This window comes from Labrus mixtus, chromosome 21, assembly GCF_963584025.1.
Source record: "Labrus mixtus chromosome 21, fLabMix1.1, whole genome shotgun sequence".
NCBI lineage: Eukaryota > Metazoa > Chordata > Actinopteri > Labriformes > Labridae > Labrus > Labrus mixtus.
The window spans coordinates 13,343,638-13,577,973 of NC_083632.1; the positions used below are offsets into that span (position 1 = coordinate 13,343,638).

Here is a 234,336-nt window from a genome sequence, read left to right on the forward strand (position 1 = left end):
AAAATATAACAGAGCATTCTGCCTTAGTTAAGCTACAATATATTATCCAGTTCATTATGTAGCCCATGCTAAAAACGAACAAACTTGCAGTATCTCGTCTGTCTCTCATCCATGCATCATGCGTCTAGCATTCATTTCCAGCAGGTAAATATACGCTCACCTGACTGTACACATCGTACACCTCATCATACAATAATAAAATCCTGCCCCAGCCACAATAATATACATGAAACAGCCTGGATGTGGTCTAAAATAAATGTTTACATGCAGCACAAAAGAAAAAAACGATCACATGAATTGAAATGTGTTTTTGGATGTCTGGGGGACTTTTGTAAAGTGAAAGTGGGGTCACTACATTAGAGATCCTGATCTACACTCCTCACCAGTAGGTGGCGGAAATGCACCAACTCGTTGTTTTCCCACCGCCATGAAGCCTCAAAGAAGAGGAAGAAGAAGAAGAAGTGGTCGGTAATAACATTTTTTTGTATGCCAAGAAGAAGAAAAAGACATCTTCATTGTGCCCCGCGGTTTTTGAATGTTGATCTACGATGTCCGCCCGGCGTCCCCACGTCTCCACTCCTCTGCGAGCAACATCTGGCCCAGATGCTGAACAAGTTCCAGCAAGTCCCGCTGCAGAGGATGATAAGGGACTGCTGGTTGCCCTCAGTGGGTTGTCTCGCCAGATCACCGAGGTACTGCAGAACCAAGCACAGCTGATGGAAGACATGGCGGACATTAAGGCCAGACTGACTGCACTGGAGGAAGGAGCTTCTGAATCCGGAGGACCGAGCTGTGGCTGCTCCGAGGGGAAGAGAAAAAGACGGGCTCAAAATCCAAAGATTGCAGTAAGTGTGTGTGTGTGTGTGTGTGTGTGTGTGTGTGTGTGTGTGTGTGTGTGTGTGTGTGTGTGTGTGTGTCATTCCTGTCTCTTTCTCTCTCTCTGTCCTCTATCCACTTTCCTTTCTCTCCAATAAAGGTAAAACATTCACATTTTTCTCTTGCACCAAAGTCATTAAATAATGGTCTTTGTGTGGTTCCTTTCCTGTGTGTGTGTGAGAGATGTATTCTCCAGGCTTGATACCGTTCACATGTGCTGCTGCACAGAGCCCACACAATGACAACCTGCACAATCTAGAGGAGGAAACACAAGAAAACCCATCCAAAAAATCAATACATGTACACACTCAAAGGCACAAACACACATAACATCAATGTTAAACACACACCACACACAATGCATGCCAAGAGGAATAATAATCTAGCAAATGAATGTGTAATGTCCAGTCCTGCTGCTTAAGCCCGAACATTTCTCCACCAAAGTGACTTTTATTTTGTTTTCATACATTATAGGAAACTGTGAGGCGTCTTCACAACTGTGAAGAAAACACAAGGCGCTATGACCCGGCTCAAGGGTAAGATCTTAAAAAGGCGTCTGTGGCTCAGTGGCAGTCAGTCGTATCTCAAACAGAAGGTTAGGGGTTCGATCCCCAGCTCCTGCAGCCACATGTCAATGTGTCCTTCGACAAGACACTTAAATTTCCCTCGGGATCAATAAAGTATCTACCTATCTATCTATCTAAATCCCACTGCTTCATAGGCGGCGTATGAATGGAGTTAGTTAATAACACTGATGGACACTTTACATAGCAGTCATCAGTGTGTGAATGGGTAGGGGGGGCGGGCACGCGGGGTTAAAGCACTTTGAGAAGTCAGAAGACTGGAAAAATACAAAATAAGCTCAAATCTGTTGACCAAAAACTAAGCAAGATCTATTCAGCTTACTGTAAGTGAATGTTTTCGTTCTCTGACCTAACATACTTTACACTTTGTCTTGACAGACTGAGCTCGCCCTACAACGAGGCGGTCACTTCACATTTGGTGGCAGCTCTGGCCTCAAGACCGGACATGAAGGGTGTGGACACTGGAGTCTCTTCATGTAAGTAACCTTATCAAATCGTTTCAGTTTTTTATTCTTGTTGTTTACTTTTCTGTGGTCTGACTTGTTTTGTTTTTTCCCCAGCTGCCTGTAAGACATATTATGAGACTGTCCGGAGGAACTTTAGATACAACCAGCCCAACCTAGCGGCCCAGGCAGCGGCCATAAAGAGTGCAGCCCGGAGCCGACAGAGAAGGAAGAGGGTAAGATCTATAAGAATAGGGTAACTACTCAATTCCACCAGATGTCCCTCTCCGCTCCGCCACAGCAGCCGTTTTTTAAAAACTTTTTGTCAATTCCAATTCTTCCACTGGCTCCATGCGAGGCTTCTATTTTTGACGGCTTCCAGAGCACGCTGCTTCAATTTACCACCGAGCAGATCGAGTGGGACAGGAAGTCAAACCACCTGCTGTGGTGAAGGAGGTAAAGAAACGAATCATGTCTGATCTGGAGCAGAGGTATCGTGAAGAAAAGGAGGAACATGTGAGCGCTAAGCGAAGCAGGATATCGTAACCCCGTGCTTCCATCACATTGCTCAGTTAAACGAGGGACAAAAACGGGAGGTGCAGGTGTCTGTACTGGAGGAGATGACACTGCTGGAAAACGCTTTCTCTGGGCTATGGGGGACAGGGTTTAATATGCAAAGGCTATATGAGAGAATAATATGCTGAACCAGTTCAGTTGTTTTTCTTTTTTTAATGATCTCAGTTTAAGAACACAAAGCACGGAGCAGAGAGAGAGAGAGAGGGCGTGCGAGAGAGAGAGAGATCTGTGGTATTTAATTTAGGTTTTATGCTATGAGTATTTATTAGTTTATTTTGTTATGTGTAAGTACAAATAACGTCCATAATACGTTAAAAATAGAAACTCGAATGGTTTGAACTCGTGTGTGTTTTTTTTTTTTTTTTAGAGGGAATATATGAAACTTTTTTACTGCACTGATTCAAACGGTGTTTTACATGATTGTTAATCGGTGTGACATTTTTCATCATGTATTATTATAGATGTAAATACACAAATACTTGTGCTTATTGTACACATTTGAGTGATCAATGCAGGACATATGTATTGTTGTTACTGTGCAGCACTCATTGTAGTACTTGTGCTTTCAGCTGCTGGAAGCGAGGAGGGCGGTGTTGGCCAAAGATGAAATGGACGCCTGGAGTGGTGTTACAATAGACATGATGTCCGACGAAGAGGATGGCATGGCCGATGGGGAAGTTGGCTGGATTGTGAGGCCTCCGTCGTTCAGGAGCAGAGAGCTGTCAGAACTGTGCGCCGTGCTCCAGGAGAGACTCGAGAGGGACCCCAAATATGTGGCCACGCACCATAAAAGGCTCCGCGTTGGGTCACCCTCGGACAGAGCAGCACAAAACACATATGAACCTGAAGCTGCCAAGAGACATATCAAGCCCGAAAACTTGTAAAACTCTGCTCCCATTTTTAAAAAATTATTATTTTATGACATAAACATTCCGCACAACAGAAGACGGACTGGGTCATCACGACAATCAAGATGGATTATAGGACATAAAGGTTATAGAGGAGAGAATAAGAGAACAGAGACAGGTTGCACAGGGATGTAAGAGTCTGTAGGCCGTCCTGTAAATTAAGCTCAGCCGTCATCACGTCTTTGTCCATTCATATATTGATCCACTACGTCGTAAAATTGGTGTCCCAGTCTGTGAATTCACATTGTGTTTCGGCACATACACGCACACACACAGCACTGTACACCCTCGCTGGCTCATCTGATACCGTATCTGTAACACCTCTATTATTCGTCGCCTCTCAACCAGAAGGTCGAGGGCAACTTGTCCGATGTATCCTTGGGCAAGACACTTAACCCTGAATTGCTCTGTATGAATGGGATTAGTCACTTCTGATGGATGATACTACATAGCGACCACTACCATCAGTGTGTGAATGTGTAGGTGTGACCTGCAGTGTAAAAGCACTTTGAGTAGTCAGAAGACTAGAAAAGCGCTATATAAGCTCAAGTCCATTACCATTTATTATTACCCCCACTACGCCTCCACAACGCTCAGATTGGAGGCAAATCATCACTGGAATAAATATGGCGGCTTGAAACGGCAGTCTAAATAGAGCTTGTGGTTCTCCAAAGTCCCAGTACCTCTTTATTAAGTCAAACTGAGACACCAGAAGCTTCAAAGTACATTTTATTTCTTTTTTAACACCAATGGTTTGTCAGAGTTTTAGGCCTGCAGACCCTGCTGTTTGATAACCGTAACTTTGACACACTGTATCAGGTCTCAGCTCACTCGTACTGAAACTTGACTCATCAGTTTGTTGATTTCTTGTTTTGTTTGGGTTTTTTTTTTACTTCTGAAGATTAGTACAGATCTTCTCTGATGTTTAGATCTTGAGCCTCCCATAAATGAACCTGAATCAGATCGGATTTCTCCAAAAGACTGCTGAAACAAACCTGCCTTCATTCTCTTCAGCCTTTTACTTTTTCAATGTTGTTACTTCACTTCTATCAGACTGTGAACTCACACCTCGATCATCTGAAATGTTTGTAAATGCCAGAATCATTTTAGGTCACTTCATCACACCATCATCAAGTTACTATTGGACTGTAAGAGATTGTTGGAGATTCCAATATTCAGTCTTTTTCTTGTTATTGCTTTTCTACAACCAGCTTATAGTATTTACATTAACTCTCTGTCTGCCTTTTTCACCCAGTTAGCACATTTCACAAATATAAAACACTTAAGGTTAAATCCAGCTCTTTGGAGATTATTGGTTTTATCGTGGCCGTCACATCCATCCAGTAAAAAGAGATCTTAAAATACTACCAAAAAGAGTGAAAATGTCTAACAGACTTATTACCACATCATCTCTAGCTGACCAGGCTCAGGCTTGTTACTCTTTGGTTCTAGGACTTATACAAAACCTTCAAATGTTCTTGCAGCTAAATTCCCTCCACAAATCAGAGCTTGAGGCGGAGGATTGCATCTTCCATGTGTGAAACCGTTTTCTTCAGTAAACGTTACGTTTGCGTCTTTCTCCCAACTACATCTGAATTAGATTGTAGAGAGGACTACGGTGGCTGGGAAGTGCAAAAGTAAATCACAAAGTGTGAAACACTTTTGCAAAGCTTGGGACAAAATTACATCACAGGAATTTTTTTTCTTAATTTTATTAAACCAAATAACAAAAGTAAAACATTTTTACCAAGGACAAAACAAATGTACAAAATGCAAAACACTTTTAAGAGCGCTGAGAACACTTTTACCAGTCCCCAAACAAACTTACAAACAACAGAATCTCGCCGGGGGGGAAAGGGAATCTACTAAATGCTGGAAGTAAAGGACTAAAGGAACAACCTGGGGAGAACATTCATCTTAAAGAAGTTGATTGTAATGACCAGCGATTTAAAGATGTATTTTTGGGCCTTCATTTAGAGATCGGACAGTGCATAGAGAAATCAGTGGGACAGAGATTGGGGAATGATGTGCAGCACAGGAACCACAGGTTGGGTTTGAACCTGGACCGCCCGCTTGGAGAACTCTCCGTACATGGGGTGACTGCACTTACCACTAGGCTACCGGCACCACATGACCTTAAATCATTTTAAATGTTAACTGTTTTAGGGGAATAGTTGAGATCATAGATCATTGATAGATCTATGATCTTTAAGATACTCACATCAAACACAATCAGTGGCCTTTTCAGTGTCGAGACAAACTACAGATTTCTCATATGATCGATGAGGTGGAGAGCACGCATCATTTCATCCTGGGTCTACCTGTTCCCTGTTCTTCACAAAACCTGGTCTGGTCTTTGTCAGTTAGGTCCAGGATGAGACTTTCCAACCTTTCAGCAAGTATTGATGCATCATGCATAGAATCTAAGTTGTCTATGCAGGCAGGTATATCGGACCCTGGGGTCGACCCTGATCAGAACAACCTCCTACTAGTTCATCTATGAGTACATTTTTTTGTTTTTTAAATAAAAAGTTAACATTTGCGTCATGCTCCTGATCAAAGTGTCTTTCTCTCTCAAATGAAGTCTAGTGTTGTCTTAAGTCATTGCATTATCATTATTTTTATTGTAAAATATTTTTTTTATTATAAATGATACAAAATATAACTTGTCATCAGTACAAAATAATTATAAAAATATTTAGGATATTTTTTAATTTAATTGTATATGAGGTAGCAAAAAAAAGGGTGAGGCATACTATCACATGTATTATAATAGCTCAAAGGTTACCAATAGGTATGAATAAAAGAGTGGAAAAGAACATCGAAGCAGTTTCATTACAGTCACAAAGATTGCTCCAGTCTCGTGATATAAACGTCAACACCTCCTCTCTCTCGCTGGGGGTGAATTTCCCCTGAATATTTCCTACTGTGTTCTGACATCGGCTCTCACATCTCGCAGACATTTCACAGGGACCTGGCAGGAAAATTTCCAGATGAAGTCGATGTAGAAACAATTGTCTGTTTGTTTTCACACTTTGAGTATGTTTACTAATCGTAACTTGTAAGATTGAAACGAGTCTGAAACCTTGAGATATAAATGTCTGCGGAGTTTATAATTCTTATGATGTTTGTTTTCCAATAGATGTAAAACTCAGCCTGCCCATGATGTCATCGTACCACAGAAAGGTTACCGCATTAACTGGAACTCTTAGAGTAACACAGCGGGCCTTCAGCCGCTTACACAACCACTTTCTACTTCCTGCTATTCTTCTCCAAATGGATTGGCCGATTAGGAGTGTGGAGGTAGTGGTTAACAATAAGCTCTTCAAAAAGCCCTGACTATGAGTTTCCTTATTACTCCACCAAAAACAAGAAGTGGGTCGAGGGTGCACGCACACAAACACACACACCAGTATAGGAAATGTGTCAGAGTTGCAGGAACAGACACACAGATGGCTCAATGCTACACAATGGGGGAAAGAGAGGCAGGAATGTATGCAGAGATATAGGATGACAGACACAGATGACGGGAAAATACTTAAATAAATCTCCCTTTCTTCCTCTCCCTCATGCACAGTCTCTCTCTCTCTCTGTTTTCCCTTTTCCAATTCTATCGTAAGGTGGCCAACAAGTGAAACAGCAGCAACGGCCAAAGTGACTACAGTAAAAAATAAGTTCAGCATGTTCAGAAAGATGCATATTTAAACACAAATGGTCTGAATAGCTCATGTCTTTATCTGCCCACAGTCTATGGGGGGTGATTTCCTTTTTGTATAACTAATCCATTTTAATTTTATGAAGGATAACAGTTATACAAAATAAGGCTCTTGGCGGGCCTGGCAGACAGGAAGGCGCGTTGTAGCTGTTTAATCTCTTATTTCTTAATAAAGTTGATCTTCATACTACGTGAGCTAGTGCACCTTGGTAGTTGGTGAAGTTGTGCCAGAAAATCCTGTTCTTAAAGGCAGGGTGGGTAATTTTCTCCAGAAGCGCTTTTTAAGATTTTGTTTGAAATTGTCTTTAGGTCCTGACAGAAATGAATAACTCATGTGCTCTGAAAAAGGAGCTGAGGTCCGCTTCTGGACCAATGGCACTTGTGCATGTAAGTGAGGGGGCGTGGCTTTAGAGGGAGCACAGAGGGGAGGGGGTGGGTGCAGACACAGCACTGAGGGAATGCTACTTTCAAAATCATGCTAGTGTAAGATTTAAAAGTGAAGTAAATTCATATATTTGAGTTAATTCATGTATTTAAGTTTAAGTTAAAAATAAGTTAACATTTATACAGTGAACTATTTACATATTTGAGTTTACAAAGTTAATATTGATATATTTACTTGTTTTAATGTTTACAGTAGCACCTAGTAACTGTGACCAAATTATATTGAATCTACTTCTGTGTTTGTCATAATGTTTGCCTTGAGTTTAATCATCCTAACCTCTGACTGGCTAACGACGGGACATGTGATGAGTAACAAGGAAGTGTTGTGGTTTGTTGTGTAGCAGAACAATGTGGATGACAGTAAAAGTGCTGCTGAGAAAGTTATCCGGCTCCATCCTTCTGTTTCTCTTAACTAGAGTGATCCATCCACCACACATTGGACCCTCACGTTACACTAGTTTTCCAAAATGAACCAACCCTGCCTTTAAGTCCCACCTCAGCTCTCAGCCTGTCGTTAGGTTGACTGAGAGTTAGGGTGATAGGCGGAAAGCCTAGACACCCTCTGCTTGTCATCAAATCCATGAAGGGGAGCCTGAGCAGGGCTGTGTTTTATCACAGCACAGTTGCACTCAGAGTCCTTGGGTTGGCGCCAAAGCACAGCAAACTGAACTCCTCCATGATGCTGTTTTAAAGCATATATGAGAAAAGATGAACTGCATGTGTGAATGAAAACAGGATAATTGTTTCCATGATTACATGGAAGCTTTCCTAGCAGCCCTGTTGTTAAATATGGAGAATAAATTCACCGGGAAATATTTGAAGGCAGAGACGTGTTTTTTTTTTTTTTTTTACAACACATAGACTTGATATTGCTCTGGACCTTGTTGCTTTGTCCGACATTTTGTTCTTTACATCATGACCTCCCTCCCACCCCCCTCGTGTGGGGGTGCATGTGTGAACTCAGTAAGATTTCAGGAGCAGCCGGTTATAAAATGTTCTAGAAGTTTTCCATCTGTGTGGTTATTAAAGAGTCGTCGTCGTCTCTCAATCAGAAGGTCGAGGGTTCGATCCCCAGCTCCTGAAGCAACATGTCCGATGTGTCCTTGGGCAAGACACTTAACCCCGAATTGCTCCCGCTGCTTTGTCAGCAGAGTATGAATGTGTATGAATGGGATTAGTTACTTCTGATGGTCTCACTACACAGCAGCCTCTACCATCAGTGTGTGAATGTGTAGGTCTGACCTGCGATGTAAAAGCGCTTTGATTAGTCAGAAAACTAGAAGTCTCAAGTCCATTTACCATCTTTTAAATGGTTTCAATCTGAATAATCTTGGTATAAAAAAGCTGCTGTATTATTAATAAAATGTGTTAATCTTGTGTGGATGTTTTCTAAAAGGATGTATGAATGTCCTCGGTGAACTGTCAGGGCTCCCATTCTTCTGTCCATGTGCTCTTCCTCTCCACGCTCTGCCAGCTTCCTGTGTCTGTCCGGAGCACCGGCCGCTATACAAGTGCTGACCTCCATTGTAAGCTACACTCCAAACAAATAGCTCTGAAGGACATCCTGTAATGGGGACAGTCCAAGCAGGTTGACCAGATGTTCCAGACAAGGCCAGGGACCTTTAAGACCATGTTTAAAGTCTCGATTTGACATTTGAGGAAAGACATGTTTGAAAGATAATATTAACAACTCCAAAATGACCCCGTGTCGGCTACATGTACATCAGATCTGTTCCTTTAGGAGCTGTGATTTTAAAACCACAGTGAGGAGTTTTTAATTATGAATCAGACAGAATCAAAAGTGATGCATTTTTCTCACATTCAAAGCAACACAAACAGTAAGGAGACTGACTATTTATTTTTTGTAATTGTAAAGCCTCTAACTGCTGCCTGGGTATTTTTTTAATTTTTTTAATTTAACCTACATTTAACGAGGAAAGATTAAAAAATCTCTTTTCCAAGAATGTCCTGGCCAAGACAGACAGCAGCACAGTAAATAGAGTTTCAAACGAACAATGAGCAGCCAAACATACAAAGACATCATTAGACATTAAAAAAAACACAAATAACTCAAATGCAAATGTTTGTCAAAATCATCCACAAACAAATCAGGGAGAACATCTACAGCCAGATGTGTCCGCCTCCAAGTCATTTAACTTCCTCTTAAAAGCATCAATTTGTTCCAAGTAAAGGGAGCAGAAAACCCAAACATCTTTCCCCCAGTTCAGTTCTGACTTTTGGGACAGACAACAAGAAAAGGTCATGGGATCGAAGATTATAAGTCCCAGACGAGATGAATATCTGAATATTTACTGGACAGCCTGGTTCACAAAACGATATTGGTCTGAATGGCTCATCTCTTTATTGACACACACTTTACGGGAAACATATATTTTTACAACTCAACCGTTTTTATTTGATGAAAGATAAGAGTTATGCAAAATTGTAAGCAAGTTAGTTGCAGTCCGCATTTTGAAGGGATAGTTCTGTATTTGTGAAAAGTGGGGTTGTGTGAGGTAAATGTCAATAGTAAGTTTATTGGCTACTAGAGATTAGCTCAGCCCCTCTGTTGAGAAAACAGCAGGAGTGCAGGCACAGAAGCTAGAGGCTATACATTGTAGCAGACAGGTACGTTTGCTCCACATAATTTTGTTAATTTTCAGAGAAACCGACCTAGAAAACAATGTGGGAGTAATCGCTTCACTTACCAATATGCAACACACCACATAGCCTACGTGTTCTTGTGCTGGCGGTGTAACAAAACTCCCCTTCAATAACCAACAATGGGTGACGTCACTGAGAATACGTCTATGTTTTATAGAGTGTAGGGTTTATACTCTGAATGAAAGTTAATTTATCAGCAGCATCACATTTTTCTCCCTATGAAGACATTAGTGGTCTTCTCATTTTACTGTCTAAACATTTAGCCATAAATTTACAACATCCTCCAAGAGGGGAAAAGTATCTCTTATAGTATCTTACCCTGTTCTGTTTTACCTTTCACACTTCCACACAGACTAACTGGTCTCAGCTATAAGTATGATACATGTGTTGGTTGCATTATTGTGGCACTTAAAGGTCACATATTCTCCTCCTCGTCAACCAGTTTAAATAAGTCTCAGAGCTCCCTAAAACATGTGTGTGAAGTTTCTTGTTCTAAATCCACTCTGATCCTGTATTTGATAATGTCTATAAACCCCTCTATTTCAGTCCTGCTCAGAACAGGCTGTCTCTGTGTCTGTACCTTTAAATGTAAATGAGCTGTGTCTGACCACGCCCCCTCTCTGGAAGGGCTCGGGTGTCTCTGGCTTTCTCGCTCCATGTCCTATTGTTTACGGTGAGAAGGCAGACTCAGAGGGCAGAACAAACACCTAGCTGTGGGAGTGTCACCCACCTGGGGGAGGGGTTACTGCCCTTTGTGATGTCATGAAGGGAAAATCTCCAAACGGCCTGTTTGAGCACACATTTTCTGAAAAATGGAGCAGGCAGAAGACGGAGAGGATGGAGTTTTCTCATCATTGGGGGGTTTGTAGACGGACTAGAGACACATATTAGGGCGTGGTCACACTGGCAATCTGTTCGTTTGGCCAGTGTGACCGCTCCGTATCGTGCTCAGGCACGGTACACTTCCTTGGCTTTGGCACACTTCGGAGAGGTGTGCTTCGGCACAGTACACTTCATGCACGAGCACAAGCATGCAGGTACACAACGCTGACAGACTTCATTATGGAGAAATCCAGAGTTTCATGTCTGTATCTGACTAACATGACTCAAAGTAAAGACACAAAGTCAGTAAAGTAGCTGTCATGCTCTCCGATGTGCAGATGCAGACTCGACTGCGCGTCTTTTTTTTTTTTTCTCTTGAGTCCGCCTGTTTTTAAACTGATCACGCTTCATAATAACATAAAGCATGTATGTGTTGTATTCCGACGTTACAGATTCCAGTGTGACCGTGCCCTTAGTGCAAGCATTTTGAGTAGTATGTGACCTTAAAACATCAACAACTCTGAAAATGGTGGTTGGTGGTTGCTCTATTGAATGTTACAGTGTTTGAGAGATAAGACTATAGGCTTTAATAACTGACTATCTCTGTCAGCCTGAATCATAATTGTGCTTAGAATTTAAAGAACTGCTGTCATAACTGTGGAAATCCCCACCAGCAACAGTCGAGTAAACAAAGTGCAGAGACACACAGAGTTATCTCTGCTTTTAAAATAAACTCATTTTGGTTTCCCTGTCAGCAGCTAGATTAGATTATTCTGACTGAAGTGTGTGTGTGTGTGTGTGTGTGTGTGTGTGTGTGTGTGTGTGTGTGTTTGTGTGTGTGTGTGTGTGTGTGTGAGGGAGTTGTTTACTTCAACTAACAAAGTAGAAGTCATTCATTTAAAACTTTTAAAATAAATATTAATTAATAATTAAGGTCAATACAACATGATAAACACAAGCACAATAAACTGAATGATGGATGAGAGACTTTTTCACTTTACATCACAGCTCTCACTGCAGATATAAACCCCAATAGATCAGTGAATGCAACTCTAGTTAGTTGATTGTAATTTTAAAAAAAAATCATATAACAAAAAATATAATCACTAAGAAACAGAAACTAAATAAAGGCCTGTTTTTTCGTATTCTGAGACCGGATCTTGTCATCTACAAGGCAATGATGACGGTGCTGTGTAGAAGAAACAGTAAGCTAGTAGACTACAGCGGTGTAATCTACCGTGACACATGGACATGGAGCAGTACGTCGTTTTCTGAAACAATAAAAGAGTGTGTCTCACTTCGGCAAAGTTAAAAAGATATTCACAGATTCTGCTTCCCCGGATCAATAACTCATCAGCTGAACAATGCTTTTACAAAACCGACACCTCAAGGTAGACTGTGAGCTTCTACCGTATTTTCCTCAAAACGAGCCGTCCTCCTGCGCGCTGGGGAACTTGACTTGGCCTCTACGCGTCTGCAAATTACAACACAGAAAAAAACGATGCTACAAAAACTCACTTCACCCAGGAGAGGTGTAGTGTCATCAAAATTATTTTACACATATGTGATCTCAGGTTTTTCATACTACATTTCTTAGGTTGGAAAATAATATTTTTACATAATTTTGAGGATTTTTTAATTGCCTATAAATAGCCCAATTTCCAATAAAATCCCCCTTGTAAGGTGTAGGGTAAAAAATAATCCCATCATGAATAAATGTCCTCCTGCTGTATAAACTACAGCACATTGTTTTGGATAAAGTGCTTACATGAGCATGTATAATTACATTTGGTAATAAAATAAGTAATAACTGTACTATAACATGTTGTAGTATAATATGTACGGGCTTTTCATGCTAATATGTCTTACATTAATTGCTATATAGATAACAAGATCTATATAACAATAAGTAGATATTTTTTACTAGAAATTAGACAAATACACTTGATAAGATATGCGTTTTTGTTTTTGCAGTGTGCCTTTTTAGTTTTTTCATTTCTCAAAAGTTTTGTTGCAAACAAAATGAAAAACTTAAATAGAAGTTGAGATAGTTTTTTTAAACTTCATACCCAAACCAGAACTTTAATAACTATTCATAATGTTCATCCAGATTTTAATATTATTGATGATATTATGCCATGTGTTCATATATTTGAGTGTGAAGCAGCAGTGCCTGAACTTGACCTGCAGATGGAGCCAAAGAGAACACATGGCCTCCTCTGCAGTCACAGTTCAGATCCCTCCCTTCAAACCTTTTGTTTTTGTTTCCCCTTGAACACTGTGGATCAAATTATTAAGACTTTTGGACCACTAAACAGGTGCTTTGTCTCTCATATCTGTTGCCCCCACCCACACACACACACACACACACACACACACACACACACACACACACACATACATATACTTTATTTATTTATCTCACCCTTTATTTGCATGAATGTATCACAAAGTGTAACGTAACTTTCAAAGATCTGCTGTAATGACCTGATGTCCAGAACAATTGTTCCTAAATCTTTTCCTGATTAACTGTTGAGGCTGAAACCCAATATTAGTCATGAGAACCTGATAGGTGTGCATATACTCTTCTGCTAGAATGACATTGGTAACGTTCTGTAAACAGCTTGTACAGGTCAGAAAGAAATGTGCAACTGGCAGCACATTTTTGAGATAACATCTTGTAGTGCTTTCAAACATGCAGAAAAGTCCTGAAAAACTGTGAATACAAACTGCCAAATTTCCTCCTGCCAGCCCCCTGTTTCTGCAAAAAGTGAGATGTGCGCTGATGTTAGAAGGCAGCAGGATCAAATCAGGAGAATACACCTCGAGAGAAGTTTATTCCCTGCGATAGGTGCACGACCATAGAGTGTATGCATGCGACCGCTATGATCTGTGTGAACGTTATTAAACTGCTGACATTACGTTTTCTGTTCCCCAGAATGTTCTTCTCCTCACATTTGTTGATTTGTTCTTCTGTTGAATGACACGTAGCGTTGATATAAAGGCAAATATTCTCATTATAGCACCATATAGCGGATAATCTCCTGCTGTGAGCTGCATGTGTGAACAACCAGATCAGGAAGTTCAGGAGCAGTGTTCCTGAAATTCAGAAATTTTCAGGAGTGAACATGTGAAAACTGACATATAGAAATAGTACAAATGAAAAATTCAATCCGAAGAAACCACACTGGAAGAAGTTAAATGAAAGCAAATCTTGAGCTGTTTTCGCACATGCACTGCTGAAAACTTTCACAGAATTTTCTGACAGACTGCCCCTGAAAGTCTTCCTGAGTTGCTTGTTCACACATCCCTCACAGCGTGAAGGGACTCAGGTCTCAGAAGTCGTCTGTCACAGTCGAAAAAGCAAAAGTTAAAAACAATGAACTTCTTTCCTTTTATGGCCCAAACAGAAGTTAAGTACACAGAAAACTTCTGCTGAACAGTTCATCTCATTTGATTAAGCATGTTTAACTGTTTCTGCAGTATTTTTCCAACAAATGATGAGATAATTGAAACAATATGTTCATCATAAATATCATAATATATATTTATAGAAAAGGTGTGAAAAGGCTGAAGCTGCTGGAATCATAGATAAATGTTCTCTCTGTCTTTGCGAACACTGTACAAAAGCTTCATCATATTTGTCTGCATGTGTCTCTTTTTGACAGAAGCTGCAGGAACTAAGCTGTTGGAGGAATCAGTCATGGTTTGGTTGGGTGGATGTTTGTCTCTGTGAAGAGCTCTTGTGAGCAGGACAAAAAGCTCTGATGGGTCTTTAAGTATCGCTCTTAGAGTCTAGTTTACACAGCCACATTCACCACCTACACACACACACACACACACACACACACACACACACACACACACAGGTGATCATTGCTCAGCAGACATAAACCTCTCACAGTGTCAGCTGTCTCCGCGTCTCCTTCAAGTGGCAGGAACCAGGAGGAACGTTAACATATGTACACACACCTCTTCTGCCTGCATGTATCTGTCTCCGTTTTTCTTAACTCTGTCACACTGCAAAAAAGCAGTTTTGCTTCAGTTTATTTTTAAATAAGAATATTAGTTTACCCTCTTTCCCACAAAGTATTTTCCAAACATTTCTTTCTTTTGCAATGTTGCAAAGAATTGGCGCTTTCACACAAGTGCAACATTTCTGAAAATGCCATGTGGGAAAGTTACGTGTGGGAATTCAATTGGCCAAATGTTTCACCCTGACTTTATCCAGATTTTTCCTGCCAGGCCCCTTGTAAAATTTTCGCAAGAGTTTAGGAGCGAGCTGATGGGAGAGCGTATGAAATATTCAGGAAAATTCACTGTGGGCGAGTGGGAGATGGTGCTGACGTTTATATCCTGTAATGAGAGCAGACTGAATGCGTGCATCCTGAGAACGCAATGAATCTGTTTTCTTTTTGCCAGTACATACTCCTCCGCTCTTTTGTTGGATATGGCGTACTACAGGTAGCACTGATAAAAAGCCACAAACTGTCATCCCAGCATCAGATTCTATTGCTTCATCGGGTTGTCTCCCGCTCTGAGGGACGTGTGTGAACAAGCAACGAAGGAAGACTTTCAGGAGCAGTCTGCCTAAAATTTGCTTGAAATTTTCAGGAGTGCTAATTAAGGGCATGAATTTCTCTGACTCGAAGCAGAGCAGCAGTCTGCATGCTGAATAATAAAAACCTGCAAACAAATGTGTGAGTCATTACAGTGTAGTCTGTCGGTCTGAAGGGCTGTAGACTTGTCTTCACCTCCGTTCCTCTGAATGAAGAGGTCAAGCTCATCCTGCTGCTCACATTTATCAAACAGCAAGACGAGTTAGACAAACAAAGATAAAAGGTCTCACTCTGTCTTCTGTAGGTTCAGGACTGGGAAATGAAAGATGTCAATGCTCAGTTTATATTCTGAAAAACAGATCCATAGTACTGTTTATGAACCTTTTAAAAACAGTTACCCAAACATTTGTTGGTTCGATATTTACTAATGTTGCTACAGATTTAATTCTTTCACGTCTGAAGAAAATATCTAAAATTCTACAATTCAGACGCACATCTTGTGAAAATAGAAGTTTTGGAGCATTTGATCAGAGCCATAGACTGTAAAATCTAACGGATGAAGCATTAGCAGCGTCATCCATGCACTACTGCAGGCGGCTTTGGAGTCCCATCGATGGCTGTCGTTTTGGCCCTGTTCAGACAACAACGATTTCAAAGCTCTGAAAATGGGTGCAAGAGTGCAAACTTCTGAAAAGAGCACCATGTCCGTCGTCAGTGGCAACATGCAGTTCCTCCGAAAACAGAGACATATAGCACATGCCCATCACAGCTCCATTAGGTAGCTCTGTACGAGTAACTACAAAAACAACAACAACCATGTCAACTGGCATGACGCCCAGTCGAAAATTACTTGAAATGTACTCGCTTCCTAGTTTAGGGTTATTTGGAGAAGCAACTTCTGTCCACACAAACATTCTTGCTTTTGCCATTTGTGTATGTTCACACCTCACCTCTCATTAGGAGGAAGAGTATGTGCATGTCAAGCGGCAACCTCCGGTCTTGAAACATGAAGCCGACAATGCAGAATTGTAAAATCCTGCAGTTCGTCGAGGGTCCACTTGAGGCTTGCTCCAGGAACATAAGCTGTTTTCACATCTGCACTCCGGATAATATCTAGATAATTACAAGAGAACCGCTCCGGAGATTCTGCCGACCTAGCCGTTCACATATGCTCCTCACAGCGGGGGGGGGGGATGTTTTTGAAACGGCAGGTTGTGGTTCAGTTATTTTGGGGACATTACTCGGCTTTACGTCGATTTCCTGGAGACTCAACCTGACCACCACTTGCCTAATCCTTAGACCATAACTCTAACCCCTGACCCCAAGAAGTCTGAGTTTACTTATTGCATTGCAGCCTTTTGTTGCTAATTGGGAATGCTTTTTCAAACCGACTTGCCTGAAGTTTTAGACACACACTCCTCTCAAAAAGTCCCATGTCTTGCTCGGCTCTTGTCTGTGTGCATCCAATCCAGTCCGTCTGTCGTGGTTGTGAAATTGGCTTCTTGTTCATTTAAGAGGAGGAAGTGAAAGAGACACAGAAAGATACACTCACTCTCACACACACACACACACACACCCACACATGCAGGGTGCTCAGTAAAGCAGTGCAGTCTTACGCCCCAGCAGACATGTGTGGTCTTAGATAGCTTGTTGTTTTTGAACAGGAGAACATGTGCCGTTACTGATAGGCAAATCCTCTGGGTGCCATCATGACTTCAGACTGAGAAGAACAAGCTTCTACACAACTCAGCACACACACACACACACACACACACACACACACACACACACACACACACACACACACACACACACACACACACACACACACACACACACACACACACACACACACACACACACACACACAGGAAAGGAACCACACAAAGACCATTATTTAATGACTTTGGTGCAAGAGAAAAATTTGAATGTTTTACCTTTATTGGAGAGAAAGGAAAGTGGATAGAGGACAGAGAGAGAGAAAGAGACAGGAATGACATGCGGAAAGATATAAATATTTATATATATATTTATTTTTTTAACGTTATATGGGTTTTTGTGTAAACATTTTACTTATACCATACCATATACTGTATCATGGCCTGTAGAAAAAACACTGATCCAGTATGAAGAAAAGGAAACCTGTGGATACCAGATTGTTTTGTCAACATCAGTATTTTCAAGACAGTTATGCTGCTAGTAATCATGAAAGTGCTTGGTGGACTCTCTTTATTCCTGCAACAATTTGTAACTTTTCCACCTCAAAATAGTTGTTACAAAGTCGATCTAATGTTAAAATAACTGTCAACATGGCACAATGGCATCAATCACCTTTCCACAGAGCGCCCTGGTCCCCTGCTTTCAGCACTCTTTAACTTTGGCAGTGGGGCCGTAGTTCTCTTGTGAGAAGTGAGGACCACACTCACACACCAGCCTTCAGCTAAAGAGAAGCCCGTTAGCCCGTTTGATCAAATGGCTGAGAAGAGAAACAGACCGAGCAACAAGCAAGACAAGAGTAAATATTGAGCCTTGCCAGTCTTCATGGTAAACGGCTGGATTTCAGGTTTAATCTACTTGGCAACTGGTCAAACAACTTCCTCTTTATCCCTTCAGTACTTTAGTGTCTCTCAACCTCCCTCTTGTTCCTCCACTTGCTGTGATGCAGTCCTAAACAAAGTGGGACTGGGAGGAAGTGATAAAACTGCACATCCTGTTGCCCTTATTGTCTCAGATAACATTTTCCACAGATAGAAGAATGCAACATGGTCCATGGAAAGCTGGTTTTCAGGCAAATGGTCAGCAGACTCACTCAAGTAAACATCAGCCCATTTTATAAGATTTGTAAAATACTGGAATATATTTAAGAGAGATGTGATTGAGGCACGTTTGTTAAGCTTTCCATTAAACACACATTAGCACACTGACTATAGGATGATGAAGGGGAATATGTTGTTGTTAATTATACCAGTAAGTGATGTTTTTGGGTCTCTGAAAAAGGACAGCAGACATAGTAGAACAAAGGTGTTACTGTCATCATTAAAGATGGCTCTGCTTTATTGAAGTGTCCTAATGAACCATGTCAGTGTTTCAGTGAGCCTTCATGAACAATCACTGGACTTTAAAATCAGTTTTATGGACTTCAGACATTGTTGGTGTTGTCAAAAAAAAGAATTGCAACTTTCGTTTCATCATATGTGATGTCAAATAGTCCTCAGAATGCCCCAGTAGTCCATGCTAGTGATGTTCAATACAAAGGCCCATGAACTGAAACGCTAACAAATTTCTGATGCGTCGTTTGGTTTGCCAAATCCATCCTGTGGTCTGCGTTGTGGCTGATGTTTATACTCTGTTTTAATTTCCTTTTTTAATAACGTGAAAACTTCTTGACTGGTTAAAAAATGTTGCCCTGCTCATTTCCACAGACTAAAGAGTGTCTCATAGTTGCATGTCATCATTTTCTGATATCATTTACAATAAATACAACTAAAACTTGCCAAAAATGGCACCTAATCTAATGGTGCTAGCCACCTTCTTTTCTTCCATTAAGGAACAAAGTGACTTAAGTTCTCCCAAGGAACCCTGCCAAAGACACACAAATAAAAACCTTGGCCAGTGTAAAAAGGTCAACTGACTCATGTTGAGCAGTGTCCTTTAGACTGGGAGATCTCTACACCTCATTGGTTTTAAAACTTCCCTTTTTGGTGTCTGTTAAGTGAGGGTTGTTTCTGCTGTAATTGTTCAATGATGAAATCAATGACTGTGGATTATCTTAGATTTTATTCGGCGAAGGTCAGACAGAACAGCAACAGAACACAAATCGCTGACAAAGTTTTCATCTTAAGGATGTTGCTTATATTCTGTTAGAAGGTACAGCCTACAAATTCCTTTCCATTAGGGTATACGTCTAACAGGCTAGAAAGATGACATGACCATGATCTGTAAATGTCAGACATATACATTCCAATCTCAGCAAACCTTGTTTCATTTACAGATCACAACATATACTTGGCTACTATCCAAATATAGATCTGCTGCTATAAGAGTCTTGTACATACTGTTCCATCTACTCATACCTAAAAGAAGACTTATCCTAAGATGGTTGACAGATTTAAATGGTACATCCACAAAGATACCAAGATGAATTTCGTTCGAACAGTGACTCTCCTTTAGCGCTGGTCATTGCCTGGCACCCCCTCCCCCTTCCTCTCCATCTCCTAGCATTCCTTCATCTATTAATGTTGTTTCCTGTCTCTGTGGCCATCACTGTTTTTGCAGCCCTTTGCCGGAAACCAAACATATTAACACTGCATTGTTCTGCTCAGTCACATTAGAGCTGGAAACATCAGCCCAGCAATAGTTTCCTGAAACCACACATTAATAAGCAAAGGCCAGTGGTGATACGTGTGTGCATGATCATGTTGCGTTGTACTGAATTTATTACCTTGGCTTGTCCAGCTGAAACTATGGAGTAAGTGTATCTTTCCTCCTCGGTGTATACAAAATGAATAAAAGAGCTATAGCCTTAACTGTTTTCACACATTCATAAAATGCCAGAAATTCAGGAAAAGTCACTGCAAGCGAGCGAAAGGGAGTAATGACGTTTAAATCAAGTGACGGATGTGCAACCGATGTGATCTTCATACACATAAAGAAGCTGCTTCATACTCTTATCGCTCTCGTTTATATGTTCTACTCCACTTGTTTGTTGATACCATCAATATCCAAATACATTGTAGCATTGACATAAAGGCAAAAACAGCCATCATAGCCATGGACACTCAGCTTCATCTGATATTTCTTTGATGTCTTTTTACATCTTTCTCCACCTCCTGATTTCTCCCTCCCCGTCCGACAGTGAAAGTCTCCCGCTGTAAAGGGTAAATGGACTTGAGCTTGTATAGAGCTTTTCTAGTCTACAAGCACTGATGGCAGAGACTGCAGCAGGAGCTGGGGATCGAACCCACAACCTTCTGGTAGAGAAACGACCGACTCTACCAACTGAGCCACAGCCGCTGTGATGTGCTTACAATAGGTGAACAAGCAGCTCAGAAAGATTTCAGGGACATCCTGTCCTAAAACTTTCTAGAAATCTTCCGGAGTGCATGTTTTTAAAAAAGTCCCTGTATTAACAAGTGATGATATAAAGTGTCAAGAGCAGGACCACACCTCAACCACGCCCATGAAGTCATACCTTACCCTCTCTTACCCCCTCTCTATATTTCTTTCTTACGTTGGATCCCTATAGCTTCCCTGAAACCGACCACAGCACAACGTTCATCGTCACCTGTTTCAGAAACTTCATGATAATAAATGAATAATTTACGAATTGCATGCTGTCGATAGTGTGCTCCTTGCTAGTTAAAAAAGCAGAGAAGAACATACTGGAAAACAGAAAATAAATGACGCAGTTACATTCCATGTGTCTGACTCATACATGCAGTCTATGGTTGTCCTCCGGTCGCAGGATATAAACGTCATCAACCTGCTCGGGGGGGAATTTCTCGGAATATTTCCTGCTGTTTTTTTCTCACATCAGCTCACAAGGAAAATACATAAGGGGCCAGAATCCCCTGATTCCCTGACATTCATTATTTTGCTGCAAAATAATAAATGTGGATGTTTTTGCGTTCACACATTCAGCTCAGTTTCAGGAAGTTTGCAGGAGTTTTGTTCATGTGTGAAAGCATCATAAGAGATGATCATTTCTTTAGGGAACATAAGCTCTATTCAGACTGCGGTTTCAAGCAGCAATATTTAAGCCCCTGTGATGTTTCGCCTTCAACCTGAATGTCGCCGAGGCGTAATTGGGGGATGAAGTGATCATTTCAGAGGTAATAACAGAGGCTTTAAAGAGGCGAGACGGTTTCAACGGAGCCAGCGGGGAAGTGCAGCGCTGTATGTGCGTGCATGTCTGACTGTGTGTGTTTGTGGAATTCACAGACTGGAAAACTAATACTATGCCGTCGTGGCATTGTGTAAATCAGTTTACTTCTAGTAATGAAAGACACAACAAAAAACTCAAAGTACTTGGTCTTTTTCATTTCTCTGTTTTTTTTTTTTTTTTAATTTTCACCCCCCACCCCACCACCACCAAAAAAAACCACCAACCAGTATTTACATTTTTAGACACTTCAAATCCATTATCAGCCTTTTAACTTTTCTGCAGATTATTTCCTTTTTAACATAGATGAAAACATACTGAAACATTTAGAAGTGACACAAAATACAGCAACCGGTATTCCCAGGATAGAGTGCAATAAAAAAAGGAGATGAGACATTTTAGGAGAGCGTCGGAATCAATATCAAAAAGCAGTCTGAAAAGGTCTATATATACGTAATTATGTTGTTAGTTTGTCGACTTTGTGCAGGAACGTTTGGACTTTGAAGTTACTTAGACGTAAAGCCCGCTCTGATCCGCTGGTTGTGTTTCTCCAGGATCAGCTGAGACCATTTTCTTCACCCATTAAATAGTATATTTGATGTTACAACATTAGGTTTGTGCATGACATTAACTGTGATTATGTTTCTATTACTGAATAACCAATCTCTTTGACCAGTGGAGAAGCGGTCAGCAGGCCCCAGAACATGCAGTGACACGGATGTTTGGTTAAGCTAAAGGTAAAATAAACACAGTAAAACATTTCATCGTCGTTTGTCAAGGCCTCCATATGTCCGTTTATAGAGTAGCATCCTTAAACATTATCTTTCATTGATCTGTCATTATCATCATATCATTTAACACAAACACATCCAAACCTGCCCGACACATTGCTGTGGACTGATGCAGTTTTACGAGGAGGCCTGCTGTTTACCTAGGCAGTAAAAATCTGTGGAGTGGAAAGGGAACAGCAGCACAAGCAGGTCATAAAACAAGCAGCAGCAGATCAATAAGAGCTTATAACTGGATCATTTAGCTCTGTTTGTCCCTCTGAGGGGAAGATAAGAGCTGCTGTTCAACACTGTAAAAACAGACACAAACTGTGTTCATCATATTAACAGTGAACACATACCTGTACATGTTCTTCTGTGTGCTTACAATAACTACTCATACATGATTAAGAATATCAGCCTAAAGCTCTGTGCAGACGCCATTAATGAAAATAAATAACTTTACATGCAAATTGAATATTGGAATTATTGTCTTAATCGCCCTTACAACTCTCGTAAAGTTTTTTATTAGACACATTTTTTGTATTATGAAAAATCCCGGTCCCCCAAACCATTAGGTCCAGACTCTCGGGCTAACGTTTTAGCCATAGACGGTAAAAACATGACGTAGTCTCAGTGATGTCACCACTGGTTTCTCAAGAGGTGTTGTAAAGTTATAAATGATGGTGATCGACATTTTGGAATTGCTTGAGGCGGGTTTTAAGCCTCTTGACAAACTGTTAGATCGCGCCCGCCTGTCAATCAGGTCAGCTACACGCCTTCTTGTAAATCACGCTTATCCGTCATAACATCAAAATGGATGAGTTGTAAAAAACAAAATCACCCCACGTACAGTGTGTGCTGATCGAGACATGAGCTAATCAGACCATATCTTTTTTTAACCAAGTTGTAAACATGTTAATTTATACTGTAAAATCTTGCTTTTTTTTACAATGGGTGTGTATGTGACTTCTGGTGCTTCTGCAGCCAGCCTCTAGTGGACACTCAACGAACTGCAGGATTTTGCCCTTAATTTTTTGCTGCTTTGTCTTTGCAAACATCCATAACATGCCCACCTGCATGTCAACTCAACCACGCCCCTAATTATGCTAGTTTAATGAAGTCTCAGCCTTCAAAAAATTATAAAAGGATAAGTTATTAAAAAATCTTTCTCATACAATGTGTAACAATAAAGACATAATACTATATTTTGTTTTTAACCAGGCTGTAAACATGTTTATTTCTGAAATAGACATTTTTATATAGGACCTAATGACTTAATGGGGATTATTTGGCTTTTGCAGCCAGCCTCAAGTGGACACTAAAGGAACTGCAGTTTTAGCACTTCGGCATTAGGTTTCATTTTTCAAGCTCAGAGGTTAACTATGAACACAACCCTTGATTCAAACCATGAGTGATCCAGGCACAACATGAGCATTTGAAGTAATCAGTGCAGTTAAGAGAAAAATTTCCCCGTACAACAATGACCGGGGCTCAGCTGATAAGACTTGAGTCACTCATTTGATTTCCTTATTGACACTCAATGACTCAGACATTACAATACTGGCTTTGTTCATGCACAGAGACAGATTTTGAACCTTTAATGCAACATTTCTAAGTTATGGCGTGACATATTTGGTCAGTGATTACACATTATATTCAGGATTAAAGAGAGGTGATAAACTGTTGATAGTGCTGGAAACATACAATCCGACATGACCGAACGATCTGTTGACCTGTGCCAAAGAGATACACAATGATACCATCAGGTTGTCTGAATCACCTGAGAGTGAGAGGTGGGACCTTTTTGGAGAGGGTGTACATACTGTGCAGTATCGATTCAGGGTATGACATGCCTAACTTCCTCCTGAGAATCACATATTATTTAACAGATACAGGTTACAAGTGGAGACTAATAGTGTCGATGAACAAAAGCTCATCCTGTGTTCACTGCAAACTCTTTCAAGTCATTAAGCTGCTTTTTGGACAGATAGTAATTCAGTCCACAGCAGGTGTAGTTGTGCTGATTTCATAGTTTGATAATTATATAAATTAAAAATACAATATAAATTAACTAACTTAACTTAAATTTGTCATGTTGTGTCTAGGGCAGTGCTTCCCAACCTTTTTTTCTTTGGAGCCCCCCCTCACTCGTCCCTCAGAAAAGCTCAATGTTAATATTGTTCTTGATAAAAAAAAAAATAGGGCTTTCAAACTATGTTTTTTTCTAAACTGCGATTAATCGTTGAATTTCAGTAATTTATCGCATGTTTCATCGAATATTTAAAATGAAATAATTTTGCATTACAAAACAACCTTAAGTTAAGGGTACTCTACTTCCTTTTTGAATACAAACCTGCTTTTATTTTGAAAGGCAATAGGGACCATCCGTTAAATTGAAGGTAATGGGCGGCTGTGGCTCAGTTGGTTGAGTCGTCTCTCAACCGGAAGGTCGAGGGTTCGATCCCCAGCAACATTAATCTTAATCCCGAATTGCTCCTGCTGCTTCGTCAGCGGCGTATGAATGGGATTAGTTACTTCTGATGGCCTCTTTACACAGCAGCCTCTACCACCACTGTGTGAATGTGTAGGTGTGACATGCAGTGTAAAAGCACTTTGAGTAGGCAGAAGACTAGAAAATAAATATACTCAAGCTCAAGTCCATTTACATTAACTCAACTAGAGACGTGGGATCTTGTTACGGATTGAAAAGTAAATGTTTTCACATAGTGACTGTTAATGACAATAAAGTGTATCGTATCTGAAGTGTATCTGAAGTGATTCCCTGTGAGATTTGAAAATATATGTTTAGTTTTTCAATTAGTTTCTTCTCTGAAACAATAGTCCTCCAAGCGGGCAGCTCGGGTTCAAGTCCGACCTGTGGCTCCTTCCCTGCATGCCTTCCCCTCTCTCTCCTCTGTACTACCAAATAAAGACTAACTGCTCACTAAATAAAACTTTAAAAAAGAAGTCATATCTGCTGATGCCTTTTATTGAAAAGACGTGTAGTTATTGTAGTAAACCTTATTTCAATAATGGAAAAATGTTGTTCTGTTTTAAAATGATATATGAGTGTATAAAGGGCGATACGGTTCCTATTTTGGAAAGTGAAGGGAACAAAAACACCTCATTAAAAAGCCTGGCTGGTTTCCATTTCCCAGCAGCCGTGCATCTTACCTCATATCCTTTCATATTGTTCCTAAAACGTCACTTGTGCCCTAATAGCAGCTTAATTCAGTCGGATGTTTGGCCATAACTATTTATTATCCGTGTGTGTGTTCTGCCGGGGCGGCTTGTTTGAGCAGTTAATCGTTCAGATGGACGCTGTCTAAATTGGATGGTGAGGCAGAAAATCCTGTACTCTTTAAAGTAGCATGTGAATACTTTTAAAACCTCCCTATCTCCCATTTGGATTTGGCCTAATTGAAAAGCAAATAGTACACTTGAGTGCACCCATGAATCGGTGAGTGATATCTCCTTAGCTGCCGGAGGAATGAATCTCTCCTGTCGACTCCCCCCTCTCGTCCCCTCTCCTGTTTTCCATTGCTTCAAATGGCCTTCCTCACGTATTATCTATTGGATCATTGTTTTGGGGATTAATGTCTCGATGTGAGTCTTTTTCACACACACAGTAAGTGCTTTCTTCAGGCCTCACTGTTGACTCACCAGATGGGACGCGGAGCATGGGCTGGCACATTCAATGTTCAAGGTGAACCTGGAAAGGACTTTTAAAAAACAACCAGTGATGATGAAGGGTTGCTTCTTTTTGGGGAGCTTGAAAGGATAGTGGAGTACAGAGGGGTAAATGTTTTTTGAGAGTTTCGTCTTATTTTTTTAATCTTAAATAAACACAGATCTTACACTGCAAGCTGCTTATGTGACCTACAAGACCTACAAGACTGAGTCCTGCAATGAGTCAATCAATCATTATTTGTATAGTGGCAATTCATAACAAGTGTTATCTCGAGACACTTCATAAAAAGAGCATATGGGATAATATGCAGGAAGGATTTCTCCTTTGTATTCCTCGCGTTCCTGTTGTCCACACTTGCTTGACGCTGAGGTGGAGGTCGGAGCAGGCCGTGCATGAATGAGGACGGCGGTGGTTGTGGGGACGACACAGTCCGATGATGGTGGCTGAGAGTCGGCTGGTGGTTGGGACGGCGCAATTGAATGGTGGAGGCTGGGCGTTGGGCGGTGGTCGAGGGACGACGCGGTCCGAATCAATCATTCTTACAACCTTTTTCAAAGTAGATATGAGTGATGAGGTTAGAAAGGGTTCAATATTTTATATATCACACATCACACTTCAGGCCACCTCTGAATAAGTTAGGGCCTCAGACACGCCCCTGTGTGCCATCATTTTTATCATGAAGTTTGTGCATGCTTGAGATTATGGAGAACAATATCTGTTAAGATTCTTCATATGTGTGTGATGCTACCTGACTACAAAATGGGGTAGGATTTTAATACTCCGGTAGTGTGAGCTATAGGCTTTAGTGTCTACTCATGAAACCCTCAGCATTAGTCAGACTCTTTATGGAGTCTGATTATCAGCGCAGATTAATAGAGAAGTGACGTATGCTGGTACATTACCTGTAAATGATTTATAAATAAATAGGAGCCAATGTCTGCCACGTCTCACTGTTAATGAGGGCCAACCAACTTCATCATACAGGATGCGATTATGGGTGGAATATTTGTCCCCTGTGATAAATTTGGGAGCTGAATTAAAAATGATCAGTTGTGTTTTAGCTTTATTTTGATCCGACAGATTGAAGCAGCTTGCTCCAAACTGAGTTGACAGAATTTTGATTCAAGTAAAGGAGGAAAGTATCCACTCAGTATTTAAGCTTTTTTATCAGAAGTCATTTAAAGTAACTCGTTTCACTGTTTAAGTTTTACAGGCCCTTTTTGTGGTCCAAAAAAAAAGGAAACGAGCCGTGTCAATGTGTTTGTCAAACCTTTGATATCCTCAATGAGGCACTTTGTTCCTCCTATCTATTGAGATTTTAACCAGCATTGGTCACAACGCTGACGCTGAGCAAAGAGTTTGTGTGTTACTTAACAGAAGATAGTGAGAATACAGCCGAGATCAGAAAAAGGACATTAGCGTAATCACATTTGTGCACCGTGTGTTTGCAGCATTGTCAGGGTAATGGATGATTGACGTGATTCCTCTTCATGCTTTCTCTCCGTAGTGTCTCAGCTGTGGTGTGTGGCAGAATGTGCTGGCCTCTGGACCTTGTAAAAAGTTAGCCATTGGCTTCTGCCCTGCTGACGTTACAGTTTTCTTTGGGGTACGAAACGGTTTCACTTCTTTGTTTTAAGATCTGGTGTCAGGAGAGTCTCACTTAAATCTGTCCTTTCTACAGTCCGCCTGTCTCCTCTTGGAGTCATGTCATTTGTTTTCATTAGCTCTATTCAGTCTTAAATATGTCTGTTACAAGTCCTTCATCTTTACAGAGGTACAATACTCAATCACTGCCGGAGAACCTGCAGAATTATTTATTTTTGTGTAAACGTTCTATCGCCTCAGAGAGTCTTCTTGTTCATTTTCTGTACCTGAAACTCAGTGTTTTTCTGATTTCTCTCTGACACCACGATGAAACCATTTGAATTGGCCAAAAGTACAATCAAAGTATACAGACACCTTTAATCTTCAGATAAATAAACATAATGAGACCTTTATCTTAATCAAACAACAGATGTTTCCTTTGGACAATGATGACGTCAAATAATCACCTCAGGATAACTTCAATCAAAAGAGGTTTGATTCTCTTTAGCGTAATGGGATACATTGAGGTCATGATAAGACAAATGGAGTGATGATCTGGATGTGCAATTGTAGTTGAAGGTCCAATGATATCTAATTAATTAAATGATAAAGTGACCTTTCTTTATGATCAGACATTAAGTAAACATGCTATGTTGAAGTGCTGGCTTCTCTGTAAACAATGCAGCAGCCAGTATGTCCTCCTTCTAACTTTAGATTCTGGTCCTAGTAGTAGGCGGCACCCTCACACAGCGGTTTTGGATGCTCCTCTGTTTGTCAGATTTGAGACCAGTTATCAGGTCAAACCAACAGGTGTTGCAGCGATGGAAGCGGGCAAGAGAACTGGTTCAGATAGAAGTGAATGTACCCGACCTAAAAAGCCTCTGCATGTTTCTAATAAGCTCCACGAGCAGAAACGTGCTCAAACTAGGATCAATATTGGAGATGCTTTTGAAAAATGCAGAGAGGTTAGAACACAGAAAGGTTTACAGACCGATGCAGAGCTGGCTAAACACTGAAGCTTCGGTGTCCACCACATGGCAACCTCCGTGAGCATGGACTCTAGAGAGGAGGGGGCGGGGGGAGACAGCTCTCTACAATGTTTAGAATTCGGACTGTAGTAACCATTTTAAACAGAGTTACAGATTGGTCCCTTAAGAAAGCCTAAAAAGCATTTAAAAAAAAAACCTTAACGCAAGATCAAGCCAAGCTGGTTGATGAGCAACAGAATCTGATGCTATGATGACACTCTGCCTTTAGAGCAATGCTATATGTATTTGGACACAGTATAAATGAAATAGCAGAAGAACATACTGGTGAACAAAAAATATAATAAAGCAGTTTCATTACATCGCACCAATCACACAACATAAACCTAATCCCCGGTGGGCGGTGAATCTTCTGAATATACCCAGCTGTGTTCACACGACTCACTCCAAGTTCTTGCAGAAATTTTTGTTGCAGGCTCGCAAGATTCATTCAACATTCACACTTGTAGCTCACCTCGCATAATCCTGGAAACTTTCAGGATTTTTTTGCTCGTGTGAGTCACATGATCTAAGACATTCTTGAGTTTGTTGGTGAGGGAAGAGCACACGGGGGGGGGGGGACTCCCTTTACATTGGAGCTTGTAGATTTCATTTCATTTCATTTCAAACCTTTATTCAAGCCTCGAAAATCATTAAAGTTTCCCTCATTTAAAATGATGTCGAGATACAGATAAAAAAAAAAAAGAAAAAAAAAAAGGGGCACAAATAAAACAACAAAGACAGGTCAGGATTCTCATTACAAACAATTACACACTGTGGTAAAGTGGTTTGAGATTATTGTCTTAATCTGCCCAAGAGAAACAAGAGTGTCAATCCTGAAAGAGTGTTGTAAATTGTTCCACATTTTTGGAGCTAAAAAGCTAAAAGTGGATTTTCCAAGTTCAAAGTAAACCCGCGGGACTCAATAAACCGTCAGTAGAGCGAGTGTGGTAGGGCCCGATGGTCCAGTTCAGCAGAGATGTTATATAAGATGGTGTACGTCCAATAACGGATTTATAAATAAAGACATACATGTGATTATCACGTGTCTGTGACAGAGAAGACCAGCCAACTTTGCTATAGAGAATACAATGATGAGTGTTATAGGGGTCTCTGGTTATGAATCTAAGAGCAGAGTGATAAACTGAATCTAGGGTTTTAAGAGATAAGGAAGCACTTGGTGACAAAGGGCGTGCAGGTAATGAGCTTTGAAGAATAGTTTTATCAAGAACCTTGTTATTGGTGGAAATGTCATGGACACAGCTCAGGGTTGTTGACTGAGAGGAAGAAGCAGGATCGGTTTTATTGATTAAAATAAATGCTTTGTCTTGGCGCAGACAGACAGCATTGAAGTTTCTTCACATGACAATTGATGAGACTGGTTTCTGAGAGGACTTGCTTTTTACTTCCTCAGATTTGTTGAGTTAGATCGAGGCTGTTCTGTAACTGTCGATGGTTATGTCGGCAGCTAACACGCTCAAGCACAACCCAAGACAATACCGTTTGAAGCGAGTCCAGTACTTCTTTCTGAAAACAGGCAGGGGTCAAAGACAGACAGGCAAACAAGTGGCAGAGTGTCCTAATGGCTGGTTAATGGTGGAGAAGCTTTAATGTGTGTCTTGCTCTTTCCCTCATGGTTCACCAAGAGGCTTATGATCCTGCGTGCCACCCAGAGGAGCACATGAACCACTGTTTGTTCTCTTTCAACACAGATCAGTTCAAGGCCAATTTAACTCCTACATCCTCTGCAGTGAGTGGAGTTAAATTGACTAAATGGCCCCAACATTGAAAAATGTATTCTTCAGTGTTATCTTCTGGGTGTGTGTCTGCATGGGATTTCTTATGTTCATTATATTTTAGGGGGAAACATGTATCCACACTGGCACTGAAGCTCAATGTCAACTATTCGTTTGACTTTGTTTAAGATAAAAACTACGTTTGGATGAAATTGTTTTGGGCTTAATCAAAGTTGCTTTTTCTGCAAAAGTGTGACAGCATGCAGGAAAGGGTCATTAACCTGGCTGCCTTTGAAATTGCTGCAGAGACGGCTTCATACTTGGTAAGATTAAATTAAATCGTCAACTATTCTTCCTTTGTTCTATACTCCTCACTTAATAGAGCTCTAGAAATAATATGCGAATAACAAATGATGTTGTTTTATACATCACCTTGCTTATCTGTGTCTCACCAGTTGCTTTAATGATGATATTTACCGTCCTGATATCCTGATATTCGTGTCTCTGTGTCCATGTTGTCCCTCCCACAGCCTCCCTCCCTCTCTGTGTCTGTATCTGCTGGCGACACTAGTATTGATGTAAGCAGTGTTTTCTCTCATTAATTTATCAGCTCAGCAGAGTGGGGGGGGGGGGGGGGGGGGGGGGGGGGGCTCTGTGAGGGGAGATAATGGCTTCCATTTGGCCAAGGTCAACAGTCAACACATTCCTCAGTCGTTCAAATATAACGACACACAAACTTATGTCCACCAATACCACAAAAAGACACACACACACACACACACACACACACACACACACACACACACACACACAGAGCTAATAGATTGTCAGTGAGCTGGTTATACTGTGCTGCCTGTTTAAGAGGGTTTCATTAAAGAGGTGATACGATGCCTCTGATACGGCTCAGAATATCGACCCCATGTCACAATGTTTAACTTGCGATAGCAACCGAGAAACAAAGTACTTTGCCCAATCAAACAATGTCTAATTTGATGCCATGTGAGAAGTGCTATCTCCACCTGACTCTATTAGAGACTGGCAAAGATGTTTCATTAAGGCAGGCCTAAAGCCACCTGGGACACTGCTATAGTGCGCCCACCTGTCAGTCAACCCGGCCATGGCCCTAATTATGCAAATTAATAGATAACTCTTAGGCTTAATAAAGACTAAATGGATGTTGTTGTTTTTTTAATCAACCCCTGGTTCAGGGTGCACCATTAATGAAACAAGTTAATGATACCAGATTTGTTTTTGGACCGGGCTGTAAACATGTTTATTTCTGTTTCTCATTTAAATAAGGGGCTTGATAAGGATTCTTTTTCTTTTGCTGCCAGCCTAAAGTGGATTCTTGAGGAACTGCAGGTTTTTTTTGTGCACTATCTCATGGGCTTCACTTTTCTAGGCATTGCAGGTTGCTGTTTGATCCCACCACACCATGCTGCTGCCCTGAATACTCACTAAAGTCATCACAGCTTTCAGCTGAAAAACAACCTGACAGCAATTCTATTAAATGCTCCAAGTCAACAAGATGATTTGTACTTTCAAAGTAGTGGAAAATTAAAAGACTATTTACCTGTCATGATTGCTCTTCAAACATTTCACAGAAAATGTTTTTGCACGTGCACTTCATGCTGTCCAACAGCTCTATCACACTTTTTCCTCACAGCGTGAAGTTTACCCGGTTGAATGGGTGGGGACGAGGGGGTCTCAGGGGGCATGACATGATGTAAAAAGGTGCCGCTTGGTTCACACATCAGCTCATCACGACTTCATGGAAATGTTACTTGGGGGCTGACTAAAACATAGTCATGCAGCCTTAAAGCAACAATGTGTAGGAATTGGGTTTGGTGCACACCAAAGGTCTCCACATGCAACTGCACTGTGGTAAGACACACACACAGTTTGTTTATAGACATTGTGAGAAGCTAAACATCCATGTCAACTGGTACAGGAATACTTCTTCTCTCTGCTGGTGTCTTCAGCCAGTTCTCAAAATGTTTGCAATCAGCTGTCGCCGTGATATCTACAGTCTGGGGCTAAATGGCTCTTTTGGAGAGGGTAACGCTATTTCAGATCGCTTTGTAAGGTTCCAAATGAAGCTTACTTGGAGGTCGTGTGAAGGAAAGAGACAGCTTTTGATTTTTGATTTATTTATTTATTTATGTGTATGCAAACCTACAGTAAGACATAACTTGGGTTAGATGACTTTCTAAACCCGGTAAAGCTGCTAAACATGAGACAACGATGACACCGCTAACGATACAGCCTAGTGTTACGTCTCAATCTGTTCTGAATAATATCTGCCAGGATGTACACTCTGCTTCTCGCACAGTTACTCTCTTTTTCTCCTCTTAGCTTAAATCTGTCACTCGATGAAATACTTTTTTAAGGTAGTAAAGTTACATATTGTTGCTTCAAAAGTCAATTAATTGCATATTTCTTTGTATGTGTGCATGTGTGTGTGTGTGTGTGTGTGTGTGTGTGTGTGTGTGTGTGTGTGTGTGTGTGTGTGTGTGTGTGTGTGTGTGTGTGTGTGTGTGTGTGTGAACCGATCAGTCGGGCACTTTGGAGTCGACCAGCTATCTACAGAACATTTCACCCACCAACCGTGTGTACTATTCCTCTGAATGTTGACTCTTTCCTGCACAATTTGTGAACCATTACACAATACAGAGTACGAGATCAATGTGCAAACTGTTGGTTTTGGAACCGTCCTCCTGTATGTGTGAGGCCGTTGAACCTCAGCAAGGAAATTCGAGCGACATAATGAGAGCGATGGATGAGCTTTAAACCTGAAATAGATCACACACGATACTCCTAAAACAGCCTCATATGTTCAGTTACACAGTCAACCCATACACCTGTAACCGTCTCTTGTATGAAATAAGTACTGTGAATATATTGAGTGACGATCAATCAGTGCCCTGCTATCTCTCTGTTGTCCCTGCTGTTCTGAGGGTTCACTCAATCATTAACCTAATCTACTTACTGAAAAACTCCCACTCACAGTGTTTGCATGAGAGCTCGATGATAAGCTATTTGAAGTTGAATGTGGTGATGGGACGATCATTGACATGGACTAAACTGTTTACTGATCTGTGGCCGCCTTTGATTTCTCAGTGAAACAGCAGAATGAAGAGAAACGGTCGAGTTTGCATCAGACCAAGCAAGCATTCGTCATACATTATGGGACATTAGGATTCTGTTTCTCAATCCAAACATGCGCAGGATTGTTGCTGTCACTGTGTTCACACCTGTCTATATAAATGCATTCACAGGTAAAAGAATAGCTTAGCAGTCGCCTGCTGTCTCACTTTTGGAAACACCACCGCTGAAGTTGGGGATCAAAGAGAAAAAACAGAATATATTAAGCTCCTCATGAACTGTCCCTATTTTTTATTTTTTTTTACATAGTTATAGCAATGTTTATAAAATGCACCATCCCAAAAAAACAAAGATTGTATCAAACTTAAATGATCCTGTTCACTATAATTGTGAAATGTAAGACCCGCTATCATCCAAATAACAAAAATCTGTTTCACTGTTGTTGCTTTGACATATTTAATGTTCAGGATTAACCTTGTCATAAAGACAACTTCACAAGCTCTGCAAAGAAGTTTGAGCTTTACGTGGAGTTGTATTTGTACGAGGTCAGGTAAAAACAATTTAAAAGAACAACCTCCGTCTACTGAGCTCTCCAGTAGACAGAGCTCCCCCAACCTTCAGTGAGGTGATCTGGTACTACTACCCCCTGACGCCCCTGAGGCCCAGCCACCGCCATCGGACCTTGTCATCCCTAAACCACCGCTCGACGTCCAGCATCGACCATTGGACTGTGTCTTCCCAACCAGAGAGTGGGATGACAGGAACGTGAGGAATACAAAGGAGAAATCCTTCCTGCATATTATCCCATACACTCTTTTGGAAAGGGTCTCGAGATAACTCTTGCTATGAATTGACGCATTATAAATAATGATTGATTGATTGATTGAACCTGAAGACTCCTGCTGTCACCTGTAAATCAAAATGTTGCTATTTCTGAAGGGACCACAAGCCGAAAAACAGTCTGTGTAATAAAGTTTCTGACCTCCTCTAGAGAAGGACGACTTGAAATAAAGGACAGTAGATTCAATGGGGGTTATTTTTAAGTTCCTTATTAGTTGTGATCGGGGGTGTGTCCTGGTTACAGCCCCAAAATCCAAATCTACGATTGGCTATTTGCCTAATCAGAGGTGGGACTTAAGTTAAAATCAACTATTCAGTCTGTTTTCAACAGGCTGCTGGTAGTTTTCATTACATCTTCATGTAATGTACATTTTTGTTAGTACTTTCAGTTGTAAAATAAATAGCCTACTTTACATTATTTACTTTTTCCATAAAAAATACCAAGCAAAAACTAGTGCACACTGTCTAACTTGCAATGGACTTCCTTGCCAATGGAGAAGTTAGACAGCTCTCAAGTACTTCATGCCTTTTCTAAGCTCTTTAAATTGTGTGTTTTGCATAAACATCTCTATATTTGAGTCCCTAAATAATCAAATAAAAAATATTTACATGTTACCAAAATGAGTTACTTATAAGCACATATAATTAGTAGGGATAGAAAGGGTAGAAACGTGAAATGAATGCGTGTGTGGGCACCCACAAACCTCAAGCCACCCCTGTGTAAGTCAGTGACCCAAGTGGGCCACCTCAGTCAAAAAAGTCCGGACACGCCCCTGATTGTGATGATGAATTTTTTTAATGAAAATTTCATACAAATGAAAAGAAAAAAGTTTAGTCCTAATTATTCTATATTGAGTAAAATCAACTTGCTACATATTTCTTAAGCACTAATTTGTCCAAATATTAAACTGTCATGATTGTAAAACATAATAATAATAATTTAAAAATAAATAAATAAATAGAATAACACTAATAATACTACAAGTAATAATCTAAAGTAGTACTACAATAACTACTAAATCTGCTTCTGTAGTAATAATGCAAATAATAATAATCAATTATCTGTTGTTAGTAGCTTCTTCTTTTTCAAATTATTTTAATTCAAATAAGTAGTTGTCTAATTCTAATTTTATTATTAAAATAATAAGACTTTTACACATTAAATCAATTTTAGTTTTGCAATGTTGTATCTGAGCTCAAACTTTGTGTGTAGTATTTCTTTCAATATTTACTCTCATGTTTTGTTCTTTTTTTCATTTATTTATTGACTGACTGTCCTCTAACTGTGTTTGTATTTCATAACAGCATTGAGCTCATCTGGAAATGTTTTCTGTCTTTTCTGAACTTTTCTGAACTTTTCTTTTTAAATATTTAAATTGTTTCATTTGCAGGGGGGAAATCTTCACACAGAGAACAAAAGACGGACAATAAACAAACATCAAGTCAATCGGAGGATTCAGCAGAGAAACGTGCACACAGTCGTCAAATGATCCTTTATCCTGCTTTTAACATCTTCCAGACTAAACTGAATGCTCTGGTTTAAGGTGCAGGTGGTCTGCAGCTCAGACAAAGCTTTGTTAAAAACCTGAACCAACGTGTGAAGACAGTTTTAAAGAGAACATATCTTTCCCCTTCTCCACCTTTTCAAACAGTCCCCCTGTGGTCTAAATAAAACATCTGTGCTGTGCTTTGATCAAAATATAACATGAATCAAGCACCAGAGGAGGTTTGTGACCCTGTATAAACCAGCTCTCTCAGAACGCTCCGTTTTGGTGTGTGTGTCTCTTTAAATGCAATGAGCCCCCCCTGAGTTTTCCCCGTAGACATCACTCCTTCGCTAGCGAGAATAAAAATGGTGGACCTGCACAAAAGTTTTGTTCTAGGCTGGAGGTGGAGTCCATGGGTGTAGATATCAGGGGAGGGGATTTTTTTTACTAGAATCCCACTGTGACATCACAAGGAGAACACATTTGAAACACATTTTTCTCAGTGTTGTAAGACTTATGCAGACCGCAAACAAAGGACTGGATGGGTTTATTTCACACTTTGTGGGTCTGTAGACACTCAGGTTACCCAAGTATACAAAAACACTGTACAAGTGGATTTTTCACAATATGTCCCCTTTAAGGTGACTCTGCATCTCAGACCAAGCTTTGTAAAAAGCCTGCAACCAACGTGTGGAGATAGTTTTAAGTAAATTCAGAAAAACTTCAAATAATTTGGGTTTGGAATAATAAAGTCAATGAATAGTTTATATCTTTTGTCTTACAATACAGTACAGATATCTGGTGATGTCAAGGTTTCAAAGCGTGTCGAACCAAACGCTTACAACTCAACACAAACCACACTTCAGTTCTGCAATGTTGCCGGCTGTGAAGAAACCAACACACACTTCAACGATGTGTCCCCTGATTTCACTGAGACGGTTCTTCTGTTGTTTTTTTAATTCAAGTGAAGTCATGTTTTTAAGCTTCTGCTATTTGTCATACAGCTAAAAGCTGAGTTTAGGTCCTAATCCTCTGCCGCACAGCTGAAAACAGAGAGAGTGACACAAGCCTTAACACAAACATGGTTTATTAGAAATGACTTAAAGGAACATTATTTAGGCAACATTAATTCTTTGAATATCACATTTAAAGAAAACAGACTTCATTCAGACGACAAACAGTACAGAGGAAAGAGATGTATCAGTTATTTACAGTAATTACGAACACAAATACAGCAGAGTACTTTATGTTTGACTCAAGAAGAGAAGGTGACGGTCCTGTGAAGGCACGGGATGGTGAGGTGTTTGTGGATTTATTTGGAACCAAATATAACGTCAGGAACCAGTCTGTCATCCTGTCTGTCAGTTTGGCGTTAAGCGACTCCAGTGAAGCTGAAAAACTCAAGCCTGCGGGAGTCGCTCCACAGTGTCCGAGTGGAGGATCCCACAGTGTCTCTCTAGGGCTTCAGTGTGAACTCGTCGTCCTCTATGTCCAGCTCCTGGTCTGTATCTGACACGTCTGAGTCCAGCTCTGTGGGGGACTGCGTACAGCGGCCGTTCTGTGACAGCTCTGTGTGTCTGTGCGCAGGGCTCTGGATCCCTGAGGGGTCGGTGGTCTCCTCTGCTTTGTTGCTCCTCTCGGCGGAGCTGTCCTCCTCCACCTCCCTCTTACCTCCCTGAGGGTTCTCCTGGAATGAGAAGTGAGAAGTGAGAATGAATGAAGTGGTCTTTACTGCACAGGTTGGATTCTTTTTGATACCATGTCTGTTTCATCAGAAAGGTGCACAATATTTAAATTGCAGATATGCTCTGAGAACATTTTAATACCAAAACATTGACAACATATATATGTGCAATTAAAACAATGTGCAGGAGATTACTTGAAATTTTTGATCATTGAAATCAAGAAAATGTTAAATATGGGGTGCCTATAGGGCCTCTATTTTTTGTCACTGTGGTAACTAATCAGGAATTGATGTCATTTGATTTGTACTAGTATCATATCTGCTTTCTCTGTAGCTCAGTGGGTAAAACCATTGCTAAAGTAATCTGAAGGTACCGGGTTGGATTCCTCAGGCTGACAAGGCGCCTCACATATAATTGAAATTTATGGGCGGCAGTCTGTAAGGACTTGGGATGGGAACCGGAGGGTTTCAAATCCCGGGTCTGACAAAGTCTAGAAATTAGTCCGGTAGCTGGAGAGGTTCAAGTTCACTTCCTGAGTACTGCTGAGGTGCCCTTGATCAAGACACTGAACCCTCCCTACCAGCTCAGGGGCAGACCCCTCACTCTGACATCTCTCCATTAGTGCATGTCTATAGGATGCAGTTTGTGCATGTGTGTGTATTTCAGCCTCTGTGTGTGTGTAGCATGTTCAACAACAGAGTGTAAAAACTGGATTTCCCCTCGCAGGATTAATAAAGTATATCTTCTTCTATATCCAAATTTTAAAATTCCTGTGTTCATGACAACCTCATACTATACTGCACACCTGCTAAGTCTACCACAGGTTAAGAAAACATCAATAAAAAGCACAATCAGAAGAATCAGAGGACGCTCTCACCTGTTTTAGTCTTCTCCACTTCGCTCGTCGGTTTTGGAACCAAGTTTTAACCTGAAAATTAAAATGAAAAAAACTATTTTCAAAACACTCATAATCAGTGAACAGACGATCAATGTGATAAACTGTTGTGACCGAGAGGAGACTGACTGACGCTTCTGAAAGAGTGAATAACTGGAAATATACACGTTTAAAAAAATGTAGGTTTTTGACTAAACTGCAGCGTCGAATTAGGACCGACTTCATGCTGAGTTATTTTAACCCAGAGACGTGTGTCCTGTTTAACGCAGCCGGCTGGGTAGCTGGTTAATTTTGATTATCTTTCTGGGTTATTTCTCCCACATTCATTACTCCGAACTGTCATTTTACCAGGAACGTTGGGTTATTTTTTCTTATGTTTTCTTTCAGTAAAACCTGTACATTCATACAAATCTTGAAGGCTAATCAACTGAATAATCGTCTACATTTACCTGAAATAAAATACACACAAGATAGATTTTTTTTTTTTTAATATTTGCTTTCCAAAAAAGTAATCTACTTAAAAACTCACTGTTACCGACTTGCGTTGATGTGATATCACCTTTTTAAATGCCTTTATTAATCTATCCCTTTTGTATTCATTTTATTGCTCTTAGTGTCTTTTTCTTCATCCCTCTTCGTTTCACTCTTCTGTCTTCTGTTGCTTTTATATATTCACAGCTTTCTTTGATTCACCACATTTCCTCTTCATGTGAATGTCGTCTTCTTTTTTATTTTTGTATTTTTGTCAACTTTTTGTTGACTTTTTATCTTGTATTGAATTTTCTTTAATTGTATTTCTGTATATCTTTAACTGCCTTTTGAGCCCTTCCTGATGTTTCCTTCATTGATATTATTTGTGTGGACTTCTCTCCATTTGTCCTGACTCTTGATGTTTATTCTGTTTTTTTCCTGACTTCCTGTCTTTGTTTGTCTGTCAAAGCACTTTGTAAACTCTCTGTTTAACCTGTTTTTAAAGGTGCTATATATTATTACATCAATTCATAAATGCTATAATTATTTATTTAATTATTTAATCAGCAGCAGCAACATTTTCTAAATATTACAGTGTTTATAATCCACGTCTTATGAAGGTGAGATATGCTTTATGATGATTTTGTTTGTAGGTATCATTTGAGGTATAGGCTACTGTATGTGCTGAAGAGAATTTTGCGAGATGATGAAGAGGCATGATGGGAAAATAAAGACGAACAGATTTAATTTTAAGTTTTTTTTTTACATTTCTCGAAATAAAGTGAAAATATCGATACATATAGAAATAATATAAAGTCAGACTGTTTAGAATAAAGTGAAAATATATGTAGCTTAAATGAAAGGATGAAAATAAGCAAAATAAGAGGATAGCGTTTTTTTATCGACTTTGACTTGATTATCAAATATTTTACATTATCCTAAAAATTATGAAAATACTAAATTAGAAAGGGATCAGGTCAAACACGTGGAAACGATGGTGTCACAGTAAGTCTGATAAAGCCATAGCCTACTGTTAAATTCAATAAATTGCAATACGTGCAAAACTTGTCTTCAAAACGAGTTTTAGGGCAAAATCCTCAATATTCTCATTTTACAAATTTGTGTAACTAAGGGTTTGGATTGAAAACCTTGACAGACAGTAATTCACATATCGGGAACAGGGTTGACGAAACACACATTCATGCTTAGATTATATGTGGAAACAATAAAAAAGAAAAGAAAAGAAAAGTCTAAGTGACCCGAGATGGCACGGCACATTTTTCTGTGAGGTAGAGGCTATTATACTTCATCCAGAAATTAAATTCAAAACGTTTAAAACCTTATTTTGAAATCAAACATTAAGAATGTGAAATGGCACGTTTTCGCATAATGAGCCTCGAGCTTTTCGTGACTATTTTAGAGGAGAAAAATAAAGTTTAAAAAAAAAACAACGAACCATAGCCAAAGCTGAGTGAGTATGAATTCCTTATCCTACTTTGAGGCATGTGTGACGAAGATAGTCACCACATGCATGTTTAGCCTTTGATGTAAAGAAGTTGAGCATAGATTTATGTTGAAGAAGGACTCGGAGACTTGACCCGGGGCCCGTGGTCTACTCTCACCTGTCTCTCGCTGAGCTGCAGCATCTTGGCCAGGCGCTTCCTCTCCGGGGGGGACAGATACTTCTGCGTCTCAAACTTCTTCTCCAGCTCGATCGTCTGGTCGTTAGAAAAACGGACCTGACCGCCTTTTCGTTTGTGCAGGGGCCGCTGGATGAAGGGGGTCCACAGCAGAGGTTTCCCTGCAGAGGAGAAGGATACTATTTATATTCGTAAGGCCTACCATGGACTCATGTCATCTTTAGTGACAAAGAAATCATTTACAAAGCAGGAACAAAATCGTTATAATGTCGAAAAATACGCACACAAGGGAGTCAAAAAGTAATCTCTCCAACATCCACTTCTTCCTCTAATATGAACCGAGCAGCGACGAAGGCCCAACTGTGATTATAATGCTGATTCATCGTTCAATAATCTTTTAATGAATCGGATTTACACTGCTTGAACACGCAGGTGTTTCTGGTGAGTCAAGAATGGGCGTGGCATATTTACTGAACAGCGCCCCCTAACAATTTTCAAAGTTAAAGCCCCCTTCTTTCACTTTGTCCAATATTTATGACCTCGGGCCCCACAGCAAACCCGCTAATTTGAAAAATAAATGAGTAAGAATCAGTGTTTTTTTTTGGATAGCTAAAGGGGTCCACCATCTGTTGTTGTTTTTTCCCCCCATTATTGTTGCGATTTGTGTTATTATAGGATGCTCTGTCAGAATGATCATTACTGCCCAACATGACTGATATCAACGGATGGAGTTTAAATCAAGAGAAATAAAAGGCCTACTTTTTTCGTTTTGCTTTTTTGAAAAAAGCAGCCAATCATATAGCTCATTAGAAAAAACAGACACTAAGAATTACAAAGGAATGACATCAGAGTCGTCAATCGGCTAAAATAGAAGTTTTCAACTGAGAGCCGCATCACCAACTTCTTCATGAAAAATATTGAGCCAAATTTCTGATATATTTCAACCAATAAGATTAATTTAATAAAAACCTCAGCCGGTACCAAATATGTGACAGAACAAAGAAATGGAAAAGAAAAAAAAATGTTTTCGAAAAAGCGCTTCACAGATTTTGACATTTTGTTTCAAGGCACACATTCACAACCCACTGAAACAGCTCCATGACCCACATCTGGGTCCCAACCCACCAGTTGAGAACACCTTGGCTAAATTGATATTTTAAACATCAGTATGGACCCTGATTTTCACAATCGTTGTATATCTAACAAAAGAAATCAAAATGAATCAGCAATAAAAACAACTATAAGGATGTTTGAGAAAATGTGTCCTTTAGGGATACATGCAAAGATTTCAATCAAACTTTATTTGTACAGCACTTTGCAGACAAAATCAACTGCAGCTCAAAGTGCTTTAAAAGCCAGGGTAAGGCAGACTGCCAAAAGCTCAAATATTGAAACAGGAAAGTGGGATTTCATAGAACCATTAATACACGTATCTTATTTTAATCTGAACATTTTAAGGTTCTGTGTATTTTATTTTGTGTCTATTTTTTTTTTTTTTGTCTCGTCTTCATTCTTGGATTTTTTTTTTTTTTTTGCCTTAACGTACAAAAAGCATTTGTTGTCATATTTGCAGCGTTTTGCAGATGACAAAAAAAAATGTTTGGGGGGGCTTTTTGTACTTTTATTGTAGAGACAGGACAGTGGATAGAGTCAGAGATCAGGGAAAGAGAGAGAGGACTAACATGCAGGAAAGCAGCCACAGGTCGGATTCAAACCTCCGTACATGCGACGCGCACACTATCCACGAAGGTACCAGCGCCTCACAAACGTATTTTGTTTTGGTAAAAATGTAAAAGAGCTTTTGTGTGGTGTTCAAAGAGAGCTGGGAATTCTCAAAACATAGTTTGATGTTAATAAATTGTCTCTTAGAGTTAAGAAAAGTAAATTCAAGATTTTTGGAAATGATTAGGAAATTGTTGGGGATCTTACGTGAATGAAAAATGAGTAATGTTTATATTAAAATCGTTTTTGACACTTTGGGTTTTTGATTGATCATAAGTCAACATAAAACAACACACTGACTATATCAAAGGAAACATTTAAAAGTCAACAGCAATCCTGTAAAAATCTAGAAATGTACTTAATTTGAAAGCCTTACATATAATCTGCTCACTTATTGTTCCTCACATGTCTTAGAAATGTACAAACCTGTAATTCTTTTTGTTTAGAAAAATGTTTCATAAAGATATTTTTGAGGCTTTTAAGTGTGAATGATTCAAGTGTTGTTGTTTTTTCTTTGCACGTCTGGACCCTGGGGGCTTACTTGGATAGAAATGTAGGATATAGCCGTTTCCTTCTGTGTCTGCCTGTTCAGTCACTATTTAAAACATGTTAACTTTGTTTTCACTGTCTTTATCGTTTTAAAATTATTGTGTTATGTATACTTAACGAAAGAGAAACATTCAAGAGGATTTAGGGACGTTGAAGACTAAAAGAAAAGCCACAGATATATTATGGGAGGAGCTGCAGTGTAATCAGCTTGTTGTTTGTCCTCTTTCCTCTCCACTTAATGACCTGCACGAACAATAGCAGCGCTGCACGCGGACCTGCTGCACGCGGGCCTGCAGCTCTTCTGTCTTTGAGGAAGGTCGTGACAGAGTGAAAACTATGGCCAAATATCCGCTTCATGTGCTTCCTGCTTTGCGGTGTGATTAGAGGCAATGGCATCCACTAACAGACGCTCGTGTCCTGTGCTCTCAGTGACACATTATAAATCTGCTGCTGCTGTGAAAGTGCTGTCAGACCGTCGGTTCTGATGACCGCTCTGTGCGGAGGGAAGTTGGCTAATCCTGCAGGGTCTGTAGAGACTCTTTCCCAACCAAGCAGTGAAAAACACTCAGAATACAGTTCGGTCTTATTATGCATCTTGAAGCTGATAAAATGAGCAGAATTATCTTTAGGACATTTTATTGTAAAGTTCTTAGTTGAAAAAGTCCCAAAAAATGTCTATACTTATATTTATGTACTGTACTTTTTTTTTTTTAATCGAAAGCATGTTTAAATTCATGTAATCAAACTGTGAAGTCAGTGATGCAGTGAGTAGCAGATGTTACAAAGTGAAATATAACAGGCTTACTCATTATAGATGTCTGTAAATCAATTCTTCCTGGTTAGATATTCTTCTAAACAATTGTCTTCACAGTTATCCACAACATCATTCATTCTATGACAAATGGCGTCACTATGCTTACATGTGTAAGGTTTTAAATTTGCTTTCTATCCAGAATGAACATTCAAGAAATCTGCCGTCAATAATTCTTCTTAATCCCTATCCTTAGGATCATTCTCACTTCAGATTTCTACAACCGAGTTGTTGTTACTCGTCATAATTCTGATTTGAGATATCCACGATGAAAAATTAGTCTATGATGTCATTTTGAATATCCTAAATTATAATTATAACGTGTAACAATAGTATTGTAAATATCTATCAATTTTAGACATCTTGACTGTTCATTCTGGAGAGGAAGAATGAGGTGGTAGAATTTGTACGAAAGTTATTGTGAATGTTCTTCAACTAAATGATTTTGATGTGTTATTATGGATATCTAAATGATTAGTGATAGGTGGGTATTTTTCGAAACTCGGGCTTTAATAGCGTGAAGCTTATAAAAGATTTAAATGGCAACAAAAAAACCCTCTGATTTCTAAATCAATTATTCAGTTTTCTTATTTAATGTGACATTAGTTATAATAGGCTATTTATTTGTATGCATCTTGTAAGATTGCCACACGTTGACTTCAGATTTAAGGAAATGCTTTGACTCTAAAACACACCTTTCCATTTGGTTCCGATGAACCTTTTATTCACCTCATTTAAGCTACAAATAACCAAGAACACCAGGTGTTAACAACAGTACCGCGGCTGTACCTTCAGGATATCTGAACACAATGAAGAACTTAAATATAAAATAGCAAAGTTTTTCACAAAAGCTTTTGGTTTTTCAGGGCTTTGGGATGTGAGCAATGATTGTATGTACCCAGGTAGGGTTTTAAAACGATGACTACAACGTTGGATTCTTGTTTTAAAAACGTGATTATTTGAATTTGTAATTCTAAAAATGGAAATCCCGTTTCTTCAGGCTGTGTGAGTTGTGCAGAAGCGTCTTCTTCTCTAACGTTGAGTTTTTATGCGGATCTTGTGCAATGAGGATAATGTGCAATAGGCTATGTGTTGTTTTTATTGTTTTTGATTTTAGGCAGCTAAATGTGTGCAGCACTGGAGTGAGCCCAAGACAAATCACACTCGTACCGTGTCTTCATCACATCTAGAACTCTTTCCCAGTAAATGTACATTTCTTTGAAAGGTTTTTGTAAATATTAGATCAGAAAAATAGGTGAAAGGAGAGCTGTTGTTAAAAAAAAGTCAACAAGAGTCCCGAGAAAAACTTGAGATCTCAAACAGCATGGTCCACAAAGCAGAGCACTTAAAGCGCTGTTTGACTTTTTCTTCTCATATTGTGTTACCTTTAACTGTTCTTTATAGCAGCGGATAAAATGGCTTAGAGCTGGAAACGATGAATAAACAGACAGCAGAAATAAATGGGCTGAGAAAACTTATGATTAAACCATAAAGTAGCCTATATGTCTTCTTGTAAATGAAATGGAAACGAGCTTTAATGAAACATTCATTTAACTTTTTTAATCTAGCCTTTGTAGTTTTACCTTATGATGCTGACATGTTTTTTTTTATTTAAAGCAGAGTCATACCGTTTCTTTTTTCTATTTTGAGTCCTTCTAAATGACTCTTTATCTATTCTTCTAAAGTCCCATTAGGCTCGATGTATTTTCCCTGTTTGCTTTATTTTCTTCTCGCCGCCAACCATAAAGAAAGTCAGCCACATCCTCACAGGCCAGGCAGAGGAAGTGCAACAATATGTGAAAAACGGATCCCGGGCTATCAGAGGCCGAGTGTTTCCTGAATATGTCTGTATTGAGGATGTCGATAAAATAATCAGCAGCGTGCAGCGAGCTCCCGAGGAAGCGGCTGGCCGGGGTGAGCCAGGAAAACATTTAACAGCTTCTGAAACCAGATTTACTCCTATCGACAGGCTCACGGCTTCCGCTAGGAACGGAAAAAGGGGCCGCAACACAAAGCCAGACGGCCCGCATGTCACACTATACTTAAGAGGACCATCACTCACATCTTTTACCCCCAGCTGCACACATGGACGACAACAAGCCAACCTTTGAAACGGTTTTCTGTAGCCATTAACGAACCCTGAAAGCTGTGCCAATACGCCCAAATCACTACGCGTAATAAATAATTTAAACAGTGGTTGAATGATGGCATTTTCTCGGTAGCCTATACAGGATAAGGTTGAAGATTATTTTAGGATTAAATGCGTTTAATGGGGTTTGAACGCGACTTAACACGCGTGTGTATTAGTCACAGAGGATTCTTCTCAAGTCAGATCCTTAAACTGATTATTAGAATTATCTTTCTTGAAGGGGGGGGGGGGCATTTGGTCATAAGTAAGTAGCAACACACACACACACACACACACACAAATAACAAGTGATTTAGAGCTCAGCTATGTTTTAGTCACTGGCTGGCTTGCTCCTCTGATGTTTCAGAACAATGGGAGTCAGGAAAAGGAGTCAAGGTTGCCATGCACCCCCCCCCCCCTCCTGCACCCCACGTCCCCTATCACCACCACCACCACAAACGGACTGAATGGATAAGCTTGCTGCCATTGTGCCCCCCCCCCCCCCCCCCCCCCCCTCCCCTCCCCTCACCCTGTCTGTCTGTCACAATAACAATGTGACTCATGTGCGCGCGGACAGGCATCTTTCCGAAAGCTGAGCTGAAGGAGCATGTACTCTGCGATGTGTTTGTTTAGGCTGCATGTCTTTGCAGATTGTCTTGGGTCTGACATGCATGAATGACCAAGCGTGATATACTTATGCAAAACTGGTTTCGTTGACACCGAAACGAAGCTTGCGAGGACAGAGAGGGTAAAAGTTATCATATTGCCACATCATCCGAGCCAGTTTGGGTTGTTTTGTACTGAATTTCACACCATTTATTCTCATTTGGAGAACAATATCCCGTGATGTAGCCTACAATAAAGCATAATAATAACAACAGATGTCAAAAAAAAAAAAAAAAAAAAAAAAAAAAAAGGTGATACGTTTAATACACACAAAAAAGGCTTAGAGTCCTTTTTTCAGTTGTGTTTTTTACGCACATTCGTCAAACTCACCGAGAGGGTCGTGCCTCAGCAGCGCCTGCGCGTATTCCCCCATCGAGCGGTGGTGCTGGTGGTGGAACGGGTAGATGGACCCAGGGAAGGTCCCGGCGGAGGCGTACGTTAACGCCGCTGCTGCGTGGTGGGACAGCGCCGGGTGGATAGGTGTAGGTTCATAAATCGGCGTCCGGTACGGCGAGATGAAACTCGTAAAGGAGGAGTTGGGCGACGGGAGAGTCGGTGTGGGGATGACCGGTGTGGCGCAGGAGGAGGTGGGTGAGGTAGAAGAGGGAGATACGGAGGTGACTGTCCTTCCGAGAATGTCCTCGATGTAGAAGGGGGTCGGATGAGCCGGTTGGATGGGAGTCGGTGCGTAAAGTGGGACGCTCATGGTGCTATACGGTCGCCGCTGCACGCTTGAGCTGAGTTAACGGAAGGCTGCGTCGCTCTTGCCGCTCCTTAAAGCCTTCCTCTTTATCGACAGTATCTGAGAAGAACTTCTTTTTCTCTTCTTACCTCCAGTGTGAACTTTTTTTTCACCAAATAGAGAGTCTTAGGAGGCCGTTAGAAGGTCTCGGTGTCCATCAGGTTGCGTTGTTGGACTAGCTGGTACTCCGTCCAACTGTTGGGTCTGTTATCTGACTGCAGGCGTAGGAGGGAGGAGATAAGTGGACGGGCAACTTCCTGCAGGTGGCCCAGCGGCCGTTTCTGATTGGCTACCACAGAGCCACACAGCGATCAAATGACAGATGAGAGCAGATACAGGCCTACGTTTTTCAGGAGAATCAGTCCGTTACATTTAACCATCTGGTGCAGAAAACTAAAGTAATAAAATGGTGCAATGATGACTCTGCAGGCTTGTTTAAAATGCCTCCTTCAAAAGGTTGTTCTTGCTCAGAATTACATTTAGCTACTCCTTTTTTTTAATGTGCGTAAACGATTTGCACAGTTTGTCTTTTTAACGAAAATAAACATTTTCGGAAATGCGTCATTTTTTCATCATGCATCTCTTACTTAAAGAAACAACTAATTAGCAAGCTGCTGAGCAAAGCTTCCAGGGATCAGCAACATGTGGGCTCTGATAAAAGTATTAAACAAAAGAAGAATATGTTTCATCCCCTTATTTGGAAAAATAGGAGAGGGAGCTTTAAATTGAACCTTTTAAATTGTCTCTTGGATTTTTTGTGGGTCTGTTTTGTATCTTTTAGACTGATTTAAGTTTTTTTTTGTTTTTTTTTTAAAGTGAATTGGTTACATGCTGGCTCCTTTTTCTTTTTGTTCCTATTCTTTTGGCATTTCATTTGGCTCAGGGTTTGTGGTTCAGCCGAAATCAGCCAAATACTGATTAGAAATTGATCCAATTTTCAAAAACGATCAAATGCCATCCTCTGCTTCCTTCCAGGAGAAACGCCTGATATAATGATGTGATGGTGTGCTTTTATAATGGAGAGACTCTTCAAATCATTCAGTTAACGCAATTTTGGAATCTATAAACATTATTTTGTTAGAGAATATGTGTTTTTGAAAATCAAACTTTAGTATTTTGAGAGAAGTCTATTTAAAGATGTGTATATTTGTACACTAGTAGTATTTGTTCATAACTGACGCGAGTATACGAGCATCATCACTCTCCCTGCTTTTCAAGCCTGAGATGAGGAGAGGCTCATCAGGCAGTTACAGTACATCTCCAGGCTGGAGCACCCACCTGGGCACCCGAACATAAGTCCTCAACTCCTCTTCAAATGTATAATCCTCAACAGCCTCACTCCCTAAACTAGACCTCGACTTTCATGAACTGCACACATTCTGTACTTGAAGTGGCTTCAAAGATTCATCCACTTCAAATCAAAATCCCCTCAAAAAGACTGTCTACAAACAAACAGAAGTTTCAGCTGCAGAGTAAACTCTCATAAAGACATCAAGCCTTTTCCTCAGTCATAAAGCTTTGGCCTGGGTTTTACGCACAGTGCCAACGTGTGTTACGCCTCTCTTTGACTAATCAAACAGCTGTGAGTGTTATCTCAATGTAATAGAAGTTAACTGCAATCCACATCCCTAACGGAGCAGCTCAATGGCGAGTGATTAACTCACAATTTGAATGTTTTCCTGTGAAACGCGGCTATCAGTGCGGCCGAGGTGATAATGACTATAACTGCAAATCGCTTTAATGGCTCACTTAGTACTCACACAAGTTCCCGCAAAGTGTTAAACAATAACCGATAACTTCTTCTTTGTTTCAGAGTTACAACACGGACACAGGAGCTGCCTTTCGGAGCTTTTTTTTTTTTTTATTATTATTATTACCAGGTGACTTCATTAATGATTCCGTCATCAATCCAATGGCTCGATATCCTGATGCGTCTTTAAAAGCGCGCCTGCCAACTTTCTAACGGCTGTAATTTAGATAAAGTAGACCCAGAGAGCAAACAGAGATATGAACAGCCTTGAAGACATGAAAGAAATCCCCAAACTGCTAATATTTGGACTGAGACAATCATTGCAGCGCATTGATCCGCTCGGCTTCTCCCGGCGTCAGACTGCTGTCCCAAAAATGATTGATAACTCCTCAGCAGAGGCCTCGAGCTGCTCCTCGGCAGCCGACGGCGCCATGCATGCTACCTTTCAGTCTACTCAGAGATACAGGCCTGCTGCTGCTCACATTAGACATTGTTGCTTTTCTGTTTGTCCCTATTCTTCTTCCTGCATCTCCCTTTATCCCATTATTGAAGCCCAGCACAGTTTCGGCTGTTGAACATGAGTCTGGTTCTGCTCGAGGTTTCTGCCTCTTACAATAAGTTTGTAACTTTGCTAAATGTTGCTTAGTGTTCATGATGGATCAATGCTGGGTCTTTGTAGATAATACAACAATGATAAGGTATTTTACTTGCTCTTTTGTAAAGGGTCTCGAGATAACATTTTATGAATCGGCGCAATACAAAGATTATTTGATTGACATTATCCATGAGTTCATGAAAACCACTAATACATTCTGACAAACGTGTGCAATCTTTTCCAGCTTCTCTGGTTTCTTTATTTTCCTATTAATTGTATTATAAATACTCCAATGGTTGCATAATGCAAACTGAAAAATGTTAACACCACCAGGATGTTTACACCATCACCACATAGGCTGCGTTCACACTGCAGCCAAAAGTGACCTGTGTCTGTTTTGTTTTGCTCCTTTGTGAATCTGATTTTTGTAGGACAGTCGTGTGAACAGCAATAGTCACATGGAATTGGATAATCAGATTTGGGCCACTTTCATAATTATGTGGATTCCCACATGAGTCAGATGCAGGTTACATTTAAAACGTGATGTGAAGAGCATAACAAAAAAAATCACATCTGAGCCAAAAAAAAAAAAAAAGCAGAATTGAGCAACAAGGCTTGCAGAGTGAACGGATCATAGACTGATGTGAATCTGATACTTAAGTGCCCAAAGCCTGCATTCTCATAATGGCCATTAGAGGGCAACAGTGGTTTAAAAAAAGTCATGCTGTATATGGAAGCAGATGAGAAAGTGGGCCTACTTCTCTGTTGATTTATTACCTCTGTAAACCTTTTTCTGAATGAGTTTATGGTGTCATTCTACAGTTTCATGCTTTCCTCTATACAACATGATGTTGTAAATTATCTCCCAACTTAGAGCAAAATAATCGCTTCCATCCAAAGCGACGTACATCAGAGAGTAAGTACAACACAAGCAAGTATGTAGAAAAAAAGAGAACAATGTCAGTTAGTCAGCTTTAAGTCCGTTTGGACACACAGGTGCTGACAGGCATTGCACAGAGGCAAAGCACAACTGTGACGGCTTTTCTTAGGAACTCAAATCAGTATAGAAACCATCTTAAAACATCGTTATCAAACAAAAACCATCGTCATTACCATTATCATCATCAATAATATTGAAACCATCATCATCATTAAGTTAGTAGGTATTCATGAAAGAGCTGGGTCTTTAGCTTTTTCTTAAAGGTGCAGAGGGACTCTGCAAATCGAATGGAGTTTGGTAGTTCGTTCCACCACCGGGGGGCGACAGAGGAGAAGAGTCTAGTCAGCGTCTTAGGACCCTGTTGTGAAGGTTGGATCAGACTCCTTTCATTGGCAGAGCGTAGTGGGCGGGAGGGAGTGTAGACCTGGATAGTGCATGTAAGAAGACCTGCCAGTAGAGAGTTGCAAGAGTCAAAGCGTGATATCACAAGTGCCTGTAGGAGGCATGTTCTGACAGGTAAGGTCTGATCTTCCTGATGTTGTATAGGGCAAATCGACATGACCGGGCAATCGAGGCCACTCGAACCTTAAATGTTAGATGGTCATCAATTATCATTATCTGATTGATTAGGCCCTTCAATGGCAACCTGAAAATGTGCTTTGTAGTGTTCGGTTACACTCTTCAGTCCGTTTAGTATAGCAGCCTGTAACTTGTTAATAATTCCTCCTGCAGAGTGATATATCTCTGCAGGAAACAACTAGCAGGAGCCGTAGCCATAGACTGGCTGCAGCCCGGGTGTTTGGGCCATGTTCTCTGGCTCTACTGTCTGGATGTAAACAAGCACAGTGGAAGGATGACATCTCATTGGAGTAGTGCGTATCGCAGCATCTTGATTTGGAGAATCGATAAAAATGTATGCAGGCTCTATGAGGATGAACTGGCTTATTTTCCGAGGACATTAAACTGTAGGGAAGACAAAGGGCTGCACACCATTTGAAATAATTTTGCTTCATTTGGACTGTTTGCTGAATGTTTCCTAACCTTTAGACTAGTTAGTTAGTCTGAATTTAGATTTCTGTACAACCAACTTTGGAATTAAATGCTAGGAACATAAATAATTTTACTGCTAGATTATGTTTTCAGCATAAATCAGGCAACTGATTTTTCTTTAAATTTGTTTAAAGCCCCAGTGAGGAGTTTTTAACCTGTTATGAAACAGACTGATATCAGTAGGGATGCATCTATATAACCAACTAAAGCAAACAAGACCATTGGTGACAAGGTTTAGCATTTCTATAAAGTTATTCTCAACGCAGCCTGTGATTGTTGACACAGGGTAACTGATGTTTTTGTATATTTTCCAAGGCAAAGATTCCCCATGAGTGATATATTTGACTGTTTAAGTCGGCAGGATGAGTTTTGTCAAACTGGCTTATTTACCGGGGCAATGCATACAGTCACCACCATTCAGTCCAGGTGTGTGGACGTTAACCTGCAGAGAGGAAGGGACCAACCTTTAGACTAGTTGGTTGGCCTGAATTCAAATTTCTTTTCAACCAACTAGGGAATTAGACACCAGAGACATCCCTAGTTTTACCGCTAAATATGTTTGTACCCTACTGTCAAACTTTATGCTCCAATATTGGATTGGTAGACTCAAAAAGATAAAAGATCAATTACAACAGTGCTGTCTGGAGGTTGGTGCTTTAGACAAACACATTTGAGATTCAATACCACATCAAAAAAACAAACAAACAACAGAACTGGATACTTACTTTCAGCCCACCTTTAGATTTTAAAATATCAAACATTGCAGAGTGCATTGAAGCAATCTTATTTAAAAGCACACTATATTAACTTTTAGAGTGGCGATAAGCTTTGAATGAACGTTACTTTACTGAAGCGATCACCTTTAAGGGAGGTTGTCCACAGTTTGACTGTTAAAGTGCGGTCAAAAGATGCTATCCAGTGTCTGCAGGGTAGCTAGGAATGCACAGACTGGTCTGTTTTCACACAGTCAGATGGACCGAGGGTTCATCTGCAAGTACCATGGACATAAAGCCCCGATTCCACCAAGCAGTCCAGTTTGGTTCAGTACAGTTTGGTACAGTTCGGTACGGTAAACCCTGATCTTGCTTGCGTTTCCACAGCCAACCGTATCCATATTTAATAAGCGGAGTGTAAGCCAGATGGAGATAGCCGCGTCAGCTATGTAATAATGTGACATCATAGCAGCCCAACAAGGTGTAGCAGCTATTAATGAAGTTCAATGAAGAAGAATGAGACATGGTAAACAAAGGGACCCTTTAGGGTCGGATCGGTACCCTTGGCACCCCAACAGACCTGTGGCCCTGACCTCACTGGTCATGAAGACATTTGAAAACTCAGAGAGCTAGTCGGGGCCGTAGAGGATTCACTGGATCCTCTACAGTTTGCGTATAGGACCTAAAAAGGGGCTGTGTCCTCTCACCTATTTTGTACATCCTGTATACAGACGACTGCACACATTCCCATCCAGGAAGACACTTTCTGAAGTTCACAGATGACAGAGTCATTGCGAGTCTGTTACAGGGGGAGGACACAGCACCTGCTGGACCAGTGGTGGATGATTTTATTGAGTGTGATGATTCCTTTTTAAATTTAAACATCAGTAAAACCAAGGGCATGTGCATAGATTGTAGAAGGAAGTCAAATCCATCAATCCAAACAGAAATCAAGGGACAGACTGTAGAACAGGTTCAGTGTTATAAATACCTGGGTATTGTTATCGACAACAGGCTGACATTCACCGAGAACACAGATGAGGTTTGTAAGAAAGCACAGCAACGTCTGCACTTTCTCCGTAAGCTGAACTGGTTTGCTGCGTGCAGTAAAGTGATTAGATTTAGGTTTTATCACCTGGTTTGGTAATCTGTCAATAGGAGACAAAAACAGTTTGCAACACAGCCTTAAAGTTGCCAGTAAGATCATTGGGGTGAAACTACCTGAACTCAAACACACCAGAGGATGTAGAGGACACTAAGATGTCTCGATCCTTAGTCTCACCTTCAGAAAGAGAGCTGCAGCTAAGGATCGAGACATCTCTGTGTCCTCTACATCCTCTGTTTGGTGAGTTTGAGATTCTGCCTTCAGGCAGGAGATACAGATGACCAAAAGCAAAGTCCAACAGGTTAAAAAAAATATTATATTACTCGCGCCATCAAGCTTCTGAACTCCAAAGATGACCCTGATGACTGATAATGGGGTTTTCATTCTGGTTTTATGGATGTTTTCTCATACATTCTCAGTTTCCTGATGAACTCTTGTATTTATGTATTTAATGTTGTTTCTATTGTCTGAGTCTATGTGCCTCTGTTCTATATGTTTCTTTATATTATTCTCACCTGGCTGAAAAACAAATTTCCCCTCTGGGACAATAAAGTTGATCTTGAAAACAGTGATGGATATGAACAGCTGGAGCCGATGCTGGTGTTCAGGTCGGAGTCAGTTTGTTATTTGTAAAAACAGAATTAATTCAAACTTAATTTTGTATGACAAAGAAAAAGGAACCACTATAGTGCATACATAAAAACCATGAATGAAGTAATCAGAGTGGTCCGTAGAGCTTCCTAACAGTGCTGTCCTCACTTGTCTCACTTCATCTGCCCGAAAAACAAATCAAAAGTTCTGTTCACTTGAGCAGCTCCAGCTCGTCTCTTTGTCCACACTTGAATCCTCAGGTGTTGTTCTCCGCTGGTTTCTTCTGGTCCGTCTCTGTCGGTTTCTTACAGTTCTTTCCCGCCTCAGGCTCGGAGCAGGGCTGCAGAGTTCGCAGGACGTGTTCCAGCTTCCACTGCTCCTCCTGTAAGGTGTGCTCCTCCAAGGTGAACTGACCCTGCTTGGTACGGGTCAGCTCCTTCACATGAGCGCACGATGACAGAGCTGCAGCAAACACACACGTTATTCTCATGTATCAGCAGGGTTGATTATTTTCTCATTGATTGATCATGACTTAGGCAATGTTTACACAATTCTGAAAACAGAAGACTTTTTCATTTTGAAAAGAACTGTTCCGCGTTCAGACGACAACATCTGGATAACAGCTGTGCACATGGTTCCACAGAAACGATTAAAGCGGTGCAGTTTAATACCAGGCCAGTAGTTGGCAGTGTGACGAAACAACACGCATTGGCACACACTCTTCCTTCTACAGAGCGGTGAGGTGTAAACGTTCATAAAAGACGAACGCCTGAATGTTGGTGTGGCCGGACGATGAGGCGGAGTCATTACTCCAAGTGACCTCAAACATCAAAGTGAGTCAATATCAAGAACATTTCGGCTGAGAGTCATGCCATTCAACATTATAAAAAACTAAACAAGGTGTTCTGCCATTGTTGTTGTTGTTGTTGTTGTTGTTGTTGTTGTTGTTGTAGTTCCCCTCCTCACCAAAGCTACTGACTGGAACTGTAATGTGCATGTGTGAAATGTGTCCGTTTTCAGAGGAGCTGTATAAGGCAGGTTTACACGGCGACGGAGACGGAGCTCCCACAACCAAAAACACCGTTGTCGTATGAACAAACAGAAGGTTACCGTTTTCAGGTGAAATCGTTGTCATGTAAACGTGGCCTTAGACTCACCTTTTCCCAGATCATCCACCAAGCTTCTGACGTAAAATCCCCCGCCACACTCGATATCTGTTACAGACATACAACTTCATTTGAATGTGTATCTCAGCATAAAGAGCAGCAGAAAGGTAAAGTTTACGTGACGTGAAAGTCGCATTAGTGCGTTAAACAAAGTGTGCTGACCCAGAGTGAAGAGGGGAGGATTGAACTCCTGCAGCGTCAGGTTGTACACCGTCACCGGCCTCGCTGGTTTGGCCTCAACTTTGTGCCCCTTCAACAGCAGGACAGACAAACGCTGGCCGTCTTTCTTCAGAGCCGAGTAGCTGAGATGACAGAGAAGAGATCACGATAATAAATCACACCTTACTGAAAAAGCCTGGCCGTGAAATTCACCTCCATATCACAGGTCGACCCTGTAACGTCTTGAGAGTCTTGGCTGTTTGTCTGCATGGAGTGCCATCATGGTCACAGGTAAATAATCATCACATGGGGAAGAGACAAATGTGCAATCCAATTCAAAAGGCCTTCTAGTGACCCCTAGAGGTTAGGGTTTGATGGGAGCCCAGCAGCATTGTGATGATTTATCTCTTCTTAGACACCAGAGCCCAGATGTTCAAAAGTAATCCAACAGGATCAAAGCTATCAGATAGAATCTAATATAAAGTAATCCAATCCTGGTTCTTGGAAAATCTGCAGTTTGTGTCCTTTTTTTAGGCCTCTTTAGGTAGGACAGCTTTAGAGAGACCAGATCAGATCAGGATTACAGGTGGAACCTGCAGCCAGAGCAACAAAGACAACAGGCTGAGCTCCCTTGGTAGTAAAGGCTCCGGACATGTTCCCTTTTGAATGTTCTGCGAGCTAAACCCCTGAACAGTTTTCGCAAACACAGATTCCTTTCTGGAATTACTCTCAGATCGGAGGCTTTACTCACAGCGGAGGAACTTGCATAATGTCGCCAGTAAACGCTTTCAGCTTCTCTTCAAAGTCCGACCTGGTGATGTGTTCTGTGGACAGAAATCACAGAAAAAAAAAACAAACATCATCACGTAACACGGAGACAACAAACTGCACAGAGAGGCAGAGATATAAGGAAGAGACGAGACGTTACACTGAGCTTCATTTGCCTTCTGTTCTTAGTGAAATCCACCTGAATAGTTCCAAGAAGATACTGACATTAATCAGAGATTATCTGGGATTTGTTTCTACCTAAAAAAAATGTTGATGAATGCTTGAGAACTCTTTAGAGCAAATTGGAGCTCTGGTAGGCTTGAGCACACCTACTGGTTATTGTGGTTTTTTTTCATTTTGCACATTTTAATCTGTACATAGATACATAATTCAGATATAGTCAACAACTCTTATTTTAATCATGAAATGTTTAATCTAAACTCTAAAATGTTAAAGGAGCAATCTGTAGTGAGTGAAATGATAAAGTGACCTTACTATATGATCAGACATTAAGGAAACATGCAATGTTGAAGTGCTGGCTTCTCTGACAACAATGCAGCAGCCAGTATGTCCTCCTTCTAACTTTAGATTCTGCTCCTGAACAATGTGGTTTGAGAGTGGCGTGCAGCGCCCACTGCATCCTGGCCCTTAAGGCTTTTCTTAGGACTGTCTCAAGCAGAAATGAATAAAAAAACTGGATATTGGTGAATGAGGACGGTCGATGTTTACCAAAGTCTTTCTCCAGAATCACACTACCAGTGGCATCAAGAGTGTCTGTGGCTTTTCCCAGTTCTCCCACAGCAACATATTTCTGGAAAACAAGCAGTAGAGTCTTACTTACACGGAGCTGTTCAAACCTGTGAATTGTCTCTTCGCTCGTTGTAGGAACAAAGTGAAAAAAAAAAGAAGAAACAACTCAGATACTAAATGTGCACACAAGAACAGTTATCTTTAAAAAAAAGTCCAGACCCCCCTGACATTCATATACGTTTCTTAAGCCGTCTGCTAACACCACTGAGCAGCGAGTGTGCAGTGAGTATGTATAGGCACGTTGACCAAACACAGCGGCCTGATGTTGACGAGAGACGAGATCAGTGGGACTCATTTTGTTTTTGTTACGTTCACTTTTCTTTTTACTGTTGAGCGCAGACAGACTCACCTTAGAACCAGTCAACATTGTGCTGAGCATCTTTGTGCCACTCCCAACTCCAACAACTGTAATAAACAGAGAAAGTGTGAGTAGTTATTGTGATCATACACACATATATATATATATATATATATATACTGTATATTAGTCCTGCTAGTGTCACGGAGTTCATCACACCCAGTGATAACGCTGTTCCAAGTGTTTTCAGGCTGAGCCGCCTTTGTGAACACATAGAGCCGCATTAGTCACTACACAGATTCTGGAGTCCCCTAGTATCTTCATAAACAACGAGGCTTCTAACAGCAGTCTGAATAGAGCTGATGTGTTTTTTTTTTAAAACATTAGACATGCAAATAAGTATGGTTGAACCGGTCAGTAACTTGCAAATTAGTCTTTAAGATCAGTATTTTTTTTTTTTTTTTAAAGTGGTAAAATCGAGATTGTGATCCTGCAATAAAATATCCACAGGTAAAGAGTTTAAATGGAACATGATTTTATGTGTGTGTTTTAGGCAGCAAAGACAACACCTGAGCAGCACCCGTGTGCTCACCTAACACCCCGCAGGCAGCGCTGTCCAGCGTCCCTCCGTGCCCCATCTTCAGGCTCTGCTTCTTCCTCTTCCTCGGGTTGGGGTTCTTTACACCAGCCTCTTACAGACAGGTGACATAGAAACATTTCACTGTCTGCTTCATCAAATCAAACTTCTTGTTATCAAACGACGCGTCTGTGTTTCGTCCTACCTTTGAGTAAAGCTTCCTTCAGCGTGTTCAAAACGTCTGCAGACGTCGGCCCTTTCTTTTTATATATAGCAAATAATCCATTCACAGACTGTAGTTTGGAAAGACAGTTTGTTATCGGAGCAGCAGCGTTGCTTATATTTCCTGCCATGCTCGAGCTTCACCTTCTTCTTCTTCTTCTACGCCTGAAACTATTCTTCTTCTTCTTCTTCTTCTACGTGTTTATATCCAACTCTGCTAATCTTAACCTTTGTTGTATTCTGCCATCTGCTGGTTAAAACAAGTTTTTAAAAAAGGGGTTTGAAAAAAAACCAAAAAGCCTCAACGTTATATTTCACGACGTTGAGTACTTCGGTATCTATAATGCTGTTAAAGCATGACCCCAGATTTTAATTGTGATGTCTTATAATCTGTTACAAAACGAGTTAAACCCTCCACATGCGGCCCCCATCAACTCTCAACGTGGCCCTCAGGTCAATTTTTACACATCAATTATTTGGGAACATGAAGAAAAACAAAATCTGCCATGAAATCATGAAAACCAGAAATATGTCCATAATAATATTTGATTACTGGTGTATGTTGAGTTAAATTTGAGACATAATCGACTGTAATCGTTTGTTGTGTTCTACAATGTGGCCCTCTGGCAGTGAGAATCAAATGAATGTGGCCCTTGCTGTGACCAAAGCTGCCCATCCCTGGACTAGGCTGTTACAGTCTGTGTTTCCAACCTAAGAAATGACAAACATCTTCATATGAAAACGCTTCACTAAGCGCTTATATCCTCTTTCATGTCATAGAAATTCTATTTTAAAACACTCCTAAAAAGATGCTTGTCTGTTTAAGGGTGATGATTGTGATATAAAAAAAAGAGATGTTTTAGTTAGCTGTTACTCAGTGTTTATTATTATTCAGGACGGGGCGTTTCTAGAGTATGTTGGGGCCCTCCAAACAGCGTTCATCACCATCATGTCTTCCTGTTTCTTTCTCTCTCCTATAGGATAACTATAGACGGATAATTCTTCTTAATTTTTCTTTGTTGACTTTTACTGACAAATTGTGGTTTTTACAGCAATCATGCATGCAATGCTCAGCAGGGTGCTGTCAGATGGGTGCTGTCAGATGGGGGTCCCCTCAGGGAGGTTTCTTACTGTCATTGCAAAATTTGCACATTTTTAACCACAGCTTCGGTTTAAGTTTGTGTGCCATCAGGGGCCCCTTACTGTTGCCTTGCCTTGCCTGTTGACAAGCAGCACCTCTGCAACGGGGTTTTTGGTTTAGCAATACTCACGTTTGAGGAACTACGTTGACCAGCGTGCTTTGCGCGAAATCCACTTCCTAGATACGTTTTCGTTTGGCTTCCCTTTCAGTCAGTTGTGCTTTCTAAAACAACAACAATAACCGCCAGGAAGATATTTGCACGGTCGTGGCTGAGGTTTGTAGTTTTTCCATTATTTTAAAGTAAACTTCCTCAAAGACTTCCTGAGTTTGCTTTTTGGTTTACGGATAAAAAGCGCGACCCGTGAACTCGTTCATCTTGACTTCAACATTTAGTTTTTTCTTCCCTTCACAAAGCTACATATTCAACGTAGATTCACTTAAAACATATTTCTAGATACATGTTTGGATCAGGCACATATGACTCCACTTTACAGTCTTATTTAATAGTTTTTTATGCTTTTGTTTCAGACTAGCTTGAGTCCGCCGCCGCCAACTAGCTAACATAACAACGCTGCCTTCAGGTGCTCCTCGGAAATATCACATTCGCCGTATCAAAGAGTTACGAGCTCATGAACGCCTCTCTAAAGTCGTAATTACGAGTGGGAATTGGGAAATTAAGAGAGAGTGTCGATTTCAATGAATCATATGTGATGCCTGATAGAAGTTGCTTTTAAAATCATGCATTTATTCAGAGATGTGGAAATAATTTTTGTGTTTCCTTAAATAATTAACTTGAAAGTATTTGTCGCTTATTTTATGACTGCTTGCATGTTGACATATTTTGGTTAGATGTAGGTTTTTTTTTTCAAAGCACAGACCAACTTAAATGTTTAATTGTTTAAGTTCTGTGCACAATTTTAAAAAGTAACATAACAAAACGGCAACATATAATAAAAATATATACGTCTGTAGTCAAAAGTGAATAAATTAAGAATAAAAAACTGTACGCTGACTAACTTGCAACATCAGATTTACTGGCAACATTTCTACAACTTTAAAGTTTCAGTACCAAAACATTGTCAGTAAATGTTCTGTGGAGATCGAGAGGAAACACTCAATATTCATCAATTTTTTTAATCTAGTGGGCCTCTAACTGTGACTCGTACTAAAATCAAAACAAAGTCCAGATATGTTTTGAGGTTTAATTAAACAAAAGACAGTCAAAATAATTCTATACAGAGTAAATTATAATTATGACGACTATGATGGTCAACTGAAAATATTCAAACTCACTCATCCTCTTTGTCTGCCTCTTGCTACAAAACTGAACAGGTAGAATAAGGTTAAATCACGCCCAAGTGCAAATTACCGGACATGATGTCAAACCTATATAAGGAGCGATACAAAAATAATCAACAGAGGTGAAAGACACATTATAGCTCTTACACTGAATATTCCATGTCTTATCTCACAGGGCAACAAAGCAAGACGTGAGAACAGCGCTGTACACCTCCGATGAAAAAGGAGAGACTGGAGACCCAGAATGGAGGATTTCAGGCGGGCGTACCTGCGTCTGTGTAAGGAGGGAGGAGTGGAGCCTCAGGAGAGCATTGTGGCTCAGCTCCATGAGAGCAGGGTGTCTACACAGGCATGCAGGCTGGACCTGAGCGGACAGAGTCTCTCTGTAGAAACCTGCTCCGTGCTCGCCAGGGTGCTACACAACGATACCGAGTTCACAGAGGTGTCCTTCAGTGACTGCATGCTCAGCGAGGAGGGTGAGTCACAAACACACAAACAGTCTGTAGAAGTACTGCAGTGTTTTTTTTTTTTAATTTTTAGGGCTGTCAAACATCCTACTTGTAGAAGGACCTACTTTTATTCCAAGCCATGAAAACAACAATTTATATTTTGTGTGTACATTGTTGTTTCCACATTAAGACTTTATGGTCATAAACAGCCAATAGATAACTTCCCAACTTCAGACCACCTCTCTTCTCCCTGGCTCTCGTCTCAAAGCTCATTTGTTTCTTCTGAAGATGTAAATCTAAAAAAATAAATAGTTTTTAATCTTTAAGAATGGGCCAGATTTTCTCTCCAAAACAGGAAGAAATATTGCAATTTCTGGTGATATTTTCTGCGTTGGGTGAATTAACATGTGGGTGATTTCGGGCAGCAGGATAGTGCTTCATATATAAACTAAGTTGTTCACGTTCATGGTAAATCTCCAAACAGAGCGGCTCATTGGTCATTTTAATAGTTATTGGACAACAATGTAGCTGAATTTCATAGAGGTAGAAGATAAATGAGGCTGTGGTTCACACACACACACACACACACACACACACACACACACACACACACACTTAGTAGATTCATTCAATGTTAGTTTAAGTCTGAATATCATTGACGCTAACATCACAAGAAAACATGTTTGTGTGACCTTCAGGTGCCAAAGTTCTTCTGTCTGGACTGTTTGCTAACACAGCTGTAAAAGTTCTGGATTTGAAGGTAACATCTGCCGAATTCTTACATCGGATTGAAGTTCTTTTGATATTTATATCAACGGTCGGTCGGTTGATGCAAACTGTTGTTCCCAGGGAAACAACCTGAGATCACAAGGGGCCGAGGTGCTGGGGAAACTTCTGGCACGGAACAAGACTCTGCGTAGGTGAGTAAAGGAAATCTGTCTTAAAGTGTATTGGATCACTTGCCCTCAACTTCCACATCGTCCATGTGCGCTCCCACTCTATTCAATGATTGTGTTCTACAGAACGCTCCTCGGCCCGTCTCTGGAGCATGCCAGCAGCGCAGCTCCGCTCCATTTCAAATTGGCCATTATGACGGAGCCCGCAGCAATCACCCGTCAAGCTGAACAGAGTAGATTGGCAGAGAGAGGATGTCAGACAAATACACAAACACACAGAGCAGCCGGTCATTTTCAAAATAAAACACGGCCTCCTGATCGTATTTTTCCATCACTTTATCAACATTACGTCAAAACAGGCGCAGAATGAACAACAAATCGAACCTCACAAACGCAAAGAAACTCGTTGTTTGTGCGTTTTTCTCTTAGTTCCTGCGTGATCTTGTAGTTCTCCGGGGATCTTGTGAACCAGTGTACAGCTGCTCTGGCTCCAGAAACTGACCCAGTAGGGCAGGGCGGTGCTGTCAGATGGCGTGGAACGCAGCGTGTATGGACTATGTGGAAATTGCGGGTGCATTTAAGTGGCTTCAACGAGAGGCGGCTGAGGCACACTGTCCATCTGTGTATACAGTCTATAGTCCATATACCCGATGCTGAAAAGTGACATGCTGCTTGCAGGCTGGTACTGGAGTGGAACGCTCTGGGGGTGTGGGATGAAGCCTTCTCCATCTTCTGTGAGGGTTTGGGCTCCAACAGCGGGCTGACACATCTGGACCTGCGCAACAATCAGATCAACCATCAGGGAGCCTCCGAGCTGGCTCTGGCACTCAAACGCAACAACACAGTGGAAGTGCTAGGTGAGTCACAAAGAAATATGAATGTCGACAACCTGGTGAATACTTTCTGATGTCATGTTCCAGCTGAGGGTTTCAGTTATTAGACTTCTGCTCGTTAAAGTTGAGAAAAAGCAGATTTTACTTTGAAGTTGAACTTCCACATAGTGATTTTTTAAAATTAAATTAGTTGTCATTCACCTTACGTGTTACTGACATAAGGGTTAAGCGTGGTGCTGGTGATCACATGATGCACAACAGTCAGTGAAAAAAGCCTACAACCTGCATGGAGCGACTTTCTGGAACAATGAAGCCGCTGAGAGGCTGAGGTTGGGCCTAATAACTTGTCTGACGCGCTTTCCAAAAAGAATACTGTGATACGGAAAATAAGTTTGACTTTTTATTAACGAAAAAAGATAATCGACCTTTGATAACGAGCATTAACTCATAATCAAAGTGAGCCAGAAATAATAGCGGACCCAGCTCACCCTCTCTCTTCCACTGAGAACAAAAGGTGAACAGGTGAGTTAAATCAATACAACATCTCCGCCCACACCCATGTGACCCGATATCCCCCTACTCAATATAATCCCACAATAAATGATATAATAATCAATAACCCAAAACATCTAAATATGACACACTACATACCTTAACTTAAGAAATACTACAAAGATACTTAGGTCCATCCATGGCTCCAACACTGCATATGTCTACACACACCCTCTGTCTTAAAGGAGATCTATTCTACTCGTCCATATTTAAATACATGTAATGTTACGATGTTGGATGTCCATAAACCTCAGCAAAGTATTTTTAAACATAAGATACACAGTTGTTGTGTAAACATGGTTTCCTGCTGCTCTGAACGAGACTTTCCGAGCCTCAACCAGAACCTGACGTCAGGTCGGAGCAAAGGTGTAGGACACACCCACCCCGGCAGTTCTGTCAAGGACACACCCACCCACAAGTTTGCTCAAACTTCCCCGTGACTGCAAACAGAGCTGGCCTATCGGAGGCACAGATTCAGATTCTTTATTGTCCCACAAGGGGAAATCTGCGTCGCAGCAGGCGCACACAGAAGACAAGAAACACAAGGACAACATCACCATAGAACATAAACGAAAACACATTAAAAAAATCAGACAGCACAACAAAATATAAAACCAAATAAAACATTGCAATAAAAAACGACGACCTGAGGGTCAAAGGTCAAACTCACTGTGAAGGGGGTGATCTGAGATATCAAGTATATTCCTCAGGACCTGCTGGTTATAAATGGTCAAAAGCCCAACTTGATTCCTCCCTGAGATTCTGCTGCTTGTTTTTACAAGTCTCCCAAGTCTATTCTTGTTAGACAAGTTCAGGCTTCCATACCATGCAGCGATGCAAAAATTTAAAACAGATTCAATAAAACTTTTATTAAAGAAGAAACATTAAAAGAGTTCATTTTTCTTCAAAAGAACAGTCTTTGTTGAACCTGCTTGGAGGTAGCGTCGACATGATTTTCAAAACACAACCTATTGTCCAGAACAACACCCAGATATTTGTAGCTTTCCACAATTTAAATGTCAGCTGCTTTGATGCCAGTTGGTATATGGCTTGGTGGGGACTTTCTAAAATCAATGATCATGTCTTTAGTTTTTGACCCTGCTCTCCCCCCTAAAGAAGGCTGACTGTGACAGTGTCATCATGTAATAAAGTGTCTGTTACTGTGATTGCTGCGACACTCATTAGTGGACATAATGTACAGAAGGGCTGACAGACAACAACCCTGAGGAGACCCAGTGGAAGAAGAGAGCTGAAAAACACCATTTACATTCACACACTGCCACCTATTGGTCAGATAATCTATAATCCAACCAATCAAGCTAGGCTCAAATTTAAACTGATGGATTAGCCTTTCAGCTGTATGGTGATAAACACTGAAGAAAAGTCAATGAGCAGGAGTCTGGTGTGTGTCTTTGGGCCCTCAAGATGCTCAGCAGCTCCGGATGCTGTTGAATGCTCCGTTTGGGTCATCCCCAATGATTCGGGGCCGCTTGTGATTGGCTGATCATTCACTGTATGAACAGTTCAAATATATTTTAATGCGTGTGTTTGGGGGCTTTCACACAGAAAGGTGTTGTAAAGTGTTGATGTTTCATTGTCGGTGGTTGCTTTGTTTCAAACACATCAACGTGTCTGTATCCATCATGCAGGCATCAGCTGTCGGTTTCAGGTGACAACAATCAGAAATGTATCGTCAGTAACCTAACAGTCTTTAGCTGATAGCGTCTTCGGTGTTTCATCTGACTACACAGCTAATGTTCACCCTGCAGCTGTGTACAGACTCACACACATCGGCTAAATGACCGGTGTATATGTTACATGTTCCACATTGTCAAAGCTTATATGAGACAAATAACATGTTTCTGTAAATCACTGCAAAAGATGTATTTTCTTTTTTACAAGGTTGATGTTCCTGATTGGGGGGGAAACCAATACTTTTTATTAAAATTTTGCAGACTTCGATATTATAGTCTGCTGTTTATATAATTTTAAAGCACTTTCTAAATTAAACTGGAATTCAGGTTTCAAATTCTTTTTTTTTTTTTGTGTGTGTTTAATTTAGATACTTAGTTATCCCCGGCCAACAAGCCAGCTACCACCTTAACGGGCTAATTTCTTGCGTGAAACACAGCTTTAAATAATACAGATTATTGTTCTGTTGATCAACTCAAGCCTTTTTAAAAATAATTTTCACAGATCTGAGGTGGAACAACATCGGTCTGCTGGGGGGCAGGTCTCTGCTGGAGGCTCTGCAGAAGAACAAGAGCGTCAGGCAGCTGGAGACGGCGGGGAACAACATTCCTGGTGACACGTTTAGAGCACTCGGTAAGTTGTGTACAAATTCATCCTACAGCAAACATTTCCTCTCACCTTAAGGGGGGGGGGGGGGCCTCCCAGATTAAGATCAGGGTTTCTAGGGTGCCGGATAGCCTGGTGGGTATGTCGAACGCCCCGTGTACAGAAGTTAGAGTCCTCATCCCGGCGGCCGTGTATTCAAGTTCGGCCTCAGCCTTTTGCTGCATATCATCCCCCCCTCTCTCCTCCCAACGTTTCTGTCTCTCTTCAGGTGTCCTAATAAAGACAGGCCCAAAGTTACGATGAAATATTAATGAAACAACATCCATCCATTATCAATACCGCTTTCCCTGCATTTCCATAACTAGAGGTGTGGCTGAGTGGACTGACAGATGGGTCTTTGTAGCCTCAGCTCCCCTTCATTAGCCCTTTTCAGAGTGCCGTTTCAAGCCGCTGTGTTCATGCCCCTGTGACGTTTCACTTTCAATCTGAATATCGAGGCGGTGTATTTGGGGGACGGAGTGATCCCTCCTCTATAACGTTTTCTGAGGTAGTATCAGAGGCGAGAAGGTTTCAGCGGAAACCAGCTGGGGAGCGCAGCGCTGTGTGTGCTGACTGTTTGTGTTTGTGGAGGTCCTGCTGTGCTGGACTTCTGAAACGCTAAAGCTCAATGTGAATTCACAGACTGGGACACCAACATTACGCCCTCGTGGGGTCAATATGAATGTACAACAAATACATGATGACAGCTGAGCTTGGTTACGGCACTTAGTTGAGAATATCAGTCTGAAAAGGGCTTTTGACGGTTACTACATTGAATAAATGTGACTTAGAGGGACTGTCAGCACTTCCAAAATGGCGAGCTCCCTTACTGGGCTTGATAACACCTCTCCAGAAACCAATGGGTTTTGTTTTCATACAGACTATTGCAACACTATGCCCATCATTTCTGAGCAAGTAGACGCTCTATTATGTGTATTTTAGTCCAAAACAGATAAACAACCAATGATACCTGTTACTTACTCGCATGCTCCTCCAGCCTTCATTCTCTTTCCTTCAAGACCCTTTTCTCCTACTGTGTGACCCTAACAGAGCAGTCCTCAGGGCACAACTCAGACCGACAGTCCACCCTGAGAGAGAGCCGCAGCAGGACCCAGGTCCTCAATAAGGAGATCCACAAACTAAAGGAAGAGAAGGGCCGACAGGTAACACTCTCCACAACACAAAAAGAACAGAAAAGTTAACCTTGAGGAAAAAGAATCAGGATGAAACCATAATAACTTCAACTTAGATAGCTTTGAGGATTCACTTTCACTCGCACTTATTTGAAGTTTCTCTAAAACTAGAGGATGGATAGCTCTGAGAAAGATTAAAAAAACTATCAAAGACCAGTTTTAAACTCATCAATGTCATGTCTTCGTCATGTTTTTCCATAACAAAGTTAACACTGCTGCCAAGTATTTATATCCAGAGACATATCAGTCAAACTGGTTTTTAATTGAAGCTAAACAGTCTCTATTGTATTCGACAAAGCGACAAAGTTGTGCAGCTGCATTTAGAGCCTGCAGGTTTGTCGATACTCAAAAGAAATGTTTAGTCTTTTTTTGATGCACACAGAGTTTGAGTGTCTAAACCTTTTGAGTTTTACTGCAGATTAAGGATTACGTTTTAAGATTCAGTTTGTTTGTTCTTCCCGTCTTTAAGTTCTTAAACCTGATGGAAACCATAGACAGGCAGAGGGAGGAGATGGGACACTCCAACAGGTGAGTTGAGGTACTGCTGTGGACACTCATTGGCCATACCCATCCGTTTTATGTTCCGCTGTAAAAGACACAAAACAGGAATACTCATTTAGGCAGCACACTTTCTAATCTGTTAGTTCAATCACTCCATCTTCCAGAAATAAATTCAATCCTGTTTCCATGACCTCATGACTCCTTTTCTTTGCGATCAGGTCCACCTCCATTCAGATCGGCCAACTCCAGGAAGCTCTGAATGAGAGGAAGTCAGCTGTCAACTCTCTCACTGCCAAGTATACTTTTCATTTTCCTCCTCTCCATGTTCACAATACAAAGAGCTGCTACTCACTGTGCATGTTTGTTTAGAATATCAGTGATTTTTATCATTTCAAAAGCAAAGTATTACCTGGGGACATTGGACCAGTTGTAACAATTCTGTAGAGGGCCTTTGTTTTGAATCCTGTATGAATCAACCATGACCATTAAACATTCCAGTACAAATCATCTACCATATTTCAGACGTCCTCTGATAATAGTGACCCAGTGTGAATCAGTATTTCTGTCATTTGGGGTGGTAATTTTTTAAGAAAGGTTTCCACAGCTTTTTCTGCCCCTGTTTCTGATTGAGAATAATGGAGGCTGCGATGAACTTTGTGAAAACAAAAGCCTTCGACAGCATTTTGTGTGCAAATTTAGCTGGCTCATCTCACCACACAGTATGGAGACTCATTCACAGAAAGAGCAAACTACAACCCATTCAATGGTAAATGGACTTGAGCATGAATAGTTATTTTCCAGTTTTCTGACTACTCAAAGCGCTTTGACATCGCAGGTCACACCTACACATTCACACACTGATGGTAGAGGCTGCTGTGTGAAGTGTCCTTCAGTATAAACTAATTAATTCATACACATTCATACACTGCTGCCGAAACAGCGGGAGCAACTTGGGGTTAAGTGACTGTGGCTCAGTTGGTGTAGTCATCGTCTCTCAACCGGAAGGTCAAGGGTTCCCCAATGGTGAATGTGTAGGTGTGACATGCAGTGTAAAAACACATTGAGTAGTCAGAAGACTAGAAAAGCGCTATACAAGCTCAAGTCCATTTACCATTTAATTGCCTTTCGGACATGTGGCTGCGGGAGCTGGAGATTGAAACCCTGACCTTTCCGAAGCAAGACTGTAGATGTAATTGCCTTTCATGTACTGCATTGTGTTTTGTTGTTTATTTTCCTGAGAATAGCTAACCTTATCACGAGCCAAGTTATTTCCATTTATAGTTAAAGTTAACAACATTTTCATCAATTAGTGAAGTAAAAGTTAAAATGTGAAAATAACAACATTTGACTGATGAGGTCACGTGTGGGTCAAAGCGTCGCTGCAGGTTGAGCGGTCACTTTCAGTTAGTGAGCTGGTGAGGAGAAAACATGAAGGAACAGACGACATTAACACGATTTTTTTTTTGTGTGTGTGTGTACATGGCGGCTTTGTCGCCCACTAAACAGGGGTGCACTACATCAGGTTTTCATATAGAATTTAAAACAAAGAAGAGTGCAGCTCTGTTAGTGTCTTGGCACCTGCGCAGACACCAGTCAATACATTTACTGTCTTGGATTATAATGCAATGTGCTGCACCAAACACTGACGATGGGAGTTATTCCCATATCACCATCGCCATCATTGGGCTTCAAAACTCTGCTTCAGACACCAATATGTGACATAACTGAGACTACGTCCATGATTTATACAGTTTATGTCCATTACTATTTACAGTCTATGGCCCATACCCTATTTCTGTTTTTGGACACACACAAGTTAAATCCCAATGAATGTCTTTCTGTTTGGCACAGGCTGCAGATGACAGAGGCCGCCCTCGCCCTCTCTGAGCAGAAAAACCACAACATGGGAGAGCTGCTGACACGAGTGAAGGATGAGAAAGAACAGGAGAGGGAACGACAGAGCAGAGAGAGGAAGAAAGCGCAAGAGGTTTGTTCAGACGAGAGAGAGAGACAACACAGCAACAAGTCGTTTCTTGCCTCACATTTTCATGATTGGATCCGTTAGCTCATAAATCCTAAATGTGGTAATAAATTAATTCAGCACGAGTGAGGAAAAACCCCTCTTTGCTCCAGCTTTTCTTTAACAAATAAAGGTCACAGCGAAGGTAAGTAATCAACAAAAATCTCAATTTGTTAAGCTTGTTGATCTTATGATGATTGATATCTGGCAGTGACCTTTTATGTCCATAAAGTTGGATCAGGGTTACAGAGGGTTGGAGTTTTTGAATTTTTGAGATCTGGACACAAAGAGGGACTGGGTTCAAAAACACTTTCTTAAGAGTCTGAAGAGATTACGACACTGGGTAAACGGGGGATCTGGTGACGAGTGGATTACTGAGCCGGGCTTTGATCCAGCAGAAAATGTAGTTGGCTTGATTGTGGATGAGTGGCTGGTGTGACGGTTTAACTGTTTGTGGATCCACACCCAGGATTGAAACATTTCCATGATATGATACACTTGAATATGCACCATTAAAATAAGTCATGCTTGGTATAATTAATGTACCGTGTGTGTTTCCACCCTGCAGGATAGTGTACTCAGAGAGGGCAAACTCCTGAGAGAGACCCAAAACATGACGGAAACCAACATCCAGCTCAGGAACAAAGTAAGAGTAACATCTGTGCCAACCATTTTTTTTAACGTTAAAATACAAAACTTATAAGTTCCTAAGATATTAAAAAAGATGTCTATGTTTTTTTTAATCACATACTGTATATGTTAAGCTGATCGTCTATATGAAGGTATCAGGCCCAACGATGACAACAGTATTATGATCACTACCTTGATATTGTTACCTTTGTAATTATCATCACTGCCAGTGGTGATTCTGAAGTCTATTGGGGCCCGAGGCAAAAATTCATTGGGAGGCCCTCCAACCAGCGTTTATCACCACCAGCGTTCCAACGCTTACTCCTCTTCCTTTTTGTTTCTCTTTCTTTGGTCTTTGGTTTTCAAAACACCAATGCATGCTATGCTCAGCAGGACAACGAGAGTGAGTGCTGTCATTGGAGAATGTGCACATATTGAGTCACTGCTGTGGTGTGAAGTTTGTCAGCCCTCGAGGCCCCCCCTTCTGCCCCAAGCAGTTGCCTGCCTTGCCTGTTGACAATCAGCACCTCTGATCACTGCACCATGTTTTTTTTTTATGACATGTTGCCTTAATTGAATTCTTGAGGAACAGCAATATATCATCTGCATAGATACTGTTTGAATTCCTTTAAAGGGGATGCTTTGGGAGAAATGGCTGCTGTCTGAAAATGTTAAATAAACTCAACTCAACTTTATTTATAAAGCACTTTACACACAACATAGTTAATCCACAGTTTTGAAAAGCGCAGTTAGAGGAAAACCAAAGCATAAGAAAGAAACCGATAAGAACGACAATAAAAATGAAAGCTGAAGTAACAACAGTGTAACACAAAGCGTACAGAGCGATGGATCCCTGAGCTTGACGGGGTTATTGAAAATCATCAGAGCAGAAATATGTTTTATGAGTCTTTAAAAAACCCAACAGTGGGTGAGAGGCGGATGTTGGGAGGTAGAGAGTTCCACAACTTTGGTCCAGCAATAGAAACAGCCTGATCCCCAAAACAGAAGAAGGGGAGCGTGCTTCACCTTGCCTAGTCTCCAGTGCAGGGTAACACGTTTATGTTCTTTTAGCATTCAGATTCAGAGTTTTTATTGTCCCACAAGGGGAAATTTGCGTTGCAACAGGAGCACACAGAAGACAAGAAACACAAAGGACAACATCACCATAAAACATAAACCAAAACAAATTAAAAAAAATCAGACAACACAGCAAAATATAAAACCAAATAAAAACAGCGCAATATAATCAGTCAAGAGCTCATACCAGAATGGAAATTCAAGTTATTAAAGTGCAAAGTGGAGGTGTGCAAATGTGCAATTCAAGTGCAAAAAGAGCAACAAATACCTAATTGTTGTTTAACATATTAATTGCACTTGGAGTCTTTTAGTCTTCCTCACAGGAGCTCTAAAACGACGACCTGAGGGTAAAAGGTCAAACTCACTGTGAAGTGGGTGATCTGCGGTCACAAGTATGGCCCTAGCTTTCCTCAGGACCTGCTGGTTATAAATGATCAAAAGCCCAACCTGACACCTCCCTGAGAGTCTGCTGCTTGTTTTTACAAGTCTCCCAAGTCTATTCTTGTTTGACAAGTTCAGGCTTCCATACCATGCAGCGATGCAAAAATTTAAAACAGATTCAATAAAACTTTTATAAAACAGAGTCATCATCTCCGTAGAAACATTAAAAGAGTTCATTTTTCTTCAAAAGAACAGTCTTTGTTGAACCTGCTTGGAGGTAGTGTCAACATGATTTGATGATTTTCAAAACACAACCTATTGTCCAGAACAACACCCAGATATTTGTAGCTTTCCACAATTTAAATGTCAGCTGATTTGATGCCAGTTGGTATATGGCTTGGTCGGGACTTTCTAAAATCAATGATCATGTCTTTAGCTTTTGACACGTTTAAGTGGAGAAAAGATTTGTCACACCAAGCCACAAAGTCATCCACAACTGACCCATGACCCTGCTCTCCCCCCTCAAGAAGGCTGACAACAACAGTGTCATCAGCAAATTTAAGAAGGTGTCTATTACTGTGATTGCTGCGACACTCATTAGTGTACATAATGTACAAAATGAGACAGACAACAACCCTGAGGAGACCCAGTGGAAGACGAGAGCTGGTTAGAAAAAACACCATTTACCTTCACACACTGCCACCTATTGGTCAGAAAATCTACACTCCATCCAATCAAGCTAGGCTCAAGTTGAAACTGATGGATTAGCCTTTCAGCAAGCAAAATCGGGCTGAATGGAGATAAACACTGAAGAAAAGTCAATGAGCAGGAGTCTGGTGTGTGTCTTAGGGCCCTCAAGATGCTCATACAAATAGTGTAACAATGTGGTGACAGCATCCTCCACACCTCTACCAGCTCTGTACGCAAATTGAAAAGGATCTAGGTGTTCTTCAACCTGCATTAAAATTTGAGTCCTGACAATTTTTTCTAATGTCTTCATCACTAGAGAAGTCAGCGCTACAGGCCTGAAATCATTCAGTGTTTTCGGGGTGCTAATTTTAGCTACGGGAACAATAATGGACTTTTTCCAAAGTTTAGGCACTTTCTGCAGGTTAACAGATTGTGTGAAGATATAGTGAAAGATGCCGCACAGCTGATCTGCACATGTTTTTAAAAGCTGGCCACAGATGTTGTCAGGTCCAGGGCTTTTTGCCTCGGTGTGCCTAAAAAGATTTGCCACTTCCTTCACATCAAAAGCAAATGCTGGAGGAGCTGTTGTCCTTTCCTTTATTACATTGATCTGTGCAGTCAAATCATTATTTTCAAAACGAAGACAAAAACTATTTAATTCATCTGCCAGATGTTTATCTGAATAAAAACCATCTAAGGCAATTCCGCTGTTACCCTTCTTTTGTAGTCCAGTCATAGTTTTCATTCCATTCCAGGCTTTTTTCAGATTATTACTGCTGAGTTCTGCCTCAATCTTATCTTTATACCTAATTTTAGCTTTCTTAATTTCAGCCCGTAGTTCGTTTTTCAATTTCCTCTCAGCAAGGACATCACCTTCATTAAAAGCAACTTTCCGTTCATGTATAAGACCACATTTCTGGAAGGAATCACACAGTCCTCGCAAAATGAAATGGAGCTGCACACAACATCTGTAAATTCATCAATATCAGAGCAGTCCTCCTGGAATATAGACCAGTCTGTGCACTCAAAACACCCCTGAAGGGCAAGAGAGCTGTCGTCAGTCCAGACTTTGACCTGCTTATCACTGGTTTTCTCCCTCCTCATCACACGTGCACAGAATCACAGTATTGTGATCTGAGGAATCCAGTGCAGGCCCTGCTTCAGACTTATATGCCCCCTTGATTGATCCATAACATAGATCCAGAGTTTTGTTGCGTCGTGTTGGACATGTGACGTATTGATAAAAATTGTTCAAGGATTTCTAAAGATTACAATGATTAAAATCCCCCAAAATAAAATTAGGAGCATCCGGGGATATGGACTGCAAGTTGTGTGTTACAGTTACAAATATCTGAGGGAATTCCCTCGGGAGATAGAATGGCCTTACCGACTCAGACAGAAGCTCGATATCGGGAAGACACAGCCGCTCACGGACAGTTACATTACTGCAGCATCTGCATGTACAAGCATACTCCTCCTCCCTGAGATTTACGAGTCACATCACTGTTTCGATCCAAACGCACAGGAAGCCCCGAAGCCGGTAATATCCATCGAAGAGTCCCTGTCCAAGTCAGTCAGCCACGTTTCAGTAAGCGCCATTAGACATGCATCTAAATGGAGGACATTTCCTTATAATTCGTCGATCTTGTTTCTTAGAGATTGGACATTAGCCAAAATCATAGAAGGCAGGGGAACACGGTTCTTACTCTGAAGTTTCCTGATGCGCTGGCGCACGCCACCTTTCCTTCCTCGTTTACGAACCCGCGACTTTCCAAAGTTATCACCCGGCCGAAAAGATAGGTCTCTGATAAGGTTTTGTTCCAACCAAGAGTGTGTGGGATTCATTGTGCTGTATAGATGGCTTAACAAGATTGTATTTCTCTCCTCTGGTAGATATAAGATATTTATAATAATACAGGTAGTAGAATGGAGTGGAGATAGTCATACACACAGTAAACAAACACCCACAGAGCTTTTCTATTTTTTGTATGATAGGTGGAGGAGCTGGAGCGCAGGTGTAAGTCTCAGCAGCAGCAGATCTTTGAGGTGAAGCAGGAGCTGACCAACAGCACAGCAGAGCTCAAGCTGCGACTAGCACAGACAGAAGGTAACACACACTCCCTGAACACAAAGCATTTTCATTTACAAATACAGAATATCTTTCTTTATCCCTTGGAACCCATCGGAGATGTCCTGTATGTCACTTTCTGACAGACCGTCTTGAAATAGAGAAGCGACGGTCCAAGCAGGCTCTGGAGGACATGGACGGTCTCCGCCAAAAGGAGGCAAGTCCCAACACATGTCCATATTTACTATTAGTTTCAAACTAAGGACACGTGTTCCTTAGTTTGGGATATGACATTTTTGGAAAAATCTTAAACCTGCTGGCATGGAGAGTTATTTCCTCTCACTCGGAGAATGGGCACAGTATGTAAATTCCACCACCAGGGGGCTCTCAATCAAAACAATAACGCAAGGTGATGTCGAGGCTGGTGGGGAATCATGGGAGTGATTCTCTCTGCCACTCCCATCTCTGGCTTTGATAACTGTTGGAAATATTTGAGGTAATTTAAGTACTCAACAAAAAAAAGATATAACATGGGCGTAGTCAATTTTTTTTATAAATCTATGTATTTAATGTAAACATTAGCAACCAGATTCTACATATTATACCTTTACACCTTTATACATATTACTGTCTTTATTACATGAGATCTCGTAACATGAGGACTAAATCACGAACAAGAGCTGATGATGTCAAGATCACAAAATAGAAGTCTGAAATGTCAATAAAATCAATGAAACATACAATCACATGACGTGATTCTGAATTTTTGGGACGGACCCCAAGGACAAGTTTAGAGGAAAATCCAGATATGATTTATTTCTAGTGTGGATTGAAGTCTGCTCAGCTGTGATGACACATGTGCAGCAGACAGAGACTGGAGTATTTTAAACACTTGAGTCAGTATGCACCCCGGTGGACAAAATGTGTCATGACAAATATTAGAATAAACGTGGTAAACTGTCATACAGGTGTGACTATAAATCAGACAGGTCTGTTTATGAGTATATGCCTACTCAACTCTCCATCATGGGGAGTCCTATGTTACATAAATTCAGTTCTAACTTCACAGTTAATTACTTTTTCCCCAAATTAATCAAGCCAACATTTCTTTCAGGTTAAAACGATTTGTTTGATTCCTGAAGTTAGTAGCGGTTCTTTCATCGCCAGACCTGATACGTTTTTTAAACTCTCACAAAGCAGGGCGCTCACAGACACAGATCAGAAACACCTTCATTCAATTTATTATATTGTCCTATTTATATATGTATTTATTATCCCCCCGCCCCCTCCTCTCTAGAGTGGATGCTCACACAGGTTGCCATGTGGTGGACACTGAAGCTTCAGTGTTTAGCCAGCTCTGCATCAGTCTGTAAACCTTTCTGCGTTCTAACCTCTCTCCATTTTTCAAAACCATCTCCAATATTGATCCTAGTTTGAGCACCTTTCTGCTCGTGGAGCTTATTAGAAACATGCAGAGGCTTTTTAGGTCGAGTACAATCACTTCTATCTGAACCAGTTCTCTTGCCCGCTTCCATCGCTGCAACACCTGTTGGTTTGACCTGATAACTGGTCTCATATCTGCTAAACCGAGGGGCGTCCAAAACAGCCGTGTGGGGGTGACTTAAAACCGCCTACCTTCTCTGGTCCAAACAAATCCAGAGCATTCAGGACCAGAATCTAAAGTTAGAAGGAGGACATACTGGCTGCTGCATTGTTGTCAGAGAAGCCAGCACTTCAACATAGCATGTTTCCTTAATGTCTGATCGTAGAGTAAGGTCACTTTATTATTTCATTTAGTAAATATCTTAGAAAGATTTTTCACAATGTGTATGACTCCACCTCAGCTCAGTGTTCTGAATGCACCTCTGTTTCTGTCCATTACACAACAAGATCTAACAAACGTGGTAATTAGTGAGGTTAAGCGGTGCTGACATGCAACTTATTCACTTGTGGACTATTTGTTGCACGTTTGACTTTTCTGTATGATTAACTAAAACTTGTATTAAATACATAAATTTGACATTTCTGTGCAGGTGGAGCAGGTGAATCGTCATCTCGAGGAGAGCGAGAGAGCGCTGCAGGAACGCATCTTCAAACTGGAGGGACAGCGGATACAGTTGGAGGAGGTCAGAGTTTGCTTAAAGGATAATTACACAATTGTATTACACACTTACATTCACACAGAGTTTTAACAGAGTTATTATTGTATTTTGGAATACCCTTGTGCCAGCCTATCTGCCTTCAGGTGTTTGTGTGAAGCCCTCTGGAAGTTGAACAAAGACTGTAGTGAAGAATGAACTGTTAAACTGCCATACACGTGTTTATGAGAACGCTTATCAACGAATGTGAACACGGTTACAGATTATGATTTCAAAGGAAAACATTTCCTCGAAATGCAAAAAAAAAAAAATGTCTTGTGTGGTGGTGATCAGGGGAAGAGTGCACAGATCTGAAACATCAACAACAATGAAATGCTAAATTACTGACAGATATCCATCTTAACAGATTTTCAATGGAAGCTTATCGGGTTCATGCCAAATCTTAGTGGGGTTTTTTTTAGAACTCTGTAACTGTGTTGTTCCTAACAGTTTGTTTATTCAAATCCACACGTTGACGTCTCTCTTACTGGGAATTTCCCAAGTCTCGTGTCAAGGGGTGAACACAGAACATGGGAAATGAGAAGTGAAAGGAGAGGAGACGTAAAGACGTTTATGTCATGCGATTGGTAAACACACCAAGGAGATCGTCGGCCGTCAGTCCTAGTTGGACCGACAATCGATTGTCGCCCTAGTTTTTGTGTCCAGCTCTGTCACAACCTGTCGGCCCCCGTCTCCCTTTTTCGGGCCAGTTCCACATGTTGAATCAGCGTCGGTTTAGATAGATTTCCATCTTGACAGATTTGGGGTTCATGCCAAAGTCTGAGTGGGTTTTTTATTGAAGGGGGGGGCGGGCGTACGTTTCTCTGTAACTGTGTTGTTCCTAACAGTTTGTTTATTCAAATCCACACGTTGACGTCTCTCTAACTGGGAATTTATTACGTCTTGTGTCAAGGGGTGAACACAGAACCAGAAGTAGTAAGGTGGTGAAATATGATACTATAATGGAGGGGTTTACATCTCCATAGCCCTTTGTTTTGTGACAGTGTTTCCCCTATCGCCGCTGATGACTTTTTTTTTTTAGAGAGAGGAACAGGGAAACAAAAGGAGAGGAGAAATAACTTCATAGTATTTTGCGCTACAGTGGCTTAATATCAGGTCAATTAACACACCTCTGAGTAAAGAGGAGCATGATAATAAACAGACGTGCCTATCTGTCTGTTTCAGTCCCGCCCCCATATGCTCACACACGGCTCCTGAGAGTGTGCAACTATTCATTTCACGTGGTCACATTGAGAGAGAGTCGATGCTCCGGGCCCTCCCGCACCTTAAAGCTAATAAAATGGAACTTCATACTGGCCAGAAGTCTTTATCGCAATGGAGTTTCGTTGTCATTTTTAACGTTTATCTCCAGTGCATTTCGCATTAGCATGGGCGGTTCTAGGCAGGGGCCAACAGGGGCCAGTGCCCCTGTAACACTGAGCTTGGTGCCTCCTGTGGCCACCCCTCCAAAAGGAAGAGCCCCCCTCAAAACACATACACAGTATTTGACTCAACAACCGGACTCACAATCTAGCATTAAATACTGTTACTGAAACAAATATAAATCATGGTATTTATGTTGAGGTATTTTATGATGTGTGCTATTATTTGGCATAATAAATATATTTATTTTAAAGCGATCATCTTTGTCTATTTTTCACCTGGGTTTAATGCTCCCCCTCTTACAAAACAAATGGCCCCAGTTTGGCCCCCTCAGTAAAAGTGGTCTAGAACCGCCACTGCGCTTTAGTTAAGTGTCCGCTCTTTGACTCGCATATCGCGTGCGCTTTATAATTGCGACGAGCGATATAGACTAAAATGATATTAATGGTTTACATTACTTGCTGCTGTTTATCATACCAAGTCACTTTAATCATCACTTGTCACTTTATCTTGTCATTCTCTGCAAATACTGTCTCAATTCCCTGCATAGTTAACTTCATCATTCATTTTGTACTTGTATATACCTCCTGTTATTTTTTATTTATCTTATCTATCTTGTTTTTATTTATCTTATCTATTCTGTTTAATGTGTATTTTGAGCTTTCTTGTCTGTGCTGCTGCAACGCCCGAATTTCCTATTATCCTATCCTATCCTAATGTGAAAAAATTCCCACTGTTGTTTTATTGTTCGGAGTCTCTGAGTCTCTGCCTGCAGCAACTGTAGCCTTGATCCTAATTGCTAAAAAAACTGCTAAAACAGGAATTGACATCCCACAATACCAGGCCGGAGGATTTAACTGACTAAATAGTCAACAGTGTTTGGGCTGTAAATATTTGAATAGAGAGAACCAGTCCGCACCCTTTGCCATTTTGGCACTGAACTTCTCAACAGAAAAGTATTGCTTCAACGTATTACATTTACCATCAACACTGATTAGACTTTCACATCAAACATGGTGAAAACCCCTTTCAATTCATTGTTATCATTGGTTTGAATCTTTAGGGACACCGTTAGCACAGTATGAGAAGCAGTGCTGAAGTGTCCACTCTACCTGCTGCTGTTAATGTAATATCAGATAATAACTCCTTTCTGTTGCAGGAACTGAGTAAAGCTAAAGCAGCATGTGTGACTGAGCGGGCCCAGGCAGAGGAGGAACTGGGGCGGGTGCGATCTCAAGTGCGCCTGGAGGAGGTGAGTTGGGAAATCTTTATCTCTGATCAGGTGTTATGATGTAACCAAGTGAAACTGGAGGACATGTATGTGCAGCCTGGAAACACATGAAGGCACTAGTAGATGAAGGAAAACCTTTGAGATGAAGTGCTGCAACACTCACTTTTAAGTTTTGAAGCTGAGATGTATAATGATGTCTCATTATGACCCAAAAAAGCAAACGAGACCATTAGCAACAAGATAACTATTTCTATTTTCAACCCTTTGATGCCTGTAATGTGGCTAAGGTGTATGTCAGACACAAAATGTTCAGCATGCTGAGGAAACCTTTTTTTCACATTTTACACAGCAAATATTCACAGTGAGTGGTACACAGTGGTACTGTTAAAAAGTGAGCAGGGTGAGTGTTTTTGTCCGAGAACACTACCTAAACATGCACAGGACAAGATAATCCACCCATTCATTATCTATACCGCCCTGTTCGGGGTCGTGGTGGGCTGGAGCCGATTCCAGCTGTCATTTGGCGAGAGGCGGGGTAGACCAAGGACTGGTCGCCAGTCAATCACATCGCTGATGTATAGAGACAGACAACCAGCCACAATCGCATTCACACATACGGAATAGTCACCCATTAACCTGACGAGCACGTCTTTGGACTGTGGGAGGAAGCCGGAGTACCCGGAGAGAACCCACGCATGCGCGGGAGAACACAGACGGAGTCCAACAGGGATCTGAACCAGGGTCCTTCTCGCTGTTTGTCAACAGGACAAGTTTAGCAATGAGATAAAGATGAACTGCTTTGTTGACAGGGGGCGCCTAATTCAGTACAAAATGATCGTTTTAACATTCACAAATAACTAAAGACTAAAATCACTCAAATCAAATCTGTCTTACCAGCGTTTGTATAAAAAACACAGCAGAATACAAAAAAAACTGAGATGAACAGCAGACTTATTGTCAAATCAAACCTATGGTAGGGTCAGCAATCCATGCCTCAGATTCTCTCACAAAAATAGCATATTTGTCTTTGGCATGAAATGTCTGTCCAATAATTTCATTGCAATGAAACTTTAAAGATCTAGCAGTTTCTTGCTGGTTTATCAACGCTGCCGACCTCAGCTTCAAATGTATCTGACACTTTCAATAAACAACTAAGAACCTTTAGTACAGGACAACCATTAAGGAGTCCCCATCAAAAACACCTCTAGTAGATGAGAGTATCAACAGAAAAGTCATTTGAATCATATTTAGGTAATGACATTGATAGAGTAAAATATGGTTTCCATCATTTTGCATCTCTTAGTTCGCATTAGAGGTCTTCATGGGTCGAGCCAAACCGTTTGACTGTGTTGATCTTTAGATTAGGAATCATCCGGTCCTGGATAGTTTCAGCTCTTCCACTGCTGGTCCTGGTTTTTGGTCTCTTTAAATCTTTAAATTAAAACACTAAAAGTGACTCCATGCCTGCTGTTATCTGTTCCTTACAAAGCTGGTAACTTACATTCAGAATATATTATCTTATCCTTTCAACTCTCTCTCTCCCCCACCCCTCACTGAGCAGCAGGAGCATGTGTCATCAGTGGAGGAGAAGCTTCGCTCGGTGCGCTCCTCTCTGCAGGAGGTGCAGCTGCACTGCTCCCAGCAGAAACAGACCATCAGTGAGCTGCAGGCCAAGAACAGCCAGCAGAGCATCGAGATGGACGGACTGAGGCGCAGGATTGAGGAGCTCCAGCAGGTCAGGATCGACAAACTACCTGTTACACCAGAAGCTTCCGCCTTATGTGTCTGCATCCTTATCGTACCTAAGAGGCTCACATTGTAAATAAAATATAGGTGTCACTTTCAGAAGTTTGACATTTGAATGTGGGCCACTGAATGGTCAGGTGAATGTACGGTCACGGTCACTACTGACTCGATGCCAATCACTCCAAACTCATTTTAATTAAATTAGAAATTCTTAATTCTCTCAGGTATCAAGTATGACAGAATTGCTGCATTTTGATGTTATTGTTATTATGGGCCCTGGATTGCACATCACAACCTGTGGTATTGTATTTTATTGAACCGTATTCCAGTTTTAAATTATCTTTATTTTATTTGACATACTTCATTAATCCCTGAGGGATTCTGGTTTACACTCTGTTATTGAGAGACATTCTCCTCACACACATAGGCCAACTTCCATATTTTGGTCCGCACTGGGACTTGAACCGGCGACGCTCTGGTTCCCAACCCAAGTCCCTACAGACTGAGCTACTACTGAATCATATCTCACATTATATCGTGTCATTTCTTCTCGGTCCGTATCCCAGGAGTGGTGAGATGCCTTCCAAAATAGCTTCATTTATACTGTATGCCTCAACCACCTCCAGGTACAGTGGGGGCCCCTCAGTCTCTGGTAACCTTATTTCAGGGATCAAAAGCTGAGAAGTTTGGGAACCACTGCCGTATCGTGTCGTACCGTATTGATTCATATTTGGCTGTATCGTCCTGTCTGGTTCCGTATCGTATTATATTGCATCGCATCGTTTCAAATGTTTCATATTGAACTGAGTTTTAACCTGTGATTCCACTCACAATTTGACTCTGTGCATCACAACTTCATGACCCCTAGCAGCGGGTTGTAAGACTTGAACAATAAAACGATGAAAGAAGAAGAAGACAGCAGGGAAATATCAGACAGCTGTGAAGAGAGGTTAGCGGATGAAGCCTAAGCGGTCAACATGACACCCAATAAATCAATACATCCACTCTGCACTTTGAGGAACATTTTATATTCTTCAGTTTATCACATTATATGATATTCTTTCAATATATCAAATATCACAGACTCCCTGTATCCTGACTTGTTTTAGTGGGCCACATATGAGGTATCACACCGTATCATCATCATATCGTATCATATGGTATAGTCTCATATTTTACATATATTTTATATATATTTAACCTGCGATTGCTAGCCTTAGGCCCCGTGTCCACCTTGCATATTTCTTCTGAGCGCCAGCGTCTTTTTTCAATTGTTTCCGTTGAGGAGAGAGCGTGTAGCAGCGCCTAGCGTCTTTTTTCCGAGCGCACCGCCATCTTTGTGCAGCTGCTCCAAGCGCTCAAGTTGAAAATCTTTTTACAGAAAGGCGCTGTTGACATCACGGGCGCTCTATTCTGCCTGGAAAAAATGCTAGGTGGACATGGGGCTAGTGTTGTAGTCAACACCACACGAACCGAGACCGGAGTACTCCGAGACCTAGACAAGACCGAGACATTTAGGGATGGAGACCGAGTCAAGGCCAAGACAAAGGCAAGGGCGACTGAACTCCTTTTTTAATGCTATTTTATATTTTTGACCACCGTTTTCTGCAGAATGCATTGGGATGAGGCAATTCATGTATCTGTGGCTACGTCAAATAACTGTTGTATTATGTGGTTGTGTGGTTTCAGGAGCTGGCGGGTAAGGACCAGGAGAGGGTGGCTGAGGTGAGCCGGGTGAGGGTGGAGCTGCAGGAGCAGATTGGACGTTTACAGTCAGAGAGGACTGCACAGGGAGGACTCAAAGAGAAGATCAGTGCTCTGGAGAGAGAGATTAAAGGTGCTGCTTCGTGCCAAATCACTTTTTATTGTTATGACATACTACTTGTTTCTCTTTGCAAATAATTTAAGTTAGTCAATTTGTTGCATTTTGTAAAGGAAATAGTTTTTTTAAGGAATACCAAGCAATTACAAAAGTAATTTAATGACTCAGACATGAAACACTTCTTTACTTTCTAATTAAAGGAGACTGATTTTGTTCAGAACACAAGGTGGTACCCTAGTCTTTATTGTAGGTTTGAATGCATCCTGTTTGCTGTCCTGCAGTACTCAGCAGTAACCACAGAGAGGCGCTCCTGGACAAAGAGAGCGAGATGTCTTCCATGCTGGAGAAGCTGCGGCTTAGAGACGCAGAGATCCAGAGGATGAGGGAGGACGAGGCCAACAGAGCCAGCTACCTGCAGAGCGCCATCCTCACCTACGTTCAGGGCTCACCTCTAGGACACTTCAGCAGCCCAAAGAAATGAGCAGAGACCCGGACTCCTCAGCTGCTACCTCGGAGCCCTCGCCATGTTTCTGCACAGGTCAGGACAGTCCAGCGGAGATTAAATATCGAGATGATCTGGACTTTAAAAGAAGAAAAGAGTGAAAACCAGGAGTGAAGAAACAATATGGGGGAGATATTTGGTGCTTGTCCACATGGCTGTCATTAAACTAAACGCAACGTGCTGAGAGAGGCGGGAAATGAAGGGTTGGAAAGTCTGAAATTGTGAAAACATGTCCCACTTTTATAGTTCTAATGCATACTATTAGTTCATAAGAAGAAGTATACTTGACTGGATTTCAATCATTTTTCTCAGTAAGAATAACTGTGTGTAAGACAGCTCAAATCAATCATTCTGTTTTTCAGCTCGAGTAATATTTCCATGACACGCTGTCAGAAATAGCAATAATACTTTAAAGATATGCCAGGTGTGAACAGGAGAATAGTTTGACCAACATCTTTAAACGGCTTTTATCTTCAGGTGAAAGACAGAGTGAGTACATTTGAACTACTATTACTGCTCTATTACTGTCGAGGCTGAAGAAGGGAAGTTTGGATTGTCTCTTTACTGTCAAAAATGAGTCTTTGCTTCCAAATAAGTTTGGACAACCTGAGGGCAGACCCCCCCCCCATCTTGTATTTGGATATTGATTCATACAGGTCTGTAAACTTACTCAGCTGCAGCTGTGTGGTGGCGAACATCTGTCAATCACATTAGAGCAGTGGTTCTCAACCGGTGGGTCATGACCCAGAGGTGGGTCGCGTAGCCATTTTCAGTGGGTCGGGATTGTGTGCCTGAAGCACTCTTAAACTTCTTCTGCTTCTGTCACATGTTTTGTACCGACTGATGTCCACACTGCACTATTTCTCCGTAAATAAATGTGATTGGTCCTGAGGCTAGACGAGTTGAGAACCACTGCATTAGAGTATGGGTTTGACAGCCGTGGTTGAAAGCACTACCTCCAAGCTTTGAGTTTCGCTCTTCCATTAACTGAGATGCATTGAGTGACGACGACTATAAGTCATCATTTAAACCTATGATTACTGTGCAGCCGTATCCTGTCATGTTGTTTCTAAGCCTTAATATAAAATATGTGTCAAACTGGTCGGCTGCTTCTCTCCAGCTCACAATCAGAATGCAGGACACCTCTTCCCACCTGCTGTTTTTTAAATGTAGGTCTAAATGAAGCCCTGTGCATTCAGTTATAAAACACAGGGTTGTGTTATGACTTGACATTGTTGGAAGTGTGACTTATGTGTTGTCTAGATTCTTCTGTGTTTTTTTATGTTCTTGATGAAGTCTTTTTTTTCAGTGAAATGTGTTTATTTGTGAAATAAATGTGATTCTCCGAGATGTGTGGTTGACCTGAATTAGTCTTTTCTTCTTCTAACTCATGTTCAGAGTGTTACAGTTGCAATCAAAATTATTCAACCCCCATTGCAAATTAGGGTTATTGGCAAAATTTACAAACTTTCGGCTCTTTGCAATGAACAAACCAAACAACAACAATTTTAAGAGCTTTAGACAATTATTATTATTATTGGTTTCTCCATATTCAACACAAAGTGCCACTTTTTAAAGAATACTGCAGTGTCAAAATTATCCAACCCCCTGAATAGAATCCCTCATAAAAGCACACATTCGCAAATTGAGTGTTGTTTCAAGCACACCTGATGCAACCAATCAAGGGCTCAATTAGTTCCATCAGGTGTGCTTGAAACACATCAAATACCTGGTCTGACAAGGAGTTTGTTGACAGTGACAATTGGTTGCATGTGAGAAACATGTCTAAATCAAGAGAATTGTCCAAAAAGATAAGAGAAGAAATCATTGTCTGGCACAAACAAGGAAAAGGACACAAAAAGATAGCAAAGGCACTGAATGTTCCTAGAGATACAGTTGGAAGCATAGTTCGCAAGTTTAAAGCTAAAGGAACTGTGGCTACACTACCTGGACGTGGCAGAAAGAGGAAGCTATCAATGGCTGCCACCAGATTCCTGAGAAGGCAAGTGATCAAAAACCCTCGAGTGACTGCAAAAGACCTGCAGCAAGACATGGTGGCAGCAGGCACTGAGGTTTCTGTTTCCACAGTTAGGCGCATACTAAATGCTGAAGGTCTCCATGCCCGAACTCCAAGACGTACACCACTACTGACCCAAAAGCACAAAAAAAGCCAGCTCCGATATGCTAAAAACCATATAAATAAGCCACAGAAGTTTTGGGATTCTATTCTGTGGAGCGATGAAACCAAAGTGGAACTTTTTGGGCATATGGATCAGCGGTATGTCTGGAGAAGGAAGAATGAAGCATACGCTGAGAAGAACACCCTGCCTACAGTGAAGCATGGCGGGGGCTCGGTGATGCTCTGGGGCTGCTTTGCTTCCTCTGGCACTGGCAGCCTTCAGCGAGTAGAGGGAAAGATGGATTCAATAAAATATCATGAAATTCTAGGAGAGAACGTCATGCCATCAGTGAGGAAGTTGAAACTTGGTCGTCGTTGGACCTTCCAACAGGACAATGATCCCAAGCATACCTCAAAGTCCACCAAGGCTTGGTTTCAGAAGAAGTCCTGGAAGATTCTGGATTGGCCATCACAGTCGCCTGACTTGAACCCCATTGAAAATCTCTGGTGGGACATGAAGAAGACAGTTGCAGACCCAAGAATATTAGAGAACTGGAGCAAATCGCCCATGAGGAATGGGCTAAGATTCCTCAGGAACGCTGCCAAAGGCTGGTGTCTGGCTACGCATCACGTTTGCAGCAGGTCATAACAGCAAAAGGGTGCTCTACGAAGTACTAAAGATGCTTGTCATAAAGGGGTTGAATAATTTTGAGACTGCAGCAGGCATTAAAAGTGGCATTTTGTGTTGAACTTAGAGAAACCACTGATATTATTAGTTGTGTTGAGCTATGTAAATTGTGCTTTTTTGATTTGTTCATTGCAAGCAGCTGAAAGTTTGTAAATGTAGCCAATAAACCTAATTTGCAATGGGGTTGAATAATTTTGATTGCAACTGTATGTGTGGAGGGCGGGGGGGGGGGATGTATGAGGTCACTGGGTGTTGAAGGAACAGCCAATGATCCTTAAAGGGGCTTTATGTAACTTTCAAAAAGACTGCGTTTGTAGCGACACCGCATGGCCGTTAGGTGAACTGCACCAGTAACCTGTTGCTCGCTCTCCCTCGCGTGCTCGTCACACGTGCTCGTACGTACACAAACGAGCGTCATCATCGGCCGCGAAACACTGGATATTTACCGGCATAATGTTTACAGAGGAGTACATTTTAAAAATGTAAATAAATTAAAACTATTTACAATACAAAATATCCAATAAGAATTTTAATGAAATATACATTTAAAAATACATAAAATCTACAAGATAATGTGTTTACCATAAAAAAGTACAATATTAAAAGAAAATCGAGTTTGACGATCAAATCAACCAATCAAAGTTAAACTCAAACTCAAAATATTTACATCTCTAGGGTCTAGGCTGCACTTGTGTCTTCACTGTCGTCCGTTTCTCAGCCGTTCTCTTTTTTCAAACACAGCTCTGTTCTCGTCCCTCAGAACGCGCAGGCTTTCCTGAAGAGAGTTGATTGCGACCTCCATCCCGGCTTCGCCTTCGTTGACTTCCCTCTTGGATTTCTCCAGCTCCTCCTCCAGCTGTTTCACTCTCTTCTGACTCTTCGCCGCACATTCCTTCAGTTTGGAAGCAGCGATCTCGTCTTTGAGGAGGATGACGTCTTCAAAATGTTTTTTTTTTCTGCAGTTTAGTAGTTTCTGGTCCGCCTTTTCTTCTTTGAGACTGATCACCTCTTTGCAGCGATCTTCCATGACAGCTAGCCTTGCGGTTCCGTTCTCCTCTAGACCATCCTCACTCTTGAAGCTTTGTGGCTCCTCAGGGTTGCTGCGCCTCTGCTCAATCAGCATTGAATTCTCCTCCCTCAGGCTTTCATTCTCACATTCTAGCTTCTTGATTGTATCCTGAGCTGAGTGATTGTCCATTTTCATAAGATTGCACAATTTCTTCATTTGATAATGGGGCATGCCACAAGCCATAACTTGGCAATTATCTTTCGTTTAGTTCCAATTTTTAAGAAATATATTGTACACTTTGTTTATTTGTTGGTGAAGAAAATGATTTCTTGGTTCCCTTTGTGTTTGTTGCACGTTAGAAGTTATTTTTGGGCTTTTTGCCTTTAATTGAGAGGACCAGAGAGAGAGAGAGAGTGGGGAACGGCTTACAGAGAAGGAGCCACAGGCCGGACTTAAACCCGGGCCACCCCCGCTTGGAGGATTATAGCCTCCTTCATAGGGCACGGCGTAACTGCTAGGCTATCTGCGCCCCGGTCATTTCCTTCTTAAAACTTAATTCTGTAAAATAATTTTCATGCTTGGAAGGTAACAAATTAAAATGCAAAGAGGTTGATTGAATATTAATTTTTATTTATGGGTCAACTAATGTGCCCATAGTCTGAAAAATTATAAATAATTTCTGTTAATGAGTTTCTAATTTTCAAGTTTGCTTTTTCATTTGAAGTCTGATCAACTGTTGCTTCCATGAGCAACAGGCAAGCAAACATCACAATATTTTTATATTGCAAAACCAGATTTAGCTTCCCTTATGAACAGGCTGTGACACAGAGGTTTGCATTTTGATTCTAACATTATAGGTAGAAACTAAGCGGCAAACTCCGGTCTTCAAAAATGAAGTTCAAAATCCTGCAGTTCGTTGAGTGTCCGCTTGAGGCTGGCTACAGGAACACCGGTCACATACACACCACAGCTTTTAAATAATGCATCCGTTTTGATTTCATGAACGATGTGTTATCCATAGTTACTTTGAATCTTGATCCAAAGGCAACTGGACTGGTTGAAGATCTTGAAGACGTTTCACCTCTCCTCCAAAAGGCTTCTTCAGTTCTAAACTATCTGTGGGTGAAACGTCCTCAAGATCTTCAACCAGTCCAGTTTCCTTTGGATCAAGCTTCGAATTTACCATGACCTGGATGACTGACAACCTACACAGATAGCCGCGTAGCTGACATGATTCACAGGTCTGAGTGATGTAACGGTTCATCAAGAGGTTTAAAACCCGCCTCAGCTCCAGCTCTCAGTCTGTCGTTAGGTTGACTGAAGTTAAGCTGAGACAGCATTTCCAGCATGGAGGCTGCTGCTGATGAACCTCCAGAGCCCCCTGCAGGAACAGATGGCTGATGTCACTCAGGCTTCCTCTCAATATTTACACTCTATGGTAGAAACATATATGAACCAAACAGTCTTTAAAAAGAAAAAAAGCACAACAAACTTAAAGAAAACTACTAACTTTATTAAATAAACGGATAAACAGACAATCGTCCAGGCAATTGGAACAGGGTAGGGCTGGTTAAAAATATCGATTCATCAATCAGCTTTGCAGTTATATTTTTCCCCAAATCAATATGAATTCAGGGAAATCCTAGGATCGATTATTTCCGTTGTAATGACGCCCCACTCCAGTGGGGGCGCCGTCCTACTTCTGCATACTGTACTTTCATGTTTTATTCTGTTAATTAAAGACTTATACAACGATTAAATACAGTTTTAAGTTATCTGGGTATTTCTCTCATCTATGCGTAGATATCGATATTAAGAAATATTGAATCCAATCGTGACCCAAAGAATTGAAATTAAATTTATTTGCGAGCTTGTGGACAATACTCAGCTCTAGAACAGGGGTGAAGTGTCTTCAGCTCCGGCAGTCTGGAGCCCTCCATAGAAGATACACAAGGCTTCTATTTTTGCTGAATGCCGGAGCACAGAGCGTCAATTTACTACAGAAAAGATCGAGCGCGACGGGAAGTCAGAATATCATTAAAACATCCGGTTTATGTTCTGAGTAAAACTCTCCATTTAGACGGTTCAGAACAATGACCGTATGTGTGTTTGTTTGTGTGTTTTAAATGGTTTTATACGTTTTGTTTTTTTTACCACATAGATCGTATTATCTCGGGCTGCCGGGAGTGAATCTGTAAAGTCACTCCAGTTGTCCGGCTGTGCTCAGCCTGTAGGTGGTGACGAACGAGGGAGCACGGAGCGGACACGCAATGCACACGTATCTGGTGGAAGTTCTGGGTTAGTTGGTTCTTTACGTGTAAAACCACAAACCATGACAAATAAATCCGATCTTTCATTCATAATAAAAGTTCTGTACAACACTGAGGTATCTTTGATTTACAGTTGGATGAATTAATGGTTACCCACATGGCGTTCTGAACCCCTCAAGAGGGCGCACCAAAGATCTCTGGAGAAGGATTTGTTTCGCACATCTGAACTTAACTCTTACAGGATAGTTTGTACAAAGATCTTTTCATAAGAACTGGTCTGTTCTAAGTTTATACCAGAAAAGAGACATTTAACAACTATCAAAACGTAAGTCCAGTTTTTACAGTATGTATCACTTTTTCTGTGTGGGTCCTTTTCTGAGATTACAGTTCACTTAAAGACACAACTCCAACCTCTTCAAGAACATCATGTAATAAACACAGGACAACATGAGAAGACCTTTATCTGAAGTAATACTTGTGGCCTAATGTATCACTTTTTCTGTGCGGGTCCTGAGGGGCTCTGCGTTTCAGAGATTTCAGTAGGAAGGACTCCAAGTACAAAAAGTTGGTAGTCACTTTGATATAAGTCTCCAACTGTTTCAAGAACATGTTGTCTTCACACACAACAATATGACAAGACTTAAATCTGAGTTAAACACCTACATAGAGCATTTTGAAGATGAACACTGAGACCTCAGAAACAACTAAACAGACTCACCAGCTGTTTTTGGAATTTGCTGCTTTTTGTCATTTTTTCCAGCTGTGAAATTTAAAATAACATTACACAACTTTTAGACCTTTATATAGATTCAAAAATGTATCCATGTTGAGTTATATGTGAAATAACAGCAGCTTAATGTTTATGGCTACATTTTATTGGTTCTGGTCCAACTCAAAAGATAAGCAGCATTTATTTTACGGTAGGTTCTGCTCAAAAAGCTGTTCTTGGAAATTGACCAGAGAAAGATTACTTAACTCCCAAACGTTCTCATTTAGAGTCCTCCTCCTGTTTTCCTCATGTTTAAAGTCAAACAGCACTCTGTGGCCTTTTCGTTTTCTCATCTTTTGCCACCAAATGTAGCCTACTGCTTTGTAAATAAATATGTTTTTGGTTACCGATACCATCTGGATTTTTATGTCGCTTCACTTTTCCCCAATGAGCCGTGGTTGAACACTAAAAGGCCTTTCAGATAGGACGCAGTGGGAGTTGTGTGCCGCTGTCAAGCTCGTTTATTGTCTACGTGTTGTGCCACACACAGCGTAGCCGTTCATGCGCAAAGTTAAAAACATTTTACCAATTGGAGGGAATATCAGGTTAACGCATACGGTGTCCCACTTTCCTGAGCTCTAGTCCCTACCGGGACATCGGAGAGAATAGTTTGAAAAGACATGACCAACAGTTTGGGCGTATTAGCTGTTTTAAAAGCAGCAGCAGAAATGTGTCATACTTGTGTAGTGGCTGCAGCTCCTGGACGAGCCTGAACACACACCCTCTCCTTCTGTGCTGCTCGTCTCCTCCTCCTCAGCAGTAGAAAGATCAGAGCTTTCTACTTTCTACTTACACACGTTCAAAAAGTAGCTTTTTTTAACCACTATTGTTTCGGTCACCTAGCAACGGGTGATGTTGCTTTTTGGTCGTGTGCCCTCCCCTTCTGCTCTGCGGCGAGCGCAGCACACATCGTGTCCTATCTGAAAGGCCCTCAAAAGACATTTTGTGAAGATGGACATGAAGTCCTTACAGTAATATAAAACTAAGAACTGAGGTTTGGGACAAAGCTGAAAACTTCTCTCAGTGTGTCTCTGCATTTGAAACACTAACGTTGACTTGTGATCAAAGCTGCAGCTGCACTCTGGGCACTGACGGTTTCTCATCTGCATGTTTCCTCATGTGAACGCTCAGGTTTCCTTTCTGTACGAAGGACTTGTGACACGTAGGGCACTGATAGGGTCTCTCTCCTGTGTGTATCCTCGTGTGATTGGCCAGGTCTGACTTTTGACAGAACTTCCTGCCGCACAACTGGCACTGATACGCTTTGTCGTGTGTGTGGATCTTAAAGTGTCTTAATAATGTTTTGTTGAGGGAGAAACTTTTGGAGCAGCACGGACACTTGTGGGGTTTCTGCGCTCGTCCTGCTTCAAACTGAACGACGAGCTCTGTGGATTTTTCGGACGCTCTTTTTTCTACAATGTTTTTTAAGTTGAAATGTTTCGGCTCGTTCTCTCCTTGATTCACTGAAAGGAGAAGAGAATCACCCGTGGCGCCGTCTGACACTCCACACTCAGTGGGTTCAGTTTTAATGTGAGTCACTGGATCAGCAGCTGTAGAGTCTTTATCGATGTCAGTGACGGTCTGGATTTGGTAAAGACACAGCGGCTGCAGAGACTCCTGATCAAACTCACTTTTATCATAAGGAGTGATATTAAGAGGAGCTGTGTTGATGTCAGATTCACTGAGACACTGATTTAGTTTCTCCTCTGCGTGTTCCTCTCTGTGAGCGAGCAGTCGGTCCATCTGCTCTCGGTACATCTCAGGATTGTCACCTTGGTGTGTCCTCGTGTGAACGATGAATTCAGATTTGCAAAAGAAGTAGCAGGGGCAGAATTGGCACTGGTATGAGGAGTATCTGTCCTCCGGATGCTTTTTGAAGTGACGCACCATCGTCCTTTTGGAAGCAAACCCACTGAAGCAAACAGGACATTTGAACGGTTTCGTCATTTTGAGAGTATCAAAATGTGTGTCCATGTCACACTCCTGCTTAACGCCGTCATCTGCAACATCCATCAGGATGTCATGGTCACGCCGATCGTCATTTTCACTGGCAGGAGAGGAGTGTGGATGGTTGTCGCTCAGGTTGGGATGGTCTCCTGTTGATTCTGGGCCGTTTTCTGGATTAAAGCACACACTGATCTCTATGCTGGCAGGCTGCTGCTGCTGCTGACCAGCCTGCAGCTTCACATCTGTGGCACACATCTGGAGAGAGCCTGAAGAAGAGGAGAGGGCAACATTTATTCAGCACACTTTTTTTTATGAAAGAAAGTAGAAAATCTGATGTCTAAAATTTAACTGAAATCAAGGCAGGGCGATCAATTGAATTAATCGATTAATACAAATTCAAAGATTTTAAAAATGTAAAAGTGATTTTCAATATATAACCTTAGGAGTTATTGTATAAAGCAGAGTTTTACAAAGTGGGGGTCCCAACCCCTGGGGGCCATCAGAAGGTGCTAGGGTGCTATTTTTTGTTCTTACTTATTTCCATTAATTGCTTGAAGAATGTGTTCAGAGTGTTTAAGTGTTTCGTGTTAAGGCCTTTGCACACTGAGTCCACTGCGTTATTTTTCTATAATTATGAAAATTCACAGTCAGGGTTCTCATCACACAGAGTGATCAAGCAGTGAAGATGAGTGGTTAGTGGTTCTTTCACTCCTTGAAAAAAAAAACAACAGGGTCCGTCCACATATAAAGACATAAGCGAGAGTTTGAGGTTTTCCTGTTGATAAAGAGCTGCAGTATTATCTCCATCGATCCCAGGTGTATTTCATGATGTCAGTGGTCCGGAGTATAATGTTCTCTATACTGGAACCACACATTAGAACACAAAAAAAAAGACGGACAAAAGTTTTGGAGTCAGTGTGCAAACGTGATTGACAACACATGAGATCATATTCCTTTTCTAACGTGCATCAATTTCAGACGAAAAAAACAGACTCAGTGTGCAATGGCTTTTGGTACGGTGGCTGGAAAGTGCAAAACAAAATTACAAAGTGGGAAACACGTTTACAAAATGTGAGACAAATTTACATTTTGTAAAAAAAAAAAAATGTTTACAAAAAAAAAAAAAAAATTCACAAGAATCTACAAGTGTTTTGAAACAATTGTATAAATCCCCAAACATATTTACAAACGACAGAACGGAAAGAGAATGTACCAAATGCAGGAAGTGACCCGGAAGTGATCGATTGAAGGGTCTTTTTGTTTGTTTTGGCGGAAAGACTTGGCCATTAAGTATTTACTGTTAATGTGTATGTGTATATATGTGTGTGTGTGTGTGTGTGTGTGTGTGTGTGTGTGTGTGTGTGATCACATATTAGCCAGGTCTCAGATTGTGAACTTGTGATAAACTGACCTTCACTATGTGCCTTGGAGACATCCATCAGTCTGCGGTCTCTGTCCACCACCCACTTGGAACACGACATCTCCTCTTCATACTCGATGATTGTTCTCTCCACGATCTTGAAGATCTCTTGGGCAGCCGCAGACAAACGCTCGCTGACCAGAGCTCTCAGCAGATCCATCTTGGCTGTCCTCATCATAGCTCCACAACACAGCTCAGAATCAGAGGATGTGACTGATGCCTCCACGTCACTCCTGATATTTCCACAGTTCCTTTTTGAACTTTTTGTGACCTCAGATCCCGCCGTGCCCTGGCCGGCATGTCTGCAAACACACCGTCATGTTGTAGAGCTGGCAGGAGAAGATTTCTGACTCAGTCACAAGAACCAGGAGGATGAAATGGAGATCTGAATAAGATAAGAACAACTATTAATATTTGGCTTGCTTTCTTCCTGTTCTTTCAGATCAAAACACATTTGCTAAAACTCAGCTAATTTTAAACATTTTTTATGCAGGAAAAGCAGTTCTTTTAAGATGAGTTGCTTTAAATGATTTTGATGAGTAACTTATTGACTAAATATTTATTGACATTAATTTCGATAAATACGCTTCAAAGTATCTTGTTCTACATTAAATCATCAATGGGATTTAAGAACTCTCATTTTTGGACCCAGACAAATGAAACAACATTTGAGGACAGAACTTTCTGAAACTGTTCAGGCTAAATAAAGATATAACTACACGCATGTACTCAAAAGAAGTGCTGAACAGTGACACAGTCAATTTACTTGCTTACTGTACTTAAGTACATTTTGAGTATCTTTTCTTGAGTATTATTTTTTGCAGGAAACATATCACTTTTACTCTTCTTCACTTGAAAGACAAATATCTTACTTTTGACAATGTTCTTGTTAACCGCTACTTTTTTTTTTTTAAGTCGGCTGATGAATTTTCTTGATTTAAATCTGATCTTGACACTGTGTTTGTGTATTTCTGTGTGGTTTGTCTAAGTGGTGTTGCTGTACTTGTATGTCGTGCGTCTTAATGGCTGAACGTAAAGCAGACGGCACTCAGAGCAGGCGGTTCATTTAGTGGAATAGACAAGTTGTCACAGGGGCGCTTTTCTTTTTACATGTGTTAGTTTATGTGAGGCGCGCTAACAACGCTGCTAGGGTTGTAGTTCTCAAATTGGTCTTGATCTAAGACTGGTCTTGAGACCAACATTTTTTAAGGTCTTGTCTCGGTCTCAGACTGGGCGGGCTCTGGATTTTAAATCAAGACTGGTCAAGGCCACCACTGAAATGCTATTTTTCCAAGTCATTACTGTGAGGAAAACGCTCCTTTCTAAAAGAAGGAATAACTTCAACTCATTTGTAGTTTGTTTTTTTATCCCCCGTTGACGTTCTAAGTGAGTGACACGACTGCTAAACACAAGGTGATGATTTCTGATTGATATATATGGTCTTGTTCTTGTCTCGGCCTCGAACCCTAAATGTCTTGGTCTTGTCTCAGTCTGGATCACTCTGGTCTTGGGATCACTCTGGTCTCTGGATCACTCTGGTCTTGGTCTTGGTTAGTGCAGTCTTGCCTACAACACTAACTTCTGCAGTGAAAGTGAAAATACAGCGGTACAGAGAACTATAGGAGGTTTCACCAATGGAAAGCCTCTCTGCTACTAAAAGGGGAACAACACGTTTGTTTTTCATTTGGCAACCAGTCTTAGTTCATTAATGACATATTTACTAAAGAGGGATGGATTACCTTTTAGTGTGAATCCCATCTTCATAAAACAGATTTCATTAAATAATTATTCCCTTCTCCTGTTTGTTTGTTTGTTTTATGAAACCTTTTCCACCCCCCTTCTTCTTCTTTCTTTTACGAAAAACAAAATGTGGACCAGAATAATGTTGATCTCTTTTTAATGTGTGTTACAGAGTCTTTGTGTAGGTGATGTCCTGTCATTATCGTTTTGCTTTGTCTTGTTTATTTTGTGTTGTTGTTGTTGTTGTTGTTGTTGTTGTTGTGCACTTTGAAAATGAATTATATACATAAATAAACGAAAGAAGAGGAACTTTGAACCTTTATAAAAGTTGTGGAGTACTAAAGTCAGTACTTCTCTTGTCAGATATAAAGTAAAGCTAACTGGTTAGGTTAAACATCGTCATGTTGGTATGTATTAGATAACAACAAAAGGATATTAGAGTTTTAAACTTACCTTTGATTCAGTGTAGCTCTTAAATATGTTAGCTTAGCAGGGCTAGCTAGCTTAATGCAGCAGCTGTATGAAAAACAAACTGCGAACAAAAAGAACAAACAAACGCTGTGAACTATTTTTTATCTTTCGGAGGTGAAGCCGGTGGTTTAAACATTAAAAGCTTCACAGCTAACAGGATACATTTCCGTTCAATCACGTCCAGGGTCCAGAAAACATTAAAATAATGCTAAAAATATAGCTGTTGACCAGCGTCTTCTTCTACGGCTGTTATTCAATGTTCCGAAAACGTTACCGCCTCCTGCTGTTCAACCTGAGTAAGTACAGCTCCGCGTGCTGAGCCCACGACAACATACATCACAGTTATACTCTAAATCAGGGATGGGCAACTTCGTTCACAGCAAGGGCCACATTCAATTAATTCTCACTGCCAGAGGGCCAAATTGTAGTTTAGAAAAACGACTACAGTCAATTAGGTCTCAAATTTAACTCAACATATACCAGTGATCAAATATTATTATGGACATATTTCTGGTTTTCATGATTTCATGGCAGATTTAGTCATGTTTTCTTCATGTTTCCAATTAATTGATATGTAAAAATTGACCTGAGGGCCACGTTGAGGGTTGATGGGGGCCGCATGTGGACCCCGGGCCGCCAGTTGCCCACCGCTGCTCTAAATTGAACTGTAGGATGACACACAACACTTTAATAAATTAAACATGTTTTATATTTATTATATTAAAGAGCATTATTTGCGTCAAATAAACATATGTATTTTGTTGTAGTGTTTCCCTTTATAGTTAAAAAAAAGTGTACACTTATTTGTAAAGTTTATATGTCCTGTGTACTTGTGATGACAGTTTATTTATTTTTCTGCTCTCTTATCTTTATATTGCGCTTCTATTTTTATGCTGTGGAGATGACTTTAGTAGAAATGCAACCAAAAAAAAAAAAAAAATCCTCCAATGTACCTGTCCTCTCCTGCACCTGTGCAAATGGCAATACAATGTAATCCAATCTAATCTAATAGCCTACCATGTCATTGTGACCTTTTTTAGATTTTTTATGATTTTTAACCAAGAAATCAAGGTGATAATATTTTATGACAAAATATCCAAAAGGAAAAAAAAAAACAGAACAAAGAAACTGATTGTTTTGGTAGGTTTTGCCTTCAATATTATTATAATATGATCTGATTATATCGCCTAACTGAATTTAAGGTAAATGTAAAATGGACTTGAGCTTGTATAGTGCTTTGAGTAGTCAGAAAACTGCATGTCACACCTACCCATTCACACATGTACTGATGGCAGAGGCTGCTATGTGTCAATCATTATCAACTAATCCATTCATGCACATTTATTTCTTCTTCTTCTTCTTCTTCTTCTTCTTCTTCTTCTTCTTCTTCTTCTTCTTCTTGTAACAGAAATTGTTAGAGCACTTGGGAACTTCTGTGGCAGTCAGCAGAATGAAAATAAATTTGAGCTCTTTGTTTTACTTGTCGCGATTGAGAGAGGTGAAAATTAACTCTAAATGCTGGAGCTGCATTGCACAGACCATATCTTTTCATAATGAATGAGTTGCTCTTTTGATTCAGAAGGTATAAAATGTTTTCTGTAATCAGTTTGGTTGCTCTAGTTGCATGAACGAGTGTTGTACAGCAGGCGGTGCTGTTCACCTTTCATAGTTTCTGTCCCGAGCACTATTTTCACACCCTATCTCGAGCACACCTCAGCAGTTAGATAGCAGAAAAAATATGTAACGCAAACTTTTAAATCTTTTCAGGGCTCTAGTGTTCAGCATCATAAACAACATGGTAGACAATCCATGCCCTCTTCAGGCAGACTCAGAAGCCTCAAAAGCCACGGCCCTCGCACAACCACCATTGGTCCAAAAGCGGACCTCGGCTCATGCTTTGAGTGTGGGCTAGTGCATGTATGGGTTAGAGAGCGAGCAGGGAGACAGGGAGGCATGATTGGTTCATCAGATTGGTACCTCGTGGCAGACATTGGTCAAAGTTTTTACAGACTTACAAACTGCTACAGATGACGGATTCTCTTTGTTTTCTTTTTCAGAGCACATGAGTTATTAATGTCTGTCAGGACCTAAAGACAATTTCAACAAAAATCTAAAAAAGTGCACCTGGAGAAAATTACCAACCCTGACTTTAATGTGATAAAATTGGTTAGTTTTCCATTCACTTATTTATTCACTTGTGCCTTTAAGCTGGACCGCTTCATTTCAACAAAGATCTCTGTTTAAAAGTATATTACCTATTTTTTAAAGTCCTGCACAGCTTTTATACGCACGTAGCTTCAGATATATTTAATTCACAATGTATAAATGTTTAAATCTAATTATTATTGACTGTGGTGCTGCACAGGACTGCCGTTTTCTTGTGTTCATGCTTATAATCACAATAACGTGTCGTCAAGTCCAAAATGAAAAGAAGACATAGTAGTATCATAATTATAGAATTCATTATATAACTCTGATGTATAGTGTCCAGCCACTTGCCTGCAGGCAGTGAAGTGTCGTTCAAACTGGAGCAGTAAGAGCGATTGTTGAGTGTGGAGCAGTGTTGGGACGCTGAGGCGGTACAACCTGACCGTTCCTGTTGTTGTGGGAGTTTCCAGCTATACAGCTCAGGGGAAGCACCACAGGATGTCCTTTTCCTCATTCCTCAAGGATGGAATGACTCCGGGTGTGTGTGTGTGTGTGTGTGTGTGTGTGTGTGTGTGTGTGTGTGTGTGTGTGTGTGTGTGTGATTGTGTTTTTCTTTTGTGTTACTATTGAATAACAAGGTTTGTGTAAATGTCTAATGTGTAAATATTCTGTGATTTCTGTCACTTGTGTTTGTTCATGCATTAATAATGCATCAGATCATGAAACCAACAACTTATTGCTTTAAAACATCAGATTTTTCTTTTTTTTGTACAGATTTTCTTTTATTTTGGCTATCACACTGTAAGTAATTATAATATGTTAATCATTAAAAGTTTGATTAGCTAGTGTGATTGATGTTTGTCTTGTTTTCTGTTGGGGTGTCAGTATCATCTCCCTCTGTAGGGACTTGAGTTGGGAACTGGAGGATCGCTGTCACAAGTCTCATTCCGGACCGAGTCTTGAAGTCGGGCTGGTTGCTGGAGAGCTGCGAGTTCACTTCCTAAGAACGGCGGAGGTGCCCTGGAGCAAGGCACCGTACTCCAAACTGCTTGGGCACTCTTTTAACCCTTCACCCCCTAACTCTGACATCTCTCTGTTAGTGCATGTCCATTCGATGCTGTTTGTGCACGTGTGTATTTCAGCGTGTAGCGTGTCTCAACAACAGATTGAAAGACGTCTCATCTTGTAGGTTTATGCAGTTTTGAAACCCCCCCCAACGATGCCAGTCACCATATTGAAAATGCAGTCTCAACCATACTTTAGTCAACCGAGTAAGAGACAGAGAGGTGGAGCTGAGGCGGGTCTTAAGCTTCCTGACAAACAGCTACAATGTGCCCACCTGTCAGTTAGATCAGTCTGATCTTATTCTGCATAACCCTTACACAAAAATCAAACCCAATATGCCAGTTCAGACCAAATTCCTTTTTTGTACCAGGCTGCAAACATGTTTATTTCCACAAAGGTTGCCATTTTAACACGGGTGTGTATGTGACCTTGAGGACTTTTACAGCACGCTTCAAGTGGGCACTCAAGGAACTGCAGTTTTTTTTGCACTTCTACATTGGCTTCATGTTTTGACACCAGAGGTTGCTATCTGATAGAAATATAACAGCACATATCCGCCCTGTCGCCCAGTCATGGTCATTACAAGCCCTTTTTTTTAAATATCGGGGTCCCAGTCTGTGAATTTACGGGGAAGTAACCCCTCCCCCAGGTGGGTGACACTCCCACAGCTAGTTGTTTGTTCTGCCCTCTGAGTCTGCCTTCTCACTGTATACAATAGGGCATGGAGCGAGAAAGCCCGAGACACCCAAGCCCTTCCAGAGAGGGGGCGTGGTCAGACACAGCTCATTTGCATTTAAAGGTACAGACACAGAAACAGCCTGTTCTGAGCAGGGCTGAAATAGAGGGGTTTATAGGCATGATCAAATATAGGATCAGAGTGGATTTAGAAGTAGAAACTTCACACACATGTTTTGGGGAGCTCTGAGTCTTATTTACACATGTTGAAAAAAGACCTTTAATTTTGTCTGTTCTTGCTCCCAAATCTTCAATTTGTATTCCCTCGCCTCGTCAGGGTGGGACCTGCACTTCATGTCAATAAATGTTTTATTTCTTATATATTTGTATACAGGAATGACTACTTTATATATCCCTGCTCCATTAATAGTTTAACAACACAGAACATCAATGGAAGTGTATGAAGCTTATAGTGAAGCACTGTGGAGGAATGAGTGCGACAGCTGCTGGGGGAATCCTACTACACCGTCAGGACACATGGTACACACATACACACACACAGACACACACACACACTCAATCCCTCTGATTCCTCCCCCCTCCCCTCTGCATGTCTCTCACTAATGCCGTGTACAGTGAGGGAGGGAAAAAGCAGGAAGGTTTTAAAAGGAAGGTGGAGGAGGGGGAGCAGCTGAGAGGAGAGCAAGCGAGAGCAGGAGGAAAAGGAGAGGCAGAGAGTGTGTGTGTGTGTGTGTGTGTGTGAGCCCAGATTACAACCGACGAGATCCTGAAGCAGGGAGGACAGACGCGTGGAGGACGGGAGTAAAGGGGGTACAAGCTCCCTCAGACATATTCAGAGGAGAGGAGGCAGGCAGTATCCAGGGAAAGAGGGGAAGAATAAGAAGAGGAGGAGCACGTTATTTCCAAGAGCGAGAGCTTCGGAGGACGGTGCTGTCACAGAAGAGGAGGAGGAGGAGGAGGTGTGTGTGAAGTGAACTTCCCCCATCAGCAGAACCCAAACATCGTCTACTGAGAAACAACCTGAGGTTTCACAAGCCATGCTGAGGACCAGGATCCAGCTGAAGTCCTGCTGAAGACCATGGCCCAGGTGAGGAGACACCAACACACACACACACACACACACACACACACACACACACACACACATGCAAGAATGAGGGTGTATTTGAAAGCATGCACAAGCTTGAAAGATAGTTACTTTAAATGCATGACACCTTTTGGGACCAAAGATTTTCTCTTTCCTCCCTTTGTCTCCTTTCTTTTAACGCCGCATGAATTATGTTGATTTATTTTTTTAAGTGTGTGATTGAGTGTAAACACCAAGACAAGTTTTGTGACTTACTCGACTTAAATTCTGAAAAACTGAAAAGGGAGTGCAGTAACAGCAGACAGCAAAATTGTTATTATACCAGCAAAGATGTTCCCACGTCAGACCTGTTTAGCTTTTGTCTTAACGTCTGTAAATATGCATCATGTAGGAGTGATGTGCTTTCAATTTGATTTGTCATTCTTATTTGGGACTGTAATCCATGCTGAAAGACGAGTACTTACATTTTAGATATTACATCATTGCTCAGAAATTATGTAACAAAACATACATGGATGCACTGCTGGATTACCAGTTTGGTGAAATGTGCAAAAGCTCCCAGGATGAAGGTTCCCTCAGGGGCACCGAACCCAGAGGCCGGTCTGTGTGGCACTTTCTTTGATTAATATTTCATGATGAATTTCAAAAGCACAACAAACGCTGTATGAAAAGAGCCTTAAAGCGTGCTAAAACGTGTCACAATTCAATACTCGTGGAAATCAAACCATATTGAAATATTAATGCAAATAGAAGCATCTCAAATTAAGACGTGTCTAGTTCTTTCTTACCAAACATTAGACGCAAACTTTTGCACACTGAAACATCTCCAGTGTATAAGTGATATTTAGACAATGTCACCTCCTCTGCTCTCTGTCAGCTTGTAAGAGACATAAACTTAGATTTAACATCTTTATTTGACGCCAAAAGGACTTCAAAAATGTCAGTATTTCCCACCCAGTGAATTCGAATGGACTTCGACTGCTCTGTGTCTTTCACCTGCCGCAGAATGACTGAAGATCTGTCGATTGTTTTTGTTCAAAACACTGGGGTATTCAAAGATTTATTAGCCTAGAGATAGGACAGTGGATACAGTCAAGAATCAGGGCGAGAGAGAGAGAGAGAGGGGAATGTCATGCGGGAAAGGAGCCACATTCGAACCTGGGCTGCAGCCTCTGCACAGGGGGCACACATACCAACCACTAGGCCACAAACGCCTCAAATACACTGTGTTTTAATGAGTGTTGAAGTATCGCAAATCTTGACAACATTATTACACTGTGAAATGTTTTTAATTTTTGTTTAAAACAAAAACAATATCCCTGTTTCAAAACCTCTACAACAAAACTAGAAGTTCTGAAGTATTAAAGAGGACATATTATCCCCCTTCTCCACCTTTTCAAACAGTCCCCTGTGGTCTAAATGAAACATCTGTGTTGTGCTTTGGTCAAAATATAACATGAATCACGCTCCAGAGGAGGTTTGTGACCCTGTATAAACCAGCTCTCTCAGAATGCTCAGTTTTGGTGTGTGTGTCTACCAGAATTTTCCCGGTAGACATCACTCCTTCGCTAGTGAGAACAAAAATGATGAACTTGTGAGAAAGTCTTGCTCTAGGCTGGGGGTGGAGTCCATGGGTGGAGATACCAGGGGAGGGGAGGTTTTTTTTTGTTTACCGAAATCCCACTGTGACATCACGGAGCAATGGAACATTTTTCTCTGTGTTGTAAGACTTATGCAGACCACAAACAAAGGACTGGATGGGTTTATTTAAAAAAAAATGGGTCGGTAGACACTCAGGCTACCCAAATATATGTTCAAAAACACTGTGATCGTGGATTTTTCATAATATGTCCCCTTCAAAGTTGCAGCCGTTGGATTACCAGAACGTTATAATTGTATTCTGGCAATTAAGAACAGTGCTTTCTCTCTCTCTCTCTCTCTCTCTCTCTCTCTCTCTCTCTCTCTCTCTCTCTCTCTCTCTCTCTCTCTTTCTCTCTCTGTTCTCGTTTCAGCTTTTTGTAAAAAAAAAAATCTTATTCGTTATCAATCATAAAAATAACAGAGATTTACATGGAAGCAAAAAGTATCCAAGTATTGAAGTAAAAAAAAAAATAAACTAAATTTAAAATGATTGCTAAGATGATGTTGTTATTATAAAATATATTATTTAATCTTGAACATGGCCACTTGACAGGGTTTTCACCACACATTGTCATTTAAGCTGCCGGTCAATCAGGAAGTGGTGACATGACAAGAGATTGTCATATTTTCTGTATTAACATTAACCTTGAACAAAGCAGTAAAACACCAGCTTCCCACACTGAGGGTGAACGAGGGGTTATGGCTTATTTTTGCACCATGCAGGGACCCCCTGGGGGTAAATCCAGCCTGGCTTGGGACTAAAATGTTCCAACTTTAAGCTCCTGAGAGAACTGATTTTTTTTTATTGAGTCCTGCTTTGTTTCTAAAGAGGCCCTCATCCTTGCTGATCCCGACAGTTTGATTGGTTACTCCCTGTGTTGGGAGAATCTAGTTTCCACACCTGAGACAAACATTTCATATAGGCAATAAAGACGAATCAATAGTCATGTTTCCACCCAAAACAAAAGGTACATTTAGTCCCAGGAAAAACTTCATACAGTGTACAGTACAACAGCAGAAACACCTTAAAATGTCCTAATGTTTCCCGGGGGAGCTGCATGTGTGACAGCTGAATTTTCACACCCAACTTTACCCCAACATTCCTGCCAAACCCGATAACATTTCTGCGTGAAGTTGGGGTGCAAGCAGGTGGGATTGGTGATGTTTATATCATGAAACCAGTGCAATCATCTTCTCCAATCTTAGGCTGATACTGAGAGTTCTTTCAATAACACGTAGCATTGATTTTAGGAAAAAAAACTGTCACTACACTCTGCCATCTTGGATATCTTTTTTTTTTTTTTTTTTACATTTCACTGCGTCCTGAATGTTGGGCCAAAATTAAATACTGCAGACCAATCAGAAATGTTGGTCACTGCAGACCACACCCCCAAAAGTTCCTTTTAGCCCTATTCAGAGTGGCGTTTCAGGTGTGTGACGTTTTGCCTTCAATCTGAATGTTGAAGGTGTAATGGAGGGAAGACGTGATCCCCTGTACTGTCTTCAGAATTAGTAACAGAGGCGTTACAGAGGCGAGACATGAATCAGCAGAGCCAGCAGGGGAGCGCAGCGCTGTGTGTTTGTCCATGGCTGACTTTGTGTGTATGTGGAGCTCCGGCTGTGTCGTGCCTCCGCATCGCTGAAACGCAATACGACCTGTGTTAAAACGATACAAGTCCCGTTATTTTAATGATCGATGGTATCAAAAAGTACAGAAGCTTTAAAAAACAAAACATAAAATCTTCAGTAATTTATTAACCAAAAGGTGGCACGAGCGAAAGAGAGAGAGCACATTCACATGTCTGGATATAATGACGTTTCTCAAGTCCTTATTGTGTCACTAAGATGTTATATATCTCTTACAAACAGACAGATAGCAAAGAAGGCGATGTAGGAAATGCTCAAATACGTTGGCAATGTTTCTTTGGACATTAAAAGCAGGAAATTACCCAACTCTTGGTGCCATGGACTTATATTTGTGTCGCCTTGATATTTATATAATTTGATTTTTACTATGACATCAAAGTTTAATATTCTGGTTTTGTAACAACACTTCTCTCCAAAGGTTGAGAACTGGAACATTTCAAACCAAACCATTTTGTTTAGTTTTAAACAGGGAGTTGTTGTTAAAAATACACACACAAAGTTTGGGTTGAAAAGGAAAAAGAGCTTCTCAGACGGATAAACATTTATTATGAAGAGAATAAAACGTGTTATTGTGGCTGTCAGTGTAGGAGCGGAGCACCAAGCGCAACAAAAGCCAGTGAAATAAGGGGTGGAGTATTTTGGGCTTGTCTCTGTGAGGGAGAGGGCATCTCTCTCAGAGAAAGGAAGGCTCTGTATTTTTAGCCGAGTGATGCAGTTTATTCAGTGTGTGTTATTTCTGCATGTGTGTTGGTTAAGGCAGAGTGTGTAGTCGTTCGTAGATGGTGACAGACAGACAGAGGGAACAAGAGAGCATTGGGGGTCTTTATGTGAATATAGAGCGCAGTGTTTCCTTTAAGGCAGCTCTTTGAGTGTGTGTGACTCGTTCTGCCCCGCAGGATAATGGAGAAACTATGTAGTCAGTGTGAAAGGTGCATTGTGTTTTTGGAAGTTGTGCGTTTGTGTGTGTGTGTGTGTGTGTGTGTGTGTGTGTGTGTGTGTGTGTGTGTGTGTGTGTGTGTGTGTGTGTGTGTGTGTGTGTGTGTGTGGGGTAATGTCAGGATATCCTGCTCTTGCTCTTGTGGACAGACAAACACATTTACTGGAACAAATAGGAGACAGACTGAAGAACTTTCCAACAAATGTGTCAAACTAAATGAATAGACCAACTAGACTTTAATACCACAATAAGATAAGACTTTAATTGTACTACAGTGTAAACCATGTTTGGCACTTTTGGCTTTTAAAATATTCATCACTGGGGGAGACGTTTAAGGAAGCCATGCAGTGATGCATTTATTTCACTCCGTTTTTCTGCAATTATTTGTTTTGTTGTGAGCTTAACTTACTAAAGATCAGAAAAGGAGATTGAACTTCATAATCCCGAGAGAAAAAGCTCATGTAAAATGAGTATCAAATATCAGAGAAATACAAAAAACATTAAGTATGATAAAGTATTAAGTAGATCATTTTAAACCTCACAAAAAATGTGCCTAAAGCAGGATAAATAGAGGTACAATAAGTATGACAGTAATGGTATTATTCACAGAAATATTGACAATTTAGGCACAAACTTATCAGACACAGATTTATCTTGTTTTTCTGTGATGACGAGCTGATTTCAGCCTTTTTCTCCCAGAAAAACTAGCGTTGTTATCCTGAGAAAACAAGATAAATGAGTTAAGATCTCAAGAAAAGAACTGAGAATCACTTGTTGTCACAGGACAACAGAGTCACATAAAATGATGGATGAATGTCCTCCGTAGACTTTAACATAATCATAACGTTTAATGACATATACATTGACCAGAGGTGGTTTCAAAATACATAGACAAAATTTGATATACATTAAATTTGAGTAATTTGTGTTTGGGCATGATCACACAGAGATGCGTTGCTAGAAAAATGTTGTCAGCAAAACCGTTGTCTTCCTCTGGTATAGTGCACTTGCCAAGCCCTAGATGGGCTCAGACCTGGCACTGCCACTTATATGAGTTAAGGCCCTTATAGGGGTAGAACATTGTTTAAAAGGAAGGTTACTTGTTTGTCTTGCAAGAGTGAGAAAATATGTCTTTGTGTTAATAGGAATTCGGCTGATTTTCCACCTCAAAGTTTGTTTAAAGCTGTTGTGATTTACTCCTGCATGTCAACTAGAAGCTGTGAATGTAAAACTTTATTGGATCGTCGTCATCGTTATAGAGCTGCTTTGGTTGGGGGGGGGGGGGGGGTTGGAGATGGTGAGAGAAGCTGCAAAGACGGCAAAGAGAGAGAGAGAGAGAGAGACATCCTTCCTCCCTTACCATAATCCTTGGGGGCAAATAAGCATGATCAAAGTACATCCTCCAAGTGTTTGTTTTTGTCACTGACAGGCTCACATTGTTATTCAAAGTGTCTGATTCAAGATGCTTTCTTTGAACACAGAAATGTTACATCCACTCTACCAGACTCCATTGATAAAAGTATAATCTATACTGAACACAGGAGTTGCTAGTCTACCTCCGACATCTGGTTGGATTGTGTGTGTGTGTGTGTGTGTGTGTGTGTGTGTGTGTGTGGGGGGGGGGGGGGGGGTCTCGGGGAGGCAAGACATGACCTAAAAAGAACCATGCAGAAGATACGGATGAAACAATTGAGTCTGATACTATGAGGAAATTGTATGCCTTTTATATCCAAGTATATTAGTGCGAGGTGCAGTTCGATACATTCAGGATATCAACAAAAGAGAGGTAAACAAATCTAGTGAACAGAACACAATGAAGCATTTTCATTACCTGCACAGAGATAGCACTGGTTGCGTGCATAAGGTCTATGGCCGCGCACTGATCGCAGGATATAAATGTCATCAGCCTCTCCCACTACCACTCTCGCGGTGAATTTTCCTGAATATTTCCTGCTGTGTTTTCCCATCGGCTCACAAGACTTCACGCAGAAATCTTACTAGGGGGCTGTTAGGAACAATACCGGCTAAAATCGGAAAAATTACGAAGATTTTCAGTTCATCCTAAAAAAATTCAGGAAGATTTCAGGAGTTTTGTGCATGTGTGAAAGTGCCATCTATACTGGAGGGAGTCTGCCTTTGCCTCCTGCAGCCATTATAATGACTTCTACTAATAATACTGCAGCTTTTAGTAAACCTTTCCTTACACATGTGGAAGCCACATAGGTTAGAAATACTGAAATTACCCCAAAAGATGGAATAGATATTCAATGACCTCTCTGTGTTTAATTAAGTGCTACAGTTTTAAGGATTGCTCTGGAAGATGAAGAGCCATTGATCCAAAACTCATCAGTATCAGTTTTCTGATATTCATACAAACTGCATGTAGAAAGGCAGGAAATGATCATACCTGCTTTATAAATCTGATAAAGCCTTATCATTTAACTTCCCATGCTTTATGTGAAACACTGGAAAAGGCTTTGGTGAGGTCCGGTCAACATACATGAACTTCAGTGTGTGACTCACTGAACTGACTCACACTGAGCTGACATGTCCTCTGTACCGAGTCCGGCTCAGCAGCGCGGCTGTCTGAAGCCTCCAGGCGTCTCCCAGGACTTCTCCTTTTTATGTTCTCTCAATTACGCTGTGGCCAGTGGCCAGTGTGTGTCCAGTGTGTGTCCAGTGTGTGCCCAGTGTGTGCCCAGTGTGTGCCCAGTGTGTGCTCAGTGTGTGCCCAGTGTGTGTCCAGTGTGTGTCCAGTGTGTGCCCAGTGTGGGTCCAGTGTGTGTGTCCAGTTTGTGCCCAGTGTGTGTCCAGTGTGTGTCCAGTTTGTGCCCAGTGTGTGTCCAGTGTGTGTGTCCAGTGTGTGTGTCCAGTGTGTGTGTCCAGTGTGTGTCCTTACATGTGGATTACACTCAGAGCAGCGGCCTTACAGACTCATCCAGCCAGAGGGACGGGCAGAGAGACAAAGGAAACAAAGACGACAAAAAGGAAGCTGGACAGAGGGGAGTTTGTGTTTGGAAATACTTTTGTTGAGTTGAAATTGCAGTGGGCTGTTTGGACTGTTGATTTTGTATGAATTCATAGCTTTCAGTCACGTGACTGAGACAGAGGCTTGGAGGGCAAAAAGAGGAGTAGCCCTGAAGACTCTGTGGAGCTGCAGCCAGCACATCTTATTCATTATTTCTCTTTATATGACGCATGTTAACATCACCTGACAACCACAGAAAAACAGATTTTCATGAACTATTCAGACCAAATGCGATCATGTTATTTATGCTGTCAAAATGGACATTTTAATATGGGTGTGTATGTGACTTCAAATGCTTTTACACCAAGCCTCAAGTGGACACTTGATGAACTGCAATTTTATTTGCACTCCAGTGGATCCATTCTTCAACACCATATGGTTGCTTTTGGTCAATGTCAAAGCAGGATCCTTCGATGTTGAAAAAAAAAACTGCAGTTCCTCAAAGGAGCATGTCACGCTGCGAAGCCAAGGAATAGCTAGCCCTTCAACTATATACTAGTGCAACTCCTCCACAGCGGCGTGACAAAGCTCTGCCGTCATCAGAACAGAGTTTCAGAAACACACACTCTGCTCAGCTGCTCCCATCTCGCCTCTGTTACTACCTCTGAAGATGTTAGAGAGTGGGGATAACTTCATCCCCCCATTACGTCTCTGTGACTGTGAGATTGAAGGTGAAACGTCACAGAGGCGTAAATATCAAGCCTGGAAACGACAGTCTGAACAGCAAATATAAACACGTTTACAGCCTGGTTCAGAACTGTGTTTGCTCTCATATAGCTCATAACTTAACTGGTGGAAACCTTCTTTGGGAGGGGAGTTTTTTTTAAAGTTGTTTTGGTGATATTTCTGCAATTTGTCTTGAGTTCATTTTCATAATTAGGGGCATGGTATTGTTGACAGACTGACAGATGAGTACATGTAGCTGTTTGCCATGAGGCTTCAAGTCCCGCCTAACCTCCATCTCTTTGGCTGTTGCTAGATAGATTGAAAATTAAGATAGTCAACATTTCCTATAGGGCGTCTGACTTACTTTGGCTTCACAATGTGACTTCAGGAACCTATCAAATGCATTTGATTTTTTTTTATTCACATCCTTACTGAATTTGCAGTCCATTTCCATCAGCTGATTTGGGGCAATCTTATTGTTTATGTCCTTGTCAGCCACCATAGGTTTCTAAGAATAGAAAGACAAGTCTAGCGATGTTTGCCCAATAGGTTTAAGATCTCAACAAACATTTTTAGCGTATCCTGTCAGACGGCTACAGACACTGTGCAAAGGGAGCCTAACTAAAGATGATGAAACAGATCTGTGGGTGACTTAAAAACATTTGAAAGGCGTGCAGGATTTGTGAATTGTCATTATAATTTGTCAGCGACCCCCTCCACGCTCCCCTTCCTCCCCCATCCCCCCTCCCCTCTCCTCTGCTGCGTGCTGATAACAGTCAGCTCGCTGCTGGGATGTCGATTACAGGATGTAAGAATAGTACACAATGCTTTTGTGTCTCACTTCATCATTTCTCCGGAGAGTGTTTGTGCTTCTGCAGTTTGAACTCGATAACAAACTCGATCACATTCAGATCAGGAACCAAATGACCACAAAGCCGGATATTTCTGTTTGATGGCTGTTTATTGGGAGAGCGTGTTGAGTAGCATGTTTGAAAAACACACATGTTGGTGAAAGTATGATTGCATTAGTTAAATGTATAGCAATCATAAAGCCATTACTTTGAATCAAACATCCACTCATCATCTTTTAATTTATTGGACAAAGTAATGACATTCCCATAAACCTAATCTGAATTCTTTTGAAAATGTTAGCATGCTAATCTGAAGTGGTAAACATTTCAATTTCTTATCAGTAAATGTTTGAATTGTCAGCATTTAGTAAGGTTAATATTAGCATTTAGCTCCAGAATATATACACTTTATGGTTGATATTTTGTAGCCTAGCATCACAGTTACTCTGAGTTCTGAAAGCAATTTACTGACTAAGCTAGCAAGTTTTATCTTATCCATATAATCGTATCTTCAAGCAGAAAAACAACAATAGGCTCTTCCCCTTTAAATTTGACTTCATACTGTATTTGTGTGTGTGTGTGTGTGTGTGTGTGTGTGTGTGTGTGTGTGTGTGTGTGTGTGTGTGTGTCGGTGCCACCAGAACAACCCAGCGTCAGACAAAAGTCACAGGGTTGACTCTGTTCACTTTCAATTTTAAAATAGCATGCATGGCTCGGCTTTATAAAGCTCAGCTGCTCTGGATTGCACTGATGCTTGAGTGCAGATCATTCTTTCCTCGGTAATTAGAAGCTTCTGGTTTGAACGCTCTTTCATTTTCTGCTGCACACAGAAGAATGTCTGCACAAGCTTGACGTGATTTAAAGTCTTTAAACAGGACTGCAGACTAACGCAATTTAATTTGGGGGGTAAAAGAAATGCAGTTTCAGTGGAGGTAGTTATTTAAATCATGTTAAAGGGAGATTTAGATATGAAATAGAAGAATAAGCAAATCGTTGAGACCAGTGTTTGAGAGTTAATGGTAAATGGACTCGTGACTACTCAAAGTGCTTTTACACAGCATGTCAGACCTACACATTCACACATGGTAGAGGCTACTATGTAGTGAGTCCATCAGAAGTAACTAATACCTTTCATACACATTCATAAGCCGCCGACGGAGCAGCGGGAGCAATTTGGGGTTAAGTGATTTTTGAAGTGAGGAGCTGGGGATCGAACCCTCAACCTTCTGGTGGAGAGACGACCAACTCTACCCTTAGAGCGATACGAGACAAAAACACTGACTCAGAATCAGAATCAGCTTTATTGACAATGTTTGTTTAGACACAGACAAGTTAACTGTCCTCTCAAAGTACAAAAGAACAACATTGAATATAAACATGATATAAGCAAAAAAGACTAATAAATACAAGGCTAAATAAGATAATAGTAGTGCAGTACTCGTTATATAAAAGGAAAGATGATATAGTTTTGTTTTTAAATCAGTTTTCCTGTGATAATACCTTAAATGTGGGTCGTTTTCTCGAGAACTCAACGTATTCATCTCGTCATCTCAGGATGACAACGCTTGAGTTCCAAGTGTGTGGTTGTTATCACGAGAAAACAAGATTGATATCATGTTATTATGGGGAAATGGAGTAAATTAAATGTATGGATGGAAGTCTACTTAGGGCTTCCATATTTCTCAAAAGATCACAGCTTCATACATATTTGTTTTGGTTTAATCCAAAAACATTGACATCTGAGAAACAGAACGATCAGGCTGTGGATAAAAAGACAGACTTTACTTACCCTGGGTAAAGGTTACAAGAATGAAGAGAAAGAGAAAAAGGGTTACTCCTTGCCTCTCATTAGCATTGGCACTCATACTCACACACACACACACACACACACACACACACACACACACACACACACACACACACACACACACACACACACACACACACACAGTGTATTTCTGCAGCAGCTGCTCTTCATTGTTTGGTGAAGAATTCATGCATTTAGACACACTTCGCTGAACAATACAGTGAAATCTGTGCGGCTGATTTAATGAGCGAGGAATGTGGCGCTGAGATGAAAACAATCCCTGAGCATCGACAGCGTTTGTTTCACAGTTATATATATATATGTTTTATCTTCATCTGCCTACATCACGGCGTCAGAAAGAAAGTCCCTCTCTCATGTCAGTCAGTCTCATGTTCTGCAAGGTGAAATGTTTTTGTCAATAGTTTGGTGGATTTGATTAAAATGGTGACTTGTTTCTGGTTGAAAAAGGATCTCACTCACTCTAACAAAGAGCAGTATCTCTGTAGGATCCCTCGCCCTCTAACATTGATACCTAAAATACGTTTTTCACCCCAACTTTACCCAAACTTCCCCCTAGAAAATCTTCTGCATGAAGTCGGACAAGGCTGATGTGTTTATGCAGCAGAGTATATTCAGGCATATTCACTGAGAGTGAGTGTGTGGGGGGCTGATGACGTTTTTACAACGCAACTGTACAATCAAATATTTCCATTGTGTCCTTTCGTACATCATGTCATGACCGACGGCCTCCTTGGGGTGTCAGGGCCTTAACAGGGAAAACTTTGTGCTGTGATGGACACGTGTCATTAAGCAAGTCAGGAAGATTTCACGAGCAGCATTTTCTTAGATGTTCTTCTTTGTTTGCTGGGAAGGTTGATTAAATCATGTTGTTTTCACACAAGCACGCCTGAACATTTCTAGAAATTTTTCCTCCACTCTGACGTCATCGTTCGCCTCGCTGGGCTCATGTGTGACATCACCATAATGCTGCCATCTGTATGACTCACACCTTCAGCAGCTGATTGTACCATCTGTGCTGTGACACACAACTCAGCAGGATGAGGGCTGTGCAGGTTGTGCAATGATGCGAGCGTATTTTAGAGATAGAGTTTGTGTGTGTGTTTGTACGAGTGTGTGTGTGTGTGTGTGTGTGTGTGTGTGTGTGTGTGTGTGTGTGTGTGTGTGTGTGTGTGTGTGTGTTTCTGCTCTGCTCCAGTTTATTCATCTGTATCTGCCAGAAATAGAACGATGAAAGCCTTATTTCTGTGGTGTGTGTGTGTGTGTGTGTGTGTGTGTGTGTGTGTGTGTGTGTGTGTGTGTGTGTGTGTGTGTGTGTGTGCTTCTGACCTGATAATAGGATTCCTCCAGAGTGCATCCCCCAGGGGCTCCTCCACACAGAACATATTACTCATGTGTGTGTGTGTGTGTGTGTTAAAGAGAGTGTGTATGTTTAGTATATTTGTTAGACTATAGTATGTCTGAAAAAAATGAAAGTGTCCTGTCTGATCTCTCCTGTGTACTCCATGATCTAACCCAGTGAGCGTTTTCCCGTTGATAAGACGATTAAAGACGACTACGTGTTTAAAGACATTCAAAACTTTTTTCACCGACTATTTGAGGACGCCGGATAATCCACTTTAGACCAGATTTCATATGGAAATTTGCTTCTGTCACAAGATGCATCTCATATTTAAAGCGGCTCAAACGATTGTATTAGTGAGCAGTGCAACATCGTCACCTGGAGTACTCCTTGTTTCAAACTCACGACTGTGCAAGTCTGATGCTCTCCTCAGTCAACCTGACATTTCTGTGAACCCCTCCTCCTTCCTCCCACATAAACGCTATAAACCATGTGCATGGATTTCTTAACTGTGGGAACGGATTTCTTGTGGGGGGGGGGGGGGGGGGGGGGCATAGGAAAGCATACAGATAGAGAGAGAAAGAGACAGCAGCTCATTGTGCCAATATTTACAAATCTTTAAATATTTATATTTTTGATCAAATGCAAACAGTAATGTGTCATTTCATGAGCTAAACACTGAATAAAGAACACTTTAAATTACTTTTTGGTTATTGAGTATGGTTTACTGACATTTCTGTTTTATTTCAAGTGCATTTTTTAAAGCTTCATAAATGAGTTTGTACATGGCGTCGAGCACAGCTCTCTTGGCAAATGCAGCTACTGCAGCGCTGTGTGTGATGGATTAGCGTAAAACAGCAAAAATGGCGAGAGAAAATGTAACAAACGCCAACACAAGAGTCGTTGAACTTTCAATAACTGTGAGTGTCTGCTTCAAACCGTCACAAGGATCTCTTCAGATGTGGACTCAACCCACCTGAAGGATGCTTGATGTTATATCGGTGAGTCAAATGGTAAATGGACTTGAGCTTTTATAGCTTTTATAGTCTTTTGACTACTCAAAGTGCTTTTACACCGCAGGTCATACCTACACATTCACACACTGATGGTAGAGGCTGCTGTGTAAAGAGACGATCAGAAGTAACTAATCCCATTCATACACATTCATACACATTCATACACCGCAGATGAAGCAGCGGGAGCAATTCAGGATTTAGTGTCTTGCCCAAGGACACATCGAACATGTGGCTGCAGGAGTTGGGGATCGAACCCTCGACCTTCTGGTTGAGAGACGACCGACTCTACCAACAAAAATGTGTTTGTTCGACGATAAGACGTCATTACAGCGGCTCTTCCAACTGATCCCTCTTGTGCAGATTCTGGTGAAAAATGTGCAATATGTCAGCGTTCATCACAGCGATGTTCTGTTTTCATCCTGTTCACCAGGAGGAGGCTGAGGCACGCTGTCCATTTGTATACACAAACTATGATTTGACCCAGAGGCTACATGCACTTCCTATATACAGAAATAGCTAATATACACAATAAAGCTATTTGTGGAACAGCCTCAGTTAAATTAAAAAGAGGTCATCAAGTGAATTAAGTTAATAAGGAAGTCAGGAAACCCCAAATGTACACAAAAAAGAGTTAAAATAGCAGCTGAAGAGTTTTGAAAAACATTCAGCAGGCATTATGGTGGTTTAAATGCATCGCTCTGAGGCTGTACCTCGGCTGTTGTCAATTATAAAGACTGTTAACTGTGTAGGTCAGTTGCGTGTGTGTGTGTGTGTGTGTGTATGTGTGTGTGCGTGTGTGTTTATGTGATCGTGAGCTGGCGAGCGTGGCGATTGGTGGCAGGGTTTAAATCCAGCAGATTAAGGCTGTTGTGTAATGCTATGTAGGGTTGACATGTGCCCTCTGTAGGGATTAAACATATTCTCAATGGTTGAACTGGGGGGACCTCACTGCTCCTCTCGTGGTCGGGTGTACATCAGAGAAGAAGAAGTAACTCAGACTCTTAGTAACTTTTCATTTTGACCCATGGAATTACCATGAAATGGAGAATTTCTTTACTTTTTGTATTTTTCACTAATGGACCAATCAGTAAGATATCTACTGACTGAAATGATAAAGTGACCTTACTATATGATCAGACATTAAGGAAACATTCTATGTTGAAGTGCTGGCTTCTCTGACAACAATGCAGCAGCCAGTATGTTCTCCTTCTAACTTTAGATTCTGGTCCTGAATGCTCTGGATTTGTTTGGACCAGAGAAGGTAGGCGGTTTTAAGTCACCCCCACACGGCCGTTTTGGACGCCCCTCGGTTTGTCAGATATGAGAGCAGTTATCAGGTCAAACCAACAGGTGTTGCAGAGATGGAAGCGGGCAAGAGAACTGGTTCAGATAGAAGTGATTGTACCCGACCTAAAAAGCCTCTGCATGTTTCTATATCTGCAAAAAGGCTCAACTGCATCCAGAAGATGGCGTCCAATTCTGTTTACCTGTGTGATGCTGAGCAGGTGGAGTACAGTGAGATTACCAGGAGTGAGGAGAACACTGAGAAATAAAACAGTGCAGGCAAAGATGTTGATAAGAGCTGGAGAAAACAGCAGATGTGTTGATAGCTCTCTGTGGTCATGACCTCTTTATGCACATGATCATTTGACCTGTTGTTAATACAGAGATATTGATTAGTGCAGCTTTAAATTCCCAGAAAGAGGATCCACGCTTACACATTACTGTAAGTTCTCGTAACATTCCTGGAAAAGTCCTTCCAGGAATCAATTACAACACTTACAACATTTATTCCCAAGAGATGCCATCTGCTTGAAGTCTTTTAGGAAAAGATACCAGTGCTGTTTAAATTTGCGTTGTTTCCAAAATGTTAAATAACTACTTAAAATAATTTTTTGGGCGGTCATTTTTTTGGTTATTATGAACTCCACACAGCATTCTTAGTTTAAGAAACCGTGCTGTTTCCATTCAAGCCTTTTGTTATTCAAGTTTTATTCACCAAAGAGACAAAAGAGTCAGAGTGTTTGGACACAAACTGTCTCTCAGTGTTACATTATAGAACTTCTGTGTCGTTTGCATCAAACTCCAGAGAGTACCTGAAGTCTAGAGATGTGTGTGTGTGTGTGTGTGTGTGTGTGTGTGTGTGTGTGTGTGTGTGTGTGTGTGTGTGTGTGTGTGTGTGTGTGTGTGCGTGTGTGTGTGTGTGTGTGGCAGTGCTCTGACTGCAGGCGAGTGACACAGACGAAACATGATAGTTCTGTAAAGTAGAGCCTCTCTCTGAGGCTACAGGACTCTAATTCAATCAGCAGTTCATAAGTGATCGTGGCAGGACATCCCATCCCTGCAGAGACCAAGAAGAAGAAGAAGAAGTCCACTGATGCTGCAGAGGTCACATGAAGCTGTGAGTGTGCGTTTGTTTAAAGTGTGTACACATGAAATCTACTCACACTACACTTCCTGTTCATTCAGGACTTGAGCACAAATTCCCCCTGACATGTTCAGCCTCATTCATCCTCTCTCTGTGAGTTAAAACGAGTCTTTGCCTCCGTTCAGCAGCAAACAGTCAGCTCGCCCTCTAGTGGTCAGTGCACACCACTGCAGGTTCAGTTGGAAGGATTAGATGGATTAGATATTTAGCGAAATCTCCCCATGCTGCTTTAAATAGACAGATGGGTGTGTCCCCCACCCTCCCCCTACACACACACACACACACACACACACACACACACACACACACACACACACACACACACACACACACACACACACACACACACACACAAACACACACATACCAAACACCATTCTGTTGCCATGCCAGTTCACAACAACACCCCAGAATAGAGACAGATGTTTGTCTTTTGAAGACTTTGAATCCAAATATAAAAGGAATCTCTTGTGTTTATATTTTTTTTTTTCGTTGTCATGCGTTCGTTGGCTGGTGCTGGTGTGAAGCCTGTCAATCAAACCCTGGTGTGCATCAAACAACTGTACCCAGACCACTTCAAAAAGCGGGTCTCAATCCATTTTTTTATAGGACTCTTGCGCGATTTGTTTTTAGTAAAAACATGAACCGACCTCAAAATAACCAGCCAGTCAGCAGGGGGAGCTCTACATATTTTGGCTTCACTACTCTTCCACTCTAGTGTTGTCCATTCATTATACAATCTAGGACTGAAACTATGCAGTGTTCAGAAATTGTATATTTCTGACAGCTTCGATTCCTCTATGCTATGTTGGTATGTTGTAGTTGAAGGGGGGGGGGGGGGGGGGGGGGGGGGGGGTGATGGGAGTAACGGGGGGATGATGGGAGGATGAGAATATTGGGTCTCCACTGACCCCCTGCTGTTTGAATGAAACCTGCTCAAAACAAGGCCAGATTAGTGTGTCCACATGTACCACACACACACACACACACACACACACACACACACACACACACACACACACACACACACACACACACAGGTCACCCTCCTCCCACCCGACAATCATCTCTCCCCAGCACAGTGTTGGATTAAACCCTCCTTGTCTTTACTGGAGCACAGGGGTGTTACAGCTGCTGTGCTCTGCTCTGTCACTCTCGTGTGTTTGTTTTTTTTGTTTTTTTTGGGGGGGGTCCCTTTGTTTGAGGATGTTTTGGCATCATCACAGCTGCTAATCTCCTCTGATGGAAGACCACATACTGAATTTTCAATTAATCTTCAATCTGTTCATCCACACTTTGGGTTCAATTTGAAAACAATCGAAGAGTGAAAAGACAAAGGGAATAAAAAAAGACGTGTGATTTAAGAACAGTCAGCCTGAAAGAGTGTTTTTAGTATTTGTGTCTCATGATGGAAAACAAGAACATTAGAGGTAAATCAATAACATTGGAGTTGTAATAGGACTTTTTATTTTTATTTTTGGGTTTCACTTTTTGTTTCACGATATTCAAGGCTACAAATAAGGCCTAAATTGTTTGTTAGGAGTACAAATGACTAAATATGATCAATATTCTATTTAAGTAAGTAAACAAGTACATTTAGCTTGCTGCATTGGCAGCTTGTTTACTCTATTCAGGTCTATTGTTTTGCTTGAAATCAGAAGTTCATCTGGATAATACATACTGTATGCACTGTGAAATTTAGGTTTTTATTTTAATTTCCCAAAAAGCGCACTGGAACTTCTTAGTGTGCAGCACATGTAGCGGAGCATCACAGCTGAGTAGATTGGGGTCTGCATTAGATAGGGTTTAACACATTATTATTATTATATCATTTGACTAAAAAGCAGCCTTATGATTATCTTTGCTCTGTCGTATTGGTGCAATATTGGTGCACAATCTTCATACAAAGAGCCTATTTTTTTCAGCTCGATAGATCACTAAAAGTCAACCACGATTCCCTACTTTCTGCCCTCTGAAATCAATAACTGTATCGACATCAAGAATCTGCTTTATTCAGAAAATGTCAGCCTAAAATTTCACTCTGCATGAACCCTTTCAGGGTTCTTCTTGCAGCCAGACAGCTTCACATTCTGAGATTCTGGGATTTTTAAGTTGTATCCTGACGCTCTAAATTAAAACATGATAAAATATTAAAGAAATCTTCATTTTCAAAGCAAGTGCAGACAGCAATAGCATCCAAAATCCCCACATGTGACGTCAGCAGAGGAACTCAAAGCACTGGTTAGTTACACAAATTGAAGTCAATAATACATTTATCCTGTGTGTTATCCTGTGCTTATGATATGAAAGGTACACGTCAAACTTCCCTGAAAAGGCTTTAGTGTGTGTGTGTGTGTGTGTGTGTGTGTGTGTGTGTGTGTGTGTGTGTGTGTGTGTGTGTGTGTGTGTGTGTTTTCATTATGTGGAGCCCTTTGTAAAGGAAGCAATTTCAATTTCATCAGTAGTCTGTGTCAGACGTCGACTGAACCAGTGATGATCAGTGTTGGTAGCTGTGACATGTGGGTGTGTGTGTGTGTCTTCTCTTTTTACCCTTTGATTCTGCGCCCTGACATTACATAATGACTCGCTGTTTCTGTGTGTATGTGTGTGTGTGTGTGTGTGTGTGTGTGTGTGTGTGTGTGTGTGTCTATATATATGCTATTTGCGCATGCCCGCTCCTCTGTCCTGAGGGTACTGTCGCCAACATCAGCCGCACTGGGGCTTCATCTCTCGCTCCACTGACCATGACACACACTTCTTCAGGCCTGACAGCTCTCCCACTACACAACACACAGCGGACTGACTGACAAACGGTAATGAAACACATCAACGTTGAAGAGCAAATAATCCAACAAACAGTCTATGTGTTTATGTAAAAAGAGAGCGGTACAACAGAAGGTTGTCAATCTAGAAGAACTGAAGGAAAATGTTAAAAAATGATTAGAAAGTTTGGACTCATGGGAGCTTGGGCAAAAGCTTTAAATGCAACCCTGCCTTCTTAAAATGAAATGTGTTCTCTATATTGTACTTATTTGTACTTAAGGTTCTCATAAATCCCTCATCTCTCATAAAGTGTTTTTCCACATGCACAAAATTCCTGAAAATTATACAAAATGTTTTGATGTGAGAGTCTTTGTTTCAGTTGGTAGAGTCGGTCGTCTCTCAACCGGAAGGTTAGGGGATCGATCCCCAGCTCCTGCAGCCACATGTCCGATGTGTCCTTGGGCAAGACACCCCAAATTGCTCCCGCTGCTTCGTTGGTGGTGTATGAATGGGATTAGTGACTTCTGATGGACACTTAACAGGGCGACCTCTGTCATCAGTGAGTGATTGTGTAGGTGTGAATTGCTTTGAGCAGTCAGAAAACTAGAAAAGCGCTATACAAGCTCAAGTCCATTTACCATTAATACAACCCTATCCCCACCCACCGCTACCAACGGACAGAGAAAACTTCACCTTGTGAGGGACATGTTTGAAAAAACAAATCAGGAAGATTTCAGGGGCAGGCTGTCCTTAAATGATCCAGAAATGTTCAGCAGTGCATGTGTGAAAACAGCTAAAAATGACACTTTATGTTTGAAATTCTTTCTTGAAAAAAAAAATTCAGTTTCTTTTTTACGATTACGTTTTCAGTGACAAATTAAAAATCTTTCAACCATGGATGTCAACCTGGGCTGAAGTGTTTAATGTAGGTTCTGCAGTCGGTGACAGATGAGCTGGTCCTTTTTGAAAAAAAGAATGAAATATCCCATAAACCTACAGTTTTTTTCCTCAGCCACACAGCTGCAAAGCCCCTGGTGGTGTTCATCAGAGAAATATGTTGGACCCTCTGTGACGGCTGTTTGGACAGAAAGGATCATGTTATGTTTGATGGCGTGGGAGAGGGTGGCTTGATGATCTGTTGTGGGGGACACCACTGAAGACCCAGTCCATAATGATCTTTGTAAACCCACCTTATGTTTAGCTGAGCCATTGAGAGGGCGTAATATAATTAGTGAGGGGCAGCTTTGAACTTATTCTGAGGAGCATCTGACCTGGAACTCAACTTCCACATTGTATTGGTAAAATTGAGCCAACACAGGAAACATACAATTACAAACTGATTGCATTTTTTAAACATTTAGTGGATAAAAATAATTAAAGCTCCAAGCAGCATTGACCAGGCCCTTGCACATGTGTGCACATCGGGGTGCTGCACATTCGCAAATCTTCTTCTTCAGGAACAGAGCACTCAAATCTGCTCTGAAAGTGTTGACCGCACAGCGTAAGTTGTGGAGTGATGCATGTCAAATGAGGCTTACGGCCTCTTCCTAGTTGGAGGCACAAATGAGAAAAACAAAATGTTTGCGTTATACTTATATGCTTCCGTTTCATCCAAAAGATCTTCTATAAGCCACCGAAGTTTTGAGTGGATTGATAACACAAGAGGAGGAGTTCTTTGCAGTCTGACCGTGCAAATGCCAGAAATAACTCTGACTGTTGAGTTGACGATATGAATGTGTTAAAAGTAAGTCTAAGTAATTGTACAGTTTATTTAAAGGTTAACAGCTATGGTAGGTAAATAAAAAATGTAGAGAAATACTTTTTCAGAAATGTAAGCTCATAAATGATACAGCAGGAATATAAAATTAGACAAAAACTGGAGAAAGGACAAAAAGATAAAAAAAAAGAGTACCAGAATTAAAAACAACAAAAACTTTAGAAAGGTCAGCAGCACTGAACTTTCTTGATGATGACGTGTGATTGCTGTGAACTAGTTTGTTTACAGTTGTATTCTGAAAGCAGGCTTTTTTTTTTAATTTGTTGAAATATGTAAATGTACAAACAGTCAGACATACCAGTTTACAAAATGACGGAAAAGTCAAAGGAAAGTTGTAAAAAAAACAACACAGACTCATTGAATAAAATTAAATCATTGACGCAGACTTTTGTTGGTAACTAATACAAGAGACTCAGAATAGCTTTATAAATCAATAACAAATGCTTAAAAGAGGGAGTTGAGCTAATAACTTAGTCCTTGTGAAAATTACATTTAAATATTAAAATACATAGGTTGACAATAGCGCACCATTTTTTTATCGTTACATGTGAAATAAGTGAAAACATTTTTATAATCTCCAATGGTAAAGGCATGTTTGCTTTTCCATCAAAATATATTTTCCTACAGTCAAACTTCCGGTCCTTTTGTGTGCGTGTGTTAGTATGACGTCATGACGCTGCTCGTAGCGGGACAATGACGTCGCCAGGGAGAGAGGGAGAGGCGGACCGTTCAGTCTGTGGCGAAGCCGCTGTGAACGACGGGACCTGAGCTGCGGACACAATGTTGACAGCGGAGTAGTTAGAAACGGGTTCTTTGTTCGGTTGAACAGAAACAGACGAAGTGAACCCATGAATGGAGTTACTTTCTGCCTTGTTGGAATCCCACCTCACTCCTCAGACACTGAAGTAAGTCCGGACTGAATGTACTAAACTACTCTTTAGATCATCCTTCGCTCGTGGCCGTTTTATTTCTGTGTATTGTGTTTGTTATTGTGCTGCTCTGCTGAGTCTCTCTTTGTTAAATTAAATTTCCCCCTCAAAAACTGACACAAGCTTATCCACGAGATGCTAATCCTTACTATAGCTAAAGTGCACGCTGTGATATAAATGATGCATACACCTTTTGTGAACTCAGGCAAGTGATTTTGTAGTATTTTCCTTTAATCCAGCCCTCATTGTCTATGTTTGCATCACATGAAAAGAGTCAGTTATGATAATTTAACTGTGTGTCAGTGTGCATCCCCTCCTGCAGAAACACACCCTCTTAAGTGTCCGGGCTGCTGCTTTTTGGAGATGCTCTCCTGCACTTGTCTTATGCAACTTGTCAAATCCCTGCAGCCTGAAACAAAAGAGCAGGCTGCAGGCTGTTCAACCACTTAATGTCAATCCACTAAAAAGTGATGCAAACGCACTGTTGTGATTGAGAGCAGATGGAGAGAAAAGTCTATTTCGTGTCTTGCAAGTTTGCTTGGAACAATTTCAGATAATGTAATTCTGCAGCACAAATAGCTGCATAAATTATCCCTGGTTTCAAGGAATGCAGCACATATTTTTGCTGTGACAGTTTAACACCCCCCCCCCCCCCCCCCCCCATCTGCAGGGACGATGTACGGGTGGGTGGGCAGAGAGACAATAAGAAATTTGGCTGGAATGCATATTTCCATATGCCAGCCCACATATACAGAGTCAGTGACAGACGGCACATTGTAGCCGTTAGTCGTCTCTCTCTGCAGAAAGATTCATTAAAAACATGACCCAGTATTCCTGAAATATCTTCCCACATTGAGCCGGGAAGTTGAAGTGAACAGCTCATATTGACTCTGACAGTTTTTTCTCGTCATATCTCATCACTTTGATCACTCAGCACATTGTTCTCTGTCCTGGAGCGTATTAGTTATTTTCTTTGCTAGTTGTGTGTGTGTGTTTATTATATTATTCACAGCTTGTTGGATTGTTTCATGGTCCACTTAGCATCAGGGTCATGGGTCAACAACACAATTATGTTCTGATAATCATCAAAACATGCTAAGACTGCGTAAGTGCAGCAGAATCGTTGTGGAAACTCCTAACCTTACTTTTTATGTAAGGTTTTATTTTTTAACAGCATAGATGGAACATAAGTCCATTTTTACTTTACATCCCAGACATCCTTACAAACTATAGATAACTGCTATATGTCAATGATGTTAAAAATTATTCTTATTCAGGTCAATAATGGACATTATTATTAACTTATCTGTAGTATTTTCTTGCAATTTTCTTGCAATCAATGGTGTCAACTTTTTTCAACTTAAAGCTGAGATGTTTTGAAAAAATAAAGTGCTTTAAATGTCAAAAATGGAAAACAATTTGGGCTCGATCAGCGGCTCCCTACGGATGACTTTCCTGCATGTTTTTACATTTTTGACATACGACTGCACACACTCGAACAGTGAGAGCAGAGCCACAAGCCAATTCCCCAACTACGGGACTTTTTTTTTTCCTGATTGTGTCTGTACAAAAAAGTGGCAGACAGTGTCCAAAATCACCATCAGGCAGCAGGCATGCCTGTTTACTCTGTCTCTTCGGTCTTTTGCATCATGTCTTTGTCCAGATTGTTGTGAAATTTTCACTAAATCTTCAGGAGTGCATGTGTGAAAAGGGCTTACGTTTGTCGGAAGGTTGAGGGGAGAAAATGTGTGTTGATACGGAAAAACATTACTAAGCTTTTAGCTTTCAGTGCCCCCATCCATCAGAAGTCTTAGAGAGTTTTACCCTTATGGTTTCTAAATGGTCCTGGGTGGTGTCATACAACTGCACTGCATGTCTGGAGATCTTGCTGCCACTTGGGATTTGATGTTGTTGCTCCAGTTCTGTCATCATCCTGAAAACCGTCTTCTTTCCAATGACTCACGTGTCCTTCATATAAATCTTGTTCTCTTCATGTTGATGGTCTTTTTACAAGCTTGTGCAGAGGGTCCTGAGGGTGGCTGTTGAGTGCAGCCAGAGAGTCGAGGTTGCACACAGTTGATGTTGCTCGACTTGTTTCTGGGGCCTCAGCTGCCACCGTGGCTGCGGCGAGCGGCTGAGTGCTCAGACTGATTGTACTAAAGTACGGCAGCTGCTTCACAAACTCCACAAACAGCCTCATCTTTGATGGTCACTTTCTGAACACCTCCACAATCTGCCGCTCGCATTCTTTGATGTTGTGATTATCCAGTCAGCGCTGCGGTGTACTGATACTTCATGGGGCAAAAATAAACCTGCAATAACAAAGTTTTAAAGCTGGGGTATGCGGCTTTTAAAAGGAGTATCAAACCCAGGACATTTCAATTATATAATAGTCCTGTCATTGACAAGTACACTGGGTTTTCTCTGAGCGTTTCTTTATAGATTGCTGTCAGTATGCAAATATTATTTCAATTAAAACTACAAAAAATGTCCTCCAAGAAAAGTTGCATTCCCGACCTTAACAGGGCTTGGTCTGTAAGGAGTTCTCTATGTTCTTCTTCGTCATCCAAGGACGCTTTTACTTCATACAAATCCTCAACAATGTTTAGTTTGACACTTAATCCATCTTGATATTTCCAATCAAAACACTAAAACATACTTTCTTTGTAGCAGTAGAGATCATACGCCTAAATTAGGTAATAAAAGAACCATCTTTCTCGTGGTCTGATGTGTGAGTTAGTTTCCTAAAAAGTTACCCAGCAGTTGTCAGAGTGACAGGTTGATAGGCAGGTACGTATACTGTAGGTCAGAGACTTGCAGGATTATTATGTAAATTGCTCTGAATTACTGAAATTTATACTTTTAACTTGTTCTGAAGGGGATTATCCTCTGGTAGCTAACTGCACAATTTAAAAAACCTGCATGAAAATTGCACAGGTCATGTGATATATAAATGTGATCATCTCTGTTCTCTTGCTTGTGGTTAATTTTCCTTAATAACCACACATTGCCACACCCGGACTTCATGCAGAAATGTTATGAGGGAGGCTGGCAGAAATAAGTCTCGCTAAAGATGGGGTGAAAACTTAAGACGATTGCATTCACACATGCAACTCCAAATGGAAACATTAATTTCAAGACTTTTGTGCATGTGTGAAAACAACATAATAGTAGGTGTGCATTTTGAAAAAGTCTGTTCTTATTTTCAGAGGTTAAAGTTTAAAGTATAGAATTAAGAGACACAAAGAGTAGGAAGCTTTGAGCTCCTTTGATCAATATATGGTTTGTGTCGGTTTGTTAGACATTTTATTACTTGCTGATTTCGTCCTGAATAAGTAGTACATATAAAGTGTTTATGACTTCGCTTGACACCGCCGCCCCCAGCAGCATTTCAGAAATTAAAAATATCCATATAGGGGCGTCCATGCGCAGAGGCTAAAGTCCTCGTCACAGCAGCCGTGGGTTCTAATCCGACCTCGACCCTTCGCTGCAAGTCACCCCCCCCCCCCATCTCTCCTCCCAATATTTCCTGTCTCTCTTCAGCTGTTTTATCTAATAAAGGCTAAAAGACCCCGAAATAAAACATGTTTTTGCTGTCTCGTTTACTTTTGTTGAAAATTAAGAGGCATCAGAGTTAAACTGATCTTGAATCTTGAAAAGGACTTCATCAAAAACAACAAACATCAGAAGTTGTGAAGCTACCGTAGAGGTCTATAGTCTTCAGCTCTGTGCGCTGCCAACAGTGTCTGGATTTACTTTTTAGCACATTCAGAGCACAGGGTGATGTCACATTGTTATATTTTATTTACAGTTTGTCAAATATAATAAATCACATTTAGTAGTCTTCGCACGCACACACACACACACACACACACACACACACACACCCAGACTGCACCCATGGAAACCCACAAACCACAGAGCACCCACCACAAAACAAATCCTAATTTAGCCCCTCTGCTCAACCCCCCCACCCCCCCCCCCCCCCCGCCCCCGCCAGTTAGCATCATACATCTGTGTTATTTGTTTTAAAGACACATGTTGAATAAAAACTGTCTCTAAACAAGGATAGATAGAATCAGCTTCAGTATGTATCTGAATCATTCTTTTTTTTGTTATTTCTAAATGTCTTTGTTATCTAAGCCCCCCCCCCCCCCTCCTCCTCATCAGATTCTGTGTGTTCAGTGGAGCAGGCTCCTCTCTCCTTATATGTCCTGTATCAGGCTGCTAAATGCTGAGCTCGGGCGGTAGGTGCAGTGCAGGGCGATCACTTCTGTACAGCTTTAACTTCACATCTTCACTCGAGGAACAAAGCAGCTTTTCCGGGACGTTCTAAAAAAGCGTGTTTGTTATTCTGCATAAAGTGGACTGTTCGTACGGCACACTCAGCCTCTCGGTGGACAAAGTTCTCCCGTTCACGTGCATTTATCAAGCGTTCTCATTATGCAGCAGTGATGTCGGCCTGTGAGGCTCTTCACTTGATTGGTCCTTGATTTATTGTTTGTAGGAAATGCTACAGCTGACTCTTAGAGCAGCCTCAGAGGCGGTTTAAGATGCTGTACGCGCCCTCATAATGCATGGAGCCTAAATAGCTCCATAAAAGAGCACTCAGACGATCCAGAGAGCTTATCATGGAGAGAGGGGAGGAGAGCACATTAGAGCTGAGTGTTGATGCAGTTGTCTCATGCTGACTGATTGCTAGGTTTGGTTACATATTGGGATATAGAAGTACAATCAAGACAGTGATCAGTGAAGCTTTATTCATTCTGTATTAGGGAAGTAAAGATTAATCGTCAAATCGTGATAATCGGCGGTTGGCAGCTGAAGAGCAAGATTTTTGGAAATTGAGGACTCACCAAATCTGAGGTGTGGAAGCATTTTGGCTTCCCCAAGACAATGATGACAATGAAAGAGGTGAGAAGATAACAGACAATACAAAAACTGTGTGCAAATATTACAAGAAGACAGGGAACTACAAAAATAGCACGACCAACATGATGCAGCATTTAATCCACACCACAACGAGAAGCTCCAATCACCTCCCCTTGTTGATAAAAACAAAACATTAAAAGGCCAAACCACACTGACAGGCGGGTCTGCAGCCCCTAAAGGAATCTGTTTCACTCATCATTTGTCTACAGTCTCATTTTGTAAAATAAACCGTATCGTGAATCGTATCGTGAGTTGAGTGAATCGTTACATCCATATTCTGTATTCATATCTTGTTTGTAATAATTTCCCCCATGAAAGTGATGAGCTTCACACTCTGCAGCTGGAGACGATGGTCAAACTACAGAGTGTGCCACTGTTGTTTCCTGCTAACTCTCAGTCAGTGCACACTGGGATGAGGAATCCTGAACAGCATCATCATCTAAAGCTCCTGGAAGAAACTAATACGTTTATTATGTGCCTGCATGCTGCACGTTATTCATATGGACAGTTTAGAGAAAAGTAACAATGAAAGTATCAGCTAATGGAGGAAGTTCAGCTCTTTCAGGAGAAATGAAATCTGAAGAATCAATATCACAGAGTGACTTTTCCCTTTTAGAATAATGAAGACTCCTGTACTTACACAAACGAACCCCTTCTCAATAAGCAGGGTGTGTGTGTGTGTGTGTGTGTGTGTGTGTGTGTGTGTGTGTGTGTGTGTGTGTGTGTGTGTGTGTGTGTGTGTGTGTGTGTGTGTTACCAAGTTGTCTGTTGCAGATGAGGAACAGTCATCGTGTTGTGCTGTTTTTTAAACGTGGATGCTCGGCTCTGTACTGTATGGCAGAAAAGGGGAGGGGGGTGTGTCATGTGTGTAGTGGTCGGGGAGGGGAGGGGGGGGGGGGGGTCGGACAGGCAGAGACTTGCTGTGAAATGGGCTACAATGGAGCTCTGTTAAACTGTGTGTACTCCATTAGTGTGTGTGTGTGTTTGAAAGGGAGGAATGATGTGGGGAGATGCTGTGTGGGTCAAGGTCGAAAGGTTAGACATGAGGCCAGAACGACCTTGTTTAATGCTGATGGTTCCCACATAAACCCATGACGGAAAGGTGTGTGTGTGTGTGTGTGTGTGTGTGTGTGTGTGTGTGTGTGTGTGTGTGTGTGTGTGTGTGTGTGTGTGTGTGTGTGTGTGTGTGTGTGTGTGTGTGTGTGTGTGTGTGTGTGTGTGTGTGTGTGTGTGTGTGTGTGTGTGTGTGTGAGAGACACAGAGGTGGGGGTTGTAACTTTGCACACACAGGACCATTCTACTTTAACAGGTGGGCTGTTCAGGAATGTGTCAATGAAAGAGTGTTGGTGATTACAGAGCCGGAGAGGAATGATGTGTGTCTGAGGACAAGAGGATAAACAGTTGGAAGGTGCAGCTTGAAAACTGTGTAGCCATGACTTTGAAATCCAAAATCGATGTGATTTGGTGATTTGACGCTGATTTGGGGTCCCTGAACTCAATACAGTATTCGCAAAACAATTCCCAACTATGACGAGTGTTCTGTATATGCTGTTAACTAGGTTTGACACAATACCAGAATCTTTAACTTGGATATGTTTATTAGTAAAAAAAAAAAAAACAATACCTGTTCCGATATCACGTCGTCAAAAATAGGCATCAAACAATTTCCTGTTCTTTTTTTCACAACAAAGTATTGCGCGCCGCGTTCCATCAGGTTTTGCTCCGTAGGACAGCGTGCGTCCTGCCCCACTGTGCAGGACTCTGTGCAAACAACATGTTGCTTTGTCTTTCTGAGGTTGACTTGTTGTTTGTTTGGTGTCTGTTTTGACGTAATGTCGGTAAAGTGATGGATAATTCTATTGCGGGTCCCTATGCTGTGTTTTATTTTGAAATTGACGGGATGCTCTTTTGCGTTTTCCTTGTCTGACTTCCTGTCTGGGACAATCTGCCCAGCTTGACGCGTGCTTGCAGCCTGATCTGTATAAAATAGACACGGCGGAGGATATTTACAACGGAGCAGAGCGCAGTGGCACGCTCAGGAGACGGACTGCGGTGTTTGCTTTGGAAACAGGAGCATTGACTAGAGTGGCAGGGAGTGGAGCTGTACTGCGTGGCACTGACAGACTATGTAGAAATTGGCACTTAGTGGTTCAGGACTTCACACCTAGCCTGATAGTTTTGGCTAATTTTAGCATACTAATAGTAATCTCTATGCACCTTCCATACTTAGAATCTGTTCTGGGGGTTTTAGTTTGTGAAGTGTTCAGGTTTCCGTTCGTAGTTTGTAGTAGTTCTAATTTAACCTGTGAAGTATCAGAAGACTTTTGTACAGGCTGAACAGAACCCTCTATAACCCTGCGGTAATCTGACAACGGTTGAATGATCTCTAAAGACAGATATCTGCATGCAAGTGCAGCTAACAAGCTGTTCTAAATGTATGATTGATTCTGTGAGTGAAAGCCAATCCGTGTTGAGATTTCCTGAAAAAAATACATTGGAATTTTTACTACATCCTAAATGTCTTGAAGCGATGACTGGTCGGCGTCATGGACTCACATTCCTAAAACAGGAAGAAGATAAAAGCAGAAGGAGTGAAATCAGGGCCAGCAGAGCTCCGGAGGTATCAGGTGCAGTCAATTACAGCTGCTGTCAACTCTGAAGCCCATGTGTCTATATATGTGAGTGTGTGTGTGTGTGTGTGTGTGTGTGGATAGCTATACTTACCCCTCCTTTTACCCTGCCAATCCAGAAAGCTCCAGCTGGATCCCTCTTGGGGGAGGTCTGGTCCCATCTGGGCTCCCAGCTGCTGTGCTTTGCTATCAGGATCAGGTATCACAGCAGCCCTGAGACCTCACTGACGGTCTCATGATGACGATCATGATGCATTAAAGCAAGCTGGGGTATGAAGCAGGCCTGCACCATTAACCAGAAGCCAATATACAGATATTTATTCTTCGTTTATTTGTTGCGCTTCATATCGGTATCCCAGTGTTAAACCCTTTCGCATGCAGAAGCTTCTGGTTAAAGTATTTCTGAAGATCTTTATTTTTGTTTATAGCTTAGGTAATGATCATTAAAATAACGGAAGTTGTAAATTAGTGGATTCAACTTTTGACTTTTGACAGCTTTAATGCAGACAGTTTGCTTTACAAGAGAGTTTAGTTTCATTGTTTGTTGTGGGACTAAGGCATCAAGTAAGTGAAAACTGCCAATTCCTTTACACAAAAAGTGTGAGAAAGTTGGTTTATTTACCTTATCATATCAGATTTGTGGACTGACTCTTGTAGCCTTGCTGAGGTGAAGTTGTCAAAAGGAACAGGCTCAGTGGCTCACAAATGATACAACATGCATTAGTTACGTTTGACAGATCCCTGACTCCATTTGGAGGAGAGCACAAATTGCAATACAAGCAAAAAAAAAATAGAATAATAGCCTCTTCTCAAAGATCTTCAGGGGCGGCTGTGGCAGAGTGTGGTAGAGTTGGTCGTCTCTCCACCGGAAGGTCAAGGGTTCAATCCCCAGCTCCTGCAGCAACATGTCCGATGTGTCCTTGGCAAGACACTTAACCTCAAGTCCCCCAGCTGCTTCTTAAGCGGAGTATGAATGTGTATGAATGGGATGAGTTACTTCTGATGGACACTTTACATAGCAATCTTTCTGCCATCAGTGTGTGAATGTGTAGGTTTGAAATGCGGAGTAAAAGTGCTTTGAGTAGTCAGAAGACTAGAAAAACACTATACAAGCTCAAGTCCGTTTACAAATGTCACAACCTTTGTAAAACAGAACAGATTTCATCCTGCCAACCCCCCGCTACAAAGAGGAATTGGAGATGAGCGTAAAAAGACTCAGTCAGGTTGATCGTCTACACTTCTGATAAAATGACTAATTATGTGTTGAAATAGGATAGACTGCTGGTGTGTAATCTTCAAAAGTCTGTTTTCAGTAGTGAGACTCTGTGATGAAGCTTCATGCAGAGAGAAGATGTGACTGCTGAAGGCGTTTGCTTCTCGAATGAGCAACATGAAAGACAGAAGCTCCGTCTGCTAACCCCTCATTTCATCATTCCCACATGTTTCCGAGCAAAACACCAATCCTAAAATAGACCGAGTGCTTGTCAAACTTGCCAGGTCAATGAGAGGCTAAGCAGCTAATGCGGCTAACCAGATTCAAAACAAAGGAGGTGAAGTGTAGCTTTAGAGATGATCGTTCTGCCAACAGGAATTACGATCGCAACAGGATCAATTTGTTCATCTTTGTGCTCGCGTACGGCCCACTGGCATGAAGAACGTCTTTAAACCGATGTTGATGCTTTTATTATTTAGAGATTTGAAAAAAGAAGGTGTCACTTTAATAATTCACATCGCGCTGTTATGCAATAAAGCTTTCAAAAAGCTTTGGCATCAAACGTAGATCTCTCTCTCTCTCTCTCTCTCTCTCACTCTCTCTGATGTCAGATGTTTATGTACTCCTTGATCTTTCTCCTCTTCAGTGACCTTTGACCTCCTCTTGGTGGACTGTTGTCTGGTGCTCACAGACAGCTGATGTTTATTCTTGTTGTATTCCTCCTCTCTCTCGTCAGACCTCCTCGCTCTCTCTTTGATGTAGTGTTCAGTCGGCTGACATTAATGAGCAAAAACTGACCTCACTCAGATTCATCTGATATGCTTTTACGATTCAAATATACGCTGATATGAAATCGTAGTATTTACAATGTAGAAATGTTGGAGTGCATGACGTTGCTCCAGCAAGAGTGCTAGAGATTTTAAGATTTTGGGGCTTTTTGTGCCTTCATTGGAGAGAGTTTTTATTTAGCGTCTTGAAACATAAGTTGACTGGAAGTGATGTCAAAAGACAAAAAGCTCGCTCAGCCAATAGATGGCTTTATTGGAGTGTTTCAGGCCTGCCTCGTGGATGTGTGTTATTTGATACACACATTAAAAAGCCTCAAAACATCTCAGCAAAACAGCAAAACAGGTGTAAAAATCATAGAAGAAGTCGCATAAATCCTGGAAGCATTCCAAAGGTCTGTTCTCTCATCTTAAGAATTCACTGCATGGTCAAACATCAAACCTTACTATAAATTAGATCTGAATACGTTGAGTAACTGAAGCCATGTTGTCGACGTGTCTGTCAGTGTTGTGTTTCCTTCCTCTCTCTTAGTGCTGCTGCGTTCTTTGTAACACAAACACCCAAAGTGTTTAGTGCAATGCCTCCTGTAGACACACAGAGCCACTGTGTGATGGAGAACAATGGTGTTGTTCTGCTCAGGCTGGTTTGTGGTCAGTTTGAGTCCACAGTGAAGACTCAGTGTCTGCTGAGGGCTGACTGGACGGAGGCTGATCTGTTCTCAGGGTCCAACAACGAAGGATCTGTGGATGTGTCCGTGTTTACGGAACATCCAAGTCCTGTATCATTGACTGCTGTCAACAAGAGTTGTTGTCTTTTTCATCGGGAAGCTGTTTTCATTCATGCACTCCTTACAGTGATTAGAAAATTTCAGGACAGCCTAGCCCAAAAATGTCCAAAGTTGCTTATTCACATGTCACCTCACAGCGAGAAGTTTTCCCTGTCAGACAGGTGACCCAAACCCTAACCCTGATATCATGAATAAACCATGTTTTTCTTAAAAAGAGGTTGATATCATACAAACTTGTGTCTTCTACAGGACCATAAACCATCACTTCACACTCAGGTGACTCGAGGTCAGTCTACCTCAGATGGATAAGACATTATGGCTAATGGTCATAACCGTTATGGAGGAAGTGAAAGGGATTTGTACTTCCAGAACTGTTGAACCCTGTAAGTTTATAAGGCCTTGCACCAGACTGTCAGAGATTCCTTTAGTCAACATTTTAGTTAGTTAATCCTCCGGCTGTACTCTTTTAGTTGTTCGACAGAGTAAAACAAAAACGTTTGGTGACGCAGTCTCAGCCGTCACGCTCCGAGACGCTGGAACAGTCTGCAGGAGGAGCTGAGACGAGCTGGAAAGACATATCTTTACAAAATGCTATGTTGGAGTGCAATGCAGCAGCCAGTATGTCCTCCTTCTAAGTTAAGATTCTGGTCCTGAATGCTCTGGATTTAAGGCACCCCCACACGGCTGTTTTGGACGCCCCTCTGTTTGCCAGATATGAGAGCAGTTATCAGGTCAACAGGTGTTGCAGCGATGGAAGCGGGCAAGAGAACTGGTTCAGATAGAAGTGATTGTACCCGACCTAAAAAGCCTCTGCATGTTTCTAATAAGCTCCACGAGCAGAAACGTGCTCAAACTAGGATCAATATTGGAGATGCTTTTGAAAAATGGAGAGAGGTTAGAACACAGAAAGGTTTACAGACTGATGCAGAGCTGGATAAACACTGAAGCTTCAGTGTCCACGACGTTTGAATTAAATTTTTTCTTAATCAAGAATAATGAGATCGTATTGAGTCTCTATCAGACTTCTCTGTAATGGTGTGAGCAGACAGTCTGCTCACATCGCTCCTCAGGAGGAAATGTTCTCTCTGTTTTGTGTGTAACGGTTTAGATGGCGGTCATTCAGAGTGGCTTCACCAAAGAAACACATAAAAAAGACTTTGTGGTTATTTTTAGCTTTAGTTTCACAGTTGACTAAAAATAGGTCAATTATTTTTCTCTGCCTTCATGAGAGATATTACAAGTGATTGTGTTCTCATTTTCAACTCGTTCATGTCTCTAATGTGACCTCGTTTTACGAACGTATTCACACATTAACATACATTATTGTACACACTGACACATCAGTGTAGCTGCTGAAAGGAGTTTATTACTGTCTCCCTGCTAACAGGAATGTGCGGATATATTTTATAACATGAGGTTTGTTTGTGGTTACTGGATGACGGGATGTTTCTGGGTAAAAGGAGTAAAGTGTTAAACTGTGAGACGTCACAATAAACACATAAAGAACTTTACATTTTTTAAAGTCATGGGATCAAATCGAGCTTCAGTTAGTGAGAGAGGCAAAAGATTGACAGCAGTAGAAAACTCAAATACACATTCACACACTGATGGTAGAGGCTGCTATGTAGTGAGTCCATCAGAAGTAACTAATCCCATTCATACACATTCATACACCTCAGAAGAAGCAGTGGGAGCAACTTGGGGTTAATGTGGCTGCAGGAGCTGGGGATCGAACCCCCAACCTTCCTGTTTATAAAAATGAATGCAAGCAACAGGAATAAGAAAGATACAACAGGAAGCTATAAAGCAATACAATCAAAGAAAATTAGACAAAAGATTAATTAGTCAACAAGATGATGACAATAATAGAAGATTGAAGAAGAAGAGGAGGACGACATCACATCCCGGGCACTAAAAACTAAATGAAGATAAAGAAGAAGAGTAAAAGTTAAAGAAGACTAAAAGAGAAGAGGACAGAGTAGGAATGGATAGAGCAGATTAAGAGCAATAAAATGATTAAATGAAGGGATAGATTAATAAAGGCATTAAAAAGGTGATATCATTTCCTTTCACTGTTTGAATGAGGCTACTCTGCAGTTTAGTGTGGCTGAGGTATTACTGTTTGTAATGCAGTGCTGCCCCCTGGTGGTTGTACAGGGGAATCATTGAATTATTCTCTTTGCTCTCTGGGCTCTGCAGGGTGTTGGTTTATTTTGGTCTCTGTGAAGAAATGATCACCTGCTGCGTCCCAGTTTGTTTGATCTTTAACTTGATGTTAAGTACAATCTAAATACATCACATCACTACTATTATCATTTGCTGAGGTACGATCTTTATTATTCAAATGCTTGATAGTATCAAAAATTACCAAATCTTTAAAAATAAATACAGGGTAACACTTTAAATGAAGGTCACAATGTTCACCATTAACTAGCTGCTTATTATCATGCTAATTATTAGCATACTGGCTACTTATTAGTTATTAGCAAACCCTTATTAGTACCCTAATCTACATGACCCTGGTCCATAGCTAACAGGTCATTAACTAAGAGTTTGCCCTCCTATTTACTTGTTGACAGTAAATGAAGAAGTTGTTGAACATGAATTTGATCTTAATATGCTTTGCTTATTTTGGTCCTTTTTAGGTAGAATAAGCAGAAACATGCATGCTAATAAGCCACCAGGTGAATAATGTGACCTTAAATTATGTAAAGTCTGCGTCAAGGGGCTCTCAATCAAAACAATAAGAAGAGATGACGTTGAGGCTGGCGGGGAATCATGGGAATTCTCTCTGCTAAATGCTACATATTATACCTTTAATATTAATTGTTGTCGTTAAGTAGATATAAAGTTGCTCACATCTCTAATTAATTGTTCATCTGAGAGCTGATGGCTGCTTTCAAAGTGTCCTTGTTTGATAAGAAGTAGGAACAAAGTTGTGAATTCCTTGGTTTAAATATTTCCTGTGACACACACTTTAAAAACATTTAAAGTTGAACAAAGTGAATGCATGTATTTGTGTCAATAAGAACCAATATCAGCCATCACGTTCACTTTTAGTTTTGTAGCTTTCCCAGTGTGATGTGTGGTGTGTGTGTGTATGTGTGTGTGTGTGTGTGTGTGTGTATGTGTGTATGTGTGTGTGTGTGTGTGTGTGTGTGTGTGTGTGTGTATATGTGTATATATGTGTGTGTGTGTGTGTGTGTGTGTGTGTGTGTATATATATGTGTGTGTGTGTGTGTGTGTGTGTGTGTGTGTGTGTATATATGTGTGTGTGTGTGTGTGTGTGTATATATGTGTGTGTGTGTGTGTGTGTGTGTGTGTGAGAGTGTGTGTGTGTGTGTATATATATGTGTGTGTGTGTGTGTGTGTGTATGTATATATATGTGTGTGTGTGTGTATGTATATATATATATGTGTGTGTGTGTGTGTGTGTGTGTGTATGTATATATATGTGTGTGTGTGTGTGTATGTATATATATGTGTGTGTGTGTGTGTGTATATATATATATATGTGTGTGTGTGTGTGTGTATGTATATATATATGTGTGTGTGTGTGTGTGTGCAGCAGCTCTTGCGCTGCATGCTGGGATCTCTGATCTGTCCCTCGTGTGGTTTTGTTGTGTGGCTGCAGCGTCTCTTTTGTGCGTCCATTGCTGCTGTGTGAGTGAGTTTAGTGCTGTCATCACCTCTTTATCCCTCCATTCAGCCTGTCTCTCTTTGTCTCTCTAACTGTTTAAATGCACGTGAAGCTTTCTCACACTGAAAGAGAGAGAGAGAGCATTATTAAATGTGACAATGTTAAATTATCACGAGTGAACAACAAATATTCAGCTTTTTTGACTCTTGTTGGGAAGAAAAAGCTCCCTGAAAACTACTTTAGATTTTTAAAGTTGAGTCCTGCATTTATCTTCATTGTACTTTATGTTATTATTTTATATTTTTAATTTTTTTGTGGTTTATCTGTTTTTTCCCCACCCTATTTTTCTACCTTTACTTTACACAACCTTTTTAATCACATAACTAATACCGATATGGGGCCGATACCGATATCAATATTTAGAAAAAAAGCTGATCCCAATATATTGGCTGATATCTTTCTTAGATATGTCTTCCTTCTGAAGAGATAGATATAGATTTACACATTAATTGCATTAATCCATCAAATGCAGTTATCAAACGCTTGTGGAAAAGATAACATGGTCACTCAACTGGAAAGTAACCGCGCATGTACGTGCATCACCGCTTGACACTCTGGAGAGTGATAATGCTGGTTGTAATCCATAATGCACACTCTGTTGGGGACAGAGAACTGCTAGTAATAATTAAAGTAGTGAAATTAATATGAAATGCAATATAACTGGTGTATAAATCCATATATTATCTGTCATAAATTTAGCCGATACCGACAGTCACTGGATATCAGCTGATATTATCGGCTGGCTGATTAATCGGTCGAGCTCTACACAACACTGCAAAATCTCTGCCTACAACACAAGTTTACAAATGTTCTTAGGTTTATAATTTTGCTGTTGATTAAATGGAAATTTAAAATCAGACTAGTCTAAAGACAGAAAAAAAACATACATAGCATCTCATGGGTTAGCCGAGTGACGCTAATGATGTTAGCATTGCTACCGCCGTCAGTCCTCCTTTCAGGTTAACGTCTACATGCCTGTGCTGAATGTGGTTAATCATTAGTTGCCTTTAACAACACCCTTGCTGACAGTACATTTTAAAGGCTTTATATTTGAGCACCAGCATGAAACCAAAACAACTCGCGCTGCACTGTTGTGTTAGCATGCTAATGCTAGCGATCTTTATTATGCTCGTATCTTCACACTGCATGTAAATTTACCCGAAATGAGCGTGATCTAGTAACGCTTATGTGACATTCATTGAAGTAGTGAGTACAGTATGTTATTCTTATTTTCTCTAGTCCCTCAATTAAACAATTTTTGTACGCGAGGGGTCGAGCCGGCCAGCCGTCCGGGCGATGTTAACAAAGTGTAGCTATGGCTCGTAAAGCATCACAGACAGTGGGACTCGGGTGTTATACTCATTGTAGACAGTCATGACTCACAGAGTTATTTTCAGAGGATATACTTGATTTCTGCTACATTTAAGTGTGAAAAATTAAAAAAAAAGCCTTTAAGTTGTTAATTCATTTATATTGAATGTCAGACGTGTGCTGTGCGAGGTTCCTCAGAGGTTGTTTAGTTTTCTTCTGCCCCCTAGTGACCAAGCATTGCTTAGCACAGCACTTACACTTTGCTGTTTTCACACTTGGTCCAAGTTCATCTGACATGATTTGTCTCCCCTCTCTGTCCTACAGGGCTTCTCTCTCTCTATCTCTGTTTCTCGCTCTGATCTTACGTGCTGTCTGGTTCACTCGTTCCTGTCCCCTCCCTCTCGCTCTCTCTCTCTCTCTCTATCTCTCTCTCTGTCTCTCTGTCTCTCTCTCTCTCTCTCCCTCTCTCTGTTTCCTCCTCTCAGACTGAGATTCTCTCTGACAGCTCTTTATTTACCTCACTCGTGTCTTCTCCTCACTCGCTCTCTCGCCCTCTCGGTAGCTCCTCGTTCTCTCTAAACTTTAACTTGACCTCAGCTGCAGAACATTGACAAGTTTACAACTCACTTTGCTACAGTGGTTAAGTTAGCAAAGGATGAGTGCGTTCACAAACAGAGAAACACGCCATTTTTGGCGAGGGAAGTCAACGTAATGCTTTCTGTCTATGTGAACAATTTTCCTCTGATATTTAGTTTCTGCCTCTTTAAGTCTTACTGATGAACACGCTTCATTGTAGTGTTTTAAGAATCAGGGTGAATCAATACAGTTTGACAAAGAGATCAATTCCAATCTGTAGATAATCAATTAATCCATTTAAAGGAAGAATGAACACCTATTTGATCCAGTAGATGTCGCCCTTGAGCACCAGCGTGAAACCAAAACAAACTGCTGTTAGGCCACGCCTCCTCCATGCTGAAGCCTCCGCTCTCCTCCAGAGACACACCTCTAACCCCACTCCACCTGCATTTGCATGAAGGAGTTATAAAATCGAGCACTCCATAATTAAGCACAATCAGATTGTCCTTTGCTCGAGCTGCAATCACCTGGGTCCTGCATTGTTGTGTTAGCGGGCTAATGTTAGCGCTCTTTAGTTAGCTTGTAGCTTCACATTGTATTTAAATTGACACAGAATGACTGTGATCTAAAAGCGCTGACGTGATAACCAAATAAGCAGTGAGTATGTTCTTCTTCTCTAGTCCTAAACTAGTCCTTGACTAAAACAGCTTTTATACACAAGGGGAGGAGTCTGAAAACATAATGCAGCTGTTTAATTACATGCACAGAGATCGTAGTGGTCGTATGCAGACACTCTATGCTCCATGCAGCAGTAACAGTATAGAAACGTCACTCCCCCTCCTATTGGCTCGAGGTGAACTCTCCGAAGAATATACTGCTGAGTTCTCACATCGGCTCACTCGGACTTGCAGTGGAAAAAATTCTAAGGATCTGGCAGGAGAAACTCCGGGTGAAGTCCGAGAGAGAAATTTGTCTGTTTGTGTTCACACATAGCTCCTCCTGGAAATATCAGGAGTTTTTCAGGAGATTTCTGTGTGTAAATGGTATAAGAGAGAGAGAGAGAGAGAGAGAGAGAGAGAGTGGATGACGTGCTAACAGTCTCAGGTTTGGAACAACTTTGTATCTGGTCTACCTGATCTACCAAAGAGCTAATCCAGCGCCCCCCCATTAAAACGTGTAAGAGAGAACTTAAGTCTGTATATAAATATAATTCTACTGTATAATTAATAAACGCTCTCTATCCCTTTAAAGATGACATGAAGCCAAACTATTTTAGGCGTGTCTGCAGTTTTGCAGCTTCTGGTTTTTTAACTGTTAATGCGTTCCAACATTTTGAGGTCAAGTTAAAGTTCATTAATTTGAATATTTACCAACCGTATAAGTGTGTTTGTGCTTTGCTATTATATGATTTGTGTTTGTAAAACACTGAATGAAGTGAGCGGAGAGTCAGACAGTCGCAGAGCAGCGTCCCTCCTCAGGGCCATCATGTGGTCGCTCACCCTCACACTCGCCCTGAGCTCCAGAGCCGTCCTAACTGTGCCGACGCACAAAGAATCAGGGCAGAACAGATGCACACTCTCCTCTGACTCACTCATCACACTGCGTTATTTTTGTTCTGGCCTTACTCCTCCATGATTATGAGTCCTCGCAGTCAGAAAACAGTGTCATACGATCAAGGAAAACTGAAGACGCCTGCAAAAATAAAGGAAAGGTTAAGAGTGTAAAAGAAGAGAATATGAACAATGAAACGGGAAATAAAGTAGGAGTAAAGGAAAGGAAGTAGAGGGCAGAGGAGGGCATGAGAGGGGAGATGCAGAGGCTGCTGGATGATGTTTGCACGAACGTCAGCCTCTTTTAGCATCTCTGCATCCCACTTCTCCCTCTTCAGCTCCATTCTTCCCGTCTCTCGCTGTCTTTCTGTCGTTTCAGCCGCTCTCAGGTGTCAGTGAAAAGAGTGCTGAGGGGGTGACAGCACAGCTAGAGCCGCTGCTGTGGACGGCCAGAGGAGCAGAGACACGTGCGCACACAACCGCACGCACACAAAGTCTGGCATTCACATTTAAGATGCGCACACACATTTTTGCCAGCTGATAGTTTGGTGGTAATATTTCCTTTCTCTGTCACAGACTTTTTTTTTTTTTTTTACAGTGTGTGCGTTTAAACCTTACGACAAAGGTCTGATACTTAATGTTTGCGTGGGACTGCCATGTCAGTATTTTTTAATGGGACATTCGATCATTTTGATAAATATCCTGAAGATTAAAATAAATGTCAGAGAATAAACAAAGACACCAATAGAGTCTACAATTAGATTTTTTATATTTAAATGCTTTTTGCACAAATATGTTTGCAATGTTTTTTTTTAACCGTATCATTGATGTATTTGTGCAATTTAGACGGGGCTCTCTCGGGGCGCCAATAGCCTAGTGGTTATGACGTGCACGCCAATGTACAGAGGCAATAGTCTTCAGCGCAGCAACCGTGGGTTCAAATCCGACCTCGGCCCTTTGCTCCATGTCATCCCCTACTCTCTACTCCCAACATTTCTTGTCTCTCTTCAGCTGTCCTCTCCAATAAAACCAAAAAGGCCCCAAAAATCTACTTAAAAAGAAAAAAGACAGGGCTCTCTCTCTTTGGGTTAAAAATAAAACTGAATTTATTTTAAAGCTTTGGTACTTTTTGATAGTCACAGTCATTAAAATAACAGAGACAGTGTCGTATCAAAAAGTAAAAAATAAAAGTATCAAATATTTTGACAACCTTAGGGAGGAAGGGATACTTGATACCATGTGAGCAATCTCAGAACCCAACAGCGATCATCGTCTATCAAGAAAACTCTTAGAAAACAGTATAAATTGAGCGACAAAGCCTACAGTGATTTTTATCTGCATACTGCAGATCACGCATCTCCCACATCTCAAGTTGAAGTGCTCGTGTGACCTTTGTGTATTTTCTTCTTCTCTGTCTATTGAGGGTGACGTCAAAATGAAGTAAATATGTGCGCACACACCTGCCTGATTCTGAAGATAGTGCATGTCCACTTTATTACACCTGCTTAAAAGAGCATAAAAGGTCAAGTTGAATTAAACTTAGTCCATAAATAAGGTCTGACCTTTGGTTTTGTTCGACCTCATTTTTTATGGAAGACGTTTTGCATCACTTGAACAAAAACTACTGGCTTTATATGAACTTATTTTAACTTTTAAGAACTAAACATGAACACACACTGGTTGTAGCGTCTAAGTCGTGTCGATTTTGAACAAAATGTCTTGAATTCCCGGACCCTGCAGGATGACATCTTTGTCTTGTTTCCAAATGAAGAAATCACTTTGATGTTTTGCAGAGAAATGTAGTAAAACTCCTCGACTTTCAGGAGTTGAAACCTACAAATATATATTTTTTTGTAGTTTAACTTATACTCATGAAACACATTCATTAGAAGCTTTACTTTACTTGTAGTTTCCTCTTGATGCTGACTGCAGCATCATCCTCCGGTTTGTGAGTCTTAAAGGAGGAGACAGAGAGACCCGGCAAACACAGAGAAGGAGAGAGAGTAACAGTGCTTTCTGCTCCACCAAAAGGCTGGACTGTGCAGCAGAGGGATGAGAGGAATGTGACTGAGAGAGAGAGAGAGAGAGAGAGAGAGAGCGAGAGAGAGAGGGTGCAGGGATGTCAGCAAATAGACCCAGGGGAGAAAGAGAGAGAATGAATAGAGAGAGAGAGAGGGCATGGTCGAGCGGAGAGAGAACTATACTTAGACAGCAATAAAGATAGTCAGCCTCAGCCAACGCTGCACTAAAGTGCCAGCATGGAGGGGGACACACTGGATCTCTGAGCGGCAGCATGGGATTGAATCCAATTTTAAAATCTGGTCCGACAACGAAACACCTTTTCAGTCCAACTGGTCCAGGAAGAGAATCGAACCGGTCTTGGATGGATCTGCTTCATAAATCACGAGGGAAGCACAAAATATAAGCGACAAGAAAACTACCTACTTCTTCAGAGAAGCGAGTGATTGGCTGGTCTGACACAGAAACAGTTCAGCTTTGAAGAGGACCGGTTTAAATCTAAGAGGTCTCACAGCTAATACAACAATCAGGGTTGTCCTGGGAGTAACGGTCTGGACGTGAGGATGCTACGGAAGCCGCAGAATTCCTCATCGGTCACTTTGAACTGGACTGAATGAAAAGTGGACGAGCACGAGAAGAGGTCGAGATTTGTTAAGATTTTCCTGGTGATCCCAAAAGATGTAGACCAAAAGATGAGGACTAGCCCGAGGAAACATTGGAGAAAACTGGATGAAATATGATGAGTTTGGTCTTGTCCAATCAGAGCTTTTCCTTGTTTTGGACTGGATCGTCATGGCTTGACCACGAAGCTCTGAGACGCATGAATCATGATCTAATGAGCTGCCCAAAGGGAGATACACATGAATGATGAAGCTGAATCTGTGGAGGATCCAAGGATTACAAATTTGTGCGTTTAAGACTTGGGGACTTGCCTTCAGAGGGTTGATTGTGAGACTTGAGTGGTAGACGTGCGTGTGTTTCTTTACCCTCGGCTGTAACTTCTGCCGTGATGCACGAGGCAGGGATCTGGACGAGGTGATCGGATATCTCGCCCGTGGGTTCAGCAGCCCTGTAACCCCACTCAGAGGTTTTTGTTAGTGTGCGTTCGCATGCACAGACGGTTCATGTGCGTACGGATGTTGAGGTGCTATGCTGAGGGTGTCGGGTGTTGCTCCAGCTCCGTCGGGCCACGAGTGGCGTTTTCAGTGCTCTGTCGGGGTGGACTGTAGCGACGCTGAACCTCGCTGTATCTGGCTGGCAGTTTTAAGGGGGATCTCACCTCGTGCCTCACCTCGGCCGACCCCCATAGCTTCACCAAGGAGACGGGGCTCCCGGAGGATCATACAGCGCCATCGCTTAACCTGGGTAAGAATGGGAACATCGCCCCACTGTCATTTCATGAATAACTCTCGCTTAGGGTCAATCATTTGCACAAATTTTTGAACTATTAGATCAACCCTGATCATTTAAATATTTTAAAGGTAACAGGAGGAGGGTTGTCACAAAACTAGAGCTTTAAACTTCAATATGATTATCGTAAAAATCAAACCACATCGATGCCTGCTTTGATACCACACAGCAAAAATAGAAGTCCTAGCTACCCGATATTTATAATTTTTTTATTTTTAATAAACTTCTACCCACTGACTAAATTGCACTAAAATGTTTCTGAATGCAAAGGTTGAAATGTTTGTGTGTAATCGACACTGTGTGCAGGAGTTTTCCTGGAATTTTTGTTGGACTGATTCTTCTTATCGCACCAGTTTTAAGAAATACATGTTGATTTTTTTTTTTTTTTAAAGCTTTGGTCATTTTTGATGCGAATGATTGTTAGAAGAACTTAGATTGAGCTGTTTTAAAAAAAATAAAGTATTGAACATTTTGACAACCTTACCTCTAAAGTCTAAAAAAAGCATGATAACATAATTAGATAGTAGGAGTGTAGGCAGTGTGTATTGAAGTTATTAATCTTCCAGTGGCCTTTTTATTTGCAGCAGCTTCAATATCAGCTTGGAAGCAAAGTTCTTTAGGACACTTTCAGGTAGTAATATCGGACCAAAGTGTTGGCTGTGGCCCCCTGGTGGGTTTTGAAAGTACTGCAGGTGGGCCACAAGAAGTCATTTATTTTTCAGTTACAGTAGGCCTTCTTTCTCTTAGACCCTTTCAGTTTCTAAAATGATAAAATTATGAGGAATTATTTCATTGTAATGTAGAGTGTTGATCTGAATTGTATGATTTAAGGTTAGGGGGGTTGTTTAGTTTTTAATTTTGTTCAGGACGTCATTACGTTTTTGAAAGGTTGCTCTGGGATTTGAAGATGATTATTATTCACTTAAGTTTAAACACTTGTCCCTTTTCACTGACACTGTGAAACAGACGTTAATATATTTATATTTTTTCAGGTAAATCAACTTTTCAAACCTAAAAAGGCTTTATGTACAGTATAATTTAGTTCTGACATCCAGAGATACTCAGAGGGGAAACTCCAGAAGTTTCAGTTATTTTTTTCATTATTCAGAAATAAGCAAATTTAAAGACATGAACAAGGCCTCGTCTTCTACTTGCACATGCACAGTTTGCATCGATGATTGGCACACATGGAAGTTCTCAGGTGTGTATCTGTTGGAGGAGAGTGAACAGGTGATCAGATGCTTGTTGCTTTCTCGCCCTATGAACCCAGTGTCTTAAAACACTACAGTCATATTCTTCAGTTTTATTTTTCAGAGATGGGACAGATGTGATCCAATAGCAGTATCGGGTCCGTTATTGACGTAATTAATATCGGACTGACGGTACTGTGGATCAAGAAAGATATCTTCACTGGCGTTTATGGGGTCGATAATCTGGTTGTTCATGCAGTGGATCTTTGGGCGGTTAAAATGTTCTCAGCTCGCACGACATTAAGACATGAGACATTAAGACATGAGACATTAAGACATGACATTAAGACATTAAGACTGAACTGTAAGAAGTGCCGACAAATTGTTTCCATGACGACGCTCAGACGAGATGGAAAAGCTCCTTCTATATGATCAAAAATACAATTCTTGAACTTCATCTTAAAAGATTTAATCTGACAGTTGTTGCTGCTTCCTGTTTGCACGTTAAACCAGCCGAAAATGTAAACACATTTATTTGAATAATTTACATTTTTATTTATTTGTTTTTTGCTCTTTCAATATGAAATGCAATGCTGGGTTCACTACAGCTCTGTGTAGCCTTACACATAATACCAACAACATATATAACAGTAATAAATATAATAAGAAAAAAATAAGAATCAGAATAGGTATCAGTACATATGTATCGGAATCGAAACTGAAATGAAAAAATGGTACCGGTGACCCATTCAGAATCACAGGTCGGTCAACGATAACTACTGATGTTTCTCAAGTCCTTTTGGCGTCATATAAAGATACAAAAGTTCAGTTTATGTCTCTTCCAAACAGACGGAGAGCAGAGGAGCTGTCTTAATTGTGAACAGTAAACAGTGTGCAGGAGTTTGCTCTGAATTTCTGGTAATTAAAAACAAGAGATCGGGTTCCTAAAGGACTTCTAATTTTGTTGCCGTGGTATCAGAACAGGCATTGATATCGTTCAAGTTTTATCGGCTTCATTTATTTCCCCTGGTGTGGAATAAAGAAGTGATCACTTCAACTACTGTTGAGCAAAATGCAACCAGTTCTTCCAATTAGCAGATTTATCCTGTTGTGATTTCTGATCTGTTCTGAGGGATCAGTTTAGTGTTGGGACTAGTTCATAAATTCTCCCGTGGTGAATCCCTGCACTGACTGCTTCTCTACAAACACACAGTGCTGTCGTCCTCCTCGCCTGTCTGATCTGATGACTGTGGACAGGTGTGTCTCCTCTGGGATGCGACTTCCGCCATCCATCTTTAACCTCTCCTGTCAGAGCGGGAGCAGGATACAGTTATTGACCGCCCTCGATCTTTATACGGCCCGGGAGTGAGAGGTGGTGTCATCTTCAGCGGGGACTCTATAACCATGCATTGTCGGGGATTCAAACAGGACGGTTATTACCAGCCCGTCATCATCTGCAGATTTAGCACGTGGGGTTTGATTCATTCAAGTGTGTGTGTGTGTGTGTGTGTGTGTTTTGCATCTTTTGGCTGTTATGTAACGTGGCACCGAGGGGGGCCTTTGAGAAGCAGAGGGGATGAGAGATGAGGCTGATGCCCTCACGATGCACACACACTCATGTAGCTTTATATAAAATCTTATGTATGCATATGTGGGTGTGTGTGTGTGTACTGTTGCTCTTATATCATCTGTTCGAGGATGCACAGAGGACCATACCTTTTTCCATAACTACCCATTCTTTGTATGTTTGCCTGCTGGTAGATTGTGTTTGTAATCCAGCGTCTCGTTTCCACTGTGTGTGACTGTGTGTGTGTGTGTGTGTGTGTGTGTGTGTGTGTGTGTGTGTGTGTGTGTAAATACACAGAGTCTCTGTCAGGTTGTATTACGTGATGTGTGCATACAGGGTGGATTTGTGTCTTTATGAATTCTGTCACTCTTTCTCTCGGTTCAGCTCATTCTGCTGCTCTCCAAATGTCAGACGAGCAAGATAAATTCAAAACACAAGAGGGGAGAGTCGGCAATTCAATCCTCGATCCCAATCCCACAAATGAAATGATTGGCGCAGGAGACGGACAACGAGAGAGTGAGTGATTGGTCCGAACAAGAAGTCCTCGTTTCCCTGAAAGAGCCGAACAATCAGAGCAAAGATCACTCCAGGACTCTCTTCACTTAAATGAATAGGTCGTGTGAATGATAAAAACAAATTACCCACATGACCAGCATTAACAACAACAACACCCTCAGGCTTTCTTTGTGAGTAGGATTTATATACGCTTATTTTCCTACATTACACATCTGCTCACAGCTGCACAGCGGGGGCCGGTCCTGCAGAAGCTTCTCTCTGAGGCGGTCTGAGGCATGTGGAGCTACTAAGCAGGATTTAGAGTCAGCTGGGATGCAACGATACATGAGCTTATGATATGATACATATCAGGAGTCCTTGACAAAATTGTGTCAATATTTTTAACGATTTTCAAATTCTTATCTTTTACTCCCTTACCATAAAAATGCAAAATATGCATTTCACTTATCTTCCTTCATACATTTAAAGGAAGAATGTGCAACATTTTACACATAAATATTTCATAAATCAAGTCTATCCTGTGTAAATGTGTCTCTGAGTCAAGACTGTCTACAATGAGTGAGAAGCTCGAGTCCCGCTGGCTGTGTTGTTGTCAGAGCCGTGTTTACATGGACGGGACGGCCGGCTCCTCCCCTTGTGTATAAAAGCTGTTATAGTATATTGCATTTGTGGGACTGATACCGATATTAGGCAGAGGGACAAAAAAAAACATTCCAATATCGGTCCCATATCTTAGATCTATCTCGGATCTTTAGAGATAGAGATAGATATACACACATTTATTGCGTTGATCCTGCAAATGCTTTTTTTTATTATTATTATTATTTTTTTTTTACAGTTTAACAAAAGCCTTTATTGGCCAGAATAACAGCAGTGCACTGAAACAGTAAATAAATTAACAATTATAAATAAAAAAAATTAAAAAAAATGATATAAAATGTAATAATAAACTTACATTGAATAAATGTAGTTTATATCGGCACATATAAGACATCAAATTAGCCGATACAGAAAGTAGTTTATCGTTCAGCCTCTAATAGTTAATGATTATTCAATGCATTTTTTATTTTATTTAAAGTGCATTGTTAGTTGTGCCGTTGGTGTTAAAAAAATATTTAAACATCTTTTTGATTCCAGCATGCTTCAAACTAAAAAAGAAGATTAGTCTTGAACTGAATGAACTGAGAAAAAACAAACAAACAAACAAACAAACTGTTCAATAAAACACACTGTGACATGTTGGCATTTCACCCTCTGAGTGTGTGTGTGTGTGTGTGTGTGTGTGTGCGTGTGCGTGTGCGTGTGTGTGGCTCTCACCTCTTTGTTTACACTCATTCATGTGTGAAATGTCACCTGCAGAGATGTCGCATTATGAGGAATCTAACACAACAATGTGTCCGACTATCTCACACACACACACACACAAACAGATATATGATGAGTCTTTGCATGCTGAGGGTTTGCACAGCACGACTCTCCAACACACCCACAGACACAAACAGAGAAATGTCAGTGGGCAGGAGTCCTCCCAGGTTGTTTTCTTTCTCTTGGTGAGGAGAATATCTGTTACATAATAACGCTCTAAGAGTGGGTCATCTCAAAAGTTTGAAAAGTCAGACTGCAATTCAAAGAAAACTGCTATTTTAATTTGGTAATTTAATTATTTCAGCACATGTTCCCTAATATTTACAGTCTATGGTTGTTCCCCATACCAGAATTTTTAATGTAGATATGATATTAATAAAACTCAACGACAATTCCTCTTTTATAGAAGTCTAAGGCACCCCGTCTTGGTTCAATTACTTACTCCTGCACACTGTAATTTTGCACAAATACAAAAGAAATGTTTGGGTGCTGAAACATTGCTCTTGTATTTGAGCCATTTAGACGGTGTCACCTCCTACTAGATTTAACAAGTCACTTTTTTTTCCCCAAGAGTGGTTTTGGTGAGATGATGATCACTGCTTTATTCCACACAAAGGTTTTTCACGCCGCCAGAGATTTAACTCTGAAACAGAGATCATTATACTCAAACGATACTGATGCCTGTTTTGCACCCAAAATATAGAAGAAGTCATAGGCTCCCAACTCTGGTTCATTACTTATTTTAAATAACTAAAGATTGCAGGAAAACTCCTTCACACTGTTTGAAATCCACAAATATGTCAGCTATGTGTTGGTATTTGTTCAATTTAGACAGTGTCCCCTCCTCTCTGCTTTATATGTTTGTAAAAGATGCCAAAAGCCTTTGTGGAATTTCATCTTATTTTCTTAAAATGTTGATATATTTTATTAATCCCAGAGGGGAAATACACTGGGTTTACACTCTGTTATTTTAGGGACATGCTTCTCACACACATGCACAAACAAGACCTGTGGAGAGGTTTCAGAGTGGGGCTGCTACACACTGCAAGAGCGCACCAGTTGGGCGTTCGGTTTCTTTGCTCAAGGGCACCTCTGCAGTACTTTGGAAGTGTCCTGGCACCTCTCCAGCTACCAGGCCAACTTCCATATTATTGTCCGCACTGGGAACCCAAGTCCCTATGGACTGAGCTACTGCTTACAGGTTTACAGACCGATGCAGAGCTGGCTAAACACTGAAGCTTCAGTGTCCACCACATGGCAACCTTCATGAGCATGGACTCTAGAGAGGAGGGGACGGGGGAGACAGCTCTCTACAATGTTTAGAATTTGGACTGCAGTACCCATTTTAAACACTAGGATTCACACGTAGTAGTGAAAAGTATTGACAATTTTTACAACCTTACATGTGTCTATATTTGCACAAGACATCGGCAACAACAGTTTGAAGGAGTTTATTTACAGTTTTTGTAAATTGAAAACAATAAATGACCTCATGCTCGGAGTTCTATTTTAGTTGCCATGGTATATCGATACTCTTTAAGTTTATGGTATCAAAGTTGTAAATTTTGGTATCGTGCCAACCCCCCGCTGTTACATATAAAGAAAGAATCCATCTAAACTGGCTCCCCTTTGTGGAAAGTGTTTCTTCCTCGTCCTCCTTGGAGCTATTCTTAGAGGCGAAGGTTTCCCTAAATCACGCCTCTAAACTTCCGGTCTCAAAGAAACAGACGTCCTGTTGTTTTCATAACTTGCTGAGAAGGCTGATCAGTGTTTTCTATGTGTGGTGAAAAATGTGTGAACCAATGATTTACCAGTGGACAGAAAGCTGATCCATGTAGGACCTTTGTACAGCACATCATAAATGTTGAAAATCAATCAATGGAGAAATTAGACAACATAAAACATACTTTTTGTGGCTTACTTTACAGGAAAATCATTTTGAAAATGTGGCATGTAGGAGCCATAAATGCAGGTTAATTGTATCTATTGTTTACGCTTTACCTGATACTGGTGGTGGGTGTTTTCACCTGAAGTTTTTGTGGTGATGGCAGTCTTAACACTCACCTGTTCACTGTTTTTTTTTTCGACGGAGAGAGGGTCTGAACCTGGGAGCGGACACTTTCTGTTGACCGCCACATACACTGAACTGCAATCACACGCAAATATTCTGATCCAGAATCTGGTACCAGTTCTAATTCCATGTGTTGCATAAATGATCCGTGTTTAGTCCCTTGCGGCGCACTATTTTTGAATAGTGTGTTTGTATCTGAATTTATTTCACCTCCTGCAGCCTGTGGAGTTAACAGTGGATGTTTTTAATCTCTCTCTTTGTCTATTGTTTCATCTGATTTTCCAGATCTGAGTTTATGAGCCCTAATAATTTCCTGTTGTTCCATGGCTGTTATTAATAGACTGCATATATTTTTAACCGTGCCATTGTTGGCTGGAGGTAGTAAATGTGATTAAAGGTGAGGTTCTCGGGGAAAATAGAGCTTCCTCTTTGTAAAAAGGAAGTCTCTGAGAAATTCCTGGCATAGGTGGGATAGCCCTGGTCGGATCTGGGCAGAGCACATACGCCCACCTCCACCCACTCATACTTCCTTTAAATGTATTCAAGTTTGTATGAGTACTCAGTCACGGGGCAGACGACTCCTGAGAATGAGACTCACGACTAACTTCAAGACCCAAAGTGTAAGGTTTTGTTTCTTTTTCTGTGAAGAGGACATGGAAGAATAAGTAGACTAAAACATTTTCCCCATCTTGTCTTCCCTGTAGGCTAAAGGGCGGAGAGATGGCATGGTGGCATCCAATGAAATCAGGCGTCGTCCGCTGTCGTCGGGTGAGGTGGAGGGCGTGTCGTGGCAGGGCCCGCGCACCATCTTTGTCCAGAAGAACTTGCAGGGATTTGGCTTCACTCTGCGTCACTTCATCGTCTACCCACCAGAGTCGTCGCTCCACAGCCTCAAGGTGAGCGCCCTACTCTCCGGTCTGGACTCACAGAACATCTGCATTTTATTAGCATATGATTCATTTCTGTCATTTGGTAAAAATGTGATGTTGAGAGCAACTGACAAATCTTATCAAATCTGCGACCTCTGACCACAAGACGACTGTAAGACAGTGAGTCACAAAGCAAAAGACTGGTGCAGTCGTATTCATTGTTTCCTTCATATCTAAAGTATCATAGTCACATGGTATCCTGTGTCTGTACTTCTCTTAATAATACTCTGACAGAGTTATGAATTAAACACAGAGGGGGATTAATTTTCTGTATTTGTATTGTATAGGGAAACCTTTGTTAGTTGGTTCACTACAGATATGCCTTTTTTAACGCCATCCCCAGGCTTGGAAAACAGTTTTTGAAATGTCAAGCACTAACTATCTAACTTGTTGATCAAATCATGTCTGTTTTATAATGAACACTTACCGGTCTCTCGCTCTCTCTCTACCTGAGTGAAATGTATGTCTAGAGCATGTCCTAGCTTCATAATGACACACTAACACAACCAAAACGTGAGGGCGCTGACTTAAAGTAGCAATATGTAACTCTGACACCTAGTGTTTGAAATTGGTACTGCAGTCAAAATTCTAAGAATTGCAGAGAGCTGCCCCTGGTTGCCATTTAGCCAGCTCTGCATCGGTCTGTAAACCTTTCTGCGTTCTAACCTCTCTCCATTTTTCAAAAGCCCAATATTGATCCTAGTCTGAGCTCGTTTCTGCTCGTGGAGCTTATTAGAAACATGCAGAGGCTTTTTAGGTCGGGTACAATCACTTCTATCTGAACCAGTTCTCTTGCCCGCTTCCATCGCTGCAACACCTGTTGGTTTGACCTGATAACTGCTCTCATATCTGGCAAACAGAGGAGTGGTCATGTGGGGTGCCTTAAAACCACCTACCTTCTCTGGTCCAAACAAATCCAGAGCATTCAGGACCAGAATCTAAAGTTAGAAGGAGAACATACTGGCTGCTGTATTGTTGTCAGAGTAGCCAGCACTTCAACACAGCATGTTTCCTTAATGTCTGATCATATAGTAAGGTAATTTCTTCCTGTAATGCAGTAGACATCTTACATATCCACATGATTAACGATCCCTCTGCATGTTGAACGTGCATTCCCATGTGCATGTGGAGAGATGCAAAATACATTTTAGTTGTTGAACCAGTTATTGGTAAGGAGCAGGGACAGTTCAGTGGTTGCTGGATATTGGAAGGGACATGCCCAATTATATACCCTTGCCTGAAGCCAAAAAGCACAGATTCTCTATAGGGACAATTTTTCCTGTCACGTTCTTCCTCTGTGTTATATTGACAGCGTCTTTTCTGATGTACAGGACTGTTTACGATACAGCGCTGCCACCACATTGACAGAGAGCCTTAATTGCATTTATAAATGAAACATGTATGGAGTTCAATCTATGGGAAATAATGTTCTCAATGAAAACTCCCTTCAGACTTTGAGGACAGGTATAAAATATGCCAAAATTGGGCTTGTAGTTTTATATGCAGGAAAACCCCAGCAATTGGTTCATCTTCTGCAAATTATATATATATATTTTTAAATAGTACACTCATGGTCTGTTCTGTATGCAGATGGTCATGAAATGATTTTCTTTCGATGGTACTGTAAACATCAAATGTGTGACTGAATGGACGTAATGGATCTAGTAAATATCTTCATTTGGTGAAATTCAGAGGTGTGTGATTCTGCAGCGGTGTGAATGTTGTGTGTGTAATCAGTGTGTGTGTAGCAGCCGCCGACTGTGCAGAGTCCTTTGTGTGTCTGCGTCAGGAATGAGCTAACTCAGCGAAGCATCGAAGCCTCACGACAGACAGACAGACACACAGACAGACAGACACACAGACAGACAGACACACAGACTGTTGAACTTAGAACTTTGACTTTATTGTCTCTGTGTTTTGCAGCCAGGTGAAAAGAAACAACAGAGAACAAAGACTCAAAATCAACCTCAAACTTTATATACATGACAACATGAAGTTACAACAGGACACCATGAATACATACAATCATTAAATCCATCATTCAAACCAAAATTCAAACAACTGTGAGACAGACACTGAACGGCTGTGAGACAGATGGACTTTGGGACAGAAAGGTGACAGGCAAACTATGGAAGATAAAGTGAGACAGACCAACAGAGAGACAGACAGAAAGGCAGGCATACAGGCAAAGAGACAGATTGTGAGAATTAGAGTTAGAAAGAAGGACAGGTACCGTAGTCTATAAGTTGTAATGTCAGACAGCCAGACAAACAGATAGAAACAAAAACCAACAGGCAGACTGGGAAATGGATGAGACTGACAGAGAAGTAGTAAGAGATAGACAGGTAGATACAAAAACTTAAAGGGATACTTCACCCGTTGAAACATGAATCTGTATTGACATTGGGTCATATATGTAGTAGAAATGTGAAATACATTTTGAAGTTGGTGCCTTCTTAGCCAAAGAAAAAGGCAGAAACTGTCTTTTTGGCTTATGTTGATGACACCAACTCCCAGAATGCACGCAGGCCACTCCCACTAAGGTCCTGTATTTACAGACTACACATACGGCCGTTTCCTCAACTGATTCTGAGAGCACCGACACTACCAGTCCACCCCAGCTCGAGCCGGCCCGGGCTCCTCCTCCTCACCACCGCCGACACAAGACCGGCCTGTCTGCAGCAGCCAATATTGCGGCTTATAGAGATAGCCACGAACATCCGATTTGAGCACAAGACCTTCAAAATCCCCTTCATCCATATCAGCTTTTTTCGCCATTATCATCTTTCTCCATGGAGCCTGTTAGCATAGCTACCAAGCAATATGGCGGACGTTAAGTTTCGATTCTGGGAGTGAGTTCCCACCCACTGATCTGTGATTGGTCTGTAGCTTCAGTGGTCGAAAACATGAGGAACTAGTGTTGTAGTTTCACCCCTGTTAACCACAACAGCTTCCGATGACGCAAAATTACGATTTTTGCGTCATCGGAGGCTCCTTTTCAGAGTTAAAAATACAAAGATTTCCCGTCTCAGGGGAAAATGAGGGCAGGACGCACAACCATTCAAAACAGGTTTCTAATGATACAAAGCTTAATGCAAATGGGTGACGTGTCCCTTTAAGACTGACAGACTGAGAAATATAGTGAGATAGAGACAGACAGGTAGACAGAAGTAAACATTTCAGACATACAGTCAGACAGACTGTGAGAAGTAAGGTGAGGCTGATAGACAGGCTGACAGACAGACAGATAGACAGATAGACAGGGAAACAGTGTCAAAAGAGATACACTCAGACAGACACTCATTTTAATTGTAAATCAGGCGTCTGAAAAACAGCCCAACAGGTTGGAGGACAGCTGGAGTCACTCAGGCCTGCAGAGTGAATGTGAGCTTAGCAGCGCCCCCTTGTGCTCCTCCTCTGCTATAACACCTGTAACAGCTGCTCTGTGTCTCTCCCACAGGATGAAGAGAATGGAAATGCGACTGGAAAAGGTGAGTGTTTGTTTATGTTTGTTTGATCAGTACGAGTGTCTTTATACTAAGCTCTTCTGTATCTATGACCTTACACTCATGTACTCAGGATTTGTGGACGTGTCAGCTGAATTTGGATTCAGGGTTAAGTGTGAAAACATAACCTGATAGTGTTTGTTTGTGTTCAAGCAGGTTGTCAGCAGGCTCGTTTGGAGCCGATGGACACCATCTTTGTTAAGAGTGTCAAAGACAGTGGGCCCGCCCAAGAAGCTGGGCTGCGTACAGGTAGACAACACACACATACACACACAGCTTATGATGGCAGAGCTCAGGGTCATTACAAAGCGGCAAACTTTGGTGTTGAGATATGAATCTGATCAGCCTGATTTGGCTGCAAAAAGATGCAGATAAAAATGTAGCTAAGTTGAACTCAATGAATAAGCAACAGGTTTAAAAAAGAAAAACTACTCTGCATCAGATTGCTTTTCTTCATTTTGAGAGTCTATTCTTGAAAATAGAAAATCCTACTACTCTTGCTCAGCATCACCTTTTATAAAGTGTGGTCTCAAAACACTTACAAAAGGTCCACAGGGACTGAATCACTGTTTTACATCCTACGCGCCTCCTTCATGAGATAGTTGAATGTTTTAACACTTCCTTTAAAGAGAAGGTATTGACTTGACTGCTTTTTGTGTGTGTGTGTGTGTGTGTGTGTGTGTGTGTGTGTGTGTGTGTGTGTGTGTGTGTGTGTGTGTGTGTGTGTGTGTGTGTGTGTGTGTGTGTGTGTGTGTGTGTGTGTGTGTGTGTGTGTGCGCGCGCGCGCGCGCGTGTGTGTGTGTGTGTGTGCGCGTGTGTGTGTGTGTGTGTTCAGGGGACAGATTGGTGAAGGTGAACGGGGAGAGCATCCTAGGTAAAACCTACTCTCAAGTGATCGCGCTCATCCAGAACAGGTAAAAGACTTCAGCGTTTATAAAATATATTTAATGATCACATCCGACTCGTCGCGCGTGTTGTAATGATATTTTGATCTTTTTATATCTTTGTGTGTAGTGAAAACATTCTGGAGCTTTCCATTATGCCAAAAGACGAGGATGTGTTGCAGTTGGTAAGTGTGAGTATTATCTTTTCTTCTTCTTTCTGCTCTCCTCCCCTTCTCACCTTGTTGCTGTGTGAAGCCAAAGTTAGCACTTAGCTAGGGTGTTTATGTAATAACATGGATTGTGTATTTATATAAGGATTCATGTACTAATTCAAGTTTAACTTTAGAAATCACTATTGTGCATGCACGGGAAGGACTTTGATATGAGCTTGTAGATAGGATTATAGAAAGGTAATGAACGGAGGCCTTTGAACCAACACAAGGATATAAACATTGAGAAATCATTTTCATACGAGTGGTTTTTGATAAACATGCTGAGAATATATTCATTATTTACCTGAAGCCACTCAAGAAGAGCTTTGCCCGTTATGTCTGCAGCATAAAAAATACATTGTTGGGGGGAAATGTAAAATGTTGGCATGCTGTACTGAAATACTTTCGATACGTTGTTTTGGTTGAGGATTCAGCACCCATAGAAGTTACTGAAGGTGAGCAAGTTTTTTTTAGGATTTACTTTTTTAGAATATGAATAAATACATTTATTATTGTTCACATTTTTGGTCATAATTCACCTCAAATTTAGCCTTTTATTAGAAATAATGTTGATAAAAATGTTCTTAAGCTTAACAAATGTCATGTGCAGACTTCAATGCAGACAAATATAAAAAAGTGTAACAAACTATAAACCTTTCTTTGTCAAGCCTGATGTACTTTATTTCTTCTTAAAAACACACCAATGAGCTTCACTCACTGACTAAAATTAAGTCATGTTGTCCTGCTTTATTCACATCGGGTGTGTTAGTGTTAATGTTCCTACTAAACTTTATTGGATCAGAACTGAGAGGACGTCTCACAACAAAAGCCTTGTTAGAAAACAAGGGGGTACAAGGAGAGAAGGAGGCGTCGACTAAAATTACACCAAAGATATTTACTTTATTAGACAGTTCTGATCTAAACTATGGCTCTTTTGAAAACACTCCCAGAAATCCTCAACGTATTGGGCAAATCGTTTTTTTAACACCAACCCTTACAAAGTAAATGTCTACTAGAGAGGCATTTAATTTAACTTGGTGATGAGACAAAATGTTTTCAGCGTTCAGTGTTCTGTATTTAAGGATTCGAATGAAGTCAGTGATAGTCTGATAAAGGGCCTAAGGTAAAACCCTGAGTTTAAAAGGTAACATCATCATTCAGCACGTGACAGACTTGATTATGGGCCCGGTCGTACATTAATGTAACGTGGTCCAACTGCAAAAATATTTCTCAAGATTTATTTTCAGATTCATGTCTCAAACACGATGCGTTGTTTGGTTTGGTCTTCTGATTGAAGAGAAAAATATAGATATGTCGATATTTAAAAACATGACTACTTATTTCTTTAAGGCTGGATTGAATTATACTGCAGAACTTTTTCTTCAGCATTTGTCTTAGTTTGAATATTAAAACCCGGTGCTTTAGATTAGTTTAGTGAATGCAGATAGAAGTAAAGCTGCATGGTGCACGATGCATCAGCCTCTCTCTCCTCGATCTGCTCCCTCACCTTTACTCTTGTGTCATTTTGTCAGGTTTTACATTGTGTCCTAACCCTTTTTATCCTCAGGCGTACTCCCAGGATGCCTACCTTAAAGGCAATGAGCCATATTCAGGTGTGGCCCAGAACCTCCCCGAGCCCCCACCTCTCTGTTACCCCACCACAAAGACCAGCCCCGCTGCGCCCCCGCCCAGCGACGGCCTACACACTCCCCTGGACAATTGGCAGTGCCGACCCGGCCCCACCACATCCCCGCTGGACAACCGGCCCCCTAATGTTTCTCCCCCCACCTCCGGCTGGTCCGGGGGTCCCGAGGATTCCAGTGCTTACTTTGCTCCGTCGGGTCGGCACCGCGTCCGCTCCTCCTCGGCCATCAGTGCGCTGGACTTTCACTTCGCTAACCACAACGCTGCAATCGCCTCTGCAACCCTGCCTGCGCCACGGAAGAGCAGCATGCCGGCATCTTCCCGCACTCGAGCTGATGCCCTCTGTCACCAGGCTCTGTCGGACTGGTACTACAGCCAGGCTGAGGCTGCCGAGTCTATGTCTCCTCGCCATCGCAGTATATCTCAGGACCGTTTGGCAGAACTAGGGCTGGGTTTGGCTCTCGGCCCCGGACCTGCACCTGCTCCCACGATCTCTGCTGAGCAACGCAGAAGAGAAACCCTCCTGTACCACCACCAGACGGCCGCTGCTTCCCATGATTCATATTGGTTAGGGGGCTGGGGTGGGGTATCAGGACCAGGCAGCAGGTCGTGCTCTGAGAACCTGCTGGCAGCATACGCTGAGTACGAGCATAACTACGGGCGCTCTGTGGAAACACTCGCACAAGCCTCTGCTCTGGTCTCATCACGCTACGATCACTCCTCACAAGGATCCCAAACCGAAAAATTCAATGAGCAGAAAGACCAGAGAGTCCCAGCAGGGCATCAGCACCAAACCGCAGTGACGAGCCCCATCACAGCCGCCTCCACCGCATCTCCTAGTGGCAGACAGCCAGGTCAACAGGTGGCTGAACCCCAAACCAGAAGAGTAAAAGGTGAAGAGTTGGTGGGCTACCAAAGCTACAGCCCTTCTTTCTCACGTAAAGCCGGCCACCTCCTCCAGCAGGCTCACTCCTTCAGAGAGCCCGGCTACAGCGGGCCCCACCTCAACTGGAGCCCTGGCAGCAGAAATGATGGTGGGATGGTACCCAGGCCTCAGTCGACCCCCGCCCTGTCTGCGTCAGAGGAGGAGAGAGCCCGACTCGGTGAGGACAGGGAGGTCATCTCCCCCATCTCCCTCAATCAAGAGGTGGTGTTGAGGCAGAAGCCGCCGTCAGGCCGTCGTACCCCGGTTCAGGCCCTCCGACATCCTCACTATGCCTCACCTGTGGAGTCACCTGAGCCCCCTGCTTTGATACCCTCACCAGGGACGCCCTCTCCAGTCTCTGGGCCCGGCCCCAACCGTAGGGCTAATGGTAGCCTGGCACAGCATGCATTCAACTCCCTGTCCTCTATTCCCTTCATAGGTTAGTGACCTTTTCTCTGTAGCAACTGACTTTATGCAGCTGTGGCAAAATTGACCTTTAACATGTTCTGATAATGCCATGGATTTTGAATTGAATTGGTTGCGGTGTTTCACGGACCTGGTGGAAATAAAACCAGAGAAAAAAAGAGAAAAGTTAAACACAATGAAGCTTCAGGTGTGTTCAGACCAAAAGCAAAGAAACACAATTAAAGACAAATAAATACTCAGAATTAGTTGACCACAATTCAAAATCAAGACTTTAGAGTTGATGCCTTTCTTATGTCGCTTATCATTGCACTTGTTTGAGCAGCTGTGGTTCAGTGGTAGAGTCAGTCGTCTCTCAACCGAGGGGGTTAAATCCCCAGCCCCTGCAGGCACATATCGAAGGGTCCTTGGGCAAGACACTGAACCCTGAATTGCTCCCACTGCTACTTCAGAGGCGTCAGCGGCGGATGAATGTGTATGAATGTGTATGAATGGGATTAGCACGTAGCAGCCTCTGTCATCAGTGTGTGATTGTGATGTGTACGGGTGAAACGTAGTTCAACCGTCGGTGAGTGGTCGTCGCCCTAGTTTTTGTGGTGTGTCGGCTCCGTCGGCCCCTGTCAGCCTTTTTCCGGCCGATTCGACATGTTGAATCAACGTCGGTGAGAGGAATCTCTCTGATTGGCTGTTGGGAGGTTTCATTTATCTCCAGCTCTCGACACAGGTTCAGGAAAGCCCCTTGAGCATGCCGCTGTAGTATCCATGCTTTCACCCATTAGTGCGGTTTCTTCTTATTTGTCTCCTCTGCCTCTTCTTTTCTTTTTCCACTAAAAGACCAAGGACTGACAACGCCAGCGCCATTTTCAACTTTTTATCAGATATTATTCTCCATTAGTAGACTACCTATAATAAGAGTGGTGAGCGACAGCGGTGTGAAAAAGGTCTTCTTGTATCATAACAACAGACTACCGCCACCTGCTGGCATGGAGAGTTATTTCCTCTCACTCATGCTCAGAACGTACGTGGTGGTTAGCGACGCCACAGACAGCCTTTGTTGCCACTAGTTCTTTGCCGTCTGTTTGGTGTGTCAGGGCCTTTATGGCTTTTTATTAACCATCACAAATAAACACAAATGGACCTGCAGCCAACATGTTCAAAGTACCACGAGGATTCTCTTTGCTTTTTTTCTGAACACAGTGTTTTGGTGCTTCTTAAAAGCATCCACAAAAAGGCTTTTCCAGGATGCGAGGAGGACAGCATTAATGGAGTTCATAAATAAATGCACAGCCGCATTTTGAAGAAGTTACAAACTGGTAAAAAGTGGCCTGAGTGATTCCTCTGCATCGGGAGTCAGAGTGATCCAACCAACTGAGACTAATACTATATAAACTATTATATAATTACTCAAAGTTGTGGCATTTTCGGTCATTCAAAGGAACATTTTTATTCATAGATTCAATCATTCTGTGTCTGTTGCTACAGAGCTCTCTAATATAAAACGTACTTCTATGTGGCCGTGATAGAGCAACTTTAATGTGTGTTTATAACCATCTCTGTGTGTTATAAACATGTCAACATTATGCCTGTACCCTCAGTTTATGTTTGTGTCCGTGTTCTTAGCTGTGTTGATGTTAACTAAATGTTAAATGTTTAAGTACGAGCCTTAACTCACCCAGTGTTTGTGTATTGTAAAGAAACAACGACAACAGTAGATGGAGTTTTGAGTTCTGGAAACATTTCATAGAAGCAGAGCTGCTCGCTGCCCGTTAGGTGAACACGCGCTGTTACAACACTTTTCTTCAAGGAAATCAGAGAACTATTTTCTGCTGCTTTAATGCTGCAGTACGCCACCTCCCTGCTCAGGGATCTTTCCTGCTCCAGCCTTATTTAGTCTGATATCTTTATGTGTCAAGATTCCTGCGTCCACTGATGTTTTCAGAGATCCTTCAGCTATTTGTCAGGGGTTAAATATAGCACACACCAAACCACTGCCACTAATCTTTGCATCTTTTAAAAATACGACAAATCAAACACTTTCAGACTTAAAGGTCACATATTAAGAAAAGTACACTTTACCATGTTTCTCTAACTCTAATATATGTCTGTAGTCCGTCTACATAACCCCCAATGATGAGAAAAGTCCATCCTCTCGGTCTTTTCCCTGCTCCACTTTTCAGAAAATGTGTACTCAAACAGGCCGTTTGGAGATTTTCCCTTCATGGAAGCCTGGCCTGTTGCATCTGTGGGTGTTGTAATCACCCACACTTTTCACTGAAACGTAATTTCATCCTCCACACTTTTTACCGGGGGGGGGGACATATTGGTCAAGTCAGATTTATTGAAAGACGTTTCAGCCAATCACAGCAGTTCAACCAACCCCCCAGGCCAGGCCAGAGAAGAGTTTCTGTAAATGGGGCGCACAACCACTAGGCATCCATCGCCCTGGTTTTCAGTTTGCGTTTTAATCTGTTTGGACAAACTCTGGTTCTCCATCAGGTGTTGTTTCAGCCTCCAGAGCAGCTCTGCTTTAGATCAATGTTCTAACAAACCAAACTCCACCTGCTGTCGTTTGCTCCTGTCGCTGTGTCGTTCATGATCTGTTCCCTTGTTGGTGCTCACCTGTGTGATGACCTTTCAGATGAACCCGCCAATCCTAGCATTGACCCTCAGGCCTGCTATGTGCCAGCCTGCTCTGTGGTGTCCAGTTCCCAGGCCTCCATCCTCACTACCACCTCTGTCTCCCCCACCCTCACATCCATCACTCCCATTGTTCGACTTCGTTCTCAGGACTGCAGTGAGTCTCACGTTAAACCCTGAGAGGCTGAAATGAGAGCTAGACCAATATATTGTCATTCTTCAAGTCTGTTTGATCTGATATCAGTAAAAATCACTGCAAGTACACAATGTCTACGACACATATATATTTGTCTAGCCTTAGCCTCATTCTATCTCTAAGGGTCCCTTTAGTCTTCTGAAAAACATTTGACTTTTTTTGGGGGTCTAAATGATGAGCAGGTACAAAAGCTTTTAAAACTGCTTCAGTAGATTAGTTAAGTGAAACCTTGCATCTTAATCGATGGCAGTAAATCCCTCAGGATCGAAAGCTTTTTGTTGATTAAAGCTCCTTTTTTAACAAGCAACAGGCGTAGCATTGCTCTCTTTAAAGCTACAAATATACACTGATGAAAACAGTCATTTAACCTGCACTCACACTGCTCCAGCACTAACCGGGCTTGAGTTTACCGCTTGTACATAACGTCATAATAAAACACATGAATGGCTTCACGTGGTCATGAATGGTGCTTAGTTTACAAGACAGGCGACCTCGGAAAAAAAGAAAAAAAGAAAAACACAGAGAACATGACAGCTACTTTACTGTGGCTTATTTTGAGTCAGAACACATAGACTGTAGAAGCCCGTCCAAGCTTTGTAGCCGTGCTTGTGCTCGTGCATGAACTGTACACCTCTTCAAAGCGTGCCAGGGCCGAGGAAGTGTACCGTGCTTGAGCTTGGATCGGAGCACTCACACTAGTCAAAAGAAATGGGCTTCAGGGGTGAAGCGTGCTTAGGCCCGGTACAGATTGCCTAGTGTGAGTGCGGCCCCATTAGACCGTTTTTTAAATGGGTTTCTGTGTGTTACACAAATATTGTGTCAGAGCTGAGCTAACCTTTCAGTCACGTCACACAATACCACAAATAAAGAAGGCAAAGTAAATCAGAAGCTCCTGTGTTCAAAAAGGTAACGAGTGGTTCTGTCGATGGAGTCTGCTGGCTTCGAGAAGATTGATGTAGAACTATCTTTCTTTTCAACAAAAACATTTTTCTCTGTATTCATCTTTTTTTTTATGTGATGCGTCAGCTGTTTTCACACATGTACAAAACTCCTGAAAATTGTGAGCTGCATGTGTGAATGAAAACAGCAAAAAAAAAGATTTGCCTGACTCTTCCCTGACTTTTTAAATACCCTCAGTAAAATGATAAAATGACAAACGCCCTGTGATTGGTCCGCTGCGTAGCATTGTATTTACCGCATTTACAATGTTTTTGATATCGCCGCTTTTTTCAAAATTCTGCAGAAGGAAAACACGAGATCGCCATTCATCAGCTCCAAATCCAACATCATACGCCTGGTCTCAGTCACCATGGTTTCCTTTACATAAACAAGCAGAGAACGTGGGGGAACTGAAAACTGGCGATCCAACAAGCATAGAAATCGCGCTCTCATCCTGTGTTTGTAGGCGGAGTATTGCTGAGCTACTCAGACTCACCAGCACACGTATGAAGTGAAGATGTGGGCCACTAAGGCGTAGCTACCGTGTAGATTTGAAGAATAACAATGCAGCCTTTAATATCTGCTTTGCAGCTTCTGGCTGAAGCAATCATCTGGTTGCATCATAACATGTTTGGTTTCTAGTTATTTAGGTCCCTAGATGTCTTAAAGATACAGTACAGCCTAGGCTTATTAACTCTTGAATCACCCTTTAATATTCACACAAACATGTCTCCTGACAAGTTTATGTGGAAGTGATTACAACAAAGTACTAACTGTCACATTGTTTATGTTTTTTGATCAGCTCAGCTCATTATGGCTAACATGAAACATTAATCAGTCACAATTTGAACCACCTTCCCCTTTAATGACGTGTCTCCTTGTCATTTCATTTCACCACCAAACACTTCGTTATTCCTTCATGTCTCCGTCTTCCTCCTCTTCTCCTCTCTGACTCGTCCCCTCTCTCCTCAGGAAGTATTAAAGGCCGTCGCTCCTCGTACCTGCTGGCCATCACAACAGAGAGATCCAAGTCCTGTGACGAGGGTCTGAACAACTTCAAAGAAGAAAACAGAGTCTTCTCGTAAGTCCGGGACACTTGAAAAACTGCATTCCTAACAAATATGGCTCAACACCGTCTGTGAATATTTTCTTGAGCCAGTAGCCTAAACTTGTTACATAATGATCCAAAAGCAAACAGCGTTCAAAGGGAGCTGGAACTAAAACAAAAGGGTAATCACTTTTGTAAACATATCCATTTCAATGATTTCACATTTTTAAACAGTTGCAAGTTCCTTCCCTAATTAGTTCAGACTAGATCCTTAAAAACGGCGTCACAAGGACAGACATAATACAAAAAAATAACAACACATACAGGTCATAAAATCAGAAGCAAAGGCAAAAGATGAAGAACTAACAAACATGTAAAGACGTACAATCCATTTAAAAGATTTCTGAAGAGACGTAAAATTCTTTTAACGGAATTTTAAAAAGTAAACTTTAAGTAAAAATTCAAACTTAAGTCAATCCAGGAAAGGCTTTCTGGTCAGAGTTTGCCCTAAGAAGGTTTTAAAAAGAGATCACTCAGCTGACCTGATGTTCTACTTTTTGGAATATTCATTATTTGATATTTTTCTGGTTGTTTATTTGTATATATATATTTTCATTTAGCAGAAGTCTCAGTTCATTATTTAACTCTGTAACCTGTGTGCTTTGTGTCTCACAGTAAACTACCAAAAAGAGTCAAGAGCTTTTTCACTGATGGGGTGAGTCTTCTTTCTACACGTGCTGTCATTTATATTCATATTCCAGCATCCAATCGAAACACTGTTCAGTTTCCTGTTTAGTTTTTAATTCACTTAAACGATGTTTCAGTCTCTGGAGAGCCTGCGAGCCCAGGAGGAGGCGCGGTCAAAGCGTCACTCCACCTCTGAGCTGGGAACCATCACCTTCAGTGACGTTCGTAAGGAGGGCTGGCTGCACTACAAACAGATCCTCACGGAGAAGGGGAAGGTAGGACCAGCAGGCTAACTACACCTGACAAGCTGTCCTTTCAACAGAGGCACATTTAAATGAATATTTAGCAAACGTTAGAAGGTTTACCAGATGATAAAGATAGATTAGTATGTTTATCTTTCTCTGTACTTGTTTCCGGCTGCACGGTGCAGTGGTTAGTGCTGTTACCTTTAGCGAGTAGGTTCCTGGTTTGAATCCCCGTCTGACAGGAGCCTCTCTGTGTGGAGTCTGCATGTTCTCCCTGTGCATGTGTGGGTTCTCTCCGGGTACTCCGGCTTCCTCCCACAGTCCAAAGACGTGCTCGTTAGGTTAACTGCTGACTCTAAATTGTCTGTAGGTGTGAATGTGAGTGTGGCTGGTTGTCTCTCTCTATATGTCAGCCCTGTGATTGGCTGGTGAACAGTCCAGGGTGTAACCCCACCCCTCGCCCAATGACAGCTGACAGCCCCCAGGGCCCCCGAGCGGGTAAAGCGGCATAGTTAATGGATGAATGTTTCCACCAAAAAGCAAATTGTACGCCAAGATTTTGAATTTGATTATTGAAGGGTTCCAACATTCAATTATTCTTTCCTTCTGTCCAAATAAAATCCATTCGTCCGTTTTCGCAAGAATGTAAGTCCCAAGTCTTGCAGGGGGTTTAAGGCATTTCCAGTACAATACCTCTATTACTGCTGCACCAAACCACCTGGCAATCTCAGGATCCTTTTTACCCTGACTCATCAACCCAACAAAGATACCTGAACTCATGGAGCAAAACCTCCTCAGTCCAGTGAAACTTCTTTTTGAAGTGAGGGAGTACGTTGATTAAAGCATTTTTTTTTTTTCTTATTACAGAAAGTAGGAGGTGGCATGCGGCCGTGGAAGCGCGTCTTCTCCGTGCTGCGTTCCCATTCCCTCTTCCTCTACAAGGACAAGCGGGAGGCCGTTCTTCACGGTGCGGGGGCGGGGCCAGGTCAGGACGAGCATCCTCCAATCAGCATCCGGGGCTGCCTAATCGACATCGCCTACAGTGAAACCAAACGTAAGAACACGCTCAGGCTGACCACGCAGGACTTCTGCGAGTACCTGCTGCAGGCCGAGGACCGGGAAGACATGCTGGTGTGGATCAGGGTCATCCGGGAGAACAGCAAGACCGACAACGAGGTGAGATGTTCAGTTGAACTCGAGATATTACACAAATACACGTGCACAAAACTAAACTCCTACTCTCTGTTTGCTGTAGGAGATCGGTTTCTCAAGACAAGCCCTCATCAACAAGAAGATGAACGACTACAGGAAACACAGGTCAGCTCAGGATTATATTTAGAAAATGTTTGATCACAACTGTCCCTGACTCCATGTGTAATTAGGATTCTCTGTGGCCTCAGGCTGTGTGCCTGTCAGAAACGATCACTTCACCCATTTGTACTTCCAAAAAGCAAGAATAACAAGGCATCCATCTTTTTTTTGTGAACTATATGTCAGGACATTTTTACAAAACTGACTTTATGTTGAACTGCCTTTGTTTCTCTCTCTCTGTGTGCAGTCTGACAGGTAGTAAGCCCGACTCCTCTCCCAGAGCTCATCGTATGATGCCTCCCTTCCTACTGGCAAAGACTGACAACACCTCAGTGAACCGAACCTCCAGAACGGGTGTGTGAGATGGATTTTTGTAGAATCCATTGCCTTTTTTAAGCCATGCTGCTCAGTTTGAATCGAGGCGGCTAGTTTACAAATTCAACAAACTCTAATCCGTTGGGCAAGGTAGTTCGGTTCGTTTTAGTGTGAAAGTTGTCAATCGAACCCTGGTGTGGATCGAGCCGACCTAACTTCAGAAAGCAACCACCGTAGGCCCTCTCAATTATTGCTTAACATGTGAGACCTCAGGCATGCCGTCATTTTTATGTTATTTTTTCTCCCTTAAACAACGTTTATGTTACGTGCCTTATAGATCTGTTTTTACTGCTGTCACTCCACAGTTGCTGATATAAACTGACTCTTTTCTTTCTATACTCCGGTAGCAATTAATCTTGTCGTTGTTGTTGTTTTTTTCCCCGTGTGTGGACTCAGATGACAACAAAGCTCTGTGGGGCATCAACATCATGAAGAAGGCGAAGAAGACGGGCAGTCCGAAGGCTTTTGGCGTGCGACTAGAGGACTGTCAGCCAGCTGTCAATCATAAAGTAAGCCTTTAATTTTTTTAATACCCAGGCCAAATCACAAGAACCCCAACAACGAGATCCAAAGTGACAAGAACTATTCTTTGGTTGAAATGAACGGTCTTATTTGGACTGATTGACTGACTGGTTGATAAATACCATAGTTTTCTTTGTTTATTCAATCCTTACATAGACTTGATTTTCTTTGTTTGTACATGACCCTCATAGTGTAAACTTTAAAAAGATGCTGCGTAAATCCAAGATGGCAGTAAAAGTCACTGTAAAAGACAGTTGTTTGCCTTTATATCAGTCTCATGTGTAATTGGACGTTTTCACAGTCTCAGCAACGTCAACGTAATGGCGTGAAACGCTTCATTATATGCAGAAAGATCACATCAGCCATGTGGTATGAACTTCATCATTCCCACCCCTCCCTTACAGTGAATTTTCCAGAACATTTTCTTCTGCGTTCTCACAGCGGCTCAACCCGATTCATGCAGAGAAAAAACCTGAACCTGAAGTTGGGGTGAAAGTTTGGCCATCTGCGTTCATGCATGCAGCTCATCCTGAATATTTTGCGAAAGTCTTCAGGAGATTTGTGCATGTGTCAAAAGTTCAAAAAATAGAAAAAAGACTAGTGTGCACACGTCCAAGCAAATTATATACAGGTGCAGGACAAGGGGGAAGGTCCTGGTATATTTGCCTGAAGAAGATTCTTTGGATCGAAACGTTGCCTTTAATAAAGTTGATCATTTGGAGCTGTACAGTGTGCAGACCTGTCCTCTTTTTTCTGTCAAAACTCCATTATTGTAATTATATCGTGATAGTTGGAGGAATGATGTGCATGAAATGTTAAATCACGATTTCATGCCAAACTCAATTGTCCTTCTGTCTTTTCTCTCTACCCTCCTCTCTCCTTCCATCTCTCCACAGTTTGTCCCTCTGATCGTGGAGATGTGCTGTGGTGTGGTGGAGACCACAGGTTTGGATTACACCGGTATCTACCGGGTGCCGGGGAACAACGCCATGGTGTCCAACCTGCAGGAGCATCTCAACAAAGGCCTGGACATCAACACTGCTGAGGAGGTGTGCAGACTTCATGGTTACACTTATATACACCTTATAAGAACAACCTTTTTAAACTGATGTACAAGTATAACTGAGACTAGTTTCATACCATTATTCAGAAAAGATGTGCTGTTTTATTTTGAAATGTTCCTCTAGAAACTCTTTAATTAACCCTTTCTGTTCCCTCAGAGATGGCAGGACCTGAATGTGATCAGCAGCCTGCTCAAATCCTTCTTCCGAAAACTTCCCGAGCCGCTGTTTACTGACGGTGAGTCCAGATCTATTTTTATTGTACTTACGGGGAACGAGTGTTGTAGTCAAGACCACACTAACCGAGAGCAAGACAGGCCTGAGATCAGAGTGCTCTCAGACCAAGACGAGGCCGAGACATTTAGGGATCGAGACCGAGCCAAGACCAAGATTCTATTTTTCTAGTTCAGGTTTGCTTTTAAATAACTGTGATAGCAATAAACCAAGTCTTTGCACTTTTGTTTTCGAAGCACAACAATGTAAAAAAATCTGTCATCGTAGCGAGTTTGTTCGTCTTACTTCTTATGAAAAATATGTCTTTATACTTATTAAAAGTCACATTCACCTCACAAGTCCAGAGTGTGTGTGTATTCGTGGTGGGGCAGCTTTTTTTTAAGGTTCTTTCAATGGAGGGTGACTTTTCTAGACGTTGAAAACTCAACTGTAACCTCTTTTCACAGACAAATACAATGACTTCATTGATGCCAACCGGATAGAGGACGCAGAGGATCGACTGAAGACCATGAAGAAACTGGTACGTGTGAGAGGACGGCAAAGAGTCAAACAGCACATCTGTTTGTCAGACTAAACTATCGTATCTGTCTTAACCCCTTGTCTTGACCTCTTCATCCAGATCCATGACCTCCCTGATCACTATTATCACACCATGAAGTTCCTGGTGGGGCACTTAAAGAGGGTGGCAGATAATGCAGAGAAGAACAAGGTGACCTCACCTCCTTGAATGGGCTTTTTTATTTATTTATTTACAAACTTGTGCTCATTACTGAGGCCAAATCTGAACACAACTTTGATTTTATTTCCAGATGGAGCCCAGAAACCTGGCTCTGGTGTTTGGTCCCACTCTGGTCAGGACATCAGAGGACAACATGACCGACATGGTCACACACATGCCCGACCGCTACAAAATAGTGGAGACACTGATCCTGCATGTAAGAATGAAAAACTTCTTCCTCTGAAGCGAGACATACTTCACCCTTCTTTACGAGTTAGTGACGTGTTTGTGTTTGTTTCTCCAACAGCACGACTGGTTCTTCAGTAACAGAGACTTTGATAAAGAGGAGAAGGTATGCGTGAGATCACAGCTGCTTCAAGTGTTATAAATACAGAAGGACATGTTTGTACGCTAACGTCTGCAATTTTGCTTTATTTTTGTTGTTGTGGTTGTGTCTCTGCGTGTGTTTGTGTGTGTGTGTATGTGTGTAGGCCCCGGAGGATAAGCGGGACATGCAGCCTGTACCCAATATTGACCATCTGCTGTCCAACATTGGAAGGCCGGGTATGCCAGGAGAGGCTTCAGGTGAGGAGTGTCAGCATCACACACCGTCGTTAAAGTTATATTTGGCGGTATGGCTCTGTGAGGGATCTCCCTGACCTTCCACATGCTTACGTGGAAAGCATTAGGCAGGAACAGCACACATTCCTGCCCTTCCCGTGCATACAAGGAAAGCTTATAAGGCAGGGAGATAAGCAGCAAACCCAAACAGAGCAAGCACCAATGACAAGCATGACATTGATTAAGTCAGAATAGCATAAAAGGAGGAGCTGGGGAGGAGGAGGGACGCAAATACGCTTGCAGAGGGAGCGGGTGGCCCGGGTTTTTGAATCCGACCTGTGGCTCGCGCGTCTTTCCCCACTCTCTCTCTCCCCGGTTTCTAACTCTATCCACTATCCTATCTCTAAAATAAAGGCATAAAACGTCCAATATGTTTAATGCACATTTGGGGAAACTGTCTGACTTACTGTCTGAGCATACGAAACCTTTTATTTAAAAGCTTCCTTATCTTAACCCACTCTTTACAAGCTCTACTCTGTATACCCTATAAGTGACCTTTAGCTCGGTGTCTTTCCTTCCCAGTAGTTCTCTTTACTTCTCAAGCTGCCATGTCTCTGCCTGTGAATACTCATGATGTTTCCTCCTCTCTCCTTTCCCGTCCTCTCTGCACTCTCTTTCTCTCTAGCTGAGACATTGGATCAGCCTCTTCGGTAGGACCAGGTCTTGCTCGCTGTGTGTTTGTGTTTGTGTTTGGTGCACTTGGACTCGTTTACTCATCTGTTTACTTTTTGTCTGTCTTGTTTTCCACCAAAGTGCCATCTTCCTCTTGTCCTAGAGAAGTTAAAGGTGAACCCTAGCCATTTCTTGCTTCATAATAATCGCAGCTGTTCCATTGATTTTAAAGCAGAGTCCTTTGATAATGGCTAGAGTTCTCCTGAAGGTTGTAGTACTGGTAGTGTGTGCAGTGACTTAGCCAGATACCACACCTTTTTACTACTCCAACAAGCCAGTTCAGACCAGAAATTGTCAGAGACCAGCTGAAAGTTACATTTACTTTCAGTGCAATGCAATGTCTGCTTTTCAGGGTGTTCACCAGCTAAATCATCAAGAGTATTAAGAACAGATTGGGTATGACTATGTGTAATATTATTTGGCTCACTTCAATCATAACAATTTAACAAAATAATTTAATAAAAAGAGCATTTTCTTCAACTCACCAGCCTTACAGGTGAAGACTCATAAATGACTTTACCGGCTGATTTGGCTGATATGACTTTCATTTTTTTTAAATGACCAGCCTAAAGGTTTAAAATCTGCCGCTGGTGACTTCACAAGCTAAGTACCACACTCCTCCATCAGCTGGTAAGAGTCAAGTTGTTCCAGACCATTTCACGCTCCTGATACTTTTACCCTAATTGTTGCGTCTCTTTACAAAACTTGAGTCTGAACTGGCTTCAACACTAATACCATCACTGGTCCCGTGACAACAGGATTCTCATACATATATATATATTTTTTTTACAGATTCCACCACCAGCGATTCTCTTAAGTCAAAGGTAAGAAGAAAATATTTTACTTGTACTTAATTCTTGGACCCAGTTGTTCAAAAATTAACAATTTTCTCCCCATATTTTTACCAGTTAGCAAAGTAATCTATGAGGAGGTTTGGCATCATTTGAGGCATTGAGGCATCATTTGACTGGAATTTTGATTTTGCAGCTTTCATCAGGCTCCAAGAAAGACCTGAATGCCAGGGACTTCCTGCCAATGTCCCTCATCTCTGCTGTGACCCGCAAGCGAAAAAAATGCCTCAGTACCCACCTGCAGGGCAGCAGCACTGACGAGGACTCCGAGCACGAGCCAGTCAAAGCCAGCAACTATGGGGCTGGAGAAGGAGGGGGAGGGGAGGAGGAGCAGGAGAGAGGAGAGGAAGAGGCAGAGAAGGAAGAACTTTTAATTCTTAAAAAAGAAAAACATGAGGGAAAGGAAAATGGGGTGAAAGCTGAAGAGACCACAGAGGGAAAAGATTCATTGGTGGGAGAAGAAGTAGCTGAAAAGGATCTTAGGAACAGAAAAGGAAAGAGAGAACAAAGTTTTACCTGCTTGTACCAACAGACCCATGCCTCATATCCAAGACCCCCACCAGCGACTAATCCTCCTTCCCAGTTGAGACCTCATAATTTAGTCAGAGGACGTCCCACTGTTCCCTTCTGGATCTGCCCCAACAGGCTTCCCACCCTCTACCAGGCACCCAGCTTTCATGGGACCCAACATCCAGACTGGAACCAGTCAGCACCTGTCCGCTATAGGAAGACCAGAGGGGGGAGAACAAGGGCTGTGTCCATGAATCTTGATGTTGAGTTTGGCAGGGGAGACGACATAGTCAGAGGATGGAGGGCAGACAGGGTGGAGGTAATTCGAGTCATTGATGAAACATCAGGTCAGCATGGACGTGATGGGGTTCCTCAGGGATCATATTTGGGTCCTCGGTCGATTCAACAAATAGATCCCCTCCCTCGTCTGCAGAAGGAGGCTCCCCCTTTCTCCTCCTCGTCAGGGTTGATAGATCAAAGCCCTGCAGGACCCTCCACTGTGGTTCTGAGGAGATCCCTGGACCCAAGAGACAAGACGAGAGCGTGGCGCCGTCACACCGTCGTAGTTTAACCCGACTGTTGCATCTACTAATGCAGAACCAAGTACTCACCCTTTACTCACACACACTGAATCGCCTCTGTCTCTGCTTCTGAAGCCACGGTTCATATTGCTTCAGAGATCCCAGTTGGCTGAGGCCTTTTCCTCATTGCTTTTCATTGGCACTAAAGTTAAAAATGTGTTCTTGTTGTTAAAGAATTGTGCAGAGGGGCGTGTCCAGACTTGATTGACTGTTCTGATTTATGCAGAGGTTGCATGAAGTAGTATTGCGCACACAAATCAAAGAATAGCATTTATTTTCTGCCTCTGCCTCCACTGAACAGATTTACCTTTCATATACAGATATCGTATCCCTATGTTTAATACTTTTTTAACGTCAATCTTACAAGCTTCAGTTTTTTTAAAAGCTTAGCAACTTTGGAATAGATGTCTCAATTTAGTCCTTCCTTAATGTGCCAACCGATTACAGCCGTTTTTAGGACTGATCTCCATTCTGATATGCACACTAAAGATGATTCTTTGATGTATTTAGAACCAGAGTATTGTTTTTGGTTTTGAAGATCTGTTGGTTCTCCTCACTCCTGCGAAGACAGTTTGTGATTATGCCTCAAGAAACAGCGTCCCTGAGTAGATGGGGCCGTCATCCCCCACATGGTGGCAGTGCTAACAGTTAGAGAGAAAGGATTTCATGTGAAAAAAAACATCTACAGTATGAAACATGTTTGAGCCTCTGAGTGAATCATATACAAGGTGAAGGACGCGTCGTCCCGTCAGTGTGAATACAGGGGTGTTAACAACAAACCCGGAGGGAGTTTGACGTCACTCTTTTTACAAAGGCATTACTCAATTACATAGTTAAAAGGGATGTTTTTGATATTTGCTATATTAATGATTAAAATTACACATTTATACCTTTAAGGAATCAAAAAGAAATTAGAATTAAAACATTTAAATTAAGGACCAAAAAATTATGTGTAGCATTGAATTGCAATTATAGCCATTAGCAGTCTGACGCAGCATAGTTTAAATAGTTGATTGAACTTAAGCCCCGCCTCTGATTAGGCAATTAGATAATCAAGGTGTAGGGTTTTTTGGGTTGGCACCAGGAGTGGCCAATCAGATTTGCAGGTGGGACCATTGCCATGGCTGGCCAACCTTCTGGACACGCCCCTGATTGTGCGCACATGAAGAGATTTATTCCAAAACTGAAAACAAATACATCAATCTGTTCTTAGAAAATTACTGCAAATGTTATTTTACATGTTTTCATACTACCACTAGGTGGTGACAAAGTAAGGTATTTTCTAATTCTAAAAGGAAGCTTTAACACATATTTCTTAAACGATGTTTTGGAATGAATCTCTTCAACAAAAGGTTATAATAAAAATTCATTTAAATGCCATATTAGACATCACCTCCAGAGCCCAGCAGCTGCTTTCACAATTAACCATCACCAGCAAAGACTTCAGCAGTCGTGCCGCCATGTGATTTTTTATTTTTGAATCCAAACTGACTGACTTTGCTGTACAAATGCTGGTGTCTTCCCCCACTGGTTTTTACCAATGATGTCTTTAACAAAACCCATGTGGGCACACTTACCTACCAGCCTGAGTACAGCACAGAAAACCTCTCAGCCCTTTACAAGCTCTTCCAAAGCCTCCCGTGGATCTACAGGGAACGTCAAAGATCTGCAGGAGCAAAGCAACTCACTCCCTCTCCGGACGATGTCACTCGGGCGTTATGCCAAAGCTTCTGTGGACTAAAAAACTGCATGCATGGGGTCGGTGACATATAAAGATATGCAAACCCTAAGTGTTTAACACAAGCCTATCATGCTTCCCCTATGTGTGTGTGTTTGTGTGTGTGAGGGCGTGTGTATGTTTGAGGAGGAGGGTCAGACTTTTGAGGATACTAACACTGTTTTTATCAGAAAGTTTTTAAAGGCAGCTATGTTAAGTCATGCCAAATAATTTTTTTTCTATTTGGGTATATGTACATTATCAGCAGTATGGAGCCAAAAGACGACCGTGTGCTGCGTTCCTACACAGTCCGGTATTGACTCTACTCCACTCTGCTTGCTTGGAACTGACACTTCTACTTTCTCGAAGTTTTCCACTAGGGTGTCAGTAAACTAGAATTTACACACCAGCTCCCCGCCCAGAAACGCCCAGAGTCGACCAAAACAAACCAAAACATTCAAATCCAGTCAGAGGACAGAGTCTCTGCAGACACAGTCACCACCACACATTTATGGAGGCCCAGAAGGGATGATTGAGCAACATTAGTTTTATATATATCTATATTTTGGGTTTTTTAAGGAAAAAGCTGCTGACTCTCCCATTAATGACAACAAAAATTAAAGTCCTAGGTAACCAATATAGCGTAGTTTACATTTTACCCAAAATAGTCATCACTGTCTAAACTGCACACAAACACGGGCAATTTTGACAGTGTCACCTCCTCTGCGGTAACTTGCGTCTATGAGACGCCGTAACAATTTGACGAAAGCCAGTATTTGCTGCCGTGTGAATTTCAATACGTCACCACTGCTCGCTCTCTTTCCCTCACGGATCAGTGTTCTTTTTAACGTATACATGGGATAAATAAAGTGGCGATATTGAGTGAACATCTGAAATTTACTCGTTATTACAGAAAAAAAATGTATGGAGTAATGTAAGATTAGGGCTCCTGTAGGCAGGAACATTACACAGTGTTAACTTTGAATTTATTGTAAATTTGACAACATATTTGGGCATATTGTCTTGCGAGTGACATTTCCTGCTGACGGTCAGCAGTGTTTTATTTGCTTAGCTTACCAGGAACCTTGGCAAAAGTCATACCAGGAGTAGCAGGTGTAGCCGGGACTGCTGATGGAAAACTAGAAAAGTCCAGTTCAAAAGAAAGCCGAGTGGAGTGATGCAATAGAAAAGAGGCAATGGAGAACCTAAGCAATTGGTTACTGCGAGAGAATCGTCATGGGAGAGTATAACCTCCTTAAATCCAACAACCACTGAGTCTTACCCGAGTGATATTTTTGCATTCTTCCTTTTTCACAGTTTCAGTATTTCTACTTCCTTCCTGTAACTTTAGTTTTTGTAAAACCGAGTCTGAAGAAACAAGAATTTGAGCTGAACCGTTGTGACTGCCAAACCCTGTCGTCTGACCAGACTCCATGTTTGTCTTAATCATATCAGTCTGTCCTCTCTCTCTCTCTCTCTCTCTGTGCCCCTGTGCATGTTCTTTATGTACGTGGATGACTGTGCGTGGACCAATTTTGTAACAGTTGTACAAAGCCTTGTTAAGTTAACCTGTGTATATAAATGTTATACATAATATATTAAATTATTTGTTTTGGAAAATTTTGGATTGTGTGTATTTTTTTCCTCAAATGTGACTTAAAATGATAACGTTACTGACAGTAAGCTGAGTGAAAAAAAACAGTGTTTTATACAGTTTGATAGAAATAACATTCACAGAAAGTTTAGTGTCGACTAGTTAAACAAATATAACAATTTGGACACTGAATTGACTTTTCACCAATAATATAATTCAATAAATCACTTGGGTAAGGGTTTTTAATTTAATTGTTATTGTCCTGTATAAATTCATTTAATGACTCATCTGAGTGTTGCTGCAGATTTGATGATGTGAAATGTGAAGCTTCAGTTATTACGACACACCAACGTTCACAACTGATCTTCCATCATTTATTGATGATTGTCTCCATTACACTTGTCATGTCAGTGTCACTTTTGAACACAGTGGAAAACAAACAGATGCAACAAAACAACCCGATGATGCAAACATTGCCGTTTGGATCGACGTGATCGGCTACATTTTGAGTCGCCCTGTGATAAAAAGGTGCAGCTTCACATATGTCAGACATTAAACAAACAGTCATTAAGAAGTGTAAGAGAAGTTCACAGGTGCTTTCATCTCTGGTCTTAAAAGGGAATTCCTGTATTTAAAATAATTGTGTTTAACTTAAAGTATAGGCACCAAAACTCTTCAGCCAGCAAACACGCTGTAAAGGCGTATCCATGGCGACAAATTAGCTCTATCCAAGTACCTCCATCAAAACTTTAAAACTACCTGAATTCTCTGTGAATATAAGTCAGAGGAGACACTGACAAACATTCAGGGGTCAAGAATCAACTGTGAAAGAGTGCAATAAAATGACAAGTGCTCTCATCTAAAAATGGCTGCTCCTCCCCGTTTCAAACGGTGATGTTTTAACTACATGACTCATGATCATCAGATCTGTGGGTTGACTTCTGTTAGTGGAGAGCAGAATGGCTGCAGCAAAACGCTCTGAGATAAGGGTAGTTTAAAGCCTACAAAGAAATAAATATATGGTGACATGACATTGGGCCTGATTCACAACAGAGACAGACTCAACCAAAGCTGTGCAAAAGACGCCGTCCATTCACACAACACACGTAAAGGGTTAACTGCTCCCCTAACTGCACAGTAGAGGAACACAGTGTCTCTGTGCTCTGATGCTGTTTGCACATTTTCAGATGATAAGTCATTATGGGGAAACTCAGCCCCTTTCTATGCAAATAAGCCCCATTCACAAACATGGTTGCTAACGGCAACATGATTGATTGATGGCAGTGTTTCCCACAAATAGCTGGGCCGCCCAAGCATATTTCTGACCTGTTTTTTTTTTTATATTTTCATTTATTAATAAAATTGCTGAGTGCACAGATAGAGTGAGAGTGAGAGAGCGTGCACAATAGAGTGCAGGCGCGCGCTCTCTGGAGTTCACGGCACGGTAAAACCAAGACAGCTGTATCGACTCCGCTTCAGAGAAAGAGAGACAGAGAGAGAAGGTCCACTGTCCATACAACCCTCTTGCTCATATCAAAAGTGAAGCTTCTCATGGCTTTGTTTTAAAAATGTTAACGTACAGCTGCTTGCTGCTGATGCTGAACTCCTGTAAATAACGGAATATGGAGTGGAACTTTTCAAAACGTGGCGTACTCCTGGTGTTTACATCTGTGCGCGTGCGTTGATACATTGAGCAGATTAAAGATGTTGAAAAAAGTAAATTCATTTATTTGGGAAAACACATTTGATATGAATAAAAATCTAATATTAAAATAAACCCTAGGATAAGAGTAACAAGAAAAGAAAATATCGCCTTAAAGCCTCCCCGTGCGAACTCTACCGCCCAGGTATCTCCCAGGTCATTCTGTGGGAAACACTGGATTGCATTTATTTATGTGTTCAGCACACAAAGTGCCCAACTTAGTGCCCAATATCTTCAGAGTTACACGCTTTGTGACGCAGACCTTAAGGCAGGGCAGATAGTGGGAGCAAATGATGCACAATTTTTTTGGCGCGATTAGCGTAATCTGCAATCCTTTCTAAGTGAATCAGGCCCATTGTGTCGCTCATACTTCGACAGGAACATTATAATCCTAGTATTCAGGCTCCGATGATCAGTGTAAGTACCAGTCCAGGCTTGGCAAAGACAATCTCTTGCTGCCGTCAAAAACCAGCGGATTAATCCACCAGGATGATTTAAATAAAGACCCTCTTTATGTAGCAGGTAAGAGGGGATTAAAATCCAGATGTGGATCACATATGCGTCCTCCCTCCCTCGATCCAGTGCACTCAGTGAGGGAGGATGACGGCTTCCCATTCATTATTTTTTGATTCAATCCTTTCTGCCGTACAAATAAAAACTTCTTGCTGTGGGTGAATGGGTGAAAAGTCTTTTGTGAGGTCTGTTCATGAAGTGATGCGGTTCTTCTTCTGGGCTCTCCTCAGCAGGTAGACCAGACCCTGAGCCACAAACGGCCACACCAGGAAGAGGAGCACGGTCTGACCCGACACGTCGAACGGCCACCACGTCTCCTCCTGAGAGAGAATGAAATGTTATTTAGACATAACACCCAAACAGCACTGTTTATCATTGTGTAGTGTTAGTTTTTCAACTTAGTTTTTTTAGGGCGCGGTCACACTGGCCATCTGTACCGTGCTGTACTCAAGCACGATTACATAAATAAATTAAAAAATAAAATAGACGCTCGGCCGAGTCCGTGCGCGAGTCCAGGCGGGCGCCCGCACATCGGAGAACAACACAGAGAATATGACAGCTACTTTGTGGCTTATATTGTGTCATTATAGTCAGATACATGAAACTCTGGATTTCTCCATTAGGGGTGCAGAAATGCAAAATGTGCTCTAATCGATTACTCTTCCCATTGTTAAAGCGAGTACTCGAGTAATCGTTTTGTAGTTCTTTTTTTTTCTGTGATTCTTTTCCTGCAACTATGACGCGATGCCGACTGTATCTATTGATTAATTTGAATCTTCTGGATTTTAATAATTGTTAGTAAGGGCGCGGTCACACTGGCCATCCGTACCGTGCTGTACCCAAGCACGATTGCCCCCCCCCCCGCAGCGACATTCCCCCGCTGGCCGGCACGGCCCGCGGTCACACTACACAGGACTATCTCTGCCTAAGCACGATTACCTCTTGTACATAACGTCTTAATACAACACATGCACGCTTTACGTTATTATGAAGCGTGCTCAGTTTACAAACAGGCGGACGAGAGAGAGAGAGAGAGAGAGAAAGAGAGACGCGCAGTCGAGTCCGCGTCTGCACATCAGGGAAAAACACAGAACATGACAGCTACTTTTCTGACTTTACAGCTTATTTTAAGCCATTTTAATCAGACACAGCAATAAAAAAATAAAAAAATAAAATAGACGCACGGCCGAGTGCGCAGCCGCACATCGGAGAACAACACAGAGCATGACAGCTACTAAGAGGTCTTTGTATTAACATTCAAATATGACATTTCTTACTTCAACAGACAGAAAACCTCAAATAAAAATTCACACAGACGTGTTATGACCGTTTTAACACTTTATTATAATTAGAGCAGTGAGTGTGGTGAGAGGACGTGCAGACATCAATGCGCACTCGTCGCACATTGAAGCTGTTTTGACAGCAACATTCTGTTAACAGAGACTACAGTCTGCAGTGTAGAGCACACTTTACTCTGGTAAATGAAGTTACAATAGAACAGGTGAACTGTTTCATCTTTCTCCTCTGTACGTCATGACACACTCGCTCAATCTCGCTCGTCCATCCGCTATGAGCTATTTCTCCCTATAAGGTTGTTCCATTTTGTAGTTATTAAAAGAATAATCATCTAAAATTCCAAAATATAGGAAAACATCTAGTTATGCTGCTCTGTCCTGGACGATCAAACGTTGTTGGTTTAGCAGAGTAAAGCGGTAATCGCAAAGTGAAAGTCCTTCTTTTTCTGTGGACTAAAAAGACAATTTGAACTGAACTTTCGTAGATCATATTTCGTTTGTTTGGGACTTTTTGTTCATTGTGAATTCATAGGGGGGTTAATTAAAGGGATATTTTTGTTAGGGTAGCAGCGTACGGATCAATAACGGACGCGTTTCAGCACAGAGCCTTTATCAGCGCTTTGTTTGTCATCTATTTTCTTTTTGCGCTCGTGCTCCTTTTTTTCCTGTTTTGAATTAGGCCTATCCTAGGACCCACAATGCAACAAGAAACATTTACAAAAATGTGGACTACAAAACGATTATCGATTACATTTTTTTGTAACCGATTATTATTTAATGAACGAGTTTGCACCCCTATTCTCCATAATGAAGTCTGTCAGCGTTGTGTACCCGCATACTTGTGATCGTGCATGAAGTGTACCGTGCTGAAGCACACCTCTTCAAAGTGTGCCAAGGAAGTGTACCGTGCCTGAGCACGATACGGAGCGGTCACACTGGCCAAACGAACTGGACGCTTGCGTTGACGCGTGCTTGGGCACGGTATGGATGGCCAGTGAGACTGCGCCCTTAAAAGCTTCGGTTCATTTTAATTTGAGATATCACTTCAAATATATAATATCAAAAATGCTACCATCCAGCTTTCACTCAATAACCAGTGTGTGAACCTTCGGCCACTGAAGACACATTCTGTGACTTTTCCGACTTTTTTCCTGTTACTAGATTGACTGACAGGTAGTGCGAGTCACCATCTGTAATTCAAAGCTTTCAGACTCGTGACTGGTGCGGAGGCTTGGAGGGCAGAAAGAGCTGAACACTCTGTGGAGCTGCAGCACCAGGTTATTAATTTACTGTCACTTTAAAACTATGCATGTTCACGAAAAAGATAAAGTGCCCAAAAAAAGTTTTGTGACCCTTATACAGCAACAAGGGACACCATTTAATTCGCCGTAAAGCCCTCGCCAGAACTTTCCTTCTGTGATGTTTACATAATTTATTTTAAGTGGAGAATTCTTGGACTTATACTAAGTGAGTGCTTATTAGCTAACATTAGCTAGTAAACATTCCCTTATGATAGAATCAGGATCACTGTCAGTCAGTGTTCTGGGGCAGAAATAATTAGCTCAAGTTTACACAATCTTTGATGTGAGGATGAGGAGAAGTCTGTTCTTCTGTTCCCTCACAGGGACAGCCGAGCGTTTAACGGCATTCATCCACGATCTCCTCCTGTCTGGGTTTTCTTTTCTGATTACATTCTGTAGAACAACCCGCCCTCGTCTCCTCGACTATTAGTGCCTCACGTTGAAAAACAACTGTCTGTTAAAATCTGATAAAAACACGTAGGTAGCAACCGAGACCGGCATCTTCTCCTTAGCGTGAAGCCTTTCTTGCCCACCTGGTGCACCTGGACTGCCACTGTATGGTTTCAAAATGCCTCCTTAGAAACCAATGAGTGACATCACTGAGACTACGTTAATGAGACTACGTTAATCTTTTAGTCGGTCACTTCTAGTGTTTACTTCCCAATCGACTTTTCTGAACCAGAACATTTTGCACACGGAGATCTTCTTACCTCTTGTTGTGAGGCTGCAGCTGCACACTGCAGACACGGCCTCCACTCTGAACTCTGGGTCTGTCAAACACAAAATAACTTTAGAGCACTGAAGGCATCTTAAGACTCAGAGTACATTCTAGATGAAGAGCTGTAGGAGTTATATTACCACCTGCTGTATCAGACTGTGATCAAACACAAGTGTACTCGGACACTGAACGATGTTACTAACTAAGCAGACGAGCGGGGAGGAATTGTGCTCGAGTATGTTACGAAACAATCTTGCCTAAAGTGAAAACGCCTTAAGTATAACATTCTCAGAGACTTTTTCAGGTCACCATGGTAACGACATGTCAATAATAAGTAGCGCTGCCCTAAATCATGCTGTGTCGTCTATTTCACTCTAAATGTGACGAATATTTACAAACTTCACATCGTGGTGTGTTGACTTATAAAGATTATAATCTCTGGAAAGAAGCTGTTAACATTTTGTGGTAGAATTCAATCAGTTTTCCTTTTAACATCAGTGGAGTTGCATCCTGCTGGCGATTAAAGAGAATGCAAGTATTAACCATTTTCACATTTCCTGAAGGAGAGGATAAATCCAATCCTTACATACAGTCATTGAACGAGAAAACAAAGAACAGTTTTGGAATAGCAGCTCACATGCGTGGCAGCGAGCCTCTCCACCACCTCCAGGCGCTCCATCACGCTCCTCATGTCCTCTCTGAGCCTCCGTAGGGCCAGGATGATCTGCTGCTGCAGCTGGACGTCATGCAGCCTCTCTGCTGTCGACTCTGAGCCGTCTCCGCCTCCTCGCCCGGCCCCTCCTCCTCCTCCACCACCACCTCCGCCCGGTGCCCCCCGTCTCGGACTGCCCTGAGGAACACCACCTGCAGAACATCGGGAGTAGTTTAAATGCAGACATTTCACTCTAACCCCAAACTTCCACCAGATACGTGTGCATTGTGAGTCTTAAGACAGACATTCAGAAACAGGGAAAGTTACAATTAGTACAACAGTTCAATCAAATTGTAATAAATTTGAAAAGATTCATTGCTGCAACCTTCATATTGCTTTAAATCAGACACTCTGAGGTCTCATTGTGAAGCAGCTCATGTATGATGTCACGTCTTTCTGCCCATATTTACGTTCTCTCCAGTTGTGGTACGAAGGGTCCCGTCCGACGTCTCGACTCCTCCTGTTGTGTCCTGGACCTTTCCCATCGTCCGCCCCCTCTCCACCCTGACCTGCTCCGACCTGTCTGACCTCCAGGCGACCTTCGAGGTGATGGCTTTGAACCGCAGAGGACTCCGAGGACACGTGGCCGTTGTGGAAACCGTTTGACTTGACGACTGGAATCTGTGCAGAGAAAATGAGCTCATTCACATAAAATAAAACTCGGAATTTACACGTTATGTTACAAATACTGCCCCCGCTAACAGGAATAAATAGTTGTACTACATCTGATTCCATGCGTTTATGTCATCAACTTTCAGAAGTTGCACCTTGATGTTGCTGATTTGCTCGACTGAATCCACAGAGTCACAGAAGATCTCGCTCTCTGAGTCGCTGGTCAACACCAAACCCTCCGACACACCTGAGTCTGCAGGAACACAACAACACATCACATGTTTAGTACCAGCTGTAAGTGTATTTGTGTTTGAGATAAAAAGGACATATTATGATATGATAATAGATTGTTTAAGACATGTCCATACTTTTTAAAGGGAACAACACAGAATAAAAGACAAGCTGGCAATAATGCTTTAAATATATTTATCTTGGAGATCGAGGTTCAAAGGGATTCATGGTTTGTTATGATTATTTCTCACAATCTTTCAACATAATATATTAAAAACTCACAGATTCAAAGCCCCTCATACCAAAATGTGTTCCCTATCCTTCATGACAAAATAAGTAACTCCCTTTTAGTGCTGATTAAGACTTTTGTGAATGAGTTCTCTCTGGTGGTTGGTGGGTGGATTCTTTGTGACATCAGAGTGCATCACAATCACTTACCGTTGGTGATGGTGTTAGCCGTGAGGTCTATAACCTCGGACAGGTTGAACTCCTGATCCGGATCTGCAACCTCTGGAGGAGAAGAGTCTTCTGTAGAAGCAGCGTGCTCCTCTTCCCCCTCCTTCATCCGTGCAGGACTGTCAGCGTCCTCACTGCCTTTAAGGCCTGCAACAGATTGTCAACATTACAGTTATCATTGTTAGAATAGAGATCCTCCATCAGACAGACGGTCAGTCAGTGCTGGTTAAGAGTCTGAGCCTCTAGGCTCACACACCTTCTTTGAGCGTGAGCAGAGACTCTGGAGGCCGCGGCATGTCGTCGATCACCAGGTAGAGAGGCTCGAAGTGGTGGAGAAGCGAGGCGGTCTTCTCATTCATGGGCATGGTGTCGATGACCTGCAGAGTCAGTGGAAACATTTATTGATCCCTGGATTTCTAATAATGGCTCTCTGTTCATCTGAGCAGGCGGGCAGAGACTTTGTTTTTAAATCAGGAAAATAATTGTTTAGTCTCGATCCTATTTTTTTTTTTTTACATAAACTGAGGTCTAAATAACTGATATGTTACAAGAGCTCAGGTGTTCCCAGAAGGTCGTCATGTCTGTAAAAAGATTTCTGCTCAGGAATCCCTGCCAGCAAAACAGCAGTCAAAGTACGTCCTCTGAGAGTGGGGTTGTTGCTATACCAGAATTTCAACTTTCTATATGATACAAACAATATTGTTAACTGTTTTGATACAAAATAAAACAACAACAATGATAGAAGTCCGAGGCCCCTGATATCAGGTTAAACTTGTTGATAATCACCAAAACATGCAGGCCAACTCCTGCACAAAACCATTTGGTTTTGAAACTTTGCCAACACATTTGGGCGTTTTAGACTTTGCTCTCTCTCTTTCACTTGTGGCACATTGTGGTTCAAAACATAACTGAAGGTCTTTAGTGTTTTTTTAAAGCTTCAGTATTTTGTGATATCATCCATCATTAAAATAAGCTAAAAAGCTCTGATTTTAAGGTAAGTCTGTTAAATAGCAAGGTTACTTTTTTAACCAGAAACAGATGTTACATTGCTTTTCTTTTTACTGCCACTAGATCAAATTAACAAAAACAATAACTTCACCTTGCAGAGCTCAAGAGTTTCTTTTCTTTTGCTTTTTTTCTAAGTTTGGTTCTAATCCAACTCAAGTTTTCTGTATCCCACAAGAACACAAAAAGGGCAGCATTCGACCAGCAACTCCTGAACTCTGCAAGGAAAATCAATCATCTTACCCCACTGGAGTCTGGTGATTTTAAGAATAGCAGTGTAAAAGCATCTTACTCCTTTACAAAAAAGATCTACCGCTGTAGGAATCCTAACTGCACCTATCGAACGCCTTCTTCTCCGGGTCCATTTCGAAAAACGTTAACTAGCAGCATGATGAAAATATAAACAGTGGGCTTGTAGCTTCAGGCTTTTCAAAACAGACTAAAAACACTGCGGGTGCCTGACCAATCAGAGACATTCTGTGCTGTAGGACCTACCACCCCCCCAAGGTCCCAGGACCTCTGGAGTCCTGATTAAATCAGAGTGGTACAAGAAAGTATATACTGGACTCTAAACACTTTAAATGAAAGCCAAGCAGAGCTTCAAAAAAAAACCTGTCATGTACCTCCTGAGCTACATTCTTCATCTCTTCCACGTAAGCTGACATGGCGCTCTCACTGTTCATGTCTCCCAGGCTGCTCCAGGCATCCCTAACACGCACAAACACAACAATTGTTAAAGATATCAACAATGACATGTGATGAAACTGCTGTAATACTAACTATCAAGTGTTTACTGTGCAGTGAAATGAGACTTCTTTTTTTTTTTACTTTATCGGATAGGAAAGCTGAAGAGAGACAAGAAATGTTAGGGGGCAGAAAGCGGGGGATGACATGCAGCAAAGGGCCCAGGTAGGATTTTAACCCACGGCTGCTGCGACAAGGACCAACTCCTCTGTACATGGGGCACACAACATGACTGTTAGGCTTTCTGGCGCCCTGATTTAAGTCATTTTTAACAGAGCGTGTCAGGTTTACTTAACTTCACTCCTTCCATTGTTCCCCTGTAAAAGCAGAGCACTCATGAAGGCCACTCAATAACCAGAGGCTGGCAGGAGAAACTCTGGAGGAAGTCTGTTTTGTTCACACAAGCCGCTCAACCCGAAAACCTCAGTGAGTTTTCAGGAGTTTTGTGCAAAGTGTGAACGAGGCTTTACACATGTTGTTGACACAGAGTCAGTATTAAAGTTTGTGTGCATTTTGGCACATGGTTCCAGTTTTTGTCATTTAATATAAATGAGTAGACCAGATATTAAACTGAGTGGTAGGAGCGCTGTTTCAAATCCTTGTGTAGAACTGGCTGTGAACTTGCCTGCTATGTAAATAAAGCGTCCTTTAAATAACAGGACAGTGTTGCACTGTTGACTTTAGACCAGGTCTCTGTATGTCAACGGTGCTATCACTTTCTGCTACCTCAATGTAGCGATGTGCCAACATGTGCCCGAGCACCTGAGTCACAGTTTCAGCTTACACAACAGAGTCGGGCTGAATGAAACCTTTTTGTAATGTGTGAGATAAAAGCCTTCAGTCACTAACCTGCAGAGAGATCACACTGAAGATGATATAAAAATGTAGCATGTAGACACAGCGTCTACTCTACTGGCTAAATTGATTCAAAAATGTTGGTTAGACATTGTTATAACACATGCACACACACAAACAGACCATTTGTAGCGCCCCACGGGGTCCCAGAAGCCGGGTCGAGCTACTGTACAGGGTCCACACACCGCCTGCTTGTACAGACTGTAGAAACGCAGCATCACCTCATAGGATGGTCTGTAGGACCCTGCAGGATGACACAAACACACACACACACACACACAGTTATCAGGTTTGGTTACCTGCTTTTGACACATTTACCGGCACAGAAAGAAACATAAAATAACTACTACCGACTACAACAGTGGTTCTCAACTGGTATAGTCTCAGGACCCACCACCAACTCCTTCATCAAAAATCTTTACCTAAATGTCTGATATTTTTCAACCAATCCGATTTGTTCAGTGGAAAATGGTTCAGTTTGGACATCCGACGGTATAAAACATGTGACAGAACAAAGACAGAGGACCAAACAAATTTTTTTAAAAAGAGCTGCAGAGACTTTTTGACACTTTTTGTCTTGTTCAGGCACATTCCTAAAACACTGAAAATGGCTCCGTGACTCACTTTGGGGTCCCGACCCACCAGTTGAGATCCACCGGGCTAGAGACTTTGAAGGTCAAACCTCAGTTGTGATAGACACATACATTGATTTATAATTTTTTCAGATTTATGATTTATAACTTTGAGTCACTTCAAACTGTATTCAGAAATCTAATGTTTCATTAAAACAACAACAACTAATGCAGTCTGTGACATTGATAAAAAGGTGTATGAGGTCATTTGTTGTGAGTTAAAAGGTGAGGTACCATTTTTGGGGAGGTTATGGATGACATCCACAGCAGCCTGAAAGCGTCTCTGGTGATCGACCACGCACTCAGCCATCGCCGGGACCGGCATGACCCTCGAACTTATGGGACGAGTGCAGGAGGCGCTGAGGTGACAAAACACAAACACAGGAAGAGTGTGTTAAGAGAGTCCAATCAGTTATGTTATTTACATAATGCTGCTGGAGGTCCTCATCAAGGACTCGACGAGTGTTAAAACATTTAATAAATTATACCCCATGCATGATTTTATGCTGCTATTAACGGTGTCAACGTCTTCATTCATATCACAAAAGACAAAAATTGATTAAAATGGAATATGTGCTGCATTGATCTTTAAAGTAAATTTAAACAGATATTATGCACATGTTATTTTGTGTTCAGATTCAAAGAATAGTGATTTCTGCATCAGCTGCCGGCTAGCTGCCTGCAGGATTAATAAATCCCTCCACAGATCAGCTGACTGCTGTTTGATCGCCGCTCGCAGTCAGACTGAGAGGAACAAATGAATTCAGGAATGTACAGACTTGACTTTCAAAACTTCCACAATATCTAAAAAACTGTTTGTTTTCACATCAACAGGCGGAGACAAAATTAAATTTCGTGTGAGTATTTACCGTAGGTTAATAAAAAATATGTTGTGATTGCTTAAATTTAGGATGACCATGTTTTACCTAACCCTAACGGGCCCCTCAGAACGTTTCCCCCTTTTCCCTAATGGGTATCGTTGTTGATCGATAGTATCCAAAAGTACTGACGTTTTGAGAAAACAACAGACCTTCAGTCATATTTTAACCCAAAGCTGCTGTGAGAGAGAAAGAGCAGCGGCGGTCCATTCAAAGGTCGGCAAACACGGACATTTCTCAAGTCTTGTAATCATCTCATAAAAATGTAAAGATTATGTTTATGAGATGATTGCACGCCAATAATTTGCCAAAGCATTTGTGCAATTTGTGTCTTTAAACTACCTCTAACACTTCAAATGTTTTTTTTTGTCACCTTCATTGTTAATCGTTTGTTGCCAGTTTCACTGACTTTAATCCACCTTGTTGTCATTACATTTAATCTCATGCCTCCACCATCATGCTACATCACGGCCCTAGAGGAACAACATTTCATCTCACTGTGTACTTTTATATTTGGTTGAAAAGACGATAAAGAGAACTCGACTTGACAAGTGAGACAGCGTGAAGAAGTTTGCCTGCAATTGTTGGTCATTTAAAACAAGAATTTGTGGAGCATTAGGCGTTTATTTATATTTATATGTATCTTTCTTTTGGTTTGGTGTTTGATGATTGGATTGTGATGTGTGTGATTCTGCTGTTTTGATTTCTGTATCTTATTCTTATTACCAATACCAATATTAAGGAGAGAAAAAATTCTGATACCGATATATCGGCCGATATCTTCGATCTTTAGAGACAGATAAAGGAATACACAAACATTTATTGCGTTGATCCCTCAAATGCTGTTATCAAACACTTCTGAAAAGACTAGATTTATTTTTTTTACAGTTAAACAAAAACTTTTATTGACCATAAAAACAACAGTGTACTGAAACATTAACTTTTAATTACAAATTAACAATTATATAAATAAACTATATAGAAATCAATAATAAACTTACATTAGTTATATCCGGTTATATTTTATATCGGCACATATCAGCCACGTGATATAATAATAATATCAGCATATTAAGCGGTTGGCTCTACTGGAAACAAATTCAATTATTCATGTTTTTAAACTAGATGTGAAGGGTATTGATCTTACATGTAAGGACAGGCTTTATAAATAAATATGCCATTACTGTTCATTTTTTTTATATCATTGTATTCCCTTTTAATTTGTGACTCTCTTGTTGAATAATCAGGAACTATTTAGTCTCATAATTCTTAATTATTGTCTTCCTCACATTTCTCTTTTAATGTTATTGTATTTTTCAAAGCACTTTGTAACACTGTTTTGATAAGTGCTATATATAAAGTTCATCATTATAATATAATTATTATTATTATATTTAAATGTGTCTCCCTAATAGGGCTGGGAAATTAATGGAAAATTAATTGAAACCGACATTTAAAACCTCTAATGATGAATCTTTTGATTATTTTGAGGGCAGAGTCACGTGACAACACATCCAATCCCCTAAACAGTGTTTGTTATTTGAACATGTTTTATCTTTAGGGAAGACAACACAGGACAAAAAGAAGTCAAATGTAAACACTGCGGAAAAACTGTTTGCAAGAAAGTTATTTATTTTTTTACTTTAAAACTAAAATATGTCGTTTTCATGCTTTGATTTCAGTTCATCAGATATGCTCTCTTTCATTAGAAAACATATCCCAGCTTTAATAGTTGAGCATATTTAGAGTAAAGACCATGTCAGTGAACTATGAGGGCAAAAACAAAAAACAAATAATTGTTCAATTACTCGTGATATTGATTTGGGGACAGATCGTCCAGTTGTTTGTTTACAGTTTAATCCACTGAAAATCTCGAAATAAATACTTTTTACTTTAAAGATAATGTAACCCCCAACACACGGATCACCTCCTTAAAATCAAACTCTTAATAATCTCAATCACATTAATGCAGAAAAGCGCGTTTTTAGTTGAAATACTGTCAGTCAGCTGACATAGCAGCCAAGTTATGGAGCCTGGTGTGGCTTAGCTTAGCAGCAGTTAGCTTAGCTTGTCAACTTGTCTCACCTCTCGGACTGTCCGGACACTTTACATCTCCGGCGCGACGTAAACAACCGATTTATAAGAGACACCGAAGCAGTTTAAGAGACCTCACGTCTCCGGCCGGCGACTTTAGCGTTAACTCTGACGGTAAAGTTTATTCGTGAAGCTGCCCCTGATGTACCTACCTGGGCTGGGGCTGCCCTGTCGTCTACGGCCACTCCGCGATGTAGTTCTAAACAGATGACTTCCGTATCGGATGACGTCACACGTTTTTGACGTGTTTGACTGGGCATTTAAAGTGACAGACGCCTAAAATAATAATACCCTAATAACAGTGTACTAAACTTTAAATTGCTTGAATAAACACCCTTTTTCAAATGGCTGACCTATTATCTTGTTTTGCCTCGATATTAATTGGCATCCTCAAAATCAATCGAAACCAAAGCTTGTTTCTTCACTTTGATGATCGCTTTCTCTGATTTATTTATTTGTGGGGTTTTATTCTCACCGGGTCACTTAAAGAATTTGAGGACAAGAATTTAGACGTATCAAGAAAAACATGGAACCATCAAATCCCGGGAGAACCTCTGCAGTTCATGGAAATTACACGCACTATTTTCGGTTTAGGCGCAGCGGCATTGACCCAATTAAAGATGACAGTAGCCTTTATAAGGGGATAAAAGACTGTTTAAATTACTGCTCTGTTCATCGCAGTTTTAAAATATACACAATTATTATAGATCACTAGCTCAAGAAGAGGACCGTTAATCCATACTGTACACATGAGGGTCTCTCTTTCGTCTATAATCCTTTAAAAATCCGTCTGATGTCAAGCTGCCAGAAACAAACAACAACATAACCGGAAATGAGAGTTTTCTTCAGAATAAAAGCATGGCAATGGTCTTCTGTAAAGAGTTGTTTCAGTTAATGCAACAAAACAGAAAAAAACAATCAAAACATGACTGTTCAAATAAAGAGAAAATGTCTTTTGGAACTCATCCAGTGACTATTTTATGAATTTAGTCAATAAAGAGATCATTTCTACAAAAATAGAATATTTTAAGGTGAGCTGATTTCATGACCATAACTATTTCACAGGGGGGGAAAACAGTTGTGGTTGAAAGGTCCAGTAAAGGCAAAGCGGCAACACAGTGGGGGTGAATTGTTTTTATAACTCATCCATTTTGAATGATGATTTATGATTTAGTCCCGACTTTTCAGTTGTTTCACAATGGCGATCTCTGCCCGATCAGCTGCTCCCAACAGATGGTTTTCTGATATGTTTGATATGTTCGTTGTACACCTGCACACAACCTCACAGTGAGAGCAAAGCCACAAGCAAATTCCCCAACTTGGGGACCTACTGCTCACGAGGAATATCGGCTATGATTTATCTGCTAGTTAACTTGTGTTTCATGGTGATAGTGTGTGTATGTGTGTGTGTGTGTGTGTGAGAGAGAGTGAGCGAGTGTTTTTGCTGGCATGTGTATTTAAGCTGTGTGTTTGCGACTACTGCAATACATACAGTTGCAGGAAAAAGTATGTGAACCCTTTGGAATTTCTTAGTTTTCTGATTAAATTGGTCATAAAATGTGTTCTGATCTTCATCTAAGTCTCAACAATAGACAAACACAGTCTGCTTAAACTAATACCACACAAACAATTATATGTTTTCATGTTTTTATTGAACACAACACATAAACATTCACAGTGCAGGGTGGAAAAAGTATGTGAACCCCTAGGCTAATGACTTCTCACAGAGAGTCAGCCAACCTGCAGTCCAATCAATGAGACGAGATTGGAGGTGTTGGTTAAAGCTGCCCTGCTCTATAAAAAACACACTCCAGTTTTGAGTTTGCTACTCTCAAGAAGCATTGCCTGATGTGAACCATGCCTCGCACAAAAGAGCTCTCAGAAGACCTACGATTAAGAATTGTTGACTTGCATAAAGCTGGAAAGGGTTACAAAAGAATCTCTAAAAGCCTCGATGTTCATCAGTCCACGGTAAGACAAATTGTCTACAAATGGAGAAAGTTCAGCACTGTTGCTACTCTCCCTAGAAGTGGCCGTCCTGTAAAGATGACTGCAAGAGCACAGCGCAGAATGCTCAATGAGGCGAAGAAGAATCCTAGAGTGTCAGCTAAAGACTTACACAAATCTCTGGCACATGCTAACATCTCTGTTGACGAATCTACGATACGTAAAACACTAAACAAGAATGGAGTTCATGGTGAGGACACCACGGAGAACGCCACTGCTGTCCAAGAAAAACATTGCTGCACGCTTGATGTTTGCAGAAGAGGACCTGGATGTTCCACAGCACAACTGGCAAAACATCCTGTGGACAGATGAAACCAAATGTGAGTTCTTTGGAAGGAACACACAAACACTATGTGTGGAGAAAAAAAGGCACCGCACACCAACATCAAAACCTCATCCCAACTGTGAAGTATGGTGGAGGGGGCATCATGGTTTGGGGCTGCTTTGCTGCATCAGGGCCTGGACAGATCGCTGTCATCGACGGAAAAATGAATTCCCAAGTTTATCAAGACATTTTGCAGGAAAACTTAAGGCCAACTGTCCACCAACTGAAGTTCAACAGAAGATGGATGATGCAACAGGACAACGACCCCAAAGCACAGAAGTAAATCAGTAACCCCTAACCCTAACCCTAACAGAACGGCTTCAACAGAAGAAAATACGCCTTCTGGAGTGGCCCAGTCAGAGTCCTGACCTCAACCCGATAGAGGTGCTGTGGCATGACCTCAAGAGAGCGATTCACACCAGACATCCCAAGAATATTGCTGAACTGAAAAAGTTTTGTAAAGAGGAAAATTCCTCCTGACCATTGTGCAGGTCTGATCTGCAACTACAGGAAACGTTTGGTTGAGGTTATTTCTGCCAAAGGAGGGTCAACCAGTTATTAAATCCAAGGGTTCACATACTGTGACTGTTTACATGTGTTCAACAAAAACATGAAAACATATAATTGTTTGTGTCGTATTAGTTTAAGCAGACTGTGTTTGTCTATTGTTGAGACTTAGATGAAGATCAGAACACATTTTATGACCAATTTAATCAGAAAACTAGGAAATTCCAAAGGGTTCACATACTTTATCCTGCAACTATATGTATCTGAATTTAACTTATCTTTCCCTTATCTTTGGGCTTTAAAATGTCTCTTCAGAAACCAAGTGGTGACGCCACTGGACTACGTCCATGTTTTATACAGTCTTTGATAATAGCTAGTCTAGGAGTGTGAGTTAAGAATATGTGTTATATTTGATGATCAATTTATTGTTCTTTTTTGTACCTGACATCTTTGGGTTCTAAGCAACTTTTATTTTGAAAGTGGCATCAGGAAGCCGTTGTGAGTTGTGTTTTTTTTTTTTGACGCGTCTGCAGCTCAGTGATAAATCCAATCTCAGTGACATCAGCAGGGTGAAGGCTGGCCCAGACTCCCGTTTTCCTCCTCCAGGATAAAACTATGAGGAGCACACTCTCACGTTGTTCTCCTGCAGGAGCTCCGCACAGCTGATCCACCACACCGCATATCTCCTGCCTCAAATACGACGCAAGATCCGGACACTGGGAGGAGCACAGAGAGGCAGAGAGGGAGTCTGAGCGCGCCTTCCTTGCGTTATGTTGGGACACGGGAAGAAAGCAGCCCCGGTGCTTAAGAACGGAGCCGGGACGTCCGAGTCAAAGGCCATCGATCCCCTGAGGAATCTGGGTGAGTGTTTGTGTCAGAGGTCGTTCAGACATCATGTGTTCAAAGGTCAAAGACGCATTTCTCCTCTGATAGTAACACTGATACACTAACACGCTGATACACATGATGTGTCTGGTGAACCGTTATCTCCCCGCCCTCTCTCAATGCTGTGAGGAGGAAATATTAAAGCTCCAGTGAGGAGTTTTGAGCTGCTTTTGAAACGGACTAAAATTAATATTGATGTCTCTATATGACTTTTAAAAGAACATTAGAATATTGGGGACAAGATCTTTTTTTTTTTTTTTTGTCATTTTAATGGCTGTAACTGCTGCCACAGGGTAGGAATCAGACAAGCCGATTTATGGAAAACTGAAGAAATATCCTTTATTTCATTTTACACAGCAGACGTTCACATAGGCCTACATCTTACTGTTAAAGTAACTCAGCATGACATTTTATGTCAGAAAACCCTGCTTATAGTGTGACAACCCTCATCACAATATCCGTTTTTTAAAATGAGATACAATTATAGAAATCAAGAATATCAATGACTGTTTCAGTTCTATAGCAAGATAAAAAAATAAGCATCCAGAAATTGGTAGTTTGTTTTTAATAAGTAAAAAGTGGGTAATAATATGACCTATATTGGACCAAAAAGACCACTGGAGGGAACTTGAAGTCGTTCCCAATGCATGGTGGGTATAAAAGGATGTCAACTGAATACGATTGAAATCTTTATTAGTAAAATAATCTTAAAAACACCTACAAAAGACAGGTGTTTATGTAAAAACAAGTCTGTAGGAATGAAAACAGGAACACACTGATGACAGGACCACAAAAAAAAAAAAGTACAATCGCATGCATGGTTGAAAAACCGTGTGGCTTCTTCTGATACCTGCATGTCCTCTTTCACCTGTGACTCCCTTCTCCGGCTGCCCGTGGCTGTGATTATCACCTATGCCCTATGCAGACAACACCACCAAATTTACATTTTGATACCACATGTTTTAAATGATACTATGTCCGTTGTTCTAATGTAATGAAAAGAAACAAAGATTGAAAAAATACCTACAGACAGAGAGAGAGAGAGAGAGAGAGAGAGAGAGAGAGAGAGCACTGTTTGTATTGAAGAAATAACTGTTGAAACTGTATTTTTGCATATTTAGACATGTGTGTAGGAGTTTGCTTGAAATTTCGGGTGATTAAAAACAAGAACTTGCCCATAATGGCTGCCTAAGACGTTTATTTTTCTAGCAGTGGTCTTGACACAGGTATAGGCACAGACATTGTTTGAGTTTTAGAAACGCATCAAAGTTTGAAATGAGGTATCACATTGCAGATGTTGTAGATGCAGCATGGACATGCAGCTATAGTTTGGTAAATAATCAGTCAGACCAGAGTGTTTCATCACAACAATCATTCAGAGGCTCATTACACAACCACACCGCCACTGAGTTTCTCCCACTGCTGCAGCTTTGCACTCCTCATTTACAGTAAGTCACACAAGGGAGTTTGTGAGTGTGTGTGTGAGGCGTCTTTGTGAGTGTAGTGACCCAGCCCTTCCCAAATCACAGAGCTGCTTCAGATTCAGACCGTGCATGTTGCTTACTCAGCTCAGGATTCAGCCGTGCGTGTGGAGGAGACCTCACAGCACTCTAACAGATTCACTTCAGAGGTGGAAATTGTTCTTTTGCCTGCAAGCACAATGAAAGGATGTACTTTTCCTTGATTCAAACTTGGGGTTTAGGTGTCTATCCCAAGGACAGATCGGACATGTGGCTGTAGAAGCTGAGAATGAAATCGCAGACCTTCCGGTTCGGAGGCGACTGACTCTACCACTGAGCCACAGTCGCTCCCTTTTTCCTGGACCCTTGAGATAACTTAAATACCACACACTCTGTAGGCACTACACTCCCTGGAGGGTCTTTGTTAAGTGGATCTGCACTGGGCACAGAAAACAGGACTAGAACAGCTCTGCAGTTTAAAACTGGAAGAGACATGTTTTCCCAACTCTTCTTTTTGTTGCTGTTTGTCTGAAATAGTTTCAGCATGTAACTCATATTAAGCAACAGGATTGAAGTTGTAATCCTCTTTAATAACTGTGATCTCGATATCTATCAAAATAATGATCAGGAGTTTTGTCATAATCGAACAGCCCTTTGTCCTGGAGCTGTTTTTAGTATTCAGTAGATCGGCACTACTGTGGACCTGTATTTGGTAACACTTCAAATGAAGGTCACAATATTCACCATTAACTAACTGGCTAACTAGCATGCTAATTATTAGCATACTGGCTGCTTATTAGTCAGGCAAACTTTTTCTTCCCGGTAGACATCACTCCTTCACTGGCGAGAATAAATATGGCGGACATGCGCAAAAGTTTTGTTTTAGGCTGGGGGTGGATTCCATTGGTGGAGATATCAGGGGAGGAGAGGCAATTTCTTTTTACCAGAATCCCACTGTGACATCACAAGGAGAGCACATTTGAGACAGAGCACTTTTCTCTGTGTTGTAAGACTTATGCAGACCACAAACAAAGGACTGGATTGGTTAGTTTCACATTTTGTGGGTCAGCAGACACTCAGGTTACCCAAATATATGTTCAAAAACACTGTACAAGTGGATTTTTCATATGTCCCCTTTAATGGCCAACTATAGACTCTAATCATGTACAATAAGTTACTAATAAGCAGCCAGTAATAATTAGCATGCTAATAAGCAACTAGTAAATGGTGTAATCCTGTTTTGTTTTTCAAAGCTTTGGTACTTTTTGATACTATCAAGCATTTAGATAACAGAGTTTGTTTCATTCATCCTTCACATGAACCACCGTACATGATCTCCTCAGGCTAAGATGAACTTCCAGCTGAATACCCATTGGTCATTTTTTAATCTAACGACAGCTTCCAAAACAGACCGGAGCACTCCGCTAATTGAAATTTCAACCCTCACTCCGCTGCCTCAGGTCTTTCTCTCTCTGGGTCCACAGTCCATAGACTGTATGTGGTCCACACCTTTTCTTCTCTAACCCCACCCAGCTACGGCTTACAGAGAGGAGATGTGGTCCAACTCATGTGTATATATACACCCATGCTTATTATGACTATACTCTGCTTTCCCCCCTCTCTTCATCCCCTCCCTTTTCTCTCCTCCCTCTCTGCCCCTTTTTTTCTGTGCCACAGAGTTCCCATCAGCTGTTAACCTCCTGAACAGACATTACGTTTGTCTTTCCTCAACAATGGTTTTATCTGTTTGCTTTTTTAGGTGTGCAGGATGATGAAGATGTGAAACGGATGTTGCAGGGCTCCAGCATGGTAAAGGTAATACATCTTATGAACTGAGTTGTTGGGTCAGCGCTTTACCGCTCAAATCTTGAGTCATGTTGTGGGTCAACACTTTTTTTCAAAACAGAAATAATTGACATATTTATTATATCTAAAGGTCCGTTCACCTCGATGGCAGAAAAGACGGACTCTGAAGCTGCTGGAAGACGGAGTCACTGTCTGGTGTCAGTCCCACAAAACCTCCAGCCGAGCCAAGGAGCTACAGTCCTGTAAGTGTGTTGATATCAAAAAGAATTCATCAAAGGAAGCATTGCTGATTTAATGAGACATTCACAATTACACTGGACCGGTTGTGTGTTCTTCAACTTGCATGGCTTAAGCAGGCAAGCATATGCTAATGTACAGATGAACCGGTTAGCCCAAAACGCGGTCATGGGCGAGGGGACATATTAGATATTTTACGAGACAATCATTGCACAAATATAATGTAAAAAAACATCACAGGACTCTTCGGCTCAAGGCAAATACATTTCAGAAAAACCAATTGGACATTGTATAGACAACCACAGATTGAAGACGAGGACAACGCCATAAGTGAATTATGGGATTTGTGATAATAGCTGCACAAGTTTGTTCAAGTTCTGAGTATTTCTCTTTAGCACAGGTCAAACTGAGTTGAAGAAGAACTGCCTGCCCTGAACCTTCTCTCATTGTTCCACCCTTCTCTAGATGGTGGTAAAGCACCTCTAATCTTCTTTGCCAAACTTCAATAAACACCAGAAGAAGACGTAGAAGAAATCCTGTCATCGTCTGTTACATCTAGGTCCACAAAATAAGGGCAAAAGTAATCATCTATGCAAGAAGTGACACAGAAACAAGAAATGAGTCTGACAGTCAGAGTGAGCCTGATCATGTCTGACCTGTCTCCTATTTAGGAACATTATTTTGGCCAGCCAGAGCAGACGTAGCCTTGAGCAACTATCCTCAAGCAGAGATAAGAAGGACACTGCAGAGGTGACGCAAATGTCAACTTTAATGCATCTATGTGGGAGTTTTCAGAAGGAGGTTTGGATCCCAGAGGAGAGTGAATTAAGATGATTCAGCTGAAGAACTAAATACCAGATTTCGACTTCAGCTTCAGATTTTGTTTAGGTTATGAAGATATTGTAACACACACACACACTCCTGCACACTAAACACACGCTGTGCCACATCATAAGCAGATGTAGTTTTGTGGCAGTTAAAGGCCTTGTACTGTACTTGGATACAGACCTAGTGGTCGAGTCTTATGGTAACTATATAGCACCAAACCACAGACTCAGGGCCGCCTCCCACCACCATGTAATGTCCTATAATCTCTCTGTTTGAACTACAGCAGGACCGGCTGTCATGTTAGACTGAAAATAGATGAGCTCTATAATCAGGGAGTCGTGTGTCTGATAGTGGAGGAAAGGGAGACGGGCTGTGTGAGCGAGTGTATCTCTGAACGGGGTAGAAAGTAGCACTTAAGTTTGCAGAAATAGATCCATGTTTCATCTTACACGCCCTGTCAGAGCTCTGAACTGTTTCTATGTTGAAGGAAAGGTCCACTTGTTTCTAATTATCTCACTGAGAGGGTTCTCAACCTCGGGGTGGGTCCCCTGCAGAGGCCATCAAAGGGTTTCCAAAACTTATTTTGAGTTTCCCTGGGTTGAACGTATACGGGAGGGCTCTTATGGATTCACACGGTTTTCAGAAACCGCGACCTGACCTGGAAAGTTCCCGTTCTGTTGCTAACAGATTTTGGGTTAGTGTGTTAATTTATGTTGTCAAAGTTTTTTATACATAGAAACTGTTCGATACAAGATGTTTTAAAATGTCTGTTATTTCAATGAATGATCCATTCCAAGTATTCAAAAGTACCAAAGCTTTAAAAAAAAAAAAATTCCAGCTCTTCCGTCACTTTTAACCAAAAGCTGCTGCTTGTGAAAGAGAGAGAGCAGCCTCTAAAATGCTCAAACAAAACCACTTCTTTATGTTTTCTGTTCACCAGTTTGTCCTTCTCCACTCTTTTGTTGATACCGTGCAAATGTCGAACTACACGGTTGTCCTTATAGTAGCAATACACCTACTGTTTAAAATGGGTACTGCAGCCCAAATTCAAAACATTACAGAGCTGTCTCCCGCCGCCCCCTCCTCTCTAGAGTCGATGCTCACGCAGGTTGCCATGTGGTGGACACTGAAGCTTCAGTGTTTATCCAGCTCTGCATCGGTCTGTAAACCTTTCTGCGTTCTAACCTCTCTCCATTTTTCAAAAACATCTCCAATATTGATCCTAGTTTGAGCTCGTTTCTGCTCGTGGAGCTTATTAGAAACATGCAGAGGCTTTTTAGGTCGGGTACAATCACTTCTATCTGAACCAGTTCTCTTGCCCGCTTCCATTGCTACAACACCTGTTGGTTTGACCTGATGACTGGTCTCATATCTGGAAAACCGAGGGGCGTCCAAAACGGTCGTGTGGGGGTGTCTTAAAACCGCCTACCTTCTCTGGTCCAAACAGAATCCAGAGCATTCAGGACCAGAATCTAAAGTTAGAAGGAGGACATACTGGCTGCTGCATTGTTGTCAGAGAAGCCAGCACTTCAATATAGCATGTTTCCTTAATGTCTGATCATAGAGTAAGGTCACTTTATCATTTCAGTCAGTAGATATCTTACAGATTGCTCCTTCAAGCTGTGCTTTTCATCTTCACCTGGCCCTTGTGTGTGTTATTACTCATAGGGACCACAAGAGGGTGTCAGCATCTCAGCGCTCATCTCTGTCAAGTACTGATTTGTTGTTGTCTCTGACATACTCCATCTGTTGTTTGTTTGTAAATGTATGTATGGTCTGGGTGGACTGAGGAACCGGATTGCCCTCTCAAATCTTTCACACAATACAGTGTATGGTGGGATTATTAATGTCCACCTGTGGAAATAAGCGACAGGGTGTTCTGGATAAATAAACGGGTAGAAAATGAAACACAAACTGCTCTGTTTAAGAGGGAAACACTCACAGAGAGGTTGCTTGATTTATGTAACTGTGTGTTTATTTCACAAATAGACAGCCCACCTCTCCGACAAACTGTCTAAATTTAGGAGGATTTTAATCAACAGTGCAGCACTGTCATCAATATAATGAGTTTCTAAGCCAGTGCTGGCAGAGTGTCCTTACAAACTGTCTTACAAACATACAGTATAAACTGGGTTATTTCATATTTAGGAAGAAAAACCAAACATATCCTCAGTTTTGGAACCTGTCTTTGACCAAGCCGTGTACCCGGCGACAAACATGATCTGTTGACACACCGCTGTGTTCGTGTGTGTGGAGAGGAAACAGTACTACATAATACAGCTCAATATAGCTATAGTGGTTGTGGCAGAAGTCTAATAAATATTTGAAGAACACCATTACCCAGACAAACTTCAAAGTATTCTGAATAAGTAATAAAGATTATTCAAGAGAACATAAATGGATAGAGGTAGTATTATAGAGGACACAGGTTACAGGAAAGAGACGGCATGTCAAATATTTATTCATAAATTCGACTTTTATTTAAACGACACCACCTTCAAACACACTGAACAGAGGCCTTCATGTTGAATAATGACACACCAAGAAAGTGAGTTAAACTTCCTTTGGTTCTGCAGCTTTGGACCATGAAGCGGTGTTGAAAAGAGAAGCAAAGTGCAAAAAACTGCAGTTCCTCAAGTGTCCACTTAAGGCAGGCTGCGAAGAATCCTGACTAGATCCCACATTAAAATGTATGTTTTTACAGCAGAACTAAACATGTTTACAACCTCAATTTGGCATCAGTAGCTCACTCATCTTTTGGTACACACTATACAGGGGTTTAGTTGTTTCGAGACTCATTCACTCATTATGAATCTGTGAAAACTGAGAGTTATTCATATATTTCCATATTTAGGAGTAACTGATTAGATTAGCTGTTTGCCAGGAAGCTTAAGATGCGCCTCAGCTCCACCTCTTTGTCTGTTATGAGTCAGTGTTTCCAAAAGTTAAAAAAGCTTCATAAGTCAGTTTCAGAAACTGATGGGTGACGTCACTGAGACTACGTCCATGTTTTTTACAGTCTGTGGTTTAGTCCTTAGTTACATAGACTGACACAAAACGATACTTGAGTCCTGCAGTTATGTTTTTTATTTTAAGATCACATACTGTATAAAACATGGACGTTGTCTCAGTGACGTCACCCAGTGGTTCCTAAAGAGGCGTTTTGAAGAACAGTCATTATATTGAAAAATGCTATCTCCCCCTAACTTTCTGTCCATCTAGCTATTGATACCAAATGTGTTTTATGAACCAGGCAGTTAACATGTTTCTTTTTTTGCATATTAATATGGGATCTGATGGGAATTCTTTGGCTTTTAAAGCCAGCTTCCACTGGACACTTGAGGAACTGCACCTCTTTGCACTTCTGCATTGGCTTCGTTTGAGTTTGGTTTAATCTTTTGCTGTCATTCTTGCGCTTTCTCTGTCTTTTGAAACGTGTGTTATTGAAAAGTATTGATGTATTGAACATCTTGAAAAACCTATTTTTTATTGTGTTCATGGTGTTTAAGGGGAATGTTGTTTATAACAGAATGGATAACCTGTCTTTTTACTAACTTAGATTGTCTCTTCTCCCTCAGTCTCTGTCATGGACGTGGAGTGTGTTCGTGAGGGTTGTCAATCGGAGACGCTGCGGCCGATGCTTGGCTCGATACCAGAGGGTCGTTGTTTGACGGTGGTCTTCAAAGGGGCCCGCAAGAGCCTGGATCTGCTCTGTCAGAGCCCGGAGGAGGCTCAGCAGTGGGCCCGCGGTATCCGCACCCTCCAGGAGAGGGTGGAGAACATGACCCAGAAGGAGAAACTTAACCAATATCCTGACAGTTGTTTCCATCTGTATAGGAAGACCAGAATAATGTATTATTTATGATATATTCCTTTATAATACTTTTATGATTTTTTAGAACATTTTTATCCAGGGATGCTGGAAGCCCGTTTTACTTGGTGGAAATGACATCATACTCTGAATTGGACATATTCATATTTTATTTTATTATATAAATCTGCAGGGTGCTCGAAGTAGTGCTGCTGCTCCCTTGCATCAAAAGGAGTCAGTTGAGGTGGTTTGGGCATCTGATTAGGAGGCCTCCTGGTCACCTCCCTTTGGAGGTCTTCTGGGCACATCAAACCAGGACCTAGAACACGGTGGGGGGGTATTATATTTCCCTTGTGGCATGGGATCGCCTAGGAGAAGAAAATCTATTGATGGATGATTTTAGGGTGTGCTGTAGCACACTCAGCACCCCTTTTTCCAGCATCCCTGATTTTGGTTTTTGAACTATTAGAACAGGAGTGCATAAATGCAGCAACACAGCTAAAGTCTCTAAAACCTCTTTTTGGTATCTAGTCTTTAATTACTGCAACAGCCAACACCGTGATCTGTTCATTGTTTCCTTTTTTGTCTTCTTTAATTTGGTGATTCCTTTGTGATCCAAACGTTTGTGGTTTTGAACGTGTTTTGCTTTGCTTGTGCTATTTCACCTCATCTTTCTGTTCTCTTATTTTCTGTTGTCTTTGCAGCAGCAAAGTCTTTCATGTCCTTACATCTTATTTCATTCCTTAACTATATTTGTGTCACCTGGATTCATGCTTACTTGAGTCGGGCCGACCAGAACCACGACGACAAGATGAGCTATGATGAAGTCCAAACACTGCTGCAGATGATCAATATTGACCTGAGTGACCAGTATGCACACAACCTCTTCCAGGTAGCACACACACACACACACACACACACACACAAACTGACACATCCTTTAAGACATAAGCCTCTTGTCCAGGATTTCACTTTCTAAATTAAAGTGATTTATGGGATAATTCTGCTTTGACAGACTTCAGAGTAAGAACAGTTTCTCTCTCTCCTTTCCTCTGACAGAAATGTGACAAATCAGCCGACGGTCGTCTAGATCACAAAGAGATCGAAGTTTTCTGCAGGGAGTTGTTACGGAGACCGGAGCTGGATGCTGTATTTATCCGTTACTCTGCTAACGGCTGTGTGCTCTCCACGGTGGACCTGAGAGATTTCTTCAAAGACCAGGGCGAGGACGCGTCAGTCACTCATGCCCAGAGCGTCATACTCACCTACGAGCTCAATGAATGGGGTACGGCACTAAGTTACAATACTTGTTGAAAAAATACACCTTTGATAAATGGTCACAGTTAGCACTAACCGGGATTTCAACGATAACATTTGGTTGTTCTGACCAAGACCTCTTTACAACCATTTTTAAACTGGCTTAAAGGCTTTATATGCGTATCCAGCAGATGTTGCCCCTGAGCACCAGCATGAAACCAAAACAACTCGTGGTGCATTGTTGCGTTAGCATGCTAATGCTAGCGATCTTTATTATGCTTGTATCTTCACACTGCATGTAAATTTACCCGAAATGAGCGTGATCTAGAAACACAGTTAATCAGTGAGTACAGTATGTTATTCTTCTTTTCTCTAGTCCTTCAATTAAACAACTTTTATACGCGGGGGGATGAGCCGGCTGGCCGTCCTGGCGATGTAAACAAATCGAAGATAGGACTCAGAAAGCATCACAGACAGTGGGACTCGGGTGTTACACCCATTGTAGACAATCATGACTCACAGAGTTATTTTCAGAGGATATACTTGATTTCTATTACATTACGCATATAAAGCCTTTAATTATGAAATGCGTTGAAATGGTGAAAATGATGGTTGGAGCTTTCTAAAATCATTTTGCAGTTTTGGGTGAAATCCCATCTACACAGAAACATAATCTTAACCCAGGGGGTAGCCTAGTGGTTAGTGTGTGCGCCCCATGTACAGAGGCCATAGTCCTCCAAGTGGGAGACACACTTTCCAATCCGACCGGTGGCTCCTTTCCCGCATGTCATTCCCGATTCTCTCCTTCCTTGATTTCTGACACTCTCCACTGTCATCTCTAAATAAAGGCATGAACCTTCAAAAAATATCCCACAGCTTTATGGGGGATGTGATGTTGTCAAGAAGTTTCAGAGACATCGTTAAGTTATAGTAAAGTCATATTTTTGATACCACATGCTTTGAATCGATTCAATGATCAAAAGTATTGAAGGGTATTTTTCTTTAAAAAAACTTCAGAAGTTTAGTCATATCTATAAACACTTATGCTTCTCTAGTCCTTCAGTTGCCTCGTAAATTTGCAAAAGTTAAAGCCATGGGTGAAATCACGTCCACACAAAGACATTTTTATGAGTGGTGTGATGGTGTCAAGAAGGTTCAGCGACATCCCAAAGACAGCAGTGTCAAACCTACTTTTTGATTTCACATGCTTTAAAACGATTCATCTCCATTATTTTAATGATCGAAAGTGGTGAATGATATTAAAGCTGTAAAAAAGTTGGTCATCTCCTATCTGGTCGAGTGTTCGATCCCCAACTCCGGCAGCTACATTTCCGATGTGTCCTCCCACTGCTTTGTCTGCCACGTATGGATGTGTTTGAATGGGATTAGTTAATACTGATGTACTCTTTACATAGTAACCTCTACCATCAGGGTGTGAATGTGTGGGTGTGACCTGCGAGGTAAAAGCGCTCTGAGTAGTCAGAAGACTAGAAAAGAAATATACAAGTCCATTTACCATTTTACCAAAGAGCGTTGGTTCATTCAAATTGGCAGGTCTGCAAATACTGATGGTACATTTATGTCTCTTCCTGACATACAGAGAGCAGAGGAGGAAACATTGTCTTGGTTGCACCAATATGTTGCCAACGTTTCGGTACTGAGATGTCAAAATATTTGTGCGATTACGACAGAGTGCAAAAGTTTGATTGCAACTTTTTTGATGATTTGAAAACAAGATATGACCCAAAATTGCGTTCCTAGGACTTAAATGTTTGTTGCCATGGTATCAAAAAGATATTGATATTGGTTTTTTTTATTTTAAAAGTGTTAAATTCTGTATAGTTACAACCACATAGACAATTATACATTGAAAATAGAACATTTCATTTTTGTCTCATTGATTAGAAAAAAAGACAGATTTGTTAAAAAATAAATCTGTTCATTGAAAGCTGGGCATGTTTTTTCATCCCCTTCTAGCCCAGAAGAACCAGTTCATGACACCCAATGGTTTCACCATGTACATGCTGTCTAAGGAGAACTGTGTGTTTAACCCGGATCACGCCCGCGTTTACCAAGACATGAAACATCCGCTTTCACACTACTTCGTCTCCTCCTCACACAACACCTACCTCACCAAGGATCAGCTGACCGGGGACAGCAGCACAGAGCCTTACATCAGGTTAGAATGAAACGTCCCAAACACACACCTGCACCTCTCTTACTTTACCTGAAAGAAAGTGAAAATATTCTGCTTTTTGATATATATGTATTTATGAATCTGGTATGTAAATGTAGCTAAGAAATACATACATTATTTTTATTATCTTTGTAGGGTAAATAAATATGCTATGTTGAAGTGCTGGCTTCTCTCACAACAATGCAGCAGCCAGTATGTCCTCCTTCTAACTTTAGATTCTGGTCCTGAATGCTCTGGATTTGTTTGGACCAGAGAAGGTAGGCGGTTTTAAGGCACCCCCACACGGCTGTTTTGGACGCCCCTCGGTTTGCCAGATATGAGAGCAGTTATCAGGTCAAACCAACAGGTGTTGCAGTGATGGAAGCGGGCAAGAGAACTGGTTGAGATAGAAGTGATTGTACCTGACCTAAAAAGCCTCTGCATGTTTCTAATAAGCTCCACGAGCAGAAACGTGCTCAAACTAGGATCAATATTGGAGATGCTTTTGAAAAATAGAGAGAGGTTAGAACACAGAAAGGTTTACAGGCCGATGCAGAGCTGGCTAAACACTGAAGCTTCAGAGCATCGACTCTAAAGAGGATGTTTTGCATGTATGCGAATGTTTAAAAATATGGTTTTGTGACATAAATAGGGAGGTACGTCACAAATATAGACAATATTTATGAATATTTGATGAAGTCTCTGGTTTCTTACACTAATCCATTGCAGGAGTGCCTTAAGCCTGTAATCTTTCTAGAGACCAGCAGGGGGCAACGTTGCTTTCATGCAGATATTTGCTAACTGTTGTCAAGCAATAGCTAATGGGTGCCCTGATGAACATCTAAAAGGACTATTTCCTGCATAAAACTAAGGTTGGAATATGATTGGCCGGACTAAAATCCAAAATCAGACCCTAAAACTATTGTCCAGACTTTGCACTCATATGTTTAAAGGGTTTATCTTCATCGTTTTGCCCAAAACCTCATTAGCATTGGTAACTGCCAAGCCAGAATGTCCTATCTGGGGAATAGTTATGGCCCTCCTTCATATATTTTTTCCAGGATGCACGCTATTCACAGTCTCATGGTCTGCGGATACTTGCCAACATAAATAAATACTACGCCCAGAATAGTAACAAGGGCCTAAATGACACTTCTACTCAGTGAGTCATCTCTTGGACTTTAGCTTTGATGTTTTCTTTCTGTCAGAGCTCTAAATCATGGCTGCCGCTGTGTGGAGCTGGACTGCTGGGACGGAGATAAAGGAGAGCCGGTCATCTACCACGGACACACACTCACCTCCAAAGTGCCCTTTGTCGAGGTCATTGAGACCATCAATGAGTATGCTTTTAAAGTGAGTACAGCACTCAAACCAGAATCATTTCACTTAATCTTCTAGAGAACATAAAGACATGCTGTGGCTCAGTTGGAAGAGTCGGTCGTCTCTTGACCAGAAGGTCCGGGATTCGATCCCCAGCTCCTGCAGCCACATGTCCTTGAAACTTAACCCCATGTTGCTCGGGGGTGTGAATGGAATTAGTTAATACTGATGGTCACTTTACATGGCAGGCAGCATCTACCATCAGTGTGCAGATCCTTCTGCATTCTGTAGATCCTTAACAGTTTAATATTAGATTCAAAATATTTTTCTTTAATCACATCTGGTCGCGTTCAGTTGATGACGGTTTCACTTGCACCTGTGGGCATGACAGCCCATGTCTCAGCACTTCTATAATCACACTGTATATAGGACGCAGTCTTCTTTTTAGATGATCTTGCTGCCTTCAAAAACAAGCGACTTTATGAATATTACATTTTAATATTGATGTAAACCAATCCTAGTGTGAAACATTGTCTGCTCAGCTGTGATGCTCTGGTCCATGTGCTGCAGACAGTGCTGAGAGTTTAATATGCTATATGGTATGGAGTCAGTACATTTACAGGATGACCACATTTCTAAATCACCATAAGCATTGTTTTATGCATCATCTGTTCTGTAAAATAAGTTTTCATGTCGACAATTAAGTGACAATACTATGATAATATCGTCTGACAAAGACATTTTTCCTGATTCTGTTTGGGGGAAAAATCATTTTCTCTTGACTTTGCAACATCGTTTCTCTTCCCAGGCCTCTCTGTACCCTGTCATCCTGTCTCTGGAGAACCACTGCTCTGTGGAGCAGCAGACGGTGATGGCTCGACACCTGCGATCCATCCTGGGAGACAAACTGCTCACTAAGCCCCTCAGCGGTTTGGACCCTCACAAACTGCCTTCTCCAGAGGTGAGGAGACACTTCTCTGTAACAGGATCAAAGTTACATCACATGTAGATCTGCTTTATCTGTTGAGACCAGTGGAGTCTTTGACTGGGACACACAGGAGATTATTCCCATGTGTACTGAAACCTCACTCAGTTTTCTATTTCCTGAATAGATAAGATTAAAAAACCTGACGTGATTAAATCATTGCTTCTTTTTTTTTTTTAAAGATTTATTTTTGGGAATTTTGTGCTTTTAATGGAGAGACAGGACAGTGGATAGAGTTGGAAATCAGGGAGAGAGAGTGGAGAATGACATGCGGGAAAGGAGCCACAGGTGGGATGCAAACCCGGGCCACCAGCTTGAGACTACAGCCTACAGACATGGGGCACGCGCATTAACCACTGGGTTAGTGCGAGCGCCCCTTAAATCATTGCTTCTGATGGACATTCAGTGTGTGAGATGACTCTTTTAAAGATTTCAGTCTGACACACATTTTAATATTCTAACACACTCAATCTGGATGTGAGGACTTTAATTTCTCTGTTATGTACAGTATGTAAAGGCTTTTTTAAAGTCTATTCTTCTCTATGCTCAGCACACATGGCTGGGTCTAACATCCCCCCTTGTCCTGAAGAGCGAAATGCGGGTTACGATCTTTAGGGCAGCACATGGGCCTAACAGTCCATGTGTCAGGGATGGGGTAGAAAGGTTTTGTGCAGTTCCTTAGGGAAGCATTCCATAGGGTTAACAGTTCAGCGATATAAGAGGCATTTTGGGGTCTGGTGGTGATCAGTACTTCAGGCTGGGAACTACCCTGTGGCTGGCTCCATCCTTCACCCCCCTGGCTCTGTCGTGTATTCTGCCGGTGACATGGTCTCTTAGACTTATTCATAGTATGAGGCAATTTTGTTGCCTTCTAGTGCTAGGTCAGGTCACTATTGTTTCTCCCAAACCCAGGACGCATGCATGTCTCCCATGCCACCTGTGCAAATTTCTTGATCTCATGCATACTAAGCTGATGTGTTTGGCAATGCATGGTGACATTGTACCGTACACAGCCATGCAGATAGTGCAGGAAGATGGACTTGAAAGTTTGGTCCTCTTTCAAACCTGGAACATTACATCCCTGGAAATGTGCAGATTTTAGGCGCCAGTAATACTCTCTGGGGGCCTCATGCTTCTGGTGCAAAACACTTAAAGAGGGGCAGATACAGTCTAGGTGTAGGTGGAGAATTCCTTGCACAAAGCATTGCTGAGAGCTGAGTACTGGTCCCTGACTTCAGTCTGTAGGCTATTCATGAAGTCAAGAACTCTCCTGGAAGTTGTCTTCCAGATCAGCCTGAGTTTTATCTGTGCATTAACAGTGCAATAAACCTGGTTTATTGAGAACCTCACACGGGGCACCATTTATGTTGTTAAGGAGTTTTGCAGAGCTAATATCAATCAATCAAACTTTATTTGTATAGCCCTTTTCATACAACAAATGTATCACAAAGTGCTTTTACATCAAATAAATCAAACAGCAGCTAATACAGCTAATACACGGGCAACATTTATGTTGGGTTTTATATAGTAACATTTGGTTATTAAATGAATATGAATAATTATCCTTAATTAATTATAAGAGTTAAACAGGGGCACCACTCTGATACCAGAGAACAATAATCAAATATCACCAAATCAGTCTCGAATTAATTTATTAAATACTTATATTATTAAAAATTAATAACATGTATTTAATAAACTGAAGGCCAGAAACCCGTACACCAAGCCCCCGGACAATGCAAATACACCAGTAATCACAAACAACTGCACTTAAAATTATAACAGAATTTATTTATCCTTTAAGGTCAATTTGATCTGCAAACAAAGATTGGGGTTGGGTTCTGTTCTGTTCTTTAAGCATTTTTTATTCTCTTGACCTATAAGTTTAATTAAATCTATTATTATGCTTTATATTTTTTACATTTGCCAAGAAACAAGTGACCTGAAATGTCAAACCAGTTGAATCTTGGGTTACTAGTTTGTTGTTTTTCTAACTATAAGTATCATCTTTAAGACAACTCGTTCATGTTTAGTGTTTGTGTGTTATATGTTGCCTGTGTGTGCAGGATCTGAAGGGGAAAATCCTGGTGAAGGGGAAAAAGGAACGCATGGTGGAGGAGGGAGGATACAGCTCTTCAGACCTGAGCTCCTCAGACGAGGAGGCGAGCCAGTCTGAAGGCAAAGCCAAGACAAAGAAACCAGAACAGAAGGTACAACTCTACCAGCTCACCTTTATGCTAGAAGTTTACAAGCTCCTTACAAATATGACAGGATTCTTTGCGTTTTTTAATATCAGCCAGGTGTGTCTAAGCTGAGTCCAGAGCTGTCCGAGCTGGTGGTGTACACCCGCAGTGTCCCATTCAAAACCTTTGATCAAGCAGCCAAAAACCCCTCAACAGACATGTCCTCTTTCTCTGAGAGTGATGCACTCAGGCACGTTAAGGACTCAGGTATGACGAGTGAATGTGACCTAACTTACTTTAAAAGAAAAATAACCTGGATTGTGTGCTATCCACAATAAAAGAAATCAAGCTTAGAGTAAAGGTTGTGTTTTACCCTTTGACTGTAACTTCTTTAGGCAGAACAAGCACAAACCCAACATAAGTCTCTCTTTGTATTTAGCTGGACTAACAGGACTTTTTTTGTCTCGCCCCTTAAGGGATGCATTTTGTGCGTCACAACAGCCACCAGCTGAGCAGGATCTACCCCTCAGGCCAGCGACTCCAGTCCTCAAATTACAACCCTCAGGAAATGTGGAATGGAGGCTGTCAAATCGGTGAGAGCGTGTTCTACCTTAAGTCTGTTTTTTTACAGAGAAGAAAAGAAGAGTTGTTTCTTAGGAACACATTATTTGTAGTCTTTTCACTCTCTTTTGGATCTAATTGTGTGCAAACCATTTATGCAATGCCCCACTGACATTCCTCCAGAAGCATCATGCAAACAACACTGTGATAGACAGAATGGTTGACTGTTGTGTGTTTTCTCCAGTTGCGTTGAATTTCCAGACACCTGGTGAGCAGATGGACTTAAACCATGGCCGCTTCCTGCAGAACGGTCAGTGTGGGTTCACCCTGAAGCCTCCCTTCATGTGCCAGCCTGACACCACCTTCAACCCAGAGAATGTCGGTGGAGGTCCTGGCCATAGACCCCTCGTGCTCACTGTTAAGGTAAGACTGTGGAAAACCTTCCCCTTATGTAGAATTCAGTGGTATTCTCCTCATCTTTCTCAATGAGAAGGATTAAAAGTTTCCTCAATACAGGACTAAAGTAAAGATTTTCAAAGCTTGGCTCTTGGCTCGGTGAAACCCTGCCATCTTTATCTTCTTCTGCGGCTTTAGTACCCATAGGAATGTATCACAACAGTATTGATATTCACTACAACATCACTCCCTCATACGATATTCCTGTATTAAGCATCTTTATTCCAGCAGCTGTAAACCGAAACGTTAAATGTGTTTTAAAGGGATTGGTCAAGATTGATTTTGCTGATGAACTTTGTTGGAAATGACTCTGAGTAATTAAATAAATATCATGCACTCCTTTCTCTTATTCAAATAACGCTCTGTTGTTTTTGTTTTTCCAGGTGATTTCAGCTCAACAGCTACCAAAACCAGAATGGGACAAGCCCAGCTCCATCGTGGACCCTCAGGTGTGGGTGGAGATACACGGTGCAACCATTGACAACGATAAGAAGAAAACTAATCATGTTGACAACAATGGTAAACATCAACTTTACTGACTAGTGGCCTGTGTCCACCTGATGTTTTTATTCTTAGTTCCCAATGAGGAGAGAGCGTTTGCAGCGGCAATCGGACTCCCGGAGAAAGGCGCAGTGCCCATCATCCTTTTTATGAGTGCGCCGCCTTTTTTGTGCTGCCACTCCGAATGCTTCTCGTAAAATGTCTTAAAATGTTTCAGAAATGCTGTCTCAGCCTAACTTTCAGTCAACCTAAGGACAGGCTGAGAGCTGGAGAAGAGTTTTAAGTCTTACAACAAACCGTTACATCACGCCTACCTGTCAATCAGGTCAGCTATGCGACTAACTATGGATAACACGTAGTATTCATAAAATCAAAACGGAGCCATTTTCAACCCCCCTTACAGTGTGTGCTGTTAGGACAATAACTAATTGGACATATTTGTTTTTTGTACCAGGCTTTAAACATGTTTATTTATGCTGTAAAAACAGCTTTGTTGCCTGTGGTGTTTATGTGACTTCTTGGGCTCCTGGAGCCAGCCTCAAGTGGACACAAACTTCACAAACTGCAGGATTTTGCACTTCCGCATTGGCTTCATTTTTCAAGACCGGAGGTTGCCCCTTGGTCTGATCAGAGCCTGATAGCACACGATATAACGGTTTGTCAAGATGCTTAACCTCCAGTCCTCAAACTACTAGAGGTAGAGAGCCACCTCAGCTCCAGCTCTCAGCCTGAAAGTTAGTTTAAGACAGGATTTCCAGCATTGCAACCCCCATCGACAGGCTTCCAAAGCCCCCTGCAGTAACAGACAGTTGAAGTCACTCAGGCTTTGTCCATTCATATTTATGGTTGTAAACAAGAACAAAAAAGTCAACTGCATCGAATTGAAAGGCTGCAAATTTACATATGATTAACAATATAAACACATTAAATCTAAAGTGTTGTGATTGAAAATATGAAAAAAAGTGAGCTGAGTAAAAAAAAGCTGCAAAAAAGGATAAGTTACTGAGACAGTAAAGTTGCAAGAACTGTTCTGAAAGTGTTATTTTTTTCCTTTCAGGCTTTAACCCCCGGTGGGACTGCACCTTTAACTTTACCGTCCATGCCCCAGACTTGGCTCTGGTTCGCTTCATGGTGGAGGACCACGACTATACCTCAAGCAATGACTTCCTGGGACAATTCACCCTGCCTTTCACGAGTCTCCGTACAGGTAAGGATCGTAGACATACAAATGGTCAACGTGGCCCAAACTGCTCTTATTGGACAAAGATGAAGCCAAAATAGCCCCATGACGGGCGCTGACATTTAGCAAATTTTCAACCAGAGTCTGTGTAGCAGAGATCGTCTGTAAGAGCTGCGATACTGTTGTTACGCTAACGAAAAACACAACACAAAAACACAAATTTAACTTAAAAAACTGCAACGCTCCCTCAAGTAGGTTCAGCCCACGGCAGAACAGATTCTTGTGTAGGTTTCAGGCAAACACTGGGGAAGTTTAAGGACTCTTAAATTAACTGCTCCACCCTGCGGCTCTATATCGTTTTACCTCACCTGAGGCGAAGTATTCTGCTGCCAATTCTTTATATATGGTAAGGACTATAGATTGTTGCAATAACAGGGATTATATTGCTCACCTAACTTTTTTTCTATCTTTGCAGGTTACCGTCATGTCCGGCTTCTCAAGGTTGACGGCTCCAGCCTTTCGCCTGCATCAATCTTCGTCCACATCAAGGTCTCCCCGCGTCAGAGCAGTCCGTCAAAATCATCTGCTAAATCCCCGGCCCAGTCTTCAACCAAGAAACCCTGATCTCGTCCTTAGCCACAGCAACATGAAGGATTGGAGCCAGCATGGGAAGATCCCAGGAAATGGGATCAGAAAATGTTGCAGCTGTACCCCCTCTACTGGTCTATACATCATATAACAAGACTGTGATGAAAGAAAAGTGACTAGTTTTCTTAATGTCTGAAGTTAAAAGAAAACAGCAGAACACCAAAATCAAGTATAAAAACAAAACCTGCTGCTGAACAAAAAAAGGGGGTGTTTAATGGGTGTCTGAAGCACCCATGATCAACCAATCAGCCTCCTTTGGGCTATAATTGAGCCTTTAAGTAATCTATTTAAAGAGATATCTGCAGGGGAAATAACTAGTACGGCTAAGCTAAGCCCTCCCCTTTCTTAAAATAAAGATGATAAAGTTATTTTCAAATAACTTACAACAGATTTTTTTTCCATTTTGGTGAAACCTAGAGGAGCGAGCAAACCTAATAAACACAGGATATCTTGAAATGGGCCTTCTTTTTTTTTACAGCCCAAGCAATGTAGCACCCTCTTCTATTCACCTCTGTGGTGTAAATGAGTGACAGGTGTCATGGCTCCCCCCCCTTGATTTGATGATCATTTGGGCTACATTCATTCAGTCCACAGGTCACTGACTTTTGACCCATGACACAACTGTCCTGTTACAAACCATAGAGATGCTAAAAAACTAACTAAGTATCTCTTAACTTAAAATTCCTGCCATCCCAATCCTAATTCTGTTAGCCAGTTTATGGCAATTTCCATTATGTGTTAACAAAATAAGATGTACATCCATGGTCCATCGGTGAGAAATTGCATCCCTCCTCCCTGCATATCTGTATTTGAATGAGGCATGACCAAATCTGTGCTCAACTTGTATTTTGATACTTTTTATTTTTTTAACTTAAATGTTATTTAGTAGTTCATAGATTTGCCAAATAGTCTAGAAATGCCTGCTGCTTTGTGACTAAATCAATACTTGGAAAGGTTGGTTAAGTTTTGTAGTATTTTAACAATTAACGCATTTTACTTTTTATGCATGTAAATAACCTTTTAAAAAGGTACACTGGAATCCTTTAGAGAAGAAGATGCTTGATGAAAGTGGATCTATATCAGGAGGTTATACTAAGGTTGATTTATATGGGCAGGATCATTTTTGTAAAAATTTGAAATCTGTGAAAAAGCCAGTGATTGAACCTTTCTGAGGCCTAGTCCACATATAGGCAGGTATTTTTTTTTAACTGAGGTTTTCCTCCTTCGTTTTAAAAAATTAGAATTAATCTGTAAACAAACTTCCGAAATCACCTATGCGGTCTCCGATGATATTGACAATAAAGATATCTTATCTTATTGTGATTGAGGCAAACATTTGATCAATTAACACCCTTTCTAAGTTCACTGCTTTGATGGATAAGAAGTGACAAGGCGATTTAGTGACAAGGCGGGATTAGGGAGTCCCTGTTGTTGCTTTTTAGACTTGACACATATGGACATCCTCCAAAATAGCAAAGACTTCTCTTTTTTTATTTGGTTTCATCTTTGAATTACATTGTGTTTAGATTGATAATCCCAGCAACTGTGACACAAAGACTTTCTTACTGTCAGTGTTTGAACAAGTTATCAGACATGTTTCTATATGTTAGATATCACTCTGAGTCATGTACCTGTTCATGTTTTATACAGCGTTGTTTCGTTGAAGAGGGACGTGTGATCTTGTAAGAGTTTGTTTTTTAACTTTGTTATTGTATGTTCACACATTACAAGAAGAACTATGAAGACGACCTCACTGCTATGTTATGACTTGAAGGATTTTTTAGTCTAGGATGATTGCTGAGCAGATTTATAGATTGCTTACTGTTATATTTTATAGTATGAGTATTTAAGTATCTGATAAATGCATGAAACAATCAAACAGCCTTGGTTGAACCATGAAAAACTGTTTTATCTTTATCTGCTTTGCCATTTATGTCAAAATCAGAATTCAGAAGATTTTTGTAGAAATTGTGTAAATTTTCCAAAACCGTCAACAATCCCAGCCATGTTTCCAACAATAATGCACTCACATATATCAGGAACTGTCAGTATTAGAAACTACGACTATTTATGTTTTCAGGACCAAAGTTGTGTTTTTTTTTATCTCATTGCTATGGTAACAAAAACTGTTATTGTGCAATCCAAAAACTGACTGTCAATTATTTATTACATCTGACTGATGTTACTGTTTGCTTTTTTGCTGCTAGCTGTACTGTAATTAACCTGATGTATTTATTGAAACAGGTAATATATGCACTATGGTAGAATAGATATGCAATAAAAATGTTCTTATAAAAGTGAAAGAGCTTCAAAGTGACTTTGTATTTGAATAATAAACTTTGGCCTGTAAAACCAGATGGGTAAGTTCTGTCTTAAAGGAGCAACATGTAACTCTGCCACCTAGTGTTTAAAATGGGTACTTCAGTCCAAATTCAAACATTGTAGAGAGCTGTCTCCCCCCGCCCCCTTCTCTCTAGAGTCAATGCTCACCCAGGTTGACATGTGGTGGACACTGAAGCTTCAGTGTTTAGCCAGCTCTGCATCGGTCTGTAAACCTTTCTGCATTCTAACCTCTCTTAGACTTAAGCCCTATTCGCACGGGACTAGTATTACCTGGGGACCTCTAGTAATTTGTAATAAATGCGAAGGTCATCTGTGATCTTAATCCTGTGTGAATCTGCCATGTCCGTAATTTGTAAAGTAAAAATTCCACCGCAAATTACCTACCATATTTTGCCAAACACAGAGGTTATGTGATAATATTAATTCTCCCTGATTTGCGGTATTTATTTATTTCTTAATTTTTTTTTAGGTTTTTTGTGTTCTCCGTGCCTTTTGTCTGCCTTTTTCCCGGTCAAGAATTATGGAGGCTGCGTTAGCAATTATAAATGAAAGTTTTGACAGCATTTTGGGTGCAAATTCAGGAGGCTCATCTAGCTACACAGCATGGAGACCCATTCGCAGAAAGAATAAACTCAAATCCATCAGAACAGCAAAATCTCGAAAGATGCAGGAAAGGTTAACACTTGACATCATACCGGGGGATAATGTCAGTAAATTCGAGATAAAACACAGTTTTAGTATCTCAATATAATGACTTAAGCCCTATTCGCACGGGACTAGTATTACCTGGGGACCTCGTGATTTAGAAATTACCCCACCACGTCTGTGTTTCGTGCGGCGCATTCGCACGGGATAAGCAAAGTCTGTGTTTTAACTCGAATTTACTGACATTATCCACCGGATATGATGTCAAGTGTTAACCTTTCCTGCTTCGGCGTTCCGACCGTGGTTGGAGCGCACAGCGGAGACTGATTGGTCTGCTTCAGGGCCGAAGTTGTAGCCCTCACTTTAACTGGGGTGCATCAAGATGTAAACAGACACGGAGAGTCCGGCTTGTTACCTGAGGTGTCGGGCCGTTTATTACGCACACAGAGCTCAAACGGTATCAGATGCTGACTAGTTTCTCTATGCTGATTCTACTCCGGTCCCCGGCATCAGTAACGTGCCTCTCCCACACACCTGCCGAACACACACTCCCCTCATTCTCTCTCTCTCCTCACTCGCACTGAGCCATACACAGACAGACATACGCTACTCGTATAACACAAGGCTCTGCGTAATCTATGTGTAAAAGATAGAAAAATGTTCCATGCATGTAATCCATCTAATCATCGTTTGAGATTTCGCTCTGATGGATTTGAGCTTGCTCTTTATGCGAATGGGTCTCCATGCTGTGTAACTAGATGAGCCTCCTGAATTTGCACCCAAAATGCTATCAAAACTTTCATTTAGAATTGCCAATGCAGCCTCCATAATTCTGGACCGGGAAAAGGCAGAAAAAAGGTGAACACAAAAAAAACAAAAAAACTACCCCAAATCACAGAGATGCCGATTCACACGGGACTAATATTATCACATAACCTCTGTGTTTGGCGAAATATGGTAGGTAATTTGCGGTGGAATTTTTACTTTACAAATTACGGACATGGCAGATTTGCACAGGATTAAGATCACAGACGACCTCCGCATTTATTACAAATTACTAGAGGTCCCCAGGTAATACTAGTCCCATGCGAATAGGGCTTTAGGCTTTTCTGAAAATGAGCAACATAATTTGGATGTGACCCCAGTGGGTCAAACCGTGATTGAGTGGAAGCGAGAGCTTAACTTAACTTACTTCTTCAGAGGAAGAAGGGTGTTGCCATAGTTAAAGGGATACTTCACCCGTTGAAACATGAATCTGTATTGACTTTGGGTCATATATGTAGTAGAAATGTGAAATAAATTTTGAAGTTGGTGCCTTCTTGACCGAGAAAAGGCAGAAACTATCTTTTTGGCTCATGTGGATAAAAGACACCAACTCCCAGAATGTACAGCACCGCAGGCCACTCCCACTAAGGTCCTCTACAGACATTTACTTCCAACACATACGGCCATTTCCTCAACTGATTACAAAATTTCTTCCAGAAGGAATTGGCATCTTGGAAATTCCTGGCAGAAGATGGACTCTATATCTGTGTCCATAGGCAAACAGTGAGAGCACCAACACCACCAGTCCGCCCCAGCCTCGTGCTGCAGCCAGCAGCCGCAGCAGCCGAGGCATAACACCCACCTGTCGTCAGCAGCTGCCTCGCCGCTAAATTGCGGTTCGTAGAGATAGCCATGAACATCCGATTTGAGCACAAGAGACCTTCAAAATCCCCTTCTTCCATCTAAGTTTGAAGTTGAAACATACTTTTTTCACCATTGTCGGTTCTCATCAGCTTTCTCCATAGAGCCTGTTAGCATAGCTACCAAGCAATATGGCAGATGTTAAGTTTCATTTCTGGGAGGTCCCACCCTCTGTGATAGGTCCTTGAAAATATGAGGAACTAGCGACGTAGTTTCACCCCTGCTAACCACAACAGCCGCTGATGACGCAAAATGACGATTTTTGCGTCATCGGAGGCTCCTTGTCAGAGTTAAAAATACAAAGATATCCCGTCTCAAGGGAAAATGAGGGCAGGATGCACGACCATTCAGAAATACTACCAAGTTTCTAATGATAATGCAAATGGGTGAAGTATCCCTTTAGTAGTTTATTATGTTAACTAGGATTTTGTGTTGGTGTTTCATTTTGTAATTCTCATGAAAGAAGCTTATTTTCAGTTAAATTGTGTAACCACTTTAAGTTGTTAAAATAAAGAATTTGTTAGTTTTTCTAAATTCTTGTCATTTTTTTTCATTCCTGATTTTCAATTATTATTGTTACTCCCCTCATCCCTTAGCCATTTCGAGGAACATGACACTAAGGCATGATTTTTGACAGCAGCAGTGGGAGAGTGTAGGCTAAATAATTGCTTTTCGATGGACGAGGGAGAAATATCTTCCTGTGAAGATTGCGCCTCTCATATTAGAGCAAGCTTCTTTGGGATATGTGAAGTTGAGTGGAGAATTTCCTCAAATACATGCCTGAATCTGAGCGTGCAGTGTTTGAATCACGGCGATCAGATTTTAACAGCGTCGACCAAGAAGAATTAATTGAGATCCCTAGGTAACCACACCTGCAGAAGGATACCAACAGCCAGCAATGTCAATGAAATCCTCCAGGATCTTGCCCACAAAATGCTTGTCCAGGAGCCTGCCTATGTAATCAAACAATGGGCAAAATTACTCAGCATGGCCAGCACAGCCTTCAGGATCTCACAACAGTATATGAAACCCTGCAAACAACTGTGAGAAAGGTTGTGAAGTCCCTAACCTTCACCAGAAGGACATTCAGAAGTACCTAACCACATACTTGAGGAATGCGGATACGCATCACATGTGTTTATTCCTCAGGTTCTTCACCGGGTCAGATCTAGTCCTTGGGAAGAAAATCATTATTGACTTTACCCAGATTCAAGGTTTTCAGAGAAGACCTGTCGCCCACACTGTGGCGGTCCGCCTAAATTCCTCTTGATTAGCCTACCTGTTCCTCTCACTCAACGCCTTGTAACGATTGTCTCTTTGGCCAATGAGCTCCCTGGATTGATGCCGCTTGTTATGCCGCTGGTTATAAAAGCGACACAAAACAAAATGGCTTTTCTGGTTTTCTATGCCCTTTAGTGTGTTTTCCAAGTGTCCTGTGCATGTTTAGGCACATCTATTTGCAAAAATTCAAAGTCCGCGTAAACGCAGCTTCTCCTACGTCCTCCTGTTAGCTGCAGCATTAGCTGCATGTAACGCTCGGTTCTAGCCCCCCTCGAAAAAAATGTGCCAGTGTGACGTTTTGTCAGTGTGAGATCACTGATCTAAGCCCATTGGCTCATTGTGGCAAGCCCAGCAGCTCATGTTGCACGCCCATTAAACTTCTGTGGCACGCCCACGATATGCCGCAGCCTGCAGTAGCACAGTAGTGCTAAGGTGCTAATTTTTCAAAATTTGAGCAGTACTAAACTATTTATCAACTTTCACCTAAAGCGGTAACAGGTATAGCATTGTTAACTACCCTCAGACATGTAAGTAGTGTTTTGGGGGTGCAGATCAGCTTTTTACGGACTCAGAGCATTATTGGACTCTGCAACCGGCTGACATTGTTGTGGTTAACCTCTCTCTACTCTGCTGTCTCCACTTCTTCATAAAACGGTTTTGTTACTTTGCATTTGTTTATTGGTGTGAGAAGCTTGAACGGTGCTAAAGTTCAGGTTAATGACCGTGGTTCGAGACGGTCTAATGAATGTAATATCTGCTTTGTTACAGTATATGAGCTTTATAAGACTGCTAACTTTCCGGCTAACACAGCTGTTGTTATCCTCTTTCTACTCTATTATCCACCTCTGTGTAAAACTGCTTTGTTACGTGGTGATTTTTTATCGATGTAGTAAGCCAGACCATTGCTAAAGTATTGATAATTGATCTGGTGAGGTGGTGTTGTTTAATCACAGCACTGACGGCAAAAGAACGGGTTAATATTGATGTAAACCAATCCCAGTGTGAAACATTGTCTGCTCAGCTGTGATGCTGTGGTCTATGTGCTGCAGACAGTGCTGAGAGTTTAATATGCTATATGGTATGGAGTCAGCACATACTACAGTACGACAACATTTCTAAACCACCATAAGCACCATCATGTAGCACCACTGTATTTTCTAAGTTATTAAGTGACAATACTAATGGTAAATGGACTTGAACTTGTGTCGTTCTTTTCTAGTCTCTTGACTACTCAAAGCACTTTTACACCGCAGGTCACACCTACACATTCACACACTGATGGTAGAGGATGCTATGTAAAGTGACCATCAGTATTCATTAATCCCTGTCGACGGAGCAATTCGGGGTTAAGTGTCTTGCCCAAGGACACGTTGGACATGTTGCTGCAGGAGCCGGGGATAGAAACCTCGACCTTCCGGTAGAGAGTCGACCGACTCTACCAACTGAACCACAGCACCCCAAACTGATGATAGGATCGGCTGACAAAGACATTTTTCCTGATTCTGTTTGGGGGAAAAAATCATTTTCTCTTGACTTTGCACCATGGTTCCTCTTTCCAGACTTCTCCGTACCCGGTCATCCTGTCTCCGGAGAACCACCCACGGTAATGGCTCGACACCTGCGATCCATCCTGGGAGACAAACTGCTCACTAAGCCCCTCAGCGGTCTGGACCCTCACAAGCTGCCTTCTCCAGAGGTGAGGAGACACTTCTCTGTAACAGGATCAAAGTTACATCACATGTAGATCTGCTTTATCTGCTGAGACCAGTGGAGTCTTTAACTGGGACACACAGGAGATTATTCCCATGTGTACTGAAACCTCACTCAGTTTTCTATTTCCTGAATAGATAAGATTAAAAAACCTGACGTGATTAAATCATTGCTTCTGATGGACACTCAGAGTGTGTGAGATGACTCTTTTAAAGATTTCTCTCTGAGACACATTTTAATATTCAAACACTCTCCAGCTGGATGTGAGGACTTTCATTCCTCTGATATGTATGTAAAGGCTTCTTTAAAGTCTTTTCTTCATCAGAAAATGTGTAGAGAAGTGATCAGACTGTTTGTTCTGGATGGAAATCCTCAGACCATCTGCTCCTCTCTGTCATACTTTTCCCTCAATTTCCATAACGTACGATGAAGTGTGCACTAGTAACCACAAAACCTCCAGGAACCTTTACAGTAGTGTTGCCCTCTGGCCACTGGCATGTAAGTTTCAGCACTAGGCCTTCATCAGCATACTTTACTTTACTTTATACTTCATTTCAGACCCATAGGTCTATATCGTTATAAAAAAGCACAGATATATGAATACAGGACATCAACAAAGGGATATCATCACTTAAAATACAAAGAGACGGTGTTTCCAGAAACACAGACTTGTGTCACTAAGTCTGGGCTGAGTCAGTGACATTATAATGACATTTTCTGAGTTATTTAATCGACGTTTGATATTTTATTAAAAAATAAAACGTATCACGGCACAAAAGCGAGAAGCATCTGCAGCTGGACCCAAAAACGGTGCATTTACAGCGTCATCGGGGGCACAGCTCTCTCTGGGAAATTAATCAAACAGTGACGCTCTCACGAGAGAACAAGCTGGACCAAACAGATCAGTGCGCTCTTTTGAAAAGCCCTTACTGCGGAGCGCACCGTTCGCCAAATCATCTAATAATGCAAAACGAGCCATGATGTAACATTTCAAACGCCTGTGACAGCGGTCTTAATTTGTTCTAAGGTTTTGGAACAAATTAAGGCAACACGTCTGTTTCAAACTAGACAAATCACTTATTTGGGGTTTTTAATTAAAGAAAACTCGGAACATGCATCTACGTTGAGATTTATTCTGGCGTGCTGTGACACTCGTAGTGCTTTTTATTTGTCGTTTCAATGTTCTACCGCTAGATTCTGTGCGTAAGCATGGTCAGAGCTGGGCTTATATTTACACACACATGGGAATGTTCTTACGCACACATTACGCACAGAACCGTGCTTAGGCACTGTTGATAAATGAACCCCCTGGTGAGCAGACGGACTTAAACCATGGCCGCTTCCTGCAGAACGGTCAGTCCCCTTCATGTGCCAGCCTGACACCACCTTCAACCCAGAGAATACCGGTGGAGGTCCCAGCCACAGACCCCTCCTGCTCACTGTGAAGGTAAGACTGTGCAAGATCTTCCCTAAATGTTTAAAGTTCAAATTTTATTCTCCTCCTTCTCAATAAGAAGGATTAAAAGTTTCCTAAATACAGGACTAAAGTAAAGATTTTCTTTGGCTCTTGGCTATACCCTGCCATCTAAATCTTCACCTGCAGCTTAGTACCTTAAGGAATGTATCACAACAGTGCTTATATTCACTCCCTCTCGTGATATTACTGTAGTAAACATCTTTATTCCAGCAGCTTCAAACCAAAACATTAAATGTGTTTCAAAGCAATACAAGAGATATCATGCTGATAAACTTTGCTTGGAAATGACTCAGAATAATTAAATAAATATCATGTTGCTGGGACTTTAGGATTGATCAATGATTACTGCTTTGATGGAATAGATACAAGAGTCCAATGATGAGCTCTTCGCACTTCTTTCTCTTATTCAAATAACGCTGTGTTGTTTTTTGTTTTTCCAGGTGATTTCAGCTCAACAGCTGCCAAAACCAGACTGGGACAAGCCCAGCTCCATCGTGGACCCTGGGGTGTGCGTGGAGATACACGGTGCAACCATTGACAACGATAAGAAGAAAACTCATCATGTTGACAACAATGGTAAACACCGACTGTACTTACTCATGGCCTGTGTCCACCTGATGTTTTTTTTATTGAGTGCCAGCTTCTTTTCTCAATTGTTCCCAATGACGAGAGAGCGTTTGCAGCCCTGATGGCCACTGTGCTGTTCATCATCCTTTTTCAGAGTGCTCTGCCTTTTTTATGTGGCCACTCCGCTACAAATTTCTTGATCATTTTCATAAGGTCGCTGTTGACGTCACCAGCGCTCTTTTCTAAATATATGATGATCCCCTTACATGAGGCGTGTCACATCATCCTTGCAGTGTCTGGTCATAATCTTATTGGGAGCCAATGAAGGGATGCTAGGACAGGACTGATATGCTCCCTCTTCTTGGTTCCAGTCAGCAGCCTTGCTGCAGCATTTTGGACCAGCTGCAGACGGGACAGGGACGACTGGCTTATCCCGGTATATAAAGAATTGCAGTAGGATGAAGAGAGGCTTGTGCTCTTGTGTAAGAGAGGTGAGTTCTGCAAGATTGTTTGGTTAGACCGGTAGATAAAGCTGAGTGTCATCTGCGTAGAAGTGGTATGAGAGGTTGTGCTTCTGGATAATTTGACCCAATGGGAGCATGTATAGTGAAAATAGTAGAGGGCCTAGGATGGATCCCTGTGGTATCCCACAGCTCAGACCAGATTGGGAGGATGTGGCGTTGGTTAAGTTTACAGAGAAGGTTCTGTTGTTCAGGTATGCTGTAAACCAAGTCAGGGCTGTGCCCCCAACACCAACCCAATGCTGCAGGCGATTAATTAAAATTGTGTGGTCGACAGTGTCGAATGCTGCAGTAAGGTCCAGTAAGATCAGGAAAGCACAGTTTCCAGAGTCCATTGTAAGCAGAAGGTCGTTGTGGATTTTGAGAAGTGCAGATTCTGAGCTATGGGCTGCTCTGAAACCTGATTGAAATTTGTCTAAAATACTATTATGATGAAGGTAGGGTAACAATTTCTCCAGAATAACCTTTTCTAGCACCTTAGAAAGGAAGGGTAGTTTTGAGATGGGTCTGTAGTTGGAAAGTGGTATGGGGTCCAGGTTGGGTTTTTTTTAACAAGGGCTGCACTTAAACCCTTCATTATTGCCAAATAAGATTCATTCATTACGTAACAATGAATAAACAAACATGTGTCTGATCTGTGAGCGCCATGTTTTGTATTTTTTATTCATTTATCAGGTCTGAATCAAACAACCAATCAGAGCTGGCTTGCCAGGGACAACTAGCCAATCACAGTGACTCTGTGAGGGAAATGTTTGGGTTGCTTAGCAACAGTCAAGTTCCAAACAAATGGGGCCATAATTTAAAAACAAACAACATGCTCTGTTGAATAAAGTTTATTTAAATGTTTTAATGTTTGAAACACGTTGTACCTTTGATCTGTGACATCGCACTGCCCACATGAGGCAGACGGCATGTCTGCGTCACTAAACATTCACTGTCAACACAGATCTCACTGTGCTCTGTACAAGAGACAACTTCTCACATCTAACGTGCAACAAACACAAAGGGAACCAAGAAATCATTTTCTTCATCAACAACATATTTCTTAAAAAATGGAACCAAACGAAAGAGAATTGCCAAGTTATGGCTTGTGGCGTGCCCCATTATCAAATGAAGAAATTGTGCAATCTTATGAAAATGGACAATATATTGCAACATCTCCCAAACCACTTCTGGAGATGTTTAATGCAGCTAATCACTCAGCTCAGGATACAATCAAAAAGCTAGAGTGTGAGAATGAAAGCCTGAGGGAGGAGAATTCAATGCTGATTGAGCAGAGGCGCAGCAACCCTGAGGAGCCACAAAGCTTCAAGAGTGAGACGGAGCAGGAGAAAGGAGACATGAGGGCCATCATAAAAAAGATGGAGGAGGACTTTCAGGAGGAGAGGAAATCATGGCAGACAAGAGTGAGACAGCTCGAGGAATCCAACAGAGAACTTGATGAAGGCACGAAACGAATGAAGAAAGAAGAAACTTCTCTTGAGGAAAGTCTGCACATTCAGAGAGACGAGAACGCAGCAAATTCTGAAAAGGAAGAGGAGAACACTGCCGCAAAACTGAAGGAATGTGAAGAAAAGTGGCAGGAGAAAATGAGACAGGTTAGTCGATCGAAGAGAGAACTCGATGAAGGCAAGACACAAATGGAGAGAGAAATCAACGCTTGTGAGGAAATGTTGCGCCTGCAGAGAGAGGAGAATGCTGCAAGGCTTTCAGCCATGGAAGATCACTACCGAGAGGTGATCAGTATTAAAGAGGAAAACGCTGCCGTAAAACTGACCGAAAGTGACAAAAAGTGGCAAATGAGACTGAGACAATTTGAGCAGGAGCTGGAAGTATCCAAAAGTGAACTCAGTGAATGCAGAATGCAGGTTTCAAGAGAAATAGACTCTCTTGAGGAAGCTCTGCGCCTGCAGAGAGAGGAGACTGCTGCAAGGTTTTCAGCCATGGAAGATCTCTACCAAAAGTTGGCCAGTCTTAAAGAGGAGAACGCTGCTACAAAGCTAGGGGAATGTGAAGAAAAGTGGCAGATCAAGGTTGGACTGCTGGAGAGGAAGTTGAAAGACCAGAAAGACCTTTTCTCCTCTTTGTTAGAGAAAGCGATCGGAGTCACGGAGGAGCACGAGGAAAACCTGATTCGGTTTGGAGAGATTCGATCAGAACTGAGCAGGAACAACAAGAAGTGGGAAATTAAATGTAGATCTCTGGAGGAGAACTACATAAAGGAGCTGGCTGAAAACGAGGAGAGCTGCCAGAGAAGAGTAAAGGAGATTGAAAGAACCAACGAACTCGGGAAGATGTTTCTCCAAAGAGAAGAAGAGTGGAGACAGATTATGGAAGCCAAAGACATTAAGCTTAAGGGGCTCCTGAAAAAAAGAAAGCCATGGTGGAAGAAACACTTGCAATTTAGAAGGAGACAACGCAACTCAGTAGAGTATACTCAGCTTCAGACATAATCCAATGAGACTACTCCCCCCCCAAAAAATTATTTATTTCGTTCTCTTTCCTTTCTTTGTGTTACTGTATATTGTCTTGTCTTTCATCCTTGCACCAGTGTATGTTTTCTTTTCCTCTCTTTCCGTCACATTTTGCTATTGTGTGTTCTCCTTCCTTCTCTTTCCCCATCTCCTTATTCCAGTATATAGTCCCTTTTCTCCCTCTTTCGACCCAACCGGTTGTCGCAGATGGCCGCCCAATCAGAGTCTGCTTCTGCTCAAGGTTTGTGCCTTTTTTTAAGGTTTATTTTTTGGCTTTTTTTGACAGGACAGTGGATAAAGTCAGAAATCAGTGAGAGAGAGAGAGATAGTGGGGAATGACATGCAGGAAAGGAGCCACATGTTTGATCTGAACCCGGACAGCCCACTTGGAGGACTATGGCCTCCGTACATGGGAAGCACGCACTAACTACTGGGCTACCGGCACCCCCATTACGAGGGGAGTTTTTCCTTGCCACTGTCTCCATACTTGCTCTGTTAGGAAAGTTGGGTTTCTGTATTTAATGTAAAAAGCACAGTCTAGACCTACTAGACTCATTTTATTTAATTACTTTATATTATTTTATATACAGTATGTATAGTTAGATATTTATTTAGGATTGGATTTATTTTTGATTGATTATGTAGATAGATTTATTTTTACTAAATGTTTATTTTTATATTAGATTATATTTTTATGTAGAGTGATATATATTTGATTATATTATATTAAATTATATATGTTTATTTTATATTAAACACCTTAATAAATAATGATTTCTTATTTTTAATTATTCATATGAGCAATATTTATCAGTTTTAATGAGTTGCATTGTTATGAGTATTTCTTGTATTACTATTTTTTACAAGTATAAGTATTTTTAACTTCCTTATTAAATTTGTATAGATCGACAGAAAGAGTCAATTGTTCACACGTTGCGTAACAGTTTACAATAATGAGAATCAGAATCCGCTTTATTGGCCTGGTATGCTCACATACACACACGAGGAATTTGACTTTGGTAAACTGTGCTCTCTATGTACAAAAAGTATGTCAATAAATATCAACAAAAAATACAAAATAAGCTAAGACTAATATGACAACCGTGCAGTGATAAGTAGTTCAAAAAGGTTTAAATAAATATGATAATAATTATTTAACAGATGGGTTAATTTGCATGAGGAAGATAGTTTTACAGTACTTAGGCCTACATTCATCAGTGTGCATAGATTGATCTCAGATTTGGAGGCTAATATTACAGTAGTTACATGATACATTCACAGTGCGTGTTTGGTTTCAGGGTTATTTGACAGATCTGACACTGTGTGACTGCAGTAATATACTGTAGGCTACATCGTTCATCTTCAACTTTCCATTTTTCCTTAGCCCTGTTCCTTCAAGTAGCTCTGCAGTCTTTGACTAAAATACAGGTTAAAGTTGTGTTTTAACACAGCAGCCACCAGGTGTCGCTATGATGCTACTTTTTCCACTAATGACTGTAAAGGAAGACGCTCGTGCTGCCTCATAAAATAAACCACAGAATGAGGAACGGGTGAGTTTGGACTAAAAGTAAAACGAGACGAATTAAAACACATGACTCAACACTGGGTGCACAGACAACCCGATCAAAAACCTCATCCACAAACGCAACTCAGTCTCCCGTTCAATAAATCAAACAAGCTGAAAAAGTCCAAATAATTTGAATAGAATAGAATAGAATTACTTTATTGATCCCAAACTGGGAAATTGTGGCGTTACAGCAGCAGGTTATCCAAACACACAATATGAGTTTAAAAAAAACACAATGTTAGCAATCTAAACACAATATAATATTAAATACAAAGTAAATAAGTACTAAAGTATATCAAAAATAAGAATGTGAATATATACAACCAGGATTTCACTAAGCATTACTAGTCTTAAATAGGAAGATTAAATATGGAAGATTGAATGTAAATGTGCAAAAACAGGGTCGTAGATGGTTATAAATTAAATATGAAAGATTAAATGTAAATGTGCAAAAACAGAGTTGTAAATGGTTGTAATGTCACGTGATGCTTTCCCACCAATCAGGGTCTTTCCTCCAACTCTTGCCACACGAACAGGAAGTAAACACCTGTCACCTGACTTTTCAAAAGTTACTTCTAACTTTATGATAGCCACCTAACATCCTGTTCAGTTTTCTGTATCATATTGGTGCATGTTTCATTCACCCAGTCGGCCGTAAATTGACGTAATCTGTCCCGTTTCTCACAATGGCCAGTTCGTTTCCAGCTGCATCGGCGCTCGTAGCGGAGGCTCGCCGTCTTTATGGGCAGATGTTCGGGGAAGAGGCTCCTCAGGTGGCGGTGTGTGCTCCTGGAAGAGTCAACCTGATAGGGGAACACACGGACTACAATCAAGGATTTGTGCTTCCTATGGTAACATCATGACTGGTCAATCCCTGACAAACAAAAAACCTATAGGCTACATTAAGTGTGAAAATGAGGGGAAATATGTTGTCATACCAAATGTCATTGAAAAATACGACAATTTAACTTTCGCGTGCACGCTGGCGGGGTCACTGTGTTAATAACCCAAGTTCAACTCATCTAATTGTATTTTAAGGAGCTACTTTACTGTTCGGCATGCATGAGAAGCAACCTGCAGTCATAAGTAGAGATGCACCGATTGGGAAAGTCAGGACCGGTACCAATGTTTGAATTAACTTATTTTCTGACACTGAATCCGAAGACTCCCACAATGCCAACATTTTGTCTCATGTTTGGCAACGTAAACAAGTCAGATTTTGTTCGACAGGTGCTTTATTGCATTAAAAATGTTGTTGTAGAAACAGGATTTTCTGTTGTTTAGTGGGCATGTCAACTTAAACGAAAGAGCAAATTCTAAAAACAAAAACTGTAGTTACATATTACAGTGTTTAGCATCTTGCCATTTTCTTCGTGAAGTATTAAATGGGGACTGGTGTGACAATTCATCTGTGACCGAGATAACTATTTGCATCTCTTTGTGTTTGATGAACCGTGCAGGCACTTCCCTTGGTGACTGTGGTGGTAGGGAGTCCAACCTCTGGCCAGGATGTTACTATAGCAACAGCAACTGGGGATGCTGACGAGCCTCACAGAGTGAACTTCAGCCTGTCTAGTGATGGATCGACGCTGGCTCCAGGGTTACCCAGCTGGGCAAACTATGTGAAGGGGGTTATACAACATTATAGAGGTAAAAAAAAAAGGTATCAATAATTGTGTTTGCTGCTAACAAACATGACCGGGGAATTAATGGAATTTGTTTTTAAATCTCAGGAAAAACAAGTTAGAATTATTCCTCTAACAGGTTACAAATCAAAGAGTACCTGACCTGTTAAAGTGAGTGTTATCTTGTTCGCACACCATGATATATATAATGAATACCTTCTTGTGTCTTGTTTGCTGCAGCATCTCCTGTCCCAGGATTCAGGGCGGTGATAGCCAGCAGTGTCCCCCTGGGAGGAGGTCTGTCCAGCTCCGCCTCGCTGGAGGTTGCCTTCTACACATTCCTGCAACAACTCAAGCCAGGTCAAGTTTTACAGAGGCTACAGTCAGACTCATTTGACTGATTTTTTTTTTTTTAAAGAAAATGCTGATATTCACCAGACACGTCAGCACAGCACACTGAAGGTGACTTAGAGGATATTGCTCGAGGGTAGTTCTGCTATATAAAAAACGGGGCCCCTCTTTTTGACTTTGATAGTCTCGTATTAGTACTGTTCATGTCAGACAACAACACAGAAAGGATTCCCAAAGAGATACATCTCCTTGTGAGGAAAATTATTATATTTTTAACTAGAAACAACCACTACCCCACTCTCTGCAATGCCACCAAATACCTTTACTTGCTAGTTTTTGGTGTTATTCTGTATGACACACATATTGTGTCTGATCCATATACTGTAAATATGAATGGGCCGAGCTTTAGTGACGTCAGCCATCTGTTCCTGCAGGGGGCGCCGGAGACTCATCAGCAGCAGCTGCTGTAAATCCTGTCTCAGTCTAACTTTCAGTCAACCTAAGGACAGGCTGAGAGCTGGAGCTGAGGCGGGTTTTAAGCCTCTTGACAAACCGTTTCATCGCGCCCACCTGTCAATCATGTTGGCTACCCGCCTAACTATGGATAACACGTATCGTTCATTAAATCAAAATGGATGCGTCGTAAAAAAATACACCCCCTGTACATTGTGTGCCTTACTAATAAAACCAATACTGTTTTTTCTACCGGGCTGTAAACATGTTAATTTATGCTGTAAAAACGGCTCTTTTTTGGCTCTTGTGTGTATGTTACTTTCTGGGCTCTGACTTGGACTCAGCCTCAAGCGGACCCTTGACAAACTGCATGATTTTGCACTTCTGCATTGGCTTCACTTTTTAACACCGGAGGTTGCTGCTTGGCTATATCAGGAAAAAAACATTTTAAACCCCTAATTCACTTAATGAAACACAAAACAATATAGCCAGTTGGAAATCTAAAATGTTTATAACTTTTTCATTAACTGAAACTTCAATAAAAATGATAACTAGCTGAAACTGTTTTGTATGTTTACAAAATGTCCTAAGTTAACGTCTTTGACACAAGCACAGGGAGTGACACAGAGCCTGTGTCGACAGTCTGCTCTCTGATGTACGTAGCTTTGGATCAAAGTTTCTGCTAAGTGAATTGTAGATTACAATCTGTCTCAGGTATGTCAGTTTCAATTCTGGATAACCTTGCTGACTTGACTGCACACGTTAACGTTCCCCTTACTTAGATAATATTTTACAGGAGAAGTTACTTGCAAACTTGTTAGTTGATCTACCGTTATATTTTTTTAATTTTTACATTATATTCTATTTTACTGGACCCTGGACACTTTACACACTGACACTTTACACTGTTTACATTACTCTATATTTTATATTTTGTACATTCAAATAATTATTTTTTATTTTTTACATTATATTCTATTTTACTGTATATATGTGTATTAGTAATTTGAGTGTTTATTGCATGGCCTTGCGGAACAGTCCTTACATTTCACTGCACATCTGTATGAGCATGTGACAAATAAAAATCTTGAATCTTGATCTTTTGTGATCTTTGTGTTTGTTCCTACAGATGATGGAGACAAGGTATCCAAAGCTCTGGCCTGTCAGCAGGCAGAACACACTCATGCTGGCGTACCGTGTGGCATCATGGACCAGTTTGTGTCTGTTCTCGGCAGAGAGAGCCACGCTCTGCTCATTGACTGCAGGTAGTGAAATCAACCAATGAGAGAAGTTTGATCATTCTACTCCACTGGTGTGTTTTCATTTCTACATACAGTATTTCCACTCACCCTGATCAGTCGTGTTTTCCTCCCTTGTCTGTCTCAGGTCTCTGGAGGCCACCCCCATCCCCCTGACGGATCCCGGCCTGGTCATCCTCATCACCAACTCTAATGTGAAACACTCTCTGACCGGCAGCGAGTACCCTGCGAGACGCAGACAGTGTGAGGAGGCCGCCTCCATCCTGGGGAAGGACAGTCTCAGAGATGCTACCATGAAAAACCTGGAGGGTATGAATTAAATCATTCATATTTTTCATTTTGTCTTATGTTATTGTTCCCTGCCTGTGCTCTGTCCTGATTCCTTCCCCCCATATCTATTGATATAATTCCCTCCTGTTGCCCTTGCTCTTGTTTCTTGTTTTACTTTTAAACAATTAATTTGTTAGTGGTTGTAGGTGGTGTAGACGAGGTGAAATTTCAGGGATTACTAGATAATCAGTATCCTGACTGGATAACTTGATATGTGTTAAGTACGGAGTCGGTAACAAGGAATTATTAGCGTAGTTTAGCATTAAGCTTGGACATAGGAGGTAACAGCTGGTCTGATCTTATCTGCGTTTCATCCAGTGACTTCACTCTTTTGGAGGCCAGCTTTTCTCCAATATCCTGCTATGGGAGCAATCAATTTTTACACAGCACTAAAAATAGAAGCAGATTCACCAAGAGCTCTGCACGCCGGGTGTTATTTTGTCTGGTTGCTGGGAGTTGGAAAAAGTTTGACTGAAGGTCAAATGCTGCTGTCACTGTGACTTTATAGTTTGGCTGTCTAAGCATTGCATTTCTCTTTCAAATGTTTACAAAAGGAAAGTCTTTCTAGAGCTGTTTCCACACATGCAGTCCTGAAAATGTCTGGGGGGGGGGGGGGGGGGGGGGGGGGTTACATGATGTTAAAAAGACGCTGTGTAAGTCCATGATGGCAGAAAAAGCAGCAGAGTTCAACACTATTATTAAAGTTTTTTGCCTTTAATGTTATTATATTAAGGGGGCTTTGGGTCTTTATTATAGTGCTTTCACACCTTCACTAAACTCCTCAAGCTTTCAGGAAGAACCACGGGCCGCTGCATAAAGGACTACAGCCTCCGTACATGGCGCAAACAACATAACCGCTAGGCTAAACGGCACGCCTTTTTGCCTTCATATAGCTGCAATATGTGATTGGATGTATTCCCAGTATCCACAAATGAGTGAAAAACGTTCTGGCGAGCAGAAAAGGGTGCACACAGGTCATGTGATATGAATGTTTCAACCCTCGCTTGTCACTAGCTCTAATTTATCTTCACTATTTCCTGCAGCGTTCACACATTGGCTCACACCGACCTCACCAGATATTTCAATAGGGAGCTGGCAGGAAACATCTGGATAAATGGTTCCGTTTGCGTTCACACATGCATCTCGTCCTGATCATTTGTTCCCTGTTACTAACGCTAATTATGGCGGGGAAGAGGTTGAACACAGTAAGCCTTAGCTCAAAATCCAACCGCTTTCATCACCTCGTGTTTGGACTGGTAATGTGAGCTAGGAAGTGGCTGTGTTTTTAAAAAATGTTTATATATATATATATAATTAAATTTTTTATCAGGGAGGTCATACACAGTCCTGAATTCAAAAGATGTGCACAAATCAATTCACACACAGATGTATAACAAATATATGATGATAAAGACATCATACAGGCAAGTGTATCAGGCCATCTCTCAACAAAAAACTATCTTCCAGCTGTTGCTCTCCCTTTCATTTTACTTTACAACAAAATATAAACATCAGAACAAAAGAAACAAAAGATGTCACACTCACTCATTTATCCACAAAGATGCATTCATGACAGTCTCCTCAGTAGGCAATTTAGCGAGGTAACTAAAGCATATCGGGTCTCCGTGGGCTAATGTACTTGACCCATTTTGACCACAATCCCTTAAATTTCTCTGACTGTATTTTTTATAGAAAATGTTATTCTCTCCGTAATGTAAATTTCATAAACAATTTTATACCAGTCCTCTAATGTTGGAGCGACTTGTTGTAACCATTTCCTAGTCAGGGCTTTCTTCCCTCCGACAAGCAATAGTCTCATCAAGTATTTGTCTGCTGTTATATCGTCAGAAAATCAAATGGAATAAAGATTTTAAATATAGTTTCTAAACATTTATGAACGTCCTCCCAGGCTTCATTCTTGGACATTCCCAAAATAAATTATAATGGTTGGCTAAATCTGAACGACATAACCTCCAACAAGTTGTTCCAGTACTTAGATGTTTCTTCTGAGCAGGGGAAATGAATAATCTCAGGATGCTTTTCCACCCAAATTCCCTCCAGCTGTGTGACGATGTAGTTTTCCACTGTAATTTACAAATATTATCCCATTCCTCTTCAGATATCGACATACCTCCTTCTTGTTCCCATTTACTTTTAACATACAGGGTGACTTAAAGAGTCCCGAAAACTTGTATATAATGTAGATATTATTCTATGTCCACTCCCGGATTTGCAAGTTGTCACAAAGACATTTATTATATCACTAGTTACTTTCCCCAATGCCTCTGTCATAATTGCATTTAACCGATGTCTTACTTGTAAATATCTAAAAAAAAATCCTGGTTCTCCAGTCCATAGTCTCTTTTGAGAGTTTCAAAACTCCTTAATTTTCCACCCTGCATCAAGCAACAGTATGCCTTTATCCCTTTACTCTTCCATGTTTGAAATCTGGAGTCTGTCCTGTTTGAGATAAAGTCCATATCATATGCACACCATCGTAGTATTTTCTTTGGCACTCTTCAGGTGATGCTTTTTAACCACTTTCTGCCATATTTTTAAAGTTATTTTTATCCAAGGATTGTTTTTATCTGCAAGGTTTCATATCAATTTACTGTCTGCTATTGGAGTTTGTAATGGTGGAGCTGGAGATTCTCCCTTTTCTATTTCCTTCCACCTTGCCTTAAACTCTGAATCACAGAGACACACCAGAGGTCTTAATTGAGCTGCATAGTAGTAATCTTTTAAATTTGGCAATGCCATTCCCCCTTTTTCTTTGGTTAATTGCATTACTTTGTATTTTATTCTTGGTTTCTTACCAGTCCATATATACCGTGAAATTAGCTTATCCCATTCAATAAATTGCCGATCTTTTATTTCAATTGGCAGAGAATTGAAAAGATATAACAAACAAGGCAAAATAACCATTTTAATTGATTCAATCCTTGAAGTTAAACTTGGGAACGGTATGTGATTCCATCTGGAAATATCTGACTTCATTTTGATATTTAGAGGGGTGTAGTTAGCTTCATATAATTTTGTGATATCCTGAGTGAGATTAACCCCTAGGTACTTCATTGACTTTTTGTCACATCTCAGACTATATTTGGTCAGGAGGTGCTTTGGTGGATCAAAGTTGAAAGTCAGAATTTGGGTTTTTTGAATATTTAGCTTATAGCCTGATAATTGGCCAAATTTTCCCAAAGATGACATTAAGACTGGTAGAGATATTAGAGGTTGGCTCAAAAAAATGAATACGTCATCTGCAAATAAAGATAGTTTGTGTTCCTCTCCTGCCATATTTATACCCTTGGTCACTGAAGTTTGTCTAATATATTGACTGAGAGGTTCTATTAATAGGGCGAAGAGAAGTGGTGAACAGGGGCAACCCTGCCTGCATGAACACTCTAAAAGATTTTGAGAGACTGCTATTGATTTTAATTTTTGCCGTCGGATTATTGTATATGGCTTAGAAGGCCTGGATAAGAGTTTTGTGAAATCCAAAGTTTTCCAACACCTTATACAGGAAGGTCCATCTGACTGAATCAAATGCCTTCTCTGCACCGAGTCCCATAAGCATAGCTTGCATTTTATTTTGATGTATATGCCACATAATATGTAATGTCCTCCTTAAACTGTCTTGAGTCTGCCTCTGATTAATAAATCCAGTCTGGTCCAGGTGAATAAGAGATGGCAACACCTTTTCTATTCTTTTAGCTAATATTGACATGAACATTTTATAATCCACATTTAAAACAGAAATGGGTCTGTCATTTTTACAATCTAACTTGTCTTTACTTTCTTTTGGTATTACTGAAATTATTGCTTCCCTCCATGTGGGAGGGATCTCTCCCTTTTTGAGTACCCAATTACATATCTGACGCAATCTTGGAGTTATCTGTTCACTAAAACACTTATACGGGAAGTGGCTGTGTTTTAATGTTAGCTGTTGTCGCTAAACAAACAGTAACAGATATAATTATAGATATAATATATACGTTAATGTAAAATTGCTCATGCAACTGAAGCAGTTGTATAAATCGCAGTCAACAGGCAGGATGTAATCTATCAGGAAGAATGTGTTGCTGATGCAAAACAGCCCGTATATAAAACCCTCTGCTGCTCCTCATTCCTGAAGTTATCCCACCTTTCAAAACAATCACCATGACAACCAAAGGACTTAACATCTACTGGGAGCTAAGTGTAACATTTAAGGTGTGACTTCTGCCTATGTTGGAACTTTCTCAGCTGGTGCTGTGTGATGAACTTTTCCCCCTACCTCTCATTTTAGATGCAAAAGACCGATTGGACGATGTGACTTATCGCAGAGCTCGTCATGTGATCGAGGAGATAGCGAGAACCGTCCAGGCTGCTGAAGCTCTGAAGAGAGGAGCCTACAAAGAGTTCGGGAAGCTTATGGTGGAGAGCCACGACTCCCTGAGGTACAGTTACTGCAGCTGTAGCACATCTGGAGTCACTGTTCAGGACAGGGTGAGGCAGATGTGCGGTAACCTGATGTCCCTGTGACAGAGACCTTTACGAGGTGAGCTGCGGGGAGCTGGATGAGCTGGTGTCTGCAGCCATGGAGGTGGAGGGCGTGTTTGGAAGCAGGATGACAGGTGGAGGATTCGGGGGGTGCACTGTGACGTTGTTGCAGGCCCACGCCATCGACAGGATGATTCTCCACTTGCAGGTGAAGACCCACACACTCACATTATATTACATACTGTAAAAATCACAGTTACATGCGGATTTTGATGTCGTCAGATTTTTCTAAATTTAACACATTCAAGGAGGGATTAAGTGTGTTCACAGAGACAACAGTTAGTCTGTCAGGAGCAGACTTAAGGGAACATTGCTATTATGACCTATTAACTCATATGGTCCAGAAATGAATGAACAAGTCTGAATGAAGACTGAAAACTGAATCATTTTATCTTCCATTACATGTAGTTGTCATTCACTATGCATCTGCACTAAACGGCCTGTCCAGTGCATAGAGCATGCTGGTGTACCTAGAGGCATGCACTTTTTTTTTTTTACTTTTGCACCGTCAATATCCAAATATTATTGTGATTCGTCTCAACACCTGAAAGCCAAACTGTTTTTTAAACTTTCTAATTTTACATTAACGTGGAGCATAAACACACGTGGTAACATCCTCATTAACTCTTTATTTTTATGTCTCTCTACACAGTTAAACGTTTCATTTGCTAAAACAATGAGGTTTTGTTCCTGTTGTTGTGGACTTTTTGAATCTGAGCCTTTTTTTTTTCTTCCACATCCTGTGACTTGATACAGCAGACGCCAAGAAGTCAGTTATGCTGTTTTTTTATTCGGGACGTTGAACTTTTCTGTTTTTCTGTTCTGTTTTGTGGGAAAACTTTTCTTTGTGAAATGAAAATTGTCTGAGGACATTGTTGGTTTGTTCACAGCGGATAAAAAGCCCTTTTCAGTGTTCTGGCTGTCACTTTAAGGGGGCATTTCAGACAAATTACCCAGTCCCCGGTGTCTTGCTCAGACGGCTCCAGTGTGTGTGTGTGTGTGTGTGTGTGTGTGTGTGTGTGTGTGTG

At 41.3% G+C, this 234,336-nt stretch overlaps 9 protein-coding genes across 23 annotated transcripts in view; 5 read left to right on the plus strand and 4 right to left on the minus strand.

Annotated features, from left to right (window-relative positions):
- The first annotated feature begins 432 nt into the window (after positions 1-432).
- On the plus strand, positions 433-3,603 carry LOC132955781 (uncharacterized protein C14orf93-like). Its single transcript, XM_061028794.1, has 5 exons — positions 433-845; positions 1,351-1,412; positions 1,839-1,936; positions 2,021-2,139; positions 3,049-3,603. The coding sequence occupies exons 1-5, from the start codon at positions 549-551 to the stop codon at positions 3,361-3,363; spliced, it is 891 nt and encodes a 296-aa protein (XP_060884777.1). The 5' UTR covers positions 433-548; the 3' UTR covers positions 3,364-3,603.
- A 33,177-nt stretch (positions 3,604-36,780) lies between these two features.
- Positions 36,781-47,249, minus strand: hhex (hematopoietically expressed homeobox). Of its 2 annotated transcripts, none has more exons than XM_061028469.1 (4): positions 46,593-47,249; positions 40,384-40,562; positions 38,273-38,323; positions 36,781-37,397 (listed from the first exon to the last, which is right to left on the minus strand). In XM_061028469.1, exons 1-4 carry the CDS (start codon positions 46,981-46,983, stop codon positions 37,167-37,169), a joined length of 852 nt encoding a protein of 283 aa, XP_060884452.1. In that variant the 5' UTR covers positions 46,984-47,249; the 3' UTR covers positions 36,781-37,166. The 2 variants fall into 2 exon arrangements, with proteins under 2 accessions (XP_060884452.1, XP_060884453.1); XM_061028470.1 differs by having other exon boundaries at positions 46,608-47,247.
- Positions 47,250-53,544: 6,295 nt separating this feature from the next.
- On the minus strand, positions 53,545-57,941 carry trub1 (TruB pseudouridine (psi) synthase family member 1). Its single transcript, XM_061028443.1, has 8 exons — positions 57,747-57,941; positions 57,557-57,655; positions 57,016-57,071; positions 56,586-56,667; positions 55,840-55,912; positions 55,092-55,231; positions 54,921-54,977; positions 53,545-54,225 (listed from the first exon to the last, which is right to left on the minus strand). The coding sequence occupies exons 1-8, from the start codon at positions 57,892-57,894 to the stop codon at positions 54,020-54,022; spliced, it is 861 nt and encodes a 286-aa protein (XP_060884426.1). The 5' UTR covers positions 57,895-57,941; the 3' UTR covers positions 53,545-54,019.
- A 1,126-nt stretch (positions 57,942-59,067) lies between these two features.
- Positions 59,068-83,273, plus strand: lrrc45 (leucine rich repeat containing 45). Its single transcript, XM_061028195.1, has 18 exons — positions 59,068-59,178; positions 60,379-60,679; positions 61,351-61,412; positions 61,502-61,572; positions 62,227-62,405; positions 65,130-65,258; positions 66,321-66,433; positions 66,933-66,991; positions 67,183-67,260; positions 68,816-68,951; positions 69,553-69,630; positions 73,758-73,869; positions 73,977-74,047; positions 75,864-75,956; positions 78,511-78,603; positions 80,144-80,317; positions 82,018-82,165; positions 82,432-83,273. Exons 2-18 carry the CDS (start codon positions 60,448-60,450, stop codon positions 82,629-82,631), a joined length of 2,028 nt encoding a protein of 675 aa, XP_060884178.1. The 5' UTR covers positions 59,068-59,178; positions 60,379-60,447; the 3' UTR covers positions 82,632-83,273.
- A 4,687-nt stretch (positions 83,274-87,960) lies between these two features.
- LOC132955387 (zinc finger protein 182-like) lies at positions 87,961-95,319 on the minus strand. Of its 3 annotated transcripts, none has more exons than XM_061028235.1 (3): positions 95,068-95,319; positions 92,866-93,176; positions 87,961-91,720 (listed from the first exon to the last, which is right to left on the minus strand). In XM_061028235.1, the coding sequence occupies exons 2-3, from the start codon at positions 93,050-93,052 to the stop codon at positions 90,570-90,572; spliced, it is 1,338 nt and encodes a 445-aa protein (XP_060884218.1). In that variant the 5' UTR covers positions 93,053-93,176; positions 95,068-95,319; the 3' UTR covers positions 87,961-90,569. The 3 variants fall into 3 exon arrangements, with proteins under 3 accessions (XP_060884218.1, XP_060884217.1, XP_060884216.1); XM_061028234.1 differs by having other exon boundaries at positions 92,866-93,203; XM_061028233.1 differs by having other exon boundaries at positions 92,866-93,259.
- Positions 95,320-99,683: 4,364 nt separating this feature from the next.
- Positions 99,684-173,622, plus strand: LOC132955346 (rho GTPase-activating protein 23-like). Of its 9 annotated transcripts, XM_061028171.1 has the most exons (26): positions 140,313-141,800; positions 149,259-149,450; positions 152,944-152,974; positions 153,143-153,238; positions 153,825-153,903; positions 154,004-154,064; positions 155,653-157,093; positions 159,716-159,871; positions 161,822-161,930; positions 162,573-162,612; positions 162,722-162,859; positions 163,697-164,005; positions 164,085-164,146; positions 164,388-164,494; positions 164,912-165,024; positions 165,934-166,086; positions 166,258-166,336; positions 166,779-166,852; positions 166,952-167,041; positions 167,142-167,267; positions 167,358-167,402; positions 167,542-167,635; positions 168,297-168,321; positions 168,425-168,457; positions 169,136-169,167; positions 169,331-169,431. In XM_061028171.1, the coding sequence occupies exons 1-24, from the start codon at positions 141,585-141,587 to the stop codon at positions 168,444-168,446; spliced, it is 3,858 nt and encodes a 1,285-aa protein (XP_060884154.1). In that variant the 5' UTR covers positions 140,313-141,584; the 3' UTR covers positions 168,447-168,457; positions 169,136-169,167; positions 169,331-169,431. The 9 variants fall into 9 exon arrangements, with proteins under 9 accessions (XP_060884152.1, XP_060884151.1, XP_060884154.1 ...); XM_061028170.1 differs by lacking the exon at positions 168,425-168,457 and having other exon boundaries at positions 169,331-169,468; XM_061028169.1 differs by lacking the exons at positions 140,313-141,800; positions 168,297-168,321; positions 168,425-168,457 and adding an exon at positions 99,684-100,081 and having other exon boundaries at positions 169,331-173,622.
- A 334-nt stretch (positions 173,623-173,956) lies between these two features.
- Positions 173,957-187,595, minus strand: acbd4 (acyl-CoA binding domain containing 4). 4 transcript variants are annotated; one of them, XM_061028200.1, is made up of 11 exons: positions 187,497-187,594; positions 184,607-184,731; positions 183,864-183,984; positions 182,765-182,849; positions 181,393-181,513; positions 181,119-181,283; positions 180,605-180,702; positions 180,248-180,458; positions 179,763-179,989; positions 179,118-179,177; positions 173,957-176,131 (listed from the first exon to the last, which is right to left on the minus strand). In XM_061028200.1, exons 2-11 carry the CDS (start codon positions 184,695-184,697, stop codon positions 176,003-176,005), a joined length of 1,308 nt encoding a protein of 435 aa, XP_060884183.1. In that variant the 5' UTR covers positions 184,698-184,731; positions 187,497-187,594; the 3' UTR covers positions 173,957-176,002. The 4 variants fall into 4 exon arrangements, with proteins under 4 accessions (XP_060884183.1, XP_060884182.1, XP_060884185.1 ...); XM_061028199.1 differs by lacking the exon at positions 187,497-187,594 and adding an exon at positions 187,336-187,490; XM_061028202.1 differs by lacking the exon at positions 184,607-184,731 and having other exon boundaries at positions 187,497-187,595.
- Positions 187,596-190,730: 3,135 nt separating this feature from the next.
- On the plus strand, positions 190,731-212,780 carry LOC132955352 (1-phosphatidylinositol 4,5-bisphosphate phosphodiesterase delta-3-A-like). Its single transcript, XM_061028184.1, has 16 exons — positions 190,731-191,044; positions 194,288-194,343; positions 194,465-194,576; positions 198,978-199,206; positions 199,973-200,102; positions 200,270-200,495; positions 202,445-202,646; positions 203,852-203,996; positions 204,772-204,924; positions 207,015-207,158; positions 207,245-207,398; positions 207,608-207,724; positions 207,937-208,115; positions 208,532-208,667; positions 209,707-209,856; positions 210,305-212,780. The coding sequence occupies exons 1-16, from the start codon at positions 190,954-190,956 to the stop codon at positions 210,451-210,453; spliced, it is 2,373 nt and encodes a 790-aa protein (XP_060884167.1). The 5' UTR covers positions 190,731-190,953; the 3' UTR covers positions 210,454-212,780.
- A 12,485-nt stretch (positions 212,781-225,265) lies between these two features.
- Positions 225,266-234,336, plus strand: part of galk1 (galactokinase 1) — a 15,498-nt gene continuing 6,427 nt past the window's right edge. Inside the window, exons 1-7 of the mRNA XM_061028203.1 lie at positions 225,266-225,599; positions 226,209-226,398; positions 226,614-226,733; positions 228,307-228,442; positions 228,564-228,745; positions 233,055-233,205; positions 233,294-233,456. Coding sequence (XP_060884186.1) covers positions 225,435-225,599; positions 226,209-226,398; positions 226,614-226,733; positions 228,307-228,442; positions 228,564-228,745; positions 233,055-233,205; positions 233,294-233,456 — 1,107 coding nt within the window. The 5' untranslated portion in view covers positions 225,266-225,434. The remainder of the gene's footprint in view (positions 225,600-226,208; positions 226,399-226,613; positions 226,734-228,306; positions 228,443-228,563; positions 228,746-233,054; positions 233,206-233,293; positions 233,457-234,336) is intronic.

Excerpts from the sequence above, each read along its gene's own strand:
- hhex (XM_061028469.1), bottom strand. The coding sequence starts at position 46,983 with ATGAGCGTCCCACTTTACGCACCGACTCCCATCCAACCGGCTCATCCG. Across the intron at positions 40,563-46,592 it reads TCTCGGTGAGTTTGACGAAT|GGAAACCTCTGCTGTGGACC; the intron begins GTGCGTAAAAAA and ends TCTCCTCTGCAG. Across the intron at positions 37,398-38,272 it reads AGTGGAGAAGACTAAAACAG|GAGAACCCTCAGGGAGGTAA; the intron begins GTGAGAGCGTCC and ends TTCTCATTCCAG.
- lrrc45 (XM_061028195.1), top strand. The coding sequence starts at position 60,448 with ATGGAGGATTTCAGGCGGGCGTACCTGCGTCTGTGTAAGGAGGGAGGA. Across the intron at positions 62,406-65,129 it reads CAACACAGTGGAAGTGCTAG|ATCTGAGGTGGAACAACATC; the intron begins GTGAGTCACAAA and ends TAATTTTCACAG. Across the intron at positions 66,992-67,182 it reads GAGATGGGACACTCCAACAG|GTCCACCTCCATTCAGATCG; the intron begins GTGAGTTGAGGT and ends CTTTGCGATCAG.
- LOC132955352 (XM_061028184.1), top strand. The coding sequence starts at position 190,954 with ATGTTGGGACACGGGAAGAAAGCAGCCCCGGTGCTTAAGAACGGAGCC. Across the intron at positions 194,344-194,464 it reads AGGGCTCCAGCATGGTAAAG|GTCCGTTCACCTCGATGGCA; the intron begins GTAATACATCTT and ends TTATATCTAAAG. Across the intron at positions 199,207-199,972 it reads CAGAAGGAGAAACTTAACCA|CTGGATTCATGCTTACTTGA; the intron begins ATATCCTGACAG and ends TATTTGTGTCAC.
- LOC132955387 (XM_061028235.1), bottom strand. The coding sequence starts at position 93,052 with ATGATGAGGACAGCCAAGATGGATCTGCTGAGAGCTCTGGTCAGCGAG. Across the intron at positions 91,721-92,865 it reads CTCCAAGGCACATAGTGAAG|GCTCTCTCCAGATGTGTGCC; the intron begins GTCAGTTTATCA and ends CCTCTTCTTCAG.
- trub1 (XM_061028443.1), bottom strand. The coding sequence starts at position 57,894 with ATGGCAGGAAATATAAGCAACGCTGCTGCTCCGATAACAAACTGTCTT. Across the intron at positions 57,656-57,746 it reads GAAGGAAGCTTTACTCAAAG|AGGCTGGTGTAAAGAACCCC; the intron begins GTAGGACGAAAC and ends CCTGTCTGTAAG. Across the intron at positions 54,226-54,920 it reads GGTGGATGATCTGGGAAAAG|CTCTGTCATCGTGCGCTCAT; the intron begins GTGAGTCTAAGG and ends TGTTTGCTGCAG.
- acbd4 (XM_061028200.1), bottom strand. The coding sequence starts at position 184,697 with ATGCCGGTCCCGGCGATGGCTGAGTGCGTGGTCGATCACCAGAGACGC. Across the intron at positions 181,284-181,392 it reads TCTGCTCACGCTCAAAGAAG|GCCTTAAAGGCAGTGAGGAC; the intron begins GTGTGTGAGCCT and ends AATCTGTTGCAG. Across the intron at positions 180,703-181,118 it reads GGCTAACACCATCACCAACG|ACTCAGGTGTGTCGGAGGGT; the intron begins GTAAGTGATTGT and ends GTGTTCCTGCAG.
- LOC132955346 (XM_061028163.1), top strand. The coding sequence starts at position 141,585 with ATGCTGAGGGTGTCGGGTGTTGCTCCAGCTCCGTCGGGCCACGAGTGG. Across the intron at positions 152,975-153,142 it reads TGGAAATGCGACTGGAAAAG|CAGGTTGTCAGCAGGCTCGT; the intron begins GTGAGTGTTTGT and ends TTTGTGTTCAAG. Across the intron at positions 162,613-162,721 it reads AGAGCTTTTTCACTGATGGG|TCTCTGGAGAGCCTGCGAGC; the intron begins GTGAGTCTTCTT and ends ACGATGTTTCAG.
- LOC132955781 (XM_061028794.1), top strand. The coding sequence starts at position 549 with ATGTCCGCCCGGCGTCCCCACGTCTCCACTCCTCTGCGAGCAACATCT. Across the intron at positions 846-1,350 it reads CTCAAAATCCAAAGATTGCA|GAAACTGTGAGGCGTCTTCA; the intron begins GTAAGTGTGTGT and ends CATACATTATAG. Across the intron at positions 1,413-1,838 it reads CGCTATGACCCGGCTCAAGG|ACTGAGCTCGCCCTACAACG; the intron begins GTAAGATCTTAA and ends TTGTCTTGACAG.